Raw genomic sequence first — 281,202 nt, forward strand, 5'->3', positions numbered from 1 at the left:
ATTTTAGGACCAGAGGAATATAGACAAAGACAGCATAAGAAAAGATCATCACAGTTTCTAGTTTTCCCTTTAATTTCATTCATGAACAGATGAGAATCTACAGCGCAGGCTTCAGGAAATAGCAGAGTGTGCTAAATTAATGCCTGCTCTTCCTCTTCATTTTGAGCAGTGCTGTTATGGAAAGAAAAGCCTAAAGAGGAACTGCACTTATTAATTGTATTTTTTAAAAAAGCTATGCACATTTCTGATTTACAACTCAATCTTCTCTCCTCATGTTTTCAGACCCATTCATCGTCTCAATGCGCTCTTGTTCAAGCTCAACAACTTTACTGGATCTGTTTTAATCCAACTCTGCATTCTTGAGCATCCCATACCTCATTCACCCAGACTTCAACATCCAGCCTCTGAAATTCCCTTTCTCCCTCTGCTCCTCCATTTTCTTCAAGCTGCTCCTGAAAACTAATCTCTTTGCACCCATTTTTGATCTCCAATCTTAATTGTGTCAATTCTTGTCTGATTACATTCCTGTGATGCTTTACAAAAGGCGTTATATGACTGCCAGTTTTTATTGTTACAGAATGAGATCATTTAGAACAGAATGTCTTTTTTGCGGAATGTGATTTCTCTGCGTTATCAAAGGCAATGATAAAATTCACATACTGCCTGGAACATTTCATGTGATCACATTCTTCTGAAAGAAGAAAACTAAGATTTGATGAAACGACTTGCAAAATTCTGATGCCTTTTCACTATGCAATGGCCATCACAATTGCAGGACAGTAAGGAACATTTTGGAAGTTGAAATGTAAGGGGAAAAAGTAGCCAATTTACACACAGTACAGCCTATCAAACATCAATAGTGCAAATGACTTCATAATCCGTTTTTACATCTTGTAGCTTAAGGGATAATCATTAATCAGATCAATTGAAAACTGTTCTGTCATTTGAATAGTGGCGTAGACTGTCTATGCCCATCTAAGAAAGCAGACACCATCTGGGTTTAATGTGTACGAGATGATGACAGGCATGGATAGAGTGGATAGTCAGAGACTTTCTCCCAGGGTGGAAATGACTATTATGAGCGGACATAATTTTAAGGTGATTGGAGGAAGGTACAGGGGAGATGTCAGAGGTAGGTTCTTTACTCAGAGAGTGGTAGGCATGTGGAATGTACTGCAGGCAGTAGTAGTGGAGTCAGAGATTGTTAAGCGACTCTTGGTAGGCACATGAAGGATAGTAAAATGCAGGGTATGCTGGGTATTTTGATCATAGTAGGATAATAGGTTGGCACAACATCGTATGCCAAGGGGCCTGTACTATGTTATACTGTTCTACTTTCTATGTTTGATGTTTTGTTTAAAAGATGGTACCTCCAACAGTGCAACATCCTCTCAGTGCTGTACTGAAGTATTAGTTCAGTACTGAAGATTATGTGCTAAAATCCCTGGAATGAAGCCTGAATCCACAACTTTCTGACCTGTAGATGATAGAGCTGTCACTGAACTTCAGTTAATACATAATTGCAGCATGGCGCCCAAAACAGATAAGTGTTTAATACAGGGATCGTTTGTTTAAGTCGTGAAGTTTGCTTTTGTGGAATCTGTGAGGGAATTTGAGCAAGTACAAATATTTAAATAGCATGTATGTGCACATCATGTTGTTCAAAGCTCAGTTTATGTCTTAAACTTTGTCAGACAGAATGCACCTGAATCTAGGATAGTCAGTCTAGCATTTTTATACCTCACATTATGCTGTCCACACATTTAAGTGAACATAAGCTAATTAAAGTAGGTTACAGATGGGCTGGGCAGAGAAAATTTTTCACTAATTTCTAAACGTCAATCTAAAAAATAAATTGTGCTTTAGCATTTCTAACTTCATTTCAAAATCAAGTTAAAATTTAAGTTATTGAACATCATTATTTCTGCATTGTTTCATGTATGTAGAAATAAATGTTCATGTTTGCCAAAAAATAATGTCATAACATGTTATGTTTTTGATGCTGAGAATATGCTAGATGTCTTGAGAAATGATAATGAAGAAATTACTTAATCTCTTCAAGACACCTCTGCAGGATTAGGCAGTTTTATCTTGATTGTGTACAACACCAGAAAGCGTTTGAAAGTGGTTTTCAAGGGCAGCCGACCATTGGCCTGCTGGAGATATTCTTGTTTACTGTAAACAAACTAAATAGGCCTCTGGAGGTTAATAAGACTACTGATCAATGTTTGTCAATCTCTGTGGGAATTGGTGTTCTTTGCTGGCAGCTTCTCTGTTTTAATGAGAACTTGGATTCAGCGTGTGTGTGTGTGTGTGTGTGTGTGTGTGTGTGTGTGTGTGTGTGTGTGTGTGTGTGTGTGTGTGTGTGTGTGTGTGTGTGTGTGTGTTTATGTGTAGCGGGGAGCTGTAGAGATCAGAGAAGGATGGCATATTTTGTTTGGAGAGAGGAACCTGCACCCACTAGATATAAAACAAGTAACTTTCCTCTTTGCTTTATCGTTAAGATATTTAATTCTTAGAACAATAGTCCTTAAATAACAATATCTGTACTATTGCATTCCAAAATAGAAATATTAACATGAAAATCTCTGGTGTTTTACATTTGAAAAAGAGACAGGGTCCCTGTAATTTGGATTACAGGGAATTGAGAATCAGTCCCATACATTTAGATTACTATGAACCACCGCTTGTATTCCTAAAACAACATTTTAGCCTATTGTTTTGCAGCCTGCAATTCATCATAATAATGGATTTAACAATGTACAATAAGGAATGCTGGCTTCTGAAGGTCAATCCATATTACTCAAGTTAAGGAAGTATCAAATGGAAAATTGAACAGACATTCTAGTTACTAAATTGGGTAGCTCCCAAAAATTGCATGTGAGATCAAGATATGTGTTAAATCAAAACCCCGTGATTGAAATGCTAGTAGTATTTGTCCTCCACCATCCTTGTCACTCTTCGAGTACCCTTGATGTTGCCAGTCAGCCTACTAGCCCAAACAAGGTGTAGCCTTTTGCTTGGCTTTTTTAGCCTGCATCTACATAAAGTTAAACGCAGAGGCTAGCGGCAGTCTCCTCCACTGAAACTCAGTGGCGTTTCATACTGCAGCACCTGATACAAGCAGTCAGACGTGCAAAAAGTGACAGGGAACAGCCAATAAGAAAATAAGTACTAAGCAATGTCGCTTCTTATTGTTCTTTTTTGTGCACAGGCCATTCAGTGACTGTGCAGTCCATTTCAAGGTTGCCACACAGACACACTTGGTTACATGTCAAATAAGTTGTATGTTAAAAGGGAACGCATGTGGTCTATTTGTTACACTTGAAGGTCTGCACCATGTTCCTGCATGACTGCAGATTAGCACAGTTCCAAGGCAGTGCAAGTAATATGAATTCATTCCACTCCCGCACATCCCAGATGTCCAAGTTCTTTAAGGACCGCAACTTCCCCCCCACGGTGATTGAGAACGCCCTTGACCGCGTCTCCCGCATTTCCCGCGACACATCCCTCACACCCCGCCCCCGCCACAACCGCCCCAAGAGGATCCCCCTCGTTCTCACACACCACCCTACCAACCTCCGGATACAACGCATTATCCTCCGACACTTCCGCCATTTACAATCCGACCCCACCACCCGAAGGTTGCAGGAACAGCAACTCATATTCCGCCTGGGAACCCTGCAGCCATATGGTATCAATGTGGACTTCACCAGTTTCAAAATCTCCCCTTCCCCCACTGCATCCCTAAACCAGCCCAGTTCATCCCCTCCCCCCACTGCACCACACAACCAGCCCAGCTCTTCCCCCCCACCCACTGCATCCCAAAACCAGTCCAACCTGTCTCTGCCTCCCTAACCGGTTCTTCCTCTCACCCATCCCTTCCTCCCACCCCAAGCCGCACCCCCAGCTACCTACTAACCTCATCCCACCTCCTTGACCTGTCCGTCTTCCCTGGACTGACCTATCCCCTCCCTACCTCCCCACCCACACCTTCTCCACCTATCTTCTTTACTCTCCATCTTCGGTCCGCCTCCCCCTCTCTCCCTATTTATTCCAGTTCCCTCCCCCCATCCCCCTCTCTGATGAAGGGTCTAGGCCCGAAACGTCAGCTTTTGTGCTCCTGAGATGCTGCTTGGCCTGCTGTGTTCATCCAGCCTCACATTTTATTATCTTGGAATCTCCAGCATCTGCAGTTCCCATTATCTCTGAATTCATTTCAAAGTTTTGTTTTGAATGTTTATCTTGTGTGTGGTTTTATTTGAGCATTGTTGCCAAGTTGATGATATGATCCTCAAAAAGCAAGGGAGGTTAAGGTGCAGGACTGTAAGAAAATAGACATTTGAGGCTCTCCTCACTGTTATCATCCTCAAATTAATTCCGGATGGACACGCAGGACATAAAGGGACTGTCTAGTTCGCATCCTCTCTCTCCCTTCTTCCTCCAGCTATTGTAACAACACCATATCTACACTCTTCTACACTCAGCCTGCCTCCCTCTGGAAAAAGAAAATGAAATTTAGTGGAATGGAGACCCTCATTGGCCATCCAATTACCTAACAGTCTTGCTGTCTGTAGTCTTCAGTCAAAGGTCAGATGTATTGCTATGTGTCAGTGTTCTACATCAATTTCACACTGGCAGCATGTACCAGCAGTTTATGTGGCAAACACACTGCATATGCAAATAACAGGCAGCCAGAACTCCAAGGCCAAAGAGAGTAGTCCTCACCATGGGATATCATAAAGTTGCCGTGCAGTATGTCAAGGGTAGTCTCTGTTGCCTGACTATGGGATTGGTCAGAGCCAGAGGTCCAGCCACGGTGGTCTTAATCAGGGTGTCCATGCCTCTTCAATCCAGAGACTGGGTTAGAGTCAGTCTGAAGGCTCCAAAGTGGCCAGTATGGGGAGGGGTGGGGCAGTGGTAGTGGTGGATGTACAGCTATCAGACAGGGATCTGGTCTCTTCTCATTTGGGGCTATCTAGTTAAGTCACTCAAAGGAGCGAGCTATGGTAAAAAAATAAGTACTAGGAACAGATGTCGGAAATTCAGCCCCTCAAAAGTGCTCCACCTTTCAATACAATCATCTTGGTCTCAGCTCCATTTTTCTGTCTTCTCCCTATACCCATTCAACCTATTAGCAATAAAAAAAATTCTGTCTGCCGCCTCCTTAAATTTACTCAATATCCCAGCAACCCCTGCAGTCTGGGGCAGTGAAGTCCACAGATTCACAACCCTTGGTGAGAAGTAATTTCTCCTCATCTCTGTTTTAAATCTGCTACCCCTCATTGTAAAGCTGTGACCTCTCACTTTGGATTACGATTTAGAATAATCCTGTCTGTCCAGATACCTTGGGGAAAGAAGAGCCGGAGTATAAGTAAGCATTGGGGCACAGCAACAGGAAGGAGACATGGGAATTGTTCGTGAGGATTGGGGGATTGCAAGCTGGGAGAAGGGGAATGACAATTGTAAAGAGAGGGAACTGTATTTTTGAGGAGGAAAACATGGATGGAAACAGAATAATGCAGGAGAGGGGTTTGTTAACTTTCAGGAACACCCTGGCTTTTAGAGGGAGGACAGTGTATGACCAATTCAGCAGGGTCACCTCATATGCCAGAAAATGATGGGGAAAGGAGGGCAAGTCCAGGCTCATATCGATGGGTTGTGTAGGGTCTTGGAAAAGTGCAAAACCTATGAGGTTCACAGAAAGGGGATCTGGATGTTTGGAGACTCATTGAAATATCAAGGCAGAGGTTGGAAACCACTGCCCAAACAGCATCCACTGTCACTCTGCATGTGAGGTCCTTTTGAGGGCAAGAACATCACATACTGGTGCACACAGTGCGTAGGACACAAACTCACACAACGTACAAGATATAGGCCCATGCAGCGTACAGGACAAAGACCAACAAGGCCCCTAATCCATGGCCATAAGGATGCATTGGCCCCCTGTGCTGTGGACCTCACTGCCCCACATGTTACAGGCCATTTCATTTAGCACCGACACTTTTGAACACAGAGTCCATGGAAGGAGTAGGAATGTTTGACCAAGAGAAGCAACGGTGTCAGCAGAAGTTTGACAATGATGCAACAGTGTCTCAACACAGGCCAATCCATTGTTTCTCCTGTATGGACACAAAGATAGGCACTAGCCAAGAGAAAAAAGGAAGCATATATGAGGTCTGAAGACAGACAAAGCTTTGCAAGAATATCGGGAATGTAGAGCGAATCTGAAACAAGGGATTAAGAGGGCTAAGAGAGGACATGAGATATTGCTGGCAAACATAGTTAAGGAAAATCCCAAAGCCTTTTATTCACATATAAAGAGCAAGAGGATAACTAGAGAAAGGATTGGCCCACTTAAGGACAAAGAAGGAAAGTTATGCGCTGATTCAGAGAAAATGGGTGACATTTTTAATGAGCACTTTGCATCGGTATTCACCGAGGGGAGGGACTTGATGGATGTTGAGGTTAGGGATAGATATTTGCTTACTGTAGGTCAAGTTGACATAAGGAAGGAGGAAGTGTTAGGTACCCTAAAAGACATCAAGATAGATAAGTCCCCAGGTCCGGATGGGATCTATCCCAGGTTGTTGAGGGAAGCGAGAGAGGAAATAGCTGGGGCCTTAACAGATATCTTTGCAGCGTCCTTAGACACGGGTGAGGTCCCAGAGGACTGGAGACTTGCTGATGTTGTCCCCTTCTTTGAGAAGGGCAGCAAGGATAATCCAGGTAATTATCGACCGATGAGCCTGACGTCAGTGGTAGGGAAGCTACTGGAGAAGATACTGAGGGACAGGGTCTATTCCCATTTGGAAGAAAATGGGCTTATCAGTGATAGGCAACATGGTTTTGTACAGGGAAGGTCATGTCTTACCAACTTAATAGAATTCTTTGAGGACGTGACAAAGTTGATTGATGAGGGAAAGGCTGTAGATGTCATATACATGGACTTGAGTAAGGAGTTTGATAAGGTTCCCCATGGTAGGCTGATGGAGAAAGTGAATTCACATGGGGTCCAGGGTGTGCTAGCAAGATGGATAAAAAACTGGCTAGGCAACAGGAGACAGGGGGTAGTAGTAGAAGGGAGTTTCTCAAATTGGAGACCTGTGATCAGTGGAGTCCCACTGTGCTGGGAGCACTGTTGTTTGTGATATATGTAAATGATCTGGAGGAAGGTGTAGGTGGTCTGATCAGCAAGTTTGCTGATAACACTAAGATTGGTGGAGAAGCAGATAGTGAAGGGGACTGTCAGAGATTACAGCAGAATATAGATAGACTGGAGAGTTGGGCAGATAAATGGCAGATGGAGTTCAATCCGGGCAAATGCAAGGTGATGCATTTTGGAAGATCAAATTCAAGGGCGAACTATACAGTAAATGGAAAAGTCCTAGGGAAAATTGATGAACAGAGAGATCTGGGTGTTCAGGTCCATTGTTCCCTGAAGGTGACAACATAGGTCAATAGGGTGGTCAAAAAGGCATATGGCATGCTTTCCTTCATTGGGCGGGGTATTGAGTACAAGAATTGGCAGGTCATGTTGCAGTCGTATAGGACTTTGGTTCGGCCACATTTGGAGTACTGTGTACAGTTCTGGTTGCCACATTACCAAAAGGATGTGGATGCTTTGGAGAGGGTGCAGAGGAGGTTCACCAGGATGTTGCCTGGTATGGAGGGTGCTAGCTATGAAGAGAGGTTGAGTAGATTAGGATTATTTTCATTAGAAAGACGGAGATTGAGGGGGGACCTGATTGAGGTCAACAAAATCATGAAGGGTATAGACAGGGTGGATAGCAAAATGCTTCTTCCCAGAGTAGGGGACTCAATTACTAGGGGCCATGAGTTCAAAGTGAGAGGAGGAAAGTTTAAGGGAGATATGTGAGGAAAGTTCTTTACAAAGAGGGTGGTGGGTGCCTGGAATGCGTTGCCAGTGGAGGTGGTAGACGCAGACATGTTAGCGTCTTTAAAGATATATTTGGACAGGTACATGGATGGGCAGGGAACAAATGGACATAGACCGTTAGAAAATAGATGACAGGTTAGACAGAGGATCTTGATCGGCGCAGGCTTGGAGGGCCGAAGGGCCTGTTCCCTTGCTGTAGGTTTCTTTGTTCTTTGTTCTTTATTACAGTGGCCATTACATTCAGAGTTTTGTAAAGGCTAAAACAAACAGATGTATTGCATAAATGTTTTACAAACATGAAATTTTATACGTAGTGCGCTGTCACCTGTGCCGCAAATGTGCCCTCAAAAGGTTTTATTTATTTCTTTCCCTCCCACTAAATCTTAGTGTTGTCCCAGGTTCCACAGTATGATCAGAGGGGAATGCTGGCCTGGCTATTTTTTAAACTCCTTCACAAAAGTATGTCAACACCCATATGCCACTAGTTTGAAAACAAAACTGTATATAGAAATATAATATAACTCACCTTTCATTACATTACAGTGGCCTTCATTTACTCACTCGGAAATGCAATATCATCATGCTGTATTCAAAGGAATTGTCTCATAATGCAACTATGCCTGCAAGCAATGTAATATTGCAGAGACCTTGAAGCCAACTTTGTATCTGTCAGCAGCAACTTGGAGGAACTATGAAAAGCACCAAATAGTTTTAGAATTGACGCAAGGACCTGCAACAAAAAACTAACATGTAATTAGTTGATAAATAACAATGTTGCTGGGATGAGAGGTGTGTTTCTTCCTGCTATTCAGTGCATGGTTCACTCTGTGAAGTTAACAGTAAGAATCACCCATCATCATCTGCAATACTGACCTCCATAAAAGCCTCACAGGCTTTAGGCCTACAGAATACATTGACTGGCATCACAATCTGCTTGCTTCCCCTTATTTCTGACAAGATTGTAATGTGTGCATGTGACCATCCTGACCAAGATTCCATACTATGCTATTTGCTGCTGAAGTGTATGTGCATGCATCAGATGCATTTTGGTTCCCTTAATGTCAAAACAATTTCCACCACCAGAGCAATTTCACACATGGAGAAAGTCTGCTGTAGTCACCGACCAATTGCTTCTTTTGGGGAAGTCAGAATAAGTTGTGGGGAAAGACGTATTTGCCTGTTGGAAACAAAAATGTTAGATGAAAATTATTGAAGAGGGATAGAAGGAAGTAACTTTTAAAACACTTTGAACACAGAGATCAACTTTAACTGCCAATAACCTCTACCAACAGGGTAATTGTAGCCTGCAGTGGGACATCATAATTTTTGCTGGCACTTTGGTTGTTACTATCTTTAGTATTGTTTTGAGAAGGACGGCTGGAATCTCCAAGTGTTTCAAACAGATCAAAATATGAACACAAAAGATTCTAATTGCAATTTTGAGATACAAATGGACGAAATGTGAGCAAACTAAGCAGAAATCTTTAAAGGGATGTTTGCAATCCCTGCTTTAGATCAGTCGGATTAACATATGCAGCTCAGTGTCTGTGTGCAAATAAAATCTCACTTCAAAATGGCACTCTGATCTTACATCAGTCCAATGACCACCTGCTGTGCACATAAATTGAAGACCTGTTTGAAAGTGCTGCAGGAATTTAGATTTTCTATAATTTTAATGACAGAATGAACATGTATTACTTTTCTTCTGCAAAGTAATAAATGCTAGATTTGTCGCAAGCCTTCAGTCTGATTGCTCTTAATGCCAGTGTGACAGAAAGTTTGACCCAATCAATTAAAACAATGTCAAAGGTAGTCATTACACAGTTGGAATACTCTGGGGGCAAAAACAACAATCTGCAAAATAATTTTGCAAATCTTTTACTTTAGTGCATATTTGAAACTTTGTCCTTGATAACTAAAAGTTTGCACAAAAAGTCATGAAAGCAGTGAAAGTACAGTTTCTGATTGCATCTGAGTGACAATAAATTAATTGCTGCAATAAATCATTTCCCCTGACAAAATATAAAGTAATCTTTAACCTGCTGAGAACTTTAAACCGTATTGCAAATTGTGAATCTGACAGAACAATGATGAATGAAGCTAATAGAAAATCAATTCAAAAAGCTGTTTTTTTTTGCGTACCACCACCTGGCAACGAATTGCACTCATGTTCTTCATGAATTACTGACTTCTCCAATTTGGTTAGCAGAAGCACAGAGCAAAGAAGCTTTTGCAGATTTGTTACGTTAACTTACTGGTTATGAGAACAGCTCTGTGAGCTTGATATGGATCATACATTCAATTCCCACTGGAGGTACTTTTTGACAACAAAGTATATCAAGGAAAGAATGTTTATGGCTTTTCATAAGGAAAAAAAGTTATCTGTCCCTTTTTACAAGAAAACATTGGGGCCCAATAAGACGTATCTGCAATTATTTATACAATAACTGTCCCCAAGGATCAGCTGTTCAAGGGAAAAATAATTGCTAAATGCTCTATGGACATTTTTCCATCAAGGACTCAATATTGTGTTACTTGCACTCACCAGTGTTTATATCCATATTGCTGTTAACTCAGAGAAGGTAGGCTCAGAATAGAGACTAAGCTATGTAGAATAAAAATGCTTACTGTCATTAATGCAGTTAAAAACGGAATGGGCATTTGTTACATATACAAGTTTCTTCTGCCAGCTACAAGAAACTATTGTAGAATGACGGAAATTTGACATAGGACTTTATGCATAACAACCTTATATAGGCTGTTGTGACAAATTTGTGAAGCTGGTGTAGCTGATGTAAAGGTTGTCATAAGGCTGTAAGCCATACGGGTTATTTTCACCTCAGATTGAAAGTAAATACTAAGAAAGAGGGTCTGAATACAAAGAACAACACAGTACAGGAACAGGGTCTTCCGCTGCCCGAGCCTGCGCCACCACATTTTGTCCTTCTGTACTAAAACTGTCTTCACTTACAGGATCCATATCCCTCTACTCCCTTTCTATTCATATATTCATCCAGGTGCTTCTTGAATGCTGCTTACTGTGTCTGCTTCCACCACTTCCTGGGGTGGCGTGCACTGGCATGAGTTGTCTGGAATAGGTGCTACAAGAAAACAGGGGGTGGGAAAAGTTGAGTTTGTTGGCAAGGAATGTGTAATGGACCATGAGGGCTGGTGGTTTATGAGGTAGCATGAGGCATCATGGATGGGACATGGCGATTGGATAGAACATAGAACATGGAACAATACAGCGCAGAACGGGCCCTTCGGCCCTCGATGTTGCGCCGACCTGTGAACTAATCTAAGCCCCTCCCCCTACACTATCCCATCATTATCCATATTCTTGCCCAAGGACTGTTTAAATGCCCCTAATGTGAGATGTAAAGGGCACTTTTTGTTTTATTCACTTTCATAGCTTCCACAAAGCACTGGTACGCTGGGGCATCCGTTTAAGTAGCCTACATCTAGCCCAGATGCATTCTAAACTCTTCTTGGGTGTGCACACCAAGGCTCCCATTTTCAAACCCTTCTCCCATCAGTGAAAACCTGAACTTCTGGGGCACATTTCCCTGGGTCAGGCATTGCCGCAGCACAGAACTCCTGATCTGGGGGGTGAAGATTGAGGCCAAAGAAGATGTTCAGAGATACAGTTGTTCAAGTGAATTGACAAGAATATAGAAGATGGAGTTTATGATAGGAATGTGTGAGATCATTCATGCCAAAGAAACACAGAATTTGTTTTTCTTAAAAATGAAACTTCTAGTAATTGATATTCGGAGGAATTCGGGTGTCCTTACACAGTTTGGAACAAAATAAAAGAAACAACATTGTGAATTGCTTCCAACTAACTCCAGCACTAGATTGAACGATATTGTCTGTTCTGTAAAGGAAAATGCAATCAGGAAAATTTTCCTTTCATCTTCTTCTGTGCTTTTAAAGATGTAGTCTTATAAACATGTTTAAAAAATTAGGGTAAGTCTTGAAAACTAGTGGGTTTGAAATTTTGGCAAAAATCAATTGTTTTTAAAAAAATCTAAATCCAACAGATTAATAAGCCATTCTAGCACTTGGTATAACATTGGCTTGAGGATGCAAGTCTGAATCTTACGCAGGTTCAAATTAATTCCTGTTTCATTTCAACAACAATTTGGGTTATTTCAATAAATTGGGGAAAATTCTTTGTAGAAGGAGCAAAGTTATAGCACTTATTCCAGACAACTCATGCCAGTGCATGCCACCCCACCAGAAGAAGGAGCAAAGCTCTAAACCTTTTGGACTTAATCCCAGTGTCGTGTGATTTCTGGAGTCATATGTAAGCAGTTTCCTTCCCTACAGGATGCTAGTAAACTAGATGGATTTTTTTCTAACAATTGACAATGGTTTCGTGGTCACCGTTAGATCTTAATTCCAGATTTTTTTTTAAATTGAATTCAAATTCCACCATCGGCTATGGCAGAATTTGAACCCAGGTTCCCAGAACATTTACCTGGCTCTCTGGATTAACAGTCCATCAATAATACCATGAGGCCATTGCCTCCTCTGTGTGTGTGAATCTTTGGCATTAATCTAATGTGTGCAGTCCAAATCCTTCCCCAAACATTCTTGACAGTGTTATGCCCCATTACAAATCAATCCCGCTAATAGCTATGATGCTCTAGCAATGATTGACCCAAGTTGCCAACTTAGCAAATAACTGCCATTTTCCCATAGATTGGAAATAGTGCAGGAGCTGCTCACTTCACCTTTGATCATAAAACATCACTAAACATTCAGGATTTACATGAGATTAGTCTCTGTACCATCGTTGTTCTGTTTGCACTAGGTAGACATTAGTACACATGGATGAGGAAGGAAAGAGAACACATATTTATGAATATAGTTATGTTTTTACCATGCTGAGTCACCAATGCCAGCTATATACCCTCAGGAGGTCTTCTTTCTCTCCCACTATATCTCATGGAAGTCTCAGTTTCCACGGCATTGAGACAGACTGACCTACAGGCAGTCCACAGGCTTTAGAGGATTGCTTGAGTGACGCTGGGTGTACTTTTGTCTAGAGGGGCCACACATGCTGATTGTGTCTTGACTACAGAAAAGTGCATCCTCCTCGGGGTGAACATCTACAGATCTAAGGATGACAGTAAGAATGGCTGTTTTGACCCTTTTTGGGCCATTTTTTCCTGGAACGAAAGAAACGGGTTCATTGAGTGAGACAAAAATGAGTGGAATTGCTGTTAGAACTGGAGCAGGCAAAGTGGTGCTCCTAGCAATTCAATAGGCAACACAGAGGTAATTCAGGCTTACCCTGACAACTGACAAATGGTACACCAGTCTCTAAATGCACCAAAATGCAAAATGGTCAGCATTGGGATATACTGGCAGTCATGATCCCGACCTATTCACTGATATTCTTCCTAGGGATTTTCTTGTATCTGAAATCTCACTCAGGCAGATTCTTCACTTGCGAAGATCAGTTGGGAAGAGATTCGTCAGCGATTTCGTTGGCACAACCGTTGGTGGTTGTAGAGTCCTATCCTGGACCTGCAGATCCTGGGGCAGTGCGGGCAGGGGAATGCTCCGGACAGCGGGGCTTGAGATGAGGGCTCCTTCCTGCGTTTCCGACTGTCCTCTGCAGCTGCTCTCCTCGAACATTCGAACTGCCCCGTCGTCATCGTAGTTTTCTTCCGCCATACGTCCCTGACAGAGGCCAGCTTTTGCCATTCTGTTGAGGCACTGCCGGCCTGAGACAGCTGTTGCTTCAGTTGATCCTTGTAGCGCTTGCGTGGGGCGCTGCGGTTTCTTTTGCCGTCGCAGAGTTCACCGAAGAACACTGTCTTGGGTATTCTGGTGTTGTCCATCCGCGATACATGACCTGACCATCGAAGTTGCTTCAGGAGAAGGGTCGCTTCGATGCTGGGGAGCCGGGCCTTTTCCAGCACTTCGTTGTTAGAGATGCGGTCCTGCCAAGTGATGCCCAATATAGAGCACAGGCAACTTTGGTGAAATCGTTCCAGCAGCCGCATCTGTTTCCAATACAGAACCCAGGCCTCGGAGGCTTAGAGCAGTGTGGTGATGACCGCGACCTTGTAAACCTGGATCTGAAATAAGAGTTAGCTTAATGATCTCAAGATAATTCATCCAATAATTTAGAGACATTTTTTTCTTGAATCACAAACCAGAACAGTTTGTTACCTTTTAAGCTACAGGTTTAACAAATAAAAGTAAAATTAAGTGCATCATTACTGTGAGTAGAATTTTCTCACACCAATTCTGATAAGCAATCAGAACACCACTGATTGAGTCCAATTCCAAGTTGTTCTACTGAATCGGTCAAGCCAACCATATTGAATTGACACAAACAGACGTAGAATTTGCCTACAACGGCAAATTATGACAATTTTTGGTTTTGTTGCAAAGTATGTGTTTTCCAATAGATTTGCATGTTGAAAGGCTACAAGAAAATATTAAAATGTGCACTCCAGATAAATGCAGTCCTGATACAGTAATTATTCTAATTGAAGCCTGGATTTGACGACCAAATGACTTCCCGTTCATTCTCATTATATAAGATTTCCAAGCAGAACATGCTGAAAGCTTCTTCAAAGTTAAACAGTTCCCCTGATTATCCAGTTTCTTAATGCTCAGTCCACGAAATATGATTAACCCACTGGCAAATTTTACCCAGAGGCATCGTACGTTAGAAGTTTAATCATTTTTGTGTAACTGCTGTTTTGCTTAAGTGTTTGCTGCAGTTTTCAGTTAGATTGAATTGCTAATCAAATAATTATGGCACATGAAATGAAACTGGGCTCCTTCCTACTAGCAGGTCACAAAAGCCTTAGTCAAGTATGAATTTTTAGAGCAAACATTAAATATATGTATTACAAACTCAAAATTGCTTGCACTAAAAATTACTCAGAGTTATTTTGAATGGTTTAATTAAACTGTTAATGTACATAGTTAAATATACTAATTAAATAAAGTCATTAACAAACTGATTTAAACTGTAAATCACAGCATTTCAAATGAAAACATTTATTTTGGAAGCATATAGGACTCTGGAGTTGTAACTCCATGAGATGAAATGTTTCATCCATCCTCCAGCTGCCTGTGTGGAACTTTATGTTGAAGTTGAAGGAGGGATTCTTTCAAGTTCTCACCAGCATTTTTCCCTCAACAAAATCACTGTAGAGTAAGAGGGCATTTGGCTCACCGTTTTTCTGTTGATTTTGGACCTTATGTACAAAACAGTGCAGTGGTTGCATACATAACAACATGGCATTAGCCCTGGCTCAGTGTTAATACCTATGTCTAAGTCAGAAGGATGTGAGTTAAGTCAAATTTCAGAGAATTGAATGCATAATCCATAAAGGGACATGAAAAGAAAATCAAGGGACTGATTTAGATGTGATTGGTGAGAACTTTTGTTTGAATCAATTAAGAGGCATGGAAAACCAGGATGCATGTGAAAATCTTGAAACGCTGGCCCATGTGTAAGGAATTACATTGCTTTTGCATTAAACATTTTGTGAAAACTGCTGTATAAGATTCTAAAAGGTTTAACATTGATCAGTATATTAAGCAACAAATGATGTGCAATGTCATATGGAACTGGGCGGGAGAACAGTTTTGGTTTTCACAGGAGATAGACCGACCATTTTGGTCTCCTTCATAATCATAGTAACAATGTGTCTGTGCCTAGCTACTACTATGTATTAAACTACATCTTGTTTAAGGCAAGATCTTCTATTCCTTAACTACCAAGGGGGTTTCTTCTACCAAACTAGATCAGTCAGTCCATTTAGATCCAACGTACAAAGAAGATAGTGGCAGTAAATCTACCTGATGCATCTGTCACCAAGATAACTGTGGTGAGGATCCATCAGTCAACAAGTATTTCCTTTCTGATGACATTTTCTGTGCTGAGATATTTTGCATGGAGATTGTGATTCTGCCTGTCAGTAAGACCTCCTCCCTCATGGATCTGGAAGCCATGACTAGAGTCTATGGTCATTAGGCTTCTGCATACACTACCACAATGTGAGTCAGGATGTCCAACCTCCAAGTGCTTCCGGCCGATCAGATGGTCAGAAAGCCAAAGGCCTCATACTGAAAGGCCTGGCCACAGTTAGGACTGGAGTTAATTCCCAAACCGGTGGGTAGCTGGGAGCCAGTGTTCAAAGGCAATGCAGTAGCTATCCCAGGATCCCAATGAAACCCCAATAAGTAGGATGGCGTGATGTTGATCGGGAGGCCAGGGCATTCCAACAGTAGCAGCCCTCCCTAAGTCCCAAAATAAAAATGAAACAAGGACAAACTATCAATAGATTTATAAAAAAAATCCAACTAAAGATTTATGTTTAAAAAAAACACACTGCCACACTTACTTTCGGTTTTCTGCTGTGAGTTTGGAAATACACTATGGCGTGAGAGTATATAAGATATATGTAAACTGCACTCCTGTGAAGCAGCCAGGGCAAAACAAGCTGGCTGACTATAAAATCACTATTATCACATCTTCAGTCTTCACTGATACTTGGGGAAAAAGTATATTGTTACAGTAACCTTGGTGAAGCCAAATCTCTGTTAAAATGGGATCCTTTTAGGGTGCACTTAGAAAACTAAGTTTTCTGTGAGTTATTTATAAAACATGATGCTCAGTTACCAGACTTTAGTTTTACTTGGACCACCACCTAGCATTGAATTCTTCAACAAAGGATATATAACTTAAGGCTTAGATGTACACAGAATTCTGCTCTTTGTCCGCTACTTTTTACTGACACATGAAAGTTGGCAATAGCATGCATTTTCCCAAAGGAAAACAGTTGCCTAGAAGTGTATTGGTCTGTTTAGGAACCTAAACCACAGCTGTAAACATGAAGAGTTGTGGTACATTTGATACTTAGAGTTCTTAGCTCAATGTACCTGAGGTCAATTGACAACATTATTGCATTTATGTATTGGGAAATACCCTCCACTGCTGACTGACCTGCTGAACGTGCCCAGTATTCGTTTCGCATGAACCTTTAATTATAATGTTATTTTGAACTGCTGTACAAATCAATGAGGAAAACTGCACCCTAAATTTACAAGCTACAAGTTTTTTTGTGCCAGAGTAGCATGGTTATTATTTTATAAATTATTCAATTAGAAAGGTGAAGTAATTGCATTAGGCCACGGTTATGTGGTCTACGAAAATTGAAATTTGTTTGATGCGAGCATCCTCATTTGCCATTCCACGTGCACATCTTGTTGTATTTAACTTGCAGTTGTAAACATAAAGTCATTTAATGTAACTGCATTGTACATTTGCAGAAATATATGACACGATGTCATTCATTATATTTCAGGGCCATGATGTGAAAGTAGGTGGAAAAATACCCTGATACAACACAGCACAACATCGTGGGCCAAAGGGCCTGTGCTGTGCTATACTTTTCTATGTTCTACATAAAGGACGTCATTAAAGCCAGAGCACTTATGATTGTGATGTATAAAAATAAGCAGTCTTTAAGTAAAGACTTTCACAATACCTTGCCCTTTTAAAAAAAAATTCGGCATTTGGTATTCCTAATAACCAAATCAAGATTTCTTTACAATTCCTGATGCAGATTTAGTCATTTGTAAAAAACACACAAAAAGAAACAGCTGACAGGTTAATGGGGTATTCAAGCTTATTGAAATCTTACAGGAAACAATATCCATCAAAACTAGAACACTTCCTGGTGGCCAAGTTATATGCCTTTTATACATCTTATGGCCCATTTATCAGTTTATTAACATGAAAAACTTTGATTTGGTAGTTAAACAATGGCAGGTTATCCTTAAAATCGTGTTCTTTATCAGTGAGTAGCCTGTTAGTAAAGTACTACAGCACTTTCTGGTGTTAGATTTGCATCCTAATGAATACATTCCTGGTGTAAGTTTTGAACTGGATGGTTTAAAGCTCTTGCTGAAGATTGCTTGATCCATGTTCACGCTCAGTAGATGTACATACTCTTCAACAACTTCTATTTATACAGTGCCTTTAATATGAGAAAATGATCCATTGTGATTCACACGAGCATTATAAATGAAATTTAATCATGATATCCAATAGGAGATATTGGGGCAGATAGTAAAAATGATAGACTTCAAGGAATATCTTACAGAATTAAAGTGAGAATGAGAGACAGAGGGGTTTATGGGGAGACTTCCAGAGTGTAGCCTTGCAGGCAGATGAAGGCAAAGCCACGTGGCATTTGGAGATGGTTCACAGCTCAGAACTGGAGGAGTGCACATATCTCAACGCCGTAGAACTGCAGAAGGTTGCAGAGATATGGAGGGGTGAAGCTATAGAACCATTTGAAGACAAGGATGAGAATTTTAACCAGAAGCCAATGTTGATCAACAATTACAGGTGAGCATTTTAAAGAAAGGGAATCTGGAAAGGTGGATTAAGGTACTTGAGGACATGGAATTATTATCAATATCAATAAATCAGAAAGGGAATTTGGGTGGAAAGTATTTCAGTGTGCACTGGTTCCAGACAGCAGGACCTTTCCAAAAATACAGCTGACCAGCAACCTCTCATACCATTACCAACTGCCTCTGATTTATGTTGAGAAAATTTACAAATTGGCATTTAACTTGCTTTGGCTGCATTATCAGCACATCTTCCTTGGTCATCAATGTCCTGGGTGGGGTGACTTGAACTCAGAGCCTCTTGTCACAGAGGCAGGGACACTACCACAATACCATGAGACCTTACTCATTCATTAGTAAACAGAAAAGCTTTGAGACTTTTCTGCACTTACTAGAATAGATAGATAGTGCCCTAAAAAGTAGACATACTCTTAGCTGCTTTCTCTGTGGATTCCTAAGCTGAAGAAATTTTTCTGCAAAGTGGATTGGACATCTGGCTTTTTTCAAGGTATCTAGGTAAATCAGTCGTTTTCTGACTGATCAGCATCAGACCTAGCAGTTTGGCATTAGTTGGAAGATTTGGGCCTTGATCCTAACCAGAGAGTGGTTGGAATGTAGAATTCAGTATCAGAGGAGCTGTGAAGGAAATAACAAAGGAGAAGGGGATAGAAGGTTATGCTGGTAATGCAAAGGCATGGGACAAATATTATGTTGAGCCAAAAGGCCTGTTTTTGTGCTTTATAGTCTACGTAATTGCATGATTTTAAAGCTAACTAGTGGCAACCAGGGAATGATGTTTCAATGCTTAAGTAAAGAATAGAGATGGTACAAACACATCTAAATTTGATCTATGACAATTCAAGGAGAAATATTCTTTATAAATTTAAGAAAGCCAGATAATTCTCTACTCTATTTTTCTTAAGACTCAAGAAGGAGGTTAATTTATAATCCTGAAAATAAAATTAGCTGAATCCTGTATTATTGATGGCATGCTAATTAACTTCTTCAGAAAGATGAGTTGATAAATATCTGGTTGGCATGTTTTGAAAATGATTGCAGACAGACAGTCTGTCTAACCCCAGAACCTCTGAGTTTCTCAAACATATAATGTTATGTCAGTTTCTGTAGCCAACCAGTAATTTGGAGAAGGTCAATACTACAGTGTAAACCTGGGATAAAATACTGTACACAACAACCACGGACCAATAATGTTGACTTACGTTAGCATGAAAAAGTGCCAGTTGTAATCATTGGTTCAATGAGGGTTTGCAAATTTGTTTGGCTATATGCTGGGCATTTGATAATGTAAAATCTGACTGTATGACATCGGATTGTGTGACATTTAGTCATGTCACCATTGAAAATATTGGCACATTTATGCTTAGAAAGTTGAGTCCTCTGTAGTTGAACATTTTTCAATGCGGGTTTATGCCAACAACTGTCACCTGAGAGGTTCCAAAAACCAGGAGGCCACCTATAAGCAGGAGTAAATGGAAAATGGAGGGTGGGAAAGAGCAGAAAGTGGGATCAATCAGAAGAGATATGATTCCAGCCATCCCTTCTTGAATTGCACTGAAATTACACAACAGCTAATTGAAATATCAGGATCATTCAGATTCCCTTCATAACAAACATTACTACAGCAATTCACTGATAATCCGTATGGATGGAATTTTCTAGGCCTCGAACAGCATGGGCAATGGTGAGAACGTGGTAAAAATACAGAAGAAGTGAAAACAAAATTCAGCAGTGGCAAGACTACCAGTATGCACAGATCTTTGTGTAGTTGTACTTCATGACATTTAAACACTGCCCTCAGTGGTGGAACAGACTGCACAAGGCAAAATTGGGTCAGTTGAAATTAAGGATATCCTTGAGGTTGATCTGATACATTTTGACTCGTGCTAATCTGGACATCTGCAATTAGCAACTACTGAAGATGACCATGTATAAGAATTATAATAGGCCATCATCCCAGGATGGATTGTCATAAAAAGTAGTTGCTGAGAACATTTATTCATTTTGGCCAAAAAAAGCCAATTTTGGTATATCATGGCTAGTCATTTTCAAGGTCAAACAAGTCCTAATAACAAATATATTATGCCAGGATGTTATGATTGTGTAAAACCAGAGGGATATGGGTATTTAATACACAAGATGGCTATCACATGAATCTGTGTACTAGCTAGAATTCTCAATGTCTTGTGAACACAGATGAGGCACACCAAATCTATTTGCCACACCAGTGAAGGGAATCTCTGCATATGATGTTCCATCTATTCCTTGGTTTGAAAATAATGACGGACATCTTCACATCCTTGTGACAGTTCACTTTACCAAATTTTCAATTGTCCACTGACTTATTAACACAATAAATACAATCATTTTGAACACTTTGACTGTTACTTTTACTTTATTTGGTATCCCACAATGGATAAGACCCGACTACGAACTGCAATTCATGGGCATACTGCTTCAAGATGTGTATGCTAAATGGGAAATGCCCAATATCTTCACTAGGTCTAGCAAAGTGTATGGTTTCAGACTCCAGCTGAACTTAGGCCACTTGAAGCATAACATGCTGACTAAAGTGTGCTACTCTTTCTCACTCAATAGCTTCAAAATAGCTCAGCCACTGAAGTTTTTATGTCTGAGGTCCAATGTGAATGTGTCTATCTTGAACTGGGAACATCATTTACATTATAAAATAACCATTTCATTCAATTTAAATATGTGACTCTCATCTGTCTCATGGTCACTTCTGGTGAAATATCCTCTAGTCCTAAAGCCTTCACTATTAGACTCTTTGTTCTCCAACAATGACACAAGATCTAAATCAGCTACAGATGACCGTAGCAGCATGATGACTCCTCCAGGTTTCACCTAGAAACTGAGAGTCTGTACTGACCGCTGTAACTGTAACTGCCTTTCTAATATTCTCTGTTCCTCTTGTGGAGTCAACATGGGCTTCACATCTCAACATGTCTGTAAACCTTCATCCTCTTCATGACCAGTGCTCAGACATGGATAGCATACTGGACACATCTTAATCATGCAAGAATTTAAATAATGCATGGCCATCTTGCACATTGGTTTTAACCCACAGTCTATTGCTGCCACTAACTGTCTAAAATTCATTGTAATGTCTTCTACATAATGATAGTGACTACACTTCTAATGTTGTTCTTTGGCTGTAAAGAGCTGAAAGGTGTCAGGTAGTCATGAGAATGCTATAAACACATGGAAGTCTTTCTTTTATTTGGATTGCACATGAATTTAGAAAAAAACAGTCTCTTGTTTTTGTCTTTTTAAAAATTATTTGGGAACTATTTCTACACGTAACACAAGGTGCATTCTTTACAATGCATTGTAAAATTATCCACGGTATTATGGAAAAAACGTCTCATGTTTTCTCAACGAATAAATGGACTGAAGTCAGAAGCATTTATCAGATATATTTAATGGGATTGCAATAGGTTGCATTGGTGAACGTATTTCCAATAAATGATAAGGTTAGAGGAAAAGAAGTTCAAATATAAGAGTGGGATCAGGAATGAGCCATTTGATCCGTAGAGTTTGCTCAACTATTCAATAAGATTATGGCTGATTTTGTTGTGGTCTCAATGCAACTTTGTTGCCTTCCCCCCCCCCCCGTCCCCTCCCCTCAAATAAAAACCATTGACTCCCTGGTCTATCAAAAATCTATTTAATTCAGTCTTGAGTAAATTCAGTCCTCCAGTCTCCAGTGCTTTCTGGGAATGAGAATTCCATGTGCTAATATTGGTCTAAGAAAAGAAAGAAATTCTCCCTATGTCCATGTTACAAGGGAGCCTCTCTAATTTTTAAACTGTGTTCCCCATTTTTGGTCTTCCTGATGAAAGAAAAAAAACGTGTCATCCACCCTTCCAATTTCCCACAGTATTTTAGAAGCTTCAGTGACATTACCACTTATACTTCCAAATTCCAAAAGGTATGTGTCAAACTTGTTGAACTTTCCTTCATGGGATAATACCAGTCCCAGGACTGTATCATGTGAAACTTCTCTGAATTGCTTCTAGTACAGTTATATCCTTTTATCAAGTAAGTAAAACAAAACTGCTTACAGTACTTTAGATGCAATCTCACCATGGCCCTATAGAGCTGGAACAAAACTTCACTCATTTTACATTCCATTCCCCTTGCATTAAATGCCAACATTCCATTTGCTTTCCTAATCTCTTGGTGTACCTGCAATTACCCACATCTGACAGTACCGCTAAGTTATACACCTCTCTCCATTTATGTAGTATACTGTTTTTCCATTTTCCTTGCTAAAGTAGAAAAGATCATATTTGTCCCCATTATACTACACTAACTAAATATTTTCCCATTCACTTAATGTATCAATGTTGTTTCCCAGACCCTACATCCTCTTGACAATTTACTTTCTGATCTGTTTTGGTGCCATTGTCAAGTTTAGCTGCCATATACTCAATCCTTTATTCCAAGTCATTGATATGGATTATAAATAGCCGAGGTCCTTACACTGAACCTTATGTTATTCCACTTGTTACAACTTGCCAACCCAAGAATGAAGTAACACTCTTTGCATCCTGTTAGGTAACAAAATGATTACCCATGTTAACATGTTACCCCTTATCTTATGTGCTCTTGTCTTGTGTAGTAACAATTATTGTGGCTCTTTATCAAATGCCTTTTGGAAATCCAAGTACATTTTTATCAATCTTGCAAGTTGCTGCTCCAGAAACGTTAATAAATTTGTTAAACATGATTTCCCTTATACACAACCATGTGGCAATCTGCCTGATCACACTATGATTTCCCTAGTGTCCTGTTACATTTTGCTTCATAACAGGTTTTAGAACTTCCGTATGAATAATGTTGGGCCAACTGACCTGATGTTTCCTGCTTTCTATCACTATTTCCATTTCCCTCCCATCTTGCCATTGTCCAGCAGTTGGGACCCTTCTAGAATCTAAGAAATTTTGTAAGATTACATATGATGTTTCAAAGACATCAGCAGCCAATTCTTTAGGTTACTGGAAAGCAGGCTATCTAATGCTGGGGAATTTCCAGCCATCTTTTCATCTTTTTTCACTAACACGTTTTCCCATGTGAGGGTGGCTGTTTTAATTTCTGCTCTCTCTTTTGTTTCTTAAAAAAAATTTAGAAGTTTTCTAAGTCTTCTACAGTAAAGATGGATAAAAGATATCTGTTTAATGCCTCTACCAGGTCTTCATTTTCTATTGGCAAATCTCCATACTTACTAAATAGAGAACAAATGCTAGCTTAAGTCTTTTCCTATGTAAATATTTGTAAAAACTCTTACTACCTGTTTTTATATTCCTTGCTTGCTTTGTTGCATACTCTACCTCCGCCCTAATTTTAGTCATTCTTTGTTGGTTATTAAGATTTGCCCAATCTTTTGACATATCCTTAACCTTTGCAGATTTACACAGTTTTCTGTTTCCAATTTGACACAGTCTTAGCTTTCTTATTTAGCCACATTTTTCTCAACGTGTCCTTTCTCAACTGATTACGTCTTTGCTCCAAGTTAATAAATATCTACTTAAAAATCTGCAACTTCATTTCTACTGTCTTATTTTTAACTTAATTTCTCAATTCGCTTTGTCCAGGTCTGAATCCATAAATTTATGGCAGATTTAAAACACCAACAGATTTCCTGAATCCAACAGAGAACTGTGTCTATCCCCATAACTGTATTGTCACCTATAACAACACATTTCGGTATCTACCACCCCCAAACCCTATTGAACGCTTCTTGTACCATGGTCTATGCACCTATTCATCCAGTGGCCTTCACTCCCATCTATGCAAGCTACAAGAAGCTCAAAGCTGTTGAATGACTATGATGGCTGAGACTACTTCACTCTACCTTCTCAATCATGTTCCCTGCCTCACTCAGCATCGTATCTTCCTGTCGCTGACCATAGACCAAATCAGATAGCTCTGTTTTAAAGAGAGTGATTGCCTTATGGAACCAAGTTTCCAAGTTACTCTCCGCATCTCCATAGTAGCACAGTGTAAGTAGCTTGGTCTCCAGCTCCATGACTCTGAGCTGAAGATTCTTGAGCCACAAGTGATTATCTTGGATCACACTGATTTCATTAACTCCCCACATGCCACAGATGCGATATTCATGCACGAGCTGTGGACGTTTATTGTTGATGCCTTCCTGCCTCAGAAGGTGATTATGGGCTTATATCTTGAACACCACAGAGTAGTTTTATGAAAATTTATGAGGGAGCTAAAGAAGAATTTAAGAGTCAAATCACATTTGTATTGATCTAGTGCAATATATTGATCAGACTCAAGTACAGCTCTTTCCTTAAAAAGTATCTTTAAGCCAGTTTGGTTTTTATAGACATTTTTACTGATTCCAGTCTTCTTTTTTCAAAATAGAATTAAAATTTTCACACTGCCATGATAGGATTTGTTCCGGATTATTTGTTCAGTAACATAACCTCCATGCTACTGTTCCAAGTGGTGCCAAATTAAACAGAAATATTTCAGTGGTCCAGCATTTTCTACAGTGAAATTCATATATTATTGTTAATGTGGATATCATAGAACCTTACTTCCGTCCAGCGTCTAACTATGGTAATGCATTTATAAAATATTCTGAATATCTAAGCTTAGAAGTGCACTTGAGAAATTGTACCCTAAAAGGACCATTGCTTTTTGAAAGATGTGCTCCTGTTCCGCAAGTACTGAGACAGCATTAGACTTGATAGAGGTTAATCTCAACTCGAGTTCATTCAGTGGACGTTGGCTGGTAGGACTTTCCAGTTTAACCAATGGGACAGGGAATAGATTGGGTCTTAGTGGTAAAATGCACGGTGACCTGTGGCTTTATGATTGGATTGGGGGTGGGTGAGAGCTTGTGGTAGTATGGCAGGTCCTGCATAAATGGGTCTGAATGGGTTATTACTGAAGAGTCCTAGAATCACCACCCACTATGACAATATCATATGCACTTGCGGACAGAACAGTTTATGATCTTGAAGGAACGAAACTGAACATCTGGTCCTCTTCAAAGTGTCTACAACAATGTCAATCATACCAATGTAACCTGTAATTAGTTGTTGATATGTAATAAACTACTGTATCTTGTGAGCTACAAGAGACTCTTCAAGTTAGTCCAGGAAGTGGTTTTCCGCTCCTAAACTGGCCCCTGTAGATTACTTCACTTAAAGAGGATGGTAACAGTAGCCTTCACTCTGAGCAGCAGCTCATACAGTGTAGTGAACAGACAGGCCAACACGACAGCTACTGCCTGAGACCAAGTTAGAAGCTTAAAATGGGAATTGGCAATCCACACATGAGTGGAAGAAGTAAATATCTGCCTGCAGCAGGTGGCAAGATACTTATAGGGTCATACAATTTCCCCTTTGAATGGAAATAGGGCACAATTTAGCTCCTGTAATGGACTTGTCCCACTCACAACCATCTCTCCGGGAAACCTGAGATAATGGGAACTGCAGATGCTGGAGAATCCAAGAGAATAAAGTGTGTTGCTAGATGAACACAGCAGGCCAAGCAGCGTCTCAGGAGCACAAAATCTAACATTTCGGGCCTAGACCCTTCAGCTCTCTGATGAAGGGTCTAGGCCCGAAACGTCAGCTTTTGTGCTCCTGAGATGCTGCTTGGCCTGCTGTGTTCATCCACCTACACACTTTATTCTCCAGGAAACCTTTCTTTTTCATCATGAGTGCATTATGGGCATCACTGGCTGGACTTGCATTTATTAGACTTAGAATCCCTACAGTGTGGAAGCAGGCCATTTGGCCCAAAGAGTCCATACCGAACCTCCAAAGAGTGTCCCCCAGAGACCCATTCCCTTACCCTATCGATGCATTTCACATGACTAATACACCTAACCTACACATCCCTGAACACTATGGGTAATTTAGCATGGCCAATCCATCTAACCTCTACATCTTTGGACTGTGGGAGAAAACCGGAGCACCCACGGAAAACCACCAGAGAGACATGAGAAGAATGTGCAAACTACACACAGACAGTTGTCTGAGGGTGGAAATGAACCTGGGTCCCTGGCACTGTGGTGCAGCAGTACTAACCACTGAGCCACCCATGCCACCTTTTTTTTTCCAAGCTTTCACCTGGTAGAAATGTGTCTACTCTATATAAATTTTCCATTGTACAAATATAATGTAGCACTTTTTTTTGGTTCAAACCGCTTAAGATAGATTAGACTTAGAATAGACTTTGAATCCCTACAGTGTGGAAACAGACCATTTGGCTCACAACTGTTGCCCTGGTTTCCTTTGAGAAAGTAAGCTGCCTTCATGAGCTGGTGCAATCCACTTGCAGTAGGTAGACCCACAATGCCTAGAGGAAGCAAATTCCAGGATTTTGACCTAGCAACAGAGAAAGAACAATGCTATATCTCCAAGTCAGGAAGGTGAATGGCTTGGAGGGGAACATGCAAGTGGTGATGATCCCATGCATGTATTACCCTTGTCCTTTTAGATGGAAATGTTCATGGGTTTGGAATGTGTTGTCCAAGGATCTATGGTAAAATTCAGCAGTGCAACTTGTAGATAGCATATAATGCTGTTACTGAGCATCGGTGTGGACAGAGTCATTGTTTGTAATTGTAGTGACAATGAAGCAGGCTGCTTTGTCCTTGATGCTGTCAAGTTTCTTGAGTGTTGTTGAAGCTGCATATGTTCAGGCAAGTGGGGAGTATTCCATCACACTCCTGACTTGTGTCATACAGAAGGTTAGGAGGTTAGTTACTCACTGAAGTATTCCTAGCCTCTGAACTATTCTTGTAGCCACTGTGTTTATGCGGCAAGTCCAGTTGAGTGTCTACAAAGAACAAAGAACAATACTGCACAGGAACAGGCCCTTACACACTCTAAGCCTGTGCCAACACATTTTGTATCATTTCTGGCCAATAGTAACCCTAAGGAAGTTGACATTAACAATTCACTGATGGTAATACCGTTAAATGGCAATGGGTCAGAGTTAGGTTGTCTCTTAAGGACACAGTCATTGCCTGGCATTTATGTGGTGAGAATGTTAATTATCACATCCAGGCCAAGCCTGGATATTGTCCAGACCTTGTTGCATTTGAACATGGACTGTTTCAGAACCTGAGGAGTTGCGAATCGTGCTGAGTCATTGCACAGTCATTGGTGAACATCCCCATTTCTGCCCTTATTCTGGAAGGAAAGTCATAAATGAAGTTGTTGAAGATGGTTGGACTAAGACACTTCCATGAGGAGCTAGGAGCTACTAAGCTGCTATGGTAGTCTCTCTATCTTAGAGCCAGAAGACCCAGGTTCAAGTTCCATTCACTCTGGAGGTGTCTAATAACATCACTAAGCAGGTTCATTAGAAAATATCTTATCTCTAGGAACTCTTGCAGAGATGTTCTGCATCTGAGATCACTCACCCCCACAACTACCTTCCTACATGCCAGTTATGACTCCAACCAACAGAGAATTTTCTCCCTGATACCCATTGACTCTAGTTTTTCTTGGGCTCCTTGATGCCACACTCGATTAAATCTATCCTTATTATCAAAGGCTGTCGCTCTCACTTAATCTCTGGAATTCATCTCTTTTATCTATGTTTGGACTAATGCTGAAATGAGGTCAGGAGCTGGCTTGCTTTAGCAGAACCGAAACTGGGAGTCACAGAGCACGTTATTGCTTCGCAAATGCTTCGACTATTGATAACACCTTCCGTCATTTAAGGATGAGTGCAAGCAGGCACTGAACTGAGCCAGACTTCCCATGTGATTGAAGTTCCAGGAAGGTAGAGTTCCCATCCCTAAAATCCAATGCTGGCTTTAGCACCAAAAGAGTTGGATGATGCTGGTAGTTACCAGAGGTCGTCACTGGCGATTTCAACTGGGTTGGTGAAACATGGAAGAGAGTCACCAACAGGGGATTGTGAGAGATTGGGGGCAGCTGGGTGCAGGGGCAGGGTCTGGATTTCAGCAGTCCTCCTCTCCTGATGCAAAAGGAGGGGTCAGCCATTTAAGATGCGAATGAGGAAACACTTCTTTCTCTCAGCGGGTTAAGACCATAAAGCATAGGAGCAGAAGTAGGCAAAAGTGAGTCTTTGAAATTCTCTTCCTCAAAAGGTAGTGGATGCAGAATCTTTAAATATTTTTAAGGCAGAAAGAGGTAGTTTCTTGATTATCAAGGTAGTGAAAGATTATCGTGGATATGCCGAAATGTCGAGTTGAAGTTATAATCAGGTCACCCATGGTTTTATGAATGGTGGATCAAGCTCAATAGGCTGAGTGGCCCACCTTTTTCCTTTGTTTGTGCCTATGTCACTTGCTCAGACACTGAGTGCCTGTCAACAATGAAGTAATCAGGCCCCTCCCTACCCACAAACTGAACAAAGCTGGCACAGCATGCTGGGTGGCTTTCAGGAGTCAGGGAGACAAACATAAGCCCCTTTAAATCTTTGAACCTCATTAGATACTTGTTGACCCTGGGCTAATTCATGTTAATTGGCTCAATATTGAGCTCAATCACCTTTCAGTTGTCAGAAGACCTGTTCTCAGCCCATGTTAGGATAATTGGACCCCACCCTCACCAAATTAGAGTCAAATTTCTCAATAAGAGGAATCTGAAAAATGTACATTCGTATGATTCTGTCTCATTCATTTTATTCCCAGTTATCATGCTTACTCTGTGATGTTCCATAAAACTCTACTTTTTTTTCAGTGAATCTTTTTAAAAATTTTAATCATGTTTGGGGATGCTTACCATGTCTTAGTGGCCTCTTTTCCTTTCATAATAAGCCCTGAAACATATATTGTTTTTAATTCTGTATTAATTCAAAGAATATGGGCACTCGGTGAGCATTTATTTCTCATTTTCAGTTGTATTGGAAACATTGATGTTAAACCGGACTTCTGGAACCACTGGATCCTTAAGGAGCACTATTAGAAAAAGAGTTTCAGGATTTTGACCCAGAGATACTGAACGATAGATAATATAGTTCCAAATTCAGGCAGTGTCCAGCTTCAGCCGGGAACCTACTGGTTCTGGTGTTTCCATGATATATCCTGTCCTTGTTCTTCTGTGTGATCGCGTTACTGGGTTTGGAAGAAAAACAGAAGTTGCAGGAAAAGCTCAGCAGGTCTGGCAGCATCTGTAGAGAAAAAGAAAAATTAGAGTTAATGCTTTCAGTGACACTTCCTCAGAACAGGACCCAAAACATTTATTCTGATTTTTTTATTCTTCAAAGATGCTGCCTGACCTGGCTAGCTTTTCTGGGAAATTCTGCTTTTGTTCCTGATTTATACAATCCTCAGTTCTTTGGGTTTCTATTTCCTGGGTTTGCAAGCTGCTGCTGCTACGGGAGTATTAGAACATAGAACATAGAACATAGAACAGTACAGCACAGAACAGGCCCTTCAGCCCACAATGTTGTGCCGACCATTGATCCTCATGGATGCACCCTCAAATTTCTGTGACCATATGCATGTCCAGCAGTCTCTTAAATGACCCCAATGACCTTGCTTCCACAACTGCTGCTGGCAACGCATTCCATGCTCTCACAACTCTCTGCGTAAAGAACCTGCCTCTGACATCCCCTCTATACTTTCCTCCAACCAGCTTAAAACTATGACCCCTCGTGCTAGCCATTTCTGCCCTGGGAAATAGTCTCTGGCTATCGACTCTATCTATGCCTCTCATTATCTTGTATACCTCAATTAGGTCCCCTCTCCTCCTCCTTTTCTCCAATGAAAAGAGACCGAGCTCAGTCAACCTCTCTTCATAAGATAAGCCCTCCAGTCCAGGCAGCATCCTGGTAAACCTCCTCTGAACCCTCTCCAAAGCATCCACATCTTTCCTATAATAGGGCGCCCAGAACTGGACGCAGTATTCCAAGTGCGGTCTAACCAAAGTTTTATAGAGCTGCAACAAGATCTCACGACTCTTAAACTCAATCCCCCTGTTAATGAAAGCCAAAACACCATATGCTTTCTTAACAACCCTGTCCACTTGGGTGGCCATTTTAAGGGATCTATGTATCTGCACACCAAGATCCCTCTGTTCCTCCACGCTGCCAAGAATCCTATCCTTAATCCTGTACTCAGCTTTCAAATTTGACCTTCCAAAATGCATCACCTCGCATTTATCCAGGTTGAACTCCATCTGCCACCTCTCAGCCCATCTCTGCATCCTGTCAATGTCCCGCTGCAGCCTACAACAGCCCTCTACACTGTCAACGACACCTCCGACCTTTGTGTCGTCTGCAAACTTGCTGACCCATCCTTCAATTCCCTCGTCCAAGTCATTAATAAAAATTACAAACAGTAGAGGCCCAAGGACAGAGCCCTGTGGAACCCCACTCACCACTGACTTCCAGGCAGAATATTTTCCTTCTACTACCACTCGCTGTCTTCTGTTGGCCAGCCAATTCTGTATCCAAGCAGCTAAGTTCCCCTGTATCCCATTCCTCCTGACCTTCTGAATGAGCCTTCCATGGGGAACCTTATCAAATGCCTTACTGAAGTCCATATACACCACATCCACAGCTTGACCCTCATCAACCTTACTAGTCACATCCTCAAAAAACTCGATAAGGTTTGTAAGGCATGACCTACCCCTCACAAAGCCGTGTTGACTGTATTTGATCAAGCCATGCTCTTCCAGATGGTCATAAATCTTATCCCTCAGAATCCTTTCTAACACCTTGCAGACGACAGACGTGAGACTTACCGGTCTATAATTGCCGGGGATTTCCCTATTTCCTTTCTTGAAGAGAGGAATTACATTTGCCTCTCTCCAGTCCTCAGGTACGACTCCAGTGGAGAGCGAGGATGCAAAGATCTTCGCAAGTGGCGAAGCAATTGCATTTCTCGCTTCCCAAAGCAGCCGAGGACAAATCTGATCCGGGCCTGGCGACTTGTCAATCTTAATGTTTGACAAAATTTTCAGTACATCAGCTTCCTCTATCTCTATCCATTCCAGCATGCACACCTGCTCTTCAAAGGTTTCATTCACTACACAGGTCGTTTCTTTCGTAAAGACAGAAGCAAAAAACTCATTTAGGGCTTCCCCTACCTCCTCAGGCTCCACACACAAGTTCCCTATGCTATCCCTGATCGGCCCTACTCTTTCTTTGACCATTCTCTTATTCCTCACGTAAGTGTAAAATGCCTTTGTGTTTTCCCGGATTCCTTCTGCCAAGCCTTTCTCGTGCCCCCTCCTGGCTCTCCTCAGACCATTTTTGAGCTCCTTCCTTGCCTGCATGTAATCCTCTCTAGCTGAACTTGACCCTAGCTTCCTCCACCTTATGTAAGCTACCTTCTTCCTTTTCACTAGAAGCTCCACCGCTCTCGTCATCCAAGGTTCCTTTATCTTACCCCGTCTTGCCTGTCTCAGAGGGACATATTTACTCATCACTCCCAACAACTGTTCCTTAAACCATCTCCACATGTCTATAGTTCCCTTACCATGGAACAACTGCTCCCAGTCCATGCTTCCTAACTCGTGTCTAATTGATGGATTTCTGCAGTGTATCTTGTAGATGGTGCATACTGCTGCTAATGAGTATGAGTAGCAGTAGTAGTAGTAGTAGTAGTAATGATGGGAATGAATGATCAACCCTGCTTTGTTCTAGACGAGGGTAGACTTTGTGAATTGTGTCGGAGCTGCACCCTTTAAAGCAAGGTCAAAAGTCACATGACACCAGGTTATAGTCCAACAGGTATTATTTGAAACCATAAGCTTTCAGAGCACAGCTCCTTCATCAGGTGAAGTGAAGAGAAGCACAAAGCCATAGAATTTGTAGGCAGAGAGACCAAAAGGTCATACAAATAGTGTGAATGGAGTTCCCACAAGCTGAATAACAAGTCCCTACAGGTGATAAAAAGTGTAACACAGTGTGAGTAAAGTGTCAACAGCCAAATTGCAAGTGAATAAATTACCTATGATCCAGTTAAATGAGGGCAGAGAGATAATTACAAAAAATTAAAACTAAAATGATGCTGGAGCCAAACCAAATGGCTGGAATAGCATGATAAATATAAGAGTCGCACGCTGAAGGACTAACCAAAATAACGAGTAATCCAAAACTGTGCAAACTAATTAAGATAGATGTCGGAGGGTACAAACAAAGTGTAAACCAAGTTCTGTACCCATGAAGACGGCCTCAACAGTGATCTTGGATTCATGTAGCACCATGTGTAACCCGACCACACTGTTCTGTAACACCTCCTCTTCAAGACAAGTGAAGATTTCAGCATGGTCCAGATATCTTAATTTAAGATGATAGACGGGCCTTGTGAAGTCAAGAGATAAGTTGTATGTGCTTCAGAATTGCTAGCCTCTGATGTGTTCCTGCAGACAAAGTATTGGACCAGTTTCTGGTCAATACGAACACCAGAATGCTGATAATTGGGGATTCAGCAATGTCAATATTGGATGTCAATGGCAATGTTTAGATTCTCATCCATTGGACATGGTCACTACTGGGCACTTTTGTGGCATGAATGTGACTTACTATTTATTAGCTCAAGGCGGGATGTTATCCAAGTCTTGATGCAAACATGATTGCCTCAATATCTGAGTTACAAATGGTACCAAACATCAGTGAATGTCCATACGTCTGACCTTACGATGGACGGAAGGTCATTGATGAAATAGCTGAAGATGTTTGGGCCTAGGACACTACCCTGAGGACAGCCTGCTGTCATGTGCTTGGACATAAGTCGATTAAATTGTAACCATCTTTCTTTGTAGTAGGTACAGCTCCAACCAGTGGAGAGGTTTTCTCTGATTCCTATTGACTCCAGTTTTGCTTGGGCTCCTTGATGTCCCACTCAGTGAAATGCTGCATTGGTGTCAATGGTAATCAGTGTCTCACTTTGGCTCTGGAGTGTGTCCATCCATCATCCATGTTAAAAACAGGGTGTTTAATGGGCCTTGTGGAACCAGGACCAAGGTACTGTTGGAGTACTAACTGCTGCATAATTCTGGCCCTCCTAAGATCTTCTGTGCACCACGTCATTCTGACCACAGTCCTCTGCTGTTTTTTTTTCTCCTTCAAATGGGCGTTGACATTTTTTGTGGTGAGGATTCATTGTGTACCATCCAGTAGGCTGAGATAAAATCAAACTTGCACAGTTGATCATTTTACCCAAAATTTGTTAGACCAGTTGGTTCAAAGTTGTCAAATTTATTTCCATTTAAGAAGTTATAGAAAGTCTTGTTGCCATACCTTCATGTCCTGCGAATAAAATCCCCAAAAGATCCCACCTGCTATAACTATTCTTCTATAGCCTAATAGACCTTTATCCCACTTTTTATCTTGACTTTGTCCTCTACATATCTGATCAATTTTAAAAGTATATTGGAAGATGTAACTGTCCACAGAGTGCAAACAGTTCCTATTGTAAAAATTTAATGTTTGTGATGGGTTTTAACCTGAAAACAAACCTGTTTACCTTTGTTTGAAATTGTGTTTTCATAAATTTGCAAAATACTTCACACTATTTGTAAGGTGATAAACTGAAGTATAAATTTTGGATAACAATAAATACTAGTCTGTGTGACTTAGTGACCCTTAAGCTCGAAGCAGTGTCAACCAGAAGGAAGTTAAAGTTTGGGAAGTATCTAGCCTCCACACAAATGAAGAAAGAGGGTGGCTGAATTTCCCAGTGGTTGGAAATAATTTAAAATGCATGTAGTTGTTTCCCTCGCTTCCAAGCGAATGCCCAGGATTAGCTCTGCAGTGTGAAGTTATTTCTGGTAGATCTATGCCAGCATGGCCAATGGGAGCTAAATGTTACAATGGTGCGGCTTTCCCGAACCATTGTGTAAGAGCACGACCGCGTGGTTCCCTGTTTTAGGCAGAAGCAGCTGCCTGCAGCCTATCACTAATGTTCTTAAAGGAAATGGGAAAGAATTCTACCCAAGGAAGATCAAAGCCTGGAAAAACATTAGAGACTTTGTCATTAGCGAACCAAATGTCCCGTACAAAGTGAAAGGATGTGGAGAAAGGACTCGGTCTTCAATCTCCTGAGAAGGCAATAGGGTCATTGTGAACCTACGGACTGTGCTAATAAATCCTACTTCCCAGTTGTTATTTTCACTCTCTACCTGTTAAAACCAAAATGATGTTCTTTTCTGTATCAGAGTGTGGGAAGGTTTAAATGGGTTACAATTTTATACACTACAGTCATGTGTTGATAGTTTATAGCTGTTTACTTGCGATGAGAATTTACTCGCATTAAATGGTCTTTCTAAATATGGAAACATGATCTGTGTTTTGTTAATTTTGATTCCAACAAACAAGTAAAGTGGCTGTAATTGTATTATTTAAAATAGTGAATAAAAACTGAAAGAACTGCAGATGCTGTAAATCAGGAACTGTTCTGAGGAAGGGTCACCGGACCCGAAACATTAATCCTGTTTATTCCTTCACCGATGCTGCCAGACCTGCTGAGCTTTTCCAGCAACTTTGTTTTTGTTCATTACTTATAATAGTCTATTGACGGTGTGGATTTCTTATTTGGAATGATATGGCTGAGAATAGGGTTTTGCCATCTCCTAAAGGTTTAGGAAAGCTTTTGATTAACTTTTCTAGTAATCGTGGGAGTAGTGGGGCTTCAGAACTAGTGTGTTTGCCCAAATTGGTTGCCACTCCCTTTTAGATCTGCTAACCTTACTTGATGGGACTTCAGACCCACAGTCATGTGATTGACTTTAAATAGCCTGGTAATTCTCTTACTTTTAGGACAACTAAGGATAGGCAAAATAATGCTGGCATTTGCCTATGTTGCATGAAAGAATAAAAGGGGATAAAGAATTGTCATTACAAGCGGGGAGTTTTTCCCACATTGACTGGGAGGCTGAGCCGGCTGATGAAACTGCTGTTGAAACTAAAATAGCACAGGGAAAGTTGAGTGAGTTCAAGAATCAACTAACTTTTGTAATTCTGCTAGAATTTATTGTTTTAACAAAGACATTTCTGAAGATTTAGAAATACCAGTTTTAATTTGCACAACACTGTGAAGCAACAAAATAAAAAGCAGTTGGAAAAATCCTACAATTACTTGAATTAAAAATGCAGGAAAAATATGAGCACAGGTGGGGGATAAAAACAGCACCAGTACTCAAAGTTAACAGTGGAACAGGCAGAAAACAATTTGAAAGTCGGTAGGGGAGCTGAAACTACAAAGATATGAGGAAGGATATTCTTGAATGTAACTTAAAACTTCAAGGAGGCAGTGATTTCTGCCAGTGCCAGACTAAATAAAGCTCAAAATCAAGTGGGAGGAAAGGAAGCAAGAGGTGGCTTTTCAAAGTTAATACTTTTAAAGTAAAATTAAAAATTGAGCAAATAAAAACTGTGGATCAAGAATGATCAGATTTATTTAATTACTAGAACATAGAACATAGAACATAGAACAGTACAGCACAGAACAGGCCCTTCAGCCCACAATGTTGTGCCGACCACTCTAAAATTCTTGCTTATGGTTTTGTATATAGCAGGGCAATACAATGAGCAATTGCAATATTGTCCATCTACAGTAATAACATTACGGTTCAGCAAAACAATCAGGACTTCATCTGTCTCACTGCTATTATGAGACACCCTTAATTCAAAGAAAATCTGTTCCCTCGGAAAGAATGAACTTTTGGACACTTTAAATTAGATGGTTAGAGATTACGAAACAACTCAACATATGCATAGTTTGATGCTTATAACGGTTTAACTTAAGTTCCTCAGTCTACGAGAGGGATAATGCTCTCTGTGTGAGACTGCTTACATTATTGACAGCCAAAGCAGATAGCGCAGTCATCTGGATCATAAACAGAGAGTAACTGCTAAGAGCCTGCTTGCAGCCCTTTTTGAATAAAGAAGTTGAAATATATAGATGTTGTGAATCTAGATTCTTTAAGTTTTGGAATGAATGAAGCCACAATGCCATATGAAAACCATCTAAAAAGGTGCCCATTGTGTTGCAATAGCTTCCAGTGTGGCCCTTCTGGCAGACATTTTCAACAGATTACTTGCACCAGTGTCACTGCATGCACCAGAAGTAAACTGAAATCATACTATCTAGACGATACATGGTCCAATTGGTGAATGTAGCTCCCCTTGGCTTAGTTTTTGAGTATGCAGAAACTATCAATGAAAGTGTGCATTAGTCATTTAAAATTAACAGTCCTGATGCAAGATGAGGCAAATAATAAGTTTAATTAGACATCCAGGCTCTCAACAAGTGAGGTGAATTTGAAGGACGTCAGCTCTTGCAGAGTATGTGGATATTCTAGTTGAGTGTTTTGGAAGACGTTTGTGGACACTTCCTAGATTTGACAGACAGTGTTGCTGCATCCTAAATGGGCCGAGGATTTGGTGACCTGGCCACCTAAAGCCTAACAGGTATTGGTTACAGTGCCTCCAGAGGCAGATGGAGGACAGGCCACAGAGAGGGCAAGTTTCATGCCAAGTTCGCCTGACAATGATACAAGGATACTTAGCAGGGCAGCCAACACAATGAGAGCAGAATTTAATGCCCTCTTCTGAGGTGAGCTTGGAGATGGGGCCTCATTTAATCATAGTAGTGAATACAGAATGAAAAATTTCCATCTCCCCACCTCTGCTCTGATAAAATCTGGAGTACAAAAGCCTCACAGATGTCTTTCCAGCCCTGATATCAACTGAAGTCTTTATGTAGCCTCATCCTATTGTTATTCAGCCAGCAGTGAGCAGAGCAGTCACCACATAGCGAGCCTGAGAAGCAATCTTTGTCATCTTTGTGTGCAGGCTCCTGAGGCAGTGCCTGAATGTGGGACCCAGCATCAGGCAGGGTGGAGGTGAAGGGGGTGGCTGCTGAGAGCCACCTTCCAGTCCCTCTGAGCCTGCGACCCGTCCTACCCTGTGAGGTGCAAGTACAGTGAACTAGTTGTTGTGTAAGTGATGGGGCATGGTGCATTGAGCAGTGTGAAAGACCGCGTGGTGTAATCAGTAGGAGATAGAATGTGAAGATGCATTTGCTGGCCTCAACCACCAGTTTTGGGATCAATAAACAGCCCTCTGTGAGGACCTAACATTTGTGAATTGATCTTCTAATCCCATGTCTTTATGACAATTGTCCTTAAGGGCCACCTCATCCTGCCGTACCATTGTCTCTCTCTCTCTCTTTCTCCAATCCATCTATGAGGCCTCCAATGTTGCGTCTATGGTACTGAAGATAATGCTTTGCCTTGGCATTCCATTTTCCTCATATAAAATGTTACATTACTGTAGCAGCCTGTCATTCCACGTGAGCTCTTTTAAGGTGGACAAACTGCCTCTGAAGACAGAAATCCACATCAGAAGTGAACAATAAAACACTGTGCTGAGCGCACCCGTAGCCAGCAGCATTATGTGAGAAAAGAGATGGAGAGTTCTTAAGAAAGGTCACTGGATCTGAAATGTTAACTCTGCTTTCTCTCCATAGATGCTACTAGACTTGCTGCATTTTTCTTCAGTAGTTCCTGCTTTTGTTTCTGATTTCCAGCATCTGCTGTCATTCAGGTTTTTTTTGGAAAATGCACAAGTTGCAAATTACCACTAAAATCTTAACACAGAAGTTTTCTGATCTTCAAGTTCAATACCTAATTATTATTCTAAAATTGACTCAACTAACTACTGAAATGCGTATGTTAATATTAAAGCTTTACATCAATAATCTTTTACAGCCAGTAAATTTTGTTCTATTTATGAAGTTAAGATTTCACATTGTTCACCAATCGTCAACAGGCTGATGATTTCTCAGTGAATGATCTAAATGGGTAATTTGTAGAAATAACTCTCATGTAACCAAGTCCACTTTTGTATATGGTGGTACATAAAAAATTTGCATAGAAATTGCCACTAGTGTAGGGTTCGTTGATTAGGTGATGGGCAGATATGACCATGAATGCAATTTGCAAGTCAGAATAAGAAATTCCCCAGCACATGCCTGGATGAAGGAATACAGAGAATGTGTAGATGAAGCTCTGACAGAATTAGACGAGCAGTTTGTGACTTTAGATCATAAAAGCAACCCAAATTTGGTAAGAATGGAGGAACAATTTTGGGCAGAGAATGAGGATCGAAGAAGAAAGCTAAAATGCAAGTTTTCAAGAATAGTACTCGAGAATATCTCCTGTGCTGTTTGCTAAACCACTCTGAGAGAAAGTAAGACAGCAGAATATGCAATTGGAAATGAGAAAGTGTTTCAAGCTTGAGGGTCTAACAAAATCAGGATGAGAAGATGAGGTGGCTATGCAGAAAATATGATATTCACCATAACTAATTAAAACCATGTGCCATGGCAACAAAAATTGGTAGAGATCCATGTTTATGTTAATACCAATAAATTGGACAGGGCCTCTTTAGAAGGTTAACACTATGAAAGTGAAATAACATTGGGTTCTGTGATATGATTTTAACGTGAAATTATCCATGATAGAGGTATTTTCAAAATCCAGCTTAATAACATTTGTTTTCCTTATGATGTGCTTTAAGTTTAACTTCGAGAAATTGGAAGATGTTTTTTGAGGATGGATGAAATGCTAAAATTTTAAAAAACACCAACTCAGTTCAGTTTTGCTTAAATCGGTTTGAAATTCAGAGAAGTTATTTTATTATAAATGTGATTTTTTAAATATTATTTTGAAAACTGGTAAACAGAAAATGAAATTGTTTTGAAATGATTTGACTGAGGATTAATTTCTCCCTGAAATGTATTTTGAATATCTTTCCAAAAGCAGCTATGCACCAAGCAAGCAAATTGGTTTTCTTATTATGATCTCTGTTTGTTATAATTCGGTAGCATCCTTACATTATAGAACAGACTAAAGGAATTAGCGATCATATTAAATTGATTAAACAGTCTATAGATATCATCAAATGCAGTTGATACATTAAACCCTTTTAAATTAGAATTTTTAAGGGTTAGTGGGCAGCAAAATGTACATAAAACTGAGACCATTTCCCTTTTAGTTGTTTGGATTTATTCCTCTTGATTAAGTTGTCCTTGCTGTCAGTTACGTTCTTTATAAGCCTCCTTGGATCTATTTCATGCTGGAAAAAAGCTCAGATAAATCCAGGAAAGCTTAATGTTTATCCAATGTGAAAATAATTACTCAAAAGTGTTATTCTTAATCCAGCTAATTAGACCAAGGAAAGAAAGATCAGTGTCATTGTGAATTATGCCCTGGCGATTGACTGTTGGTCCTTGTAAGTTTCAGGTGGAGATGTGAACGGATAAAGGTTAGATTAAATATAATCCAAAGTAGCTGCAACCTTAATCTGTTATGATACAAGAATGATCACTTAAAAAGAGCTGGATTGTGGGATTGTTTCTGGTTGGATAAGATGCAACTCGACTGGGACTAGTCTTAAAACATGCTTAGCACCATGTCACAGCAGCTGCAAGCACTTGTGCACGGCTGGAGATTGCAGCAATGAACAGCTTGTTTGCTCTGTGGCCAGCCTTAGTGGCATCTTATTTCACATTTCTCACACAGAATCTACATTTGCACCCTCTAAATTTAGTGTGTGACCTACTGGAGATAGAAGAACGTTGTTGCTCGAGCTATAAATAAAATAAGGAACTGTGCTCCCGGATACTGTTGCAGCACAGAGGAAACTTCTTCCAAAAGTACAACACGAAAGAAAACAACACCACTCATTTGCATTTCTAGTAGTTCAATGCAATCTGCTAATCATCAATTAGAAATGTGCTTTCCTTTCAAACGCTCTTGTCTATTGCGGTAAAAGTAAAGTTGCCACAGTGCCAGATTGCTGCTCTCTCATTAGAGAGACACAACTTGGAGTGAGTTTACCCTGCCTCAATGAGGGGTAAGATTGAGAAGGCAGGATCTTCAAAGTAACCTCAATCAATGCAGGAGTTGCATCAGTTGGCGTCACAAACCAGGCGACCTGACCCTCTATGTACCATCAATTAGTAATCCTACCCCCAATATTTGAAATAGCTTCATAGACTTATAAATAAAATAAACTGGAATATTTTTCACTCGAGTATTCCAAGATGCTGTTGTGTGTGTTGCAGGTGGCTGTTCTGCTATGGTGTGTTGTAACATCAACTTCTGAAGGATTTTAATAAGCAAGATGTAATTGTTGCCAGTTAAAACCCATACTTTTGTTGGTAGAATAGACAAAACAGATTGACATTTGTTCTAACGTAAATATTTTCGACACTGAGCTTTAAAAACATTTACATTAGAACAAATGTCAAAGGTCAATGTCAAAAATATTTACATTAGAACAAATTAGAAACCATTTTCAGAAATATTCTGACTTCTTTAGTCTAACTTGTCACTGATGACTGGATCTTAAATGATCCAGTCCCATTTGCCAGCATTTGGCTCATATTCCTTTAAATCCTTCCTATTCATGTACTTATCCAGATGCCTTTTAAATATAGTAATTGTACTAACCTCCTCCACCTCCTCTAGCAGCTTGTTCAATATATACACCATCCTCTGTGAGAGAAAAAGTTACCCCTCGGGTCACTGAATCTATCGCCTCTCACCTTCAGCCTATGCCTTTTAGTTTTGGAGTCCCCTACCCTGAGGAAAAGAACTTGGCTGTACACCCTATCCATGCCCTTCATGATTTTATTGACCTCTATAAGATCACTCCTCAGCCTCCGACGGTCTGGGGAAAATAGCCCCAGCCTATTAAGCCTCTCCATATGGCTCGAACTCTCCAATCCTAGTAACATCCTTGTAAGGCAATGACAGGCTTTCATTATTTTTAGCTTATTTGTCACAACATCAGAGTTTTACTAACTGTGATTGGACTGGCAACTTCATAAATCATGCAAAGAATGCTACAGTGAGTTGCCAATACTTTCAGCAAAAATATAGTTCATCTTATCTATAATTTCATTAATGGAGAATTGGTTCATGATTAACTTGTATGAATTGGTCAGTAGTATCTTGTCTCAATTATTACAAGAATGCAGATTCTTGTGATGGAAATCAGAAATGTAGGACCAGAGAGAGAGAGAGAGAGAGAGAGAGAGAGGAGAGAGATGGTGGTAGGGGGTGGGGGGGGGGGGAGCGGGGAGTGGTGTAGAGGGAGAGTTACCTATGAAGGACCAAGTTGATGGTGTCGACTAGAAGTGTATTCTGATCTGCTGAAAGGAATTAATGACTTCAGGAACAAAAATATGATCTCTGCAAAGAGAATGGGGCCTGAAAAAGTGCGCCAAAAGATAGCACAATACAATAAAATTTTGAATCATTAATATCCTAAGAACATTTGGGCAATATGAGGGCATTGTGCCCATAAGAAAAACATTGCCACACTAATTGCAATAACTGCGAAGCCCAGAATATTCTAAAGCAATTTTATTATACCCAAGGTCCAATATGTTGGATGTCGCTACATTCAAGTTATCCATGAGTGGCAGAATTTAACATAAGTATGTAATACTAGTGCATTGGAGACCAACGGTTAAATAATACTTCTCTCTGAGGCGTGTACAACTTAGTTATGGGCCAAATAAAATGCCCAGAAGCTTTGCTGCATTCTGGGCTATTTTTCAACTAAGTGGTGCTTACTTTTCCATTGCTTAGGGAAAATAGACCGAGACTGAAATTCCACAGGGCTGTACCAATCTCCTGTGGTAACTTTTGACTGACCTCTCAGGAAATAACAGGGATGACCATTTCGGCTGCTTTCCAGGTAGGTGATGCTTGGCTGCACCTGACAAAAAATTGGTGGAAGCTATGGAAATTTCTGCACAGGCTTGCTTGACTACGAACAAAAACAGAAGTTGTTGGAAAAGCTCAGCAGGTCTGGCAGCATCTGTGAAGAAAAGATCAGAGTTAAGCTTTTGGGTTTGGTGAGCCGAGTTTTTCCAACTACTTCTGGTTTTGTTCCTGATTTACAGCATCTGCAATTCTTTCGGTTTTTATTTGACAATGACATTGACGTGCAGTTGAGATTAATATTAAGCAGTTGCTTTCCAGTCACCTAATCTCAAACCCGACCTAGATCATATTTTAGCAACAACTGGTGGGTAATAATTCACTTGCTATTTGTAATTGTAAATATAGAATCCATTTACAATTTTGCTGCAAATAGCAACAAGAGAATATTATCCTCTGTGTACTGTATGGAGCAGAATTGTCAACCTGTATCCACATTACACAACATTCACACACAGCATCTGAACAAAGTCATCATCGAAAGGAGGGAATTTTTAGTTTTATGGGATACAGGTGACAACAAATCGACATATCTTGATGTCAATGGAAATAAATTCGAGACGGATATAAAATGGGCTGTCAGTTCATGACCAATTCTCTCTATCCTAGTCCAAAAAGTTAAAATTACCTCCCATCTATCTCATTGAATAAGCGATCATTTTGGTATTGATTTAATTGGAATCATGAGCAGTTTTGTGCTGTGACCATCCCAAAACAAAATCAAACTGTTCAATCTTTTGTTTTTACATAAACCTGTTAGCAGCTAGAAAAGGAAGAACATTTAAATCACATCTGATAGCAATTAAAATTCAGATGACAAATGAAAGCACTTTCCTGCTCCCTGCCTCATGTAGCACTATTGTGAATTGGTGAATTATAAGGACAAGGACATTCTAGAAGCAGCTGAAGTAGGTTTCTTGTCCCTGCTTATTCCTTAAACTTTTATGGTGGTACATTTCTTGCAACACATCTTTTTGTGGTCATGGGTGATATAGGCATAAGCTGTCAGAATCTATTCAGAACTTAGTTTTTCATAGATCCAACCCCGAAGCTGGTAACAATGATGGAGACAGTGGTAGGTTTCTGAAAAGTGACAGCAAGATTTCATGACCCTTTAAATCATTTTGAGGTCAGTCAATGCAGCTTTTGAGGACAACCTTTGGGAGTTTCTGTCACTCTGTCATTAGTGCCTTGGTTCAGCCTTCACCTATGTGCCATTTGGGTTTGGCTTTGGCTTTTGAAATGGGGGTGGGAGTGGTGCGTGGGGGCGGGGGGAATCACCAGCATTAGCCAGTTCAGAAATTAATCCATTCCCTACCATGTCAGTTTTGATCCTCCCACCCGAACACCAAAATAACTTCAATCAGCAAAGCCAAGTTTCACCACTCATTGATAAGTGTTGAAATGTTTGGTAGACCATGTGTTAATCTGTGGCTCAGAAAATTTCAAAGTATTTTGCAGTATAACCTTAGCAGCCCTGACAGCATCTGTGGAGAGAAATCAGAGTTAACATTTCGGGTCAAGAGACCCATCCTTAGCACCCAGGAAGGTTTACTCGATCTGAAACATCAACTCTGATTTCTCTCCACGGGTGCTGCCAGACCTGCTGAGCTTTTCCACCAATTTCCATTTTTGTTTCTGATTTACGGCATCCACATTTCTCTCAGTTTATATTTGGGTAATATTGTCACTTCTTGCTGCATTGGAGTTTCTGTAAAGTTAAATTAGGGAGTCAGAGAGATCTCAAGCTGGAGGGACAGCAGCGAGAGGGTTATGGAGCAGCAAAGGATGTGAATCAGAGGGTCAGCACTGAAGAGTGGGTTACATAGCTTGCCAATGGAGATTACTAATGGCGTAACTAAATTTCAGCAATATACACCTTTAGTTTGCATAGATCCTGATTTTCTTTTATTATACATTCAGAGTCCAGGCGTTCTTTTAATTGCTTCTTGAAAGTAACATGACACTATTGAGCATGTTTATCTAGAAACCGAGGCTGGGGTGCAGACTTGAACCCACCATGAACAGATGACACCTGCCAGCAGACAGTTCAACACCAACATTTTTAACCAGTGACCCAATGGCATAGTTGACTCAAATCAAAGTTGTGAGTGGGTTGCAAAAGTCAGAACAGCTTTGGTATTCAGTGGTCCACTGCCACATGTTCTATTTATACTGTGATAGAGCTTCCCAATAATCAAGCTGTGAACCTTTGTTTTTAAATAGCTTTACTAGTTTCCATGGAGCCAAAGCTTTTATATTGGAAATATTTAGAGTTGCTGATGAATATCATTAGATTCCAGGCACCTTCTGGTCCAATTATTTCTGGCTAATCCTGGAAAACTTCAAAAACACTAATGTTTTCATAGTTCAGCACAAACAAACAATTTTTCTTTTAATGGGGAAGGAAGGTGTAGGATGAATAATATTTTGTCAAAAGTGTTTCCCTGTGCCTCTTCTAAAACACATTAACAAAAATACAGCTTGAGTTTTGTTTTAATATAATGTACTCACGTTTCGTACCAAATGCATTGGCCATTTCTTGTCTGAAAATTGGATGAGCTAGTGGCTGAAAATTTGCCAGCATTTTTAGCCATCCAATTCATGCCCAGGGCTAAGCTGATGCAGTGTTCAAAAAGGCCTGGTGTTCAACACCTATCTTCTGTTGGCCAGATGTTGCTAAATACAGCTGTTAACAGGACACAATTTATAAATTTCAGCTACGGCCAGCTGGAGTGTGGCCATGCCTACTGCAGTCAGTGACTTTCTCTTGAACTGACTAAAAATCAGTTACTCAAGGAAAGTTTTTTTTTGTGTTGGGCCTGTAGAAACGGGAGTATACCAACTTGCCTTCAGATTACTGATGCTTTTATTTTAAAAAAAAGACGAAAAGCTGCTGATGCCATAAATCAGAAACAAAAACAGAAATTGCTGTAAAAGCTCAGCAGGCCTGGCAGCACCCGCAGAGAGAAATCCAAGTTAATGTTTTCGGCCCAGAGAACCTTCAGTTCCAAGTTCTGAGGAAGAGTCACGCGGCCTAAAAGATTGACTCTGATTTCTCTGAGATGCTGCAAGACCTGCTGAGCTTTTCCAGCAATTTCTGGTTTAGGTCCTTTTGTTTTTGCTGGCTCACGTTTGACCTGTTCAAATCCTGACCAGATTGCTGTCTTAGTGAAGGAGGTGGACAAATGTGTACGGCTCCCTGCCACAGCCAACTAGCTGCAGCGAACACTGTAGCCAGTCTGAACCTGAAGGTGGGCAGGAAATCCCTTTCACCATCTCAGTTGAACATTGACTGCATTGTGGCCTGATTTCAGACTAGCAGAGATGTTGATCTCCCATGACAGCCCACTCATTGGTGGCGGGGGTGGGGGGACAAGGGAAACATAGACTATCAGCTAAGTATATTCAAAATGGGGGGGGGCAACACACTGAGGTAAATTTGACTGTTATTGCCCATTTGACACGAGTGGTTCAGCCATTCATTTTATATTTCACCTCATTTTTATTTCCATTAAAGTTAGGATTATTGCCCGACAACGCAGCTCTAAAATAAAGCCCTGCCTCAATTTTGTCAATTTTTTTGTTAAAATAGATAATTGAAGTGACTTTTGAATAAATAAGATTTTCTTTCCCCTCCTATAACCATAAACAGATAGTAAAATAAACATTGAGATGGGATTAAAGCTTAATATTCACCTGTACTTAAAATCAATTAAATCAACACTGGTCATTCCTTCTGCAATACTTAAAAATTAATATCAATTTGTAAATTTGGTGTGGGAAGGGAAAGCAATAGAACTTCATTCAGAAGCCCCTCGCCTGACCTTTTATTGTTTTTAAAGCATTCGATCTCCTTGTTCCCAAGAAAATGTTTAGATGACCCATATGATTTCCATCCTTTGACTACAAGGTCACGTTTGTTTGAAGAATAACGTAGTAATCATTTTGTCTCACCCTTCTCAATGCTTTATGCTAGTCAAAAGTGTGATTTATTAAAAAAAAATCTGGGTTGTGATATTGATGCAGAGTATTTCTCAAGCAGCTCTAACAAAACAAAAGAGAGGTTTTTTTAAATATAAAAAGGAGGCCATGAGCGCCTGGTTGTGCAAGTAACAGCACTATTCATCTTCAATTCATCCCACAGTTATTCATATCAATGTCGTGTAATTGCTGGTTGTTTCTACAAACATGCACAGTTAGAAGCCAATTGCACATAATGCTTAACTGTTTGCTGTCATTGTTATGGGAAAAGACATTGCATAAGGTTCTTATTGTGGAGATAGGAGGAGAAACAGAATCAATTTCCTTTTTAATATGTTGATAAACAGCTCCAGATACAAAGGGGAGGCAAAAAAACCTAGATTTACCTTCTCGTGACCTGCTGCGGAATGCTGGAAAAATTAATTCCAGAATATTTTGCCGACATTCCTTGAAGTTGCGGAGGTGATTTACATAGCAGCTCTTCTGCAGCCGTTGGACTTCTTTCATCTTTATACTGTAAACATTTTTTTTGCCCTGATCTGTATGCTTGAGGTATTGTTGTGATAAATTATGGAGGTACAGAACTGAAAATGGTGTGTAGATTGTCTAAGAAATTGAGTGCAGTCAGCCTTAAAAGTGGTGGATGATGTGATGAAAAAGCTACCTTACTCTGGTCATGTCACATATGTCCTCAATGAGAAACTGCTTTTAACTTTCTTTGCCCAAAGCGGGGAAAGTGAGTGGATTTATTGAATTAAACGATAACATTTTGCGTGTTTTGTTTTGCTGTGACCATGAAATCATGCCATTATGTTAGTAAAATGTGAGACATATTTCCATTGATAGCCTGCTTTCCTTTTAAACTTTAAAGTGAACTACAATTATTATTCATTTAATTAAATGTGCGTTTAAATAATAGTAGACTGCTGTTTTGGCTACTGTTGGGAATTAACTGTTCAAGATGACCAGCTTTTGGAACGTTCCTGCAACATTTGTTTATGGTATAATTAAATCTGATAAATAGTTTCATAATCTTACAGTTATGATAAAAATAAGGATTGAGAAATCTGACATTCTGAAATAGAAGCTGAAGTTATTGAACATTACACTATTGTCAGAAAAAATTCTAGTCAATGATTTGAGCATGTTGTTTTATTAAACTTAAGAACTTTCTTTTGTGCTATGAATTTCACTTTGCTGTACATTTTGATGGCTACATATTTATAATTACTAATTTTCAAAATTAGTGATAATCTCTCCATTTGTAAAATCTCAGGCCATGATATATATAGAGCAGCCAGAAATGATTATGAAATCGTAATTATTGTACTCAAAAATATTATTGAAATGCCATTAAATATTTAAAATGTTCCTGGTTGGAAGATGCAAAAATTGCAACAGAGAAAGCCAGGCCTTGTTAAAATGAATACTTGTAATAAACACTGTGCCATTCCACATTAGCTTGTAATAAAAATGTTTGACTAGAATGCAAATGAAGCTTGATTAAATTGTTAGTTATTAAACTGGTTCTTGATTACAAGCCTCATGCATTTGATTATAAAGATATTTTCCTCTTTTGATAAATTATATTCTGTGAAATTAATTGGAACAGTCTGTCCGGTATTTATAAAAGAAATGACTAAAGTTGTTAAAAAAAACAAACAAATCTGTCTGGGTACTAGCTGTGGTAACTGCCCGTACATTTGAAGCTACATGTTACTGCAGGTTAACTTATAATTTTTAAACCATTTTGAAATGCCACTTATCTGGATGTGGCATACCAGATGGACACTTACTGTCATGTCTAGAAACTTTATTGCACCTAGAGCTTGATTTTTTTTTGAAAAGGAAAATAGATTCTCCAGTTTTTGATGTGTTGATTGGGAAGGAGGAAAGGACAGCTGCAAACAGATCTCCAGGGACCTAGCTCGATAGCTAAATGAAGACCTCTAGTGCTTTCTTGTTAGCCAAGATAGATCTACGTCCAGATGAACCACAATTAGTCAATTGTGAAGGCTCTAGGTGGATGCGATCAGAAGCCACAAATCAGTTTTCTCTGGGACTTAGTTATTGGCAGATTTGGCCCCCGGCACTGTCCTACTGCTGCTGGCCTGACTGTAATTTTTCCCATATCGAAGCGTGTTTTAAGTCTGGAACCAAGAGAGAGCAGTGATCCCTCGGTAACAGTCATGTCATGAGCCTGTCAGATATCTATCAATCAATCAGGAAATGATTTGCCTGATTTTATGTAACTAGGTATGTCTCATTAGCAATCGTGCTGACTGCTGATGTAGTGTGTGCGTTATGCTTGTTGCCTTAGAGAGCTGGACATCAGGGCTATTTAGATGCAAATATTTCAGATGGATTCTTGTGAACGGTTAAGCATCTGACTTTGCTGGATTTAGATGACAAATAAACCCAAACACCCAATTGGAGTCAATTTAATCTTAGTCATTTACGACAAAAATATACTTCACAAATACCTCATGTAGTATATACACCTCGTTAATTTAAAGTGCTTATTTCATTGTTAAACAATTACATAGTTTCCTTCATTTAACTGCAAAATTATTTTAATTGATAAAGAATGATCTTTTTTAAAGACTAACATTTCCCGTGATTTTAAACAACTTTCTCTAATTAATGTGAATTTGATACATGGCTTTTCTTGTTACTTTATCCCTCCATCATAAGGTAACAATGTTGTTTTCATTTGTTTCTTGTTTATAATGATCTGACTTTAGTTTTCTTTATTTTAAGTAAGGCATGAGTTTCAATGTTTTGCTTCTAAGTCAAAATTATCACATCAGCTAAACTGATCATAGTGATGCCAGACATGAGTAACCATTACGATTATACAATAAAAATTAGTTTCTCCTAAATAGAATAGTTTTTTTGTAAAACAATAAAGTTCCAAATGTTAAAATCGCCTTGAACACTCATGACATAAAGTTCCCAGGAACTGAACAAACGTTAGAAATTATAGATGATAGACATGTATATTTTAAAATTATACTGTACATACTTCTGTTCACCTTAAAATTCTCACGTTCAATTGTAATGAACATTTAACCTTTTTCTCAATGACCTTATATCTAAACTAAATTATTTTTCTCAAGTACTGTCGGTGATACTGATGTAATTTTGATAAATGAAAATATTTTAAACCATGACAAATGTAGGAGTGTGTGTTAGGTACAATACACAAATTAAATTTTAAATTAATCCATATCGATCACTTCAGAATTAGAGGAAAATGAATTTCTATTAAAAGTTTTTGCCACAAAAGTGCTGACTTCATGTTTTACATTCTCTTTGATCACCTCCTAATATGCAGCTGCAACACTTGATCATATTGTAGTGCTGGGACTTATGGTGTTTGTGTTGTTGTGCTCTTGCATGATGAAGTGTTCTATTTATATTAAAATTAAGACAGTCCTGTGGGGGGCATAGCTGAAACAACAAATACTGAGCTGTCGAAACTGCTTAAAGAGAGGGACAATGACAGCAAGATGGCAACATCACCGAAATGGGCCCTGACAATGACCTGTCTAATGTGTGCCACCAAAACTCTGTTTCCTATTTTCATGGCTTATCGGTGTTCATTAAGTGTTGGCATTTTAAGGGTACAAAACTAACCAGAATAAATTAACAAAATTTCTCACTAAGCATTGCATTGCTATTAATGTGATAGAAACAAACTCCTAAGGGATAAGTTATGGCGTAAGAGTGCAGAAGGAGGCCATTCAGCCCATCATGCTGCACTGGATCTCTGGCACTTAGCCAAGATGCTCAATCTGCTGCCTTTTCCACACGATCCTACACATTTGTTTCTATTTAAATACAACATTAATGCCCTGTCTCCAACAGACTTCTAGGCAATGCATTCCAAACCCTAACTATTTATTGTGTGAAAAACAAAAATCTCATCTTGCATTTGCTTCTTTTGCAAAACATTTTAAAGTAGTACAGTCTGGTTCCCAATCTTGTTAAGAGTGAGAACGGTTCTCCCTAACCTCTCTGTCCAGACCTCCCCTAATTTTGAAAACTCTGACTCAGTTTCCTCTTAGTGTCACCACTCCATGGAAAATAGCCTCTCCTTCCTGGGAACATACCCGTAAACCTTTTCAAAAGTGTCTTCGCATTTTCCTAAAGTCATACCCAGAAATGTACACAATACGCCAGCTAAAGCCTGGATAATATCTGATAGAAGTTTAGAATAACCTCTCTGCTCTTGCCTTTCTTAGTGAAGTCTTGAATATTGTGTGCTTTATTAATGGCTCTTTTTGCCTATCCTGCAATAAACTTAATCAGCTACCTGTCGAAAACATTTAAAAGATTTACATTTAGGGTCAGAGAGCTGAATTTTATAGAAAATTGACAAAGTAATTCACTTTGTTATTCACACATGGTACACAGATTGTTGCTGACTGAGCCCATCCTTAGTTGCCCTTGAGAATGTGGTGGTGAGCTGCCCTTCTTGAGTTGCAGCAGGCCTTGCGCCATTAGGGAGAGAATTCCATGACTTTCATCTGGAAACAGTGCAAGATTAGTGATACATTTCCAAATTAGGATGGCGAGCAGCTAGGAGGAGAACTTGAAAGTGGTGGTGTTCCCATGTACCCGCTGCCCTTATCCTTCTAGTCGGAAGTGTCATGGGTTTGGAAGGTGCAGTCCAAAGACCTCTGATGAACTTCTGCAGAGTAGATAGTGCACACAGCTACTATGGAGTGTCGGTGCTTGGGTGTGGTGTCAATCGGGCAGTTTGCTTTGTCCTGGACAGTGTCAAGCTTTGAGTGTTGTTGGGGCTGCACCCATCCAGGTAAAGTGAGGACTATTCCATCACACTCCTGACATCTGCCTTGTAGATGGTGGACAGGCTTTGGTGGAGTCAGGAGGTGAGTTACTTGTTGCGGTTATCCTCGCCTCTGCCCTGCTCTGGTGGTCATTGTGTTTATGTGGTGAGCCCAGTTGAGTTTCTGGTCAATGATCACCCCCAGAATGTTGACAAAGGGGTATTTAGTAATGGTAACACTGTTGAATATCAATTGCCAGTGGTTGGTTTGTCTCTTATTGGTGATGATCATAGCCTGGCATTTGTGTGGTACGAATGTCACTTGCCACTTGTCAGTCCAAGTCTAGATATTGTCCAGATCTGGTTGCATTTGAAAATGGACTGCTTCAGTATGTGAGGAGTCACAAATGGTGTGGAACTGTGAACAATGAAGCATCCCCATTTCTAAACTCATGATGGAGGAATGTCATTGAAGCTTCTGAAGATGGATGGACCTAGGACACTACCTTGAGGAATTCCTACAGAGATGTCCTGGAGCTGAGATGACTGATCTCTAACAACTAGGACCTTCTTCTTATGTGCCAGGTATGGCTCCAACCAGCAGAAGGTTTGCCCCTGGTTTCCCATTGATTCCAGTTTTGCTAGAACTCCTTGATGCCACACTGTGTTGAATGCAGGTTTGATATCAGGAGCTGTCACTGTCACCTCACCTCTGGAATTCAGCTCTTTTGTCCATGTTTGAACCAAGGTTGTAATCAAATCAGGAGCTGAGTGGCCCTGTCCCAGTTTGGGTTCTGCGTCACTGAGCAGGTGCTGCTTGATAGCACTGTCAATGACATCTTCTATCACTTTACCGATGATCAACAGGAGACTGATGGGGCAGTAATTGGATTTATCCTGCTTTTTATGTACAGAATATACCTGGGCAATTTTCCCGATTGTCAGGGTAGATACCAGTTATAATTGTAATGGAACAGCTTGGCTCAGGGAGCAGCAAGCTCTGGAGCACAACTCTACAGTACTATTGCCAGAGTGTTGACAGGACCCATAGCTATTACATTATCCAGTGTCTCCAACTGTTTCTTGATATCACATGGACTGAAACAAATTAGCTGAAGACTGGTATTTATAACACTGGGGACCACTGGAGGAGGCTGAGATGGATCATCCACTCAGCACTTCCAGCTGAAGATTGCAGCAAAAGCTTCAGCCGTATCTTTTGCACTGATGTGCTGGGCTGCTCCATCATTCAGGATGGGGATATCTGTGGAGCGTCCTCCTGTAGTGAGTTGTTTAATTGTCCAGCATTATTCATGACTGGATGCAGCAGAACTGCAGACCTTAGATCTGATCTGTTGATCGCGGATTCACATACATTTGTCTACCTCTTGCTGATAGGCATGCAATTAATCCTGTTTGGTGGCTTCACCAGGTTGACATCTCATCTTCATGTATGCCTGGTATTGCTCCTGGCATGTCCTCCTGCAGTCTCCACTGAACCAGGGTTAATCCCCTGCTTTGACGGTAATGGCTGCGTGTTTGAAGTCTGTCCTGTTTAACATGGTGATAGTGCCACATAACGTGATGGAGATCATTCACAATGTGAAGGCGGGACTTAGTCTCCACAAAGGACTGTGTGGTGGTCGCTCTTACTGATAATGCCATTAACAGATGCATCTGCAGCTGACAGATTTGGTAAGGGTGAGGTGAAGTATGGTTCTCCCTCTTTTTGGTTCCTTCACCACTTGCCGCAGTCTGGCAGATATGTCCTTTAGGCCCCAACAAACTCAAATCAGTAGCATTGCTGCTGGGCCGCACTTGGTGGTGGACATTGAGGTCCCCTGCCCAGAAGACATTTGTGCCTTTGGCATCCTCAGTGCTTCCTCCAAATGTTGTTCAACATGGAGGAATACCGATTCATCAGCTGAGGAAGGACGGTACTTGGTAATCAGCAGGAGCTTTCTTTGTCCATGTTTAACATGAAGCCATGAGGCTTCATGAGGTCTGGAGTCAATGTTGAGGTCTCCCCGAGCAACTCACTCCTGACTGTATATATCTGTGCTGCCAGGTCTGTCTCCTGGTGAGACAGGACATGTCTGTGAATTGTGATGGTGATGCCTGGGACATAGTCATATCCATGGAAGCATACCTCTCAGGCAATGTCAGGCTGTTGCTTGGCTTGTCTGTGAGACAGCATTCCCAATTTTGGCACTAACCCCCAGATTCTGGTAAGGAGGACTTTGCATACTCAATGGAGCTGTTACTGCCAATGTCTTTTCCAGTGTCTAGGACAATGCAGCCAGTATGCAGTCTAAAGTGCCCTGCTCCTAGGGAAAACCTACTGTGCTGGCAAAGTCTCCTGAATAATCTGCAGCACTGACCTCATGATGGAGAAACCAGATGAAGTAATGTGATTGGGCACAGATTGCATTACTACATTTGTTGATTGAGAACAGAGATCCTGCACAGGTCTGTAATGTCTCCTTTTGAAATAGCGGGTTAAGTAAAAGATGGGATGGCCACTCACTCCTTCGGGTTACAAGTCCAGCTGTAGCAGATGACAGTCGGCTCCCATGTTTCAGGTCAGTGTCAGTCTGCAGTGGCACGGCAACGTGCTCATCTGGAGCAAACGGCATTAAGGCTGGGAGTCGTACCTCCCACAAATCCTGAGAAGACTTTCAGTTGTAACTTCTTCATGGGCAGGCCATTCAGCAGCTGTGGAATGTTGCTGCTGGCCCGGAGGCATTGTAGATCCTTGGCTTCTCTGCGTGTTCTGTATACATCAGCCACTGATGTTAACACCTACCTTAGGAGGATCTATTTGTCACAGTTCCAATGAATCTATTCAGGGAATATCAGAAACAGAACTGCTCCATTGGAATGTGAGCAGTCAGCATTCACATCACTCACAAAAGACAGCGTGCTGTAGTCCTCCACATAGTGGGACATTGAGGACTCTGACAAGAAGGCCGTTAGAATGCCTCAACACAGAGCTTTGACATAATCAAACTTATTCTGCTGTGTTTAGCGCAATCATGTCTCACAAATACAATCAGATTCTAAATGCAGATGGATTACTAAAAACTTGTTCTTCCCTCACCGTCTACATTATCTGGGAATGGCAGAATTGTAACCAAGAGCATGCTGGCAAATATCGATCATTTGAGGTGGGAGGAAATCTGCCCCATGCCCTCATGGATTGACTTTGTGTACTGTAGACCACTGGTGACAGTTTACAAGATGCCTGTGATTATTTCTGCTTCACAGTGCTGGCCATGATCAATTTATAATGACTAACGACATGGTGTCACTTGCTTGTGGATGTATATTGAAAATAGTTGGCCACTGCATACATTTCACATACAGAATTCCATGATTATCAATATCTTTGACCCCTACTGGGTAAGCACCTGATTAATGCAATTGCCCCTTGAATAGACTCAGAGCACTCGCAAGTAGAAGTGGCTTCCTCAGACAGACAACAAAAAACACTGACTTCATTCTTTCTGGATGTGGTGGCAGCCATCTTTCATTTCTGTTGCACATTTCTGATTTAGAAAAGGATGAAAATTGACATAGGTAACCCCTCAAGCTTTCATGCTTCTTTCTAATCATTTTACATTTTCATCTCCCCTCTTTACTGCATGCCTACAGCATAGTCATGCCAACCATTGCAATGCTCTGTGCTCATTGCAACCAGGGTGGTGGTGACTATCATTGAACCCCAACTCCCATGGTACCCCTTGCTGGGTCATGGTCTATCAGCTTCCACTCTTAAATGTGGAGTTACACCCCCACATCATCATAATTATTCCTTCTACATTCCAGTTTGCTGCATACAATCCCCACAATGGATTCCTCTGCCTTCCACAATGCAGCGGTGACTCTGATAAGGCCCCTTGACAGTCAGTGCACAGACTCCCAGGAATGGCCATTGCTCACTCCTCTGACCAATAGCTAGACAGACAAGAGTTCGCTGCTGCTGAATTTACAGTGCAAATACAGTAATTGGAGGCTTTGCCCAATTCAGGTTAATTTTCGTTTCTTTGGGTGGGTTATACTGAAGCTACAAGTTAGTGGCAGTAGGGGGAGATTAAAAGTCATAGAAACTTGAGGAATTTGGTGCCAAGAAACTTAGTACCAAAATACATATGACTCATACATGCGTTGGCCAGGTTAACCGCACTTCCAAATCGTAGGATGGAATTTCAGCTTTGCGATGTGGCTTCACATCCTTAGATTCTGGCTGGGTACCATTTTATTAATTGGAAAAAGAACTTTTTTTAAATTTTAGCTTTAGTGTTCCTTCATTTGTTTTCTTTCTTTGTCCATATCTCCAAATTTTAACTCTACTTCCACGTAAACTGATCACTCCCTATTCGTAGTGAACTTTTTCTCTTTCTACCCAATTCTTTTGAGTCCTTTTTATGTTGTTGTAATTTGAAAGTTGTCATTTATTTTTAAGAAAAGACTTTAACAATTCTCAAACTTATCACTTGCAAATGCTTTGAGGAGTAGCAGTACTAATGTGAAATGTTGTCTTGAATCTTGATCTATTCTTAGGATTTTCCCAAATTGTGGCAGTAAAGCACTGAACTATTATTCAGAACTTTGTGGCAGTCATGGAAAGCTGTTTGTTGTTGGGAATGTCTCTGCAGTTGAAGCACTGGAGAAGCATTTCTGGAGGAGTGAGAGATCTTGGCGAAGTTTCTCTCCACATAAGCTGTTCAAATGCTTTTGACAACATCTATGACCCAATCTATGGGCCAGACTGCTTCCCATGTTTCTTGCTGCAGCTGGGAACTGATATAGAAGATGGCTGAGTTAGACTTAACTTAGAAGGAAGCTCAAAACATTCTTTTTGTGGGCCTTTTAAAATATTAGCCACACTGAGTGGTCAAATGATTCATTTGGGCTGCTCAATGTTTGTGGACAAATTCAAGTAAGCATTGATCTAATTTTAAGCATCTATTCTAGAACATTATGTATACTGAATCACAGAAAAGTAATGTCCAGTTTCTTTGTATCATATTTCATGGCAGAACATACTTGGCAATATCATACACAATTTGATTAAACATTTATTTATATATGTGACATTTCGGTTGTCATAATGTACCATCCCATCTCCAGCCTCTTTCCTCTCCAAAGTCTTTGAATGACCCCTTGGGAATCAAATCTTCCCCACATCAAAACCAACGCAATTCTTATCAAAGCATAACTGTAACTGTCATTCTAATTGACCATGACAAAAGGGGCACTACATCTTCAGTTCCCGATTGACTTTTCTCCCTCCCCCCTCACACCCATTATTGCCTCTCCACTGTTGCCTGGCCTGGTTAGATAGTACTTAACTGGTTCCATCCTCATCAATCCAGTCATAGTAAGAAAACAACCCAAAATAGCTTATCTTTACTCTCTCACATAGTCATCTCCGATATTTGCCTAAAATGTAACTTGAATCCTTCCTATTTCTCCATCTCTATGTTGGCCTCCAGTTAAAGAATCTGACATCATTCATATTTTCATGTTCAACGTTGATACCAAGCTGCATCTTACCCATTACAGACTGAGCAGTCAGACCGCTCATTCAGCAGCTAGTACTGAATAAACACAAATTTCCTCCAACACATTGGAAAGACCAAAGTCATTATCATTGTCATCATCAGACTCTGTGACAAACTCCATCCGCTTCTGTATCAATTATCTCAGACTGACTCAGGCTATCTATAACTTCAGTCTTACAGTTGAGTCCAGAGGTGAGCTTCAGACCAAATAGACATACTGCTCCAGAGCCCATCTACTACTACCTTCCCCGATTCTGCCCCTTCTCAGCTCACTTGTTCAAAACTATACGTTTGGCCTTGTTACTTGTATGCTTCACGACACCACCTAATCCGGGCCAGTCTCCTACAATTTACCCTTCATATACACCAGGTGGTCTAACATTCTTTTATCCATCTTTGAGCTCATATCAAATCTGTTCATCCGTAATGCCATGGTCCATGAATTATAAAGGCTCCTTGTTAAATTGCAGCTCATTTTTGAAGTTCCTATCCTTGGTTTTTCAATTCATCATATTCTCACTGTCACTAATCTATTTCCTACTGTCCTCCAGCCATACAGCCCTCAGAAAGGACTGCACCGTTTTGATAGCCCCCCAAGTTTAATCAGCCCACTGTCCACGGCCATATCATCTGTCAAGTCCTTAAGTTCTGGAATCCCCTCCTTAAATCTCTCCGTCTGTCATTTCTTCTTTGGGTTGCTTCTTGAAACCTGCCTGTTTGATAGTGGTCATTATCCTCATGTTATGAGACCTGGTACCTCATGTTGTTTGATAATACCCCTGAAATGCACCTTGAGACATTTTAATGATACAGCCTGGTAAATGCAAGGTGTTTTTTGTTGTTTCTGCCTTGGATAGCTCCATTGTGTAATGTACTTCTGCATGGCAATGTGCATACAATTAGCAAACAACCGGCAATGTGCGTTTAATTAGCTAACAACAACAACATGAGTGTAATTAGTTAACAACCAACCAATCACCGGTTATAAATGAAGACATGAAAATCTGTGTGGTTTTTTTTCAAGCATGTTTTATTCTGAGGGAAAATTGTGCTGACACAGACTCTGGTTAGCCCAAACTGATTCATGGTGTGCTGCTCTAGAGCCTGATGTTAAAGGAATTTAATGGTTAAGTAACAGAATAAAACAAGAAGATCTGAAAAAGAATCTTCTCAAGTCAGTCAATGTCTGTGCAGAGTTAGCAGGCTAGATTTCCAATTTGAGGTCAGGATCCTGATGACTGTCTGGACCCTGACCATTTAGGGGATAGTGACCTAACATAATGTTGGTGTGGCCAATGAATTGGCAATTGGCACATTCACTGCCCAATGAAGGATACTGGGCTGGCTTCTGATTCTGAAGGGCCAGCATAAGGTACACCAATAATAAAAGATCTTTAGCCTGCCCTTGCAGGTAAGAGTGAAAGGCATCTCAGCACTTACAAGATAACGAAGTGTGGAGCTGGATGAACACAGCAGGCCAAGCAGCATCTCAGGAGCACAAAAGCTGATGTTTCGGGCCTAGACCCTTCATTGGAGAGGGTTCTGGAATAAATAGGGAGAGAGGGGGAGGCGGACCGAAGATGGAGAGAAAAGAAGATTGGTGGAGAGGAGAGTATAGGTGGGGAGGTGGGGAGGTGGGGAGGGGATAGGTCAGTCCAGGGAAGATGGACAGGTACAAGAGAGTTGCAGTGCGAGAGAGATTCCCTGAGGTTGGTCTGGAGGGAGGAGGGTAACTTCTTCAGGTTAGGCATCCCTGGAAGAGGCTTCGCAGTGAGGTTCAGCACTTACAAGGTAGGTTTTTGCTGCAACTATAGATATTGTTTGTCAGGGCAAGTTTTTATGCCAAGTCAAAGTGTTGATCTAATTCATCAATTGTGTCATGATGGCATAAAATGTAGATTATTAATCTCTAAATCTCATCAACATGTAAACCTTTAAATTTGTGTTGAGAGGATATGGAAAAAATGAGCTAGAACACTTTAAAATGGTAACCAGAATCCCTTGACATGAAAGCAGGCAAGCTCAATGGGAATTTACAAATGAATGTCAAAGTAATATGGATGAAACTGTTTACTGAACTCTGTCTATTCCTGTTAGAATTTTATAGGTTTCTACAAGATCGTCCCTCATCCTTCTAAATTCCAGTGAATAAAGAACAAAGAAAATTGCAGCACAGGAACTGGCCCTTCGGCCCTCCAAGCCTGCGCCGATCGAGATCCTCTGTGTAAACCTATTATCTATTTTCTAAGGGTCTGTATCCCTTTGCTCCCTGCCGATCCATGTACCTGTCCAGATACATCTTGAAAGACACTATTGTGTCTGCATCTACCACCTCCGCTGTCAACGCGTTCCAGGCACCCACCACCCTCTGCGTAAAGAACTTTCCACGCATATCTCCCATATACTTTCCTCCTCTCACTTTGAACTCATGACCCTAGTAATTGAGTCCCCCACTGTGGGGAAAAAGCTTTTTGCTATCCACCCTGTCTATACCCTTCATGATTTTACAGACCTCAATCTCTGTCTTTCTAATGAAATAATCCTAATCTACTCAATCTTTCTTCATAGCTAACTGATCCAGTCTCTCCATGTACATCAGTCCTGCCATCTTGGGAATCAGTCTGATAAACTCCCACCACCGCTAGAGCATCATTCCTCAGTTGTGGAGAGCAAACTGCATACCATATTCCAGGTGCGGTCCTGTACAATTGTGACAGGGTGTTCCTGTTCATTTATTCATCCTCTTGCTTGAAGGCTAACATGCTATTTACCCTCTACACCTACATACTTACTCTCACAACTGTGTCAAAGGACACCCAGGTCTCATTTGCACATTCCCTTTCCAAATCTATTGCTATTCAGATTTTTTTTTGCTACCAAAGTGAAGAACCTCACATTATACTTCATCTGCCATGCATTTCCCACTCATCCAATGTTTCAAAAGCACTCTGAAATCTTTTTGCACCCTCCTCATAGCTTGCTGTCCCAACTAGCTTTAAGCAAAAGTGGTGCTGAAAGGCATGGATATCTTTGTATGGATAGATAGATAAGTTAGCATATTCCACCATGATATCACCAAGAGTCATTGCTGTGCTGGCAACAAAATCAGGCAGGTTTATATTTGGATGAGCAAGTTCTCTCCAAGTGATGAAAATTATTCTGTACCCTGGGACATTTCCTTTACAAAGGTCTTTAAGTTGCTTGACACGGAGGGTGCATGAAGGTGGCACAAAAGGCACGGAGGCCATTGAGTGGGTTCTAGGTGAAAGTGTATATGAGGGAAATGAGCTAGAAGGATGACCCATTTTAATACAACTGAAACAACATCTCAGAGAAACTAAGTGGACCTTCTAACCAGCTTCAGCACTCTTCAACTGCTGTCTCACTCTTGCCCTCTCTAACTATCTCTCTCTCTCTCTCACACTCTCTCTCTCTCTCTCTCTCTCTCTCTCACACACACACTCTCTCTCTCTCTCTCACACACTCTCTCTCTCTTCATTCCCTTCCTTTCCCCGCTTTCCTTCCAAACCCTCCCACCTCTCTCTTTTCCCGTCCCCACACCCGCTGTTGCCCTCTTTATCTCTCTCTCTTCATTCCCTTCCTTTCCCCGCTTTCTTTCCAAACTCTCCCACCTCTCTCTTCCCCCCCCACCCTCTGCTGTCCTCTCTATCACTCTGTATCTCTTCCCGTCCCTCTTGCTCCTTTTCTCTCCTATCTCTCCCTCTCTCCTTCCCTCCACTCTCTCCTCTCAGCCCCATTCTCTTTCTCTCTCTCTTGCCCCCACCTTCTCTCGCCCCCACATTTTCTCTCCCTTTCCCCCATTCATTCTCTCTTTCTCCCCTTGTCTCCACTCGTCCCCCTTCCCCTTTCCCCCTCCCCCTCACTCTCCCTTGCTCCCTCTTCCCCCTTCCCCTCCCCCCTCCTTTGCTCTCTCTCCACCCCTTCCCCCTCTCTCTCCCCTCTCCCCCTCTTCCCCTCCCCCCTCTCTTAACCCCTCTGTCTTCCCCCTCCCCCCTCTCTGTTCCCCTCCTCCTTCTCTCCCCCTTTCCCTCCCACTCACCCCATCTCTGTCCACCGTCCCCCTATCTCTCTCTCTCCTCTCCCCCGTTTCTCTCTATCTCTCTCCCTTGGTCTATCTCTTTATTCCCCCCCTTCTGTCTAACTCCTTCCCCCCCCATTCTCTCTCTCTCTCTTACCCCCTTCTCTCCCTCCACCTCCCCCCTTCCCTCCCCACCTCTCTCTCCTCCTCCAATCTCTCTCTCTCTATCTCTCCTTCCTCCACTCCCCTCTCTCTCTCTTCCTCTCCTTTCTTCACTCCCCACCCCTGTCTATCTCCTCCCCATTCTCTTTTTCTCACCTCCTTCTCTCTCTCTCTATACACCCGCCTCTCTTTCCTCCACTCTCCTCCCTCTCTTTCTCTCTCCCCCCTCTCTTCACTTCTCTCTCTCTCTCTCTTTTTCTCTCTCTCTTTCTCTCCCCTCCCCGTCCCTGTCTCTCACCCCCCTTCTCTGACTCACCCCCCTTCTCTCGCTCTCTCTTTCTCCCCCTTGCCTCCCTTCACTGCCTCGAAAATCTACTAAGAAGGTTGCTTCAAATGTCTTTTTTTAGAATTACTGCATTTGTGTATTATCACAGAAGAGACGTCAACAATTGTAATGTTTGAGGAGAAATATCTTGCCTGTTCAATTGCATTTTCTGTGGCTCAAGTTTGGTTTTGCCCATTCGAGATTGGCTGATAAGGAGACTTGACCCGTGCATTGAGAAATGTTTCAGGGGAGGCATTTGCACCATGTAATGTTACTTGACGAATTACCCAGAGACCTGGGATAATGCTCTGTGGGACGTGGGTTCAATTCATGCCATGGCAGCTGATGGGCTTTAAAACTTAATTGGAAAATAAAGTTAGTAACAATGACTGAAACCATGCTCAAAAACCTAGCTGGTTAACTAATGTCCTTTTGGGAAAGAAAATTTGACATCCTTGACCAGTGTGGCATTCATGAGATGACAGACCAGCAATATTATTAACTCTTAAATACCCTCAGAAATGGCTCAGTTCAAAAACAGTTAGCGAGGGACAACAGGCGTTGGCTTTGCCAGTGATGCCACATTCCAACAAACAATAAAAAACGTCGAGACTCGAAACCGTAAATCCCAACACATGCAAGTTTTACAATTTTACTTCATAATTGATGGCAAATTTGCCCATTGACAGCACAAGGCAAAATTTTGTCTTCTGGTCTTGCTTGCACCAAGGAAAATTATTAGGAATTAGGATTGCCAGGGAGATATCATCAGGACCATCCTGAATTTGATTTCTTTTTTCAGTTTAAACATCGTTAGCTCTTCGGCTCCTTCAGAGAGCAAAATCGTCCACTGTGTATGAGCTGAGGCCTCTTTAGTTCAAGCAGATAGAGTGTGAAAACCAAACATCAATATAGCCAAGAGAAAATCGCTGCAAGGGGTTTGACGCACGCCAAATCCTTTACATTTTGTGTTTTCTTAAAGTTAATGTCCAAAATATTTACTGCTGTTTTGATCTGGAGAAACTTCCAGTGTTGGATAAACTGAATGGTAGAAGGGAATGAAAATCATCATTGTGGTTTATCTTGTGGCTTTCCTGTTTGGACCAGCCAAAGAGATTGTTCAGAAATACAAACATGTTTTCTGACTCCACCTAATATCAGGAAAGTACAAAACATAGGGATAGGTTCTTTTGCTGCCAAGCAGTCCCGAGTGGCTCGCTGACAATATCGTGGCAAGGCCTGCCCTGTTTTGAGGGCTGCTTCTCATTAACAGTGTCTGTGGTGGACTGTGAGCACAAATCAGGGTACCCTTGGTAACATGTTGGCTCTGGACCATCACAGTGTCAGGCAGCCTTCCCAAGAGAAGTTAATCCCATTGGGCTGGGTGTGGGAGCACTTTCCTCTTGGTAGTGAAGGAAGTCAGAGGCACGGCAGCCCAGACAGAGACTGATCAAGCACTCCTGCCTAGACAGACCCCCAAAAACATCTTTTAAAAATCTGCATATATTGGATTACTCATTGGTTGACTGCATTGAAAGTTACTGGGCAAAGTGTGCATGCACGTTTGGAACAGAAGTGGGCCACTCAGCCCCTCGAGCTTGCTCTGCTATACAGTAAGGTCATGGCTGATCTCATTAGTCCACTCTACTGCCTACCCCTGATAATCTTTTGCTTATCAAGAATCTATTCGCTTTTGCATTGTAGGTATTCAAACAATCTGGTTGCAATGTTATGAAGGAAAAGCTTTCCGAAGTCTCACGATCCTGTGAGAGGAAAAAAAAATTCCCTCATCTGTCTTAAATGGATGACTCCTGACTTCTAAGCAGTGACCCCCAATTCTAGGTCCTCCCACAAGAGGAAATGTCCTCCCTGTGTCTACCCAGTCAAGACTCCACCGGATCTTATATTTCAATCAAATTACCTTTGCATCTTATGGAATTTAGAACAATAAAATCTTAACCTGCCCAATCTTTCCTCTTAAGATACCCTGCCACTCCAGGCTTGAAACTGGTAAACCTTAACTGTACAGCTTCCAAAGATTTTCTATCCTTGAAACATCTTCCCAACATCCACACTGTCCAGGCTATTCAGTATTCTGTAAGTTTCAATTAGATCCCCATATCCTTCTAAACTCCATCGAGTATTGACGCAGAGTCCTCAAACTTTCCTCATACGTCAAGCCTTTCATTCCCGAGATCATTCTTGTGAACCTCGACTAGACTTGCTCCAGAGCCAGTACATCCTCCCTGAGGTATTGGGCCCAAACTTGTATACAATGCTCTACATGTGGCCTGACCAGGGCCTTATAAAGCCTCAGAAGTACACACTGCTTTTCCATTCTAGTCCTCTCAAAATAAACGCCAATATTGTATTTACCTTCATAACTACCAACTCCACCTGAAATAAGTAAGGAGACCAATACTCTGCACGGTATTCCTGATGTAGTTTCCTCAATACCTTGTATAACTGAAGGATAAACTCCTTACTTTTGAATTCAATTTGCTGCATAGTAAATGATAACATTCTATTTGCTTCCCTGATCAATTGCTGTATCCACAAACCATTTTTTTTTGCAATTCAAGCACCCAGGTGCCAAGGTACCTCTGCATCTCAGCTGTGCAATCCCTACCCATGTAGATAATGTCTCTTTTCTGTTCTTTTGTCAACATGGAACATTTTCCCAAAATATACTGTCGTTGCTGCATATTTGCCCGTCTACACAACCTATTAGTATCTCTTTTATAGACTTATGTCCTCATCACAACTTAATTTGCTATCTGGCAGCATCTGTGAAGAAAAAAAATCAGAGTTAACATTTTGGCCAGCGACCCTTCCTCAGTTAACTCTGGTTCTTTTTCTTTACAGATGCTGCCAGACCTGCTGAGCTTTTCCAGCAACTTTGTTTTTGCTCCTGATTTACAGCATCTGCAGTTCTTTCGGTTTTAATTTCTTATCTGTCTTTGTCTCATCAGTATATTTAGCACCGATACATTCAGCCCCTTCATCCAAGTCATTTATATAAATTGTAAAAGATTGAGGCCCTCAGTAGTGTTAACTGTGGTATGCCACTTGATACATCTTGCCAACTAGAATTATAGAATTGTTACAGAGCAGAAAGAGGCCATTCTGCCTGTCATAACATACCGGCTGTTAGTGTTTTGACATAATGCCAATTTGCTTCTTGTTCCCTGTGATCCTCAATATCTCTTAAGGTATGTTGCCACGAATGGAAAAGCAGGGTGTACTTCTGAGGCTTTATAAGGCTCTGGTCAGGCCACATGTAGAGCATTGTATACAGTTTGGTCCCCATACCTCAGGAAGGATGTACTGGCTCTGGAGCAAGTCTAGTCGAGGTTCACAAGAATGATCTTAGGAATGAAAGGCTTGACGTATGAGGAAAGTTTGAGGACACTGCGTCAATACTCGATGGAGTTTAGAAGGATATGGGGATCTAATTGAAACTTGCAGAATACTGAATAGCCTGGACAGTGTGGATGTTGGGAAGATGTTTCCATTGGCAGGAGAAACTAGGACCTGACAGCACAGCTTTAGAGTAAAGGGGAGATCCTTTAGAGCAGGGGTAAGGAGAAACCTCTTCAGCCAGAAAAAGGTGACTCTATAGAATCCTTTGCTACAGAAAGCTGTGGAGGCCTGGTCATTGAATATATTTAAGTCAGAGACAGATAGGTTCTTGTTGTCAATGGGGTCAAGGATTATGGTGAAAAAGTGAGACAATGGAGTTCAGAAACTTATCAGCCATGGTTGAATAGTGGAGCAGACCTGATGGGTCAAATGGCCCGATTTCTGCTCCTATATCTTATGGTCCAATATATATAGAACATAGTATGTCCATTGATCCTGCCTCTTCCACAATCTCAAGTAGAAGATTCCAAACTCTAACTACTTGTTGAGAGGGTAAAAAATTCTACCTCCCATCACATTTGATTCTTTTGCTGCGCACTTTAAAACAATGCCTTCTGGTTCTTGATCCTCTTATAAGCAGGATCTGTTTCTCTGTATCCACTCTGTCCAGACCCATTGTGATTTTGAAAACTTCTATCACCTGTCCCCTCCGCTTTCTTTCTGTGAGGAAGCCGGTCCTAACTTCTTCAATTTAACTTCATAACTGGAGGTTCTTTTTCCTGGAACCACACTCACAAACCTTTTCTACACTTTCTCCAGTACATTCATATCCTTCCGAAAGAGTAGTGCCCAGAACTTCCAGTTGAAGTCTAACTCATGTCCAGTTTATATTCAGCATTAACTCTGTGCTCTTGTATTCTATGGCACTGTCAATTAAACAGATAATTCTGCACCCTTTAGTAAATGCATTCTTATCTGTCTTGCCACCTATAATCGCTCACTCTGTTTATCGTTCACCAGCGAATGGATAATATGGCATCACCTACACAATGAGCTTTTATTTTCATCAAGAACCTTTGACAGTGCATCCAGTTAAGTTCCACTTTATTCACAATATGTTACTTATTCAAAGAAGTCCAATAAAATGGTTAAATATGATTTCCTTTCATAAAACCATATTAACTCAGACTGATTACCTTTGAACTTTTACTAAGTGCCCTGCAGTAACACCTTTGATAGTTGTTTCTAACATCTGCTGTATGATAGATTTTCATCCAACTAGCGTGTAGTTCCCTGCTTTCTGTCTCCTCCTTTTGCAACCTAATGGGAACTTTACTGAATTGAAGGAATTTTTAAAATTTTAAATAAGGCATCAAGTATTTCACTTATACCTTCTTTCAAGTTTGGAGGATTAAACCCATAGCTTATCAAGACAGAAGGACTTGACAGTTTCACTTCCCTGGTGACTGTAAGTTCTTTGAGTTTCTTTGCTCCCTTCTATTTGCTGATTTATAACTGTTTCTGGAATGTTATTTGTATCTTCTATAGTGAGGACCAATACAAAACTACTATTTAATTCAACTGTTATCTCCTTATTTTCTGTAATAAATTTCCCAGAATCATTTTCTATAGGATGAACACTCATGTTGTTAAAATTTTTTGAAATATCTAAAGACACTCTTATTACCTGTTGTTGGATTTCACTCTATCTTTCACACCTACTCTAATGTTTTCATATGTATTAACTTTTGGGTCAGTCTTTACTGTTTTTATATACTGTCCAATCTTCTGACCAGCCACCCGTCATTAAATAAATGTATGCTTTTCCTTTAAATATACTACAGGTTTTAATTGATGTTGATAACCATGGCTAATGGGTCCTCCTCTTGGATGTTTTTCCTTATTGAAATGTATCTATTCCTTGTATTCTACAAATTACCCTTAAACCCCTGCAGCTATGTCTCTATTGACCTATCTCCTAATTTTGTTTGCCAGCTACTTTGGATAGCTCTCCTTTCAAGACCTCATAATTGCTAACCTTGACCTACTCTTCTGTTCATACTGAATGTAAAATATAACCACATTATGATCACTGCTATCTAGAAGAATCTTTTAATAATAGTTTATTAGTTAATCGTATCACATTGTACGATACCAGGTCTTTTGTAACCATTTCTTCGGCTGGCTCCAAAAATGTGTGCTCAAAGAACATACTCCGAAAACATTCTGTGATCTTGTCAATGAGATGATCTTTTGCCCATGTGATTTTTTTCCAGTTTAAAATGGGATTGAAATCCCCATGATTTTCACTACTGTTCTGATACTATCCTATAATTTCTGTCCTACCACATAGTTACTGCTAGGCACCTGTGCACCACTTCCACAAGTGACTTCTGGCCTTCCTCACTTCAAATCTCTACCCAAGCCAATTCTGCATCCTGGTTTCCTGAATATAAGTCAGTGCACTCTATTGCGTTCATGCCATCTTTCATTAAAAGAACAAAGCTTCCACATTTTCCAACCTTCCTGTCTTTCCTAAATATTATGTTCCACAATCACAACACAAGATCTTCCCTGCCATCTTGAATTTTTTTTTATTAACTAAATTATTTTAATCAATTGATTACCTAGGAATAGAGTTGACTTCGTTCAATGTGTCACTTAGACTAGATAATTAAGTAAAACTTAAAAAATTAAAGGGCTTGTAAACATAACCCAAACACCCATTACCCTATCATCACCATGTAAATGATGCGTAAAAGTAAGGATAAGGCACCACACATCAGTTATTCACTATTTACTTTTCATGAACACATTATATGCATGGCATAATCTCTGTTCAGTTCAGTCCAAAAGTGCTCCTAGATCCTGCCTTCTGCGAAGACCCCACATATAAATAGCTAAATCAAAAACCGGAAGTAGGGTATGTGTTTCAGAAATAAATAGGAAATGTCCATACATTCTTCCCAAAAGGAAACTGGAAATCCACATTGCACTGTTTCCAAGGCCAAAATATTGGCATCCCTTTGAAATGTTTAATCTTTTATTTGAAGCACAACTGGCAACAATAATGTTACTCTTATGTTATACAATAATGTTACAGTGTGGCACTGAACTGGGTTTTGTGTAGCCCCTAGGCTCTGGTAATGTGGGAACTGAAGCTACCCCCATAGGCACTGACTTCTTCCATTTATTGGTTTTGCTCAATATCATGGACCATTTGGACAGTTACATAGATGGGATGCTGGAAAATGGAACTAGATTAATTGTGAAAAGTGGGCAGCACAGGCAAGTTAGGTCGAAGGGCCTGTTTCCATGTTATATTTCTCTATGGCCGTAACCCTATAACTGCAGATGCTGGAAATCAGAAACAAAAGCAAAGATTGTTGGAAAATCTCAGCAGGTCCGTCAGCATCTACATAGAATACATAACATCCCTACTGTGTGGAAACAGGCCAGTTGGTCCATCAAATCCACACTGACCCTCTGAAGAACATCCCTTCCAGACTCACCCCCTTATCCTATTTCTGTAATCCTGCATTTCCATGGCCAATCCACTTAGCCTATATGTCCTTGGATACTATGGGCGATTTAGCATGGCCAATCACCTAACTTGCACATCTTTGGACTGTAGGAGGAAACTGGGGCACGCCGAGGAAACCCACGCAGACATGGGGGGATCGAGCAAATCCCTCACAGACAGTCACTTGAGGGTGTAACCGTACCCAGGTCCTTGGCACTGTGAGGCAGCAGTGCTAACGACTGAGCCACAGCACCTATGACAAGAAATCAGAATCAACACTTCCAGTCCAGTGACCCTTCCTCAGAATAGCTAAGTTAGCTGTTGCACTTACCTGGAGAATCCAACATAGCAAAAAGTAACTTAATGATGGAAAGGAGGTGGTAACTTCTTAATATCATGTATATGGCACACTTGCCCCATGTTGAGCATGCCAAAAACTTCAGACTCTCTTCCATTTTTTTTCTTAGTAACACTGCACAGCTAAAACCACAGAGCAGGAAATTCCAGTCAGATAAATGTCCAGATTTAGAACCTCAAAAGATTGATATTCCTAAATGAACTTTTTTTTCTTATACAAGTGTTCAAAATACCCAGGGTACTTTTGTAATGTATTTTCAAAACTCAAGTGTGACATATAAAGTTATTTGAGGGACACTAAAGATGGTATTAGTACCATAATCTGCTTTGATATTTTAAGGAATAACAGACCTTTACAGAAATCTGGAAAATGTTAACTATTAATGTGCAAATTAGATATTTTGGAAAATATTAAATTCAGGCTTTGAATAACTGGCCAAAGTGTTTTTCTTTCTTAATTGTCCCGAATACATGGAGATGTATTTCATTTCACAAATAAAGTTTAGATGATTAAGAACTGTATAGGGAAAAACAAAAAAATTCTGTGGTCCCCTGTTACTTGTTGTGTAAAGGAGGATTGCAATTCTTTGTAGATTAAACCCTTGTGCACACGTTAAAATTTACTTTTAACTGAATTGTTATTACATTTAACATTTTTCTACAGCCAGCACTACTGACCAAAGTTACACAAATTAGTCTTTTAGATAAACTGAGAGGCTAAAGCGTTAATAACCAATGGATGGACCCTGCATCCGTACGCTTTTGGAATTTAACAGAAAACATTGTTAAATGGCTCAATTTAAAATATTTGTTTTGTGTACTTTACCTTTGGTCCCAATATTGAATATTTGTTGCTCATGTTAATTTTACACAGATTTTCTTTTATAAACTCTAACTCTTTTGTATTGCCGATGAGCCCAGCGATATAACAGTGCTGCCTTTTGAGAGTTTCCTTGCTATGGAGAAGCCATATGCCATACCTCTCTTTGTAACGTATTGCAGTGTCATAGCACATTATTTGTCCTAGTAGACAAGATTATGGACAGAATGCTTTGTATTTCAGATGTTCTTCTGGAAAAAATGTTGAGAATTGTACACAAAAATGAATTACTAAGTAAAATTATTAAGAAGTACCATTTATTCTTTACTCTGAAACCTAGACGCATTGCCAATGGCAAGTGTAATTACTGGTTGTGTAACATATTTCATAAACATTTTCACTGATCAAAGTCATTGAATTGTATGTCACATATCATTTTGCACTTTTATCATATCAGTGGGACTGACAGGTCTCTAATCTCAGTCTCAGTGCTTTCACCCTTCTTGAACTTTGCCACCATGTAGGTCATTTTCTAGTCACTTGGGACCAGCGCTTGGTCCAGTTAAATCCTGGAGAGTCGATAGATGCGATAATAGCTGTAGGCGCATTTCTTCAAAACTCTGGGGAGAAGACAGTGTGAGCCGTAAGATTTGTTTGGATTGGGTTTCAATAGACGGAACATAATATTGGTGACAAACTGTGCACCGTATGCCAAAATGCAGCAAACGTTTTTACTAGATTTAATACAGAGAAGCTTGAAATAATAGTAAACAAAGGAAGCACCTGAAAAGCTTCTGACCATTAAAAGCTTCAAGTGTGCTTTCCTGCTTGTGTCATGAACAAAGGAACAATGATTGACATGAAAAGTCCATCCAGCCTGTCCTGTGTCATTGTGAAAGTTGATGCAGGACAACGAGCTGAATTTTATCAGTAATCAGTTAAGTGTCAAGTTTCACTGGACAGTTTCTCTCGTGGTATTCTCCACACAGCTCACCTCATTAGCTATGCACCACACCTCTATGGTGCCCTGCTTGTCTTATCTTCTACTCAGCAATGGTAGAAATCTTTGCCACTGCTGGATCAAAGTGGTTGATTGACCAATACGAAGTCCCTGAACTGATAATTGGAAGAAACCATCGACATATGTCACAGGAGTCCCTGACTGAAGCCTGCTTCCTGTAGCCTAACTGAGATCTACTCCTCTGAAAGCTTTGAGAGATGGCCATGTGACTTTCGCTTTAGAACATAGAACATAGAACATAGAACAGTACAGCACAGAACAGGCCCTTCAGCCCACAATGTTGTGCCGACCATTGATCCTCATGTATGCACCCTCAAATTTCTGTGACCATATGCATGTCCAGCAGTCTCTTAAATGACCCCAATGACCTTGCTTCCACAACTGCTGCTGGCAACGCATTCCATGCTCTCACAACTCTCTGTGTAAAGAACCCGCCTCTGACATCCCCTCTATACTTTCCTCCAACCAGCTTAAAACTATGACCCCTCGTGCTAGCCATTTCTGCCCTGGGAAATAGTCTCTGGCTATCAACTCTATCTATGCCTCTCATTATCTTGTATACCTCAATTAGGTCCCTTCTCCTCCTCCTTTTCTCCAATGAAAAGAGACCGAGCTCAGTCAACCTCTCTCCATAAGATAAGCCCTCCAGTCCAGGCAGCATCCTGGTAAACCTCCTCTGAACCCTCTCCAAAGCATCCACATCTTTCCTATAATAGGGCGACCAGAACTGGACGCAGTATTCCAAGTGCGGTCTAACCAAAGTTTTATAGAGCTGCAACAAGATCTCACAACTCTTAAACTCAATCCCCCTGTTAATGAAAGCCAAAACACCATATGCTTTCTTAACAACCCTGTCCACTTGGGTGGCCATTTTAAGGGATCTATGTATCTGCACACCAAGATCCCTCTGTTCCTCCACACTGCCAAGAATCCTATCCTTAATCCTGTACTCAGCTTTCAAATTTGACCTTCCAAAATGCATCACCTCGCATTTATCCAGGTTGAGCTCCATCTGCCACCTCTCAGCCCATCTCTGCATCCTGTCAATGTCCCGCTGCAGCCTACAACAGCCCTCTATACTGTCAACAACCCCTCCAACCTTTGTGTCATCTGCAAACTTGCTGACCCATCCTTCAATCCCCTCATCCAAGTCATTAATAAAAATTACAAACAGTAGAGGCCCAAGGACAGAGCCCTGTAGAACCCCACTCACCACTGACTTGCAGGCAGAATATTTTCCTTCTACTACCACTCGCTGTCTTCTGTTGGCCAGCCAATTCTGTATCCAGGCAGCTAAGTTCCCCTGTATCCCATTCCTCCTGACCTTCTGAATGATCCTACCATGGGGAACCTTATCAAATTCCTTACTGAAGTCCATATACACCACATCCACAGCTCGACCCTCATCAACTTTTCTAGTCACATCCTCAAAAAACTCGATAAGGTTTGTGAGGCACGACCTACCCCTCTCAAAGCCGTGTTGGCTGTATTTGATCAAGCCATGCTCTTCCAGATGGTCATAAATCCTATCCCTCAGAATCCTTTCTAACACCTTGCAGACACAGACGTGAGACTTACTGGTCTGTAATTGCCGGGGATTTCCCTATTTCCTTTCTTGAAGAGAGGAATTATATTTGCCTCTCTCCAGTCCTCAGGCACGACTCCAGTGAGAGCGAGGATGCAAATGGCAAGTGGCGAAGCAATTGCATTTCTCGCTTCCCAAAGCAGCCAAGGACAAATCTGGTCCGGGCCTGGCGACTTGTCAATCTTAATGTTTGGCAAAATTTTCAGCACATCAGCTTCCTCTATCTCTATCCATTCCAGCATGCACACCTGCTCTTCAAAGGTTTCATTCACTACAAAGTTCGTTTCTTTCGTAAAGACAGAAGCAAAAAACTCATTTAGGGCTTCCCCTACCTCCTCAGACTCCACACACAAGTTCCCTATGCTATCCCTGATCGGCCCTACTCTTTCTGATGACATCCATGACACGCTGCCTGGCTTTAAGTCTGCTGTAAAAGTCAAAGCAAGACAGAAGGACTGTGAGCTTTTAATGTCCAGCTAAAGGCACAGACATTAAAAGACAAGGCAAGTATGTTGTGAGCATCCAAGGAGGCTCAAAGTGAGTGATTGCTAAGAGAATAGGCAAGCCAGCCTGAAATATAAAAAGCGAAAGATTGTAAATCAGGAACAAAAACAACTTGGCTGGAAAAGCTCAGCAGGCCTGGTGGCATCTGTGAAGAAAAAAATCATAGTTAATGTTTCAGGTCCGGCGACCCTTCCTCAAGATATACCCTGGCTGAATCCATTGGTGAGTGCCTGTTCCTGTGCATGAAGTGTCCTGGCAGAAGCATCAAAATGAAAGATACTCATTTGATCCAAAGTTTACCACTGAAGTGCAGAACTGTATGGTAAGTGGTGCGGAGATGTGACACAAGAGTACAAAGAGGTAATAACTGGAGACAGGTACACACTACCCATGGAGAATGCCCTGAGATGCTGTCTAGGATGGAAGTCTGGAGTCTGTAGCTGGAGTTGCCAGGTAACTGCTCTGACTTTCGTATTGGAAACTGTCACTCCCCAGTGCACGTAAGTAAAGGAAAGTGTAAATCACAGTGAGATTTGGTACTAATGGCATGCAAATAGGCCTCTCACCATTCACTGACAAGATTCTCATCACACCATTCAACACTTGGTTGCAGAATTGAACCACTTTTTGTTCAATGTCGGGAATCTCATTTCTGCTAATCTTGCCACATTTTCCTTTTGTAATCACTATTACCCACAACATTCAGGGCCTGGGAAGATTCTACTTAACTCTACACTTTCCTTCCCATACAAGGCGTGTGAGCTCCAGGGTGAAGCAAAAATGAAACAGATAAGATGCCCAAAATGTCACTTCTATAATTGGAAACCAGAAATAACACAATGCTGGTGTTAGGAAAATGTTGGATTTAGCTGAAGACAATCAATCAACGGTTTTGTGAACATTCATATGAAAGCATTGATTTCAGCATAAAGCAGCACCACAGTGACCACATATGTTGTTTTAAATGACTTTTCTGTTCATTTGAAAATATTGTGAATTGAGTTAGGTGAGGAATTGTCAATAAGCACTTGAAACTTTAGTAAGATGTCAAGACCAAGTTAAGTGTGACGAACAGATTCCTTTTCTTATCCTATTATTCACAGATTGTCCAAATGTTGATCTACAGCCTCAGCCACTTTGCACATAAGATGTTGGCACTGGGGTGTTTTCCTGGATCAGTTATGGATAGTTATAATCATTTTTCTGGAGACAGTAGTTTAGGTTTTGAAACCTCATTTAGGATCCTGCCACTTGTAGTGATGTTTTACAGCAAATTTAGAGTTTACAAACTTTGAGAGGTGTTTCAGAGAGAGAAACATAAAAATTAGAACATACAAAGGCTCCAGGCATGTTATCTCTTTGAGTGTCTTTGTCTAACGAACCCAATAGCTTTGTAAGACTCTCAAGCTGGCTGAGTTGACCTCTGAAATTATTGTAGTCTTAGTGACTCTGGTTGGGCAGATTGTGATCTTTGCGAGTGCAGATCTTTCTCTGCTGCTGCATGCATTGCAAAGTGTTCCATTCAAACAATCCCAGACATGGATGCACATACTTTTTAAAAATTTCATTGGGAGTAGGCATCACTGTCTAAGCCAATATTTATGCTTACCCTGTCTTGGCCAGAAAAGGAGCAGTTTCAACTGTATTACTGTGGTTCTGGCATCACTTATTAGCCAGAACAGGTAAAGATAGTAAAATTCTAATGAACCAGATGGACTTTAAAATAATTGGCAATGATTACTATTAGACCAATTTTTTAAATTTTTTTTTATTGGCTTCTACCATGGTGAGACCTGAACCCAATGCTCCTGAACATTAGCTTGAGGTTTTGGATTGCTGGGCCACTACAACATCCCCATAGCGCAGGATAATGAGTGGTCAATGATCATTTAAATTAGCATTTCAGATAATGTATCTTTGAACAAAAGAAACATCTCCAGTTTGTAAATTCTTGACACAAAAAGAATTATGGATCAAAAACTATAATCCTATTGTCTGTAATTTTCTGTTGCTGAAGACTGTGTCAGAAGACTAATACAAACAAGTTGTTTTATTTTAGCTGTGAATGGAAAATCTCCACAATAGATGGTTTACACGTTCGGTGTTTGTTTCTGGATGGTGTGGAATAATTTAAAAATTAACATCAGAAATTTTTTTTTATTCACTCATGGAATGTGGGCATCACTGGCCCAGCAAACATTTATTGTCCATTCCTGGTTACACTTCAGAATGTAATGATGAGCTGCCATGTTAAACCTCTGCAGTCAATGTGCTGTAGGTAGATGAGAGGGAATTCCAGGACCCAGTGAGTCTGAAAGAACGACAATACACTTGCAAGCCAGGATGGTGAGTGGCTTTGAGGGGAACTTGCAGGTGCTCATGTTCCCATTTGCTTGCAGCCGTTGCCGTTCTAGATGGAAGTGGTCCCGGGTTTGGAAGATGCTGCCTAAGCAATTTTGGTGAATTTCTTCAGTGCATTTTGGAGATGGTATACAATGTTGCTATGAGTGTTGGTGATAGAAGGAGTGGATGTTTGCCAATCAAGCGGACTGCTTTGTTCTGGATGGTGTCAAGCTTCTTAATATTATTGGAGTTGCACCCATCCAGGCAAGTAGTATTCCATTACACTCCTGACTTGTGCCTGTAGATGGTGGGAACGCTTTGGGGAGTCAGGAGGTGAATTATTCCTAAAGGATCCCAAGCATCTGGCCTGCCCTTGAGGCCAATGTATTTAAATAACTAGTTATTTATTTAGCAATTTCTTGTTTCTTTTACTTTGTGTTTCAACCATTTGCTATAAATATGGTTAGTTAGGGAAGATTTGTCATTCCAAACTTTTGTAATTTATTAACCAGTGCGGAGTCACAACTATGAAGAAAAGGGATATTTAAGAGCAAAATTAGTTTAGTGGGTGTCTCAAGCCATGAAAACTATTTTCTGGGCTTAAAGCAGCGAACTTGATATGTTGAATGATGAAACATCCTTTTTATATTGCAATTGTTCTCCGTGGATCAACTTCATTCTCTTCAGATCATCTAATATTTCTAAGCCACACAAGGGCATTTTATCCACATCTAGCAGCTGAGGGCAGAAAGAGATCTTAAGCTTGGCAAGTACTGGTCTGAGTCAGTCCCTGGAAGGCACATTACATGAACTTTGATCTCTCATTAGATCAAAAAACTTGGTTCTTGGTTCATGTCCAATGCATCCTGGAGGCAATTCTCCCTGAGCCATGAATTTGGCAATGCACATAGCAGGGGTGATGGGGAGGAGGAGGGTGCTTTCTTGGGGAGAGGATGGGTAGTCATGATGTGGCAAATGTTGAACATTTGATGGTAAAAAGCCTGCTTTAAGCTTTGGCCTGGTGTACTTTGAACCTACAGTTCTGTGTTATTGAAGGAAACATTTATTTTCCTGTTAAATTGGACCTCATTTCTAGTGCTCAGTCACCAGTATTTCCCATTTGAATTATCCCAGAGCAAGTCTATCAGCTCATGTATATGTTCTTCAAATCATCGAGTCATTTGTGAAAATTAAGTAAAAATTGGTGATATACAATTTCCTGTCCACTTTTGAGATGTGGAGCTCATTTAAGAAGACCAGAAAAAGCTAAAAGACCCCCTACATTCAGACAATAATTGGCTTTGAGTAGTAGTAGTTACCCAATATGAAATATTCCACTCCTTAATGTGACATGTACAATAATGAGAAAGGTGGGAAACTGTGGGGAGAATGGAAAAATCAAGTTTCCCCAAATTTCCCCTTGAGCCATGAATCGTGAGATCAGAATCTCCCAACTGAGCAGTGACATCCTTAATTCTATGTGTTTGCATCTCAATGAAATCTGTACACACCTTATTTATACGCTACCTCCAATTCTTCTCTCCTTCACTGAGAAAGTATACAGAGCAAATTCCCAACCTGCAAATTTGAATGGGTACCTGGTCCCTAAATGTGTGGTCTATCATCATCAAGAAATGTATTTTCTTCAGAACCATGGCCATCAATATCCTCAATTATATCAGCTTTGGCAAAATCCCCGGCCTTACCACATCCCATCCTGCCTGTACCTGTACCTCTTGGAGATTTTAACACGTTCTTTGGCGCTCAGAGATACCTTTGACTTGCAAACTGCTTCAGGATTACATCTCACAATCAACATAGGATGCATCTTACAGCATCTAATTTCCTTTCTTAGCACTCAAATCAGTTTACCACTTTGGAGCATAAGAACAGAGTAGGCCATTCTGCCCGTCAAGAATTTGCCATTTAGTTCAACGATGGCTGATTGAACATTTCAGTATTTTATCTTTGCAGTATCCCCATAATCATTTACGTCATTGGTAATCAGAATTCGGTCAATCTGTCCTTTAGACATTCTCAAAGATTGAGCTTCCCACTTTAGGGTGGATGATTCCAAAGGTAGAAAACATTGTCAGTAAAAATGTTCTCTTTATCTCAGTTCTACAAAGCACCTTCCTTTATTTTTAAATTGCACCTCCTGGCTCTAGGTTTCCTGACCAGATGAACATGCATTGACCATGTTTAGCCCTTAAAGTACTTTGTACCTTTCAATAAGATCACCTGACTCTTTTGAAATTCTGGAGAATACAAGTGCGAGTTGCCCAATCTGTCCTCATTGGTCAGCCCTGACATCCTGGGGACAAGTCTGGTGAACCTTTGCTACACACTCTCGATGGTAACAACATCTTTTCTGAGGTAAAGAGACCAAAACTGCACACAGTACTACAGGTGCAGTCTAGCCAAGCTCTTATACAATGGAAGCAAGACTTTAATACACCTGTACTCGAATCCTCTTGCAATAATGGTTTTGATTCCATTATTCTTTCTGATGGCTTACTGCACCTGCTTATTACTTTTCAGTGACTTATTGATAAGGATACAGAGGTCTCTTAGTAAATCTACACATTCTAATCTCTTACCATTGAAGAAATACTCAGCATAATCAGTTCTTCCTACCAAAGTGGATGATTTCTCACTTTTCCCATTATATTCGATCCACCATGTTGTTGCCCATGCAGTAAGCCTGTCCAAATCCTCCTGGACCCACCTTATATCTTCGTCACAACACACATTCCTGCTTAACTTTATAGCAGTTGCGAGTTCGGAACTATTACATTTAGTCCCCACATCCAAAACATTGGCATTTTCTGTGAACAGCTGGGGCCAAAGTACTATCCCACCAGTCACAAACTTCAAAAACAAGAATGATCCATTTATTCCCATTCTATTTACTGTCTATTAGCCAGTCTTTCATCCATGCCAATACCTTGCTTCTTATCCCACTTGCTTTAATTTTACTCAACCCCTGAGGGGACTTTATCAAAAGCCTTCTTGAAGCCAAGGTATACCTGACCACCTCCTCCCTTACTGTACGTGTGATGTAAGTAACATCCTCAACTATGTTCATCAAACACAATTTTCTGTTTGCAAATCCATGCTGCCTATGTCACGTCAGGCCATTCCTTTCCAAGTGTTCTTTTGTCCCATCCTTGCTAATAGATTCCAGGATTATTCTTCTTCCAAAGCTCACAGTTCTGCAGTCCCCTGTTTACTCTTTCACTCCTTTTTAAAGGGGTAGTGTTTTAAAGTGAGAGAAGGGTAAAAGTACCCTGACTAACCTTGGCCAGTTTGCAGTAACCCTTTCAATTCATGTGGTAATAGAAACAAAGTGAACTAGAATCAGGGGAAGGCCTAACACAACTTTATTGAATGCTTTATCCAGAAAAAAACAATATTTGTCAGACTCCATGATTGTATGTTAATTACAGTATATCAAACCCTTCATAGGACTCTTCATTAAGCAATCTTAAATCTGTAAGTAAAGTCTCAAAACAACATGAACTATCTATTTCTGACATGTGTTTCAAGGGTTTGCTACACCCTACCCACAGTTTCATACCACTTTTTTTGAACTGTTTGTCTGAAAGACTGGTCATACCCATTCAGTAAGGCTGAGACAAGCCATTCCCTGGTCCTTGAGGGTTGACTGATGTTTCAGGATCTGCAGTCGTTGACTTGGACATCTCCTCTCATCTAGTGCTGGTACTGGTATTTAGATCATCATACCCAGATGCCCTCTCTGGGTCTGGTCAGCCTGATGATGCTCCCCAGGAGGTACAAGGAATTGGAGATGTTTTGTGGCTTGCTACCAGTCAAAAGCACCCTCTGGATATGCCACTGAAGAAGGAACAAAAGCAGACCAAGTTGAGGGTCCAGGTTACCCCTTTTAATCTCCCTCTTTTTGTGCCCTGCTCAAAAATTCTGTGGTCTGTGTTCAATGGGAGCACCAAATGGGAGCAGAAAGATCCAATGAGTGAATAACTTTACATATTTGGAAGTCACAGAACATGATCTTGAACCTTCAGCTATCAAGTGCTGTCTTTGTCGCACTGTGCCTCTGGCTTCCTACTGGGCTGGGTGCCACCAAGCCTGTGTAACATTCTTCCAACAAGGCAGGTTCCGAATTAATCATTGTTTCCATCCCCAATGTGGTCATTCGTTCCTGGCCAGGCAGTTCCAGGCAGGTCTGGTTTTGACAGGAAGTTGATTGTCCAAGGCCAGGCAGCATGAATATTGTCTGTTCCAGCCCTCCATTTGTAAATTGCAAAGTCTGGCTAGGTTTAAACTTGGCTTCCACATTTCATCTTTTTATCCATGGGGAAGGATAAACAACTTTTCTGTAACAATCCTGGAGGTGATGGGTTACCTAACCATGATGTGGTAGTATCTTCTGGTTTCCAATCCACAGAAATCATTCCAGAATCTATGAAATTCTTGAAGAGGACACAAATGCTTTGACTATCTCTAAAGCCAACTCTTTCAGCACTCTGGGGTGTACTCTATCAGACTCCGGGAATGGTTACTGTTCAATCTCATTAATTTTCAGTGCAGCTTTCTTACCAGTTGCTTTCAACTCCTCATTCTCTCTTATCGCTTGGATCTCTCGCACAGGAAGATTGCTTGTATGTTCTTCATGTAAACAGATGCAAAGTAATTATTTAGCTTCTCTGCTATTACTCTATTCCATAATACACATTCTCCTGGCTCTTCCTATAATCGACCTGCATTCACTTCACCTAAACATTTCTTTTTCTTGCTTACTTTGAGGCTGCCAGCCTCTGCATGCTTCACTCATATTCTTCATGCACACTCACTGACTTATTGGCTTCCAGCATCTGTGTGGATCACATTCTTTTATGAGTGTATAGATCTTAAGTGCTCAGCTACAGGCTGTCAACCGTTGTGATTCATACAGTTTTTTTTAGCCCAAAGAGGCAGGCAACTTGTAACGGTGGAGAGCACGAAACCATCAGCTAGGGAATGGACATGTTGCTGTGTGGCACTGTGCAATGCCAATGTTAGATCTGCAGTAGGTGCTAACTGTTTATGTGGCAAGCACACTGCATGTGCTTCTAACAACTGGCCATTCGTGAAAACCAGAAGGGATCAGTTCATAATATAGTGAAAAACGGAAGAATTTGTGACTAAAAGTCACATCTGAGTCATGGCGGAACAAGGGGCCATGAATCTCACTCAATAAAACACTTTACGTGTAAACGGAAATATTCCACCAAAATATCAAAGGACATCCTGCATAATTGCAGGTGATTGTTTTTGGACTAGCGATCTAGTATAAAGTTGATTTTTGCATGGCCATTTTCTGGTACATATGTGACTTGCTGTGATTACTACGCTGACTGAGAGAGCCAAAGGCTTGAAATTAGTCACCTAAGTACTGCCTCTAATTCCTTGGAACAATTTGTAAAATGGGTGCCTGAATGATGTCAGCTGTGTTGCCCCTTCCATCAACAAAGACAGTTGGAATGACATTGAATGTCAGTAAAAGAAATTTAGGCCGCTTTGATCTTCTGCCATCTCCATTCAACTTATCATAAAAGAGCAGCTGTACCTTTTGAGTTGGCCTGTTTCACTCATTGACATTTGTGGTATGAGCGATCAGAGAATTCAAAACAAGGGAACAGAACACCTCCTCATGATTTCACTTACATATAAAGACAACAACACAGGTATACAACTTGGTGTTAGCTGACAGAAATTGAAGACTTTTGCCATTCAACAATTGGCTTTGTCAATTTTCAGTTTGTCAAAGTTGCATGAATAACTCAATTGATAATTACTGAGTAGTTTGTACTCAATGTTGAATGGTATGCAAATGTATTGTGGGATACTGACAGATCAAAATATATATAAGAGTAACATAGCGCAGAAACAGACCTATCAGTCCAACTCGTCATGCCAAACAAATTTCCTAAACTGAAGTAGTCCCACTTTCCTGCATTTAACCCAATATCTCTCTAAACGTTTCCCATTCATATACCTATCCAAATCTCTTTTAAATGTTGTAACTGTGCCTGCATTTACAACTTTCTCTGGCAGTTCATTCCACATACAAACTGTGAAAAAGTTGCTCCTCAGGTTCCTTTTAAATATTTCTCCACTCACCTTAAAAATACGCCTACTAGTTTTGAACTCACCTACCCCAGGGGAAAATGTCCTTTCTATTCACCTTGTCTATGCCCCCTATGATTTGTAAAAACAAACCTCAACAAGGTCACCCTCAACTTCCTATGCTCCAGTGAAAAAAAAATCCCAGCCGAACCTTATAACTCAAATGCTCCATTCCTGGCAACATCCTGGTAAATGTTTTCTGAACCCTCTCCAATTAAATAATATCCTTCCTATATGGGGCAACCAGAACAGCACACAATACTGCAGAAGAGGCTTTATCATGTCCTGTCCAACCTCAACATGACATCTCAACTCTTATACTCAATTCCTCTGCATTTCAATGTAGAAGTTAGTTCAGTAATAAACTTTGACAATTTTTGAAAAGAATTATTGAAGTGCTGCACTGAACAACTTTTTATGGAGTATTGACATTAATTTCAATTCTTTTTCTTTATATTTGTACTAAGTTGCCTTGATACACATCTGGAAAAGAGTAAACATTAGTTTAACTTGTTAGTATAAAAAGTTGTGCATTATATCTTCACAAATCAGAATTATTTTTATACCAGGTATAGAGATAAACTTGCCTATATTAAAAGACTTGATGTATGTCTTTTTTTAATTTTAATGTGGATGATTAGAAGTGCAAAGGTCACTGGTATATGACCCAGCACTGGGAATTACCATTCACCTCTTTATGGACACACTGCCTACCATCTTGAAAATCCATATAAGATAAAGCAAATGCTGCATTTCCATTCATGAGGCAAAGTGTTAGTCTAAATATTGTACTGCATACAGCATAGAAAAACAAAAGCTTAGAATTACTGCAGTTCCAGAGGACCATAGATTATCACTTTTTCGATAATAATATGCAACAAATACTGGCTTTTTGATCTATACTCACCTCCTGTGAAGCAATTCTAAAAACATGCTGTCATATAGGATTTAACACTGTGCAATACACTGAAAGTCCTGATATATTTCATCCTGGCATATAACAGATTCATATCTGCAGTTCCTTACATTGTAGTTATCAACCTTGTTTTGTTAAGAGGAGCTAGAAGGTTAAAGAAAGGGAGGAACAGTGGCTTAGTGGTTAGCACTGCTGCCTCACAGCACCAGGAACCTGGGTCCGAATCCACCCTCAGGCGACTGTCTGTGTGGAGTTTGCACATTCTCCCCATGACTGAGTGGGTTTCCTCAAGGTGCTCCTGTTTCCTCCCACAATCCAAAGATGCGCAGGGTAGGTGGATTGGCCAAGCTAAATTGCCCACGGTGTTCAGGGATGTGTAGATTAGGTGGATTATAGGGGGACTGGGTCTGGGTGGGATGCTCTGAGGGTCGGTGTGGACTGGTTGGGCTGAAGGACCTGTTTCCACACTGTAAGGATTCTATGATGAGAAGCCGTACGGTGTGAAAGTAAGCCATTTGGCCCACTCAAGTCCACACCGACCCTCCAAAATGCATCTATCCAGGCCCACCCTGTATTTCCCAAAAGCTAATCCACCTTACCTGCAAACTATTAGCAATTTAGCTTGGCCAATCCACATAACCTGCACATCTTTGGACTGCAGAGGAAACCAGAGCACCTAGTGGAAATCTATGCAGTTACAGGAGAATGTGCAAACTCCATTCAGACAGTTGTCTGAGGGTGGAATTGAACCGGATCCTTGGTGCTGTGAGGCTACTCACTGAACCACTGTGTTGCCCTTTTTATTGTGGGCTTCTTAGAATTTGGCAACTGAGCAAGACGTGTAAAGGCCTATAGGAACAGGTTAACTGCCCAAGCATCCCAGAAGGCAGAATGCATGATTTTAAGATGACTGTTTAAAATAAAGAAGACCTAAGCAGTCTTTAAAAAATGTTCATAAGTTGGCTTTTGAACAAGAAATTTCACTTCCCAAAGGTACGATCCGGTTACTCTGCAGAAACTGGATACAGATGGTTTCAGTCAAGAGGAGGGTGATTAAATTTTGTATCATGCCAGCGTGTGATAATATTGGTTTAAATTCAGTTAATTTAGGTCAGCACAGTCAAGTGAAAAAAAAATTTTAAAAAATTGTTGATCGGCTTGACTGAATCAGGAATAGTTAGGATTTTCAGATCAATTTGACCTGTGCTGACCCTAGCTCATTGAACTTGATCCCAGATCAAATCACTGAAATTGTGAGGCTACCACCCAGAGTACCAAATGGAAAAATAGCTTTGCCCTATGTTTTCTATCATACATCGGTTCATACTTCTTTAAAAATAACATTTTAAACTGCTGACTTTAAGATGCCTGAGTCTCATAATTGAAAGTCCAATTACATCCCAGAGCAGTGATACCATTACATTTTGCAATGTTTAATATTTTGGTCTGGCTAGGATGTGCTCACTACTAATTATTAATGTCCTGATCCGTATATGTTTTATATTACATTGTGCTTCTTATATAAACAACTAGAATTTGTTATATGGTGTAATGTCATTTTTTAAAATCAACCACATGTGCGGGTTACAATATCTGCTGATGCTGGTTACTTCATTTCATGCACTGTACATCTTTCTACAGCTAATATATTAGCTCACACAAAGCAACCATTTACATTTAAATCAAATGTCTACAGAGTTGTGAATATCAAGTAGGCTGCTGAATATTGCCAATGAGAGTTGGGAATCCTATCTGCCTGCCATTTCTACAAAGTTAAAATGGACAAATTAAAGTGGAAGAAAATTACTTGCTTGCGCATTTGATGCAGAATTTTGCTCTTCTTTTGGGCTGTTTATCAAATCTTCAAATTGTGTGGGATATCATGTGGAAATGTCACATACAAGTGAGTCCTGTTTGTGCACAGCATGCCTGAATAAGAAAATACTGATGAAGGAGAACTCCTAAAAAAATTATAAAGAAATGCTGAACATACAAAATAGATGGAATATCAGCTGAAAGATTAAAGGACTTTTATGATTTGCATCCCACCACATTGTCATCTGAGTATTAATTGACTTATTGCACTTTAGCAACATTTTGATGTTTGTTGTCTACATCAAAGCTTGCACACTTCAAGTGAGCTCCATAGCTGATCATTTTTAAAATAGCTTATTAGCAGGAATCTACTTGTGTCAGATGAGTGAATTTCACTATTAGACATTTTCATTACTGCCATGGTTGTGAGAATTCTCCAGTCTGCCTCTGAAACTTTCTTGCATGGGATTCATTTGATTTCCTTTTTTTTGTCTCACAGTATCACTTTACTTGATGTATTTGCAAAGCACAGAATGGGTCTTGAAAGGAAAGTAACCCCTCCAGGCAAAATATTTTCCTCCGATTGCCTTTGAGATGACTGCTGCAGGGGAAAAGATTTTGGAACTGTTTCAAATTCAGGAGATTTTCTTCAAACAATCTCGGTACATTTAACACTTCAATGGTCAGGCAGTTGATACCAGCAACCACTAATTAATGTCATATAGAGAACCTGCAAAGCATATATTAAACAGATTTTTTCATTGTAACCTCTTATTTTTATTCCAGTAATGCTTAGCTGCATTCTAAAACCCTGCTACTGTGTGGGTGGGGGAGTCATCCTCACTAGGGAGGATTAACAAGGAAGCTTGCAACTCTCTAATTCTAGTCTGGTTGCTGGAAGCTTACTGCTCTCCATACGATTGTCTTTGTGTCATATTGTTTTTAGTGATATGAATTAACCGTGGTCTGACTGCAATACAGACTGGATTGTTTGTCCATCCAGTCAGTGATATCGGCCTCACTGTGCTGTGATAATGGTTTCGGTGGGCAATCAGTTGCGATGCCTTTTCGACTTATCTCCCATAATAGATTGTCCTCCTCAGGCAAAATTGAATAACCTGAGACATGGCCTGAAGGCAGGCGATGAGAATTCAATAAGTCTATGGGGTCAATGTCTTGTCATTTTGCCAAGCAAGTAATTATTCTACACTAACATTCTGTAATAGGAGCAGGAAACTGCTGGTTACACCTTCATCTGGTGCCTAGGGAAGTCACCTTAGCACGAATACTCTCAAACAAGCTCTTTCTCCTCTCCTTCAAATGCCCCCTTGTGTGCCTTTGCACTTTTCTCTGTGTTTTGAAATTGATGCAGAGATTCTTGAAAGAAGAAATGTACTGTGAAGCGGTGGGAATTTGCAGCTTTTAATTGCTATTTCTAAATTATGTCTTTCTTGAAGGAGCCAATTCACCTCAACCAAAGCCAGAGGGGGAAAGAAAAGAGATTTTTTTTCTCCTGGGTCAATGTGCAAAGGAGTAATGAATAAGCTCAGATAAGAGCAGAATAAGCACTTTCCATGACTGATTGTCGATTGATTAGAGAAGGGAGGTCTCTAGACAGTCACCCTTCAGTATTCCTTTTGACAACTGAGTGCAGCTCCTGACAAGAAAAAGTGTTTTAATCTGCATCAATTTGGTTTGTTAACTGTGACAAAACTCAAGTTAATACTGATCATGTCCAGTTGTCAATGTTGATTTACATCCCAGATATTAAATAGTCCAACTCCTCAAATGCACATCATTCATGAGAAGATAATACCAATTATTGAGGACATTTGGAATGGCTTGTACTTGCACGATTTTAGTGCTCTTTCCTTTTGTTAACATTATTTCTTACTAAATAATTAACAGACTTTTTTGTTCCTTGATAATTTTTTTTATCCCGATGTGAAGCTGATAGTTGGTTATAGAATTCATCTTCATTTGTATAATATCCTGTTAAGCTTTATAATGTATATCATATCACCCTTGACCCTTGGAGGATTTGTGGGCAATCCTGCAACACTTTTATAGTCCAAGGTAATTACCTTTCCTAATGATTCTGCCAGAACGCATGCAGTATCCCAACTGATTAGGCCCAACAGAATGCTATGGAAGATGCTACGGAATATATATGTGACTTTATTAATCCTATCATTGAAAGGCACAACCATAATAAAAAAATGCAAATAATATCATATTTCAAATTAATTGGTGAGAAAGCCTCCTTTGATTATTTTTGGATAAAACATAAGCCCACGTGTTTATTCACTTCTTAATTTGCTGTCAATTGAATATGTAACATACAAAAATACATTGTGAACCACTTTTGGGGCAGTTACTGTACCATTGTGTGATGATAGTTACCCAGTGCCTGTTAGTTCATTTCGAGCAAGAAATCACTTCCTTCTTTGTCTTGGGAGATGACCTTTCTCAAAATGGGCCCAAAAATATGGGTACTGTCCATCTGGACTTGGATCTAGAGCCTACTCTTAGGTGACTTCTCCTGTTGAGCCAAGTAAAGTTTGCTAGATCAAGGGTAGGTCAGCTAATTTCAATCATGATAACAGCAGATATGTGTCATGAGGGAACTGAAAAAGGCCAGAAATCCTGTAAGAGTGAAATGGTTCAGGAAGTGCACTCATAAACCCACCCCTGTGAGTGACCCATATGTTATAAATATACACACACTTGTAAATATGAGCACAGGAATTCATAACTGAAAAGCTTGGATACATATGAGTGATAAAAAGAATGGTAATAAGAAATGAAAACTTGTAGACCGAAAATACATAAATACAAGATATTTAATGAGGCATAAATGGCTCAAAATTGTTGAAGATTGAGCATTTTACACACAGGGATATAAAGCATTCAGAAAATTTATAAGAAGGGCAAAGAAAGGCAAGATGGCAATAATGATTAAGGAAGACATTGTAATATTGGAAAGCCCTCTGCAGTTATATGTATAGGCTGCCTTCTGGTTTGATTCTGGAGGGTCTGCTGCAGATGCCAAGCAGCTCTTCTCTTTTTGATATCCTTGACCAAAATCTCCAAAGCAACATCAGAGATGCCCTTGATGCACTGTCTTACCTTGGTCAGTCATTGTTAAATATGGCACAGTGTTGTTCCTAATGATCACAGAGCCTCCATCAAATAGAAGTTAGGCTGTGCAGTTAATATTAAACATTGTTATAAAGAAAAGAAAATTCCTCACTACCACCTTTTTACTGGTATGTACGAAGTACAACTGCATGATTAGTATTGGATGCATGCGTGAGCAGCAGTCGTGAGGTTGACTCACCACAACACTCCTATGGCCACTGGGCATCAGAGTGGCACACAAGTCCACGTCAACACCCTCAACCCGAGCTACAAATCTACTCCAAAACCTTAAGACAACAGAATTTGAAATAGAATTAACTTAATACAAGAATATGAGTTTGAAGACAACAGATTACAAACAGCATTGAGATGTTATAGATTTGAAATTGTTTTACAGTACAAGCTTTATAAAACACACTGAAATAAATGGAAGGAAAATGATATCTTTCAGAAAGATTTAAAGTTAGAGAATTAGGTGTCTTTAATTAGCCTTGCAGGAGGTCTTGACCAAGAGGCTAGCACTGGAGGGGCCTGAGCCATCTTGAGTACCTTGCTCCGCTCTGATCGTCCATGACACATAGAAGCAGACAATTTGGACCATTAATTCTGCTCTGCCATTCAATGAGTTCATGGCTAATTTGGTAATCCTCAAATCCAACGTTGCTGATTTTTTTTTAACCCGTCCTTCATTCACTTACTGATTAAAAATCAAATTTTGCCTTGAATACACTGCGATCTGAGATAAAGAATTCTACAGATTGGCTACCCTCTGAGAGAAGACATTCCTCCCCATTTCTGTACTAACTGAGAGACCCCTTTCTCTGAGATGATGCCCTCTGGCTCTAGACTCTTCCATAATGGGAAATAACCTTTCTGCATTTGTCTTATTCAGCTCCTAAGAATTTGTAAATATTTTAATAAATTCACCTCTTATTTTTCTGACTCCAGTGAACACAAGTTTAACCTACTCAACCTCTTCTCATAAGACCTCCATCCCTGGGACCAATCTAGTGTACTTTCTCTGGACTGCCTTTAATTCCAGTACATCCTTCCCTATTTGAGGCGACCAAAGCTGTTCACAATATTCCAATTGTCGTAGCTGGAGTCTTGCATAGTTTTAGCAAGACATCCCTATTTTTGTTCTCCATTCCCTTTGAAGCTAAAACTATTCCAATTACCTGCCAAATATGCATGCTTGGTTTTTGTGTGTCTTATGCATGAGGATGCCTAGATCTCTGAGGCAGCTTTCTGCAGTCTTTCACAATTTAAATGACATTCAGCTCTTCTACTCTTACTGCCAAAGTGTATAACTTGACATTTTCCCACATTATAGGCCATCTGCCAAGCTTTTCCACACTTGAGTATCCTGTCTTCATCAGTCTGTAGACTCTTTGTCAACTTCATCACTTACTTTCGTATCTATTTTTGTGTCATCCATTAATTTGACTGTAAAACATTCACATTTCTCATCCAAGTATGTAATTATGTGTACATCGTAAATAATTGTGATTTCAGCATTTGTCCCTGTGGCATGCCATTAGTTGCTGTCTGGAAAATGCCCACTTATCCAAAACCTCTCTCTCTTGCCTCAATGCATGCTAATATACTACCTCCAATGCCAGAGGGCCTTTTCCTATTAAGTAGCCTTATGTGTGGCACTTAATCAAGCATTTTCTAAAAATCTAAATAGATTACATCTCTGATCCATCTTTATCTGTCCTACTTGTTAACTCCTCAAATAATTCTTTTAGAATTTAACAGCTATGATTTAACCCTTCATGAAGCCATGCTGACTGTGCTTTATCATGTTACGCATTTCTAAATGCTCCGCTATTACATTCTTTACTATAGACTCCAACAATTTCCTAGTAACAGACGTTAAACTAAATGGCCGATTGTTACTTGTTTCTTGCCTCCTTCACTTCTTAAGTAAAGGTGTTACATCAACGCTGTTCCAATCCTCTGGGATTTTTCTACAATCTAAGCATTCCTGGCAAATTACTATCACTCCAGTCACAATCTCTATAGCTACTTCCTTTAATATCCTAAGTTACATCCCTTCAGGTCCGGGGTCTTATTAGTCTTAAGTCAGATTAGCTTCCCCAGCACTTTTCCTCTAGTGATAGTTATTGTGTTTATTTCCACTCTTCATTTTTCCCCTTTGATTTATCTAGTCATTTTGGAATACTATGAATGTCATCTTATGCGAATTTTGATGCAGAGCATTTATTCAACTCCTCTGATATTTCCAGGCTCTCCATTATTATTTTTCCAGTTTCATTCTCTTAGGGGCCTAATATTCACTTTGGCTTCTCTCTTCCTTTTTTAATGTATTTCAAGAAGCTCTTGCTGCCTGACTTGAAACTGCTTACAAATTAATCTTCAAAGTTTATTTTCTCCCTCCTTTATCAGGTGCTAGCGAGATCACGCCTGGAGTACTCTGAGCAGTTCTGGGCCCGTTATTTAAGGAAAATGTTTTTATTGGAGGCAGTTCAGAGATAGTTCACTAGGATGATCCCTAGTATGGAAGGTTTGTCTTACGAGCAAAGATTAAACAGATTGGTACTCTACTCATTAAAGTTTAGAAGAATAAAAGGTGATAGAATCATAGAATCCCTACAGTGTGGAAGCAGACCCTTCAGCCCATCAAGTCCGCATAGATCTTCTTAAGAGCACTCCACCCAGATCCACCCACCTGCCCTAACCCTGTAACCCTGCATTTCCTATAACTAATCCCACCTAGCCTGCACATCCCTGGACACTGAGAACAATTCAGGATTGAAACATATAAGATTCTTAAGGGCTTGACAGGGTAAATGCTCAGGTGATGTTGGCCCTCGTGGGAGAGTCTAAGACCAGTGAGCGTAGTCTCAGAGTAAAGATGAGCTAATTTAAGACTGAAGTGAGGAGACATTTCTTCCCTGAAGGTTGTGATTCTTTGGAACTCCTTGCCATAGAGAGTTGTTGGGAAAGAGTCCTTGTGTATATTTAAAGCTGAAATAGATAGATTCTTTTGAGAAGATTTGTAGCTCGGTGTGAGATTGTAGATTTGCTGGCTGAGCCAATGTGCTTGGGTGCAAACATTTCATCACCCTGCTAGGTAACATTGTCAGTCCGCTTCTGGTGAAGCGTTGGTGTTATGTCCCATTTGTTATTTATATACATTCTACCATTATGTCTAGGAAAGGTTATTGTTCTCTTCTTCTTTTGTTAATTTTATTTCTCACTGTAAGAAAAACAGGGAACTCCAGACTAGCATATACAGAGACACTATATATGTGGACCAGATACATAATTACTCCAGCAACCACCCAATACCCATAAATGGAGCAGCATCAGGACATTATTAAAATTGGCCACAACATACTGCAGCAACCCAAAATTGCACAAAGCAGTACAGGAGCACTTATACAGAGTTTTTAAAAGGAGTGAATACCCAAAAAGAGCAATCCACCATTATCTCTGTGACAGACCACAACAAGAAGACACCACATGGCCAGACACACTAGTCACCCTATCAAATGTCAGAGACATAGTAGAGATGATCACCAGACTACTCAGACCCCTGGGTATCACGGTAGGTCACAAATTGACAACCACCCTGTGACAGCTACTGATGAATGTAAAGGATCCCATACCCACAACCAATAAACCTAACATAATGTACAAAATAACACGCAAGGACTGTGAGAAATATTACATAGGTCAAACTGGAAGAAAACTGCCAATGAGGATACATGAACACCAACTAGCCACCAAGAGACATGACCAATTCTCACTTGTGCCAGTACACATGGACTAAGAAGGAAATAAATTTGACTGGGACAACACATCCATAATAGCATAAGCCAAACTGAGACTTGCCAGGGAACTCCTAGAGGCCTGATGTTCCAACCGGAACTCCATCAATAAACACATTGAACTGGACCTGATATACAAGCCACTAAAAAACAGAACCGGAAGTAGTGCCAACCACTCCAGCAAACTGAGGCATATAAATAACAAGTGGGACAGAACAGCAACGCTTCACCGGAGACGCACTGATGATGTTACCTCGCAGGGTGGCGAAACAGCTGCAATCAAATACACCGGCTCGGTGAGGAAGTGTAAAACCTCAGATTCTTAATCAGTAGGGAATATTTGGGGAAGGGGCAAGAAAATGAATATGAGGAATGTTGGTTCAGCTGCGATCCTATTGAATGGTGAAGCAAGCGCAAGAGGCCGAAAAGCCGGCTCCGGCTCCTGTTAAGGTTCATGACCTTAAGTAATTTTTCCTCATCTCTTTTAAATCTGTTACTCATTATCCTCAAACTATAACTTCTTGTTCTAAATTGCACCACGTGAGGAAACATCCTTCCCATGTCTACTTTGTACGTCCCCTTTGGCATCTTATTATCCGCCCCCACAACACTATTTTGAATGTCATCCCTTGCTTTTTTTTGATGTTTTTGTTTTTGTTGCCCTGCCCCTGCTGGTCCATGTTTGTAATTTGTTATTTAGTAGTTAGTAAAGTGGGCAAATTGATCAGTTGATTTCTGACTACAAGGGGATGAGGTATATTATCTCTTCCACCAGCTCTGATTTGGTTTAGTTCCCTCCTTTTTTCTTCACCATTAGGCATTTTTTTATTACCATGCCCTTGGTGGGCAGTGGTTGTAGTTTGATAATTGTTAATTGAGTGATTCAGTGAGTTCCTGATGGATGTTTAAAATAAAAAAAATTGAGTCCTTACTGTGGACAGGCGAAGCATTATTTCTGACATCAGCTCTACTTTGATTTAGTCCCCTTTGTTTTCTGTGCTTTTCTGATTCTTAATATTCTCACGTTGCCCGTGGTGGAGAGTGTTTCTTGTTTATTGGTTGATAAGGAGATATTCAATAGTGAGTTATTAACATAAAGATAAACTGAGTTCTTTCTGCTGGCCTCTCTTCCTTGGTGATGCTTGTTCTGAGGGGAATCTCGAAAGGAGGCATGCAATTTTTTTAGATTAGATTAGATTCCCTACAGTGTGGAAACAGGCCATTCGGCCCAACAAGTCCACACCACCCCTTGAAGCATCCCACCCAGACCCTATCACCTATAATTCACACACCCCTGAACACTACGGGTAATTTAGCATGGCCAATCCACCTAGCCTGCACATCTTAGGACTGTGGGAGGAAACCGGAGCACCCGGAGGAAACCCATGCAGACACAGGGAGAATGTGCTAACTCCACGCAGATAGTTGCAATGTCCACCAAGAACCTTGAAGCTTTTATAGAGAGGGCTTGAGTGGTTTTCTCCCTCACTAACATCATTGTGAATCAGTCTCTGCCCTGATTCCTCCCCTTTTTGATGATTGTTATTGTTATGTAGCTCCTGATAGGCAATGTTTATGATTTGATTGATTGGGTGTTTTATTAATTTGGTGACTCAGAATCGTACAGCCTTCAGATCAACCTGTCTACGCCAACCAGGTGCCCAAACTAAACTAGTTCCACTTGTATGCACCTGACCCATATCTCTTCAAACTTTTCCTACTTGTGCACTTATCCAAATGTCTCTTAAATGTTGTAACTTAGCCTGCATGCATTCCTTCCTCTGGCAGTTCATTCCACGTGTGCCTACTGCACACGGACTGCAGCAGTTCATGAAGGCAGCTCACCATCACCTTCTCACGGGTGACTAGGCTCTGCCAACATCTGCTGCCTCGCAAGCAACATTTATGCCCCATAAGTGATTCAAAAAACAAATCTGTTCTCAGGTGTCCTTGTAGAGGGAGCGTGTGATATCCACAAGCAACTTGATGCTTTTAGCAAGAGATGGGCCATGTGGGGGCTGGAGTCCATTACCTGGGAAAGTGATTGCTGCGTTCCTTGCTGAGAGATTTGTATCAATGATATCCATGTGTCAAGTACTGGGAAGCTGGAGATTGGCTAACGCAATGCCGTTATTTAAGAAAGTTGGTAAGGAAAAGGCGGCGAACTACAGACCGGTGAGCCTGAAGTCAGTGGTGGGCAGGATGTTGGAGGGAATCCTGAGCGACAGGATTTACATGTATTTGCAAAGGCAAGTATTGATCAGGGATAGTCAACACAGCTTTGTGTGTGGGAAATCATGTCTCACTAACTTGATTGAGTTTTATTGAAGAAGTGACGAAGAGAATTCATAAAGGCAGAGGGATGAACATGGTCTATATGAACATCAGTAAGGCATTCAATAAGATTCCAAATAGTAGTCTGGTTAACAAGGTTAGATCACATGGCATACAGGTAGAACTAACCATTTGGATACGAAATTGGCTCAAAGGTAGGAGACGGAGGCTGGTGGTGGAGGATTGCTTTTTGAACTGTAGGCCTGTGACCAGCATTGTGCTATAAGGATTGGTGCTGTGTTAACTGTTCTTTGTCATTTATATAAATGATTTGAATGTGAATACAGGAGGTATGGTTAATAAGTTTGCAGATGACAACAAAATTGGAGGTGCAGCGGATAGTGAAGAAGGTTAACTCAGAGTACAATGGGACCTTGATCAGATGGGCCAAATAAGGCAGATGGAGTTTAAACCAAACAAATATGAGGTGCTACATTTTGTTTAAGTTTTACATTGTTAATAGTAAGGTCCTGGGGAGCATTGCTGAATAAAGAGGTCTTGGAGTGCAGGTTCATAGTTCCTTCAAAGTAGAGTCGCAAGTGGACAAGGTAGTGAGGATGGCACTTGGTATGCTTGCCTTTATTGATCAGTGCATTGAGTATGGGAGTTGGGAGGTCATGTTCTGCTGTACAGGACATTGGTTCAGCCACTTTTGGAATTTTGCATTCAATTTGACCTCCCAGCTACAGGAAAGATGTTGTGAAATTAGTAAATCTTTCCTGAATCTTTGCAGGGAAGATGCCAGGGTTGAAGTGTGAGCTATAGTAACTGAATAGGCTGGAGTGCCTGGAGACTGATGGTAACTTTTATTGAGGTATATAAAATCATGAAGGGCTTGGATAGGATGAATAGTCAAGGTGTTTTTCTCAGGGTAGGGGAGTCATAGAACATAGAACGTAGAACAATACAGCGCAGAACAGACCCTTCAGTCCTCGATGTTGAGCCGACCTGTGAACTAATCTAAGCCCCTCCCCCTACACTATCCTATCATCATCCATATGCTTATCCAAGGACTGTTTAAATGCCCCTCATGTGGCTGAGTTAACTACATTTGCAAAAGTAGACCAAAAATAGAGGGCATAGATTTAAGATGAGAGGAGAAGATTTAAAAGGGACCTAAGGGGTAGCTTTATCGTGCAGAGGGTGATGCGTATATGGAATGAGCTGCCAGAGGAAGTGGTAGATGCTGGCAGAATTACATCATTTATGGGTGTATGAATAGGAAGCTTTTAGGAGAATATAGGCCAAATGCTGCCAAATGGGACTAGACTAATTTTGGATATCTGATCAGCATGGACGAGTTGAACTGAAAGGCCTATTTCTGTGCTGTAAATTTGACTCTACTTCTTCCAGTAAAACCATTTTGATTTAGTCCCTCCCTTGCTTCGTCTCCTTTGTAACTTGGGTTTTTGCTGCACTGTCCCGAGAGGGTAGTATCTGTGGTAATTTGTTAATTGGGTGATTGGTTTAATGTATGGGTTTAGCTTTAATAAAAAGAGGTGAGTTCCCGCTAAGTTTATGCCCAGGTGTCCCTTGAAGAGGGTCCACATGGTGTCCACCAGTGGCCTTGAAGCATTCAAAGGGACCTGGGCACTGAGGTGGAATACATTATCTCCCCCTCCATCTTTGCTACCCATCCTTCACTACCCTCCGATGGGTAGTTCTTGTAGCCTATTTGTTTAATTGGTAGAGTGGCAAATTGGTGCTGGGTATGCTTTACAAAAAAGAGCTGAGTTAATTTGGCAGTATTTGTAATTTTCTCCTTAGGTGTTTAGTTTAATTGGTTCAGTGGGTTTATTTAGAAAGAAACAAAAAAGGGCAGTTTTCCTATGGGATCCAAAGTCCATATTTCGTCGACCAGTGGCATTTCAATCTGAAATTATCCATCTTTTCTTTAAAATTTGGATTTATGTACAAAATTCTTAGCAGGCTGTAAGTTCTAATTTGGTTACTTTGCTGCATTTAAAAGAGTAAGAGCTGAGATCTGGGTGTGTGTTTCTGACAGGGAATGTTTCCAGGAAGATCAAAGCTGATGCTTGTACTGTATTATACCTTGGATTTACAACAAAACCTTTGTTAATCTCTGAAAGTATTTTTGTGCCTGTTTTGCCATATGGATATTGGTGCATAAAAGAACAGTTAGTCAAGGCTATGGCCTGATCTCAGTCCCAGTGCTTGGACACAATCAGTCGACTCTTTGAGACAGAGATAACGGGAACTGCAGACGCTGGAGAATTCCAAGACAACAAAATGTGAGGCTGGATGAACACAGCAGGCCAAGCAGCATCTCAGGAGCACAAAAGCTGACGTTTCGGGCCTAGACCCTTCATCAGAGAGGGGGATGGGGAGAGGGAACTGGAATAAATAGGGAGAGAGGGAGAGACGGACCGAAGATGGAGAGTAAAGAAGATAGGTGGAGAGAGTATAGGTGGGGAGGTAGGGAGGGGATAGGTCAGTCCAGGGAAGACAGACAGGTCAAGGAGGTGGAATGAGGTTAGTAGGTAGATGGGGGTGCGGCTTGGGGTGGGAGGAAGAGATGGGTGAGAGGAAGAACAGGTTAGGGAGGCAGAGACAGGTTGGACTGGTTTTGGGATGCAGTGGGTGGGGGAGAAGAGCTGGGCTGGTTGTGTGGTGCAGTGGGGGGAGGGGATGAATTGGGCTGGTTTAGGGATGAAGTAGGGGAAGGGGAGAGTTTGAAACTGGTGAAGTCCACATTGATACCATTAGGCTGCAGGGTTCCCAGGCCGAATATGAGTTGCTGTTCCTGCAACCTTCGGGTGGCATCATTGTGGCAGTGCAGGAGGCCCATGATGGACATGTCATCTAGAGAATGGGAGGGGGAGTGGAAATGGTTTGCGACTGGGAGGTGCAGTTGTTTGTTGCGAACTGAGCGGAGGTGTTCTGCAAAGTGGTCTCCAAGCCTCCGCTTGGTTTCCCCAATGTAGAGGAAGCCACACCGGTTACAGTGGATGCAGTATACCACATTGGCAGATGTGCAGGTGAACCTCTGCTTAATGTGGAATGTCATCTTGGGGCCTGGGATGGGGGTGAGGGAGGAGGTGTGGGGGCAAGTGTAGCATTTCCTGCGGTTGCAGGGGAAGGTGCCGGGTGTGGTGGGGTTGGAGGGCAGTGTGGAACGAACAAGGGAGTCACGGAGAGAGAGTGGTCTCTCCGGAAAGCAGACAGGGGTGGGGATGGAAAAATGTCTTGGGTGGTGGGGTCAGATTGTAAATGGCGGAAGTGTCGGAGGATGATGCGTTGTATCCGGAGATTGGTAGGGTGGTGTGTGAGAACGAGGGGGATCCTCTTAGGGCGGTTGTGGCGGGGGCGGGGTGTGAGGGATGTGTTGCGGTAAATATGGGAGACGCGGTCAAGGGCGTTCTTGATCACTGTGGGGGGAAACTTTGACTCTTTGAGACATCCAGGTTCAGTGAATCTGTTTCTGATAGTAGGTCATGTTCAATTCTTTAGGTCCAGTGCATCCAATCCAGGTATTCTTGGTAAGTCAGTCATGGAGAGGAACAGAAATCAGTTATGGGTGCCTTCCTACGTAGGGCAAGGAGTGGACCATAGTCAGCCTAGAGGGGCTGTTTACCGAAAATCTGAGAAAAGGTTATCAGGGGCAATTATTTTGAAGTGGGCACTGAGGAAATCAATTGTTCAAATTGGAGGCAGACATACTCAATTGCAGCGGGGTGGTGGATAATAATTAATTGTGAAGTGGAGGCAACTCAACATTTAAATGTGGGAGATGGTGAAGCATTAGAGGGACTGTGGGAGAGATATTGTTGATGTTCACGATTACTCTGCAATGGTGCACATGATGTTTAGCATGAGTGAGCTATTTTTATATATCTGTTAATATGGCCATTTCTGGCAGGCCAACATTTGTTGTCCATCTCTGGTTGCCCTTGAGAAGGTGATAGTCTATGTACTGTCAGTAAACGCAAAATGCCCTAAGGGAGGGAATTCCAGGATTTTGATCCAGCAACAGTGAAGGAACAACAATATATTTTCAAGTCAGCATGGTGAGTGGTTTGGAGGGAAACTTGCAGGGGGTGGTGTTCCCATGTATCCGCTACCCTTATCCTTTCTAGATTGAAGTGGATAAGGGTTTGGAAGATTCTGACTAATGATCTTTGGTGAATTTCTGCAGCGCGTCTTGTAGATGGTACACCTTGCTGCTACTGAACATGCATGGTGCAGGAAGTGGGATTTTGTGGATGTGGTGCCAAGCGATGTGCTTTTGCAAGCTTCTTGAGTGTTGTTGGAGCTGCATCCATCCAGGCAAGTTTTATGTATTCTATCACATATCTGACTTGTGCATTGTAAATGGCAGATAGGCTTGGGGGAGTTAGGACAAGAGTTAGTCACCACAGTATTCTAGCCTCCACGCAGCTTTTGTAGCCACTGTGCATATGTGGCAAGCCCAGTTGAGTTTCTCATCAATGGTATGTTGATAGTGTACTCGGGGATTCAATGGTGGTAACACCATTGAATATCAAGAGGCTCAGCAAGTATAGTGAAGAGATGAGCATATAAATAAATGGTGTGAATGTGGGGGGGAAAAGTCAATGGGGTTGTCAGGCGCAACAGATTTGCGAGTGGTCATCTAGACTGGGAGATTGAGCTTGTAATACACTCCCTGAAGTACTACCTGTGGTGTCCTATATCCTCATCCAAATCACAAATGCACAATTGAAATGAAAATGATTGCACCACACTTGGAGTGGATGGAAGAAGTGTCCTTTTCGCTGAGGGTTGGTCTCTGTTTTTGCACAATTTGAAGCTTTCCACATAGCACAAAACACACAGTACATGTGAAAGACACCTGTGGACCTCAGACATTGATCTATCATGTTGGCTAAGAATGTCAGCCCAAGCACTCGTGACAACATCATTCAATGTTATCTATCAATCCTATAATTGACTGTGAGGCAGGAGAAGTATGTTGCTGCCTGTAAAGATTCACCGTACAAAGATTCTAATAATGGCAAAACAATTGTCAATTGTCAAAAAAAACTCACTGGGTTCAATAATGACCTTTCTGGAGAAGGAAATCTGCTAGCCTTACTGGATCTGGCCTACATGTGATTCCAGACTCTCAAGGATATGGCTGTGTCTTAACTGCCCTCTCTAGAGCAATTAGTGATGGGCAATAAATGCTGGCCTAGCAGGTGACACCCACTTCCCATTAATAAATAGAAACATCATTTTCCTATATGCAATGTTGTCTTGTGCAACAAAATGTTTGAGCCACAGTTGTCAGATTTGGGACAATTGGGACAATAATTAACATCATCCTTTTAAAGGCCTCCTTGTCAGGACCTCCATGTCTCAGTGCTTGGAGGATGCAATTAAAATTATGTTTGTGTGTGCTGTGACTGTTAAATATTCATTTTTCTGTGGAGTTGTGTTGTTCCTTTGATATTACCTACATGGGCTCTTTGAAACTGTTCCCAACGGATCCAGGCACAGAAGCTGTAATTGCCCTTGTGTCTGTTGTACTAATAGCAGCCACACAAATGGACAAGGAAGGCATATCTTCTGATGCCCAGAACCTGCATTAACCTCCATTGGATGTGGAGCCTTCTACAGAGTTTCCAGCCAAAGGTGCCCTCAATATGTGATGAAGACTATAAGAGAGCCGCAGTCATTCATTTTTCCACGGGATGTTGCACAGAATAGTGTGGGGAGTGGCTCTATACACTTTCCAGAGGTAGAGGTCACAATACTATATCATGTTGTTCTGCAATGAAATACCTTCTTCAACTGGGGCCAATGAGGGCCATAATGAGGCTCCTCCACATCAGGTTTCCAAGCAGGTCTTTTCTGGTTTCAGGCTAGTAGCATCCAGACACAGGATGCTGCTTGATCCTCAGAGTCTCGTCACTAGATAACTGGAGAAGACACATAGGCAATTGGATGGATAATAGTTATCTGTGAGAACTCTAGTGTTATGCCCAGTAAGATGATGGAAATGTTCCTCAGATGTTTAGCATCCTACAGCACGCAACATCTTCCAAAGCAACTTGGGCAGGGGCTTCTTTGTGAACCCCATTCAGTGAATCAGGGTTACACAAAGTCATCTATCACTTATTGTAATGTGTTGGTGCTTCTGAGGCCAGCATTCCCTGTGCAATCCTAACGCGTGTAGCTGAATAGTTTGATCTTGCTAAGTGGTACGTGCTGCTAATAGAAATTAAGCTCAAAATTGAATAAAATCTTTCACAACATTTGATGTTTCCTTATTCTAACAAATTTTGATGTCAGGATCATTGCCATTGGAAGGGTAAGTTACTGTTCAGACTTTGTTTGAAGCTAATGAGGGCTAGTTTTCACATTTTCATTATAGCTGCAACTGAAGCGATATTTGCTCACAGCTGTTGGAAAGTGAGCATATATTTGTAAATGTGAGAATGTAGTTACTAAGTAGCGTCACCCGTGGTCATCTTTACTCTTTCCTTCCCTATATGTCTTGATGCAGTCCCAGTATCTGCAGTTAGTGGCCTGTAGGTCTTGAAGTATTGGGTGGGCAATCACAGGTTGTCCTGCTCAAAAGGGGGTTCACCTTCCTCAACTTGAACTCCCACAGGATTGGGAATGGCAGGCAGGATGCAGGTGAAGAGTCTGTACATCCCTGGAGTGCCCTGATAAGAGACTTCTGAGGGGGCCTTCACCTGGTTGAGAGCCTGCAAGCACCTCCCTGTGAGGAAGGGACACTTGATGCGAGGTCAGCATCCTTCATCCCCTTGTCACCATGGTGCTGGTGAGCTCTCATGACTAGAGCAATGAAATGCAGGTTTGAGCGCATCCAACAGATACCAAGTGTGCTGGAAATGGCCCTCCATGTCAGTGACCAACCTGTCAATGGAGGAAACCAGATGTTTGTATGTCAGGAGCAACATGGTGCAGATGGTGCTTCCAACCTTTGAGTCAGTTTATCCGATACCCGCAGAAGCCTTGCCTGTTTGTATATTTGGATAAAGTAATGAATGGTTCAACAATGGGGTCCTCTCCTGCCTGGGGCTAAGCATGTGTCCAGTCTTTGGATGTCTTCTGAGTGCCAGTGAGCTGGGGTGTTTCTTCCTTGACCATCCACAGAGACAGGGCAATGTTTACCAGACTGTTCTTGAGCTAACCTACCAACCGAGGTGACCGTTGCTGAGCTGGTGTGTAGCTGCTGCTTCCTCAGCAGAGGAGGAGGTGACACCTGGGTGGGCTGGACCTTCCGTAGCAATGACCACAGGGATGCTACTAGTATCTATAGAAGACAAGAGAGAAAAGAGTTGTGAAAGAAAGTTGGACATGTGAAGAATGCATTCACAGTGGCAGTGATTGAAGAGCAATGCAGAACTGGACCACGACTCTTGGGACATAGAACTCTAGCCATTGCCATGGGAGAGGTCATTGTTCTCTCTCTTGCCAGGGCAAGGATTCTCTCCACGTGGGGGTTAACGTGATGGATGTAAGGCAGGCAGCCAACCACCTGTATTGGCTGTTTCAACTTTATTGTGGAATGTTTTCTCCTGGAATGAGACAAAGGGAGGCATTGAGTGAGATGAAGGTGGCTGGTATAGCTATTAGTGCTGGTGCAGTTTGGGGAAAGCTGGTGACATGGGCTGAGTGAGTGAGTAGGCAGTAGAGAGGAGATGACAGGGTTAGTGGTATGGGGTTGGGGGCTGGGTGGCGTGGATGGTGGTGGGGAGAGATAATGGGAACTGCAGATGCTGGAGAATCCAAGATAACAAAGTGTGAAGCTGAAAGCCAAGCAGCATCTCAGGAGCACAAAAGCTGACGTTTCGGGCCTAGACCCTTCATCAGAGAGGAGGATGGGGAAAGGGTTCTGAAATAAATAGGGAGAGAGGGAAAGGCGGACTGAAGATGGATAGAGGAGGAGATAGGTGGAGAGGAGAGGTCAAGGAGACGGGATGAGGTTAGTAGGTGGGAAATGGAGGTGCGGCTTGAGGTGGGAGGAGGGGATAGGTGAGAGGAAGAACAGGTTAGGGAGGTGGGGATGAGCTGGGCTGGTTTTGGGATGCATTGGGGAGTGGGATGAGTGAGAGTGACTAATACAAGAGTGAAAGTGGTAGACCACTTTCCCTGATGGGAAGTGAGTACTGTGGCAGAGTTGGAGTGAGTGTGAGGTAGCAGATTTTTAATTAAACTCAGCCCACTATATAACCTTAAATGACACAGACAACCAACAGTGAGGTTCCATGGTATAACATACATAAGTTCATCTCACAGATATAACGCAGCATCAACTCTGTTCAGTGCACAGTGACACACGGTCTATATGAAACTTCACCTCAATTTCTGAAAAGTCCTACATTCGTAGATACTAATGATCCAGCAGGAGTAAGATTACCAGAGTCCACAGACCTCTGCATTGGAACCATTCATGAGCATCAAGCCGCACCCACATTGGTGAAAATAAAAGAGCCAGAGGATTTTCCTGTTCAAAAGACAGAATTAAACAGATATGCAACAACCAAGCAGGTAGACAACAGTCACAACCTAACACCAGGCAGATTAGAAGTTTTGGGGCCGAAGATGACAAATTGAACAGTTATTTTATAAAGGTGTTCACTACAGAGGATACAGACAGTATTCCTATTAGTCAAGAATTGAAAGGAAAGGAGGGACTCAAGAAAGTTATAATTACCAAGGATGTAGTACTGAGTGAGTAGAACTGGCAGTAGATAAGTCCCATGACTTGATGGATTTCACCTTAGGTTCTTAAAAGAAGCAACCAGTGAAATAGTTGATGCATGGTTTTGGTTTTCCAAAACTCAGACTCGTGGAAGATTCCTTTGGATTGGAAAACAGTATGAATGTAACTCTTTTATTCAAAATAGGAGGGCAGAAGAAAGCAGGAAATTACCAGCCAGTCAGCTTAACATCTGCCTGTCATGGGGAAACAGGAAGCAGAGCATTGAGCCTTCTTCAGGCTGGGGGCAGGATGTTGTGAGGGGTGAGCCACAGAGGTTGGTGCTGGGGCCTCAATTTCTTACAATTCATTTGAAGTGATTTTAATAAAGGGATCAATGGTATGGTCACTAAATTTGCTGATGGTGTGAAGATAGGGAGGAAAGTGAGTTGTGAGGGGGACATGGGCCTACAAAAGTGATACATAGGTCAGTTGAGTGAGTGGTCACAAATCTAGCAAGTGGCGTACAAAGTGGAAAAAGGTGACATGATCAATTTTGGCAGTAAAAACTAAAAAAAGGCCTATTAGTTGATCCAACTATTAATTCTTATGAAAGTTTGATCTAAAATAGCAGATTCTAAAACTGATTTAGATGTAAAAACTACAATTTGATCCCAATTTGATGAATACAGTTTCCATTTGGCATAGGACGATTGCATTTAACCTGCATATTCTGACTTGGGAACAATGAGTTACAGAAGTGAGGAAACAAGTGTGTTTATATTGTTGATTGGACTTGCCTCTCCAGGCAAGAGTGGGCCAAATGCAGTCTATAAGCTCTGAGTATGGTCCAGAAGTTTCAAGGAACTGTTTATTTCTTATTTGCTGCTTTATCCCCTTTGAACTTTAAGGCGCTGAAGGTTTAGGGTAAATAGCTGTCTGATTGATTTTCTTTATTCCTCTAACCAGACTAACAAAGCCCCTTTAAAAGACATTTGGATAAAGGATGTTGCCAAGTTTGGAGTGTTTAAACTATGGGGGAACGGCTGAATCGGCTGTTTTCTCCAGACTGTCAGAGGCTGAGGGATGACCTTATAGACGTTTGTAAAACCTTAAGGGCCATAGATAGGATGAATAGTCAAGGCCTTTTCCCCACAATAGGAGAATCAAAAAACTAGTGGGCATAGGTTTAAGGTAAGAGGGGAAAGATTTAAAAGGGGCCTTGGAGGCAACTTTCCCACGCAGAGGGTGGGGAGTGTATGGAACGAGCTGCCAGAGGGACTGATGGAGGCTGGTACAATTGTAACATTTAAAAGGCATCTGGGTGGGTACTTTGAATGGAAAAGGCTGAGAGGGATGTGGACCAAATGCTGACAAATGGGGCTAGATTAATTTAGGATATCTGGTTGGCATGGACGAGTTGGAATGCAGTGTTTGTTTCCATGCTGTACATCTCTATGACTCTAAGTTCATGAATAGGAAAGGTTTAGAGTGTCTGTTACCTTTGAAATCTTAAGGTGCTCCGCTTCACCCCACCCACATTCTGATGGCATCATAGGTGGATCTTAATGTAGCTTTCAACATGAATCCTTTCAAGTTATCACCTTGTACAACAGACCTTCCTGCAAAGCTCTTACTTTTAGAGAGACCCAGAAGCTCATCCTCCAAGTTCTTACACAGTGTGATATATTTAACTGCTTCATCTTCGCATGTAAGCGGGTAGGTGCACTTATCTTCACGTCCAATATATCAAGCACTAAAATAGTGTGTAATAGTGCCATAAAAGGACCCAAAATTATTTCTTGCATCAACCTAAGATGTTGAAAATGAAAATATATAGCAAACCACATTTTTATTGATGAAGAATTTCTCAAAATTTTCATTACAGTGCACCATTCTTTTCAATATCTTGTCATGGAGGAACCACACTGAGACGGACTATTGTGAATTGGCAAAAGACAACTGGTAACTAAAGCCGCCAAATTTAAGACAAAGTTTAAAATTATTTAGGTGTGATGGCTACGAAGATGTTACTTTACATCCATCAAATAATAATTAAGTATAATTTAGTAGAGTAGGTTTGCACTAAGATGTCATAGTAACGGTCAATATCATATGATCAAAATTAGGAGGAGACAGAAATTAACCTTAAGTGTGTACAATAAAACACGATTGGAGTGTTCATATTAAAAGGTTTGCAGGAGATTATTTACACAACAGAGCAGTAAGAAGAAGCAATAAGACTGTTTCTAAACCACAGGGCCGGTATTCTGGAAAACAACAGCAGTAATGGCAGGACAGCTAGTGAGGTAATACTGGAATCTGGAATTCGCCAGTCATAGTCTTCAAGTCATAAACAATACAAGTTGTTTTTGACGTACCAGGCCATAATTATTGTCTAGACTGAAACAGAAACTTTCAAAGAAATATTTGCAATGGTTGTGAAATAAGAGGTGTGCTGTTTTCTTGGAGGAGAAAACTGGAGGGGATAGGGCGAGTACTATCATGCAACATATTTTTTCCTTTAGAAGCGCAGATAACGGAATTGAAGTTAATGACATATGTTGGTCTGGTTACTGTCAGCATGGTGGCTTTGAGAATTGCAGGAGAACATTAACGTGAGTGCCAGTGGTAGGAATGATAAGTACTTTACTCCATGATTAGTCCCCAGTACTTCATTTTTTTAACAACTAATTTTCTAGGCCAATAGTGGAAATGCTGAGGTGGCTGATACCCTAGGATTACTCTCGAACACGTCCTACTTGATGTCAGTGTGGAATGCTTTGTTACGAGATGATCAGCAAGTGATTTTTTTTAAAACTGAAGATTAGTCACAGTAGGACACAATGGCTTTGTAGGCGTGCCTAGGTTGTGGTGTCAAATATGGCAATGCTTTGGGAAGATATGACCTTTTATCATTTATCCGAGCACTAACACCTCAATCACTCTTGATAACCAACTGTTCAAAAAATCTCTATCTACCAAATTGAATATAATTGTTCCTTGCTTTTTTAAAGTGTTTTTTTCTGTTTGCATGACATTTGTAAACTTGCTGATGCCCAAAGTTTACAAAATTCATCTTACATCACATCACAAACAGGATGGAAAAGAACACATTCTTCTGGTGCAGCCATTCTGTTGAATACAGGGTAAGGTGCCTAGATTGTCATGAGAGTTGGCTTCCAACTTAGATACACAGGGGAGGATTTAACTTTGGATGATAATGTAAATGGGAAATTATGAGAAACAGAATGAAAATTAGAAGAGTATACGTCTGGCTGACTTGACTGCTCGAATTATCATCCAAAGTCACATAACCAACAGGCAGAACCTTGTAGGGGCTACAAGGTTCTAGAAAGCTGGAGATCCAGTGAGAACGCACAATATCCAGTGGGAATTCTTGTTGCACTCAGGCACTTGACAGGTCAGCCATCAGCCCTCATGCAGGGTCAGGGAGATCAGGGCAAATGTCCTGCTATCAATATCTCTTGGCTAATCAGAAGCCAGCTGCCCAATTGAATGTCAGCACCCCAAAGGAGGCAGTTGATGTTGCCGTGACAACGTCCGTGTGAGGCCTAGTATCATCACTGGATCCCTGGCCAGTGGTGAATGATGACCCAGAGATCAATGAATAAGGACTTCCAGGGGACTGAGTTAGTGTGGTTGGCAGCAGGGACAGGAGCTGGCTTCAATGGGCACTCAGACCTCTACATGCCATTTTCCTCAATCAGTTACTGAGTACATCTGAATGAGGGACTCGTGTTGGCTACCTGCAAACAATCTCTCATGCTTATTTTGCACCCCGTGTGGTAAGCCTCACTTCCACATTAATTTTTCTTATTCATTCATGGGGTGTGGGCATCACTGTGCCAGCGTTTATTGCCCATTCCATGCTGCTCTTGAAAAAGTGGTGGTGAGCTGCCTCCTTGAAACACTGCAGTCCATTTGGTGTTGATAGACAATGCTGTTAAGGGAGGGAATGTCAAGATTTTGACCCAGTGGCAGTGAAGGAACAGCTGTCATAGAAACAGAAATTAGGAGCAGGAGTAGGCCATTCCCCCATCTAACTGTTTACTATGATCATGACTGATCATCCAACTCAATAGCCTGTTCCTGCTTATTCCCCCATATCTTTCATCCTTTAGTCCAACTCCTTCTTGAAATCATACAATATTCTGTTCTCAACTGTTTTCTGTGGTAATGAACAAAACAGGCTCACTGCTCTGTGTTGAAAAGTTTCAGCTTATCTCAGTCCTAAATGGTTTACCTCTTATCCTTAGTTTGTGACACTCCCAGTTCTACATCAGGAACATCCTTCCTCCATATATATCCTGTCTTGTCCTACTGGAATTTTGTAGGCTATGAGATCACACCCTCACTCTTGTGAATATAATTCTAAACGATTCAATCTCTCCTCATGCATGAGTCCGGCCATCCCAGGAATCAACGTGGTAAACTTTTGCGGCATTCCTTCAATAGCTAGAAAGAGAGCAAAACTGCACACTGTTTTAGCTGTGGTCTCACCAAAGGCCTGTATAGTGGCAGCAAAACATCTCTGCTCCTGTGCTTGAATCCTCTTGCTCTGAAGGCCAACATACTATTTGCTTTCTTGACTGCCTGCCACACCTGTATGCTTGCCTACTGGTTATGAGGACACTAAGGTCTCAATGGATTTCCCCTTTCAATTTATGGCCATTCAGCAAACAATCCAAGTCGCTATTTCTACTCTCAAACCTTACATTTATCCACACTATACTGCACCTGCCATGCATTTGACCAATCACTCAGCCTGTCCTGTTCACACTGCAACATCTCTGCATTCTCCTCACAGTTCACCCTCCCACCCAGCTTTGCGTCAACTACAAATTTAGAAATATTACACTTTAGTTGTCTCACCTAACTAATTAATGTATATTTTAAATAATTGGAGTACTGGCCCTGCTGCCAGTGATACCTCACTCATCACAACCAGACAATCAAATGCATTCCTTTTTCTCTACTTTGTTTACTTTCTGTCTGCTGACCAGTTTTCTATCCATTTCAATATACTGCTCACAATGCCATGTGGTTTAATTTTACAGGCTAATCTCTTATATGGGACTTGGTTGAAAGTGTTCTGAAAGTCCAAATAAACTACATCCACTGGCTTCCAATCATCATCTTTGAGTTATTTCCTTGAAGAATTTCAATAGATTTGTCGGGCATGATTTCCCTTTAATAAATCCATGCTGACTGTGATCCTGCCGCTGTTTTCCAAGTGCTGTGCTATTAAATCTTTTCTAACAGTTTCCAAAAATTTCCCCAATTACCAGTGTCAGGTTGCCTTGCCTATCATTCCTGTTTTCCTTCCTCTCTCTGTTCCTCTTTTTAAATACAGAGATTACATTAGCTACCCTCCAACCTATAAGAACCGTTCCAAATTTTCTAGAATCTTAAAGGTGACAACGAATTCATCCACTGTTTCTAGGGCCACTTTCTTAAGTATTCTGGCATATAGATTATCAGGCCTTAAAAGATGTGTCAGACTTCAGTCCTATCAATTTCCATAACACTATTTCCCTTTTCATCCTGATAGCCTTTAATTTGTCCCTCTTACTAAACCCTGTGTTATGCGAATATTTTCATCCTTCCTTGTGAACCAAAGTATGTTTGAATTTAATAAAAACCAAAAGAACTGTGGATACTGTAAATCAGGAATAAAATGAAGTTGCTGGAAAACCTCAGCAGGTCAGGAAGCATCTGTTAAGGCAAAAACAGAGTTAACGTTTTGAGTCTGGTCAGAACTGGTATTTGTATTTAGTTGGTCAGCCATTTCTTTGTTGCTCATTCATATATTCCCTTGCTTCTGACTGAAGATATTTGTCTGCACCAATCTATTTCTCTTCACATATTTATAGAAATTTCTACAGTAATTTTATGTTGCCCACAAGCTTAATCTCTTACTATATTTTCCCTTTCTTCATCCATCTGTTTGTCCTCATTTGCTGAATTCTAAAATACTCCAAATCTTCAGATCTATTGTCTCTTTTCTGTCCAACTTAAATGCTTCTTCCTAGGATCTTATACTATCTCTAGTTTCCTAAAAATCACTCCAATATTTTTGGAACACACACACACACACACACACACACACACACACACACTCTAAGGTTTTTTGCCCCTTGGTATTTCTCAGCTTCACCCATACAATTTCTACATTGTTAGAGCTAATAGCTTTCCTCAAAATCACATTAATTTCCTCTTTGACCATCAATGCACTCCACCACCTTTTCCCTTTATCTAGCTGTCCAAAATACTTCATATCCTGTCTTTGGTCACCCTGAAGCCATGTCTCTGTAATCCCAATCGTACCATATCTGTTTTCATCTATTTACATGATTAATCCATCCACTTTGTTGTGAATATTCCTTGCATTAAGACACTAAAGTCTTAAGGCTTGTCTTTATAGTATCACTTGTCCCATTCACTTTATTATTCACTGTGGCCCTCTGTTAGGCCCTGGTCTTTGATTGTTTTGACCATCATTTTTCATTTTTTCCTTTGTCTTTTTTTCCTTGTCCTTGATTCCTCTTCCTCTGACTCCTTACACAGGCTCTCAACCCCCTACCATGTTAGTTAAAGTCTCCTCACCCACTCTAACAGATGCTCCCCCTAGACCATGAGTCCTGGTCCTGTCCAGGTCTTACCCATTCAGTTACTGGTCCCACTTCCCCAAAACAGATCCCAATATCTCAGGAATCTGAACCCCTCTCCCTTGCACCATCTCTTCAACCAGAGATCATCTAAGATATCCTACTCTGACCATAACATCACACTTTTAGTCATTTGGAGATCACTACCTTTGAGGCCCTGATTTTTAAACTTACTTCCTAACTCCCTATATTCTGCTTTTAAGACCTCATCCTTCCTTTGAAAGCATATGCCATTGGTACCAATGTGTACCATGAAAACTGGCTGTTCACCATCCCCTTCTAGAATGTTCTGTGGCTGCTCTGAGACATCCTTGATTCAACCAAGTGGGAGGCAAAAAAACTATCCTCGAGTCTCATTTGCAGTCACAGAAATGCCTGTCTATTCCCCTTACGATTGAATCCCCAGGAATATTGCAGTTCCATACTTTTTTTTCCCTCCCCCATGCAGCCGAATCAATGTGAGTGCAACAAATTTGGTCATTGTGGTTTTACCCCGAGAGGCGATTCCCCTCAAATCATATCCAAATTAATGTGTCTAATTAGGAAGGAAATAGCCAGTGGAGACTGCAGCAGAGCCTGCTTAGTTCCCTTGGCCGACCTGATGGCAATCTTTTCTCTTCCTGCCAGTGGAGTTGGAGCCTGCAGTGTGACCACAGTTTATACTATCCATGATATTCTCTGCCAAGGAGCTCCAAAATATCCCCAGTCATCAAAACCTGGGTTTCCAAGAGCTGTATCCAATGATACTTCCTGCCCACATGCTGGCCCCAGGTACTAGAAATGCTCCCTATTTCCCACATAGAGCAGGAAGAGCTCTCCTGGCATACCTGACCACTTTTAAATTAAACTCTTTGGAAGATGCTTAATATCAAATAATGTCTATTACTCCAGGGCCTTTATTCCCTCACGCTCAATTTCTATAGAATGTAGTCCTAACAAATTAGATATCATAGAAAAAAAGACAAACAAAAAGAACTTCTTCTTCTCTTCCCCCCCCAAACTCACTCTGGATGTGCGCTCTTCCTCCTGATCATGTGATCTACTGATTTGTACACTGTCAATAGTCTCTTAAATAGAGCTGAGGTAAGATGAGATGACTTCATTAAGCTTCAACACCAATTAAGGCCCTCTTCAGAATTTAAGTGCTTAACTGTTAAGTGTAATTTATTCAGCTGAATCAGCTACCTTTGTTAATCTTTTAACTAGATAACTGAACTTCTATAAAAGAAAATAACACAAAGTCACAACATTCAGCAGCTCATCCAGTGGTAAATAACTAAATGACAAATAAGAGCATGAGGCTGAATAAATACTTAGATTATCAGTGATGATGAAGCTCAGCACTTAATTGCAAAAAAAACCAAAGATCATTTGTGAACATCTTCATCCAGGAGTGCTGAGTAGAAAGTCTCTTTGCATCCTTTTCAATTGCTATAATTTAAATAAAATAATTCACTCCATGTGATAGCGTACGAAGAAACAGATAGATACAGCAAAGATAATGGGCCCTGACAACATTCTAGACTGTCGAGTTGAAAATCTCTGCTCAAGAAGTGGCTGCATGCATAGCCAAGCTATTCCAGTGTAATTATGCCATTGACATTTAGTTGACAATAAGGAAAATTTACAAGGTTTGTCCTCTACATCAAAAAGTCAGAGAAAATAAAGCTTGGCAAACGCCTATCAGCCTACTCTCAGTCATTAGTAATGTGTTGGAGGTGATTCAGAGTGCAATGAAGTAGCACTTAATCACCAATAACTTGCTTGTTCATGATCAGTTTGTGGTCCACCAAGTTCCATTACTGCCTTGCTCTGAATATTCACCAAAGAAATTCACCAAAGATCCTCAGACAACACCTTCTAAACCCATGACCACTTTCATCTAGAAGGACGAGAGCAGCAGATATATGGGAACACCATCAGCTCCAAGTTCCTCTCCAAGTCACTCACCATCCTGAGTTAGAAACATATCACTGTTCCATCACTGTCACTGGGTCAAAAACCTGGAATTTCCTCCTAAATGGCATTGTGGGTCAACCCACAGCAGGAGGATTGCAGTGGTTCAAGAAGGAAGCTCAACACCACCTTCTCAAGGGCAATGAGGAACGGGCAATAAATGCTGGCCAGCCAGCAACGCTCCCATCCCACAAATGAATTTTTAAAAATGGACAGAAAAACCAAGTTCTGAAGGTGGTGCAAATGGTAACTACATCAAATGTGGCACCAAGGAATCTGGGGAGAAAAATGATGTCTTTGGGAATCAGAGAGTAAACTTTTCACTGCTTGGGCTTGTAACTGAAAGATTATACTTGTTGGAGGCTAATTGTCTCAGCCTCTGGGCATTGCCATGGTTTATGAGGGTTCATGAAGAATGAGTTCTTGAAAAGTTGGCCCACTGCCATGAAAAATATGGAGAGGTTGTAAGATTCCCAAGACCATGGCAGAGCTGGTCAAGTCTGGAATTCAGGTTGGCGTGCATGACCTACACCATTCCATAATCTTCTCCCAAGCAGCAGAAAATTGGGAGTGCCAGGAGTGGGGCCAGGGATCCTGAAATCAGGTTCCAGCTGCCAGAAACACAGAGTCTCCCTGAAGCTTTAAAACCCCAGCCTAAAATCATAAACTGATTTTGTCAAACTTTTGTTTTGTTGAATTCCATCATCATTGAATTTTGGATATTTCAGGAGTCATTTTCTGAGTGCTAGTTGCATTCATTTTTCCTAGATATGATAATACACTTGCAAAATTAGTCCCGTTGTGATACTAGGATTGAGAGATTTTAGACAGAAGGAATCACAGAATCCCTACACTGTTGAAAGAGGCCATTGAGCCCATCAAGTCTGCACTGACCCTCCAAAGAGCATCCCATCCTATTTCTGTAATCCTGGATTTTCCCATGGCTGGCGTACCTCCTGGACTCCACGGCGCAATTTAGCAAGGCCAATCCAACTAACCTGCACATCTTTGGCCTGCATAATAAAACTGGCGAGCCCAGCAGAAATCCATGCAGACACAGTGAGAACTGTCAACTCTACACAGACAGTCACTTAAAACCGGCTCTCTAGCACTGTGAGATACCTGCCACTGTGCCACCCAAAATATATCCATCATAACATATCCATCAACACTCATCCTCGCCTGATGTTTTCTGTTCACATTAGATTGTTCACACTATAATCTGACTGAGCCATATGTGATCATATTAATAGATTTCCCTTTGATGTTTTTGCAGGAATAAAGGGATTTTGAATGAACACCTTCTTGAAAAAGGAAGCCCCTCCAGAAGGAAAGATTAATTTCCATGGCCAACATTGGAATTTTGGGGTTTCTCACTCACATCTGTGCTCAATCCTGATTGATTGGTGGTTGTCCGACATTGACCAGGTACAGTATAATTCGAAAAGTTCTTTAAAATTGTACCCCGAGGTATGTGGCTGTAATGTTGATATAATACATTAATACACTTGAAAGTGTTTTGTGGAATCTTGTATTAACATGGTGGTAAAGTGGTATTTATATAATGTCTTGTGGAATTAGTTAAACTGAGATAATTGGTCCACAACCTGAATCCTGAAATTGTCTGTCTGTCATGATTCTAACCATGAAAATGTTGAACTAGAAAATATTATCACACAACAACAGTGCCCGTTTATAAGTACATGATACTAGCTATGGATTACACTCTATAAAAGTAGACAGTTTAACTTTACGTATCTCTTTATTCTTTTGACTTTGTTGAATTTGTCATTGACCACTTTGCAATGCATCAGTCTTGGATGAAGACCCAGATGACTCGTGAAGTATTTCAGGCTTAGAACTGAGATTTACCGCTTGTGAACACTGTAAAAAGAGTTTTTGACAGCTAATCAACCTTCACAATTATTCTGTTAAAGGTCCATTGATTGTTGGTCCAGCTGCATTAAACTTTGAAGAGAAGGACCTCTCATAGGGCAACCACTTAAAAAAAATGTAGGTAGAAGCAATTAATAGGCAATAATGATGTGGACAGGTCAGTTAACTCAGTGACCGATTAGAGGAGAGGTAAAAGGTTGAAAAGTGTCGAGGAAACTGCAAGACACAGCAAGGCTGTGTTGCAAACGTAAAGTGAAAATTCCCTTTATCTGAAGCTGATGCTATGCTACATAAATTGTCTTTTGGAACAATTGCTTTAAGGCTGCTTAATATATACTGTTATTGGGAAAACTTGCAAGATGACAAGAGACTGCACAAGCCTGCTGATCCTTAGTCGTAAAATTTTGTGACTAATTGGAGGCTTGATGTGACAGAGGCTGAGTGTCTTGGGAAATTGAGGCTTCTTCAGGCTCAATACCCTTTGTTCCTTGCTCTTTTTATAGGCTGTCGTGGGGTGGTCTCTGTGGGTTTCTGTTACAGTTTATATTTAGAGACAATCTGTGATCAGCAGCAGTTCTGAAATGTAAGAGTATTCTGTATGATGGGTATTGATTTGCTTTTCTTTAAAGCTAATTTACTCGTTAGCATTTACGAATCTGAGTCATCATAAATTTTGTCTCTTTCTGGCTTTTAATACATTGATGTTAAAAAGGACATTCACTATTACCAAGCTTCTGCTTTGTACGTAGTTAGTAAGTAGATTTTTGATATCATCATTCATGAGTTATTAGGAATAATGTGGCCACTAAAGACAATTTAATTATCAGTGTTCAGAAATATTGCCTGAATTGAAACCAAAAGTGAAGTTGAATTTTTCCCAAGCTTAACACTCAATTTATTCCAAACCTGTTTTAGACAAGACACCAGGAAATTGACAGAATTGAGAAAAAGGCATTTAGTCCCCATCTCTTTACCCTGTGATTACGCTAGATGACAAAATGCTTATAAATCATCAATTATTATCTGTAGTTAAAAATAAAATCGTTCCCACACATTAATATACTACAAAGGCCACTTTTCTTTTAGGATTCCAATACCAATACCACAGAAAGAATTAAAGGTTAAAAGTTCATTTTGGCTCTCCCGATAGCTCGGCGAGTTCAGTAAGTAAATATGAACCCTGCAAACCACAAATATCCCAAGTTCAATCCTCAGTTTGTGTTGAATTTTCCGACATTAGCCACGTTGGCAATGGCAGTGCTTCAACTGGCTTCGGAGTCTTATTCTGAGGGAGGGAAAAGTTCGAGCAGGGTTCTTGCTTCTGTTTACTGGCTAATGATCCAAGCTGAATGCACATACACAGGCATCAGGTAAGGAATAGCCGTGATGCTCCCTGCATTGAATAGCTTCTTTGCACTCACCACCAGGGCTCATATGTGGAAAATTGCTGCTAGAGCAAGGCATGATAGAGTGAGCGGTGCCCATGGAACCAGCTTTCAGAAAGGGGTCATCAACTGCAGAATTGGAGTAGGGGAAATTAATATGGCTAATTTTGAGGAAGGCAGTATTAAGTATACATGAGCTGTGTCTTTGCTCCTGAGTTCATGTTCCATTGGTAACAATATTAAAATAAAACAATTTAAATTACAATAAGTCAATAATCAGATGTGAACATGCCTCTTTGGCTTTGTTGTTTTGTATGCAGAATTGGCGTTGTTTTGTGAATTCCAGTTGATCCTAAGCAATATTACGTGCCCTGTTTGTGAACCTATTACATGTTGATAGAAGTTTCACAATTATGCCTGGCTCTCTTTCAATTACTTCAAAACAGCTCAGCTAATAGCAGTACTCCAAATAGCTTTAATACATCCTGTTGTGCTCCTCTGGACTCATTTTCACAACAACCTCCTTAGCTTTTATGGTTCTGAAATCCTGTAATATAACCTTGTTGTCCAGATGTACAGTAGCTCTAGTATCTTACTCTGCATCTGAGTGTAAAGTTATCACAAATACGTTACACAGTGATTGCATAAGAAACAGTGCTTGCTTTTTCAGGAACTTATGAAAATAATATTCCTGAATTTAAAAAAAAAGTCCTTACTCATCTTTGCTCTGAAAGAAAATTCCAAGATCCCTATAACTATGAAAACACATCAGGCTCTAAAAAATATTTTATAGTGTCTGATTGATTCAATCCATGTTGTCTTCAGTTTGCAGTTCATCTAATCCAGCATATCCTTGCCAGTGCAGTTCTTATGTTACCTCATGTTAGTTTGGGCCAAGATTTGCTCTCTGTACATGGCGCAGAATATTTATACAAGGTAGCTGCTGACAGACCTTCTGAGGGACAAGCTGTGGAGTCGAAAGCTTCTAATTTGTTTGGCTCGTTGGAGCAATACTATTGCTGATACTGTTGCTGCACTGCACTCCACTCCATCCAGCAGCGTCTGTGCTCACAGCATGACCTTGGCATGTTAAGTCCCCTTCACGGTATTTGACATTTCTCAGCCTTTCGCTTCAGTATTAGGTTTCCTGAAGCTACCACTTGTTTTAATGAAGATGGCTTCTCAAATCTCTGTGCTCCTGTTTCTCTGCTGCACTAAGAAATAGGCAGAATTGTCTTCCTGTTTGGTGAGGTATTTAGTTTTACTACTAGTACTCAGTTATTTTGTAAGTTTTCATTGAATGCTCTGTAGTGCTATATGAACTAATAATATTGTAAAAAACAAAGCTGCTTAAATATTAATAATGACAGACGCATCCATATATATACATTGAACACTAATGCACAAATTTAAATGAAATATTGTTTACATTTTATTGCATACGTTGTCCTCCATTCATCTTTACTTTGTTCTGTTTATGTCTTTTCTTAAATTGCTTTACCTTGTACATTTTTTTTGCATTGCACCTATTGTACTTTTTTCTCTCAATACATAACCTTTTGTTTTTGACCTCTTTGCTCTGCTAAATTTTGGAACCAAAACATTGGTTCAAAAAAAATAAAAACAATCTCGAAAACATGTTCTTAAAGCCAATGAAATGACGTGGGATTCCAGACTGACTTGGCTGCAATGAAGATGTGACCAAAATAATCTTTCCTGTGGATTTGCTCCTGAGCAAACTTGTGAGGAGTTAGAAATCCTTTAAAGTGTTACTCTCTTCTCACAAAGGTATTTGGCAAATGTATAACTTTTTTGAGAACGTAAAGTCAGAGGAACAAAAAATTTCTTCACAATGATTTCATGCAATATTTGACTAGGACTTCTGTGGTTGAGATAAGTGTTTGTTTTAAAAGTGTGCTTATCAACCTAGTTATCATTAAATCATTGAAGTATATTACACCTTTGCACAACAGTAGCTGGTGGCAGTGAGACAATAGTTTGTTTCCCATCTCTGCTTTATTTTTAACATAAATAAAAGTTGGGAAATATATAAATCAGCTGTTGACTTCCTCCTCCCTTGTCCTTTAATCACAAAATTCAATTCCCTCGTTAATTGATAATCAAGTTAAAAATAACTTTAAATTTATATTAGTTATTTTTTTAAAAAGCACAATAAAACTTTTTTTGGAATCCTATTTTACTGTTCTAGGGACCTCGATATTTGGAAACACTTATGGAAAGGAACTTCTTTTTATAACGTAAATTAATTGGAAAATTGAGAAAGTGCTCCTGGAGTCTTTCCATGTCTCTAACCTTTCAATGTAATGCTCAGCAGTCTTCTCTAAATATCAGCCTTTGTGCATAAAACTTTTCTTCTGTATAAAACTTTCCTCCTCTCAGCATTAAATTTAAATATTGGCATTAATTTCAAGAAGTGATAGATTACCTGTTGGCAATCATCTAGGTGAGTAATTCCTGCTGGAAGTTATCAACCGTATTAATCAAACTAGCTCAAGGATTGCAATCCTGATTTAGTGTTTTGAGCATGTGATGCTGCACCTTTCTTTCTAACTTGGGAAACTGCCATCTTCTGAGATAAGCCATAAATTCTGCAAAACATGTAGTACATTTCTGATCCCTATAGGACACAAGGTTTGCAATTGACTATGAAAGTGAACAAAACACTAGCCTGACATTTACGTTCTTCAAATGTAGATTAAAGAATATCAGGATTAGCCTGTTTGTTTTTAAAGGTGAGGCAGTGTCCATTCTGAATTCTGAACAAACTCTTTAAATATACAAATGCTAAAGAATTGTGTGTGTGTATGTGTGTGTGTGTGTGTGTGTGTGTGTGTGTGTGTGTGTGTGTTTGTGTGTTTGTGTTTGTGTGTGTGTGAGTGCGCGCACTAAAGATTTGAACCTGTCTTACTTTGTTCCAATCGTGTTTATAAATGCAGAAGAGCACTAAGAACCTTTCTGCTCAATCAACACATCACTTACATTTTTCACTGCAGCCATCCTTGTTGCTTCTTGGATAAAGATTGCAAATATGTCCTTAACTGCGTCTTTTTTTACTGTGGTGTGCTGTTCAAAATAATCTGTATTAAAACTGCTTAAAACTCTTTCAGTTGGATTATTTAAAAACGTCAACAGATACATTTATATTGTAAGCTTTACAATGACATGAAGAAATTTGGGCCTCATGATAATACTTAATTGCAATACAGTCCCAAAGCCAGGGATCAATTTGGAGTGAATTCTTCAGTATTAATTCATTGTACTATCAGAAACTAGCTTACATAAAATTAAGATTAGGGAGGTTTAAAGTTAATAGCATGAAAATGTTCCTTTGTGTGCTCTCTAACAATGTTGGGACAGAGTTCTTTGCATGTATTCAATCATGTTAAGAACTTTCTTCTGAGAACAATGATTTGTAATAGCCGAGTAGAAACTTTACCTCTAATATCTTAGTAGAATTTAAACTGTGCTGAAGACTGTTGCTACGCTCTAAAAATACTGTAAAAGACTTTCCATATTTGAGAAAACAGGATCCTAACTTGAAACATTACTTAGGATGATAAATGTTTTGAGTTCATATCAATCCAGGAAAGTACAAAGTAACGCATTTGATGAAGACAAGCAAAGAATGGGAATTATCAGTAAGTGGGAGAATACTGAATACTGTAAGGAAACTGAAGCACCTTTAAGTGAAAGTCCTTGAATGTAAAAAGATACTTGGATGAATTAGTTAAGGAGGCCTGGCCAATACTTTCCTTTATTAAACAAGGCATAGCTGGTAAGCTCAGTAAAGTTATGCCAGAGCTGTATAAAACACTAATCTGGTCACAGCTAAAGTACCTCATGCAATTTTGGTTACCATATTGCAGGAAGAATGTAATGCCACAGCAGAAGGTGCACACTGGAGTTATGAGGATAGTACTCAGAGTGGAAGACTTTCTCTATGACGATAGATTAGAAGCTCTGGGTTTGTTTCCTTTGGAGTGGAGGAAGTTGAAGGGAGAGTTAATCAAGGGGAATAAAATTATTGTGGGCCTGGGTAGGAAGGACAGGAAGGATTGATTTCCAATAACAGTGAGGCTAATAACAAGGACACTTAGGTTTAAAACGGTAAAATACTTGAAGGGACAGAGTATGACTTCCTTTGGGTCTTTGTTCTTTTGGCCTAATTTTAGCAGAAACTTTAATGAAGTGCATAGGTATGTTTTCTGAAGTTGTAGCAGTACAGTAGGAGAGGTTAGAAACAGATTCTTCCCCTCAGTTCCCTGTGTATGTAGGAAATGCTGGCCTATTCTGCCCCCTGCAGTTATAAACTACAAAAACATTAACATGGGCATCACTGACAAGGCCCGCATCAATTGTCTATCCTTTCTTGATGTTGAGAAGGTGACAGTATGACGTATTCTTGAACTGCTTCATATTTGTAGTAAACTGATGGTACTGAGCGGCTTTCTACATATGCTTAAGGGCAGTTAAGATTCAGTCATATACACCTAGAGAAGGAATATAGGCACATGTAATTGCAACCAAGTGCCACATGCGTAAAACAACAGTAGAACTGCAAACAATTTAATGTACCACTCTATTAATCATACTTTTGTTTTGCAGAAATGAGTTTGAAAAGGCCATTGGAACAGAGAAACACGAATCAACAAAATTTCCCATTTGGCAACCTTGTATCGTTTGAATGAACAGCCACCATCAGGGAAGACAAGGGAAGGATGGAGTGAGCCAGCACCAGCACCTCTGGAGGCAGCTCAGGCGTGAGCTTGGAGGTAGGCAGGGCCCGACATTAGAATGTCGATTTGCTGTTGGTTTATTAAACACCCCACGACTCACATCTCATATCCTCTCACCCCAACACATGCCTCTTCCTCATGCCATTTTCATGCTCCATACGACCATAGTGCCCCCACGACACCTCCACATCCCTGCCATACCACCATTTCCCTGTCACCCCTGCCCCACCTCTTCCCAACTCCTCCATGCTCACTCAGCATTATGCGCTGTGGAACCACTGAAACATATTAGCGATACCCAATCTTGAATTGCCAATCTTTGCAAATCAACTTTGAAATAAACTACAACTGTTGCAACTCTATAAAAGCCTCAGACAAATAGATTAATAATATTATCAATAACACAGTTTTACATCAATTCTCAATTTACAGACTTGTACAAAATTGTTATCAAGTTGTTATTAAAATATTAACTAAATTATTGATTGATTGTATAATCAGCTGGACATGTATATACGCCTTGAGTACTTTGAGCAATGGACACTGGTCACTGCTGTAAAAATGGTGCATATGAAGAAAACACAACCTGTCACCTTATCTGCAGCCCTTGGCAGTATCATCTCTTGTTAAAAATTCAAATTCTCATGTGGTCTGAGGAGGGGTAAGAGTTGGAAAAGAATTAGTTGTCCTCTTCTAACCTGGTCAGAACAGCATAAACACGCAGAATTTCAAACAAACAGTTCAATGAAGGGGAAAAAAACTTACAAAGATGCATCTCAATCAGAGTAAAAGCTCCATGTGAACTTATGAAAACAGATTCCCTGCTGAGCATTTAAATGTTGGAGTTCAGCCAAGCTTTCATAATTAAACCATTTGTGAACTGCATCAGCAGAAGCAAATATCAAGACATCTGTTCTCCATTAAATGACACAAATTGAGTTTCCATTGCAGCACTCAGATGCTGGACGGCCAGTGATGGTCACATTGGCCATTCAACTGCTGTGTCATGACTCATTCCACAAGTGTCTTGGTGGAGTTGACCAACAGTTTGTTCTTCTTTAATAATTGTGCCAAGTTGATGCTAGATTCCTCCATCTCCTGGACAGTGAACATAAATTTTCTGACAGCCTTGTGAATGCACTATGGTATTTTGGTATGCACATCAAGTAACTTTTCTCCATTGCCTGATTTAGCAATACCATCATTTCAGTCTTCAATAGCACACATGTATATCTTTGCCCTCTGACAACATTGCACTGGGGCTCTCTTTTCCTTTTTCATAGATTCAGTGAATCCATGCCCACTGTTTCACTTGTCCACAACCTAATTCTAAGTTAACCAGTAAATGTTGCACTTCATTGGAATCCAGACCGATGTTTCTATGTGTACAATCAGTAATAATGTGTCTTCATCACTGCTTTCCTGCTCTGCCATCACTGCCAGGCCAGTTTGAAGCTTTTGAGTGTTCAAAGAGTAAAAAGTACAAAAATAAAGTTCAGGCGAAAATAGAGGGGGAAAGTAAGAGATTTTTACCTACATGTTAAATCAGAACTGATTTATGGGATGACTATGGGTTAAATGTTAAGTGGATGTGAAAATGTTCTTTTTAAGATAAGGATTTTATCATTTTTGCTGGGTTCAACCCAGCTAGTGACCATGGTCCTACCAGTAGTCTTTCCTATAAATAGCTAGAGCCAACTCTATATTGGAAACCAGATCATGCAGGAGCACCGCTCCATTTCCAGTGTATGCTACCTTCGGCGGTATCGGTGAGTGTTGTGCAATTTGTTTGGGTGATGTAGCTGATATGGAGATCTAGTTGCTGGTATGTGCCAATAGAGACAAGCTGATGTGAGATTTGCTGCAGTGCTGACTCTGCAAGGATGAGGTGGTATTTGAACATTTGGGATAAGTGCTGAATTTTGGAGATTGCTGGTAGACATCTGACGGCAGTGACTTGAGCAGCAGGTGAAGCTATTGATACAATGGGTCAGAAAAAATATTTGAAGATGACTCACTCAACTTCAGCACTTAAGTGGGAGTATACTACATGTTGCTGCACATACAGCAGTCCTTGACGTTAAGTGCTTCACACTGACGTCCATTGTACCTACTCATACATCTCATTATCTTTCAGAAACTTGCTGCCATCCTCTGTTGACAGAATACCTGTCCTTCCTTCCATCTGTTTCACCAAGATTTTCAGTGCTATGTCAGTCTTCCTTGATGCATCCTTCATTGCCTGGAGTTCTTTAGAGCACTGTGTTATTCCAAATGATCTCAGCATTTCTGGTAACCACAATGCACCTTTCCTTCAGCAGATTCAGGCTAGCTTTATAAAGTACTAGGAATTAGAATTAGTCACAATATTGATGCATGCCATCAATGAACATTACAAGGAATGCTGATTACATGCAGAAATCATTACAGAGCTGGTGGATTTTTGCCAGTTATTGCTAAAGGAATAGAGTATAAAAACAGAGAAGTACTGTTACAATTTCACCACATATTTGTGAGACTGCAACAGCAGCTTTGGTCCCCTTACTTGAGAAGGAATGTTACTTTGCAGGCAGTTCAGAAGAGGTTCAATAGATTGACTCCAGAGATGATGGGTTTGTCTTAAAAAGGGAGATTTTGAACAGTTTAGGCCTTTACTCTCTGAAGTTTAGAAGAATGTGAGGAGATTTAATTGAGGCATATAAGATGCTAAAGGAGACCAACAGCATAGACACAGAAAGGATGTTTTCTCCTGTGGGGCAATCTAGAATAAGAAGTCATAGCTTTAGGATAAGGGGAAGCAGATTTGAAAGGATGAAGAGAAATTCTCTAAGATGATAGGAAATACGAACAGGAGTAGATCTTTTGGCTCCTCAAACCTGCTCCAGTGTTCAATAGGATCATGGCTGATCAAACATTCTTCACATCCAATTTCCTGCATTTTCCTTGTAACCGTTGATTACCAGTCGGATCAAGAATAATATATAGACAAGGACCCTGTCCCCACAGCTGACTGCAGCAAAAATTTCCAGAGACTCTTAAACCTCTGAAGAGGAAGTTTCTCATCATTTCATTCTTAGACTGGTATGCCTTTATTCAGACTATGCCCTCTGATCCTAGACTCTCCCATGAGGGGAAACATCTATTCAGTATTTACTCTGTCAAGCTGCTTAAGAATCCTATATGTTTCAATGAGGTCACCTCTTAATCTTCTAAACTCCAATGAGAAGTGCCCCAACCTGCTTAGTGCTCACTGCTTAACAGTTACAACACAGACATCTGCCACACAATGTGGAAAATCGACCAGGTATATCCTGCACATAAAATGCAAAACAATTCCAATCTGGCCAATTATTGCCCCATCAGTCTATATTCGATAATGAGTAAAGTGATGGAAGGTGTTGTCCACACTGCTATCAAGCAGCGCCTGCTCAACAATAAACTGCTCAGTAATGCCCAGTTTGGGTTCTGCCAGGGCCATTCAACTCCTAACATCATTACAGCCTTTGTTCAAACATGGAAGAAAGGTGAATTCAGCTGAATTCTATTCAACCAACTGTGGCATCTAAAAGATCTGGCAAAATTTGAGTCAATAGGTATCAGGTGGCAAACTCCCTGCTCATTGGACTCATATCTGTCACATAGGAAGAGATAATGGGAACTGCAGATGCTGGAGAATCCAAGACAACAAAATTTGAGGCTGGATGAACACAGCAGGCCATGCAGCATCTCAGGTGTGCTCCTGAGATGCTGCTTGGCCTGCTGTGTTCATCCAGCCTCACATTTTGTTGTCTCTGTCACATAGGAAGATGGTTGTGGTTGTTGAAGGTCAATCATCTCAGCTCTAGGACATCTCTGCAGGAGTTTCTCAGGATAGTGTCCAAGGCCCAACCACCTTCAGCTGCTTCAACACTGGCCTTCCTTTTGTCATAAGGTCAAAAGTGGAATGTTTGCTGGTAACTGCATATTGCACCATTTGTGACTCCTCAGATACCGATGCAATCCATGTTCAAATGCAACAAGATCTGGAGAATATTCAGGCCTGATCCAAAAAGTGGCAAGTAACATTTACACCGCACAAATGCCAGGAAGTAACTGTCTCCAATAAGAGACAATCTAATCACCCCCCTTTGACATATAATGTTGTTCCCATCACTGAATCCTCGACTGAATCAACATCCTTGGGGTTACCATTGACCAGAAACTCAACTGGACTCACCGTATATCTAAAGTGGGTCAGAAGTTTGGAACACTGGGGACCTCGGCCCTGAAGAAGGGTAACACCCAAAACATTGAATGCTCCTTTCCTCCAGATGCTGCCAGGCCTGCTGTGCTTTTCCAGTGAATAATGAAAGGTCTTTACTTATGAGTCAATTACTCCCTACCAGGGTCATCCTACTGAATCTTCTTTGAACTGTCTCCAATGATATGATATTTTTCTTTAATAAGGGGAGCAAAACTGCTCACTGTACTCCAGATGTAGTCTCACCGTGTGCAGTTGATGTAAGGCTTCCCTGATCTTATACTTCAACCTCATTGAAAAAAAAATTCAATGTTCTGTTAGCCTTCCTGATTACCTGTTGCATCTGGATCTTTCTGTGTTTCATGCACAGTTATCGCCAAGTATCTCCATGGAGTTGAAGCTTTCTTTTTTAACCATTTAAATAATGCCCGGTTTTAGTTCTCCCTTCCAAAATGAACAACTTCACATTTTCCCACACTATACTCCATTTGACAACAGTTTCCCCATTTACTTAAACTGTCAATATCTCTATGTAAACTGCTCATATCTCTCTCTCTCAATCTGGCTTCCATTTATTAACCTGAGAAACTGACTCCCCCGAAGTGCTGTGGATGCTGGGACATTGAATAAATTTGAGGAGCTAGAAACTACTTCTAATTAGTAATGGGTTGAAGGATTATGAAGAGTGGGCAGGAAAGTGGAATTAAAGTCAAGATTAAATCAGCTATGATTAAATGGCACAGCAAGCTACACTTGCTCCCAGTTCTTAAGTTCTTATGTTCTATTGAGCAGACAACACAAAATTGGCATGCAGTGTGCTGTACAATGAATGGGTGCTGTGTAATTATGCATAGTGGTTCCCATTACCATTTTCAGGGGTTACCAATTTCACGTACTTCCTGTCTCCCTGCCACTGTCTGAAACTGAACCAGATTGCTTTCAACCCTTGTAACATAATTCAGAGGTTCTCAAACATTTTTCTTTGAAGGACCCCTTCTCTAACAGATTTGTGATCTTGGTCCCTTTACTTAAATTACTATACTTGCAAACACTTATAATACGAAAGTGCTCAATATATAGACTACTTTAATAATGCTAATAAGAGAACAGGTCATTACTTCAACAGCATTTGAAAACAGTTTCACTGATGTAGACATTGATGAGACAGACCAGGGATAAAGGGTAAGCACAACTGTAGTAACATCCTTGAACATGCCGACTGCTCTGCTTTTAATGTGGTTTAAGATTGCCTGTTGCTGGCCTGTATACTCATTCAGTTCACAGATCACATTTAATGCAAACAACTATTCGCCAAATCAGAATTAACGGCAATCTCACCCTATTTATACATTTAACAGGCATAAAACAGGTTACTCTGCTTTTTGAAAAGAATCCCATAAATGGTTTTCTTGCTTCCAATCCTATTAGACTAATGCAAAAGGATCTAGGTGTTCTAGTGCATGAGTCACAAAAGGTTAGCATGCAAATACAACATGTAATCAGGAAGGCTAATGGGATGCTAACCTTTATTACGAGAGAAACTGAATATATATGTAAGGATGTTATGGTTTAGTTGTATAGGTCACAGTTGAGACCATACCTCAAATTCAGTGTGAGTTTTGGATTCCATGTCATCTTTACTTCAAATGCTACATGGAATAAATGAGTTGCCCAAAGAGGAGAGCTTAAACAGGCTGGACTTGTTTACACTAGAGTTTAGAAGAGCAAGGGTGAATTGATTGAAGTCTAAGATCCTGAATTGCCTTGATAAGATGGATATCAAAAGGATGTTTATTCTTGCGGGTGGGTCCAGATGCAAGGGACACTGATTTGAAATCAGAGGTCATTCTTCTAGAAAAAGGTGAGAGGAATTTTTTTTTGATGATTGTATGACTTTGGAGCTCTCTGCCTCATAAGGTGGTAGAGGCGGGGTCATTGAATATTTGTAAAATGGATTTTGATATGTCGTTTTGACAATGCAATCAAACGTTGTCAGGAATAGATAAGTAGGTGGAATTTGGAACACAAACAGTTCTTATTGCATGGTGGAACAGGTTTGAAGGGCCGAATGGCTTCCTCCTGCTCTTAATTCACACCCACATAAGCCTTGAATGCAAACCCTGCCCTGTTTTTTTACATTAGTTATTCATATTAAAAATTCACATGACTGGGCCATTTTAGAGAAATTTAGCTCATTTCCACAATTACATGAATCAAACCATTTTTGATCAAAATGAACAGAAAATGTTAAGATATCCAGAAAGCCAGGCAGCATTATAATGGCATCTGCTTCAATGTATGAGTCTAAATTGAATGCACAATAGCAGCAGCAACTAGCCTCCTGTTTTCCCTCTCCACTCACCTAAAATAAATGCAAGACTTATTGCTAAAAACCTTGGCAGTTTAGGTACCTGTGAAAGTAAAAGAAAGACAAATATTCAGGAACTTCATGGATTGATATGTGGTCAGCTATTCTCACAGGGCAATAGTAACTTTCTTTGATTTATATAAAGCAGATGGCCTGTCTTTTTCTCTTCCTTCCTTTTGCCCCCTTGTGTTTTTCTCTCCCTTTCTTCTGCCAAATCTTCTAATCAACAAAATGTATCCTTCCTCATGGCTCTATAAAATCAGCACTGATTCAGCTTTTCCACTCTGTTTCAAAACATGTTTTCCCTGTGTTTCATCTCCAGATTTGAGTATATTACTATACGCTACGTTTCTTTTTCTGCATTTTTCACTCAGACAATCCAGGGACTTTTCTAATTGCCATTTTACTTTGCAGAGTCTGCTCCAATATCGTCTCAAAATTAGCTGACCGAGTTTCTAACGCTTACGATACATCTTTAGTCAAAATATAATGGCCTGAATCTCCCAATCAGAGTTAGAAACCCTGTTTCTGATCTCAATCAAGCTAAAAACCATTCATTTATCTTTTGGAGACATTTGTGGGCACAATTCCAGGCCTTCCCAACAGAGTAGTCAAGCCCAAACCAAAAATCCACTCCGCCAACAGCAGAATTGATTGGCATAGAACGTGCACAGAATTCATCAGTGGATGTCTTATTCTCAGGTTTAAAGCTCCTTAAACTGCTTCACCAGTGATGGAGAGTAGATAAATGTGTAAAGTAAATGATGGAGTTCAGTGCCACATTAGTAGGCATGATTGAATGCCAGGTGGTGAAGCGTTGGGTAAAGTAACACAGACAGGGTGAGGAATTGAATAGATTGGGGGTTTTTGGAGGCTGTGGATGTGGGTCTAATCATAGGGGTGGGCTTTGGTGTATATTTGAGCCAGAGTGTTTTGGATCTGAGATGGAAAAATGAAGCTAGTCGGTGTTCAGATTCTGGTAGGTGACCATGGAGGAGTAGTCAGTGGTGGTGGGCAGGGAGGTATTTTAGCTATTACGATAATTGAGTCAGAATCACCCAAAAGTACAATCTTACAATCTCTAACATCGCCTACCTCCACCTCTGTGAGGTTGTATGACTCTTACCTGCCTCCATTTATCTGCTTCTGAAATCCTCAGCTGTGGCATGTGTTACTATTTTAATTAACTCTTTATTGGTCTCCCCATTTTACCCTCTATAAACTTGAAATCATCCAAACTTCTGCCCTGTCTCAACTTACGCCAGAACTGTTCACTGAACCAAAGACATTCTTCCCCTTTGTTTTCATATCCTTTCATGCCCAGGTTCTCTCTCATTCTGTAATCTCTAATAGGCCTGGAACCTTCAAAGTTAACTACGGTTGACTTCTTCAGGATCCCCAATTTTAAGTGCTTCGTTATTGATTGCTGTGCCTTCAGACGTCAATGTCCTAAACTTTAGAATTCCTTCCCTGAATCTCTAAGCCTCCTCTTCTGGTTCCTCCTGTTTGGCCTAAAATTAGGCCATACACCCTAACATTTCTTTATGTCATTCAGGGTAAAATTTTGTTTCATTAGGCCATACACCCTAACATTTCTTTATGTCATTCAGGGTAAAATTTTGTTTCATAATACTCTTTGAGAGCACCTTAGGTCATTTTACTGCATTGAAGGCATCTTTTCAGTTTCAAAATCTATTTCTAACCCCTTTCAGTTTTGAAAAGTCGTACCAGACTCAAAACGTTAACTATGTTTTTCTCTCCAGGGCTGCATAATTTCCCCAGCATTCTCTGTGCTTCTTATAAATATATGCTGTTTTAGCTTAGTGTTTACTTTTTAAAATCAGACATCCATCTGCTGGACCTGCGTCACAATCTGAACTAGATGCATTTTCATTACAACAGAGCTGAGATGACCAATATTAATTTCATGGGACTTTGAGATGTGGACATTGGGCAGAATGCGATTTACCCTCACAGTCAATGGGCTGAATTTTTTTCAGAAATCAGCTAAGTTTCATTTTGACCGTGTTTTATACAGGATTTTTCCTCAGTGAGTCTGAGTGAGTTTTCCCACGCTTTTGTCCCAAACTTGACATTCATTCAGTACCACATCCTAATAATGCCGATTCTTTAATTAGCTGTGGGAAGATGTATTCACTACTGCTGGGATGTTCTGGGATCCTTGGTGCCAGCACTATATATGAAAATTGTTTTACACCCGGTCTAGTGTTGACAGTCTCGAGTTGCCTTGCACAGAGATTAGCCCCAAACAAGACAGGCAAGGGGAAATTGGAAAATTTGTAGGGACCTGGAGGTCAGAATAATGCAGAAGAGGGATATCCTCTTCCCCAGGACCTGAAGAGAATGTATTTTATGCACAGAGTTGTTACAATCGAAGATGCACTGCTTGAAAGAATGGCAGAAGTAGCTCCAATAACGACTCTCAATGGGAATTGAATACATACTTATTAAGGAAACATTTGCAGGAAAATAGGGAAAGAGCAAGAAAGTTGTACTAAATAATCAGATTGCTGTTTCAAACAGCCAATAGAGCCTCAAAGGACAGAATATTGTCACAGTATGTTATCTGATTATTTAAAACTGGAAACAAGGGAAAAATCAGAATAATTAATCTGTGAAATAAAGAATATGGAGGATGGAATAAAGAATCGGGTTTATGTCAGTTCACTGTACTACCCTCAGTCTTAGCATTTCATCATCTCAAATAAATCTTTTGTTATTCAGTCTTACAGTGTGGGCATTGATAGTGGAGGGAATGGATGTTTGTAAATGTGGTGCCAATAAAATAGGCTGCTTTTATCTGGATGTTGTCAAGCTCCTTGAGTATTATTGGAGCTGTACCCATCCAGGCAAGTGGGGGATATTCCATCACGCTCCTGACTTGTGCCTTATAGATTGTGGACAAGCTTCAGGGGGTCAGGAGGTGAGGTACTCATTGCAATAACAGATCATATGCTTAGAAATTTGCAGCTACTGTATTTAAATGGCTAGTCGAGTTTTTGGGTGTCGATAGTAGGGGATTCAGCAATAATATTTTCATTGAATGTCCTGGGTGGTGGTGAGATAATTGCTTATTGGACTGGTCATGTCCTTGCATTTGTGTTGTGTGAATGTTACTTGCCACTTTTTGTACAGATCTTGTTGTATTTAGATTTGGACTGCTTTGGTATCTGAGGAGTCACAAATGGTGCTGAATATTGTGCAATCATTGGCGAATATCCCCATTTATGACCTTATAATGGAGGGAAGGATTGAAGTTTTGCAGCGACGTCCTGGAGCTGAGATGACTGACCTCCAAAAATCACAGCCATTTTCCTATGTACCAGGTGCAACTCCAACCTGCAAAGTTTTCTCACTGCTTCCCATTGACGGCAGTTTTGCTCAGGATCCTTGAGGCCATATTTGTTAAAATATTGCCTTTATATCAAGGCAGTCACTGCCTTCTCACCTCTGAATTTCAGTCTATTGCAAAACAAGGAATGTTTGATGGTACTATTGATGACATCTTCCTTCAGTTCAATACTATTGCTGGACTTTTATCAGGGCCATATCCATCGCAGTATCCAGTGCCTCCAACTATTTCTCAATATCATGTGGAGTGAATCCAATTGGCTGACAACTGTTATCTGTGATGCTGGGTGTCCTGGTGGAGACTGAGATGGATCATCTGCTCAGCACTTCTGGCTGATGATTGTTGCAAATGCTTCAGCACCATTCTTTGCTCTAATGTGCTGCACACGCCCCTACCCCATTCAGCATGGGATATTTACAGAGCCTGACATAGTCACATAGCATGAGTGGTCATTACTCAGTGTTCTGTCTAGTAATTTTTAAAAATCAATTAATTTGTGGCATTTCTAAGCTAGCAATAAATTCTTAGACAAACCAGACTTAAGGTGGAATCTCTCATTACAAGTTACTTTTTTCCTTGAAGCCCATCTTCTTGTCAAAATTTTTATCCACTGATGACATCTCCTGCATTGGCTTTTTACTGACTGTGCTTCATTTAAGTGCCTTGAAACTCCTTTTACATTAATGCAGCTTTATAAATATGAAGTTTTGCATCACGTTGCACTGAAAAGGCGGTATGAATGAATAGTTTGCATTTCATTTGATTAGTTCATTTCTCAGAGTCGTTGAGTCATACAACACAGAAGAAGATCCTTTGGTCCAACCAGTCCATGCTGACCATAATCCCAAACTGAACTAGTGCCACCTACCTGCACTTGGCCCATATCCCTCCAACTGTTTCTTCTTCATACCTGCTGGGTACTGGGTAACTATTTCCCCTCTGGAAGCTCATTCCACACACAAACCATTCTCTGTGTAAAAAATGTTGCACCTCATGTCTGTTTAAAACTTTTCTCCTCTCATCTTAAAAATATGCTTCCTCGTCTTGAAATGTCCCACCATTGGGGAAAGACACCTGCTATTCACCTTATCTGTACAACTCATGATTTTATGAACTCTGTAAGGCCACCCCCTCAATCTCCTAAGCTCCAGTGAAAAACATCCCATGTCACGATTTGGAGTTTACAGCTGCTCACCTGCATGTAGGGCAACATATTTTGTCAGACTGCACTACAAGCCAGTGACCATGGCATGTCACATTTTTCTAACCTACAACCGGAATGTGATCTTATCTAACTCCAATCTCCTTTTAGCTCATTCAGGGTCTTATCTATTATAAGTTATATACAAGTGTGACATGAGCATGTTCAGAATTAAGACAATAATGTCAGAAATAATAATTTCTGGCTTTACGTGTGATATCCTGTATATAATTCAATCCAGAAGTCCTCTTTATATAATTATTGGGAAATATTTATTGTTGTTTTGTCCAGGTTACATTACAGCATTTAAACACTCCTTTTAGAATAAGTTGTTTTCTCTGTTAATTTATCCTCCTTCAGTTTTGGACCCTGGCTTATCAGTACTTTTTTTTCCTCTTTCCTCTTCTACACTTTTGTCAAAAACTCCTGAGCTTTAGATCACATCTGCACATTGTATGACAGGAAGAGAGATATTTGTTACTTGAAAACAATGTGTGGTCTTCTCATGTGACAGGAAGGGGCAGGTTTACCGGGGGGTGGGGGAAGAACTCAATGCACCGTGACTTACTGGGATATTCAGTCTTCTGTACTCAGGAATAACATCCTAACAGGAGCTTATAACAAGGAAGTCTAATCACTTTTTGAATAAGGAAGGCCTCAGAATTTAATTAACTGAAGCTCTTCCTTTCGGACTTGAAAACTTTTAAACAAAAAAAACCGTTAAAAACAACACTCGTTTGACTGTGGTGAATGCAAAAGACCGCAAATGATGAAAAGTTCAATGTTCCTATTAACTTCTGTAATTGTGATTTACAACTGTATTTGAAAGTTATAAGATCATTCCTGCAGACGTTTGACAATGAAAAAGCCATTACTCATAGGGTTAAAGTATGCTTTGTCTGGTAGACCATGACAAAAGTTTTGCATCTGAAGCAATAGCTCCCTGTTGCTTAGGCTGAATGTAATGAAATGAAAACACTACAAAATCCTATTTTATTAAATAAAACATTCAAATCACCAGAGGCATATCATTGTCATGTCATGAAGTGAGGTTGGGGGGAGGAGGAGTGGGAGAGTGGGGGGAGGTTGGGTGGTGGCAGGCGGTGGGACGGAATGAATTCTCAATGAACATCTGTCTTCGCATGCAACTGAGAAGCAGCAACATGAAGCATTTCATGCTGTCTGCTGCCTTTATTTGGCACACAAGTGCCTGGCCTGCATGCCAACCTGACCACTGAACAAGCTCATTTTTCCTGTGTGTGTGAGACCACTTCCACAAGCCCAGAACGCTTTGTGTCATGTAGGCATTTGATCGTCAGTGATGAAGCACAGTCAAAAATTGGCTGCTTTGATGTTTCTCACTTATTTCAGCTGTAGACATGCCTCACAGTAAATGCTCTGTCTCTGCTGTGGGTACACAATAATTTATGGCAATGCTCACAGCTTATTAATTAACATAGTGAGGTATGCCTAAATTAGCATCTAATGATTCCAAATGATTCACTTTATAATATGGCGATTTCTGAGTTATAGCCAGGGACCTGAGAAAAATTAAGAATATTTTTGAGCTTTTGATCACTCAATTAAAATAGTAAAATATGTCCTTTGAAGCCTATCTGTTGTTAAGTTCCCAACTGCTTTTGGAAAAATGTCATGTGCAGTGTGCTACTGTAGGAAATTAAAAGTACTGAGGATTCTGGAAATCCAAAATAAAAGCAGAAAGTGCTGGAAATACTGAGCAGGTTTGGCAGCATGTTCTTTTGAGAAGAATAATATTGGACACAAAATGTTCCCTCTGTTTCTATCTCCCCAGATGCTGAAAAAAATCTTTAGAAGTTTCCCCATCACTTTCTGCTATTAAAGGAATTTCGCTATGTTGCCATATCATCAACAACCACAACTTGCATTGATGTAGCACCTTTAATGTAATAAATCATCCAAAGTGCTTCACAAGCACATTGTAAAACAATATGACACCAAGCCACTTAATGCATCAGTGCAGACTGAGAAACATTGATAACATTTCAAGTCTGAAATATTTAATTTTATAACATAATAAGGAAATATTAGAATGGTCACCAAATTGACCTGAATAATTGTTAAGGCATAATAACAGTAAATAATTTACTGAATAATAGTAAAATGAAGAAAGAGAAGAGACATAGTTTAGGCAGGGAGTTCTTGAGGTTAGGGTTTAGTCAGCTGGAAGCACAATCAATGGTGAAATGGTTAGAACAGAGAGTGGTCAAGAGGCCAGAATAAAAACAGTACAAATATCACAAATGGATTGCCAGGCTGGAGGTGATTAGAGATAGAAAAGGGCAAAAACAATGACAAAATTTGAAAACAAGGGTAAGCATTTTAAAATATAGCTTGACTGCAAGCCACTCAGGTTAGCAAATGAACAAAGTGGTGACGGAGGAATAGGACTTGGTGCTCATTATGACACAGCAGCAGAATTTCTGATGACCTCAAGTTTAAGGAAGTTGCAGCATGGGAGACCAGTCAGGAGTCCATTGGAATAATCCCTGCCCAAACCTCCTCGAGTCTGGAGGTAAGAAAGCATAGACAAAGAGTTTTACAGCAGATGGGCTGATGCAGGGGTGAGATTGAGCAAAGTTATAAAGGTGGACATAGGCAGTGTCAGCTATGGCACAAATATGAGGTTAGAAACTTAACTTTGGATCAAATGAAATACCAAAGTTGAGAACAAACTGTTTAATCTCGGAATACCACCAGGGAACGACATAACGTTGGTGGCTCAGCAATGGAGTTTGGAGCAGAACTGAAATCAATAATTTCAATCTGTGCAATATATGACTGGAAGCAATTTCTGGTTATTTAGTAGAGGATGTCAGCGAAGATGCTAATAATTTTACAAGAGCGGAGTCGAGAATGGAGGAGATGATGTAGAGCTGAGAATTTCAGTGTACATGTGAAAAATGAATCCAGCTGAGAATAAAACTTGCCAAGGAGCATCTAGTTGAGAAATAGGAGGCAGCCAAGGATTTATTGTTGGGGGACTTCAGAGATAACAATGCAGGATAAAGAAGAGAAATCATTGAAAATGTTACACTGGCTTTGATAAAATAGGAAAAATAGTAGAGTGGAACCAGGTAAAACAGATCTATGGAGCCGGCATGCAGGGGAATGGAGGGGCTGATATGATTGTATATGTCGAAAGCTGCAGCCAGGCTGAGAAAGATGAGAAGGAAACATTTACATTTGTCATAGTCCAATACAGTAATGTGTGACTTTTTAATGTGCTATTCTGGTACAGTGACAGAGTAGTAACCTAATTGGACAGACTCAAATGTGTAGTTCTGGGAACAGATTTGGCAGGCGACAAAACACTGAAGGATTTGGGAGAGGAAATGGAGGTTGGAGATAGGAATAAAAATAACATGAATGCTGGAAAGCTGTAATAAAAACAGAAAGTACTGGAGTAACTCAATGCATCAGTGCAGACTGAGAAACATTGGTAACATTTTGAGTCTGAAATATTTCATTTTATAACATAATATTTCTAATATTTATTTATGTACTGAGTTTCTACATCACTTACTGTTCCAATTTTAGTTGAAAAGATAATTTTTCAATGACAGTGGCGTTCAAGGGTATTTTTTTTGAGGAGAGAGTGATAACAGCAGATTTGAAGGCCAGCAAGACAATATGCACAGGGAGGACACTATGTCCAGTACTAGCTAACATGGGGATCAGGAGGGGAGCCTGGTTGGCCAACAGTTGGTTGAAGAGAAATGGGTCTCTTGAGCAAGTTGAGATCTGAGAAGGCAGACAGAGGAGAGAACAACAGGGAGTTCAGGGTTAGAACAATAGAGGAGTATTCAAGGAGGTTTGGGCAGGCGAGCTGGTGGAAAGGAAAGAGGCAACAAGGATTGTCACAATCTTATTGACAAAGATATCCATGAGCCCTCTCACTTGTTAGAAGTAATGGTGCAGGGAAAAGGCAAGATGGGGTTTTAGAAGAAATTTGAAAAAACAACAGTCAAGGATTCTCTTTATATTCCAGAATGATCCAGGAATAATTTTAGCAGTTTTAGCAGATAGGCACAGAACCTAGTAATGTTTCAAGTGGTCTAGCCAGGTCTTGTGATGGCTGGCTAAATCATTTGTGTGCCCTATCCTTTCAATCTACATTCTCCTACCCACTATAGATGTTAGGAGAAAGTTTCTACTCCATTGTTTTAAATAGAGAAGCTTCAAGCCGTGTGAGACACAAAAAAGACTTTCAGAGAAAAATAAAGCACCAAAGGTTTGTGTTTCCGATTAAATAAGCCATATAATTGCTTCTTTGGAGAAGAGAGTGTAGAAAAATTTGAAAGAAATTACAACGCGGTCAGAACATCAAATGCCAAGAAACAAGACGAAGAGCTGCAACTTTGTGTGAAGGCTATGAAATTGAAAAACTGAAAAGACGATGATTTAGAAATTGCCTCCAAATGAAATGGTTCACACACTACAAGGTCTTCACAATGTTTGAATTGTGTTCTCTGTTGCAACAACATCTGACCTCATGTTTCTTGACTATGAAGAATCTGAGCGGTTTAAGAGGTAAGAGGAAATGCGGGTCTTACTGAATGGTGAAACAAGTTGTTGGAGCCAAACAGCCTACTCCTGTTCCTATTTTGTACGTTTGTCTGTCATGCAGCAACTATGTGATCATTCCACACTCATTTGGGGAATGCATTATAAATATAGCGCAGAAAGCTCACAAAGAAATTGTCAAAGCCAAACTCCTTAGGAAAAAGTTATGATTGTAAGAATGCCATGTCAAGCAATCACAATTTCACATCCTTGAGATCTGGTCAAGATTTCTAAACAACTTCAAAGACAATGGGTTGAAGTTAGCACAGATGTTGCAGAGCTGCTCATTGGAAAAGACCTGCATCTTGTCACATGTGTCTATGGTAGTTTCCCTATTATACAAATTGTTCAACATAAAGTCGTCATTCCAAATCTTGACCAGATTTCCACCTTGCTTGCAGTCCCACAAACAATGAGAAGCCACAATGAACATCATTCAGCAGGGCTGATTTCAGTAAATTCATGAATTAACTGAAATTTGTACATTGAAATATTGCATTATATACACCAGGTGCTAATGGAGAATTTGAGATACCTTAGACAAAGTGGTATCTTCAGTAATAGCTGACATTGAGTCATGCCAGTAAGTGTTGCAACATTTTCTGTGCAGTTACAGAACAGTTTCATTCATGTAATGGAAGCCTTCATCTCTGTACATTCTATGTGCATGAGTCTTCCTAAGCTAGCGTGCAAGGCTGATGATCAATATATAAATGGAGAATGAGTTTCTGGAGTGTGTTAGGGATCATTTTCTAGATGAGTATATCGAGGAATTGACTAGATAACAGACTATTTTACACATGATCACATTATGTGGTGAAAAACGGCTAACTAACAAACTTTTGTTCTAAAAGACCCTTTAGAGATGAATGACCATAATAAATAGAATTTTACATTGTATCTGAAAGTGAGTTGGCTACAGAAATAATCAATGTATTGAAGACTATTTCCAAAATTCTATAAATTCTAGCATGATTCCTGCAGATTGGAGAGGAGCAAATGTCATCCAATTACATAAGAAGGGAGAGAGAGAAAAAAAACAGACCTGCAGACTCGTTAGCTTTATGTCAATAGCAGGCAAAGTGACAGAATCTATTAAAAATGGTAGGATAAATAGACACTGGGCATGGTCAGAACGGTAAATCATGAGCATGGAGTTTTTTTGAAGATGTTACAAAATAAACTAATAAAGACGGTCCAACAGACATCGTATATTTAGATTTTTAGAAGGTTTTTAATAATGTTCCCCACACGACCCTGGTTTTAAAAAACAAATTAAAGCACATGGGATAAGTTGTGTTCTGACATGGATTAATGATTAGATAATTGGTTAAAAAAAAGCAATTAAGAATAAATGGGTCACGCATTGAGATAACTGCACAATAGCCAGCATCTTGTCACCAAGATACCCTCCCTGAACTGAGGAGATACTGTATCTCCTGTTTATATTGGTCAGTGCAGCTTCCCTGATTGGGATACTAGCCTATGAGTTTTCCTGCTTAAGTCAAGCCCTGTAGGATTCCTTTTCTTTCTCCAGTCCACATACCAGCAACAAGTACAACGGCTTCCCGGCCCAGGTCATGAAGAATTTTTTAGCCACTTGGCTGAGACTTGGTGTTTTTGTAGTATTCTGCTGTGGGCCTAGGGTCCTCTGCTCAGGGTATGCCCTGCTTGAGGCTCTGCCATTGCTTATACTCAAGTGGTGTTCCCCAAGCTCTGTTGGGCAGGTGAAGGAGTTCACTTCCATTGGGATGTCCTGTAGCTCCCATTCTTCACTTGCTGCTTTTTCTAATAACAGGGCCAGCTGCAGTGTCTGTTTGAAGTCCAGCTGGGCTTCAGTTAGTGGGTGCTTTTGCATGGTTACGTCATTAATGCCACATACTAAACGGTTTCTCAGCATTACATTCAGACTTAATACAAAATCACATCCCTCTGCCAGTCATCTTAACCTCATCAAGAATCCCGATAAAGGATTCTCTGGTCCTCAAATAGCTGAATAAAACTGATAGTGTCACAGAATTAGAGAAGGTTTGGGGTCATAATATTCTTCAACCAAAACCATCAACACCTGCAAGTTATTAAATACCTGGTGCCACTAGGAAAGTTAAATCCCTAATAAGTGAAAATACTGCAGGTCCACAAGCAGCCAGAAGGACTACTTGTTTCTTTTCATCTTCCCCAATGTCATTTGCCCATTCCTGCCATCCCAGGGATCAGTCTGGTAAACCATTGTTGCACTCTATTAATTGCCAGAACATCCTTCTTCAGATAAGGAGACCAAAACTGCTCACAGTACTCCAGAAGTGGTTTTAGTAAGGTCCTGTACAATTGCAGCATGGCATCCCTGTTCCTCTACAAAAACTGTAAAAGTCAACATACCATTTGCCTTCTTCACCACCTGCTGCTCCTGTGTGCTTACTTTCAGTGACTGTTGTACAAGGACAGCCAGGTCTCGGTGCACTTCCCTCTTTCTCAATCTAGTTCCCAATCAGATAATAATCTGCCGTCCTGATTTTGCTTCCAAGGTGGATAACCTCACATTTATCCACCTTATACTTCATCTGTCATGCATTTACCCACTTACTCAGCCTGTCCAAAACACACTGCAACATCTCTACATGCTCCTCACAGCTCAAACCTCCAACTAGCTTTTTGTCATCTGAAAATTTAGAGATGTTCTATTTAATTCCTTCATATAATCATATATATATATAGTATAGCTGAGATCATAAGACTGATTCCTGTCGCACCCCACTAGCCACTGCTTGCCACTTGGAAAAGGATAAGTTCATTCCTATTTTTCTGTTTCCTGTCTGCCATCCAATTCTCTATCCATGTCAGGAAGCTACCTCCAATTCTATGCACTTTAATTTTCCATGCTAATCTCCTGTATGGGATCCTTATTGAAATCCTTCTAAGAATCCAAGTGAATCATAACCACAGGCTCCCCTTTATCAACTCTACTAATTACATCCTCAAAAGGTGCCAGTAGGTTTAGCAGGCACGACTTCCCTTTTCCTAACACTGTGCTGATTCTGCCCAATCCTGTCTCAGTTTTCCAAATGGTCTGCCAGTAATTTTTAGCGTGGACTCCAGCATTTTCCCTGCTATCAATATCATGGATAACCTGACTATAATTCCCTGTTTTCTCTCTACCTCATGTTATTTTAAATAGTAGAGTTGCATTAGCTATCCTCAAAATCATAAGAACTGTTTCAGAATCTATAGAATCTTGAAAGATGAGCATAATTGCAACCATTATTTCTAGATACACTTCTGAAAGTACTCTGGGATGTAGATTATTGGGCCATGAGATTTATCAACCTTTAGTCGCATCAATTTCTCCTGCACGATTTCCCTACATATACTGACTAGAGCCAAGTTCTCCAATATTTCTTGGGACATTATCCTCCTTTGCGAAGAGAGAATGGGAATATTCTTCAGGATGACTTAAACAGGACTTTTGAATGAGAAAGAACATGGCAAATGGCATATAGTGTGCAAAAATCTGACGTTGGTCAGAGAAGCAGGAGAGCAGAGTACTTCTTAAATGATAAAAGATTGGAAAATGCCAATGTATAAACGGAACTGGGTGCCATTGCCAATGAGTCATTGCAGGCTAAGAAGTAAGCTATTAGGAAAGCTAATGGAGTGCTAGCCTAAATTGCAAGAGGATTTGAATATAGGAGAAGTGAATGTTTCAGTTGTCTATGAGATTGTGGAGACCGCATCTGGAGTACTGTGTACAGTTTTGGTCTCCTTACTTCAGGAAAGATATTATTGCCCCAGAAGGAAGGCAATGAAGGTTCATCAGATTTGTCACCAGGCTGATAGGACTGTCCTTTGAAGAGAGATTGGAAAAATTGGACCCTATATTCTCTCAAGTTTTGAAGAATAAGAAGTGATCTCATTGGAACTTACAAAATACTGAAAGGCATAGACAGGGTATTTGCAGGTCAGATACTTCACCTGTTTGGGGAGTTTAGAACAGGGTGAATAATTTAAAAATAAAGTGGTCGAGGAGAATTATTTTTCATTCTATGGATTGAGACCTGTTGGAATTGTCTACCACTGAGAGCTCTGGAAACTCAGTGTTTGAGTTTGTTTCAGGTAGAGATTGGTAGATTTCTGATTATCAGCAGTGTAAAAGCTTTTAGGGATTGAGTGAGTAAAAGGCATTGAAGTGTTTGATCATCCACAATTGTACTGACTGAAGAGGCAGGATCAATGAGCTGAATGGCCTGCTCATTTTCCTATGTTCCTAGATACACTAATGATGACCCAGAACAGAAGGATTGAATTAAAGTAATTGTAATACAAAATATGAAATGTCCAGCTCTATCACTAAAGCCAGGAGATAACAGGATTATTTGCTTTCCAACGGGACTATCCCTATCCACACCTCATGTTCTTGAGAACTTGCATCAGATTTCGTCTTACCGTTCACTTCTCCAAGGAAAACAGTCCAAACCTCCCCAATCTACACCCATAACTGAAGCCTTTCATCCCTAGAACTGTTGTAATCCTCTTCTGCAATTTCTTTAATGCATTTGCATCCTTCCTATAGCACAGCACCCAGGACAACACACAAAACTCTGGCTGATATCTAAGTAGTGAACTATTTAAGTTCAGCATAACCTTCCTGCCCCTGGACTTTATAGTCCTGTTAATGAAGCCTAGAAAACTGTGTGTTTTATTAACTTTATTAACTCCTTTGGAACTAGAATAGAATATTCAAATGGCTGTGTTCTGCAGCATAATAACTCTGTGATACTTGACCTGCCACCTTTTATAGCTGCAGCACATATACACTAAGGTCCCTCTGCTCTCACATGACTTTTGGAATTGTATCCTTTAGCTTTTACTGTCTCTCATTGTTCGTATCAAAATATATAACCTCACATTTCTCTGCATTGACCATCACCTGCCACCAATCCACCAACATATCAACAACTTTTGTGACGTTCCACAACATCCTCTGCACAGCATACAATACTCCCAAGTCTTGCATCATCTAGGTACCTTGAAATTGTCCCTAAGAGTTGTGCCTAGATGGTTTAGATATATCAATAAAAAGAGCAAGGCTCCCAGTACAAACCTTTCTCCAGCCTGAAAATTACCCATTAACCATTACTCTCTGTCTCCTATCCCTCAGCCAATTCGTAACCACATTGTCCCTTTTATGGGCACTAGATCAACTTAGTCCACCTCATTCACAAGAATCAGGTATAGAACTGCCTCCTTTATTATTGGATTGGATTACATGTGGTGTCAGACAATAACTAACTCGCAAGAGAAAACAATTGCCATTCTGAAGGGATCATACCACAACATGATCTATTTTCAGTCGCTGGGCAAATGTTTCATCTCATTGTATGTATTTGAGTATGTTGTGAAATTAATAGGATGGTTAGAATATGCAACGGCATTACTGGTGAGGTTGAATGTTCATGTTATGCTTGGGCATTACTGGTGAGGTTGAATGTTCATGTTATGCTTGGGTTTATTGCTTGTGCCTTTAGAAATTAACAAGTTGAAACATCTACTTCTTATTCAGTGAGAAGGGGAGGTATGCGGCGTACTGAAAACTGCATTTTTCATTTTGTCTATTTAAGGCTACCATTACCATTGCCATGTGCTAGCAAAGGGAGTTTAGAAGAGGAATATATAAGCATAGGTTTTAATAGCATGTGCTGCACTTCTGCTTCATACTAAATGTACTGTAACTCCTCAAGACTTTTATCAGCATTATGTCAGAGTAAGCAGAAGAGATTTTTCAAAAACCTTCTGGATGTACTTGGGCTTCTAGATTCTAAAGACGTCACTGCTCATGCCTGGTTATGTTTGTAATAAAGATGTGACTACTCTACATTTCATCTATTGTTGGAGACACTCTGGAAATGTCCTTTTTGGGAAGAATCATATCTTAAGTTCTGTTGTTTTGTACTTTCTCCAGAAGGGCCAAGTGCTACTGGGCAGGGAAGTCTGGGATGGCAACTGATGTAAGTGGCAAAGATGGGTTTAATCAAATGGATGATGTCAATGGGTCATGACGAATCGTGGGTGTATGAGCACCTCCCAAGCCTCTATTGTTCCTATTACATTGTGTTTTGCCTGTTGCTGTTCATATTCTTTTTGCTGCTAAACAGCAGCTTCTTTATCATCCTCCTCAATTGAAGATCCCTCACATTTCACTATACACTTATTGCTAGGGCCTCACCCTTCTGCAATGCTAAGTTTCACATAGGATAGCAGACCACCAGAATCTAGCAAGCCTTTGCTGGGACATGGTGAATTCACTATTTGGAACAATCTATACACATGAATCTCTTCCACAAGAGGTCTATGGTCTGCTCAGTGGTGGTTTGGGTTGGTGTGTGGCCACTGGTGTTTCTCCTCTCCTTCCATACTGAGATATACATGGTGCCACCATCCATCTCTTTAAAGTCACTAGGAATCTAGTCTTGAGAGCATGATCAGGTGGTAAGAGGATAAAAAGCTTGGGAACCTGGGAATGATTGAGAATGGAGGCTTAATGGCTGTTTCCAGGTTACATGCATATATCTACATGATGCGTTGGCAGTAGATACAGACCATTAACATATTCATAGAATGAAATCCTCCTACGTTAAGTATTGGTATTAATTAGCCTGTGGGATCCTTGATTATCACAGGCATGATATTTATGACAGCTTACACCTGGGAAGAGTCTCGCAATGGCCTTAAAGTCTCAGGTTATCTCAGACTGAGTGTCCAGATAATTAGAAAAGTGAACAGCGCTTGTGCGTTGATATGGATCTGCCATAATCTGCCATTATCATGCAGTGATGCTTAAGTTAACTCCTGCAACATGAGAATGAGACATAAGAGGGTTCAGAAGAGATCTACCAGGATGTTATGGAGAACGAAGGGTTTGAGCGAAAAGGAGAGGCTGGGTAAGCTGGGACTTATTACACTACAGCACAAGAGTTTGAGGGGTAACTTTATGGAGGTTTATAAAATCATAAGGGGTAGAGAAAAGGTGAATGGCATGTGTCTTTTCCCTTGGGTGGAGGCTTTCAAGAGTAGGGGCCATATTTTTTACATGTGAAGAGAAAGATAAAAAGAAAAGACCTGGGGGCAACTTTTTTTAAAACACAGAGTTTTTCATGTTTGGAGTGAATTTCCCGAGGAAGTGATGGATGCGGGCATAGGTACATTTAAAAGACATAAGTACGTGAATAAGAAATGTTTAGAGGGGTATGGGTCAAGTGCAAGCAGGTGGCATTCGTTTAGTTTGCGATTATGGTTGGCATGGACTGGTTGGACTGAAGAGTCTGTATGACATGGACTACATACTTTGAATTTTTATTACAGCATCAGGTATCCATATATGTATATTAAAATAACAGGCAATTGAGTGTCTGGGGCCAAGCTAAGCATTGAAACATAGATGTAGAAAACAGGAGCTGGTGTAGGCCATTTGGCCCTTTGAGCCTACTTGTCATTCATTCAATATGACCATCCAACTCCGTCCCCTGTTCCTGCTTTCTCCCCATACCCTTTGATCCCTTTAGCCCTAAGAGCTATATCAATCTCCTTTTTGAAAATATTCAATGCTTTGGCCTCGACCACTTCCTGTGGCACAGAATTCCACAGGCTCACCACTCTCTGGGTGAGGAAATTTCTCCTCAACTCAGTCCTAAATGGCCTACCTTATATCCTTAGGCTATGACACTGCCCCGCTCCCCCCCCCCCCCCCCCCCCCACCACCCCACCCTGCCCCAGCTCTGGACTCTCCAGTAATTAGGAACATCCTACCTACATTTAGCCTGTCTAGTCCTGTTAGAGTTTTATTTGCAATTCAGATGGACTGTAGCACACTTCCCTCCATGTGTCATGCTGCAGGAGGACAGAGCTTGATAACGTGGAGATGGAGTGCTTTAAAGCATTAAATCACATGCCATGATTCAGAAATGACATAATTAGGATGTCTCAAAGATATATCACACATAAAGTAACACAGCACCCTCCTTTTCCCCAAAGTAAAGCAAACCCAAAACAGATATACATCAATGTACAGAAGCACATGCTGTCAGTACAACAATCACATTACATTTTGACAATTCCATTAATAAAACGAATAATTTAGATTTCAGGATGACATTTGATAACTCATTCTGATCTGGCAGTCATACACTCCCATCAGGATAGAGATGTGTTATTCTCTGTTGCTCTTGGCTGATAACTAGGTTGTCTTGCTGTTGGTCACTGGCTCTCAATATCAAAGTTCTGTCATGGTGTTTTGGCAACTGTAACAGCTCATTGTCTATCAATACATCTTTGCTACAGAGTGCCTTCACCATACTGGATTCTGCTTGTGTTTCCCTCTGTGTCCTTCTGCCACATTGTAACACAAAGATTGTCCAGGAAGACAGGCCAGAGATTGTTGCTGTCTAGATCTATGGTCCTGATTTGCTTTCCAACCAGGGTCCCCTTCTCACTGGAGGATCTACCTCCTAACCGGGTAATATCCGTGGCACTCAGGTACCACTGGGCTACAGGGCCTCTCTGCCAGATTCTTCATCAACACAACTTAGCCACTTCTCAGCTCCCTGCCCATGGATGTGCATGCCAAAAAATATTATGCAATCACAACTTCAACTATGTTAACTAGCTTCCAATTGCCATTCTTCTAAAAGCATGCACTTTTCTTGTTTTAACCAAGAGCCCAGCATTATGATAGTGCAGGATATTACTTCAACACAATGGTACTTCTAAATTGCTATCAATCACAATCACCCTGAGGCAGGATCTGAGGAATGTACTTTATACATACACAACTTAACTGTCTGGATACAGAATTGGCTGGCCAACAGAAGACAGTGAGTGTTAGTAGAAGGAAAATATTCTGCCTGCAAGTCAGTGGTGAGTGGTGTTCCACAGGGCTCTGTCCTTGGGCCTCTACTGTTTGTAATTTTTATTAATGACTTGGATGAGGGGATTGAAGGATGGGTCAGCAAGTTTGCAGACGACACGAAGGTTGGAGGTGTCGTCAGTATAGAGGGCTGTTGTAGGCTGCAGCGGGACATTGACAGCATGCAGAGATGCGCTGAGAGGTGGAAGATGGAGTTCAACCTGGATAAATGCGAGGTGATGCATTTTGGAAGGTCGAATTTGAAAGCTGAGTACAGGATTAAGGATAGGATTCTTGGCAGTGTGGAGGAATAGAGGGATCTTGGTGTGCAGATACATAGATCCCTTAAAATGGCCACCCAAGTGGACAGGGTTGTTAAGAAAGCATATGGTGTTTTGGCTTTCATTAGCAGGGGGATTGAGTTTAAGAGTCGTGAGATCTTGTTGCAGCTCTATAAAACTTTGGCTAGACCGCACTTGGAATACTGCGTCCAGTTCTGGTCACCCTATTATAGGAAAGATGTGGATGCTTTGGAGAGGGTTCAGAGGAGGTTTACCAGGATGCTGCCTGGACTGGAGGGCTTATCTTATGAAGAGAGGTTGACTGAGCTCGGACTTTTTTCATTGGAGAAAAGGAGGAGGAGAGGGGACCTAATTGAGGCATACAAGATAATGAGAGGCATAGATAGAGTTGATAGCCAGAGACTATTTCCCAGGGCAGAAATGGCTAACACGAGGGGTCATAGTTTTAAGCTGGTTGGAGGAAAGTATAGAGGGGATGTCAGAGGCGGGTTCTTTACACAGAGAGTTGTGAGAGCATGGAATGCGTTGCCAGCGGCAGTTGTGGAAGCAAGGTCATTGGGGACATTTAAGAGACTGCTGGACATGCATATGGTCACAGAAATTTGAGGCTGCATACATGAGGATCAATGGTTGGCACAACATCGTGGGCTGAAGGGCCTGTTCTGTGCTGTACTGTTCTATGTTCTATGTTCTACAACACAGCAGCAGCCCTTTTGGTCAGGTGGCTCTACATGTCTTCCCAGTTACTATTATACATATAAATATTCTTATCTTTAAAAATAGAGAATCCAGATTATTGTTCTACCAGTGCTTGTATGATTGATTGTGCCCATGAGAAAATACAATATGTCTCAGAGGATCATGCATTGCCTCTCACCAAGCCTCCAATGTAATCAACAATGGGGCCAGAAAAGATGCTGAAGAGGAAGATAAATTTGAAGATACTTTGTTTTGCACATATCTTACAAACATTGCAAATCTTTCCGATGGTCAAGTTCACTTTCCCTCCTCACTTGCAGCAATGGGCTTATTGAGTGTAATTCCATGGGAGATTTGCTAGTCTCTATGTCTATGATATTTGTGACATATTTAGAATTAAGATTATTGGATATATTGTCATTATTCCCAGGCTCCGATCTGCGAAATGATTTTACCTGAAATGGCTCTGTTCCAGCCAGTCCATCCTGCACTGTCATTAACACAAACTATTAGAAACAACTTGGAGTGTCAAAAAAATTTAAAGGAAGACACCTTTTTTTCTGCTGATTTGATTTCTTCTGCACCCTGCACTGTTCCAAGTCTAACTGGAAACAAATCCAGCTTGAATTTGTTGCTCGGTGAATCATTTATACACTTAACTATTACAAATACATAAATGTATTTTAATTGTGGCAAATGTTGTTAAAAGGAATGTGTTCTATCATCAATTCTTTGCCCATTAACATTTCTGTTAAAAGCTGTTGAAGTTGTCATGCTCTGAGATTTAATTAGTCACTGAGTGAAGCATATTAACTTAGTTATTTTTACTAGAAATGATATTCTCCATTACTTTTGGCTGTTAACTGGGTCATCTTGCTGTTGGTCACTGGCTCTCAATATGAAGGGTCTGTCATGGTGTTTTGGCCACTCTAACAGCTCATTGTCTATTGGTACACTTTTGCTACAGAGTGCCTTCTTCATGCTGGATTCTGCTTGTGGTACTCTCCGTGTCCTTCTGCCACTTCCTAACAGTCAGGTTGTCCAGGAAGACAGCCTAAAGATTGCCACTGTCTAGATCCAAGTTCCTGTGTTTGGTTTCCTGCGGACGCCCCTTCTCAGTGGAGGATCTACATAAGTGGATAATATCCATAGAACTCAGGTACCACTGAGCTGAAGGGGTCATCCTCCGGGCTGAATGGAGTTAAACTACCTCAGCTAAAATTATTTTACAGATATCCAGTAAATAATTAAAAATGTATTCAACAATCTTAACTCTACATTGTTACAAATGACGTAGACATACACACTAGCAAATCTCCCATGGAATTTCTTGTAATGAGTCAGAAGTGGCACTACAGCAACTGAAGGAGCATGTTGGGAGTTCAGTGGGAGGAGGAGGAGAGTTGATCATTGAAAAGATTGGAAAGTTTTGCAAATTTTATAAGGTAGACATGTAAAATAAAGTGAATCTTCTTTTCTTTCAGCTTCTCTCATTTTACTGGGGGTTGTCTCAATAATAGTGTTACTGCTGCCTTTCTCTTCCTATCACCATGCGGTATCCCATGCAGTCCCATTATATTTAAATCTCTCAAACACCTCACGTTGTCTACCTGATCGCAGGCCTTTCCTGAAATCCCATCTCCATTATTCCCCTCGTCACCTTTCACCTCTCTCTTTGCACAGCCGATAGCCGTACCAATCCAAACTCTTCTCAGCCACTCTCTTCAATGCACCCATAATCTTCACTGAGCCCCTGATGTGCTGAATGTGCCCTCTATCATTTCTCCACAAATCCATCCACAATGATGTAAGAAGTGAATGAAGTGCTTAAAACTGTGAAGAGTTAGAACAACATAGACAAACATAAATCTTTTCCAGTGATTGCAAGATCAAGAATCTAAATTTTATAAAATATAATCTTATGACAGGAAGCAAGAGGCTTTTTTTGGTTGCACCGTGGTTTGTGAGGCTGAGGAATATACAAAGTCTGTGGGGCTAAGTTCCCTCAGTATTTTCCCACAATGCCTCTGAACAGTGTTAGAGTTTCATTGGATATTTTGTCCAAAACGGAGAAGGGATTTCCCCTGAGTGTCTGACAAAGTTCCATAGCAGAACAACGAGAAGCCTCGGGAATATCCTCACTGTGTCAACATCTAAAATAATTCAGAAAAAATGATTGTGAAACAGGAAAGCAAGGGAAAGGAGCAGACACAAGGACTAGGGGAAACTGCTTGTACAAAGTTTGTACAATGCAGACTTATGGGGTATTTTTTAATTCCTCTGCGGGTCGAAGTGATTCCTCTATGGACGACTGTTTGCAGGCTTGTGCTGTCAAGATCCTGAGATTCCTACGCTTCCTTGAGGTTCCTCCTGCTTATAATTCTGCAGCAGTCAGGTTAGCAATGGTCGACCGGCGCTGTTTTGCTTTTTGTTTGGTGCATTAATCCATGCAGGGGTGAGAAGTACTTTTCAATCCCATAAATTGTGAGCCTCACCTTGCTGATTCCAGAGTAGGGATTATTAAATCTGACATGTACACTTAGCAATTCTGAGCAAAATTGTTGCTTTAATTATTATGTTTTTACATTCCCAGTCCCATTTTATGTGCTTAATTGCCTTCTAGATCAGTCCAAAGAGAGGCAGTTATATAGTGCTAATGTCACTGAGTAATCATAGAATCCCTACAGTGTGGAAACAGGCCCTTTGGCCCAACAAGTCACACTGACCCTCAGAGCATCCCACCCAGATCCATCCCTCTGTAACCCATCTAATCCACTCATCCCTAAACACTATGGCCAATTTAACATGGCCAATCCACCTGACCTGCACATCTTTGGACTGTGGGAGGGAACAAGAGCATCTGGAGTAAACCCACGTAGACACGGGGAGAACATCGCTTGAGGGTGGAGTTGAACCCAGGACCCTGGTGCTGTGAGGCAGCAGTGCTAACCACTATCCAAAGGCCCAGGTTAATACTCTGGGAACAGGAGTTAAAATCCCACTGTGGGCAGATGGTAAGATCTGCATTCAATAAAAATCTGTAATAAAAAGCTGGCCTAATGGTTATCATGCAAACAACACCAACCATCAGTAAAAACCTGTAGTGATCACTTGTGCCCTTTTGGGAAGGAAATCTCTTTGTGATCCCAGACCCATGGCAATGTGGTCAACTCTTACCTGCTTGCTGGGCTGTTAGGCATGGGCAATAAATGCTGACCTAGCCAGTGACATTCGCATCCTGGGAGGGATCAAAAAAAATGAATCTGATTAGTGCATCTCCCTCTCCTTTGGCTGATCAGTTGCTTGGGACATTTTAATTTGCAGTCTGACTGCACAAAAAATAAGTGTAAATCAGTATGCCCTGTTTCAAGATCACATAGAAAAAAGGACTAGTGGGTCCATTATACATTTGTGCTGCTTTCAACGAGGCATCCAATCGGTCCCACCCACTTTGTTCTTTCTCCAAGGCCTGAAGATGATTAGTTGTAGGAGCAGAAGTAGGCTACTCAGCCCATCGAGTCTGCTCCACTATTATAGTTTTTCTCCCCCTTTCAAATGAATATACAATTCCTTTTGAAAGTTCTTACTGAATCTGCTTCCACTGTCCTTTCAGGTCGTGTATTCTAGATCATAACAACTTGCTGCCGAACTAAATCTCATCTTTCAGCTTCTAATTCGTTAGACAGCCATCCTTAATCTGTGATTTTCTTGCTAGTGGAAAGGTTTTCTTGTGCATTCAGCTAAGAGTTCTTACGATTTGAATATTTCCATTAAACCTTATTTTAACCTTATTCTTCCAAACTCTGAACAACAGCCCATTAATAATTCAGGCATTATATGCCAAGGGCAATTTCGAATCTATTGAATACATGTTTTGTCAATGGAAAGTCAAGATATTTGTATGTTAAGAGTTATCATTACCCAGGTTATTAACTATGGACTGGAACTCATAGATGTACTTAAAGGACTAAATAGTAGGAATCATTGATGCGCATTGAAGTAAATCAAACACCTCAAGCCATGGTTGCAAAACAACTTGATCAACTCAACATTACCTGGGATAATTACACAGGGATTCTATGCCCTGAAGCAAGCACAGATATATTAACTTATTGTAAAAAATTTGAAATGAATTCAAGCATGGGAAGTTTGTTTGAAAGCTACATAAGCAGAAATTCATAATAACATCTATAATATGCTATTGCTTTTTAAATAGTTATCACAGCAGAATTTTAGCATGTTATTTGGAAATAATGACCCAGAATTTTCTGAAAATATATAGTGAGTGATGCATGCAGTTATTAACATGAGAATTCTCAAATTTGTGATGAGCCATGAATTACAAATTGTCACATGTAGCTAAATGCTTGTTCTGCTATTAGCCTCACAAAAACTGCATCCCATCATTAATTTTTCTGTGAATTTCATGAACTTACTGAATTTGTCCATTAATTGCAGGAGCATGAGATATGTCTCATAATTAGTAGTTTAGCTGTCCTTTTTACACTGATAACCTCTTAGTGACAGTCAATCAACTTTATTTGTCCAGAATATGTTTTCATAATGGGAATTTGTTCTTGTGTATATTAAATTGCTGTGAGAGATTTTAAAAATGTCAATTTTAAATTAAAATACTTCTTACTTTTCCCTTCTTTCCTTTATGCTCCCCTAATCTAAAATTTACTCTCCCTCTCTTGATTTCTTTCTCTGTTCCTACTCTGGCTTTAATTCACCCTCATTCTCAGTTCTTCATCTGCTTATTTAAAGTCCAATGGCTAAAAGAGATGGACTGTTGGCCTTATCACTAATTACACCGACACTTTAAGCCATTTTGTGGGTAGAATATTTTTTGAGTTGAAGCAGAACAATCTGAATGGTAAAAATATTTGCAGGGCTGCAGGGAATCAGCAGGAGGTTGCACAAGAGAGCTAACAAAGATTTAATGGGCCAAATTGCCTACTTAACAATTCTATCATTCTATGATTCCATTCTGAGTGTTTGTACTCTTGTATTTTTACCAATTAACATAAATTAAACTGCAGATAGTCTATATATAAAGTATTTTGATTAAACTGGCTCCAAAAATCTTAATCAAACCCTAGTACTAAATGTTAAACATGTGGCTCCCAGCAATCGTGTATTAGCAGTACCTCTGGACAGTCATACTTCATTGGCCCTTTGCAGCTTTGCCAGTTCCACCCTGCTTTTGGCACCAGTTCCATACCTCTTGCGAATATTAGATTGAGGCCTACCAGCCCTATTGATTAGGTTGGTCAACATGCTGTTGCACGTATTGAGCAGACTTGTAATTTTTATAAAAAAGTTTGTTAAGACCTAAGTGTCTAAAGTTGTAAGGACTTCCACTACACTTGATTTACACACTTGAAGCCTCAAAAGATAACTAGGAACACCAAAACAAATTCAGTTTAAGCCAACCCTTTTGTTCGAAAGGCAAAGCTTTCAAACCAAATTATCACAATAGTGTGACAAATTTCCTTGGCTTTTACAGACGGTAAGAATGGTTTGTGCTCTGTGTATGGCACTTATTTTTTTAAAAAAAACAGATGATCCAATTGACCAAGGGCATTCTAATTCATGCAATTGCAAAATGGGGCAGACCCATCCAGGTAACCCAGGTAAAGAGATCATGTGTTTTTGTAATTCTGGAGCACAGAAAACAAATTTTCCAAATTCCAGGATTCTTAAAAAATCCCTTGCAATGTCAAATTTAGCATTTTCTTTCAACTCTTTTTTTCCTTTGCAAAATATCCTTTTCTTGTCATTCTTTGCAGTCTAAGCTGAAAAAACAAACACATTAAATGTTTTAAAAATCAATAGCTTCCAAATTCAAAACCAAGGTATATATGAATTCATACCTGGACTAAACTACCATATCTTTAACAAATAAAATTTCATTTGAATTGCAAATCTGATCGGAAATTTCATCTGAACTTTCTACCTTAAAAATTTGGTTTTTTTTCAATTATTTCTTATTCATCCAAAAGTCCCATTATGAAATTTCTTTTTGACCCTGAAGTATTAAAACTTACCACTGCAAAATCACAACTGCAGAAAATAAATAAACTTAAGAAATGCAACATCCATACAAAATCTTTATTGCACGCACTCTCACATTGGAGAGTTCCCATTCAATCTCCACGGCTTTCACTTAATTTTAATCAAGTTAAATCCATGTGCTTTCAAAATAAATAAAACAAAATAAATTACTTAAGCCATAGGTCTCAGGTTTTCTTTCCAGGGAATCTTTTCAAACAAGGTCTAACCAAAAACTCAAGAGAAAGTGAATTTCAGATACAGAAATATTTTAACACAAGCTGAAAATCTCTCTCTCTTTCAATTTATCTGCTTGAAAAGTGTATAATTATTTCCTTATCACAAGCATCATTTTCTATAACTAAATTCGGCGACATAAACACTGGACACAGGCTTTCAGAAACACAACAAATCAAACCGTACACTCCAATAAAAAACATAAGTAACGACTAAACAGGAATGCAAAAAGAACTGCAAATGCTAGAATTCAGAAGAACTTGCTGGAAAGTCTCAGCAATCTGGCAACTGCTGTGGAGAGAAAGCAGATTTAACATTTTGGATACAGTGACCCCCATGAAGAAAGACCCAAAACACTAACTCTGCCTTCTCTCTACCGCTGCTGCCAGACTGCCAAGTTTTTCCAGTAATTTCTGTTTTTGTTTCTGTTATAAGTAAAGATTTAGTTTTGAAAAATAGTCATGCTGGACTCAAAATTTTAACTGTTTCTTTTTCAGCAATCTTTGTATTTGTTAATGAAAACCTTACTGTACTCATATACTATCTTGTCGCTGTTCTTCTTTTCCATACACAGCAAAGCTCACTGCAGTTGTTTCCAACTTCATTTTCTCTAACTGTTATCTTTAACTTCAAAGTTTACTTTATTTCACTCATCTTCTCTGTGTACACAGAAAAAAATCCACAGCTGTCCTGTTTAAAGACATAGGGCTAGGCAGTTTAATACATTTCGTTGTGCTTTGCTCTGCCAAAATACGAAAGACATCCTCAAACAGAGCTCTTATTTTGGAATTCAAACTGTCCAACTTTTCCTCGAATGTAAAAATCATTAAATTGTCCTTCTTTTCTTCATCCGTCATTCTTGGACAAAAATAACTACTTCTGCAAAAACAAATTGTGTCACACTTCTGTAAATACTTCCCTCGAAGAGCTTTACTATCCTGTGATACTTGAAATATCTTTCAAAGATATTTCTTCCCATTTTCTTTGTGTGGAACTCTGTACCTCAAGAGATCACTGTGGATCACTGGAATATTTAAACTGCCACTCATCCTAACAGAAGAAATTTTCACCAGGGGAACTAAATGTCACTAGCCAATCAGGAGTCTCAAATTCTATGAAATGTGCTTTGGAACTTTTGGGTTATGCATCAATCTTATCCTGGATTTCAGCAACATTTTGTACAATTTTGGACTGTCCTATAACTTTAATTCCAAGACCAATATCAATTATAACTATAAAGAGAGTCTAAAACAGTCAATCTAAAGAATTACAAATCTTGATTGATTAGAAGACCATACCAAGCATAACTGTGTTTTCATTAATTTTATAGAATGTATTTAGCTTATTGTAATGAGTACAAGAGAAATAATACTTAATGAAACATGAATATCAGTCATACCGTTTCACAACACTGGCTAATGGGGCACAGAGTTATCTTGCTTTATTCCATTGATCCTTCTGACTTTGGTTTCCCTTCTTGTGCCTCAACCCCTAAGAATTGTCATCTATTATCACTTGTTGGTATTATCATCCCAGCTGGTGCTATTACTGAACAAATTGGGTCTTAGACAGGAAACTAGCTTGATAGAGTATTGAGTCACAGCGTAGTACAGCACAGAAACAGACCCTTCAGTCCAACTTGTCCATATCAACCAGAAATCCTAAATTAGTCTAGAAATATTTGCCAGCATTTTTCCCAAATCCCTTTAAACCCTTCCTATTCATGTACCCATTCAAATGCCTTTTAAATATTGTGATTGTACCAGTCTCCACCATGCCCTTTGGCAGCTCATTGCACACATACACCACTCTTTGTGTGAAAAGGTTGCCTCTTAGGATCCTTTTTAATCTTTCCCCTGTCATCTTAAAACTTATACTCTCTAGTTTTGGACTTCCCTAACCTGGGGCAAAGATTTTGACTATGCTTCCTGTTCATACCCCTCATGATTTTATAAACTTCTATAAAGGTGACTCCTCAGCCTCCGATGCTCCAGGGAAAATAGCCCCAGCATATTCAGCCTCTCCCTATATCTCAAACCTTCCAACCCTGGCAGCATCAGTGTAAATCTTTTCTGATTTACAACACCTTTCATAACATCTTTCCTATAGCAGGCGAACCAGAATTAAATACAGTATTCCAAAAGTGGCCTATCGAACGTTCCATACAGCCACAACATGACCTCCAAACTGCGTATTCTCAATACCCAGATCAATGAAGGCAAGCATACCAAATGCCTTCTTCAGCACCTTGTCTACCTAAGATTCCACTTTCAAGAAACTATGAAACTGAACCAACAGGCCTCTTTGCTCGGCAGCACTCCCCAGGACCTTACTATCAAGTATACAAGTCCTGCCCTGATATGCTCTCTCAAAATGCAGCACCTCAAATTTATCTAAATTAAACTCCAGCTCTCACTCACTGCCCTATCCGCCCATCTGATCAAGGTCCCATTGTACTCTGAGGTAACCTATTTCACTATCCATTACGCCACTGATTTTGGTTTAGTAACTATACCCTCTCGATCATGCCCAAACCATTCATATTAAAAGCAGAAGGCGGTGGACCCAGCATCAATTCTAGTGGTATACTGCTGACTATAAGCCTCCAGCGTGAAAAGCAACTCTCCGCCAACACCCTTTTTCTGAAGAAGGGTCTAGGCCCGTAACATCAGCTTTCCTGCTCCTATGAGGTTGCTTAGCTTGCTGTGTTCATCCAGTTCTACACCTTGTTGTCTCAGATTCTACAGCGTCTGCAGTTCCTACAAGTCAGGTCTTAGGCAGGAAACTGGCTTAATATATCAAATTATGATTTGTTTCAATTTTAACACACTGGTCCCTCACTGAAATATAGGCACACAATGAGCAGATTTTGTTTCATGAAATAACACAGAGATTTATTCACAAAGAAAAGTGAAGGTAAAATTGAATAACCAAACCATCCGCTCACAATATAAATTCAAAGATTTTTAAACACAAAATAAGTGTACAATCCTAATAATCCCAAACACTCCTGTATATATGGTAAAGTAAGAAAGCAGCTTTTGTATAGTATCCAAAAGATCATTCATGGAACACTCTCACAGATTCCCTGTATCTAGCACCTCAGTTGGTTTAAGTCACTTGTGACTTTTAGTTTAGACTAGGACTGCAAATAGCTTCTTTCCAAAGCTATTTTACACTTATTTAAATGTACTCAGCTTTAATTAATCTCCACATGATTTTCTCCACACACCTCTGGATGGGACTAACTCTAACACTTTCCTCTTGGTAATATTTTTCTTTCCCTACTCAGGAGCATTTCTCTATACAGCCATCCTAATTTTAAATTCTTTCCAAGATTGGTCTACTCAAAGACAAAAGTGTATCTATAAGTCACTCTGTCAGCTATAGTGTTTCCCTTATGCTTAAATAATAAGTTCCACAAATCTCCAATAAACCTTACTATTTACCATGCTAGTTGTAAAATCATATTTCTACCATGAGTTCAGAAATGATTACAAGTGAATTATTAATTTCAGACACATAGAAAATTTATCAGTTACTAACTCAAAAACTGGAAACCTAAACCTCCAACAAATAACATTTAGAAAGAAAGTATAAATCCATAGTTTACATCACAGAAAAAAACGACCACCATGCAGGATCAGAAACACCCTGAACTCTAATTGACTTATTAATGATGGTTAATCTTAGGTTGACTAAGCAGCACCTTCCTAATTATTGGCTAGTCATTTCAAAAGTGATGGACTTCTTACTTTCTCTATATCAATTCCTACTGTCCCCGGTTCATTCCTTAAAATGCCAGTCATGTTGTAAGATTATCCATTTTGTAACTGCTTCTCCCTCATAATTTATCAACTCCATCAATCTTTACCAAGATAAAGTGTAGTTACGAGGCATGTATGCACCTGCTTACAGTAATTAATGTCACCTCCTAGCAATTAACTGTTTTTCAAAATGTCCCAACTAGTACATCTAAAAATAGTCAAAACAGCTATTAGACTACAAAAATCAGTATACAACCTAATTCCAGCGTAATATATAGTAGAAGTCAGATGGTTGAACTTTTAACTAACTCCAGTAAAAGATCTCTCATGCAACTTAATGGATGTTCACAGAATAGTGATTATAAAAAGGTTCAATTAGATCTGCACAACCCAAACGTGATTGTGTCAATACATAATTAGTTGCTCGTCGACATCATGATCAGCTCATTCTTCATGCTTCTGGTCACTTCTGTATGCTCTGCTAGTCAGGTTGTGCCACACAGGACACCTTTGAAGTGGTAGGCATTGTTCTGATCAACATTTTCTGAACTCGTACTTTCCATAGTATCATTTACTGCCAGCTCTTTTAGCTTGAATTTCACAGCTAAGAAACCTTCATTTTGTTTTTCTAAAATTTTTAAACATTCTACCTCACTGTCAATTTGCAAAAAAAAGTAAAAGCTCTCTACTAAACAACATCATTCAAGCAATTATGGAACATTCTCACTTTCTCAATATAACATTTTCTTACGTTATGCATACTTGCATTTTGCTGATCTATTCTGCCAGTTTGTTCCACCTGCATCGAAAACTTTACCTTCATTTCTATTTAAACCCCAGACTCAACTTCTTTGTGACAGAAATAGAAATTGCTGGAGAAAGTCAGCAGGTCTGGCAGCATCAGTGGGAGAAAGTAGAGTTAACTTCAAGTCCAATTCTGATGAAGGGTCACTATTTTAGTTTCAGATTTCCAGCATCCACAATTCTTGGTTTTATTCAACTTCTCTTTGACCTCTTCATCTGCCTTTCAAACTCAAAAAATATAACGCATCTGAAGTTGCAATGCAAGATAACAAAGTGTGAAGCTGGATGAACACAGCAGGCCAAGCATCATCTCAGGAGCACAAAGGCTGACGTTTCGGACCTAGACCCTTCAAAGTTGTAATGCATATGTTCTATTCTACAATATGTCTTTCCTGTCCATTTTCTCCTTCTCAATCAGTTTCATTGGCTGTTTATAAAACTACCATCCAGCTTTCAGAATAAAAAAAACTGAAAGAACCGGATGCTGTAAATTAGGAACAAGAACAAAGTTGCTGGAAAAACTGAGCAGGTCTGGCAGTATCTGCGAAGGAAAAGTCAGAGTTAACGTTTCGAGTCCGAAGACCCTTCTTCAGAACCGGACCCAAAATTTTTTTTTTGTTCACAGATGCTGCCAGACCTGAACTTTTCCAGCAACTTTGTTTTTGATCCAGATTTTACATCTTTCTGTGATTTCTTTGCAAATTTCTTCCTCTATATACTTCCTGTTAGTTGCTGTCCGACAGTAGTTTAATGTATCTACATTGCTTCTTGCTTCTAATAAAATTGATTCAGTCCCGACCCCCTTTAGGATATCAACTCTCTGGTACTGTGGCATTTTTGTTCATTTATACTACCACCCTTGTCCTATCTTCCCTTGCCCATTGTTCACAAACAATGTTAATTTAGGAATATTTAGTACTAGTTGCACCAGGTTTGAACCAGGTCTCTAATATTGTCAAAACATCATACTTCCACTTGGGTAGTTTGAAGCTCATCAATATTATTTGCCACACTCTGCACATTCACATAAGAGCACAGTGAACCTAATTTAGAACTTGCTGTATTCTGTCTAGGTCTAAATAAGAACCAAAAGAACTGCGGATGCTGTCAATCAGGAAAAAAAAACAAAGTTGCTGGAAAAGCTCAGCAGGTCTGGCAGCATCTGTGGAGGAGCAAAAAAAGTGTTAATGTTTCGGGCCTGGTGACCCTTCCTCAGCACTGATGGTGGCTAGGAAGACGTCAGCCTATGTGCAGAAACTAGGGAGGTGAGTGGGATAGGGAGTAAACAATAGGATAGAGCCCAAAGAGAGAGAAAGACAATTGGACAAACAAAGGAGTTGCTAACCAAAGTGCAAGAGGTGTAGGGGCCATGCCAAGGTGTGATTTTTGGTAAAAGCCACAATAGCCGCACAATAATATTTTCAGTGGGACAAGGTATAGCCAGACAAGGAGGTTTTGTTTTGAGGGAAGGTGTTATCACTGTCTGCCATGTTTCCAACAAAGCAATGACATTAATTCAATCATCCAAAATAAACTCACAGTTAGTAAGGGGGACCTTGTTCGATAGTGAATGAATATTCTGGAGGGAGATGCCCAGGGTGTGAGAAATGATCTGCTGCTGGATTAAGACTGAGAAAAAAGAAAGCTTAATTCAATTTATTAATACAATTATACTCTATTCATATATGTCTGTAGTTCGTAAATGATAGACACGTGGCTTTGCTAATAAAATATGGATTAAATTTTGGTATTGGAAAACAGAGGCTACTTTAATTATAAACAGATTATGCAGACTCATTTCCTTCCAAGAGCCCTGTCAAAATCTTCAGTAACTTCCTATGAAAGACAGACATTTGTATTTGCACTCCTCAATTCTGTTTTAATTCACTTTTTTGGACGGTGCTACGTTAGCCTTGAAGAGAAATCGCACAATAACTAGTGCCAAATGCTGTCCACATAATGCATCTTAGGAGCTCTTAATCATGTGAGTTGGTCTGCTGCCTAGTCCAAATACTTGCACTGCAACTATGTAAGACTTTTCTCTGCTTAACCAATTTAACAAGATCAGTCAGAAGTGATACAATTGGGCTGCATTTTATAGCTCTCCACGCGGCAGATTTTCATTTGGTGATGGGTGGACTTGGTGGGTGGGGAGGGGACGTTGGTGGAAAATGTGCTGATGCAAAATGTGACAGGAAGCCAGCCATTGCCTTTCTGTCCATTCCTGGCTAATTTTCCATTATACAGATGGTGCATAAGGCAGCCATTAGCTCATTCAGCCTTACGCCTGTTTGACAGCCTTGCAGTTATTGCCCACTTAAGGCCCTTAATTTATTTCAACAGCCATAAAACATGGGGCTGTGAAAGGCAGGTGAAAAATCGTAAAACCTGTATTGAAAAAGCATAGGTAGGAAGGTAGGGAATATCATAAGAATTGGTATAATTGAGTTGCATTTTACAATCCTCCAGGGGGCAGGTTTTCATTGGGGAGCATGTAAAACATGTTGGTTGGCCAGTCCACTACCTTCCCAGCAAGCCCATTTCACTTCCCAAAATCCTAGGGTGAGTTAGGCACCTACTAGCAAGCTCCCTGTTAGGCCTAATGAGGGCATTTATTGGCCATTTATTGACCTTAATCTGGTTTCACTGCCATAGAACACTGAATGGTAGCGCCACTAGCTCTTGACCAGGAGGCCTTGGTTCAAGTCCCATCTGCTCCAGCAGCATGTCAAAACATGTCTGAACAGGTTGATTATGAAAACAGGTTAAATAAACATATAGAGCACTGGGCTGTAGAAGGCAGGCAATTATCAGAATTCCATTATTTAACCTCTTTGTTGAAAAAGCAGGGGGAAATGATGATACATCATTCAAAGTGTGTTTTATGCATTACATGAGCATAAGCACTTCAAGGCGTTAACCTATCCTACTTCGATCCATCTTCAACTGGCCTCAAAAAAACCTCTCCACTTGACCCTCATTCTCCCACTCTAAGGCACGATCCATTGCCTGGGCCTTAACTTGGTCAGGATACAATGAATGATCTCTACGGGCTCCTAGCAATCCTGACAGTACCCATCATTATGGCTTGCTGTTACTGAAATAGTGAAAACTGTTGGCCAACGTCAAGAGCACAACTTCACACTCACTGTTGGGGAGCTCCAATCCCAATTTGCTTCTCTCAGCATGTTGTTGATTCAGAGCACACATTTTAAGTGTTACTTGGTTTGGAATCTACATTTTGTTCAGTAGGGGAAGGGAGGGGAAGGGGGACTTACAACCCATCATCTTCTAAGGTAACAGTAACTGACAAAGGTTGCCAGGTTTTCCACAAGCAGGTAGTAAGTTGTTTGGAAAAATAACAGTTCAGTTCCTCATCTGATTGCTCCTCTATTCTTTATCCTTTCTCAAAAACAATGCTACCCACTGTAGCCTGGCAGACACAATCGCATCGGAGCAGGAATTTTATGGTATTGATTTCCACTCCTGGGAAATTTAGTTGACATTAAAAAAATGCTGCATTATTGAAGTTGCAGGCTTTCAGATGGGCTGTCCCAAAACACCCTGTCTGTCTGCCCTCTTAAATATAAACCTCTGTCTTCTCCATTAGATCCAAAGGTACAATGTCAAAAAAAGATCATGGTGTCAGAAATAATTTTTAGTCATCGATCCTCCTACCTCAAACCGGATTATCTGGTCATTATTTCATTGCTGTTTGGCAGACCTTGTTTTATGCCATTAGATCCCATGTTTGTTGGTCCAATTGCAGTTATGCGACAGTTATTAAATAAGTGCGAGCCTTTCAGTTCTTTTTGATGGTTCACACTGAGGTCTCATTTTCACATTGTGTCATGATCCACTGGTACTCATCAAGCTGGATAAGTGGCGCATACAGGCAAGTGAATATCAGCATCTTTTTGATAATTTGGGACATCGCATTCAAGATTCATTCTGTTGCCTGAAGCCTGCCTTCACAGAGGAAGGAACAGTATGTTTATGTTTCTTCCCCCATCTTTGTGGGGCTCACTCAGAAAAGACTAAGGATCAAATCTGGATCTTTCCTAAATCACATGCGACACATCATGTCCAATGACCGGGTTAAAATGGAAAGTGCAGGAAATGCACACTAATTCAGTCAACATTTATGAAGGCACGATGGGTATTTATGAGAGTAGATATACTCTGATGAAAGATATAGAACCAAAATTTTATAACCTATCTTTTCCATTGAATATGCTGACTGAGTTGCTGCATCTACCTAACATCTTTAAAAATTTTAAATGGTGATTTCCTGCATTTGTGGCCTACCTTTTTCTTAAGCTGCTGGAAGATATTGATGGGGATATTTTTAAATAAATAAACCTCCAGAAATTGACCTCATTAAAACAGCTGCTACTTTAAGGACATGTATCCCTAAAATATGTGACTGTTTATGTTATAGGGTAATTAATGATAATAATTTTAAAGATTTAAGCCAAATGTGCTATTGTGGTGCACGTAGAATGACAGAACTAGCTATGGTTCCAATATACACATATGGCCATAGTAATAAGCAGTGTCAACTTGTGATTCAGAATGGAAACACATTGATTGAAGTGATAAGGGTAAAAGGACTGTCAACAGCTGAATGAACATAGTAAGTAGATAAATGACAATTTGAAAATTAGGGCAAGATATTGGGGAGATAAAGCTAGAGGCTGGCACAGAGAAACCAGTAGAGGGAGGGAGTGTGAGGCCCTAGCTAATAGGTTCTTTGGCAAACTCCCATTGATCTTGAGCAGACCCAATAGTTGGGATAGAATTATTACTTAAGCTTAGTAGGATAGTTTATCTTCAATGATTTATAAAAACATTTACAGACATATATCTTTACTTTTTCCATTTTGCGTTTTTTAAGCTCTACTTGATATGTTATTTTTCCCCTTATTAGGTTGCCCTGCATCATTCCTCAGTGAAGGAGGCCGGCAGGTCACTAGTTTTGAAATCCGCATTAGCAGCACTTAAATACTCACTCCTAAGAGATGTGTGATAACAGTCTGAGATAAATTGTCCGACAGTTTTCTTGACCCTCAGTGCAATAATTGCTGGGTTAGTGCGACAGCTTGGACAAAAGTCTGATTGATAAAAATTTGCTACCGACAAAAAATGCATCAGTTGGACAAACAACATGCTTCCAGAAAACAACACATCCAGAAAAACCCTTCTCCATTAAATTAATATTTGTAAACAACATTTCATGTTTTACTTTAAGAGCAGCACCTCCTGTTTGAAAATTTTCTGCGTAGTTGAAACTACAGCCCAAACTTGAGACAATGCTTCAGTTGTCCAGCACTGTGTAACCGCAGCAGGTCTTGCAGCATCTGTGAAGGAAAAAGAAATCAGAGGTAATGTTTCGGGTCTGGTAACCCTTCCTCAGAACTTCTGTTTTTGCTCCTGATTTACATCATCCACAGTTCTTTTAGTTTTTACTGCATATAACTACCACGTCTTAGCATGACTTATAGTGAGATTGGATATTGCATCTTAAGAATGGAGTAATTAGAATTGTCTGGATACCTTTTCGCTTTACAAACGTAATTTAGTTTTCCAGATTCAGCGTCTTCCAAGGTATCAAACTTTAAATAGCCATCATGCAAACTTTGTAAGGCTGAGATAACAATTCAATTTCTCCTGTCCCCTTCCCTGCCATCTCTGAACTTGTTCACTGCTGCTCCAAACCTATCAACTAAATAAATGCCTCAAAAAGAAGCAATGAAGGATGCAAAGTGGGCATGCTGAGCCAAGTACAAACCAGCAGTAATTTGCATGCTCCATCACCAGTGTGTTTGGAGGTGAGAGGGCGAGTAAAATCCATTGTGTGACCTCACCTTCACCAGCCACTGTCCTTTCTGAGATACCATAGGAGGGATCTTGGGTACCTACTTGCCCATGGGCATACTGACACCCTTCAGTGGCCAATTAATGTGAAATGAAGGGCCTTATTCCACTGCTGCATGTATTGTACCCACAGTGCTTAAGGTCCCAGCACCACATGGAGAACCCAACAATATTAACTGTGAGAACTATTGTTGGGCAAGGCCAGAGTCACCCTCTTTGTTGATCCATTTTGATTTAAATCAATTAACATCACTCCAGCTTTAAATTGCTATGGGACAGTATAAAAGGCCACGAATAGGCTTCCTAACCAAGCATCCTGTAAACTCCAGCCCACTGTCTTCAGAAACGAAGGATTTCTTATAAAGGTAAAATCACCATAATCTTACCAGACCATGGGACCATTCTCTCATTAGAGACAGATACCTGAGGATCACCACATGTCAGGCAAGGGGAGAGGTTGAGAAGGAAATGTATTCATAGTAACCTCAGCCAGTGTGGGAATTGAACCTGTATTGCTAGCATCACTCTGCATTGCAATCCAGCCAATCGCATGAACCAACCCCCCAAATTGGAGTCATGCTGAGTTTCAAGAGTTTTTTTTGTATTTTGCTTTGTTAATTTTGTTTTAACATTATTTATGTTGTTAAAATATACTGCATCCAATAAAGCACTAACTTATTGGTTATACATCTTTGAAGTGAGCTGCTTCCTAATAAATTGAGCATAACTATAAAATGAATTTATATTGCTTCATTTACTCTGGGAATAAACAACATCATGAAAGCATCATGTCGGGTCTAGGGCTAAGCTGTACGATACAGACAGGTATGGGCACATTTAATATGAATCCTCTACGTGAGAAAATATTAGTTTGCATTCCCAATAAAGAATTAACATGGCTTGGATGGGATCAACTGTGAAGAATCAAAATTAAAAATCAATTGCAAAGTTACAGGGTGAAATAAGGTAAATTAAACTCTTGATGTTTTAAAATATAATTTGGATATACTGAAATATTTTTTCATAAATAAATGTTTCTTATGAAAGTATGATACTGTATTTTCCTCTTTTTTTCTCTCAAGACGTTCAAAACTATGTTTCAAGTTGCAAACAATTCACAACAACATGACAGCAGATCCCACACACATGTATTTACAAAGAAGATGAGGGCATTGTTCCTAAGTTTGCAGATGACACAAGGATAGGAGGTGGGACAGGATATGGAAGGGTTCAAGAGAACCTGGCAGGATTCTGTGAATTATATCACTCGTGCCATGATGCCGAAAGTAATGTGCAGCAAGAATGCGTGTTTCTGGGCCATATCATTCTCCTTTAATCAACATGACTTTTGTAATAAGGACAACATTTGCACATAATAAGAGGACGTCCTGAAATATTTGCTACACCTAATCAGTAGAAATCACACATTAATTGTAAAACTGACATCACTGATTTATTTGTGAGGACAATTGTCTAAAGACATCAAACCTGAGGAAACTGAATGATGTGAAAACAATTTAACATATCCCTTATTAATCCATATATTTGAACAGTTTGTAAATTAGTTTAGCTCAATGGGCTTTCTTGTTCATAAATTATAAACAGAACACATCCTTGGGTCCTAGCCTCTCTTCCTAATGGAGACATTTCCCCAAATCCACTCAACTTAAGCCTCTATATATTCTGCAAGTTTTATTCAGTTCCTTTCCTCATCTTTCTAAACTCCATCAAATACAGACCAAGAGCCCACAACCACTCCTTATATGACAAGTCTTTCATCCTGGGATCATTCTTCTATTTCTGGGCTTCCTCCAATGCCAGCACATCGTTCCTTACATATGAGGTCCAAAACTGTTCACAATATTGCAAGTATGGTCTGACCAGAGTTCCATACAGCCTCAGCAATACATCCTTGCTCTTGTATCCTAGCTCTCATGGAATGAATGTTAACATTGCAATTGCTTTCCTAACTGCCAACTGAACCTGCATTTAATCTTAAGAGAATCCTGAATTAGGACTCATATGCCTCTTTGAGCCTCAGATTTCCAAAGCCTTACCTCATTTAGAAGGTAGTTTATGCCTCTATTCTCCCTACCAAAGTGCAAATTTCACATGTCCCACATTGTATTGCATGTGCCTCTTCTTTACCCACACTTGTAGTCTGTCCAAGTCCATCTGTAGCCTTCCATATCCTGTCCCACCACCTATCCTTGTCTCATCTGCAAACTTAGGAACAATGCCCTCATCTCCCTTGTCCAGACTGCTAATGCATAACAGGACTATTTGTGGTCCCAACCCAGGCACCTGTAGAAATCCACTGTTGGTGGCTGCCATTCTGAAAAAGACACCTTTATTTCCACTCTCTGCCTTCTGTCAGTCAGCTAACCCTTTATCCATGCTAGTACCTTGACCATAACACTACAGACTCTTATTTCACAGCCTCCTGTGCTGCACCTTGTGAAATATCTTCTGCAAGTTGCTAAAAGTCATGTCCACTGGCTCTTCTTTGTCTAACACACTCATCACCTTCTCAAAGAATTCTAACAGATTTGTTAGGCATGCCTTCCCGTTGATGAAGCCAAGCTTACTTAGCCCTATTTTACCATGTACTTCCAAGTAGTCTGCAATCCTTTTCCTTAATAGTGGACTCTAAAGTCTTCCCAATGACCAAGGTCAGGCCAGTTGGCCCATAATTTCACAATTTTGCCTCTCTCCCTTCTTAAACAGGGGTGTTACAATTGCCATTTTCCAGTCCTTTGCAACTGTCCCTGATTTTAGTGATTCCTGAAAGATCACCACCAATGCTTCCACAAACTCCCCAGCTATTTGCTACAAAACCCTGGGGCGTAGTCCATCTGGCCCGGGTTATTTATGCACCTTAAGACCTTTCAGCTTCCTCAGCAACTTGTACTTTGTAATGGCCACTGCACTCACCTCTGGCCCTGACTGTTTTAAAGTTCTGCTATGCTACCGGTGTCTTATGCAAAGTACCTATTCAGCTCCTCTGCCATTTCACTGTCCCCATTACCATTTCTTCAGCCTCATCTTCCAGCAGTCCTGTGTCCACTTTTACCTCTCTCTTAACTTTTCTATATCTAAAAGTACTCTTGCAGTCTTCTTTTATAATACAAGATAGCTTACCCTCATGTTTCATCTTATTGACCCTTATTGCATTTTCAGTTGTCCTTTGCTGGTTTTGAAAAGGCTTCCCACTCATTGAGCTTCCTTCTCATCTTTTTCCTTTGCTTCTATGTTCTCCTTGACTTCCCTTGATAGCCAAGGTTGCCTAATCCTTCCTGAGTCGGTTTCTGCTATGCCTCCCGATTTAACCCCAGAAATTCCTGCCATTGCTGCTCCACGGTCTTCACTGTAAAGCTTGCCTTCTAATCAGTTCTTGCCAGCTCCTCCTTCATATCTTTATGGTTATGTTTACTCAATTGTAAAACCATTACATATGATTCAATCTTCTCCATTTAAAGCTGCAGGGTGAATTCTACCACAGTTGCAATGTCCCAATGGGTTCTTTACTCTGGGCAATTCCATGACTATTCAGTCAATATGCCAGGCTTAAAATTTCAATAAAGCTTGGTAGTTAACTGTTAAACATCATTATCTGGTGCATTCTCTGTACAGCAACCGCTCTACCAATCACAATCTAATTCCCTACAATAAGCACTCTCCTTTCATATAGTGTAGAAGTTACTTACCCTCATATTGATACTGTTAGTATTGTCCGGATGGTGCAAGGCAAAAATATTTGGCAAAATACATCTTTCTTCAGCAATACTCAAAATGACTTTCAATGGTACATTCAAAAGCAAAAAGCAAGGTGATTTCCTCATATTCGGAAGCTCACTTCTGAATTAAAGCAATGCTTAATATGGATAAGTAAACCAGTAAATACTGCACATGATTGCAAATATACCTTTGAGCAATGAATGTTTTCTAACAACTTCAAGGTCACAGGCACAAATTTATAAGAAAGTGGAAGCTGTCCTGGGCGAACAAACCCAACAGCTTTGACTGGTGCTACAATATTGTTGAATGTTTTGACTTCCCATTACTTAGCAAGTTTACTTCCACAACTTGTATTACTTATTTATTACAGCCTCCAAGCAGTATTTTGGTGAATACAGATGTAAGTTGTTTACATACATTCCGAGTGACAATGCTTTACAAGCCCACGCAGCAGTAGCATTTGTTGGAAAATGAAACATGACCTGGGCTCCAGTACTAATAGAATTTGATAATAGCAAAAGTGGTGTGAAAGGTTAAAAGGCCTAGTCTTCTTCCTATGTTCCCAACTGATGTCAATTGCTGTATATTGGGTCTGTTTCTGATTGGCATAATATACAAGTTGAATCCCACAGGAGTCCCACAGCTTTTTACAATTTACATCATTGATTTAGATCAGGGGAGCAAAGTCTTGCGAGCTAACTTTGCAGATGACACAAGATAAGGAGGGGAATACTTGTAAAGAAGACCTAAGGAGGATGCAGACATACAGGGGTAGTTTGAGTGAGTGGGCAAAAATCTGGATAGAATATAATGTGGATAGAAAATATGACATTGCTCACTTTGGCAGGAAGCCTAAAACTAGAATATTAAATAAATGTTGAAAGCCTGTGGAATTCTTCAGTAGACAGAGATCCAGGTGTGTTAGAGCATGAGTCACAAAATATATGCACAGCGGGTAATTAAGAATGCAGATGGAATGCTATACTTTATTAGAGGAGGAATAGGACATAAAATTATGTACACTTCCATCATACGGAGACATCTGGAGTACTGTGTGCAATTCTGGTTTCCTTATTTAGTATAAGGTGTAGATGCAATGAATCCAGTTCAAAAGATTTACCAGGTTGATACATGGAATGAGCAAGTTGGCTTATGAAGAAAGATTGGACAGACTGACCTTGTTTTCACTGGAGTTTAGAAGTGGGAGAGGTGTCTGAATTGAAGTGTACAAGATCATGAGCAAGGTTCACCAGTCACATATGGAAATTTAGGCAGCCTCAAAAATACAGGGGACATACGTTCGTATATGGGCAGAGATTGAAACCCTGTCCATTAGCAGCAGCACTGAAGGAAGAAGGAAATTAATGACATTAAGGTGAAGAGGGAAACAAGTAGAAGACACTGAAAGCAACCATTTGGGGTGAGAGAGTAAGAATTGTGGCAGAATTATCAAAGGGGAGGGGCAAAGAGGCAACAGAAGCCCGGAGAAGAATAACATCAGCATAAACTGAGAGTACACTAGAAAAAGTGTACCAGCCCAAAATGTAATGCAGCCAGAGCAGTAATAAAAATTTGCAGTGAGTAAAATGGAAGACAAACAAAGCCTATATGAATTAGTTGGGTCAGTGGTAGATATTGGTCACAAGTAGGCCGGTTTTTATTCCCAGTCCACACACATACAAAAAAAAAGTGTTATACTGATGGATCGGTAATCCTATCTAAACCTACCACCAGTTTATGATCACATGGAAGGCAAGCAGGTGCTGAAATTGGAAGCTAAAACAAATCTAAACAATTAACAGTCAATCATCATTAACTGATGCATTCTTTTCAATGGAAATGGCTCTACTAATCAGGGTCCACTTGCTAGTCAATCACTACTGTCCTATATATATAAGTTATAAATGTTGGCTTCTTCTTACACCGGCACTGCTGTGAATTGCCCTGATGGATTTAAGACGAAACTTTTCAACAAAATAGGTTTCTTTCAGCAATACTCAAATGGATTTAATTGGACCTTCAGAAGGTTAGGAAGCAGGAGGTTTTGCAAATATCTATAGCTCATTTTTGAACTATATTAATCTTTGCAATGTTAAATGACATTTTCAAAGAAAAGTAAAATATATTCATAGGTACTGAGATTGTTAAAGGTCTAATTGGCTGTAATTCTTTATTGGCTATTCATTTCTCGTTAGTCAGGGAGGAAGAGGTTTGGGAATGATTTACAACAGCTGAAGCTGGCAGAATTTGGGTAATATTAGAGTCGAAGAAGAAAATGAGAAGGCTAAGATTCTTTAACTCAGTAGCCAGGACTGGTTTCCAGTTCAAGGGATAACCCATCTCCTGCCTGAATATGGATATGGAGCCCTATTCATTCGGATGCTAATTAGCAGCCTTCCCACTGGTGGCTACTAAGGCTTAGATCACTGTGCTGAGATCGAGGGGATGTTAATGAGTGGTCCGTTCCTTTCCCATCCTGTTTCTCTCATCTAGGCCGAAACCAGAAATCCAGCCCATTGTGTCTTGCAAATATGGGTGAAGCAAGTGGCAGAGCGCCAGCAGTGGTTGGGTGCACAGACTGAAAGACCTCCATAATAGATGCTGGACAGCAACTTACAAGTCTAGAGACAAGGAGAACTGATTAATCAGTCGAAAAATTCTGATGTCACTGCTTTTTTTTTAAATGTTAAAAACCTTTAACTTAAGAAGTCTTTAAAAACCTACATAAAATTAAATGGAACACATTGTTTTTAACTTTAAAAATTTCAAGGAGAGCATGCCCTGCACTCCTATCATGTCAGTGTCAATTTTATCACTATACCCTTTGGGTTTTTATGTACATTTTTTATTCTTATTCAAGCAAGTTCAACATAATTGGAGCTGAAATTACAAAACCTACGTGACTGGTTGTTTTTTTGCATTTTGCCAACTGAAGCTTAAGGCTGTTCGCAAGTTGTCAGCTTTTTCTATGAGACTGTTGGCTGGCTTTGCTATTTTTCAAAGATGTGTGGATCCATTGCCAACCATTGGTTAGCCAGCGATGGGTCCTTTGAGAAACTGCCTAAATTTGCACCTGTTTTTTATACATCTATGATGTTATTCCAATCAGTTGAGCATTCCACGGGATAGGATCAAGTTAGACATCACTTCAAACAAAGTTTAAAAGCATGAAAATGTAGGCAGAAGGTATAGTACAGATTATCCTCCGACACTTCCGCCATTTACAATCCGACCCCACCACCCAAGACATTTTTCCATCCCCTCCCCTGTCTGCTTTCCGGAGAGACCACTCTCTCCGTGACTCCCTTGTTCGCTCCACACTGCCCTCCAACCCCACCACACCCGGCACCTTCCCCTGCAACCGCAGGAAATGCTACACTTGTCCCCACACCTCCTCCCTCACCCCCATCCCAGGCCCCAAGATGACATTCCACATCAAGCAGAGGTTCACCTGCACATCTGCCAATGTGGTATACTGCATCCACTGTACCCGGTGCGGCTTCCTCTACATTGGGGAAACCAAGCGGAGGCTTGGGGACCGCTTTGCAGAACACCTCCGCTCAGTTCGCAAAAAACAACTGCACCTCCCAGTCGCAAACCATTTCCACTCCCCCTCCCATTCTCTTGATGACATGTCCATCATGGGCCTCCTGCACTGCCACAATGATGCCACCCGAAGGTTGCAGGAACAGCAACTCATATTCCGCCTGGGAACCCTGCAGCCATATGGTATCAATGTAGACTTCACCAGTTTCAAAATCTCCCCTTCCCCTACTGCATCCCTCAACCAGCCCAGTTCGTCCCCTCCCCCCACTGCACCACACAACCAGCCCAGCTCTTCCCCCCCACCCACTGCATCCCAAAACCAGTCCAACCTGTCTCTGCCTCCCTAACCGGTTCTTCCTCTCACCCATCCCTTCCTCCCACCCCAAGCCGCACCCCCCGCTACCTACTAACCTCATCCCACCTCCTTGACCTGTCCGTCTTCCCTGGACTGACCTATCCCCTCCCTACCTCCCCACCTACACTCTCTCCACCTATCTTCTTTACTCTCCATCTTCGGTCCGCCTCCCCCTCTCTCCCTATTTATTCCAGTTCCCTCCCCCCATCCCCCTCTCTGATGAAGGGTCTAGGCCCGAAACGTCAGCTTTTGTGCTCCTGAGATGCTGCTTGGCCTGCTGTGTTCATCCAGCCTCACATTTTATTATCTTGGAATCTCCAGCATCTGCAGTTCCCATTATCTCTGAAAGAGGGAAACTGCCTTGGAGGGACTTAAACACAAGGATAAGAATTATTTTTCTAAAAAATCAAGCTTTTGGTGAGGAATTGGGGGCGGAGTGAGATAGGTGATAGAGAGATCAGACCAGTAACACCCAAAAGGATAAAAACTGAAAGAACTGCAAATGCTGAAAATCAGGAGCAAAAACAGAAGTTGCTGGAAAAGCTCATCAGGTCTGGCAGCAACTGTGCAGAAAAAATCAGAGATAATGTTTTGCGTCCGGTGACCCTTCCTCAAAACTGATGGCAGCCAGGAAAATGTCAGTTTATTTGCAGAGGATAGGGAGGAGGAGAGGGTAGAGAGGAGAAGAGGGTAGGGAGTCAGCAATAGGTGGGGATAGAGCCCAATGAGAGGGAAGAGCAGTTGGACAGACAAGGGAATTGATAACAATCTGGCTAGGAAGATGAATAGCTGTTAATGGAGACTCTTCGTGACTAACATAAGTAATGTGCAATGGCAGGCTATGTGCTAACAAGATGTTATTATAGATGTTCTGCAAAGCAGTCACCCAGTTTACGCTTTATATCCCCAATACAGAGGAGACCAAATGTGTGCTGCACACAACATGGTCTCCTCTACATTGGGGAAACAAAGCATAGACTGGGTGTCTGCTTCGCAGAACATCTATGTTCTGCCACATAAAAGACTCTAAGTGCCACTTTAACATACCATCCTGTTCCTTGGCCAACATCTCTGTCTCAGACTTGCTCCCGTATTCCAGTGAAGCTAGAAGAACAACGCCTCATTTTCCGCTTGGGGACTCTGCAGCTCACTCAACTCAGTATCAAGTCCAATATTTTTAGGGCCCAAATTCTCCAGTGTCCTAGCCCCCTACCCTACACACCAGGCCTTGTTATCACATAGACTGCTATTGTACACTACCTATTGTTAGTCACTAACAGTCCCCATTAATAACTATTCACCCTTCTATCCAGATCATTATCAACCCCTTTGTCTATCCAACTGCTCTTCTCTCTGTTTGGGCTCTATCCTCACCTGTTTCTTACTGCCTAGCCCCTTCCCCTTCCCCTCCCCACTTCTGCATATAAACTGACTTTCGCCTGGCTACCGTAAGTTCTGAGGAAAGGTCACCGGACCCGAAATGTTAACTCTGATCGTTTTCTTCACAGATGCTGCCAGACCTGCTGAGCTTTTCCAGCAACTTCTGTTTTACACCCATAAGACAGTTCCTCTTGATGTGAAGATGTGTGTGGGTAGTCGAATTCTGGATAAGGTGTATAAGAGTTGGGACGGGCAGGCTGTCCAGGACATCACTAAAATAATCGGTGAAAGTTGAAAAAGGCATGAATGAGATGAGCTCAGATGGGCTGAAGTGGCCAGTAGTATAGGGGCGTAAGTAGACTGCCTTTGTGCGGGAGAAGATACGAGTTAGGAGCTCAGCCTTGAGTCAAACAGAAAATTGAGATCAATTGTAATACGTTTAATTTTACCTGGGGTGTGGCTGGATAGCGGGATGTAATTGATGACAAAGTTAATGAGTTAGTCTTTGGTGCAAGAAGCAATGTGCTATTTTGTTACTTTGTAACCAAGTGGCTCCTGATTTATCGTTGCATTGGGACTGTTGATAAAAGCTAACTTAATACTACTACTGTACAGTGCTATTCATCTGGCATGATACAAGAGGATATTGAGATCATGGAGAAAATTCAGAGAAAAGGGAGGACATTTTGACCTATGAAGAAAGACTCAAAAAATGAATCATGTTCATTGCTTAAAAGGGACATGAAAGATAAAAGAATCCAAATTTCTAAATCTTGTCATGAATAAATGACATCGGTACAAGCAGGTAATTCTTTGAGCGTGAGAATAAAGAGCATGAATGGATATAAATTGAACTGTGATGCCCTACTGTGTCAGGACCTGCCATTGTTCATTGAAAAGGGACTGGAGGATGACTAACATGCAGAAAAAGAATGGAAAGAATGTTACTAAATAAACCATTAATCACTAAATAAACTGTTAGGTTGTTCCAAGGATGGACTTTGTCAAAATGTGAATAACACTGAATCAAATTAAAACTGCAGTGAGCTGCTGAATCTGATCATTTATTATGTAAAATTTGTGCTTAAAAATTGCTTATTGTGTACCTTTTTTAATTGCAGAAATTAAATAGGTACCCACAAATCAAAGATCATCGCCTATTACCACTAATGTGTCACTAGTGCTATTAATAAAGTATTTTCATATATTTACACAATATTCAACAGTCAGAACATCCAAACTTCAGTGAACCTGATGTCAACTTTGATTATTTTAGGAAATTTGGATAGATTGACGTTAAAACTTTGCTTGTGAGGTTACATGACTGTTATGTATGTTAAAAACCTAAATGATGTCCATTGACCATACTTACCAATATCTTGCATGTGATCTTACACATTTTCATACAAACTTTTGATTATAAGTAAACTTTCTTGAAGCATCTCATTTCACAACATTTAGCAAATTATTTTAAGTCATTCTGATCAAATGAGTAACTCCATAACAATTCCACTCAAAGTTGATCTTTTTGAAGCACAGAGTACATAAGGTTCATCTCAGTGAGAGCTAGCAGCTGTTATTTTTGGTTAGTTCCACAGCTGTATCATGGAAGTCGGTATTTTCATAAATTTATGTTTATTATTATCAGTCTGGATTCTGACCATTTTCCACAGATCTTTCGTAAAAAAGAATTTACATTTTTACAGAGCTTTTCATGATCTCAGTCCATCTCAAAGTGCTTTACAGGCAAATACACACTTTTGAAATGTAGTCACTGCCGTAATATGGCAAGTTTGCTAATTTGCACACAAGGATCGACTCACATCAGTTTTAATAGCAGATAGTCTGTTTGTCACTGGGGGTGGCTGAATTGCTTTACTTTGAAACCGTGCCGTGGGATGTTTTGTATTCAAAATGAGAATGCTGATGGAGTCTCAGCCTAGCATATCATGTGAAAGATGGCACCTTCAGTAGCACAGCACTCCCGCAGCTCTCCACTCTAATATCAGCATGGATGTGCTGCTGAAGCCTATGGAATATGACTTTAAAGTTGTGGAAGATAAAGTTTTCTGAACAGTGAGAGGCTAGGAGCTGGGATTTTACAGTCATTTTTATGTTGCGACAGGGAGATTTTTAGTCACTAAAGGAATTAAGGGTTAGGAGCAAAAGGCTTAAAATCGGAGTTGAGGATTATCAAATCAGCCATTATCTCGTTGAACGGCAGAGCAGACCCAATGGCCTGAATGGCCTACTTACATGGAGACACGATAATAGGAATGAGAGTAGGCCATTCAGCCCTTTGAGGCTGCTCCTTCATTTGCTATGAACACGGCTGATTATAGAATCCCTACAGTGTGGACATAGACCCTTTGGCCCAACAAGTCCACAACGAACCTCACAGCATCCCACCCAGACCCAGCCCCCCTAGTTACCACATCCCTACGGGAAATTTAGCATGGTCAATCCACCTAACCTGCATATCTTTGGACTGTAGGAGGAAACTGGAGCACCTGGAAGAAACCCCCACACAGACATGGTGAAAACGTGCAAACTCCACACAGACAGTCACCCAAAGCTGGAATCGAACCTAGGTCCGTGGCACTGTGAGGAAGCAGTGCTAATCACTGAGCCACCATGCCGACCTATCCAGCTCAATAGCTGCTTTTCTACAACAGCTTTTGATCCATTTATTCCCAAGTGCTATATCCTATTCTATGCTGTAATGCTGCCATATTCAAAACCCTTGCCCCCCCACCCCCTCCAATTATTTCAAATTCCTCTCTATGGCCCTTGTAATTCAATTTACCAAGAGGGTGGTCCCACCAGAACAGTTCCTTTCCAGAATAAATAGGGAGAGAGGGGGAGGCGGACCGAAGATGGAGAGAAAAGAAGATAGGTGGAGAGAGTATAGGTGGGGAGGTAGGGAGGGGATAGGTCAGTCCAGGGAAGATGGACAGGTCAAGGAGGTGGGATGAGGTTAGTAGGTAGATGGGGGTGCGGCTTGGCGTGGGAGGAAGGGATGGGTGAGAGGAAGAACAGGTTAGGGAGACAGAGACAGGTTGGACTGGTTTGGGGATGCAGTGGGTGGAGGGGAAGAGCTGGGCTGGTTGTGTGGTGCAGTGGGGGGAGGGGATGAACTGGGCTGGTTTAGGGATGCGGTGGGGGAAGGGGAGATTTTGTAACTGGTGAAGTCCACATTGATACCATTAGGCTGCAGGGTTCCCAGGCGGAATATGAGTTGCTGTTCCTGCAACTTTCGGGTGGCATCATTGTGGCACTGCAGGAGGCCCATGATGGACATGTCATCTAGGGAATGGGAGGGGGAGTGGAAACGGTTTGCGACTGGGAGGTGCAGTTTTTTGTTGCGAACCGAGCAGAGGTGTTCTGCAAAGCGGTCCCCAAGCCTCCGCTTGGTTTCCCCAATGTAGAGGAAGCCACACCGGGTCCCCAATGTAGAGGAAGCCACCCCCCTCTGATGAGGGGTCTAGGCTCGAAACGTCAGCTTTTGTGCTCCTGAGATGCTGCTTGGTCTGCTGTGTTCATCCAGCCTCACATTTTGTTATCTTGGATTCTCCAGCATCTGCAGTGCCCATTATCTCAGTTCCTTTCCAGCCTGGTACTGGTATCAGTGCCTCATGAACTGAAACCTGTGCCTCCCACACCAACCTTTGAGTCACACATTTACCTCCTTAACTCTGTTTACCTTACATCAGGTTGTGCATGATTTGGGTTGCAATCCTGAGATTATTACTTTGGAAGTTCTGCTTTCTAATTTAGCTCCTAATTGTTTAAATTCTTTCACCAGAACCACTTTTCCTTCCCTATCAGGGTCATTAGTACTAAAGTGGTCAACAGTAACTGGATCCCTCCCTTCCCTCTCAAAGTTCCTGTCAAAAAGTTGGCCTTAACCCTGGCACGGGCAGACAACACAGCCTTTGGAGCTCATGTGCATGTCTGCAAAAAAAAACTTATCTGTCCCTTAATTATATTGTTATTGGCCCCTACCACAATGACATTCCTATTTCTTTCCCTCTTTTGAATGATTCCCTGCACCAAGTTGCTGTAGTCAACCACTCATCCTCCCTGAAGACTCCATTCTCACCACCACAATTTACAAGAACTTTGTAACTGGTGAAATTGAGCTTCAAATGCAATCCCGTGGGTCACAAGACCTGCCTCACCTACATTCATACTCTCCTGTCTCAGATCACAGAGCAACTCTGAATTGAACTAGTCTGATGTATCAGACTGCATCCTGGAATAAACTGCCCAGCTAACTTTCCCCTCCCCTGATACGGTGCAATGCCTATGTCTCAGACTCCAGATCCTCAAATTGGATCCAACATTCCTCCAGCTGTAGACGGTGTATGCTCTGGATCACATTGGTGTTCAGCAGCTTCCACACACAGCAGCAGTGATCATCCTGGAGGATTATTGTATTTCATTTCATTTTAAATTAATTATTCTAGATTCCCTGGATTTTTATAAACTTAGTTGCAAAAAGTATCACTCTTAACCTTAATGAGCTATTTTTAAGAAAGGGAAATAAAATGACTAGAGATCCAGAGCAAACTGAAGACCTTAGTTTTACTTTAAAGACTAGAAATAGACCCAGTCCTATTCAGCATCTCCTTCTTTACCTGCAGTCACCTCACATCGTGGTTTGTGACATCACTCTGCAGTTGGTCTCGTGGACATTAGTGGATAATGTAACTGAGATGTTTAGCACAACTGACAAATTTGATAGCGTGGATAAAAAGAAGATATTTCCAATTGTGGACGCATTGGGAACAAAGGGATATACCTTTAGAATTAGAGCTCAGTTATTTTAGGATAAAGTCAGAAAGCATTTCTTCACACAAAGGATAGTAGGAATTTTAAATTCTCTCTCCAAGAAAGCTGTGAAGCCAGTTCAATTTAGAAAAAAAAATCAATGCAGACATTGATAGATTTTGTTTTAGACAAAAGTATTAAGACCTATGGATCCAAGGTGGATATATGCAGTTAAAGTACAAATCAGCATATTCTAATTGAGTCATAAAACAGGTTTTGGATATTACAGTTCAAAATCCTGTGAACTCTCAATTTCTTGACACAGCTGGGGTGCTTCCATTGTGACATGATTCAGCTGTGGTTTATAACAAAGGAATAAAAAATAAAACAATGCTGGAAATATTCAGCGGTTCAGGCAGCGTTTGAGGGAAGAAACAGGGTTATCATCTCAAGTCAATAACCCTTCATCAGAACACATAAAAACAATGAGTTTTGTTTGAAATTCCAATGCATTCGCATAATCTTGGAAAATAAAGGTTTTGTCCTGAACAGTTGTTAAGATATTAAAGGGTTAGTTTTGCTGTGGGCTATGTTTCCCTGTAGGAAGTAAATAATAAGCAATTCATTAGCCTGCCTCAACAATCAAAACATACCAAGCATTCACTGTGTTGGAAAGTTTTTGATTGCTTTTAGCTAAGAACAAAGAATGACAAAATGAAACAGAAAACTACCAGGCAACAAGTCCCCAATGGCTGTGTGGTCAGTCTGTTTTTTGAAGAGGAATTCACTGATGCTGATGTCAAAACAAAGACAAAAATATCGGAATGCTGAAAAACAGTCACCAATCAAACTCAGGGAAGTGTGGCATGTCCTTTAATGCAGTCATAGTTAATCACAAATATGCCGAATCATCAAAGTGATCTTGCTTATAATCTCATAGCGTGTTTGTTCATTAAGCATTACGCTTTTAATATTATAAAATTTGACTGGCGTGTAATCAGAAAACTCTGTAAAAGAAGGGGAGGTGCACAAAAGCTTGACTGTAGAAGTAACTTTTAAAGACAATCTTGAAGAACAGAAGAAAAGTGATGGGGCAGAAAGATTTAGGGTGAGATTTCTGGAGGAAGATTTTATGATGAAGGGTATGTGGATTGGAAGTTCAGCTCAGGTTCAAATGGCATCCAGAGCTTCTGAACATCTGAGAAAGTGACCAGCAAGGAGAATGATTCAAGATGCCAATTGATTCAAGACACAGCTCAGTGGGAAAGTGATCTTTTGGTCACACAAATATGAGTAGAATCACCCTGCAAACTAAAGCATAGACATTTTGTTTTGAAGACTAGGTATTTGGTTGCTAAGACATGGACTTTGTGATGAGAATGAAGACAAAATAAAGCTGCTGGACAGTTCATAGCTGACCTTTTCTTCTCAAGGGTCTGCATTGGCAAGACCGATGAGACATGTAGGAATGGGGAAAAGATACAAATATATAGATCAGATCACAAGGGGTGGGTGAGAGGAACCATCCTTGCTACTCTGGATTGGACTTCTGAAACAACATAAGATAGAGCATGTCACTGCTATGAAAGATGTTTTGACTACTCACAGATGTCACTAAACCTGAGTGTGTCTGGAGCACACCTTCAATTTAGAACATTAACTGTTGCTGGGTTTTGTTTTTGAATCTTCGTTCATTTAATTGTATTAAAATCAGGTTATGTTGCAGAATAGCTTCTGTCTTAATCTGCACTATGTTGTACTGTCATGGCTGTTGTTTTAGATTTGGCCTCATCAAGCTGCCTATAATCAATTTTACCTGCATTTGCTCTCTCTGACTATATAACAGTCCCAGTTTCTGTCACTACCCTTTCCTGCCCCCAACACTTCTAAAGTATTTTTCCAAGAAACTTCCTGATTTCAGGAATACACATTTACGTTGCTGCCAATTGATTCAAGACACAACTCAGTGGGAAAGTGATCTTTGGTCCTATGCATTAAGTAGAAATATAGCATAGACATTTAGTTTTGAAGACTAGGTAAATGTTAGCAATAAGAAACTAAGGAGTCAGATCTGTGTAAGTGCTATAAAAGAAGTACATCACCTTGTGTCAAAAATGTTTCATTGATAACTTTGAGGTTTTTGAGAAATGAAATTGCTTGGAACTACATGTCAGCCTTTCCATTAAATTTAAGTTTGCCTTTTTAAATTGATTTACACTTCTGTTATATGGGTGGCAAAGGAATGTAACAATGCATTAACTGTGTTTTTTTAGCTCCACACAGATGTTAGCCAAAGCAATTCTTCATTCACTCTCAGCTCCTTGTAATTTGTCTGTACAATGCCCTGTCCACTGGTGTTTCACTGCCAGTGACATTTTTAATTGTATTCTTGTTTCCTTTCTACTGTCAACTCATTACTAATGGCAAACTATTCAAAGCCAACCAGCGGTTCATCTGGAAACATTTTCTTCTTTAATCTTAAGGTTTTACAGTATTAAAACTGTTTTAACAGGTTGGACTAATAATGTTACAAACATGAAATTGCAGAAATAGGAAACTGACTCCTCTAAACAGTCCGGCTTTGATCCTATTCAATTTGGGTTTAAATCAGTTGCTTCAAATGAACTCATTGCAAAGATTTTGATTATTCTTCAGCTGGAAGCACATTGAATCTCAAAGAAATCTGGTTTTCTGTATAATGAGAATATGTTCACAGAAGCTAGTGTTTGATTAGGTAGAACTCCATTGTCAGCATAGTGATAATCTTATTTCAAACATAGCATAAGTGGCGGAGAAAAGTTAATGTGAGAGTGCAGCAAGAATCACAATTTCTCTCCAGTTTGAGAGGCAGGAAGTTGAGAATTACTGCAAAATTGTTGGGCAATTAGTTAATGGGCTTATATGTTAGCGGCAGTTCCACTCTTTAAAAAAATTTACAATCTTTGTTGAAAAGCAATGTGCGGATCAGAACATGGTCACATAATCGATGGTGGTCATAAGTGTAAAGCTGAGCACAATGTGCCAACATCTAAACCTTCTGGTCCCAGATCCACTTATCAGCTTTCAGACTCAGTCAGTCAGTGGTACCAAAGCTTGCACTGTGAGGTGTACTATCCCAGCAGTTTAAGAAGATATTACAAATATTATGAGACCGTACCTTGTCTATTTTCTCAACCTTATCAATTGCTTCACGGTTTGCCATGAAATTCCAATTACGTGTTGTATAATAGGACTGAACTTTATTTTTTTTCTGGCTAAATCAGAGTTGCATTGAGATTTTTGGCAGGTTGGTCACCATGAAGCCTAAGAGATTCTTTCACAGTATCTCACCAGTGAACCTCACTAATTATCTACTCTATCCCACGGCATGCCTCATATCTGATTTCTCACTCACTTTATAATGTGTTGATCCCAGACGAATTCACCACGCAGCAGATACCCTCAAAATCATCAGTATCTCCTGTGCCTGCCTTATTGTGTGCACGGATTAGCATAGTCAGTCTGGAGTTACCCTGCATGGTCCATGACATTTGCCCCAGGCATGGCAGACACAGGGATTTCGGCACCCTCATTTGTTGGCAGGGAACTGGACAAGGAGGACCAGCAGAGGAGACCATGATGTTAGACAAGGCCAGCCTGGTCTAAGGATGTCACCCAAATTAAAGCAGTCTCGGTGTCTGGAGGAATTCACTGTACAGTAGAAAGAAAATCAATATCCTACTTACTCTATCTCTGCAACTACACCTATCTCTCTCCAATGCTCATGTTTTACTACTCTTATCATTGCCTGAAATATCTTCCCCATTTGCTCTCACCCAGTTGTAACCACACCACCACCAACCCTGCGTACCCTCTGCACTGCCCACTCACTCGATCAAGACACCTTCCAATTTACTTCAATAGAAATAGGTGTGCCACTCAGTAATGAATTAAGCATTACTGTGAGTCTGGTATCTCAGGCTATGGGGAAAAGTGCAAAATGGCTGGGTGAGTGTCCCTGAGCTCAGAATGTTCTCAGTGCAGCATTACAATGATAGTTACCAGCGGGGCTTAAGTCACAGCATTGAAGTGTAGCAGCATGTAAGTTGACCAGACATGTACCAGAGGATGCCAATGTCTGTGCTATAGGGATGCATGTGGCTGGTGCCCATGGATTGTGTCTGGAGATTTTAGTTCCTGGTTTCCAACATAGGTCATACAGAACAAACAGTAAGCTAAATCTACCAGGCACTAAGCCCGAAACGTCAGCTTTTGTGCTCCTAAGATGCTGCTTGGCCTGCTGTGTTCATCCAGCTCCACACTTTGTTATCGCTGATTGTAATTTCCTTGTTACATTTTCCTGATATCTAGCTTGCTTGGCAAGTCTGGTAAAACGAGAATCTGAAAATTAAAAGCCAAGTGGTAGCATTAGTAAACATTTAATAAGCAAAAATGACTGACAATTGGCATATTGCCTCTAACTAGCAGAAGTCCTGCTACACCGCTTGAAAAATATAGTATGCAATGGCAGAGATAGAATGAGTAGGCCATTGGGCAACCCCAGGGGAAGGCGTTCATTCATAACTGGCTGGTATTTTGAGGCAATCTCAATTTCCAGATGAACACCTTCCCTTTTAAATAATAATATTTGCATATTGGTTCTGATTCAGTTTCTGAGTAGGTATTTGATATAACTCTCAAGAGGGTTTCATAAAAAAGGGATAAACATGTTAGCTGTCACTATCTTTTCCTTCCTTGATTTCATTAGGTTTTAAAATTCTTGTTACATAATCGAATTTTCAGATCATCCACTTTTTCCACAGACTCCTCTTTTATCTGTCTAGTTACATGTGCCCGAGAATTAGTCACAACACAGTCAGGGAAAAAAAAACAAGATTTTCCTCTCGTGGCAAACAACTTCCTCAACTTCTATGGGTTGTAAAACAACCTTGATAAGGCCAATATTGTTGAACAAGACTGGAGGAACACCTCTCCCTTTGAAACAGAAATTTTAAACCTCCAACAGATGAATTTCCTTTATCAATAATCGAGGAAGAATTTGCTTAAACGCCTTGAGACATCTCTCCCTTCCAGTAAGTCCCAAGAGAACATGTTCCATCATTATCACAGATAATGGGAACTGCAGATGCTGGAGAATCCAAGACAACAAAGTGTGAAGCTGGATGAACACAGCAGGCCAAGCAGCATCTCAGAAGCACAAAAGCTGACGTTTCGGGCCTAGACCCTTCATCAGAGGGGGAGATGGGTGAGGGTTCTGAAATAAATAGGGAGAGAGAGGGAGGCGGACCGAAGATGGATAGAGGAGAAGATAGATGGAGAAAAGAGTATAGGTGGGGAGGTGGGGAGGGATAGGTCAGTCCAGGGAGGACGGACAGGTCAAGGAGGCGGGATGAGGTTAGTAGGTGGGAAATGGAGGTGCGGCTTAAGGTGGGAGGAGAGGATAGGTAAGAGGAAGAACAGGTTAGGCAGGCGGGGATGAGCTGGGCTGGTTTTGGGACCTATCCTCTCCCCACCTCCCCACCTATACTCTCCTCTCCACCTATCTTCTCCTCTATCCATCTTCGGTCCGCCTCCCCCTCTCTCGCTATATATTTCAGAACCATCTCCCCATCCCCCCCTCTGATGAAGGGTCTAGGCCCGAAACATCAGCTTTTGTGCTCCCGAGATGCTGCTTGGCCTGCTGTTTTCCGTTGTTATCACTGGTATAGTATTAATACCAGTTTCCATTCCTGATACAACCTTTTCTAAGGATTTCTCAGACATCCCTGCTTCTGCAAAAAGTTTCCCGTTTATCTTGCAGCAGTTAACTTCAGTTTATCTGGGATTGTTATAATAAATGCTTATGATCTTATTACATTATTTTTAGGTTCTAGCTTTTCTCATTTATGAATTTGATATCCCTCTGATTGCTGCCCAAAATCAACACCATTTCCATCCTTAGAGTTTTCATATCTTCAATTTTCTTGGTGATTCCCAAATGACCATTTCCCTATATGTCACTGCCTGTGTGAGATATCAATGTACTTGTTAGAACTGCTGTGCTTCAATTGTTTATACTTGATGCTCATCTGAATAAATCTTCAGGGTTGTCAGGATACTATTTAGAATTCTTCCATAATCTTGATTTCCTTCAAAATTTCTCTCCAACTTCAGAGATTGGAATGATTCATTCCACAACACTGCATTTTCCCTTGCAAATTCTACAAATAGCTGATTCATTTTCATTCTTATACTTCCAAATTTTAATTGATAAGTTTCAGGGACAAACTCTTAAGCACTGACTATTCTCTTTAACCACTTCATAGTCTCTGATTGTTCCTCCGACAAACTATATATTCATAGCTATACCTATTAAAACAGTCTGTGACGTTATGATCTAAACATTTATTAGCCACTTCATATTCCCATCTAACTTTGTTTAAATGAAATGAAATATCTTTCAACTCCTTCCTTGTAAATTTAGGCATGAAACACAGATATTTAGTTAAATCAAATCTCACATTGGAAACAGAATAGTCCCTGACCTACAAGTTCTTTCTTCCTTTATTTTAAGTTTCTGCCCAGCTAAGTTGTGTTGCCTGAGTTGTGTTCTCTCTCTCTCTTTGAAGTGCAAGCTTTTTTAAAATTTCATTCATCTTTTCAACGATTCTTTCTATTTCCTGCTCCTTTCTTTGCATTTTGTCTTTGCTTTTCATTCTATTAAATGTAAATCCCAATCTAAATTTTCCTATTTCCAATTTTTTTGGCTTTCTTTCTCTTTCCTTTTAATTTCTCTTTGTTCTTCACACCCTCTCTTCTCATTTAATTTTCTCTCTTCTATTCTTCTAATTCAACATCTCTTCCCATCTTTTTTCTCTCTAGACAGTTTTCATTTTCATTTCGAAGTGAGTCAAAGGTAATTCTGCTAATGGCTTACCAAGCTCAGATTTCCCACCTTTTTATTGTAAATTTTGAATAACCACTTTAAACATCTCACCTTTACAATACTCTGTTTTATTTCTACCTTCAACTTACATGCTAACTATCTCAGTGTAATCTTAGTCAAATATTTCACGTAATTGACCATTACATTTTCTGCTCCCAGCAGTCAAAACCATTTTGAAAATCCAATATATGTAAAGTACAAAGAACAAAGAAAATTACAGCACAGGAACAGGACTTTCAGCCCTCCAAGTCTGCACCAACATGCTGCCCGTCACAACTAAAACCCCTTACTCTTCCGGGGACTGTACCCTTCTATTCCCACCCTATTCATGTATTTGTCTCCATCCTTTGCATTTTCACGTCCTTATCTAAAAGCCCCTTACTGACGCTATCATATCTGCCTCCACTACCAGCCTGACAGTGCATTCCAGACTCCTACCACTCTATAAAAAAATTTGCCCCTCACATCTCCTAAAAAAAAACCCCATCTTAAATGCATGCCCCCTAGTATTAGACATTTCAACAAGGGAAAAAGATTCTGACCCCTATCTATGCATCTTATAATTTAAAGAATCCTGTTGAGTCTTCCCTCAGCCACCACCACTCCGGAGAAAACAACCCAAACTTCTCCCTTTTCTTGTCCAGTTCCGCCATGTATCCTTTATTCAAAAATTCATAGCTTTCTCTTATGTTCAACCAATTTTGATCCCAGGGAAGTACCCACTTTACAGTTTTCAGAGTGACACCTGGTTTCATAGGCCATAAGTCTTGTTTTTGCAATTTGGTTGTCATTGCAATCAGTCACCAAACATGTTCGCATGAAGCTGCCAATGTACTTTTAACAAAAGAAACAAAAAGAAACACAATTTGGAAAGATTTTAGCATAAATCGTACAAAGAAAGATTCTACTAGCTTTCCCAACAATATCTTTTACAAGCACTCAATGACAGATCAGTCCTATTTTCACTTACTCACCTGTCAATATCCAAAACATTTCCTTTCAGCAACTTTTGCCACACTTAAAGAAAATTATTTTCAGTTCATTGTCTCAAGTGAGGTGGGCAAATAGACCAAGAAAAAGTCAAAGCATGAGCAATGACACATATTTAAGCAGATATTTCATACTTTGGACAGGCATAACTAGCGGTGTGCTGTAAGGACCAGTCCTAAATGATTGACTATCTATATTAATGAGGAGGGAACGTGTAATGTTTCTCAGATTGCTGATGATAGAAGAGAAGCAGTGATGACATATTACAAAGAGGTATTAAGGAATCTGTAAGAAGGTACAAATAAGTTGAGTGAGTAGGCAAAGATTTAGCAGATGGAGTTTAAGGTAGGAAATGATGAGGTAATGGACTTTAGAAGGAAGAATCAAAAGGCAAATGATTGTTTTAAGAGGGAGAGACATGCCAAAACAAGGTGTAGCATACTGGGATCTGAGTGCTCTTGTGCATGAAATTCAAAAAGTTAACATTGAGGTGCAACAGGTAATTAAGGTAATGATTCGAATTTTGAGCTCTATTGCTAGAGGTTTAGTGTTTAAAAACAGGAAAGTCTTGTTACAACTGAATAAGGTGTTGGCAAGATTATACCATAAGTGCTGTATATAGTTTGGTTCCCATATTTAAAAATGGGTATATTGGCATTGGAACTTGTTCAACAGAGGTTCAACTAAGCTGATGTTTGGAATGAAAAAGTGTTGACTTACCAATAACAAAAAAGCAGGTTAAGTCTTTATTCATTAAAGAATGAAGAGTGATCTTACTGAAGAATTCATGATTCTAAGGGGACTTGATAGAGTGGATATTGAGAAAAGGTTTACGCCAATGGGGGAGTATTGAACTTGGAAACATAATTACAAAATAAGGGGATGTTCACTCAAAACTAAGATGCAAAGGTATTACTTCTGCCTGAGGGCTGTGAATCTCTACCCCATGGAGATACAGAAATTAGAACACTGAAAGTATTAAAAGAAGAAGGAGATAGATCTTTTGGAGTATCAGACACTTAACGTCTACGCTGAGCTGACACAAAGTAAGAGTTGAGATCTAGAAAGATCAGCCATGATCTTTTTGAATGACTGGGAGGCTTGAGGAGCCAAAAGGCTTACTCATGCTCTTTTTTCCTTAAGTTCCTCTGCTCCTTATGATTTTCATCACTCCCCAAGATAAATTGGCAGGTTAACAAGGAACTTTACTCACTGAGCCCCAAGAAACGCTCTGTGCTATTTTAGCCTTGTCTATGTGAACTTTTAAATGGCTTCAGACTCCTTGCCAGCTCCAATTACCTGGAACCTGGCAAAACTATGATTATCCCTCTGCTGATACGGGTCTTTTCTTCTCCTGAATAAAATATGCTTGTAGCCCAAATCCAGTCTTTCTACAGGTCATAAAATCTTACCTCTGTAAACACTTCAGTGAAGATTTCATCAGATAGATTATCAAGTTATTTAGCTTGAGTTACATGCTTTCTTAAAAATTTCATTTTGAACTCATTGCTCAAAATGCCTTTCTTACCTTTTAAAACTGAAAATCATCTTCATAGAACTAAAACCAAAAACCCATTTTCCTCTACTTTAACAGGTTACATTGTGGCTCTGTGGTTAGCGCTGCTGCCTCTCAGTGCCAGGGACCTATGTTTCATTCCAGCCTTGGGTGACTGTGTGGAGTTTGCACATTGCCCCTGTGTCTGCATGGGTTTCCTCCCATAGTCCAAAGATGTGCAAGTTGGGTGGATTGGCCATGCTAGATGGCCCATAATGTCCATGTTGGCATAAATTAGGTGGATTAGCCATGGGAAGTGCAGGGTTATGGGTACAGGGTAGTGGGGTGGGCCTGGGTGGGATGTTCTTCAGAAGGCCAGCATGGACTCAATGGGCTGAATGGCCTGCTTCCATACTGTAGGGATTCTATGATTTAGAATTGAAGGTCCAAAAATAAAAATAAAAATACATCATGAACATGCATCACATTGGTCCCATTCTAACTTCCATCATTATGATTACATCCATTTAAGTCTGAGTTAGGTGTATGCGAAAGTGGCAACTTACTGGCTTGAAAACCTTTAGATCTAGGGCCTAGATTTAAGTTTGACTAGATCAGTCTCAATGTATTCTGCATGAATGTAATATTATAGAAATAGCATTTCTAGAATATACTGTGCAATGCATGAATACGATAGAGCAGCAAATTATTATCATGCTTATTTGCTCACATTAAGGCTCACTTATTTTTTTAAGCAGATATGATAAATAATCTAAAACAGCTGAGTAAACGATTGGACAGATAGTGTCTACTTAACCAGCAAGATTAAAGAATAAGCAAAATCAGTAATCTCTGGGAGTTCCAGTAGTTCAATAGATTATAAACCTCCCCCTGAGTAAGGAGCATGGTGGCTACCAGACCATTTTTCAGGGCTTGGTTCAACAGGTCGATGATCAGCACTTAATCTGCCATAACAGAAATCAAAGAAATAGCTGAAGGATTGAGAGAAAAAAGGTGAATTGGGATCAAAATCAGATTCTGAAAAAAAATGGGAAAGCGATGTAAGAGGGAATTGGAAAAATATGAATAAAATAAAACTTAACTTCTTAGAAGATCCAACAGCAATCCACTCCTTAAAGAAATGAGGCTCCCTAGATAATTACATTCATTTCTGAAGCAGTGAGATCATTTGGCAGTCATTTAACCTTTTTTGTTAGAAGGGATATTCATATTATTAATTACTAAACTTAACTTCCGAGGATCCAGTTTGATGGACAATTTGAAAATCAAGATAATCCATTAAATAAAACATGGTGATGTGTGGGGGTGGGCTAAAAGACTAAGTGGGGGTTGAGAAACTCAGCACAGCATATAAGTAGACCAGCAATTTGTTATGATTGCAAGATATCTCCCAATTCCTTAAACTGACTGTTTGTCTCATTAGTAATGATGTGCATTGCTCACACATCACTTTTCTGTCAAGTGAGTACCTGTCTGCTACACACTGTCCCACTTGCTAGGTCCCAAAGTCAGCCAGTTCATCTATACTCCATGGATAAACCAACAACAAGTAGTTTATCTACTCATGCTGCAGAGTGGGGAGTCATGGAAGGAGTATCATGGGGTCTAATACAAAGACAATTCAGGTTTGGCTTTTACAGCCAACCTCGCAGGCAGACAGCCATAGTTCCACATGCAAGAAACTAGCCACCCTTCTCTCCTACTGGGGACTCAGGAGACTGGGAAGGTCTTGTATTGAAACCCATAAGTGACTACGAATTGATCACATGAGAATGATAGAATATAGAACATAGAACAGTATAGCACAGTACAGGCTCTTCGGCCCACGATGTTGTGCCGAACCTTTACCCTAAACCTAAAATCTATATAAGCTCCAACCCTACCTTATACTGACATCCATATGCCTATCTAATAGCCGCTTAAATTCCCCTAATGAGGCCGACTCCACTACCCACTTTGGCAATGCATTCCACGACTTTACTACTCTCTGAGTAAAGAACCTACCTCTGACCTTTCCCCAATATCTACCTCCACTCACTTTAAAACTATGCCTCCTCATAATAGCTACCTCCACCATAGGAAAATGTCTCTGGCTGCCCACTCTGTCTACACCTCTGATCAGTTTGTACACCATAGTTGGTGGTAGGAAGAGTTGATCACCATTGACCTTAAATAGTGAGATGGGAAGAAGGGGTGAGTTTCTTTCTGGGGCCAACTCAACCAATTATGTCTCCTTATCACCATTTCCCTCATCCGCTCCATAGATGGGAATTTGCATCTGTAATCACCTTAGCTCGGGAATATCAATTTCAATAAATGCATTTTGTTCTTTGTCTACCCAAGCAAAGAGGAATTTTTCATAACCTCAAAAAGTTAGCAGTGAGACACTTTTGATGGAGTACATCTTCTAAATTTTAAAGCCAAACCCTGGTATATTCAAATGCTGAGTGGGAGAAATGGGAGTCATTCACTGCTCCTCACCCAGTCTTACCACCATAGAAGTACTTCCATTATCGGGCACATGTGCAGTTGCCAACCCGGTCAGGAGTGCACATCCCTACTGGGTGGTTGGGGTGTGCTGTAGTTGGGCAGCAATCAAGGCTCCTGACAAACTCAGATTTACATTCGAGATAGCAAGGGTAAAAGGGGATAAGATCCCAAAGCAGGTATATCATAGAAACATAGACTCCCAAAGGAGTGGAAGCTGATCATTCAGCCCAATGAGTCCACATTAACCCTTCGAAGAGCATCCCCATCCTGACCCACACTCTTCCCTATCCCTATAATCCTGCATTTCTCATGACTAATCCATCTAGCCTGCACATCCCTGGATACTATAGGCAATTTAGCATGGTCAATCCACCTAACCTGCACATTTTGGACTGTGGTAGGAAACCAGGCTCAGAGGAAATCCACACAGACATGGGGATAAAATGCAGACTCCACATAGATAGTCATCTGAGGGTGGAATCGAACCCAGGCGGCTGTGAAGCATCAGTGTTAACCACTGAACCACTGTGCCACCCAAATGAGTTAGGCCACATGCTCAAAGGGCTGAATGACTTACTCCTGTCCCTACCTTCCTATCTCTAACCGAGCTGGCAGCATCAAGAGCGCTCCACTGGCCTCGCTGGAATGACAAGCACAGAAACGGTCAGTTAGGAAGGTACCTCCAGGTAGACTGTCCCACAAGATTTGCTCCCAGCAAAAGATTCACAAGGAATCAAGGGCTCCGGGGAGAGTGCAGGGAAGTGGAGTCGAAATGCCCATCAGCCATGATTTAAATGGCGGAGTGGGCTTGATGGGCCGAATGGCCTTACTTCCACTCCTATGTCTTATGGTCCTATGGTCTTATGGAAACACATTTGTTCCTAATATCAAAGTACCAAAGCCTCTGAGAAAATCCAGTGCAATTTTTTGTTTTAAGGTAGTTAACAAGGTAATATCAAATCAAATATTTCACGAAGGGCAGAAAATATGACTCCAATATCTGGATTAGATTATGTTTTATGACCTTGTACGATTAGCACCACTATTAAACACGCTTTACATCAGTATTAGCCACATGCTTGACTTCCTGTGGTAGATGTTTCACTTTGGGCCAAATCAGTGAAATGAATTGTACCCAAAATTACATCAACTTTGAATAGTTTTTGTTTGTTATTCCATTTCCATTCATATTCAATTACATATCACTGAAGATAAACTTTGCCATGAACTAGTGCAATGCAGATATATTTGGAAATAACTTATTTTTAAAAAATTAGTTTCAAATATAGTTCTTGATATATTTAAATTTGTTGATCTTGCTAAAAGTGGCTTATCACAGCATCAATCCACCATCTGTGTGAAGCTTCATTTTAAATGACTAAGGAGAGTTTTAAACATATGCTGTATGCTGAACTACAGAACTATATGTATATAACTATACTGGTATTCTTTAGGCAGTTTCTTAGCAATTCATTTAAAATTAAACAGGTTTAAAGTGTAGTTTGTTTTATTACTGTTGCACCCAAAGGAAACAAGTTAAATTTTAGGGGCTCTGCAAGTGAGGACAATTCAGGGAAGTTTCAAAGTGGCAATTAGTTTATCCTGGGTGTTTTTCTGTAGCAAGGGCTTGCTTTTAAATGTGATGTCTCATACCCTGCTGCAAAAGATTGTGTAAGTTTGAGTCGCACAAAATGTCATTTACATTTCAATTGCCAAGGCATTGCCCTAGCAATACTAATTCCATTTAATAGTGCCGAAATGTATGAGGAAAATCAAGCACATTTGGTTACTTAGCACCACAATTGACTGATATATTTTAATGAAACACAATTTACAAATACTCTTGTTAGTTTTATTTAATTCTTTGGAGGTTTAAAATTTATCTTGTCAAAGCAAACTGCGTGATATTACGTCTGTGGAATACTATTTGGTACTTTTTTGAAGATCTTAATAGCTTTCTTCTTTCCTCTTGTAACCCTCCTCAACTTACCCAAATATGACTTCATCCATTCATGTGCAGACAGTGAAGAGGAGATTATACCTTTGGAAAAAGGTGACCGAAATTCACCAATCCACACTCAGGAGACCTCATTGATTTTCCATTCCTTAATTCAGGAGCCCAGAGGTGAACTCAATGAGACCAGAGGTCAATCCTAGTGGTCATTCCATGTGCTGAGATCAGTTCAATTGGCAGCAACTGATAATCAAACTTCCTGGTCTGTATGACTCAGCTGTTCACTGGATAATCCTATTGCAACATTGCCAGAACCCAAGCTACATCATTTCCTTTGCTCATTGCAGGGGATAATTATTCTATTGTGCCATTAGAATGAAAGCATTTTTTAAGGTCCACAGCCATATTTTAACTAGTTCTGGCAGGGCAATTCTAGTGGTATGTAGTTAGCTCTTGTGATTACTTTTAGCAGAGATTTTGAACTGCTAAAGAAGAGAGGGTAAAATCAAAAAATTGTTAGAATATTTGTATGACTACAAGGAGATGAAAAATAGATTTATAAATTAAAGTATTGCTTACCCTTCACTTGTAAAACAAGCTTAGCCTTGTAGGCATATTTGAATGTTTAAGTGTTGACAGCAGACTGATTTCATGCAAAGTGTGCAGATGGGAAATTGTTAGTAGAGGAGGGAGTAAAAGATTCAACTTGTGCTCAAAGCTGACCACATACAGAAAGAGCAATTCATCTGGATGCTAGTCCATCTTGGTTTGAAGTGCAAGTGAAAAGGACAACCAAGTTTAGTTTGCTGGTAACTTTTAATCATTTATAATACTGATCCAGTCCCTAGGTAGGTCCTGGGGAGTGGGTGGAGCCTGAATCTGGCATAAAACGTATGCCATATTCTAACCCGGTCAAGGGGCAATATAAAATCCTGCCATTCTCAATTACATCCACCTCAAATGATCCAATTCCTGGTCACTATTTTTACAGACAAAAATTAGATAACACTGAGTTGAAGTTCTCTTAGTCAATCTAAGGAACTTGGAGAAAGATAGTTGAACTTTCCATTCAGTTCCCCACAGCTATTTACTTCTCAGACAGGACCAAAACAAGAAAATTCAAATATAGATTTGTGCCTGTGCTTTTTACCTCATTGACAATGAGAACAAGGCAAGAGTGGTAACTGTGTACACTTACCTATATATTTGTGTTTTCTGGCTGACAGACTTTATCTACTTTCTAAAATATCTGTAAGAAATGCAATATAATTCAGGGAGGTGACGGCCTAGTGACATTATTGCTGGACTGTTAATCCAGTGACCCAGATAACATTCTGGAGAATCCAAGATAACAAAGCGTGTAGCTGGATGAACACAGCAGGCCAAGCAGCATCTCAGGAGCACAAAAGCTGACGTTTCGGACCTAGGCCCTTCATCAGAGAGACCTCTCTGATGAAGGTTCTAGGCTTGAAACATCAGCTTTTGTGCTCCTGAGATGTTGCTTGGCCTGCTGTGTTCATCCAGCCACACGCTTTGTTATCTTGGATTCTCCAGCATCTGCAGTTCCCATTATCTCTGATAACATTCTGGAGACCAGAGTTCGAATCCTGCCATGGCAGATGGTGGAATTCAAATTCAGTACAAGTATTTGGAATTAAGAATCTAATGATGACCGTGAATCCATTGTCAATTGTCAGAAAAAAAACTATCTGGTTCACTAATGCCCTTTAGGGAAGGAAACTGCCATTCTTTCCTGGTCTGGCCTACATGTCGCTCCAGACCCACAGCAATGTGGTTGACTCTTAACTGCTCTTTGGGCAATTAGGGATGGAAAATAAATGCTGCCTAGCCAGCGATGCCCTCATTCCCTCAATGAATAAAGGAAAAAAAGATCCAAAGACAACCCTAACCAATTAAACTCTTGAACAGTATCATTTTTCTCTAGACTGTCACTCTCTTACCTATTACTTTTTCGTATGAATGTATTGATTAAACTTCATCTTTATCATATGCAGTTGATTTATATTTTTTGTGATTGTGTAAAAGCTGTAACTGAGAAGCTAGTATAAAGATAACAAAAATTACTTTGAATATATCAATATATATACACCTGATACAATGTTACACACCTTTAGACATATTTATGTTTTTTACCCCTCCTATCTCAATGGTAACATTTTAGTTTTGTAAAGACTAATATACTAAAAAAAAATTTTCACAACATTCTATTTCAAACTTGTTACCCCTCTTCATAGCAGTGTTAAGAAATTATTATAGTGTCACATTGATATCTGATACCTAATAAATAACTGATTCTTGAATGTGGATCATTTACGGTTAACTGTACCATCAGTATGCAGTCATTATTTGCAGATTATGTTGCAAAATTTAAATTTAATTTGCAATTGTTTTATGGACAAAACATGTTCACAATCTCTTTTCTAAGTGTGATTGAATTGATTATCACAAAATGCTTTCAGAGGCTGAGGGTCTCTGAAAGGACACATGAAATACTTTAATTCATTTCCTCAGACCTGCTAATAATGATACAGCCTTTTAAAGCACTAGTCTTCTCTACTCTGACAACCGTTTACTAAACAGAATACTGTTCTGTCCCCTGGGTGTAGAATTTCTGCTCACAGAGGTCATTCTGAGAAAAGATGGAAAAAAATCCTTAATAAAACATTGGTGGAAGCTACAGGTGGGAAATAATGAAGATCTTGTGACCCGTAATCTTCTCCCACCTTGACTCACTTCGAGAGAATACCAGTTGTCAGGGCTGAAATTACACAATGAGCCAACGGGTCTTCTGCCTTGATGAGAACCCATGGAATGCAGTCCTCATTTCGAACTCGGTGCAAGCAAAGGATACAAGCCTTACTGTGCTTTCCTTCATGTGGTGGGGAATGCCTTTCCGATATGTCACATATGTCTAGTCACAACTGGAAAATAGAACTGTTTTTAGCATTCCAAGGAATGTTCTTTATAAGAACAATATGTTTTTTTTGGCCTGATCTGATATTTATCTAACCAATTTTGGTGGGGAGATTTATGAGTGACAAAGAAAGAATAATTTTGTCAAGAGTTTTGCTCTGCTAATGGGCTTGTTTGGCTGAAATAAATCTTTGGAATCCTAATGCAGCTCTGAGGGTGAGGCATTTAGCAGAATTTTATTGTGCAGAGTGAAACAAGTTTGTGAGCTGGAATTCAATTGTGCAGTATTGATTCTCGGCATCGGTCATTATTCCTGTCTGATTGACAGCTGAAAATTGGTTACGTTAAGTATTTCATATGTTATATTGGCTGACATTTGCTTGCCTGCTGCTGTGTCAATATTGTTGTAGAGATCTCGAGCTTTATGAGATAGCAATATACACTCACTGTGGCTTTTGTGTGATGTTCCAGTGTTTTTCTGACATAATTTAAGATATATTAAAAATGAGCAGCATCTTCCCTCTTGAGAAGCTTAATGCCAATATTATTGTCTTCCAAGGGAAGATCATGTATGCTCATAATCTGGTGCTAATTTCCATCTGCACGCTCATGTTTAGGCATTAGGTGCTCTAACTGTAAAATTGAGCTTGATTGATTCATGTCAAGCATCATCTCTGCTCTTGCAGGGGAAGTCATCGAGATGACCCTTATAAACTGGGAAATGAGATTTGTGTCTTTTTCTTCACCTGGAGCTATCAAATTGACTGAATAATCTGTAATACATTAACAGTGGAATTTGTTGGGTAAGAATTAAACATGATAGAAGAAACTTCCTGAATAGAACTCTCATTGACCTGCTGCTGAGTCTGAAGGAAGTTTTGTTACTATTTATAGATCATGCTGGATAAATAGTTAATGTTCCTGAGCATGCTTCTTACACTTGCATTCCACTTATAAAAAGTCACCAATTGCTCTGAGCCAGGGTCAGAAACATAATATGAGTAAAATATTGCAGCTGTTGGAGAACTGAAATAAAAACAGTGCTAGACAAACTCAGTGAGCTGGCCAGCATCTGTGGAGAGAGAAACAGAGTTAGCATTTTAAATAAAACTTGACACTCCATCATTTCCAACAGACGATGCCAGATCTATTGAGCTTTCCCCAGTATTTTCTGCTTTTATTTCAGGTTTATGGCATCCAAAAGTATCTTACGTTTTTTAAATACTTAATTTACTGCCACTTTTCTCCCACAACTGCCTACCTTGAAGATGTCCTGTCCTTCTCACTGACAAGGCTTCTATTTTTCTCTTTCACCATCGTTATCTTCATTGCATTCCATGGGCTTTGTTAAAGACCCTGACTTTCATTTTGTCAGCAGCTCACTGATATGGCAAAAATGGAGGAAGGCATTGGATGTCCAATGTCCTACCCCCAGGCATGGCTTGGTCTGGGAACAGGCCATGTTTTGTGCAAACACAGTTTGTGGACACAGCAGGGTTTTTAAATCATCAAATGCTTTGACTCAAACCAAACTTTGTCATCTCTTTCATGTGAAACCTGGAACGTGCTGAGCAGATAGCACTGTGCAGGTCAGAGTATTGTGAATTTGTTTGGATAGCCATTATTCTACTTCTTACAGTTAAGCTAGACCTCTCAGTCTACTCCTGGGATACTTCTGAAGGAAATCAGATGTCCCCATTGGGATTGTTAAAATTAGGCAATGTGTTAAAAAAAAGTTCAGAAATCTATTCATAGCTCATTGGAACGGTCAACTGATCTGTCAAAGTTAACTGTTAAAACAGGCAGAAGCACCTATCAAAGCGATCTATTAAACATATCACAACATTTAAAAGTGTTTTAAATACTTGAAAAAGTATAACAGCATTTTAAAAATTACACTGTTGGCTATTTTTATTTCACTAAGCCTGGAGGATCTCCATTGCTAGTTTATTGATGCACAACTGATTTCACAACTGTCCATTATCACAACGGAATGTCTTTCATTTCAGAGTTGATTGATAGCTATGAATTCTAATGTTTATTGTGTTAGAATGAAAAGTTTGTTATAAAGATTTATGGTGCTTTCTGAACGAAGTGCAGTTTTTATGAATTATCATGTTTCTTTTTCAGAATATGAAGTTTGCAGTTTTAGAACTTTAGTTTGTAGAATTTTATGGGTCGATGGTAGATCGTAGATGAGTTAGTATGGTAGGTGTAAGAGTGATATATGATAGGTAAAGAAAATGAGTTGGTCTGTGTTGGCATAAGTTGGAATGGGGTAACACAAGGATCAGTACTTGATGACAATATATAGCAATTATTAGAAGTTGGGGTCCAATTGTAATATTTCCAAATTTACTGATGATACAAAGCTAAGCTCAGAGTATTCCTTAAAATGGTAAGAAGTTGAAAAGTGCAAATGTACAAAGTGTACAAAGGGACCGGGGTGTCCTTCTCAATAAGTCACTTAAGGGTAACATGCTGGTGTGGCAAACTATTAAGGTGGCTAATGGAATGTTATTGCAAGAGCATTTGAGTAAAAGAATAGTTTCAAATGTATAAGATTTTAGTTCAACTCCACCTGGAGTGCACAGAGAACAATTTGATTTCCTTATCTCAGGAAAGATGTTATTGCCATAGACTGAATGTGCTGGACGTTCACCAGACTTGTTCTGATGATGGTAGGACTAAAATTGGGCAAACTGGGCCTGTACTGTCCAGAGTTTAAAAGAACAAGTGATCTCATTGAAACCTATAGAATGCTTAAAAGGGAAAGACAGAGTAAATGCGGATAAGATAATTGAGAGACCCTCTGATGAAGGGTCGAGGCCCGAAATGTCAGCTTTTGTGCTCCTTAGATGCTGCTTGGCCTGCTGTGTTCATCCAGCTCCACACTTTGTTATCTAAGCAGGTAAGATAATTCCCTGGTTGAGAAGTTTAGAACTCAGGGCACAATTTTAAAAATAAGGGAATGCCACTTAGGTTTGAGATAAGGAGATTTTCTTTACTCAAAGGGTTGTGAAACTTTGGAATTCCCTACCCCAGACAGTGGCGGAAGATCAGTTGCTGAACATGTTTAAATAAGGTAAAGATTGAAAGATTTCTGATTGTAAGATTCCACCTGGGGCAGCACGGTGGCTCAGTGGCTAGCACTGCTGCCTCACAGTGCCAGGGACCCAGTTCAATTCCATCCTTGGGTGACTGTCTGTGTGGAGTTTGTACATACTCGCCATGTCCGCTTGGGTTTCCTTCGGGTGCTCTGGTTTCCGCCCACTGTCCAAAGATGTGCAGGTTAGACGGATTGGCCATGCTAAATTGACCATAGTGTCCAGGAATGTGTAAGTTAGGTGGAATAGCAGGGTTACAGGGATTTTGGGGGGCGGTGAGGCTGGATGGGACGCTCTTTGGAGAGTCAGTGCAGACTTGTTGGGCCGAATGGCCTGCTTCCACACTGTAAGGATTCTATGATTCTAATTAACAATTGTACAAAGGGTTATGGGGATTGGTAAAAGGCATTGAAGTGTTTGATCAGCCATGACTGAATGGAATAGCAGGGCAGGCTGAATGGCCTACTTCTTTTCCTAGGTAACTTGTAACAGCTTGCCTGCTGGGACTCAAAACCAGAGGCACTATATAATGATTTTTATTTTCTGACTCTTCCTTGACAAGGTGGTGAAAATCCATGTCCAAATGTTGACAAACTTCACTTTCACGTTAAACTCAAATGTTATTTCCGATTATCCCTCCACAGATATTGGCAGATCTGCAGAAAATTTTCCAGCAATTCTGTCTGTGGTTTTATTAGCAGCAGGATCATATTTGCTAGTCAACTTTTACAAGAGATGTAAAAATATTCCACTTTAAACTGAAACATTTTTTAAACAAAATAAACAATGTAGAGTCAACCAGCATGAGATAAGCACAAGCATCATAATTTAAATAGATGATATTGTGTCACTGATACAAACATGATGCAGGGAACATGTAAGCATAATTGCACAGGAGGTCTACTTCAGGATCAAAATAGTGGCTGTACATTTTACTAAAGGTCTGTCTGGAGATGTATCTGAATTTAAATGTCTCCATATATTTTACTGTGGATAAACAAAGATGATTAAAGGTCAACAAATACTGTTGACTATAGTATTTTAAATTAATTAATTTATCTATTAAAATAGTGGAGAGAAGAATATGAAATGTATTTTAAACATGCTAAACATTTATCTACCCTTATAAACAACATTAATGACTAATGTTTAGTAACATCTGTGTTATTGGTTGCTATCTTACAGTTTGAGTCCAGATTAAAAAAGCAAACCTTAGTTATCCCACACAATGTTAGCCAAAGCAACATGCATTGATTTATTTCGATTCTCAAACATGGCAATTATATATCCAATAAGTAATAATTATCAGATCATGTAAGGTGCAACAAATTGTGGAACCTTATGAGTGAGAAAACCTGCAGTTTGGCTTTAGTAGTAATTTGTCTGGAACTGCCTCTGTTGTGGGCAGCTACAAGAACACAGAGTCATTCTGAAAGACAATTTGTTTTGTTTTACTCCCTGTAATCGTTTGAAAGTAAATTTGCCTCCAGCTGTAAGTTTACTAAGAGTTGAACGTTCATCTGCTATCTGCCACCTGCCAAACAAGGAGTGTCCAAAAGCCTTGGTGCATTATGTATGGGTGGCCTTTTGTTGGTGGGAGACAAAAGCAAAAATCCTGAGGATTACTTTAAGATATTATATGTCACATAACATGGAGTTTACCACGATTCTTTGCTGAGACACATAGTGCTTCCCTTGGGCTGAGAATGAAAGTGCAGCCAATTTTGAGTAGGTAACTCCTATTAAAGATTTATGCCAGCCTAAATTATTTGGCTTTAAACTACACTTTAATGAGAGTGTGTTTCTTGCTCTGCAGTGCTAAGTGAAGTAGATAGTATCATTGGTAATCCAGGGCTTAGTCACTGGATTCTAAATGGCTATGAACTAAGGGGAGTACACACATGTTTGATTTTGCACCAGAGCTCCCCTCCCCCACAGCACCCCCTTCACGCTCCCCACCACCCCCAACAACCAACCCTGCCCCAGCTCAGATTCCATCCATGTCCTAGATAGTTTAATGCAGGAACATGGGCGACTTCCTAAATATGCCAAAATAAATCAGTCTGAAAAACTGAAGGGCAAAGTTTGCACGTTTGAAAATCTGGCCAAGATTTTATTCCTTTACAAATAACTCTTTCATCTGCAGGTAATCTCTTGCAAGACAAGATGGTGGACATTTAGTTTAGCTCACACAGGGAAAAGCTACAATGAGTTGATATACTAAAGACCATGACACTGTCAGAAATGGAACAATTTCTCATTACTTGCAGTACCTGGTTCTTTGTTGTTTTGTATTAAATCCAGAAGCTGCCTCGAACTGTGTGGACTTTTTGATCAATCTTGAATTTAATGTTTTTTCATGTTTATTACAACATTACCTAGGGTAGAATTCAAAATGAGCGGAGGATTTTTCACACGTGGTTGGGCTTGTCTAATGCATATTTAATGCTACTAAATTGCACAACTATTAATACAGTCAGCATTAGGAATAATCCAAATTCATAAAAGTAATTCTTGATGAAGGTTTTTCCAAAAGGAAATACATAATTGAATTTATACAAAGCATGGTGGCTTGATCCAAATGATTATGATCAGATATGACACAAATATATATTAATTGCCTTTATGTTGTACATTGATGTAAAATCAGCATTTAATTGAAAAAATATTTATGCCTTTACTGTCTACAGTTCACTAAACGAACTGCATAATAAAGTTTTCTAACCAAACCTTTTAATTGTTTTTTCTTGGGTTCAGTAAGAAAACATTTGCATGACTGCTGTTGCTTAGCAACCATGATTTCAGCGCTGGGTCAGACAGTTGCTTTTAGCTCCTCCAATGCAATGAAGGCAGATATACTGATCCCCGGCATGTTATCAATTCATCTCACATGTGATGTTTGGACGAGTCTGTAATTACAATTCTCAGTGCATCTGACTTGTACATATTATTCCAAGTTAACTTATCATGAAATAAAATACATGCTCAGTTAGAAGGATATTAGTGATGTGACCCCCTGGCACAGCAATAAAACAGTTGGTTGACACAGAACTCATGTTTCCACAGGCTTGATTCAAATCTCAATCTCATCTGTCTGAGGAGAAGAACCCATTTGGGGGAACAGTGAATTACATTAGATATTCATCACATTTAATACCACGCACTTACAACATCAACTACTATCTCAAATGCAGATATGTATGAAAGATGGGTTTGAGAGTGCTATTAAATGTAGAAGTGCACATTCTTGTGTTACCTCACGGATACTCATACTGTAATCTTGTTCTTGTGTGTTTATTTACGAGACTGTAACACAAACCCAATGGGCAAATGGGCTACAATATTATCTTACAGTGCTTTTCTTGAAATTGTTATATAGTGCTGATGTAAAAATATACACAAAATTTGAAAGTCAGCTCCCTTCAAAAGCTAATAAATGACATCTAGATACAAGTAGCATCTATGGAACCTTACCATTTGTACCCACTATTGTTATTTGCCTTAGCTAGCAAAACAACATTGGTATCATTAATTAGGAAAAAGCTCACAATCTTCCTCAATGTGCAAAGTACCAAACAAACCCAAGACAGCAGCTGGTGAATGAATATAAAAATCAATATTTAACTATAGTAGATCACACCAGAAGGAAGTACAACGTTATTATTTTGCTGCTCCATTAGTGGATTGAAGGTGATGTTGTAAGAATATTGGTAGAATAAACCACGTCAAAGGCATAAATTAAATGTTCATCACCAATACTAAAATATGGTTGCAATCTTTCTGGAAATGTTCCCTTGTCCGCACGGGAAGAGGAAAACATGGCACCCATATACAGTGATATCACAGATATCATCTTACATCAAAGTTCACTCACAGTTCGGAAACAAGAAGATATCATTTTGAAAGGCAAGAGTCTCCTTGGAAATAGTCGACTACAACATGAGTCCGTTACCTTGCTGCCTAGCAGTTTCATTCTCCCCGCGTGGGGTCTAATATAAGTCTAGGAGATTGGATACTGATGTGATGTTTTCAGCAAGGCTTGTAATGTGATTGCATCTAATATTATTATCAGAGAATTAATTCTTTAATAAACAAAGTGATTAAAACTATCAATACCTTGAATCCAACACTGGCTATTATTCAAATATTTCTCATACCTTTGTTTTGGAAGAAATGGATAAGATTTGTGTAAAACAAATATATTTACAAATGCTTTTAAAAATATATAATTTCCTCGAGTTACCTGTTTCTTAAGGAAAACTGACAAACACTAAGCGTAACGGTAGCTGAGGGGGGCGGTAGTTGAAATTGAAGAGTGAAATCTGGGACAGCATTTTGTTTTGGTAGAAGGCAATATTGTACTGAGGATGTTTTGTGTATTTCCAAAACAAAGACATTTTTGACGAGAACAGTTGAATTATGGAACACCATTCTGCTTCTTAATCCCCATCACTGATATGTAATAAAAGAAAATTTGTAACAAGCTATGTGCTTGTGTAAGTGCCGCAGATTTTTTTAAAGAGCTATTAATTTAAAAATGTTTCATAACCACACAGAACTAATAGTTCCATTTCATTCTTAGGATTAAAAGGCTTTTCTGAATTTTCGTGGCTGATTTGCAGTTAGAAAAGAGCCTCAGTTCAAAATCTCGAGTGAAATCAGCAGCAGCTGTGCCGAGGCCATTTAATACTCTTTTAGGGTCCATGGAATACACATGAGCAGGCAAAAGCATTTTAACCCAACGGTGAGCCTCGTGATTCATGTAGAATTACATAGAATCTAGGAAACAGAAATAGGCCGTTCAGACCAAATGATTTCTACTGTTTTTATATGCTCCATATGGTCTTCATCTTACCCCATTTTCTCTTGCCTGGACAATATATACTTCACGTTCTCAGTTCTGGTGAGAAATCTTACTAGCTCTTTTTTCTTTTCCGCAAGCATGCCACCAAGGGTAACCTGCAAGGTAGCACCATAGCATTCATGGTATTGGAAAGCAGCGGTCGGAGTGATCTGCTCTCCAAGACAACAGGCAATTATTACTGTTAAAATAAATCACTCCCTTTATGAAGATGAACTGGAACAAGTACTGTCAAGGCAGATCTCAGGATAACAGGTGGATCACATCAACATTGTAGGAAATGAGGCAAATAATACCAAAAACAACAACAGGAACCAATACAATATGTTATATTGTTTGTAAATTAGATATCCTTAGAATACTTTGGGAAGTCAAATGTGCCATTTTGTTCCAGAGATGAAAGATGACAATATGGAAATTATGGTCTATGTTTGTTACTGACATTGAGTTATTGTTTTAAAAGCTGTGTCACTTTCTATTCCATCCTTTGCATATTAGCATATCGTGTTCTTAAACAAAACAACCTTAAAATCAAAAAAGTCCAACTCATACTTAGTAGTTCTAAGCACTTTTTGCTTTTATTCTTATTGTCTAGACAGGGTCACTTGAAAACAAATGTTTTTCTTGCCAAAGCAGACAATTTTTTAAAGAGATTTGCAAAGCATATTTTGCACAGCAAGTAGCTATAATCTTAGAGTGCATTGCCCGCTCATGTAGTGGAGACAGTTTCAATCATGATTTTTAAAAGGGAATTGGATGAGTGTCTGAAAGGAGAAAATGAGATTGTGGGCCTACAGGGAAGTCGCACAAAGCTGAATTGCTCTCACAGAGAGCTAACAAAGTCTTGATGGGCCAAATAGCCTCCTTCTCTGTTGTTAGAATTACAGTATGATAAGATTCTTTTGAGTCTTTGTACTTTCTTTGCACTATTTTCACCAATTAGCATTATTTAAATTCCAGATAATCCATAAGTATTTTGATTAAACTGGCTCCAAAACATTTGAATTAACCCCTAATTCCAAAATCTAAATATGATTAATGGAACTTAGCCAATAGAGCAATGCAACACCACAAAATATATAATATCACTGGTGGACAATGATAAAACCATACAATTCTCCTTTTAAATAACAATGAATGAGAGCCAAAACGGAGGTTAAGAGTATTTTTAAATATATTTTGTTCCTGAGTATTGGCATTGATGGCAAAGACAGCATCTATTGCCCATCCCTGGATCATTGATGAAGCAGAATGTTGAATTAAAGGAACATTTAGTAATATTTATCCATTATTTCTGAATTTTCGTGGCTGATTTGCAGTTAGAAAAGCGCCTCAGTTCAAAATCTCGAGTGAAATCAGCAGCAGCTGTGCCGAGGCCATTTAATACTCTTTTAGGGTCCACGGAATACACATGAGCAAGCAAAAGCATTTTAACCCAATGGTAAATAAAGACCTCAAAGACTATATTTTTGTGATGATAGAAAGAGCAAGCAGAATTTCTTCAGAGCCTGAATGACATGGGCAATGGGAATCAATTGGGAAAATATGGCAACATTTAAAAAAGAGAGAGATTCTTGATGCTAAAAATAAAAGAAAGTCTAACTTTACACAATATCCAAATGGAAATAGACTAGTGAGTGGCGTGATGGCTGCGTGAATATTTTTACATCTTATTAGTACCTAATTTCACTTCATTAGTATGCAGTTTCCTGCCCTCCCATGCAGTGGAGAGAAACTAGATGGCAGCAATTCCTGGCATTAAAATCAGTGTGGATACCAGCAGCTGCATCTCACCATTTGTTCTTCCAGACCTTCATCTTGGCCAGCAACATCCTTAATATCAGAGATAGTAGGAATTGCAGATGCTGAAGAATCTGAGATAACAACCTTGAAGATAGCCCCTCTTCAGAAAAGGGTCTGAAGAAGCATCTAGGCCTTCCTGCTCCTCTGATGCTGTTTGGCCTGCTGTGTTCATCCAGCTCTACACCTTGTTATCTCAGATTCTCCAGCATCTGCAATTCCTACCTTCTCTTAGATCCCAGTCTGAGACAGCTTTACCCCTCAGGCTACACAGTGCAGACAGTATGCAGCAAGGACACGCATTCAGCTCTTGGACTGGCTTAGGCTGCATCTCCGAGCTAATAAGGTGAAGAGCTGGATGAACACAGCAGGCCAAGCAGCATCAGAGGGGCAGGAAGGCTGACGTTTTGGACCTAGACCCTTTCTGAAGAAGTGTCCAGACCCGAAACAACACCTTTCCTGCTCCCCTAATGCTGCTTGGCCTGCTGTGTTCATCCAGCTCTACACTTTGTTATCACAGATTCTCCAGCATAGGCAGTTCCTACTATCTCTCCCCAGATTTCATTAGTTGCACAAGAACATGTAGTTGATTTTTTCTCACCTTGAACTGTATGTATTCACCAACATGCTTTCATGTGCAATGCTTGATTGATATGGGTGGGGCGTCGCAGTGTGAGGGAAGACGGGACTAAGTTCAGTAACCTTACTGCACTCATCATCCCTCGCTGTGTTTGTGAGACATGGCATGTGCTGCATACATCAGAATTATGCCCACCATGTCAAAGGTCAATTTGGAGGCAATTCCATGGCTCTCTATGTTAGAGTCTCCCCTATCCAGCTGTATTGAGGTCTGTGCTAAATTATCATTTGCATCAAGACTGTTGCCAATGCAATTTGTGAAAAATCACATTACTTCATCTCCTTTTCCTGTGACTAGATCAGTGCAGAGTCCAGGCAGTTGGCTTTGCCAACATTGCAGGCTTGCCCGGCTGCTGTAGATATGTCACATTGAGTGCACTCTATAATAGTGTGGCTGAGATATCAACAGAAACAGGTTCTATCCCATAAATGATCTGTGATCACATACACCATAAAAAGAAGACTACACCAGTTAACCTGAGAGTCTGCATAATGCTTATGTCCTTGAGGACTCTTATTTTCCAGTTTTATTTCAAACGGCCAGATGTTTTGTCTACAACAGGAAAGAACTACCCTCTACAACTATGGCTGAAGCCAGCATTACACAACCCTCTGGCTGAGGCTGAGCACATGCAGCCCATTCTTCGGCGAGGGGCATTGTGCAGCAGCTGATAGACTGCCTGAAGATAAGGATCTAATGTGTGAGTTGGCCTGTGTTCACTCACTGTATAGACCAGTGTGCTGTGCCCTGCGTGTCTGGAGCTGGCAAAGAGGGAATATGATGTTGAAGAGCTGGAAGAGCAACAGCTGTCTGTCATGGAGGAAGGTGAGGACATTGAACAGGAGGAATGCCATTTTCAGCATGATGCAATAGTACAGCATCGTGTGCAACACGTCACTCACTATTGAATTGACATCCACTTACAGTAGATGTGAGTTGGGTGAAGTGATCATTCATTGACTGTAATTTGTTTTTGCTCAAAAGGCAAGCAGCTTTGCTTCGTTCCCATAAGCAAACACAACTCTTTTTGTTTGTTTTTCTTCCTCTGTTGTTCCTATTAATCAATAAAAGGTACATTTTCAATTGTTTGAAGTCTTTCCAACATGTGATGCTGCCAAATTGAACCATGACCTGTTATTAGGCAATGCAGGACATTACAGAAAGAGTAACATTCCCTTCAACAAGTTTCTAACATGATTTGGTGCTAAGGATGGGTAGCTGTTGAGTTTCATTCCTGTAACTGCAGTTAGAATAAGTCAATCAAACAAGTTGTGGTGTAGTAGTACATGTACGAATGTAAGCTAATATTTCCAATGAAATGTCAGCCATGCCACTTGTGTGCTTGGAAGCTTTCTTTTTCATTATCCTCCCATGGCATGCATTCTGAGGGGCTATTTGCGGCTGACAGTAATTGATCTGGACCACAGCTGGGGTACTGAAGACAGAATCCTAGAAAGTCCCAGCAATAGAAAGTATTTTGCCACAAACAAGTGCACGATATTGCGAGCCTGGTGCCATTGAGGCACAATGCACATGTAATGAGGCAAGATGCAGAAAATTGATTGAAATAACTCACAGGAGCTCACAAAATTCCTTAAAACTGACACTGAGCTGATATTTGTTAAAATTCAGCCCATTGCATTGCATGAATATTTCTGTGCGATAGAATCATAGAAATGTACAGCATGGAATCAGACCCTTTGGACCAACTTGTCCATGCCAGCCAGATTCCCAAATTAATCTTGTTCCACTTGCTAGCATTTGCCCCATATTCCTCTAACCCTCACCTATTCCTATATTCATCCAGATACCTTTTAAATTGTATCCACTTCCACCATCTCTTCTGCCAGCTCATGCCATACACACACCATCCTCTGCATGAAAATGTTGTCCCTTATGTCCCTTTAAAATATTTTCCCCCTCACCTTAAACCTACTGTCTCTAGTTTTGGAGTCCGCTTCCCCGAGGAAAAGATTCACCTTATCAATGCCACTCATGGTTTTATAAAATCACCTCTAAGCCTCCGACGCTCCAGGGAAAATAGCCCCAGCCTATTCAGCCTTTTCCTAAAGCTCAAATCCTCCTGCCCTGGCAACATCCTTGTAAATCTTTTCTGAACTCTTTCAAGTTTAACAACATTTTCCTAGGGCTAGGAGAATAGAATTGAATGCAGTATTCCAAAAATGACCTAATCAATGGTAATGGAACAAACATACAATGTGTCTTCTTTTGCCTCCCAATCACAGTATTACCATTGAGCTCTTGTTTGTTAAACATGAAGGGAGGAATCAGTCCAGCCATAAGGCAGAATACGTCTGGCCATGAATATTTTGTTTGAAAAAATTGAGTAAAGGATCAGTCATTTTAGACTAACATTTAAATTAAAGGAAGCAGAAATATACTGGATGCAAAAAAATTCGTACAACATAGAACTCCTGGACACGTCATCGTGCACAGCCTTTCCACTGTGCCAGTTAATGCAGTTGCAATAATTTTAGGTATTTTTCTTTCCCCTTAATTATACTTCATCTTTCAAAAGGAGATTTGTGGAAATCTGATACACCTTGAATTAATTGCATTCAATAGGATTACAGAACAATTTTGCATAAAGTTGCTCCCGAGTTGCAGGACAATGACAGGTAAATCTCATGCAGGAGGATATCACCTAATGGATAGTGGTTTTACATCAACCTTTCCAAATTATTATTGCAACAACACATCTTCAGTGGTGTGAAACTAACCTATCACAACAGGCTGAACTCAGCTCATGGTCCTCATTAACAAGTGAGCAATCCAATGCTTGATGATTCTTGTTTGGCATTAATTTTTTGAATAAGTTGAATTTAGACAAACAAAAAACCCATTAAGTTAATTACTCAATTACCTGTAATACATTTAATAATTTACCAAATAAGGTCACTGGCAGACACTCCCTAAAAATCTAAAGGTATATATACTAAATAAAAATAACATGCTAATATAATGATGACTAGATATCTGTTAACTGATGCAATTGTATGTTTTCAGAAAACACCTAATACTTCCTTAAATGCATTTCCCAAAACAGTGTCAATAGTTTATTCTGTCCACAATGAGTTGCAGATGTTCATGTGGTCACATCTGCCCTCAACAAGCCAGTTCACTTAACAGGAGTATGACAGATCTGTTACGGTATGTGATGATTACATGAAACTTTATTAAACAGATTTTTCTGTCTTCCCTCACCCAGTACCCTTTTGATTTTTTCCAGTGGCTTATTAAATTTGTTTGAATACTCTGTAGATGCATGACATAGCCTTCTGAAAGGGTATCTGTACACTTTCCAGATAGAATTAAAACATTTCCACCTCTTCTGGCATATTATGATTGGAACTACCAAGTAAACAGAGTATATGAACTGGAGGACTCACATTTTTCCAACTCTTCCATCTTAACATGAGCCAGTGGCACTGTCTAAAATAAATGGATGAAATCATATTTTTCATTCTCCTCTACTAATAAACCAGCAAAAGGTTATTAAAACTACCCAATTCTTCACTTATCAATCATAAAGAAAAAGCCTTTAACCATAACAACCATCTCATGATAAATGTGCAAACACAGCATTGTGCAGCGATCCAATCTATCACTGCAATGTGCAGTAAAAATCCTCCCCCCATCTTTGCCATCTCAACAGGAGGAAGTTGGAGAAATATGAAGAATGACTGGTTTAAAGAAAGAATGCTGGGAAATAAGAAGTATTTTTAGATCCAAAAAAACAAAGAGAAAAGATTGCAGTTAATTAATTAAGCAGTCAGTCTTGGCTGCTGAAGTCCTAATTAAATTTGCCCTTGTGCTCTGAACTTTAGTCTTTTCTTTTCAAATATAGCAAATCCTTAATTTTCTTCCTGCACATGATAAAATTTGCTTCATACAACTGAATCAATTAATTGGACCTTTGTTATTATAGGATAAGCCAGAGGCAAGATTTGGGAAATGAGGTGAGACAACAAAGACCTTTCACATGCAAATAGTATGCAATTGGTATGCAATAGGGAGATATTCCAAGGATGGGGAAATTATTCCTCAAGCAAAAGCAGGGAAGGAAGGAAATTTGAAATTGGAGACCTGTTTCAAAACTTAATGTGAACAATAAAATTGTGTCCAAGGTCATCACTAAATGGGTCAAGTCTAGGCTGTAGTTCATGATCCACTCTGACAAGCCAATCCTGTGTTGTTTTATGCCTTGGGAACATGCAAAGATTTGATTAGATTAGATTCCCTACAGTGTGGAAACAGGCCCTTCGGCCCAACAAGTCCACTCCGCCCCTTGAAGCATCCCACCCAAACCCATCCCCCTATAACCCACACACCCCCGAACACTACGGGCAATTTAGCATGGCCAATCCACCTAGCCTGCACATCTTTGGACTGTGGGAGGAAACCGGAGCACCCGGAGGAAACCCACACAGACACAGGGAGAATGTGCAAACTCAAAGATAGTTTGTGTTCTGGAGAAGCCTTATTCAAGGTTTTAAAATGTCTTCTCCTTTCATGCCTTTACCTACTTACCTACAGTTTAATTTCTCTTTTTCCCAGTCACCACATTCAGGTTTAACTAATCACATGCAGATCAAAGAGTCAAGAGATAAACAACCAAACACTGATCAACTGAAACATTAAATACTACATCTAGCATGAAGCCCTTTAGCATCCAGGGATATGATGACCCATGTGCAGACCACAGATGAACACTTCCATCATTAGTTTGAACTAGGAGAAGGCCTTTAACAGAATGTCTCACAACTATATAATAAATCTGCTGTCCACATTAATCTATCTGGAGGAATCTGCACTTGGATGCAACTGTCCCATACAAACAATCAATAGTTCGGTCTTTTGAACAAGCTGGAGTTAGGCAGGGTGTCCACTCTTTTCCATCTTGTACATCTGATGAAACAAGCTTTTTGCTCAACCTAGCAGGAATAATTCAGGCATAAGATTGGGTCACAGTCCTAGGAATTGGAGACAAGCAGATCAAAACCTTCCTGAACATTAAAGTCCTCACTACCTTTTGCTCCAATCCATGGACAGTTCACAAACTGACAACCACCTGCAACCAGAATAAATTGGCCTCAGTAGCCAAGTTTCTTTTTATTCATTCATTCACATGTGGGTGTCGGCATCATTGATTGGCTAGCATTTATTACCTGTTCCTGGTTGTGCTTGAGAAGATTGTGGTGAGCTGCCTTTGTGAACTGTTGCAGTTCATTTGCTGTAAGTTGACCCACAATGCCATTAGGGACGGATTCCAGGATTTTGGTTTAGTGGCAGTGAAGGAATGGTGGTATATTTCCAAGTCAGGATGGTGAGTGGCTTGTAGGGGAAGTTGCAGGCAGTGTTATTCCCATGTATCTGCTGCTCTTGTCCTTCTAGATGGAAGTGGTTATGGATTTGGAGGTGCTGCCTGAGGAAGTTTGGAAAGTTTCTGCAGTGCATCTTGTAGATATGCAAACTGCTGCTACCAAATATCAGTGGTGGTGGGCTTGGATGCTTGTGGACGTGGTGCCAAGTTAGTGGGCTGCTTTGACCTAGATGGTGTCAAGCTTCTTGAGTGTTGTTGGAGGTGTGTTCAATCATACAAGTGAGGAGTATTCCATCATATGCCTGACTTATGCCTTGTAGATATTGGACAAGATTTGGAGAGTCAGGAGGTGTGACAGTAATACCATTAACTGCCAAGAGAGTGGCCATCACCTAACATGAATGGCACAAAAATGCAACTTGTCATTTTTCAGTCCAAGCCGGGAAATTGCCCAGGTCTTGCTACATTTGAAATCAGGCTGCTTCACGATCTGAGGAGTTGCAAATCATGCTAAATATTGTGCAATCAGTGAACATCCTCACTTCTGACCTTATAATAGGGAAGGTCATTGATGAAGCAGCATTGATGAAGATGGTTTGTGCGAGGACACCATCCTGAGGAACTCCTGCAGAGATGTGCTGGAGCTGAGATGACTGACCTCCATTAGCCAAGACCATCTTTCTGTGTGCAATCATTGGCAAACTTCCACATTTCTGAGACAAGAACAAAAATTGGAGGAGAAACTCAGTAGGTGTGATGACATCTGTGGGGATAAAGTAGAATTAATGCTTTGAGTCTGTGACTGTCCATCAGAACTGATAACATTAGGAAAAAGTGATATTTATGGGTGGTGCGGGGAGGGGTAGCAGGAGAGGTCTGGTAGAGAGGTGAGCACATAGATCAAGATGGACTGAGAGAGATAGAGGGGGAGATGAAGGGGGTGGCAGACAAGTGGATTGGTGACACTAGGTTAGGACAGAGAGAAGCTCAATAACTGTTAATGAGAGCTGAGAGTAGGAGACACTGGGTAATCAGTATTGAAAGCAGCCCATGTCATGTGACTTGGAGGTGATGGCCTAGTGGGATTATTGCTAGATTATTAATCCAAAGACCCTGGTAAAAGTTCTAAAGATCCAGGTTCAAATCCTTCCATGACCAATGGTGGAATTTGAATTCAATGTAACGTATCTCTGGAATTAGTGGTCAAGTGATGACCATGAAACATGTCTGGTTCACTAATGTCCCTTTTGGGGAAGGAATCTGCCATTCTCACCTGATCCTTACCTACATGTGAGAGCAGGGACGTAGCAATGTGATGCATTCTTAACTGCCCTCTGGGCAGTTAGGGATGAGAAATAAATGCTGGCCCAACCAATGATACCCACAGACCATTTTTTTAAAAGTTCATAACTATGTCAGGCTGTTGTTTGATTTGTTTGTGAGACACCTCCCAATTTTGACACAGGCCCCCAGATATTAGTAAGGGGGATTTTGCTGGGTCAGCAAGGCTGTTCTTGATCGAAGCTCTGGAAATGACAATGACAATGCCAGGTGGTCTGTAAATCGTAGTAGGAGAGTGCAATGTTCTTTTGGAACTTGTCTGACTAATCTTTGATCATCTTGAACATCAGATGAGAACCTGGTCTTTACAGTGCAAGGTATTTTAGATGTAGGTGGCTGAGGCACAGCTCTACCAGATCCCATTCTGCACTCTTGTTGATGCCATCTGAGCCCCTTCCCTTCTATCTCTAAATTGAAAAACAACTATGTTTGCAGAAGCACAATGTAGAGTTCTCTAAATAAAGGGGGATTAAAAAAAAATGTTTAAATGCAATCGCCATCCTGATAACTATTGTTGTGTTTGGCTGCATCAAGCAAAGCATGGATCCTTTTGCATCTACACCAAGGACTGGATTTTTATCTTCAAGATGCGTAGTGGGTATTGGGGAATTTCCCACTTCAGTGTGCCTGCTTTTAAAAAAGTGCTCATGATTATTGGGTTTTCATTTGTTGGGTGGGCACGCACACAGCTCGGGCCCATTGACCCTGACAAGTCTTTGTAGGCAACTAAGAATGTATAATCCAGACCAATGACACTATGTGCCAACTTCAACCTGTTCTCAGTGTTACAGAGGGTGATTCTTGCCAATTTAGCAGAGAATACTCCAGTCAGTTGGACCATATTGCCTCTCTTAGAAATGCTTTTTTGCAGAAGAACACCTTTGACCACAAGTTCACTGCTATGGACTGAACTTAACATCCTTGAGATCCTACAGGGAAAGAAGCTGGTCAATCCTGTTGGATTGCTTCCTAAGGGTGGATCAGTGGTTAGCACTGCTGCCTCACAGTACCAGGGACACGGATTTGATTCCACCCTCGGGCTACTGTTTGTGTGGAGTTTGCACATTCTCCTCGTGGCTGCTTGGGTTTCTTCCAGGTGCTCTGGTTTCCTCCCGCAGTCCAAAGATGTGCAGTTTAGGTAGATTGGCCATGCTAAATTGCCCGTAGTGTTCAGGGGTGTGTAGCTTAGTTTGGTTATTGTAGGATGGGTCTGGATGGGATACTCCAAGGGTCGGTGTGGACTTGTTGGGCTGAAAGGCCTGTTTCCAAACTGTAGGGATTCTATGATTCTATGATCTTCTAAGCAGTTTCAAAGTTATTTGGCAGAAGATCTTTTTACGAGAACACTGAAACACCAAGACTGAGTGTGGCTGGTGATAAAAAGGAGCTCTCTCTATCAGATCCTTCAGTGTCTGACTCCCTTCGCTGATGTTTTGACCCCAAAAGTCAGCTTTCCTGCTCCTCTGATGCTGCCTGGCCTGCTGTGTTCCTCCAGCTCCACACTGTGTTATCTCTGACTCCAGCATCGGCAATTCTTACTGTACCTTCACATGTTTTCCTTAATTGGTTGTTGTGGGGAAAATGCCATTGTCCCCATCGTTCTGGAATGTGCTGTTGTAAGGCAGGTATGGAAAAAGATATACAGTTTTCATTGAGTTTTTCCTTCATTTCTTTTTCACAGACTCTGTGTTTTGTGAACTATGCCCAAGCATAGTCATGGAGATAAATATAACCAATTGGAATCCCAACAGAAATTGCTTGAAAAGCTTGGCAGTTTTGGCAGCATCCATGGAGAGATATTAGAAATAGATGAAGGGTCACTGGACCCAAAACATTAACTCTGGTTTCTCTTCACAGATACAGCCAAGTCCTGCTGAGCTTTTCCAGCAAATCCTGTTTTTGTTTCTGATTTACAGCATCTGCAGTTCTTTCCATTTTTATAACTAACTGGAACAGTATCAATTTGGGAATGATATGGTTTGGTCTGCCTGACATTTATTGTACTTCCAGTGCAAAGATAGTTGTGCACAACTGTGTGTTGCAGGCTGGCATACTTCAGGTTACCACATATTGAAGGACACACTGAAGCCTGGGCAGCCACCAAAGCGCAATGGGGAATGGTCACTGTCTAAGGCCTTTCAGTATGCTGAAATCATACATCCAGTACACTGAATGGTTGGATAACGTGCAAAACCCACAAGGGCATAAGTTTGAAGTATAATGAAGATAAAACAGATTTGTTTTGCAATAGATGTAATGTCAATTTGAAATGAATACACTTACATAAAAACATTTTAACAAGTAACAAATGTAGTCCATTCAGCCTATTGAATCCGCTCCCACATTAAACAAGACGATAGCTGATCTGATTCTAACTTTAACTCCATATTTCTGCATATCGCCATATAATCTTCCATCCCCTTGGAATCTATATCCCTTAAAACTATTTAAGGATTCTGCATCCACTGTCTTTTCAATAAGGGAATTCCAAAGATTCTCAACCATCTGCAAAAAAAAAGTGTTCCTGTATGTGTCTTAAATGGATGGGTCCTTATTTTTAAACCATGATCTCAGTTCTAGGTTCTCCCATAAAAGGAAACATGCTTTCAATATACACCTGGTCAAGTCCCCTCAGGATTTTATATTTTTCAATTAAGTCACCTTTGCCTCTTCTATCTCAGAGAAAACAGGCCTAGCCGGTCTAGTATTTTCTCATAAGATAATCCATTCATTCCAGGTGTGTGTCTCTTAAACCTTCTCCAAACCGTTTCCAACACATTAACATCTTTCTGTAAATTTTATGAATATACGTTTGGTGAAATAGGGTGGACTAATTAATTCAGAGATAGCTAGAATTGCCGATGTTGGAGTCAGAGACAACATAGTGTGGAGCTGGAGGAACACAGCAGGTCAGGCAGCATCAGAGGAGCAGGAAAAAGTCAACGTTTCCGGTCAGGACCCTTCTTCAGAAATGGGAGGGAGAAGGGAGATGGAAAATAACTAGAGTGAGAAGCAGTGGGGCTGGGGAAAGGTAGGTGGGATAGTGATAAGCAGATGCAGGTATGGAGTGGTAGTGAATGGTCAGTGGGAAGGGAGGGCAGATAGGTGGGAGAGAAGATAGACAGGTTGTGACCGGTCAATATGACCTCATATTTCGCCTCGGAAGGCTACAGCCAATGGCCTAAACATGGAATTCACCAATTTCAAAATCTCCCCACCCCTGGCCTGATCCCACATCCAACCCTCTCTCACAGCCCCACCTCCTTGACCTGACACAACCTGTCCATCTTCTCTCCCACCTATCCATCCCTCCCTTCCCACTGACCAATCCCCACTTCCCCCTACCTACATCCACCTATCACCATCTCACCTGCCTTTCCCCAGCTTCACCCCTTCTCTCTATTTATTTCTGAGCACCCTTCCCCCCTCCTCAAATCTGAAGAAGGCTCCTGACCCAAAACATTGACTTTCCTGCTCCTCTGATGCGGCCTGACCTGCTGTGTTCCTCCAGCTCCACTGCATGTCGACTCTGGAGGAATTAATTGCCAACTAGCTACCTTGATCTCTTGCATAAACTGTAGGAGTATGAACTTGCTAAGTCTTCCAAAAATCATACACTTCAAATAATTCCAAAGATTGATGTATAAGCAATACAGTCAGAAATTCTCTGATAAAGTGTTTGTAATTGAGTTACTTGTGATCTCATTCCTGATGTAATTTCATTTTATTTCCTGTGATACAGTCCAATGTCACTTACATAACTGCTGGGAACATGATCCGACAGGTGTACCGATAAGACCAGACACAGGAGTGTATGCAATACGCCAAATAAAGGTCAGCATCACATTTTCTGTCACAGGTGCATCCATGCCAAAACTGCTGGAAATACATCTGAGGTTTTCACTTTCCTCCATATCCTATATAGTAGGATAATAGGTCGACACAACATTGTGGACTGAAGGGCCTGTACTGTGCTCTACTGTTCTATGCTTCCCCTTATCCACACAGCACAATCGCAGTGACCCTGTATCCCATCCATATTTTAATGCTTTCTACAATGTTGTGGTTGAGTGACAATACTCGTTGCCAAATTACGGTATCCCTAGCAAGATTAAAGTACTTTGTGTATTTTCTTGACTCCATTAAGAAAGAAGACACTCTGGGTGGAATCTTCCAGGGCTGTGAGCAATGTGGCCAATGGCAGAATCAGGTGACAAGTGCAGCAAGGACCATCTTGTCATCAAGGTCAGCTTACTCCATCTTTTTACCCCCATCACAAGTGGCTTGGTGAGATTCCCACTGGGCAGTGGCTAGATGCCAATTGATGGGGATTAATGATTGTTAAATGGCATGTTAACACCACAATTTCCATCATTAATATTCAGCCTTCGTTTGACCAAGATCACCAAATGAGCTAGAAATTGGGAAAACTCAACGGAGAAACCAGGGCATAAAGCTGGAAGATTCACCTGACTGCTTGCTCTGAGGGACCTCCATATTGCACACTGGGCAGCAATTGCTCAGGGTATGATCCATGGACAAAAGTGTCTCACACATACCTGTCATCTACAGGCATCTGACATGTGCTAAACCATCATGGCATCTCCCTGATAGACTGGCAAGTTGCTGACTAAACCCAGAAGCGTATAGCAGAGCAAAGGAGCAAGTAGCATTGAGGAGGCTGCAGTTCGGATACATTGCAAACATGAACAGGCAGCAAGATCACTGAATTCACAGGTTATAGCTCAGAGCTACTTCTTTGCTCTCTTAGAGCTCATTCATTTTCCACCTACCTGCATGCTCACACCATCCATGCATTGCTTTTTATTCCCTTGCCTTTCCACATTGGGCTAATAAGAATTGCACATTAGCACTTCAGCCAGCGCCAAATGTTGTTATCGCTGCCATTCTAAAGGGCGGTTTAACATAGACATATAGAAGGCTGCCCATCATGCTTGTATTTGAATGTCTTGGTGGTGAGAGGATGTCTTGCTGATCAGCACAGTGAGATAGCAGTGTACAATCCTATTGACCACTGCATTTCACCTAGCGAAGTAATGTATTTGAGGGTCATGGGGTCTTACAAGGCTGGCTACTGTTGGAGCAGATGAATGAAATACTGAACATGGTTCTGCATCTTGGATCAGCTTGCGGACCCATCCAGTACAGTCTGAACAGAGTGTACCATCTATTCTCAATGTGTTTTGCTCCACACAACTGCAGCAGGCAACAAGGTGATGTGACCAATGCTGAGGAACAGGGGAGTGGGAAAAATAATCTTTCAAGGAGGAGAATGAGGACATTGGAGAGGAGGAGGCTGATGTTGACCTTGGCAGAGCTTGATTGTGTTGGATGCTACAAGCTAGAGAGAACCTCATTGACACCTGCTCCCAGTAGATGAAAACTGGGTGCAGCAGGCAACTTTTGTCCAGGTTCATACTGGAATTTCAAAGATGGCAAGACACAAGGAATGCTGAAAGGCAAGATGTTGTCGGATGGCCACATGGGAAGATGGGATGGAAAGTAGATGTAAAAGACGTCATGGGGAGGGTAAGCAATTAATGTGGGAGGGTTTGATAAGAAACAAAAAGCAAACTTGTGTGTCCTCTTTGTAACAAACCCTCCAAAAAAGCTTAACGTAACTCAGACTTGAGTCAAAACAACGTAAGATTCAGCCATCTGACACTAGAGAATTAAAATAAAATCCTTGTAAGTTTCTGTCTAAATGTCATCATGTCATGACATCAGAGACCTATCTTCACAATATTACAAAAATCCTATTGACTATTGTATTTCACTGGAGTAAAATAAATTAGATAAAACTGAACTCATCCACTACAGTTTACAAGCGTGTGACATTATCAGAATTAACTCTGTGAACTGACCGAGCAGTGAAACATTGGAGGAAATAAAAATTTAGATTCTTTTCCCAGTCTGCAAAGACCAAAAGTAATTAATTGGCCATAAATTATTCTGAGATGTCTTGAGGATATGAACAATGCTCTGCAAGCTCATATTATTTCTTTTTATCCAGACAGATGAAGAATGAATATGATAAAAGGCTAGATCGAGAGAATATGAGGGCAGGTTTGAAGGCACAATTGTTCAGGATATAGGCATGACAGAGCTGTTAGTTATATTGTATTAACTTTTACAGTGATGGTGTAAGTGGGAATTAGATGAACTAGAGTGGAATGATTAATATAGATAAATGCAGATGATGATGAAATTGATGAATGGGCAAATGAATGGAATATAAAGTGGCTCAGTCACCAGAACATGACGACAAGCAACATGACCAGGTGAAAGAAGTCAGAGAGCAAGCAACAGAAAACCTGACCATTTTTTCCAGACTTCCTAGGTATAATATAGCAAGCGATTGAAATAGCAGGTATAATAACTGTTCCAAAAAAAAATGCACATTCAGATTTTTTCAGTTTTTCCTCAAATCTGAAAATGATGCTTTGGGCCTGGAGGTAGCTGATGTAAGGCATTGAATTTTCCTGCAGGCTTTAAAAAAAACTAATCTACACACAATTGCACCTTTTGAAATGCACATCAGGACCTTGTGTGACACATTTTTGTCTCTTTGCACAGGTTTCCGATTTGTCGTAAATTTTGTGAGCTTCTAAGGAGTGTGTGAGGAACATGGATGCGGTTAGAACTAATTAGCAAAAGCTGGTTAAAAATCCATCTTAGATTTCTAACCTAGTTGATTCAGCCCTCAGTGTTTAAAGCTACCCTAATCTTCACTGCCCAAACCCCACAATCCTCACAAACCTGATGAAACCGCATGTCCCCTCAGATTACCCATACCATCCCATGGCTACCATATACCTTCCTCACTCGTACAGCCACTGTTCACTATGGACAGTTGCCAGCGGTCATGTAATAGCAAGGGGAAGTGTTTTAAAGTTTAATGGGCAACATCTAACAAGCTAATAGAATGCTGAATTCAAACTTAATATCATGGGTGCTAACTTTGCAGTAAGCCTATTGTAATCCTATAAGTGCTGCTAGATATATGGAAAACAAGAAGCCACATCAAATGCATATTCTATTGTTAAGGTTCTTAAAAGTTTCACTAATTCTTGTAGTAACAGATACCTGCAGGTGCAGAGATTTTCCTTAGCTTTCAAAAGCTATTTTTTTAAAGCAGCTGTTAGTCAAACTAAAAGACAGCACAAAACATGATTATAGAGACTGGAAGGACTTCTTAAAAATTTTTCAACAAAATATAACACTTTCTTAAATGGACAAAATACAGTAAAGTATAATAAAACTTACTTATAGGTAAACAGCGCAAGGGTTAACTTACCACAGATGTAAGCCATTTGGCTCATTGTGTCTGCACTAGCTCTCTGAATGAGCAACAAGAATTAGTGCCATTCCCGGTCCTCACCCAAAACCAGATACGTAAATTTCAATTTCAGTAAGCCTCTAATGCCCTCTTGAATATCTTGATTGAACCTCTCTCCAACACACTTCCTGAATCCAGTGTGTTCAGATCTGAAGCACTCATTGTGTGAAAAGGTTCTTTTATCCCCCTCACTTCGCATTTGCTTTGTGAATCTGTGTCCTGTCATTTTGATCTTTTTCTGAGCAGGAACAGTTTCTTCTTATCTACAGTCTCTGAATTTTTCAAAATCATGAGACAATCAAACCTCCTCTTAGCCTTCTCCTCTCCAAGAAAAACAGTCCCAACTTTTTCAATCTATCTTCATAACTGATGTTTCTCGTCCCTGAAATCAATCTTGTAAACCTCATCTGCACTCTATCCAATGCAGTCACATCCTTCCTAAAGTATGGTGTCAGGAACTATATACAAAGCTTCAGTTGAGACCTAACTGGTGTCTTATATAGGCTCATTATAAGTTGTCTCTACGTTGCCATTAATGAAGACCCGGACACTCAATGCTTGATTGACCAACTCTTTCCACCCACCCTACCATCTCTAAATAACTGTGCATATACACCAAGGTCTCTTTGCTTCTGCACAACCTTAAAAAGGTAGTATGCTTTATTTTATACTGTTGCCATCTGTTTAGTAAAGCCTTTTAGGGAAGGAAAACTGCCATTGTGACCTGATCTGACCTACATTTGATTCCAGATCCACGACAATATGACTGACTATCAACTGCCCTCTGCAAACATATGCTGGCCAGGCCCCCATGAATAAGCTTTTAAAAATCATGTCAGAGGCTATATTCCTGCAGCAACTCAAGTCATGACTCTACAAAGCCTATTCATCAACAAGACACAAATCAGGAGTGCGATGGCACATTCCATAATTGCCTGGATGAGTGCAGCCCCAACAATTAGAAGCTTGACACCATTCAAGACAATATAGCACCACATCCTCAAAACATTCACTCCCCCTATCACCAATAAATAATAGCAGCAGTGTGTACCATCTACAAGATGCATGGCAAAAATTCAGCAAAAAACCCTCTGACAGCACCTTCCAGAGCCATGGCCACTTCCATCTGTAAGTGGAATGGCATCAGATACACAGGAACACCAGTATCTGTGAGTTCTCTTCTAAGTGACTCACTGCCCTGTCTTGGGAATATATCACCATTCTTCAGCGTTGCTGAGTTAAAATCCTCCCCAGCAGCACTGACGGTGTACCTACACTAAATGGAGTGCAGTGGTTCAAGAAGGCAGCTCACTGGCACCTTTTCAAGAACAACAAGAGACAAAGTCCACATCCCCAAAATAATTTTGAAAAGAAGTCTTTGTAAGGATTTTAAAGCCTCAAAAGAAACTTCAGTGTCAATTCACCACCCTAAAGGCTAGAACTGGAAAACTGTAGTCAGAACAAGTGATTGGGATACTGGACAATTGAGAGAGTGGGGTGAGATACCCAGGGAAGTAACATGCTTTATCGTTCTTTTAAAAATCTATCTGATCACTAGTTATCTTTCGAGAAAAGATTTGGGCCTCAAAGATCAGCTAGTTAGGCCACAACCACTATTTTAAAAATTAAAAAAGATAAAACGACCTTCCAACTGTTCACACTTAGCCAAAGCTCCATGGCAGTAATTGCTTATGGCCCCAGAATCTCATCACATGACCCTGATTTATCCAATCCTGATGTACAAGAATGTAGTCCGAACTACAAATGTAAACTGAATATCCAAGATGGCAGCAGTGAACTAGGCAGTATCAGGGCTCCTCAGTCCAGGGCTCATCTATTCTGTCTATTTTTTCTCTTTTTTTTCTCCCTTTTCTTGCTCTTCCTCTCTCTTTTATTTAAAGTTTCTTCTCAGTATTTTTGAAAAACTTCCTTTGGAACAGCGGTGCACAGTAGGCTGGAGGCCCAAGTGATGCCAGGACAGCCGGCAGGCTGGATACTCAAGCAGAGTGGATAGCCAATGGGCTGGAGGCCTCAGCAGAGTGGAAACAGCTGGGGCTGGAGGCTGGAAGCTCGGGCAGACCAGGATGGTCGTTAGGCTGGGGACCGGTGTGGGTAGTAAGTGGTGCGTGAGCCCAATCATACCATGTGTAGAAGCTCCCCTGCAGTGATCTACTGCAGGCCCTTTATAAAGAGATAAACATTACAGTCTAACTTTACTTCTTATTTTTCTAACTTATACTGTGAATAACTGTATGTAATGTAACTTTTATCCTATTTTTCCTCTTTATTTCTCTATTTTGTATCTAAAATTTGTACCTAGATACGTTGTACCAAAGATGGTGCCCTGTGGGTCAATATTGTAAACTTTTTACTGCTCTGCTGTACTTGGGCACACATGACTATAAAGGATATTCTAATTCTGAATCACCTTGACAATAATTTGATATCTGCTCATAACTGTGCAAAAGCAGAATATACTGATTTTACTGCTCATAATTATTGGTCTCATATTTTGGTAGCAACCAGTAATTAATTTTTTTGAATGATTAGAAATCTTCAGAGCTACATGTATTCACATCACTTCTGGTCATAGCAATATTTGCTGAAGTGAGTAAATACAAGAAATTATTCAAATCTGATGACTGCTAAATAAACATCATCCTCATCAGCAGCACATGAATACCAATGGCTGGTAATTGCTCACTCGATGGTAAAGCCAACTTCAAGATTGAACACTCTCCTTTAAACCAATGTAAAATTAAAACAATTTTTATTGTAACACAACAAACAAACTTGACAAGACTGGACAATCTTAAATGTAACTTATAAAAATGCCAAAGTTCCATCTTATCAGTTCATACAATTGCCTGAATAGTGTGTTGGATTAACATCACTCGCTGGTATTCATTTTCTTTGTAGAACGTAAATCAAGCAAATATTATTTTTCTGATAAGAAGTTTTAAAAGAGGGTGTATCTGAAATATGGTGCCAGTAATGCAGCATATAGAACAGGCTCTTTTATGACCATGAGTATTAGAAACTCTAAACCTACACCTGAACACTTACAGCACTCCTAGCATACAGCTCTAAACATGACTAGCCAGTTAGTTGTTGTCACCAAACCACCAGTTCTATATACATGGATTTCCTGTTTTGACTGGTGGTATTCAAATGTTTAATTTAACCTGACACAGGATACATGTTTTATGGAGACAATGAAACATTGCCTTTTCTTGCATGTGGACAACCTGTATGAAGAACTCGCAGGAGTGAAATCAGAAAATTGATGTTCAATAAAAAAAACAGTCTGCAGGTTCTGAGGAAGAAGCCATTTGGTTGGTTGTAAACTAAGTTTAAATGCATGACAATATATAATTTGACTCATCAGCAAATGCTTTACATTAGTTGCTACTGGGAAGTCAGGGAGATATCAGCCAGCTGGTGGAGGGTAGTGAATAGACTATGAACTATTGGCAATGACAACTCAAAGGTGTGCATTAATCTGGCTTAATGGACTTCGATGTCTGTTTTAGTGCTTGGCTTTGACCTGGATAAATATGCCTTGATGTTTCCCAGTTACTGTTTTGATCAGTAGTTCCTATAAAGTAGTGGCTCATTCTGTGTATTCTATACTCTGTTTCCAAATATCTTTGCCTATAATAAATAGTTTTCTTTGAGCAATGCCTTTTCATTTAATGCCTATATTGTCATCTTAATGCAAAAAATATTTTAGGAACATCAAAGTAATAACCATTTTAATAAATTATTAGGCTATTTATATGACATCATTAGAGTTTATTTGTTAGATTAAAACATATAATTGCACTTTTGAAGCATATTGAAAAAAATCTTATGTAATCATCTTAAGATTGGGATAACTAGATTAGTAGTGCAATGTTATGCTTCCATAAAGCTTTGATATGCTCTGTTGGTTGTTTGGCACACTAAAATGTAGTGGAGTTTTTTACATTTACCTTTTGTACTTTTCAGCAGTAAGTTTGTTCCCATATTTTCACAGATCTGGCTAGTACACTGGAAGAAGAGTACACCTATCAGTGTGGCTCTTTTAGGCATATCTTCATTTATCTTTCTGACCATAAGATTCACCTATGAAAGAGGACTTGACTGGTTTTGTAATTGGATCACTATGGACAAGTACAAAAGAAGAAGTGCATCCAAAATTTCATTAAAGTGTTCACAAATCTTACAATTAAGATTATTATACTCATCTGAAGCAATAACTATTAAGTCATGACAAATCAATTGGATGTGTTGAGGATTCTTATTGTCTCACTCCTTCTGTAGAAGGACATGTTTTGTGAGCATCAAACCTGTTCAGTCCAGCATAAAGGCACAGATAACAATGTAGGAACAGTCAATGATTGGTCTTAATGCATACTGCATCTGCCAAAAGATTAGGTGACACAGTGCTCCATCTTTAATAGCAGGCTTATGTGAGCTAATAAACTGGCCTGTTGAGTTCTTTTAGTCTGAATTGTACGGCAATAGCAGAGGCCTATGCAAAAACTCTTAAACAATCTTTCTACATATAATCCATTTATGAAAATCCTAATCAGCACATATCACACAGGATCGCATTACTTGGTTAACTACATGCAAATGTAACCCTACTGCTTTTGTTTAAAAGTACTTAGATCTACTAATCCAGTAATGGATCACTTGCAAGTGCTGGCTAATGATTGAGCTACTACACTGCAGCTACAGTTTGAAGTGTTCCTACAAACCATTGTTTATTTCCATTACAGTCAGTGGTAAATTAATTGAAATCAGTCAAACCTTCTTTCAAATATATGTTCCTATTAACAGGCTGCACTTTAATCACTAAACTCCTTAAGCTAGGAATTGCTGCTACCGATGTACCAAAAGAACATTTATTTTGCCTCTATGCAAGTCCTTTCCTACTCGTTTAACGGAGGTACTAACTTGTTAAAAATCAATTTATTCATACCTGCTGTAAAATTATGGCTATGAGAACTTGTTGCGAGTGTTCAGCATTTAAAATGATAATATCAGTAATCTTAATTATTGGGTGGTCATTTAGAAAATAACTTCTAAGAAAGACTTAGCATGTTTGCACACTCGGTATGGATCAAAACATGAAAGCAAATGTATCTCTTGCTGAATATGGTTGTGAATGAATGCTGCCATGAAGCTTAGGTGTAAATCAGGTGGGAGGGAGTCAAAATCCGACTCACTTAAGTTTCATTCTATTGACTTAAATGAACTGTGGATTCATTCTTAGTGCACACCTTTCCTTTGATGTTTTAACAAAGATCTGTACGTCAGGTTGCGGTTGGAGTTGTTGGTTGGTTCGTTGAGATGACTGGTTTCCATGAAAATTTTATAAGGTCCAATCTGTCATGGTGGGTGGTCTTGATTCCGGTTTTGTACTGTAGCGGTATGTGGATGGGGTCTATTTCAACATGTTCGTTAATTGCATCAGTGGTTGATAACCATATAAATTCAAAGCAGGACAGAACCACAGTGCTTCAATGGAAGCTACACAGCACTGACAATGTCATTTAGAAGGGAGACAAACCATTTGCATGAAGACCAGTCAGACCGTGAACCAACCAACAGCACTTTTCCTGTCTTTTTTTTTGTCTTCTCCTTAAATGTGGAAAGAAGAAATTCTACTTCAACAGAATCTAAATTTGGTGAAATAAATTGAATCACTTACTTGTATTCTTTGTGTCCTTTCTAGCCTGTCCTATTTGACTTCCACAAATTAAAACCCAGAATTATTCTGTTAAGCTTCTAATATTTTAAAAATGGTGGAAAAATGTAATGTATTTATAGGCAGCAATGGTCTTGTTATGCGATACTATGATATTTGCCATGAAGTGGATTTGGCCTGCAAGGCAGCCTGTCCCCCTAACAGTGTGCTGCATTTTAATGTAAATCTTTGAAGATGTGATTTTAAAACAAGGAATCATTCTAAAAATCATACCGAAGTATATTGTTTTGAAAGACTTTGAGAACTGAAGGAACAAATTCATTCCTCTGAAGTCTACACCCTGTTTAAATGTGAATGACGTAGCCAAGGAGTAAAAGTTTATGAACTAAATTATTTCAGGGCACTGTCTGATTTGTGAAACAGGAGTTAAGATGACAAGCTATTGTTTATAATATCAAATAATCCATTGCTAACATTGCATCCAACTGCAGTCTGATGGAAATAACTGGAGTTTTTTTTTGCATTTTACAGCTAATTGGAAATCACGGCCATTTGAACTCCATTCAGAAGGAAATATAATGTGCTTTACAAATTTCTGATTCACAAATGCTCATGCTTACAAATATAATCCTGTACCGTGTGTCATTTCAAAGGATAAGATATGAACCTTTCCTGTACTTACAAGCAGTTGTGTTATCTTGCATTGTGTTCCAAGCTGTGTACAAATCAACCACAGACTCAAGAATGGAACCCATCCACAATGTGAAGGCTGCCTATACTTAAACATAGAAAAAAAGTTTCTGAATTTCTTTGTATTTCTGAGTTCTATAAAAAGACTCAGAAATTTTCTTCTTTCATTATTCCAATCTGCTACTCATTCAGTCTATAATCCCTCTGTGCTGGAAAATTTTCAGTTACCTCAGATTGTCATTAACTCAAGCAGCGTGTTCATGAAGTGTTCACCCACGGAGCAAACATAACAATTACATTAAATCCTGTGTTTGTTCGAAGGCTTCACATGCACTTTTGCCATGAGAGAGCAAAGCTGTCCACATCAGGAGCCCTGGCTGGTACACATCCACACAACAGTCCTGCCCAAGGATTCAACTGCCCAAGGATTCAGAGATTGAATTTCTTCCTCTTCTACTACGAAGCTAAAATTGTCCATCACAGCCCATAATTGATTTAGCTTACTCCAACATTCAACATAAAACCCTACTAACTATTCAATGTCCCTATTAAAGAAAAAGAAATTGAAGTATTGCAAGAGGAGGAGATAATTCAGCCCCAACATTCAATAAGATCATGGCTGATGTGCACCCCAGTTTCATTTAGCATACTACACACCCGCCTGCATTCTGGCCCTGATCCTCACCATCACGCAACAATACTTATTTCCAAGAGATAGTAAGAACTGCAGATGCTGGAGTCAGAGATAACGAAGTGTGGAGCTGAAGGAACACAGCAGGCCAGGCAGCATCAGAGAAACAAGAAAGCTGACATTTCAGGTCGGGACCCTTCTTCAGAAAATCCTTATTTCCATCTCTTAACAAATTACTCAAACCGGGCAAAAATCTATCAACTTTAATCTTGAAAAATGTGAATGACATCTGCAAGCATTTATTCGACATCAACTTTTTTGAGGAATTTGATGAACTGTTCGCAATGCTAATGCTTTGATTATATTTTTTTCTTTGCCAATCTTTTCAGCATCTCTCCATACCTGCTTCTCCTGACAGTACTTGCTCCGTTTTGCAAACTATCTTCACTGCTACAGTTGCCCTTCTGGTACATTCCTGATGGTAGCCCAGTCAATTGTGTCCAGTCCCAAAATAGTGCTCTTTGTGCATCCAGCTGTGATTTCTATTTGGAATTTCAAATGGAAAGGATTGTCAATATTTTCCCTTTTGTCTTAAGTCATTGTACTATTTTCACTACTGCACAGGCTAAGTTCCAGCTTGGCTCCTCCCTGATTATATAGTCCAGTTAGTTGCAAAATATTAATTCATTTCAGAGAAACTCTGCATTCAAGTAAGCATCAGGAGCATATTGCAGAGAATCTTGAGCAACAGCTCATTATTTCCTGTCCACTGACGTCTATACCATTTCCCGCTAGTAGCTAAGCTTTAACTTTGTGCGATACAATGAAATGGATGATTAACATGGTGTTTAACTGGGAAGATGAAGAGCAGAAGAGATATGAAACAAGCTGCTAGTTTGCTATCACCTGTTTTACAATCTTCCATAAAGTCGAAAATCAACCGCCCCATCCACCCCAAACCTGAACACCACTCCTCGACCAAGGATGCAAAATTGACTCTTTTAATTGCGCTTAGCTGAAGCTTTGGATTTGATTTGATTTTAAAATTCAGGTCATGAATGCCTTTAGGTTTCAGCAAGTGATACGACAGCATGTAAGTGTCTCTGTAATGTACGCTTCCCGCGACATGATGGCATAAAAATCTGTGTTTAATAATGTTCTGAAATGGATGTTCTGGCTAAGGGAAAGGATAAAGAGAGTAATCATAAAGAACATGACTAGCATACAAGGCCTTTCTGTAGTTGAGCCAATTTGATGTGTGAAATATGAAATTCAGATAGAAGATAGTGTCTCAAATTAATGCTAGGTGCTGTAAAATTTATGAATTACGATTAAAATATAACCAAGTAGCATTTTCAAGCATCTGCCAATTATCACCACTGAAATGAACAGATCAAGAATGATTTTCTAACATACTGGCACTTAGTTATTTCAGACAGATCTGCCACACTAAGGTCCCAAATATTTATTGCCTGCATCTTACACTGCAAGTTCCTACAGGCTGCTTTATAATCTACTGTCAGCAATCAAAAGTTAGCGGAGACTACTCACATCCAGAGCCTTAAGGAAGAATGAGGCACATTATTTGCAGTTTTGAGCAAAAGCTGCAAAACAGAGGGAGCTGAACCTGTATAAACCAGTCTATTTTTGTTCAACAGAACCAATTTGGCATCAAATCAAGTCTGTGAGCCACAGACAATGAATGCATTTCCAAATTGCTATGTCCATTAAAATTAACAACACAAGGCTAGGTGAGCAAAGGTAAAATACCGTGATAATGGGAACTGCAGATGCTGGAGAATCCAAGATAATAAAATGTGACGCTGGATGAACACAGCAGGCCCAGCAGCATCTCTGGAGCACAAAAGCTGACGTTTCGGGCCAAGACCCTTCAGAGAGGGGGATGGGGTGAGGGTTCTGGAATAAATAGGGAGAGAGGGGGAGACGGACGAAGATGGAGAGAAAAGAAGATAGGTGGAGAGGAGAGTATAGGTGGGGAGGTAGGGAGGGGATAGGTCAGTCCAGGGAAGACAGGCAGGTCAAGGAGGTGGGATGAGGTTAGTAGGTAGGAGATGGAGCTGCGGCTTGGGGTGGGAGGAAGGGATGGGTGAGAGGAAGAACAGGTTAGGGAGGCAGAGATAGGCTGGGCTGGTTTTGGGATGCAGTGGGTGGAGGGGAAGAGCTGGGTTGGTTGTGTGGTGCAGTGGGGCGAGGGGACGAACTGGGCTGGTTTTGGGATGCAGTGGGGGAAGGGGAGATTTTGAAGCTGGTGAGGTCCACATTGATACCATTGGGCTGCAGGGTTCCCAAGCGGAATATGAGTTTCTGTTCCTGCAACCTTCAGGTGGCATCATTGTGGCACTGCAGGAGGCCCATGATGGACGTGTCATCTAAAGAATGGGAGGGGGAAGTGGAAATGGTTCGCGACTGGGAGGTGCAGTTGTTTATTGCGAACCGAGCGGAGGTGTTCTGCAAAGAGGTCCCCAAGCCTCCGCTTGGTTTCCCCAATGTAGAGGAAGCCACACCGGGTACAGTGGATGCAGTATACCACATTGGCAGATGTGCAGGTGAACCTCTGCTTAATGTGGAATGTCATCTTGGGGCCTGGGATAGGGGTGAGGGAGGAGGTGTGGGGGCAGGTGTAGCATTTCCTGCGGTTGCAGGGAAAGGTGCCGGGTGTGGTGGTCGTTCTCACACACCACCCCACCAACCTCCGGATACAACGCATCATCCTCCGAACTTCTGCCATCTACAGTCCGACCCCACCACCCATTTTTCCATCCCCACGCTTGTCTGCTTTCCGGAGAGACCACTCTCTCCGTGACTCCCTTCTTCACTCCACACTGCCCTCCAACCCCACCACACCTGGCACCTTCCCCTGCAACCGCAGAAAATGCTACACTTGCCCCCACACCTCCTCCCTCACCCCTATCCCAGGCCCTAACCTGTTCTTCCTCTCACCCATCCCTTCCTCCCACCCCAAGCCGCAGCTCCATCTCCTACCTACTAACCTCATCCCACCTCCTTGACCTGCCTGTCTTCCCTGGACTGACCTTTCTCCTCCCTACCTCCCCACCTATACTCTCCTCTCCACCTATCTTCTTTTCTCTCCATCTTCGTCCACCTCCCCCTCTCTCCCTAGTTATTCCAGAACCCTCACCCCATCCCCCTCTCTGATGAAGGGTCTAGGCCCGAAACGTCAGCTTTTGTGCTCCAGAGATGCTGCTGGGCCTGCTGTGTTCATCCAGCCTCACATTTTATTATAAAAGGTAAAATACTGCCGGTGCTGAAACATGCCGGAAGTACTCAGCTAGTCTGACATCACCTGTAGACAGAGAAATAGAGGTAAGGTGGGATCTTACCTGGAAGCGCTGGCCTACACACAGAGGGAAAGGTAAGGACAAGTCAGATCCGGATCCCATGACAACATTTTACATTCTTCAGCCAATGATGTCATAGCTTCTACCCCTGGAAGAGGATGTTTGGGACCAAGATTTGCCAGTCATTCAGGGGGCCAGCTGCTGTCCAGTCCCAGAGCTGCCATGAATGGTGGACATTCCTGGTATAGCAGCAACCCATGAACCATTAAGTGATTAAGTCAATTAAGTGGGATTGGGCCTTGCTGAGTCAAATTAGACAGGTCCTAGCAAGCGTGTGGGGATGTGTTAAGTCAATCATGCAACAGAAGTAATCGTCCAATAATGGAAGTATTCTGTGAGTCATAATGTGCCAGAGATGTCTGAAGGAGCAATTAATGGTCACTTAAAGGCTTCAATTGAGCTAAGAGCTGGCAGACTGGCTGCCACATTCTCCACCTCAAGTATTTACAGGCAAAGCAACGTCTGTCATACCACATCATCTAACACAACTCCCTTTCATCTGAATTCCAACCCTGGGAGTGACATGATAAAATCCCAGCTGGTTCAGGTCCATAAAGCTTTGATAGAGCTGTATATTCGGATCAGTTAGATATTTCTAGGAATTTCCAATCTAATGTAAGGTTATTGAAAATGGGATAAAAACACAAAGTGGTAAAAATTGGAATACAATCTGAACCAGATGGACCAATGCCTTCCAGTCTCGTACATGCTTCTCCATCTAATGGGCTGAGGCATTAAAGCATAACCCAGGAGTACTGACACATTGGAATGAATGAGCATTCCTGAGGATGTACTAACAAATCAATTGCATCTGTACCATGAGAAATATATCCCCAGAGCTTGAGGATTCTGATCAATGTAAACTTATAGCTTTAAATTCTTAATTCACTTCCTGGGAGCAGTTTGCAAAGTTGAGAGTAGTTGTAACCAAGCTTGCCAGAATGGGCTGCATGAAATAGCATGGAATCTCAGTTTAACACTGCAAACAAACCAATCCTCTAACTTCAAAGGAGAGTAAATCCAGGTTTGCACCCAATCCCAACAGTTTTAATCTGACAGATAGTCCTGTGAACTGCTTTGAAAAGTAGATTTATTCTCTACTCTGAAGGATCACTGCAAAAGCACAAAGTCAAAAATTTATCTCTTTCTTGGAATCAGGTAAACAGAAAACACTAACTAGGTTCCTACACTAAAAAAAGATGTTTATTATAAATAAGTAAATTCTAAACCCAAGTAAACAGCTATGAATTATCAACATATGGCCCTGTTAGTTAAAACTTAAATCCCCTTTTAAAACTCCTGCATGTATATACAAGCAAACACAAAATAAAAAAACTAACAACTGAGCATAATGGGTGAAGGGGGAATTGGTCCTGGGAAAGACAGTTCAGTAACACCAGACCAAATGGTAAATTGAGATGTTCCTTTTCTTAGCTAAATATTTTGTTTGTCAGTCTCCTTTGTTCAGTTTTTCGCCAGAGGCACAGGGCAATTGGTCCACTGACTATAAAGTCTCTTAGTTACTAGTTAAAGACAATAGCTCACAGCAACTGGTAGGCAAAAAGAACTGGTTTTCTTCTGGCTTCAGGAACATATACTGCATGGTGGGAGACACACAACTTACCCTTCCAGCAGTCTGAAATCTTCTTTCTGCATCGTTCACATGTACTAACTATTTGGCTGCCCAGGAAGCAGAAAGTTGTTGGTAAGCAGATGACATTTGACGTGAATGAATGTCCACAGTTACAGAAATCAAGTAGTTACTTGTTGCCAGCAAACGCTCACTTTCCTGGTGCAAGATCATCTACAAACATCTTCTCCCACAACTTTAACGAAGCAGAAGTGTAACCATCATAACAACGGGGTTCAGTAACTGATTTTTAAAATGTAGCAATTCTTTTCACACTCCTTGGTTTCATAACTGTCCTTCTTCCATCTTAATCTGCAACCAGAAAGAAAGTAAAATGCTATGGTCTTCATAATAAGATAAAAATACCCTGTCAGATCTCACGAATGGAATCCTGTGAATACACCATGTGCCAACTCAATAGATTTCAAATGTTCTTTGCCTAACATCTGTGGTGTTCTCCATCTCGACTGTATATGTAGTCAACACTATTTAATGGAATAAATCAGTATTGATATCCACAGATGAAATGTATGCTTGTAACTTCACTAAATTGGAGAAGGATAGTGATGAGGAAGAGAGAAAGCCACTTGCTTGGGTGAAAACTGTTAAGAGCTAATGCAGATGTATCATCCTGAAATGAGAGGCTCATAGGACTAAAGACCATTCATCTATCAGCAGAAAACACTGCAGCACCCTCTCTGATATCTATCATGTGGAATAAAGGGACAGCAATAAAAAAAACGGAAAGCGTATCAATTAAAAATTTAAAAGAACAAAAAAAAAGGTGTATAATATGCTGGAAGTACTCAGCAGGTCTGGCAGCATCTCTGAAGAAAGGAAGAGGGTTGAAATTTCTGGTTGACGGTCTTATGTCAGAACTCATTTCAGTAAAAAGCATTGTGGACATGATGGGGTGGACAGAAATCTTTGGTGGAGTGGCAGGTCAGTCACAGACCAGAGGATGTAATCTCAGTGAAGGGGGTCATCCAGTTAGAGATAGAGAATTTTCTTCTCGCAGATGGTGGGGAACATGTTGAATTCCTTACCACAATAGGCTGTAGGGGTTAGCTCAGTTGGCTGGATGGCTGGTATGCTATGCAGAGTAGCACTAATAACATGGGTTCAATTCCTGTACCAGCTGAGGTTACCATGAGGGTCTATTCATATCGTGGCCCTCAGGTTAAGCCATGGCTTGCTCATTAGAGACAGAGATGATGGGCAGCTCTATGATCTGGTAAGATTTTGGTGACTTCACTATTACTATGTGACTAAGTTGAATTTCTCAATGTCATGAAATTTAAACCAATTATCCTCCTCTACAGTAACAATAGCTAAATTTGCTGGTGTTCATTCACAGCATTAAAAAGGTTATTAATCTGTTAAATCCAAATCATAAATTTGCAAATAACCTATTATCACCCAAATGTGATCTAACACTTTAGCTACTCTTCCCCACATTGTAAATTGACATAATACTCTGGCAGTCAAGAAACAGCTTGCTGAAGAAATGCCTGAGTTAAATTGTTAGCTGAAAAGAAAAGAATTGAGTCATGGAGTCAATTAAATGACGAGTGGTAGATTTTGTTTGTACTTCCAACATAAAACTCAGCAAGTGGTAAGACAGAGAATGTGTTATAATCAGCGAGGCTGCATTTATATTGTGGATTACCTCACATCGTGAATCTATGTTCCTTCCGCTGTGATGGAGCTGTACAGACGCATATTAGTGTGAACTGAGTTCATTCCCAGCTGCTAAATGTTAGGACTCAAATTCCAGTCTGGCGGAGAGCAGATGTGTCACCTAATCCTGGCCAAATTTTTTTTTTAGGTAGAACCCAGCTCTTTCACAAATCCACCCCATTTTATTCTGCTGTGTCTTTATCTGTATTTAGGACATAATCAGAATTACCTGGCCCACATTTGTAGGTAACATCTTTATGTGGTTCCCTTAATTATGGCACAATATTTTCGTAGCAGAGCCTGAAATGTTGAAAATACTACCTATTAGGGTTCCAGCCAAAATTACAATAAGACAAGCCTACAGAAATTGTTTTAGATTTAGATTTTATTGTCATGTGTACAAAAATACAGGAATACAGTGAAAAGTGTACGATGTTGCCACACATGGCACCAACTTAAGTACCTAGGTACAGAATCAGAAGCAAGTAGAAAGAAAGAACAAAGTTAAAAGTTAAATATTACACTAATTAGTATCAAGTAGAAAAATAAAAATCAAACATTACAGTCTTTCGAAAGTGCTTAGTGACACCAGACCACACTTCCTGTAGGGGCTCAATCTCCTCCACTTTGCCATGCTTTCCCCACGCAGTCCATTCCAGGAGTCCACACACCAGGCCTACCACACCATCGCTGAAGCAATGGCCGCTCCTGTTGATGCACTCGGAGTACTGATTCGGGCCGACTGCAATGCTGCAGCTGACTGATACAAATGGCAGATGCTACCAACCCACAGAGGCCACCCTGCCGTTGAAAGCCAATGCTGTTGTTGGTGCCAGAATGAAGCATCCAGGAATGTCACTTTATAAAGTAGCTAGGATTTGCTCAGCACTTTTTAAAACAGTTTTGTACGGCATTGGAGTTGTACTCCAAATACTGTTAGTCTTAAGTGAGTCAACATTCCAATAATGCCAAACATTGCTGCATTGCAAAGTTAGACCGAGATTTGAATCCAAACTTTGGCACAAAAACCTGGGCCGACACTCCAGCACAGCATCAAGGGAATGCTGAAATGAGAGAGATGCTGATTTTACATGAGACATTAAACCAAATCCCTGTCCCTCTTTTCAGTTGGACACAAAAAAAACTTAGCACGATAACAAAAAAAACGAACAGACTTCTCACTGGTGTCAGGCCAATATTTGTCCCTCAGTCAAAATAACTAAATCAGATGATTTGATTATTACCGCAATGCTGATTTTTGGAACTTGCTATATGCAAATTTGACTCTGGTGTTTATGTCTTAGCAGTGACTAATTTTCGAAAAGGGGCTTGGTTGAATGTTAAGTTCCTGAGGTCATGAAAAGCCCAGTATAAATGTATCTCTTTCTTTCAAAAGAAAAGAAGCACAAAAATGACCAGATAACTTAATAAATCATGAAATCATTGATTTACTTTCAAGACAACACTAACCATGGCCATGTATCCTGTATATTAATGGGAGGCAATGGCCTAGTGGTATTATCACCGGACTGTTAATCCAGAGACGCAGACAATGTTCTGGATTCAAATCCCAGCACAGCAGAAGGTGGAATTTGAATTCAATAAATATCTGGAGTTAAGAATCTAATGATTCCGTGAATCTATTGTCAATTGTCAGGAAAAGCCCATCTGGTTCACTCATGCCCTTTCGGGAAGGAAACTGCTATCCTTACCTGCTATGACCTACATGTGACTTCAGACCCACAGCAATGTGGTTGACTCTTTACTGCCCTCTGGGCAATTAGGGATGGGCAATAAATGCTGCCTAGTCAGTGTCGCCCTCATCCTGTGAATGAATTTTAAAAACCTGGAGCTGCACTTGATTAAATATGGATAATTCAGTATTAGGTATTTCAATAATAGACTTTACAACTATTATTTGCAATATGGAATCTGATTCAGTATGTGAAATTACAAATATAAACACAGATGTTGCTGGAAAATCTCAGCAGGTCCGGCAGCATCTGTGATGAAAAAAGTCAAAGTTAACGTTTCCGGTCCAGTGACCCCTCCTTAGAACTGATGGTAGCTGGGAAAACGTTGGTTTATATGCAGAAAATTGGGAGCCAGACGAGAGAGAAGAGCAGTTGGATAGACAAAGAGTTGATAATGATCAGGCTGAGAGGGTGAATAGTTGTTAATGGGGACTGTTAGTGACTAACAATAGATAGTGTGTAATGGCAGGCTACGTGGTAACAAGGCCTGGTGCGTGAGGTGGGGGACTGGGACATGGAAGAGTTTCAGCCATAAAATTACTGAACTCAATGTGGAGTCCGGAGGGCTGCGGGATCCCCAAGTGGAAAATGAGATGTTGTTCTTTCAGCTTGCATTGAACTTTGCTGGAACACTGCAGCAAGCCAGAGACAGAGATATTGCCCAGAGAACATGGTGTTGTGTTAAAGCGGCAGGCAACAGATAGTTCAGGGTCTTTTTTTGGGAGTAGAATGTTGATGTTCTTCCCCAGCTCTGTTGTCAACAGGGCCCTCAACTAAGTCTGACCCATCTCCTGCATTTCCACCCTCAGCCCTTTTCTTCCCTCCCGCAACAGTGATAGGATTTCCCTTATCCTCACCTACCATTCTAACAGCTTCCACATCCGGAAGATCATCAGATGCCATTTCCACCACCTCCAGCGAGATGCTGCCACCAGACGTGCACTCCCCTCTCCTCCCTTGTCCACCTTCCGCAGGGACCTTTCCCTCCAGGACACCCTGGTCTACACTTCCTTCACCCCCAACATCGCCCCACACCCCCACAGCACCTATCCCTATAACCGGCGAAGGTGCAACAGCTGCCCATTTACCTCTTCCACCCCCAATATCCAAGGGCCCAAACATACCTTCCAGGTGAAGCAACACTTCACCTGCACTTCCAAGAATCTAGTCTACTGTATTCACTGTTCACAGTATGGTCTCCTCTACACTGGGGAAACAAAGCACAGACTGGGTGACTTCTTCGCAGACCATCTTATTCCACTCACAACAAGATCATGAATGACCTGTTATCTGCCAATCTATCACACCACCCTGTTCCCTGGCCAACATTTATGTCTCAGGCTTGCTGCAGTGTTCCAGCAAAGCTCAACGCAAGCTGGAAGAACAGCACCTCATTTTCCGTTTGGGGACCCTGCAGTTGTCTGGACTCAATAACAAATTCAATAATTTTAGGGCCTAAACTCTTCCATGTCCCAGCCCTTACCCAGTCCCACACACCAGGGCTTGTTATCACATAGCCTGCTTTTATACACTAGTGATAATGGGAACTGCAGATGCTGGAGAATCCAAGATAATAAAATGTGAGGCTGGATGAACACAGCAGGCCCAGCAGCATCTCAGGAACACAAAAGCTGACGTTTTGGGCCTAGACCCTTCATCTGAGAGGGGAATGGGGTGAGGGTTCTGGAATAAATAGGGAGAGAGGGGGAGGCAGACTGAAGATGGAGAGAAAAGAAGATAGGTGGAGAGGAGAGTATAGGTGGGGAGGTAGGGAGGGGATAGGTCAGTCCAGGGAAGACGGACAGGTCAAGGAGGTGGGATGAGGTTAGTAGGTAGGAGATGGAGGTGCAGCTTGAGGTGGGAGGAAGGCATGGGTGAGAGGGAGAACAGGTTAGGGAGGCAGAAACAGGTTGGACTGGTTTTGGGATGCAGTGGGTGGAGGGGAAGAGCTGGGCTGGTTGTGTGGTGCGGTTGGGGGAGGGGACGAACTGGGCTGGTTTTGGGATGCAGTGGGGGAAGGGGAGATTTTGAAGCTGGTGAAATCCACATTGATACCATTGGGCTGCAGGGTTCCCAAGCGGAATATGAGTTGCTGTTCCTGCAACCTTTGGGTGGCATCATTGTGGAGCATTTCCTGCGGTTCCAGGGGAAGGTGCCGGGTGCGGTGGGGTTGGAGGGCAGTGTGGAGCAAACAAGGGAGTCACGGAGAGAGTGGTCTCTCCGGAAAACAGACAAGGGTGGGGATGGAAAAATGTCTTGGGTGGTGGGGTCGGATTGTAGATGGCGGAAGTGTCGGAGGATGATGCGTTGTATCCGGAGGTTGGTGGGGTGGTGTGTGAGAATGAGGGGGATCCTCTTTGGGCGGTTGTGGCGGGGGTGGGGTGTGAGGGATGTGTTGCAGGAAATGCGGGAGACGCGGTCAAGGGCATTCTCGACCACTGTGGAGGGAAAGTTGCGGTCCTTGAAGAACTTGGACATCTGGGATGTGCGGGAGTGGAATGCCTCATCTTGGGAGCAGATGCGGCGGAGGCGGATGAATTGGGAATAGGGGATGGAATTTTTGCAGGAGGGTGGGTGGGAGGAGGTGTATTCTAGGTAGTTGTGGGAGTCGGTGGGCTTGAAATGGACATCAGTTACAAGCTGGTTTATACACTGTCTATTGTTAGTCACTAACAGTCCCCATTAATACCTGTCCATCCTCCTAGCCAGATATTCATCAACTCTTTTGTCTAAACTGCTCTTTTTCCTCTTTGGGCTCTATCCTTTATCCTTTCATTTACTCCCGACCCCATCACCCACTCTATTTTCTGCATATAAACCAATGTTTTCTCAGCTACCATCAGTTCTGCAGAAGGGTCGCTGGACCCAAAAATTAACTCTGGCTTTTTCTTCACAGTTGCTGTCAGACTTGCTGAGTTTTTCCAACAATTTCTGTTTTCACTCCTGATTTACAGCATCTGCAGTTCTTTCAGTTTTTATTGTGAAATACAAACTTGTGATACTGTGTATAGAAGACCAAACAGAGATCTCTGCTTAGGGAAGCTTCAGTTTGCTTTATGACATAAACATAGCCCACTACAAAGAAATGTGTGTGATAGCAGCATTATGAAAAAATTGTAAGATCAACTTTCTGAAAATTACAAAATGCCAAATGAGGTAAAGATAAATCTCAGCGGAAAGAATGACTAAACATTGAATTAAACACAAAAGAAAGTCAAGAGGACAGCTAACCATTGGTCAGAGAGTAAAGCGAAGTGGGGAAACGTGAAACTGGAAGGTGGCACAAAGAAAATGGAGTCTAAAAGACTGAGGCGGAGAGACGGAAATGGAAAATATTGAATTGGGATAGGCATTAGAGAAAGGAAAAGACAAAAGATGAAGAGTGCAGTACTTTAGCTATTATTAGGTGCCAATAATCTTTGACTGCCTGCAAAATGACAGAATGGAAGCCCTTCCAGTTAGTGGCCTTGTGGACAGGGATTTGCTGGTCACTTATATTGGGAAACCCAACTGATTATGAAAAATGAAGGTGCCTGTCATTCTACTGCTAGATTTCTCAGTTAAAAATAATGAAAGGTTTTATATTGGCGAGCAATACATCAGTGACTCGTTTACTGTGCAAAAAAAGCATAATGGTACAAAAGGGAAGGTGAAAATGCTTTCTCCCTGCAGTGAGATTGCTCTCAGTGCTTTCCCAGCACTGTGGAAGGTTTGAAATAATTCATTTAGCCTTGGTCCCAGGACTTCGGTTGAGCTGGGACTGATAATAATTTTATAAATAATATTTCAGGATAATATATTGGCTAATGCTGAGTGAGAGTAATTACAAATTCTCATCTCAATATTAACCCAGCATCCTCTATTTTACAGTGTCATCAATGATGAAATTGATTATAATCACAGTGCATGCCTTTTATTCTTATAATTAAATAAAAACAAAGTAAAACTACTTCCAAATGAATTTTGTGCTGCCACACTTTGATTTTGTGCAATCAGATGTTTCTCAGTGCATTTTCAGGTATTGAGTGTTTTTATTCCCCCATATAAAACCCACAATGTGTAATTTTCTGGATTGCATTTACTCAGAAATTAAGCTAAAATTCACTCAGGTTTCTATGCCAACCTTGTTGGTGGAACAAATTTCTTGCAGTGCTGAATTTCATTATGTTTAGAGACAAAAGACTAGTCAAAAACTAGCACAAATTCATTGCCACCAATGGCCTGCTGCCCACTCGATTGCAAATCTTCTCTGCTCCACAACTTCAAACATTAATGGTACAGAAAGGGGATTGTCTTTAAAGGCAGAGGACACTCCCCCCTCCACCCACCCATCCAATCAATGGCTGGCAGCTCTTCCTGCTCAGCAGTGTCCCCAGCCTGTGCTGGTCGCCTGTTGCAAATGGCAACAACCAGAGGCCAAAGGTCATGGAGCATGCCAGGCCGCAAGTGAGTAATAGCCAGGAATGGGTGTGGCGGCAACTGTGGGGCAGGAGGTTTGGGACGGTATAGGCAGTGTTGGCCCAATGGGCTGGAGGCGACTCTCAGTGGCCCCAACATTCCCAATGCTGGGCCCTCTGTCAGGCACTGAGCATGTTTGTCGGAAGGATCTCATCCAATCCTTCCACCACCCCAACTCAGAATGTGGCAAGAGGTCAGCACAGGTTTATTTGTTGCGCACACTGACAGGAACAGGTTCACTTGCAGCCGGATTAAAACCAGCGAAGATGGGATGAGGCGTCTTAAGTGGTCATTAATTGCCCACATATAAGAGCATCAATTGGTGGCAGCTAAGTCCAACCACAGACCTTTCTACTGCAGACTGACTTGGAGTAGAGGCAGGATGGTAAACAGGTGCTCATTCGGCTCAGCTTTTCCTGCCTCCAAACATGTCATGGTGGAGTGGACTTGATGGACCGAATGGCCTTACTTCCACTCCTATGTCTTATGGTCTTATGGTCATTAGACCAGGCAGAAGATTCCACCAGTCAGTGGGACCAATAGGTTGGAAGCGAGGGCACGGATGGAAATAAGCACAGAAAGTGTGAAAGCACTGACCATAATCTTCCTTAGATACTGGGGTGACCATTGGTCAAAATTGGGTGTACAAATAAACCCAATTATAGACAAGTCAGGTTGACCATAGTACTGGGAAACTGCTAATTCCTGCCATGAGTTACAATCTGTCAGTCACTTGAACCAGGATAGGCTAATTTTAAAATGCTAGACCTGTTACATTTAAATAATGCTTAATTAAATTGATTGCATTTGAGAAGGAAACAAGAATGGTTGATGAGAGTAATGTGTATGGGCTATCAAACTGTGCTAATAATATGTCACATTCAAAGATTTGCCAGCAAATTTGAAGTCCAAATAATAAAAGAAAATTTGGCCACTTGGACGCAAAGTTGCCTGAGTAACAGGAAAGCCAGGGTAGTGATGAACAGATTTTCTTTAGAGTCAAAGAGGTATCCTGTGAGTATCGCCAGGAGTCAATTTCTGATGTATATTAATGACCTAAACCTGTTTGTGCAGTTTCATATCGAAAATTTGCTGATATCAGAAAACATTTTAAAAGGGCATAGACAATCTGATGAAATGGGTAGACATATGGGCTGACGAAATTTAATTCAGAGAAGTCTGGAGTGATACATTTTGGTCAGAAGAATGGTAGGTCATCAAGGCAAGCCTAAGGACACAATTTTAAAGGGAACACAGGAACAGGGACATGAGGGTACGTATTCAAATCATTTGATGGTGACGGGTCAAGTTGAAAGGGTGGTTAAAAGGGGATTCGCAAACCTTCAAACTAGAGGCATAGATTAAAACTAAAACAAGGAATTAATGATAAACTCTAGTTCAACCTCAATTGGCATCTTGTATCTAATTCTAAGCACTGTACCTGAAGAAGGATGTGATGATTGTTTTCAGAGAACACTGTTGTAACAATTGCTATGGGCTGCTGCAGCTATGTCTATGGATTGTGCTTCCTCGTGTCTTCGATATATGTGCTCATTTTGGGTATTTGCTGTTTGCGCACATTTAGAGATTGCTCTGCCTGATTGGATTGCTACAATTCTGTTGCATCTCTAACGTTTCCCTAACTTAGACTAAGCTTTTCTCACTTTCAGAAATGCTGTAAACCATGTAGCCTACAATACACATCATACTAAATAGATAACACAGTGTGGAGCTGGAGGAACACAGCAACCCAGGCAGCATTAGGGGAGCAGGAAAGTTGCCATTTTGGTTTGGGACCCCTCTTCAGAAATGGAGGAGGGGAAGGGAGCTTTGAAATAAATAGATAGAGGGGAGGGGTGGGGCTGGGGAAGAGAGGTGTGGTAGGGGAGTGCAGGTAGGGAGTGATTGGTCAGTGAGGTAGGTGGAAGAAAAGATGGACAGATAGTGCCAGGCCAAGGAGGCGGGGATGAGAGGTCTCTGCCATGTCTGCTCCCAAGATGGGGAGTTCCACTCCTGAACATCCCAGATGTCCTCTTATTTCAAGGGCAACAACTTCCTTCCTTCAGTGGTTGAAAATGCTCTCCACCGCATCTCTTACTTTTCCTGCACCTCAGCCTTGACTTCCCTTCCCTGCAATAAAAACAGAAACAGGATTCCCCCTTATCCTCACATATCACCCCATCAACACTTGCATTCAATGTATCATTCTCTACCACTTTGGCCACCTGCAATCCAACCCCACAACCAAAGAGATGTTTGCCTCCCCACCCCTGTCTGCCTTCCACAGGAACCGCTCTCTCCATGTCTCCCTTCCCACTGGCACACCATCCCCAGCACATTTCCCTGCAACCTCAGGAAGTGCTATACCTGCCCCTACATTCTCCCCCCTCATCTCTTTTCAAGGCACAAAACAAACCTTTCACATGAGACAGATGTTCGCCTGCACATCTGTCAATGTAGTCTACTGTATCTGCTCCTCCCGATATGGCCTCCAATACATCAGTGAGGCCAAGTGGAAGCTGTTTTGTAGAGCACCTGCGCTCTGTTCATGACAAACAACAAAGCCTTCCAGTCATGAACCATTTCAACTCCGCCTCCCACTTCCTGGATGACGTGTCCATCCTGGGCTTCCTCCAGGGTCACAATGACACCACCTGGAAACTGGAGGAGCAGCACCACACATTCTACCTGGGGAACCTACAGCCCGATGGCCTAAATGTAGACTCTACCAGCTTCAAAATCTCCCCACACCCACCCTCATTCCACAACCAACCCTCCCTCTCATCCCCGCCTCCTTGACCTGACACAACCTGCCCATCTTCTCTCCCACCTATCCACCCCTCCGTTCCCACTGACCAATCTCCACCACTCCCTACCTGCACTCACCTGTTCCCATCCCACCTACCTTCCCCAGCCCCACCACTTCTGTCTATTTATTTCGGAGCTCCCTTCCCCCTCCCCCATTTCTGAAGAGGAGTCCTGACCCAAAATGTCAACCATCCTGCTCCTCCGATGCCGTGTTCCTCCAGCTCACCACTGTGTTATTCCTGACTCCAGCATCGGCAGTTCCAACTATCTCAAACCAAATAGAGTTCTCCATTGTAAGGTTTCATTCAAGTCTCGATGACATAGTTTTCTTTCTCTCTTTTGCACTGTGCAGATGTCAGAGTCATGTCATGCTTTACATTATCATCATCATTAACATACCCATTTCTCATTAGACTACAAACACTTTGGAGGTTACAGAAAACATTTACAAGCATGGTTTCAGCAAAGGGCTTCAAATACATGCACATATATTAGAAGCTGGTGTTGTTCTCTTTTCACAACAGAAGGTTGAAAGAAGATTAGATATAGATGTTCACAATCTTGAAGGGTCTAGAGAGAACAGAAATGGAAAAATTGTTCCGATTGACAGAATGGGTGAAAACCTGGGAGCACAGATTTAAAGAGGATTGACAAACAAAACCAAAAGCGATATGAGGTTTTTTTTTTATTTTAACTGCAGTACGTGATTAAGGTCTGCAATGCATTCCTGTGGAGTGAAGACAGATTCAGTCAAGGATTTCAAAAGGAAATTGGATAAGCAACTGAAGAGAAAAATATCACAGGTCCACAGGGAAAAGACGAGGGAGTGAGATGAGCTGATCTGCTCTGCCAGACAGCCAGCATGAACACAGTAGATTGATTGGTCTCCTTCTGGGCTGAAGCCTATAGCAGCACCAACTCAGAGTTAAAGTCCAGTCTGCTATAAGAAACTGATTAGATGCTGATTCAGTTATGATGCAAATGATAGGGGGTTAGAAAGCTAATCCACCGACATGATGCAGAGGCATGTAGAGCAAGAGAGAAGACTGGATGCTTATGTTAAGAAAAGATTACTGGATAAAGTATTTGGTCAAATATGTTTAGACAACTGTAGACATTGCTTGAGCCAAAATTTGGCGAGACTGCTGGAATGGATATATTTTTGGCAGGAAGGGTTTATTTATCATGGGACTAGAATTTAGATTTTTTTCATCAAATATTGGAGGCATATCTGACTGCAGGCCCTGTTTGTGACGACTTATTCATGGAAATTTGTCAGTAGAGCTGAAGCTAAAGCTAAGTCAATGGTGTGAGGAGGTGTTGCCCATTGATTAAACAGGGCATGTGCAGATTCACTGCAGTTTGCAGTTGTCCTCTGCTCCGGCAACAAATGCCCAGCACTATGCTACCACTGAGGTTTTGTGGGACAGATTGGTGAGCGCCTTCCGCTTCCAAATAATCATAGTTATGTCACAAGAGGTCATCTCTTGGAACTTCAGGATACATATTGAGCCTTTTGCAACTGTCTTCCTGGTGGTCATCCAGAATCAAACCATAGTCCAGTTTTGTGGCAGAAATCCATGTACTCAAACCTCTTGCAAGGCAGCAGCACAAGCAACTTGATTGCGAAACCTCACAAAAATCTTTTTCATTTCACAAGCACGTTATTATGGCATTAACTCCAGATGGGGACCAGGTATCTGTCGTGTCACAGTAGGATTGGTGTTGGGAACCTTGTTGTTTGCGTCATTCTTAAAGATTTGGACCAAGACATAAATTGGAACAGTCCATAATGCTTGCCAATGTTTATAATGAACGTAGACCTCAAGTTTTTAAAAATTGACAAATCCGATAGAGATAATAAAATGTGAGGCTGGATGAACACAGCAGGCCAAGCAGCATCTCAGGAGCACAAAAGCTGACGTTTCGGGCCTAGACCCTTCATCAGAGAGGGGGATGGGGGGAGGGAACTGGAATAAATAGGGAGAGAGGGGGAGGCGGACCGAAGATGGAGAGTAAAGAAGATAGGTGGAGAGGGTGTACCTCCCCACCTACACCCTCTCCACCTATCTTCTTTACTCTCCATCTTCGGTCCGCCTCCCCCTCTCTCCCTATTTATTCCAGTTCCCTCCCCCCATCCCCCTCTCTGATGAAGGGTCTAGGCCCGAAACGTCAGCTTTTGTGCTCCTGAGATGCTGCTTGGCCTGCTGTGTTCATCCAGCCTCACATTTTATTATCTTGGAATCTCCAGCATCTGCAGTTCCCATTATCTCAAATCCGATAGAGATGTGCTTTTTTTGTGCTGACTCACTGGAGTTGCACCCAGAGGTGATAGCAATGCCGACTGAGCTATTGCTGATACTATTCTGCTATAAAATCAAAGCGGTATTAACTACTGCATAATTACAGACCAAATACTGTATTTTAAGGATGTGGTTGAAAATATGCAGCAAGTCATGAGACCTACTGAGTTAGAAGGCTGAGAGTCTGTTGACCCATGTTATATTATCATTTATCATTGCTTGTTCCTATCTGTACAAGCCTATAACATTATGAACAGCCTAGAAAACTAGTGTGCCAATCTCCTTGCACTCCATTGCTCTCATTATGTCTAGTTAAGGTTCATAATGACTGTTGATCACTATCTAAGCCTAGACAATTGTTCCTTATTGTCAGTAATTATCAGTAATGGGGTAGCCTACACTTAACAGACTAATACTCTCATTCCTTTCTGACTGGCTCACTGCTCAGAGGTGAATAATCTACATTCTGATGAGTGTTTATATTCTTGTTCTTAAACCTGATAAATTCTATTTTAGATAACAAAGTGTGAGGCTGGATGAACACAGCAGGCCAAACAGCATCTTAAAATCACTAGGAGAAACAGCATTTACTTCCTTGTTACGTGATCTCGCCTAATTACTGTTTCTAGGGGCATAATCACTTTGTGTTATGCTAGTATTCAGGACAATAATTGGGTAAGTTGCTTTCAGAATGGGGGTACAATAGAACAGATTTAATTCATGCTTACTCCTTTCAACCTGGGTGGTGTTCTGAGCTATGAGCTTTGTTCCTACACATTGGTTGTAATATTGCATGTCAAAATATCAGAAAAAAATATAGAAGTTGAAACTCCTCATGCACACAATCCTCAAAATGCACTGTTGAATACTGAAATGCACATTTGTAACATATCCAACCGAAATTTTTCAGGGAATCAATTTCCTTGAGAAGAATTAGATATACTAAGAGTTAGCATGCAATTATAGTTTGCATGCATAATGGAAATTTTCTTCTTTTTCACCCAGATGGTGGAGAGCCTATGGGATTCGTTACCACAGAAAGCAGTCATCAAGACCAAACCATTGTATGATTTCAAGCAGGAGTTCAATCTGGACCTTGAAGTTAAAAGGAATCAAAGGATACGTGGGGGGAAAGCAGGAAGAAAGTATTGAGTTGTGTGATTAGTTATGATCGTAACGAATGGCAGAGCAGGCTGAACGGGCCGAATGGCGACTGTGGCTCTCATTTTCTACATTAACCCCACCAGGATAATGTTCAGACTTTCATATGGAATTAGATGTTACAACAGAAGGGAAATTTTGAGTGTTAAATCGGTTTCACTGATATTTCTGTTCAAGTTGTGTGTCAACGTTGTTCAATACCGATAATAAATGGGAGGTCATGACTCATGCAGCAGGCAGCTAATCAGCATTATTTTTTCCAGACATTTCTGATGTCAGCCAATGGAATTTCTATTCATTGCAAGTAAACCTGACGGGGGGCTTTACAATGTCCAAATTCAAGGGACAGAATTGGTTAAAAAAAAACAAGATGCTTCCAGTGTTCCCATGAAAAATAACTTTCCAGCTGATATTTAGTGTGTTTCTTTTTCCCCAAAGCTTTTTCTCCAATTAAATATCAATTGCTTATTAGGTCATTCTTTGATTCTGCTACTTCTTGAATCATTCAAAAAAATCATTTGGCAAGTCCTTGTTTATGAGTCATTTTTTAAATTCTCAAACCACATCAACTTATGCTACAAGTGGAATTAGATGAAAGGAGGCACATGCACAGAATCATCAGGTTTCAAAACACCAGTTTGGCAAGACTTGCCCAATTCCTAAGAGCCATCTCTAACACACCAGCTCATAATGTCTCTGGAGATTTGGTCCTGCTGGCATCAGATTAGCATGAATCCATTTGCAGATCTGTTATCTGACAGCTAAAAAGGATATCTGAATCCAAATTGCACCAGAGGAAACAGGGGTCACTTGTAAGTAGGGTTACCAGTACTCTTTATTTCACACATTTATTCTTGGAATGTAGATTCACAGGCAAGTCTGACATTTATTACCATCCCTCGATGCTCGCTAGGCCACTTCCAACAGATCCATGGTGAGTTAACTGTTGACAGGGTTTCTTTCCAGTCCATGTTTTTAAACGAAATTCTCAAACTGCGATGATGGCATTTGAACTCAATCTCAGGATTACCATTGCACAACCACTCTTCAGTACTTTTCTTTTAACACCACTTGTTTTTAGCCTAGCCTAGAAGAATCAGACAATTCTTCTCCGTACATGTTTGGTTAGAATAGAGCACTACTTCAATCAATACAATCAAATATTGAATATTGTAGCTCTGGGAACTTGACCAAAGCACCTAATGCTGTTTCACTGGTGCTTTACCCAAATACAGTAGAATTAATAGCAAATGTGCAACATTTTGCACAGCAAGGGACTTTATGCTGGGTATATTGAACAATGTGTAGAGTCAACTGCACCATTTGGTAACCTTACTTTGTTAGCTCCTGAGATGTGCAATATTTGTATGTGAGTCCTGTAGATATTGAACATAACATTAAACCTTTCTACCATACCCTGCCAACATTGCTGTCCTTTGGAAGTGTCAAGCACAACAATCTTCTCACACCCATCTCATGCTGCAGTTGATCAACTTGCCAGAATTTTAAACGGGTCGCTGGAAATGGGCTGCAAGGTGCTATTGCTTATCCCATCCAGAATGTGACAGATTTTGAGATTGTTCATAATTTGAGACTTCTCATCCTTGTTTTCAAATCCTTCTATGTTCTCGCTCCTTCCTATATGTATAATTGTCTACAACCATACAATGCTACAAAGATCTCTGTGGTGCACAGCTCCAGCCTCTTATCTCTTTGGATTTCCTTCACTCCACTCATACCTTCTGCTCTCCACATTCTTTGGACCTCTCTGTTTCTTTACCTGTCTTTCCTCCTTTAAAGATGTTTCTTAATAATTATCTGAATCCAAATTGCACCCTAGGAAACGGGGGTCACTTATAAATAGGGTTAGTTATTTATTTCACACATTTATTTGACCAAGCCTTTTAGCCAACTGCTCCAGTATTTCCTAATCTGGCTCAGTGCCAAACTTTGCTTGCTCTTTTTTTTTGTAAACTGTACTCAAGTCGTTGTGCAACCGTCATATTAGATAAAAATTACTTCAGCATTATTTCTCTTTGATGTGACTTCTACCATTGGGACAGCTAAGAGCAATAACATCTTGCAAACACCAACAACTCCCAAGTTCTCTCTCACACTCTACCCTGACATATATCAGCATTTCTTCACAATGGCTGGGTGTATAATATTGTATTCTTGACTTAAAATAATTGTGTATGTTCCATTATCACAAGAACAGTGGCAATTTGAGGAAAAAAAATGATTAGCACCAGCTTAAAACAATTAAAATTAAATAAAGCCATGCCAGTGTAACCCGCATCCCGAGAATAAATTGGAACAAATTGTTGCACCACTCTTGCAAGTGCTAAAGGGCAAATCTTTTGGACAATTTTTTTTCCGCTGTGAGAGGTTGGCCCTCTTTTTCTACCTGTTTGCTTTCTCAGGTTATCTACCACTTGCCAGGTCTAACCAATGGATAATGTGGTTATGTGTTTCTTTTAAATCTAACTTTACAGGAAACCAGAAACTTAGAGAGTCTCTGTTGTCCATGTCAGCAGATTGACCAATAGGACTAAACTGGTTATTTTCTGGGAGTGGAAACTGTTTGAAAATTAATTGGGCTTTTGGTATTCTTTCTTGCTTTCACCTAAACCCCTCATACACCAAACCAGGGCCAGGAGTTCTTCTCTGCTGTACACTGCTTTACCCAGTAATAGACACTGTCTTTACTTTGAAGCCATTTCACCAGTCTTAAAAAAAAAGTGTGAATAGCACCAGCCCAGTAGCAGTGTACCAATTTTCAGACTCTTCACTGTTATCCCCACATATGTAATCACTTACTATTTTATAGAAATACTTCACTTAATTTTTCTATGGTAATATGCAATTTCCTGCCCGATTTACTTGCTAACTCCTAGCATGAAGACTTGGATGGCAAAGGAGGTCAACTGTGGAACTTAAATAGGCTGAGGAAAGGAAATATGTGGCATCCACCAAGCATTAGAACCAAATCTTCTCTCTCAATCCTGGCCCCTCACCACTCCAAAGCCCTCACAATCCAAGTCCTCACACTACAAAACCTCCAAGCTCCAATCTCGCCACATTTCAAATTCCTCATATTTAAAGCCTTTACACTCCAAACCTCTCAACTTAACCCCTCCTACTTCAAGTCACTCAAACAAAACATCTCACACTCCAAAACACTTTACACTCTAAAAGCCCTCACAGTTAAACCATTCACATTCCAAAAGAATCATCCCACTTCAAGTGCACAAACTCCAAACCTCTCACGTGTAATCTCTCAAATTCTAAAATTTGCTGTCCAAAGCTGTTCCTTTGCCAGCTCCCACACTCTAAACATACACTCTGCAAATCCTTCACACCTCAAGTGCCTCAAATTTCAGTCTCTAAGCCCTTTCATCCCAAAATCCTTACACTTAAAAACCTCACACACTAACCTTTCAAATTCCAATCCCTGATACCTCTTTTTTAGAAAAACACACCCCTGGCTAACGCTCTAGGCCTCTATTACTCCATCTCCTCATACCCTATACTCTCAGTCTCTAAACTCCTCACACTCTAAAAAGCAAACACCTAGAATACATTCTAAGTACCTATACTCTAGCTCTCATGTTTTTGTATCAAAGTTGACTTAATACATTCTTTGAATTTCATTAGCTTGCAAATGATTTGCATTGTTCTTTTGCATAAACTCCAAGAGTTTTCTCAAGACAACATTGCGCATTTTGACTAATATAAAAATAACGTGCTGTAGATGCAGGAAATCTGAAATAAAAACAGAAAATACTGGAAAAACTCAGTAGGTCTAGTAACATGTGGGGAGAGAGACACACAGTTAAGATTTTGAATTAGAAATGACCCTTCTTCAGAAAAAGAATCTGACTCACTATCCAGATATAACAAGCCACCTGAAATTCCCATACTTACTCTAAATTCAGACTAAATGCAACAAAAAAAATGTTAGGGCTTATCTATTCCCACATAAAAGTTGTTTTTTTTATTAATATTGAAATCCTTAATTATTGACAAACAACACCTCTGGCAAGCAACTTTTGCAAATATTAGTTTTTTTAATCATTGATGGAAATTTCAAGTAGCATATTTTCATTCATTTGTCTTTTGCCTTTCTCTTCCCATTTTATTCTTCTTTCCTACTGTTACTTTTTATTTCTGTACCTGATTTGACACAGAATTAACTCTTCTAGTTTACAGCTCCTCCTTCAGGTGCTCCAGTCAGATTCATCTGGGATACACACAGTTTCTTGTACTCTTTATCAAGGTCCATGATGCCCTTTAGAGAGAATACTGCAATATTTGGGTATTTGACTGACTGGAGCTATTTACTTCTAATTTCTTTCTGTATAGAAAGATTTTTATTTTACAAGGACATTACTAATAATCCAGGATCTGAACAAGTCCTTTAGAGCATACAGATTTAATAAATAAAGCTTTCTAAAATCCAAAGCTGTGTGCTTCATTATATGTATTTTAAAAAAATGCTCCAGTAGAAAATAATCCTAATTTCACCTACTGATAACAGAGCAATGGCTACATTCGAAACCTCGTTTTTAAGATTAATACTGAATTACATTTAGCAAACCAAATGTATAGGAAGTAATAACTAAAGAGAACATTCACACTGTTGATCTCACAGTCAATTAAACTATAAATAAATTCTTTGTTTTGAAACGCTACAGCATTTTGCTTTTTCAAATGCAAGATTAGCTTCAAAATTGTGCGAGATGTTTTCAATTGGATTATGCAAATTTGTTTCAATCTGCACAAGACAGGCTGTTGGTTTTGTGGTTAATCTAAACACTGTCTAAAGAATGTATGCTGTGGTTAGCCGCAGTGCCAGACAGGGTACAGACTGGACATCCTTCAAGTCAACCAGAAGACTCCAAAATGCATTGCAGTTCTATTATATCTAAAAATTCATTATATAGTAGACACTTTCCCAGCCATTTTGAACTCCAAATGTGGTGCAGATTTAGCAGGCTTATCACACTGCACTGAGATTTATTAGCTGAGCATGGGATAGTGCCTGTATATTAAATCACAGTAAAAGGTCAGTGAGAAAGCATTTGAAACAATAGGGATGTGATTCATTGAAAGTAATGGACCTTGTTTGGATGAAACTGTTTTGAATTCTTATGCTTTTGTATTTTTTCTGAAGTTAGATAAGTTAGGTCCATTCTACTTCAAAGTTTAATTGCTGTATCTAAATCAGAACAATAACGACAATAGTAATAGGATTTTGTGTATTAGTTTGTGTGTGATATCCCACCAGATTGTTAGTTTTGAACTACTTACATTTGATGTAAATAAACAAACATTTTCCTGGCTTTCCTCTCTTGATCGGCAATCCTTTGTTTAAATTTTTAAAAATATGAAACTCAGCTCAAGAATGTAACAGACTTTTCAATATTGACATTCGGACACATGCATGAATAGGGCAGGTTTAGAGAGATATGGGCTAGGAGCAGGCAGCTGAGACTAGTTTAATTTGGGATCATGGTCAGCATGGACTGGTTAAACCGAAGGGTTTGCTTCCATGCAGTATGATTCTATGACTCTGTGCAAACCACAAATGAATCTTTGCTGCTAAATGCTGTGACCTGTTTGAGGTTGCGATGAGGTAAAATCTAGTTTGAATTTACACCCGAAAGAATTGCACTGCATGTGATCAATCCTATCAGCCATCAATGTCTCATTCAATCATGAGAATCATTCAATGCAGGAACAGATTTGATGGGCTGAATGGCCTACTTTTGATCCCATGCCCCAATCCCATGGGCCCTTCTCTTTGTAAGGATGGCTCTACTTAATTTGTTTGGGGGATAATGTGGGCCTGGCAGCTCAAATCCGTGAGTGGGAGCTAGCTGCCATTTTGCCAATGCCGGGGCAGGGGTTGGGGAGCAGTCTCATTGCTGAGGCAGTCATCTGGCCTTTGGGAGCAGGGATAGGGGAGGCGGAGACAGAGGAAAGCAGAAGGCTGCAAGGGAGAGGGAAGGCAATAGGGTTCCTGAGGGAGCTGGTGGCAAATGAGGTTTTCAACAGGAATGGGGAAATCAGGAGGCTGTAATGGAGGGGAGGGAAGCAGGGAGGCTGAAAGATGATGGGGAAGGGGGAAGATATCCAGACTGCAAGGTGGTGAAATGAAAATGGAAGCCGCAATGGTACTGAGGGACAGAGGGAGTCTGTAAGGGTGATTTGAGAGAGAGGGATGCTACAGGTTGGGAAAAGAGAGAGAGCAAGCGCGCGCACACGCTGGGGGGGGGGGGGGGGGGAGAGTGTGCGCGCGCGGTGGGGAAGAGCGCGCGCGGGGGGAAGAGAGCGCGCGCGCATGCGGACGGGGGTGAGAGAGAGAGAGAGAGCGCGCGCGCGCGCGTGGCGGAGGGGGATAGAGAGCATGCGCACGACGGAGGGAGAGCGAGGAGATGTAGGATCAGGAAGAAAGAGGGAGAGGCAACGAGGAATTTTGCTGAGCGAGGAAGACAGTAAGGGAGTGAGAGGGAGGCTCGAAAGAATAGAGATGGTTTTGAACCAGTCAAAGTAACACATATAGTCAGATCGCTACTTTATCAATGAAACCAATAGACTAAAGGAATCCGGAGATTCCACTGAGAGATATACTTTTCTGCCAAATCTTGCTCTTTCAATGAATTGTATTAGTTCTAAGATTGAAGTCATTGTCAAAAGCGTTCCGATACTTCTTTGCACATGCCTGCTTCTTCTTTTACCCGAGGTGAACAATAACGTCATCTGTCATAAACCCAATTGTACACAGAAGTGTATTTACATGTTCAGCTTCTGATTTAATATCCAGTTTAAAACTGTTCTATTTTTCAAGATTTTTTTTCCTCCAGTATGTGCAATTGGGTTCTAATAGTCAGTCAGTGAAATTGAATCTTCTTGGCAAAACTCTTTTTGATGGTTTCCTAATATGATTCGGTAAACAATCTTGAAAGAAGATAAATTATCAGTATTGGAGTTCCTCTTGTACTCTGCTAGTGGGTTTTCCCATTTTCTTTAATGGGGGAGTCCCACATTTTTGCATTTTTAGGAGGTTTTCCTACCTTTCATGGCTTTAATGAAGGCTGGACACCTTTCACAGCTGTAATGGAGTCTTTAACTTTCTATGCCAGAGCAGAATTGCTCACTTCCCAAATTTCCCAACACTTAACAGCTTTAAATAACTGGGTTAACAACTTCTTTGGCTCTTCACTCCTCAATTATGTAAGTTTGGCTCGATTTGTTGCTTTGTTTTTCCTGTGCTATGTTGCGGTAACCCATGAGGCGCAGCTCTTCTCAGGCTCACTCCTCCAGCCTGAACTACTGCACTGTTTTGCTGTGACATGCTTCCCCCAAAGTTCAGAAACTTTATAATCAGACTCATCATCGGTCAAGCTCTGCAAAAGAATCCCTTAATTAGGGCAACAAGTGGAGATACCAAACTGCTGAAGTATCAGCAGTGCCAGGGCAGCTTGGAGTTTTCCTTGTTATGTAGGGTGCAGCTACCACAGCAGATCCTAACAAATACATCCACTGATACAAAACCAATACGCAGCACAGCCCAGCCACGCACAAGCATGACAACAAAAGCTGGCAGACCTCACCAAAAGAGGTAGCATCTGTGGATGAGAAACAGCGTGAGCATTTCAGATCAGTAAACACTTTAAAACATTGGGCTGGATGTTCTTGGGAGGGGCAATCTCATGTAACTTGCCAGTCTGCCATTCGCTTTTTATGAAAGGAGGAAGGTCTGCATTTCGGACAGGGGATTCCTATCACAGCTCCTTCAGAAATGTGAAGACATACTTTCACAATGACAGCGTTTTTATAGTACCAAGCTTTAATAAGGATAGATCATGCCCCTTTTTCACAGCAGACACCTGCCTACTTTGTTCTGAAATGCAAGGATCCTGATAGCTGCTTACTGTCAAACAGTAAGTACAGGAAGTCAGTGGAATGTCAGGGTGCCTACTGGATAGGGTGCGAGGTGATCAGATACCAGGTAAGTCGGGTACCAGATGAGTAGGGTGCCAGGGTGCACGCTGACGAAATAGATGATGCAGTGCCTTAGAGGTGGTCAGCTGGGTGGTGGGAAAACTGGGTGTGGTGGGAATCAGGTCGGGTCTGGCAGGGACAGGGACGGTGGTGAGGAGGTTGGTGGGGTGGGGGGGGGTGCGTGGAATTGGTGGGTTAGGCCTGCGGTTGGAGGCTTGTTGTGTTGGCTGGCAGGAGGAAGGGAATTGCCAGTTTGGATCTGGAGGGGTTGGGGAGCGGCAATAGTGTTAGGTTGGGCCTGACGTGGGAGGGTGTCAGGTGCGTCTACTGGCAGGGGGTAGAACGGTGTCAAGTCTGGTTCCAATGGCAGCCATAATAAATATTTGAACTGCCAACAATATCTGACTTGTCTGGTACATGCAATGGTCCTTAGCGGGTCAGTTGATGTTCCAAAGATGCTTAAAGCAGCCAGTCACATAAATGGTCCATATTCATCTCTACAGGGAGGGCAATCTCAGTGATGAAGAAGGTTCAGAGATTGATTCAGAAACTGCTTTCTCATCAAAGTGAAAGGAATAAAGACAGACAGTACATCATAAAGGAAATACTTTCAACCAACCACTTCTTTTCTCTACATTTCTTCCCCGATTTAATCCTTTTGAATAGTTTGGAAAGACTGAGCTTGGCACCATTGGAGTTAGAAAGAGTGACAGGTAACTTGTTTAAAAGGTCCCAAATGCTTTTGAAAAGGAAGCACATGGAATGGATGGGGGTGAACCCAGGATGAGGGGGCAGTGGTTTAAAAAAGTAAAGGTTGCTCTTTTAGGACAGAGATGTGAAGAAATGTTTCCTCTCAGCAAACTGTGCGACTTTCAAATTCACTGCCTCGAAAGCAGTGGTAGTGAGGCCATTGACTATAATTAAGGGAAGGGTACAGAGGTTCTTGTTAGGCAGGAGAAATCAAAACATTATTGGGATGAGATGGGAATTGTGGAATGTGAAACAGAAAGAAATCAGCCATGGTCTTGAGTGACAGAGCTGGTTTAAAAGCATGTAAGTTCGGCACTGCACTTATCACAGTGTTTTTTAATCTGCACATGGGCTCGCAAAATCAGATGGACAAGGGAGACATGGAAGATAAATGTGGAAAACTGTCAGGGATTGTTTCCTAGAGCAATACATTGCACAACCTACCGAAGAATAAGCCACTTTAGGTCTAGTAATGTGGAAACGCGGTCAATTAATAAGAAATCTCATAGTTAAGGATCATCTAAGAAGTAACAATCGCAGCATGGTAAAATTTCAAACACAGTCTGAGGGTGAACAATAGAACAATTGATCTCAAACCATTATTAAGTAAAGGGAATAACAGATATGAAGGAAGAGTTGTCTAATGAGGGCCAGGAAAGTAGTCTAAGGAAGACGTCCTTAGATAAGCAGTGGCAAACATTTAAGCAAATATTTCATAACCTGTTGTTTAATCCCAGTAGCAAATGTCCCTTTTATTTGTTTGCTTTTTCTCCACTTTTCCTGTTGCTCAACAAAAGTTGATGCTTTGAACTGTGTGAAGACTTTCCAACATGTGATGCTCCTAAACTGAACAATATAAGAAGTTATGGAAAGAATAGCATTCCCTTAGACAGGGCTTTAACAAGGTATGGTGTTATGCTGGTATTCTGTGTAGCTTCATTCATGTAGCTGTAGTTACAATATCACCAAGACAGCTGATGACATAAAGTAGTAGTAGAATAAATGATTGTAACATTCCATTAGCAATGATGTGCCACCAATGTCACCTACGTGCTCGCAGAAGCTTTTCCTTTTAATTTCACTCACACAGTGCTATTACAACACAAACAGACAGCCAAACCAAATCAGACTGTTTCTGTAGTTTAACTTTACAGCTATGCCAATGACAAAGGCTCCCAAAATAGTCACTCCAAGAATTCTGAATCAGGCTTTTAAATAACGAAGCCCAGACTTCTCGAATAATTAATTTGCAAATATGAATTTTGTATTTGAAGCAAAAGACTTAACAATTTATTCAGAGCAACATCACATGAGCAGGCTGAAAATTAAACAATATGGTAAGGTGTTTGATGTCTGCACCTTAAATCTGAAACACGTGTTTCTAGGTCCCATTCACACAAAAAGTCAGTGATAAACAAGTACAGTTAAAGAAAATAACAAAAAAAACTGGTGAGATTACGTAAATGACTTTCACAGTGCATTGTTTCACAGGTATAAATGTGGACTCCTTAGCTGCTTTTCTGAAACATTGATCAGGGTCACTTTCTCTATTCACTGATTCAAAGACAGCAATGTATCTAACTTAGCTTTCTACTCCCTGGGCTTCCAGAAGCTGATGTATCAAATTAAGCCGTGACTTCAAATTCATGGTGTCTCAACAGCAACCCAGAACCATTCCCCAGAAAACGTAGTTCAGAAGAACTTTATTTCTGATTCCACCCGATTGACTGATTAACTCATTCCAAAGCCTCAAAGACCATTCAACAGCTGCCATCTGCTTGAACATAGGGTCTCTTCCAGACTTGGCAGAACCAACTCCCAGATTCTGACCTTGTTAATAGACCATTTCTTTCAACACTGTGCTCTCCCCAACAGTCGGTGTTTATTGGAACCTTTTTAATCAAAGCCCTGCCTGAAATTAGCCTCCAGGCCTGTGCGCAAATGAAGTTTATTTTGTCTGTTCCTTTCCTTTTAACATAAGTTGTTCCAAAATTCCACCTGTCATTTCCAGCTGATAACTCAAAATTGGCAAAAGAATAAAACTAAAAATGAAAAAAGAAATCAGTGAAGATTCTATAACTGTGAGTTTAGTGAAGGGCTGCTCGTAGCCAGCAGCTTTTTGTTGGTGCACAGCCAGAGTTTACACATGGCAGGGAGGCAGAAATCCTGCTGTGGATAAGCAGTGTGAGAATGGGGCACCATTGAGACATGGTGCATTCATAATGATGTGAGAACAGGATTGCAGGTTCTATGCAATAGGTCAAGGTATGAAACTTGGAAATTGACACTTGGGTGACTTTTGATAGAAAAGGAACTCAGAAAAAGATATTTAAAAAAAGAATGACAAAGCTACTTATTTCATTGAAAGACAGCAAGAATGCAGATGCTGGAGTCAGAGTCGACATTGTGTAAAGCTGGAGGAGCACAGCAAGTCAGGCAGCATCAGGGGAGCAAGAGAGTCAACATTTTGGGCTGGGACCCTTGATCAACCCTGATGAAGAGACTAGGCTCAAAACATCGACTCTCCTTCCCCTTTGTTTCATCCAGTCTCATTCACTAGCAGTCTAATTCGCCAGCACGCTATCCGACAGCATTTTGAAAGTCATTGGAGTATTAGGTAAGATAAGACCATCAATCTGTTTTTAAATATACTTTCAAAGTAAATATGTTTGATTTTGCTTAATTGGCTAAAATTGTGTTGAATCAACATTTTAGATTCATTTGGTTTATATTTTTAAGAAACATTTTAAACCTCAATGAAATTCATTTTGACTTCAACCTTTCCAGGCTGCAGAACTGAGGCTTTTCTAACATTTATTCTTAGTTCATTCCATTTTTAAGTGCGGATCATTCTTTTTGCTTTTTGTCTGTTTCTAATACTGGCATGCTCCTTTTGAATTTCATACATCTTGTTTTGTTTGTCTGTCACTAATACAGTGCCTAGGCAATCTCAGTAGAGTATTGATTCTGTGGCCAAGTGAACGTGCCAGAAAACATACTTGGCATCCAACACAGAAATAATCTTGACTTCACTGAGCTTTCTGGCAATCATGTTGACTGTCGATAGTGAGACTTCTTAATTGCTCCCTTTTAAGTCCTTCTGATCAATTGTAAATTTTCAGCTTGTTTCGGTTCACAACTGTCACTGTGCTCAATAGTGAATGTGTGGGTTCTTTCAAAGGCGGTGTGCTTCTGTGGTAATTAATTCCAGTGACTTTATTTGGAGACCCCTTCAGCATGGCAAGAATTTTGAACAGAGGTTTCACTGCTAGTCGTACAATTCAAGGTGTTCCTTGAAGTTGAGCTCAATTTCTAAACATGATTACAGTTCCTCAGCAATCTAGTTAATGGTATTTACATAAATGATATACATAGGCCAGCTGTCAGCAATGGCCAGAAACTCGCATTCTGCATTTACCTTCAGGAACAGTTACAAACTCTGGATTCTATGAATTCTTTCTCTGGAACAGGTCATGTGACATTTGACAATAAGGAATGTCAACATGTCCTCAAGCAAATTTAGCTTAACTTTTCTGCTTTTCAGAAGAATGAAACTGTATCTACATCACCGTCTCTTTCCATCATTAGGGCAAACAATACTTTTTTCTTGGAAGCAGTTTCGTCCACTTTCTCAGCTACTTTATTTGTCTTTGCATAGAAATTTCACGGTGTTCAATGGTTTTGGAAGATGCAGTTGTTCTCTTATCACGTTTCTGCCCCACAACTCGCAGTGTAATTATTGTCTTCATGCTGCCTGCTGCTTTATTCCTTAAGTTTCTATCAATCAGTTTGCTTCTAATCGACCTGGCCTTCTGCTCGTTGGGTTTCCTTCCAAGTGGCTGGCTCCTTTTATCAAGCTGGATGGGTGCTGTATCTTTACAGAGCTGTACATCTGCAGCAAATTCACTAACTCCTACCGTTTCTCTCAATGCTTAAATAAATCGCAGGCTGCATTTCTCAGTAGGAAAAGCTAAGAAAGCTCTTTTGCAGTAGCCTCACTTTCTCATTTAACTGTTTCCAACTCCAAACAAAATACAATTATGTATTGGTAGCTCTTGAACCTCTCCAAAGTCCCAGGTGTTTACAAGGTACTTCAGCATCATAACATTGTATTTATGAAGTTCTGTACTCTTCTGATTTTGTGAATTCCAAACAAATTTCTCAAACAGTGCGTTTCTTTTAGCAGGCAAAAATTCACAAGTATCTCCATAGCTCCCTCTGTTTTACTTTATTTGCTGTCCAACTTTATAAAAATGTATTCAACACATCAAGAACTTTGTCACCTTTCATAGGAAGGAAGTGCAGTAAGCTTTCATCATTCTCTGCAGTACCCAGCTTATAACTCATGCATCTTTGTCCAAAATTCTCCCATATCTTTACTGGTTTTCCAGTTAAGAGATTTAACAGTTCAGGCAGTGGTAATCTTTGTGCAAACACTCCAATTACAGTTTTTAATGCTCCTGACTCCATGAAATGATGAATCCTATGAACATTATATCCAGCAATTGCTTCGTAGCCATTTTGCTTTTTGGAAGAATACAGCCTAAAACAATGTGTTAGCAAAACTGGTTTGACGCACTGACATAAGTAATATAGTTTGAGGCTGATATAGTCACATTTCAATACTTCAAGATCGACAGCAGTGGTTAGAATGGCATATTATTAAATGCTGGTGCAGTCCACTATGCTCTTTTCTATTTTTGTTTCCTATTTTTATGTCACAGCATTCTGTATTACTGCAGCTTTCAACATCAATGGGGAAAGCAGAGTAACCAACACTGCAAATGCTCTGGACGTATGAATAGATTTATAGCTTTTGATCTCTTTAAAGCATGTTAAGAAACCAAATGGATATTAAGGTTTCCCATCCAGAATAATTTAATACTGCTTTCTTCCTCTGTTTCAGGATATTTTGTTCCTAGAGCCCTCCACAAATTACGTGTTCATCTAACCCTTGCAGATTCTTAATTTTAATTGTTTCAGCAGTGACAGCCGTGTCTTCAGCTGCCCAGATCTTCAGCTGTGGAATTCCCTCCCTAAACCTCTCCACTTCTAAGGCACTCCTTAGAACCTGCCTCATTGGCTTATTCTAACAGCTGCTGATGTGGCTTGAGAATCAAAGCTTGTATGATTATGTTGCTGTGAAATGATGCATAATGATTTACTATGTTAAAAAGGACTATACAAGTGCAATTCATTTGTTGCTTCTGATTAATCCAAACAGGCTACTTAGTACAGAACAAACTCCAAAGGCCAGAAGCGTCTGTTTAAAAATAAGGAAGCTATAAATAAAAGGAAGGCAGGTAGAACATTTTATTGTGCTTGATGTTACAGAAATACACACATAACTAAAGAAATTTATCTAGCCAGTCTGCGTAAACAGGTTGCAGGAGGGAAAGAGGAGGATTGATGTTTATAATGTGAAGCTGCGTAGACACCTCTGGTCTGTCAGAAGACAAACCTTTTGAGCTAAATGGACTTTCCTTCAACTAGAGGGCGGTAAATCTGTGGAACATTTCTACAGAGGGCTGTCAAGGCCAAGTCACTGAGTACAGTTAGACAGGGATAGAAAGGTTCTTGACTGGTAAGGGGAACAAAGGTTACAGGAGCAATGCAGAAGAATGGGATTGAGAAACATATCAGCCATGGTCAAATGGCAGTGCAGGCTTGATGGGCCAAATGGTCTAATATTGTTCATATATCTTATGATCTTTATAATTGAAATGACCAACACAAGCAAGAGCCCTTTGAAATAATATCTGTGCTGGATGGATCTGTGGGACAATTCTCCATCTTGAATTGAACTGTAACTGGTCATTCAATGTTGGAGTGAATATCATGGGTATTTCATTGTTGGGGAAATACAGTTTGTGGAGATTTAGATGTCAAGAAGTAAGAAAAATTGCTTTATCTCTTTAATGACACATTGAATATTTTTATGGTCAAACAAATGTGAAGTCTGAACTGTCTGAAATAAGTTTGGGAGAACTGGAGAAGGTGGAATTAAAAAATAAAACATAAAACTAAAACAAAAGCAAAACACTGTAGGTGTTTGAAATATGAAAACTGAAAAAGCTGGAGAAACTCAGCAAGATGCCATCATCTGTGGTGAGAGAAAACAGAGTGAACATTTTAAGTCAAGTAACTTTCTGAGGAATGGTGACTGGACTCGAAACATTAACACTGCTTTCTCTGCACAGATTCAGCCAGATCTGCTGAGTTTCTCCAGCAATATCTGCCTTTGTTTTGGAATAGAAAATAATACGTATCATTGAAAACAATTTTATGGAAAACTTAGAACTTAGGAGGTACTTTCACTTTTAAAAAAATTGCTTATGATCCCATGAGCCTAAATGCACTATTTTAAACAACATGTCCACATGCATAATGGATATAATGCCATTTTTGCACCAATGAAAATGTGCTTACACAGCACTTCTACAAATATTACACAGTGCAAATGTACCGTAATCATATTACTAGGAAAACATTTTCATTTTTTAATATACCCTATGGTAAACTAATCTGCTACACAACTTTCTTGGAAGCAATAACTGTTTTGAGTATCTGGCGCCATCTACTGTCTATTTATTTTGTTGCGGCCACTTTTAAATTTTTCAGAGATACCACAGTGTGGAGAGAACTTTTCAATTAATTCTGGACATTTTTGAACAGTAATCGACAGTGCTGAGCATATTCTAGATTATAAATATTTCTGCATGCTTAATGGATAATTTAACGTGAGCGGCAATTGAAGTTTAACTAGAATTCGGACGATGCATTTAATGGCTAATTTGAAAGGACTCCTTTTCAGTTGCCGGGGTATCTTATGCTTGTGTAATTTATACGTAACTGGAGACTAATTGCGAAAGTATGTTTTACAGTCGGTGCTGCATTGTATTATTCTGACTCGTAGCTGTAGCATGACGTGGCAACTCCCAGGATATTTAGTGAAAAGGCATAACCTTTTGATTCATCTAATTAAGGATCATGGATATATATAAATGGTGTAATAATATATAGAACTCCAGCACTATACAAGTTTTGTACTATTAGTATGCTCAATATCAGTAAAGTAAGTTGTATAGCAATTAGTTTCAGCGTTATTTCAGATCGTGAGTGCATTTTTCGACAGAATTTAAAGCATTCATAGCTTTACCTCGAACTATATTACTAGACCCCAATAGATGCTAAACGAAGTGCACAGCAAACAGGCTGGAATATTACCGAAAGTGGTGAAGAGTTGGAGAAAACTGCCACCTGTTGGACACTATGTGCCATGCAGAAAAAAATCAGTTCAAGGTTGCAACTGCTCTAACAAACAATGGAGGAGATTTTCCTCTTCCGGGCCTGTTAGAGCGACAGCCACATTTTCATTCCCTTTGTGGGTTCCTTAACAATTAGCAACTAGAAACTGTGACTTTATGCCACGGTGTTAAATTGAAAACCCACTGGAGCAAATAGACCTTGGTGTCAGGACTAAACCCATTTATTATCATCAGCTGCAACTGCTTTCCAGAGGTAAAAACCTCTGACCATTTTGTTTCCTACCTTTGTTTCTTGCACTAGCCACTCTGCATTATTTATTTGTGGTCTTTTCATTAATTTCCGAACCCTAGCTGGAAACTTCCTCAAATTGTCGCTGCAACTTCCCAGGAAATGGATTCTCTGAATGAACAGATGCACCCAGATTTGCCCGGTTGGATTCATTGAATCGATGTATAGCTACATTGGTGAATCACCACATAGCAAATGTCCCAGTGATGGTCCAATGCACTTCATCATGCCTGATTATCTAATTCGGATTCAATTGAATTGAATTGGGAGTGGGGCGGCCTAACACTTTTGACAAAGGTCATATGCAAGTGGTGCCGCTGACTGAGCACGAAGAGGAATTATTGCTGAGTGTAAAGTGGGAGATGTGAAAATAATTCATGCTAGAAATATAGAGATGAGCCTTCAATGCTCTGAACACTGCTGAGGAATAAATGCAAAATGAAAAAATGAAATTAGTGTGACGTGCAAGAAGAGGATAAGAGAAAGGATGATTGTAGTTTGCAGCAAGAGGGTTCTATATATTTTGTGATCTAAGCAGACGGGATCTTGCTGACCAAATAGGCTCTGGAAGGGAAAACGCTGGATAGACATACAATGCAGTGTCAGGAAATGACAGATGTGCTAAATTAATTCTTCACAAATAAAGACTGTGGATAAATTCCAGATCCAGTCGAATTGTCTTCGGAATCTGTAACAGATGTAAAGGTCAATACCTACTCTGAAGAAACGCCAAGAGCTAATTTAAATTTTGAGAATGATTTTCTTGGCAACGTATAACTCCTGAAACCAAAAAATGGAGGACAATTCTTCCCCTCCATTTGTCACCTTATTGTACAGGAGCTGCATTTCTCTGTGGTTACACCCTGAGCAGCACCTGACGTGAACGCGCTAATGTGAATTAATTGCTTATATAAGTGGAACATGCCTGGCCATAATGTGATTACCAGATGTGGTTCAGGGGCAAACTGCCCCCACATACACCGTCAAGAGCCGCTGTTGATGTGTCAGCTGTCTTAAAGGGACATGCAGTTTCCTCAAAGAAAGATATTTTGTTTCGATCGTGTTGCCAGTTAGCTCGTAATGCTGATTGGGTGCCTTTGGTGTCATTTTGACCTGAATGTTCTGGTTACTGGCTTTCCTTTAATCTTGCAAGGGCTGGACATGCCACTGGAAGAATGCTTCAGCCCCAGCCACACTACTAAAAGGAATCATCAGTCTACCTTCAGTTGAGCGCATAGAAAACTTACAGAGCAGATGGAGGCCATTCAGGCCATCAGGTCTGCACCAACCTTCCAAAGAGCATCTCTATCCCTGTTACCCCGCATTTCCCATGGCAAATCCACCAAGCCTGCACATCCCCAGACACTGTGGGCAATATTTAGCATGGCCAATCCACCCTAACCTGCACATCTTTGCACTGTGGGAGGCAACCAGAGCACCCGGAGGAAAGCCATGCAGACATGGGGAGAACGTGCAAACTCCACACAGACAGTCGCCCGAAGGTGGAGTTGAACCTAGGTCCTTGGCATTGTGAGGCAGCAGTGCCAATCGCTGTGCCACCATGCCATGTCGTGGTTCTCAAATTATTTTCTATTGAATGTTGCTGTGTTTATTGAAACATTTGACAGTTTGGAAAATGAATGTAAGATGCTGCTGAAGTAACTGATGCAGTATGGTCTGAAACACCTGTGCCCTGATTTCAAAGGTTCAGCTCAGACCACTTGTGCTGAGTCATGGTTAGAAATGTCATGTGCTGTTGCCTGTTCTGCCATTCTATATCATCAAGGCCATTTGTCTGCATGATCTCCATATCCCATCATTATCGCTAGAAAATAGAAAAAGATCAGTCTCTGCCTCGAACATCCTCAATGACTGAGCTTCCACAGCTCTCTAAGAGAGAGAATTCCAAAGATTCTCCATCCCCTGAGGAAAGAAATTTCTTCTTATCTCAGTCCTTATGCTGAGACAGTGCTCACCCTTTCTAGAACACCAGCTGATGATCTCATCGTTTCTGAGTATTTCCTTTCAAGAATACCACAAGCCTCTATTACATAGGCTCTTGTCCTTCTAAACTCCAGAAAATACAGTCCCAACCTCTTCAATCCCTACTGTTCAGGCTCTCCTGCAATTTTGGGAATGAGTCGGGTGAACTTCTGTTGCCCACCCTGTACACCAAGTAAATTCTTCCTTTGAGAAGTCAAGCAAAATTATACACAACACTCTGAATGCAGTGCTTTACATTTCCTTTGATCTTTACCATGTCAGACTTTCAGCAGAAGTGACCATTGGATGGGTTAGGGAAGGATGAGCTGCCAGAAGAGGGGGGAGGGTGGGGGAGTGCATACCGGGGAAGAGTTTCAGGCAGGAGATGGTGATTGCTGCACCATCTCTACTTTCACTGCTGCATGAGGATGGGTACCAAGAGAGCTGAACGTATTTTGTTCTCACTTTAGAATTGGCAGCGCAAGTTCCCAGCTCCAGGAGGGCTTCAGGCTTCAATATAGTGTGGCATACCACTGAATGACTGTATCGTGGAATGTAGGAATGTGGATTAGCTAAGAGGTTAGCCCTGCTGCCTCACAGCCCTTGGTTGACTGCCTGTGTGGAGTTTGCAGATACTCCCCAAGACTGTGTGGGTTTCCTCCTGATTCTCCAGTTTACTCCATGAGTTGAAAGATGTGCAGGTTAGGTGGATTGACCAGGCTAAATTGCTCCATACTGTGATGGATGTGCAAGTTATGTGGATTAGCTATCAGAAATGTAGGGTTACAGGGGGATAGATCTGGGTGGAATGCTCTTCAGAGGGCTGGTGTGGACTCAATGGGCAGTATGACCTGCTTCCACACTATAGGGATTCTCTGATTCTATGCTTATCCTCCAGAGTTTCAGTCCCACCTCTCGTCATAGCCTCAATTGTAGTCATTGCAATGATGACAAGTGCCATCTCGTCCAAGGCAATGAGAATGTGTAGCTATGCCTGTTTCCCATTGGATAGCTCTTCCTGCCTCTGGATATGTGCCACCTTGTCCAGGAAGAGAGGAGGTATGTGCCAGTGAGTGTGGAGCAACATGTGTGGCTAATGTGCCCGTTGTGGTTGAATAGTGGACAGTGTGCACAAGCTGTGAAGCATGCAGCAGTGCTAACTCTCAGAGCTGCAGCTATGAGTGTGGGAGTTATGTTCCTAAAGATTGCTGGTGGGTGACAAGAGATGGTGATAAATAAAACAGTGGCCAAAGCTAATAGTGCAAAGGTGAGTCACTTGGCAGTGTATTCACTCCCTTCACCACAAGTGCAAGGCTTCTTGTGTAACTGCATTCAAATCCATGTGGCTAGACTTCTGCATGGTGCAAGTCAGAAATTCAGTAAGACTCCTTTGAAACTTCTATCTAGAAGGACAAAAATGGCAGATGCATGGGAACACTACTACCTGCAAGTTCCCATCCAATCCACTGATCATCCTGACTTGGAAATATATTGCTGTTCCTTCAGTATCACTGGGTCAATATTCCTGGGACTGGCTCCCTAACAGCATTGTGGATGTAAGTACACTAAATGGGTCAAGCTGGTAGCTCACCACCACCTTCCTGAGGACAGCTAGATACAGGCAATGAATGCAAGCCGAACCAGAGGCACCTACATCCCATGAATGACCTTTACAATCCCACATCTGTTTCAAATGCTTTCTCAGAGTTTGACTGGAGACCTTTCCACATCTCTCCACCAGTCCATTCTCTTGCATTAGGGTTTCTGTGCTGCTTCTGCAAACCTTGGAGGCTTTTCTCTCTGCATGTATTGTGTTGTAAAATATACTTTGTTCATAAATGTCTATAAGTACTTTACCAGCCATTTCAAATCAGACATTATGGAAAATACAATAAAATACCATATTTCCCACTTGAGAACCTTACACTCTTTGGCACCTCAATCCAATTGCAAAATTGTGACATTAACTAACTGTGACATTTAAGTACCAGTATATACATTCCATTACAAGAATGCCGATTTCTGCACTGCTTTCTAAAAAAATGTCTTCCCAAGCTGCTTCCAGCACCTACAACAACCAAAATGATTACCCCCTTTAGGAGGTGTAGGCTTGCTTTAAGTGCAGGCATTCTTCACAGCATTTAACAGTGGGCTGCACATTACAGTCATGCAGTGAGCAAATTGCGTAAATATCACATGCTCCCAAACATTGGAAGCAATTGGCAAATGTTGACGAATGCGATTGTGATCCAGTGCTTGTTTTTAGAGGCTTTGTCTTTCTCCTTTACTCTCAGAGAACATAGAACAGTACAGCACAGAACAGGCCCTTCAGCCCACAATGCTGTGCCAACCATTGATACTCATGTATGCACCCTCAAATTTCTGTGACCATATGCATGTCCAGCAGTCTTTTAAATGACCCCAATGACCTTGCTTCCACAACTGCTGCTGGCAACGCATTCCATGCTCTCACAAATCTCTGTGTAAAGAACCCGCCTCTGACATCCCCTCTATACTTTCCTCCAACCAGCTTTAAACTATGACCCCTCGTGTTAGCCATTTCTGCCCTGGGAAATAGTCTCTGGCTATCAACTCTATCTATGCCTCTCATTATCTTGTACACCTCAATTAGGTCCCCTCTCCTCCTCCTTTTCTCCAATGAAAAAAGTCCGAGCTCAGTCAACCTCTCTTCATAAGATAAGCCCTCCAGTCCAGGCAGCATCCTGGTAAACCTCCTCTGAATGCTCTCCAAAGCATCCACATCTTTCCTGTAATAGGGCGACCAGAACTGGACGCAGTATTCCAAGTGCGGTCTAGCCAAAGTTTTATAGAGCTGCAACAAGATCTCACGACTCTTAAACTCAGTCCCCCTGCTAATGAAAGCCAAAACACCATATGCTTTCTTAACAACCCTGTCCACTTGGGTGGCCATTTTAAGGGATCTATGTATCTATAGATCCCTCTATTCCTCCACACTGCCAAGAATCCTATCCTTAATCCTGTACTCAGCTTTCAAATTTGACCTTCCAAAATGCATCACCTCGCATTTATCCAGGTTGAACTCCATCTGCCACCTCTCAGCCCATCTCTGCATCCTGTCAATGTCCCGCTGCAGCCTACAACAGCCCTCTATACTGTCAACGACACCTCCAACCTTCGTGTCGTCTGCAAACTTGCTGACCCATCCTTCAATCCTCTCATCCAAGTCATTAATAAAAATTACAAACAGTAGAGGCCCAAGGACAGAGCCCTGTGGAACACCACTCACCATTGACTTGCAGGCAGAATATTTTCCTTCTACTACCACTCGCTGTCTTCTGTCTTCAGCCAATTCTGTATCCAGACAGCTAAGTTCCCCTGTATCCCATTCCTCCTGACCTTCTGAATGATCCTACCATGGGGAACCTTATCAAATGCCTTGCTGAAGTCCATATACACCACATCCACAGCTCGACCCTCATCAACTTTTCTAGTCACATCCTCAAAGAACTCGATAAGGTGTGTGAGGCATGACCTGCCCCTCACAAAGCCATGTTGACTGTATTTAATCAAGCCATGGTCTTCCAGATGGTCATAAATCCTATCCCTCAGAATCCTTTTTAACACCTTGCAGACGACAGACATGAGACTTACTGGTCTGTAATTGCTGGGGATTTCCCTATTTCCTTTCTTGAAGAGAGGAATTACATTTGCCTCTCTCCAGTCCTCAGGTACAACTCCAGTGGAGAGCGAAGATGCAAAGAGCTTCGCAAATGGCAAAGCAATTGCATTTCTCGTTTCCCAAAGCAGCTGAGGACAAATCTGGTCCAGGCCTGGCGACTTGTCAATCTTAATGTTGGACAAAATTTTCAGCACATCAGCTTCCTCTATCTCTATCCATTCCAGCGTGCACACCTGCTTTTCAAAGTTTTCATTCACTACAAAGTTCGTTTCTTTCGTAAAGACAGAAGCAAAAAACTCATTTAGGGCTTCCCCTACCTCCTCAGACTCCACACACAAGTTCCCTATGCTATCCCTGATCGGCCCTACTCTTTCTTTGACCATTCTCTTATTCCTCACGTAAGTGTAAAATGCCTTTGTGTTCTCCCTAATCCGTTCTGCCAAGCCTTTCTCGTGCCCCCTCCTGGCTCTCCTCAGACCATTTTTGAGCTTCTTACTCGCCTGCCTGTAATCCTCTAGAGTTGAGCTTGACCCTAGCTTCCTCCACCTTATGTAAGCTACCTTGTTCCTTTTGACGAGAAGCTCCACTGCTCTCATCATCCAAGGTTCCTTTATCTTACCCCTTCTTGCCTGTCTCAGAGGGACATATTTACTCATCACTCGCAACAACTGTTCCTTAAACAGTCTCCACATGTCTATAGTGCCTTTACCATGGAACAATTGCTCCCAGTCCATGCTTACTAACTCATGTCTAATTGCATCATAGTTTTCTCTTCCCCAATTAAATATCCTCCCATTTTGCCTAATCCTCTCCTTCTCCATAGCTATGTAGAATGTGAGGCAGTTATGGTCACTATCACCAAAATGCTCTCCCAACACAAGATCTGATACCTGCCCCGGCTCGTTTCCGAGCACCAAGTCTAGAATGGCACTCCCCTCGTCGGCCTGTCAATGTACTGAGTTAGGAAACCCTCCTGAACACACTCTACAAAAAAAGCTCCATTCAAATCTTCTGCTCGAAGGAGGTTCCAATCAATATTGGGAAAGTTAAAGTCACCCATTACAACAACCGTACTACGTCCACACTTTTCCAAAATCTGCCGACCTATGCTTTCTTCAATCTCCCTGCTGCTATTGGGTGGCCTGTAGTAAACCCCTAACGAGGTGACTGCTCCCTTGCTGTTCCTAATTTCCACCCATACTGACTCAGTAGGCAGATCTTGGAATGAATAATGGAAGCTTCTGTAGCTGTGATACCCTCCCTGATTAGTAGTGCTACACCCCCTCCTCTTTTTCCCCCCCTCCCTATTCTTTTTAAATGCTCTAAACCCTGGAACATCCAGCAACCATTCCTGCCCCTGAGAAACCCATGACTCTGTTATGGCCACAACATCATAGCACCAGGTACTGATCCATGCTCTAAGTTCATCACTTTTATTCCTGATACTCCTTGCGTTAAAGCAAACACACTTTAACTGATCCCTTGGTTCCTTCCCAGGAGAATCCTTCCCACTAGCTGGTCTACCTCTTGCTACTGCCTCACCTGCATCAACTCTCACCTCCAGTATACAGCTCAGGTTCCCACCCCCCTGCCATACTAGTTTAAACCCTCTCGAACTACTCGAGCAAACCTTCCACGCAGGACATTGGTCCCCTTGCAGTTCAGATGCAACCCGTCCTTCTTGTACAGGTCCCACCTTCCCCAGAAGGCATCCCAATTATCTACATATCTGAAGCCCTCCCTCCTACACCAGCTGCGCAGCCACGTGTTAAGCTGCGCCCGCTCCCTGTTCCTCGCCTCGCTATCTCGCGGCACCGGTAGTAAACTAGAGAACACTACTCTGTTCGTCCTGTTTTCCAGCTTCCATCCTAACTCCCTGAAATCACTTTTTATATCCTCAATCCTATTTCTGGCTATATCATTAGTGCCAATATATAACACGATTTCTGGCTGTTCGCCCTCCCCTTTTAGAACCTTATACACCTGATCGGAGACGTCCCAGACCCTGGCACCAGGGAGGCAACATACCTTCTGGGAATCCCGATCCTGACCACAAAATCTCCTGCCGATTCCCCTAACTATCGAGTCCCCTGCCACGAGTACTTTTCTCTTCCTCTGGTAGGTCATTCCCCCCCCAGCAGTATCCAAAACGATATACTTATTGCTGAGGGGAATGCCCACAGGGGATCTCTGCACTGTCTGTCTGTCCCCTTTCCTCCCCCTAACTGTAACCCATCTATCCTTGTCCTGAGCCTTAGGAGTGACCAACTCCCGGTAACTCCTCTCAATTTCTCCCTCTTCCTCCTGAATGATCCGTAGTTCATCCAGCTCCAGCTCCATTTCCCTAACACGGTTTTCAAGGAGCTGGAGTTGGGTGCACTTCCCGCAGATGTAGCCAGCGGAGACGTGTGCCATGTCTCCCACCTGCCACATTCTGCACGAGGAGCAAGCAACTGCCCTAGCATCCATACCCCACTTATCTGAACACCCACTCAGCACTAAAGTAGAAAGCTTAGTTCAAGTTGCTATAAAATTAATAACAAACTTACATTCAATAGAGAAAGTTTAGAATGAACCTTACCTTATTAACTAGGTTAGAGGAGGAGGGCAGGTGGGAGACACTACAGTTGTAGAGTCTCGGGTTTAGCCGCCTTGCTGATATATATGGTCACTGCTTTCCTTCCCGGCTGCCCCTCTGGTCCTCGTCACTTCCTCCGCTGCTCCCGCTCCTTCTGTGAAAGAGAAAACACCGCTGCCCGCTGCCAGTAAGTAATTTTTAAAAACTGCCTTACCTTAGCTGCAGTCTTCCAGGTTCGTCTTACCTCCGTTGCTGCTCTCCTAAGTAACATTAATGCTTTGAGAAGATAAGACTGACAAAATTGAATTGGGACCTTAAGTTAACGGTTAAAATAAAATTTATACTCAATGAAGAAATAAAATAAAAAGGGGATGTAACTTACTTAAAATGTTGATAGCCCGACTCATTCCAACATAAGCAAATTAATTAACTAAACTTTAATGAGAAAACTAGATAGCACGAGGAAAAGTTTCCCAAGCTTCAAGTTGTACTAGAAAGTGGAAGCTTTTTTTGACATTTCTGTGTAGAATAGGATACTTGCAAAACTGAACATCAATAGGTCAACTAACTCCTTTCAAAGAATTGGAGAAGTTCTTTGTTAATCAGAGACATGCAGTTGTATTGATAAGGAATATTACAATGGGGGACTAGGCCAATTCAGGTTTGAAATCAGGAATCTTTTCTTCACAGAAAGCACAGCAGAAATCTAGAACATTCTCCCACCTAAAGGTGATGAATGATAGGTAAATTGAAACTTCCAAGATTGAAATCAATAGATTTGTTTTTAGATCAGGGTGGAATGGGAACTTGAGAAAAAGCGGAAGGTGAGATATGTTTCTTGCATAACTGAATTGACTAGCAGGGCAGACTAGCTGAATGGCTAAGTCTTGATTCCATTTTCCTCGTTATAGATAAAGATAATCAATACTCAGTGGTGTATAAGGGTGGTGGTGCTGGAAATGTAATCTAGAAAGTACAAATGATCAAAATCGAAAATGATGGATTTTGCCTCCAGCTAATAAAATTTTCATGATTATTTACCTCAAAAGTTTTCTTCATAGTTATTCATTCTGTCCAGATTCAACATTCCTGTTTGAAAGAAAGACATACATTCATATAGCAACTTTCACAACCACAGGATATCCCGAAGCGCTTTGCAGTCAATGAAATGCATCATGAAGTGTGGTGACTATTACAATGTAGTAAATATAACAATGTATGCACAGCAAGCCCTGACATACAGCAATGTAAGTGACAGTGAAGAAAGAAACCATTTGGCCCATTGTGTCTGCACTAGCGCGACAAATGATCAATTTACTTTGTGCCATTCTGCTACCTTCTCCCCTGCACATTCTTCCATTTTGAGAAAACAGGCTAATTTCTGCTTGAATGCTTCAGTTGAACCATCATGCTCTCAGGCAGTACATCCAAACATTAATTACTTAACCTCCGAAAAGTGTCTCATTTGCCTCTGTTGCTGATTAGTTTAAATCTGTGGTCTGTCATTCCTCATCCTTTCATGCGAGAAAACCCTTTCCCCTCTCTCTACTCAGTCCAGATTCCATATGATTTTAAATACCTCTATTGCATCTCCTTTCACCCTTCTCTTCTCGCTGCTGGAACTATTCTTGAGATTCTTTCCTGAAATCTGTTCAATGCCTTTACATCCTTCCAAACATCAATGTCTAGAGCTGGACTCAATGTTCTACTCAAGGTCAAAGTATTTTCCTATACAAACTCAACCTTCTTACTCTTGTGCTCTATGCCCCTATAATAAAGTCCTGTGCACTTTAGTAACCACATTCTCAACCTGTCCTGACACCTTTCAATGATTTTTGCGCACCCAGTTTCCCTTGCTCCTGCACCCACATTAGAGTTGTGCCTTTTGGTTTATATTGTGTTTCCATGTTCATCCCAGCAAAATCCATCAGTTCGCATTTCCACACTGAACTACGGCTGCTCACCACACCAAACTTCTTTCGGAATTTCTATTACTGTCCTCATTTCACAATGATTCCAAGATTTGTATTTTCTGCACGTTTTTGGAATTGTGCCTTCAAATCAATCAGTGGAAAGTGATTTCTTAAATATGTGTGAAGTGTAGCAGCAGGAAGCTGAGTTAGCAGTTATAAATTTGGTGAGAGACTCTGTATAAGTATACAGTGTGTGTTTCAATGGAACTGCAGAAAGGGAAGGAGCTGCTGTTTTTGTAATTTTTTTAAAAATCGCCAGTAGCTAGTATGTGATCATATTTTGTCCCTAAGCTCACAGACTAGCTTACTTGTGTTTCTAGATTAGTAGCTAATTTAACTATAATCAAATAAATAAGACTGGCTGGACATGGCAGGTCAGGTGATGTGCCATGATTGCAACATGGAGGAATTTGCCTAATACATGACAGTGTCAGACAAGTGCATTTACAACTTTGCACTTCAGTAATATTCCTGCAGAGTTGCCAGAGTCCAAGCTGCAGACATTGTAGGATATTGCTGTGGAAGAGAGTTGCTGTGCGTTTTGCCCCGGGAACCATCACATCTCTTACGTGAAGTAAAAGGAGGAAGATATCAATGGACTAGTCAGGTGGGCAAGACAGTCATAAATGAAGCAGAATCTGGTGAATTGCGAGCTTATGTATTTGGGGAATAAATAGGAGGATGTTGAGAAATTTAGAGCAACATTGGAATGTAATTTCACTGATCCCTGACCGCAGCTGGACAATAAATATGATGGCCAAGAAGATATACAGAATACTTGTTTTTATGAAATCAGAATGGAATATATGAATGCAGTAAGGGTGCTTATGATGGAACAATATGAAACACAAGAGTAGGTCACAGCTGGAGTACTGGGTATCTTTCTTCACTGCCACAAGTGCAGAGGAGATTTGCAACATGTTGCCGGGGCTGTTAGTTTAGAGGAAAGATTGGATTGGTAAGAAGTGTTTTCTTGAGATCAGAGCACACAGAGACAACAGCTAACTAGAGTCTATAAAATTATGAAAGTATAGGTGGAGTGGATAAGTCCCAATTCCTATTGCTCAAAGGGTCACTAACCAAAGGGAATAGATTTAAGGGATGAGGTAGGCAGTTTAGAGGGAATCTAGGGTTAATGTTTTCACCCAGATGGTCATGGGGCTCTGGAATAGAATGCACTGCAGAGGCAAAATCCATCATAACGCTTACTAAGTGCTTGGATATGCCTCAAAATAGCATCCCTTAGAAAGCTCCACAGTGCAGGCCGGGAAGTGAGATGGGTCTGGATGACAAGTTGCAGAGAAGACAGACGTTATGGGTCAATTGTCTTCCTTCCATGCTGTAAATCTGTGTGATTTCATGCTCAAACTTTAAAGTTGGTCGATGGTCGTGGACACGAGGTGTGTGACTACAGACCAGCCAGATTCTGGAATCCAGCATGTGATGACAGAGAGCCTCAGCTCTTGATTTCATAGAAACATAGAAAATTGATGCTGGAATAGGCCTTTCAAGCCTGCAGCTCTATTCAATACAATCGTGGCTGACCATGAAATCTCAGTATCTCATTCCCTCCCTTTCCCCATACCTTTGATCTCTTTAGCCACAAGAACCATGTCCAGCTCTCTCTTGAACGTATCTAATGAATTGGCTCCAACAGCTTCATGTGGGAGAGAATTCCACAGGTTTACAACTCTGATTGAAAAAATTCTTCCTCCTCTCAGTCCTGAATGGCTTACCCCTTATTTTTAGACTATGATCCTCTCAGTCCTGAATGGCTTACCCCTTATTTTTAGACTATGACCCCTTGTTCTGGACTTCCCCACCATTGGGAACATTCTTCTCATATCTAGCCAGTCCAATTCCATCAGGATTTTATATATTTCTATGAGATGCTCCCCTTCATTCTTCCAAATTCCGAAAAGCACTAACCCAGTTGACCCAGTCTTCCCTCATAAGTCAGTCCTGCCAACCCAGGAATCAGTTTGGTGAGCCTTTGCTTGACTCTCTCAATAGCAAGAATGCCCTTCCTCAGGCTAGGAGACCAAAACTGCACATAGTACTCAAGCTGTGTCCTCACCAAGGCCCTGTATAACTGCAGAAAGACAGCCTTACTCTGAGGTTCAACTCCTCTCGCTATGAAAGCCAGCATGCCATTAGCTTTTCTCACCGCCTGCTACACCTGCATGCGAACCTTCAGTGACAGTTCTACCGTGACACCTAGATCTCATTGCACGTCACTGTTTCCTCAATTGCCAGTATTCAGATAATAATCTGCCTTCTTGTTTTTTGTGATCAACATGGATAACTGCACATTTATCCACATTATATTGCATCTGCCAAGTCACCCTGAACCCTCTTGCATCCTCTTCACAGCATACACTGCCACCCAGCTTAGTGTCATCTGCAAATTTGGAGATATTGCATTCAGTTCCTTCATCCAAGTCATTAATGTGTACCTGGGGTCCCAGCACTGAACCCTGCGGTACCCCACTCGTCACTGCCTGTCACTCTGAAAAGGACCCGATCATTCCAACTTTCTGTTTCCTGTCTGTAAACCAGTTCTCTATCCATGTTAATACATTACCTCCAATCCCATGAGCTTTAATTTTTCTTACTAATCTCTTATGTGGAACCTTGTCAAAAACCTTTTGAAAGTCCAAATACACAACATGCTCTACCATTGTCTATTCTACTGGTCACATTCTCAGAAAATTCCAGAAGATTTGTCCAGAATGATTTCCCTTTAGTGAATCCATGTAGACTTGGACTGATTCTATCACTGCTTTCCAAATGCTCAGTTATTACTTCTTTCTCACTCCAGCTTTTTGCCTGCCACCGATGTCAGGCTAACTGGCCTATAATTCCTCATTTTCTCTCTCTATCCTTTTTTGAAGAGTGGTGTTACATTAGATACCCTCCATTCCATTAGAACTCTTTCAGAGTCTACAGAATGCTGGGAAATGATCACCAGTGCATCTGCTATTTCTAGAGCCACTTCCTTAAGTACTCTGGCATGCAGAGCATCAGGACCTTGGGATTTATCAGGTTTTAATCTCATCAGTTTCCCCAACACCACTTCCTGACCAATAAGGATTTCCTTCAGTCCCTCCTTCATGCTTGACCCTCTGTCAAGAGCGATGAGATACCTGAACCGGGTTGGATGAACATGAACGAGCAAAATGGGCACCATGGTGCAGGAAGCTATTTGTGTTTGGGATGGGAGAAGTTTGGGAAGGGTGAGGGGGAATGTAAAGGATCATGGTGATAAGCGCCAGCACAGCCAGAGGGATGGAAACCATGCTCACATGAAGCGCTGGGAGCTGAGAAGATGGGCTTCCTGCCCACTCCCAGGGTCAAAACCATCTCCTCACATTTGAAGATGAACTTGAAATGGTAGGATCTAATGGTTGTGGACATGTAGTCACCATCAGCATAGATGAAGCAAAGGATGATATTGTCCCGAGAGAATTTGAGGACAATTGTCCAAAATTAAAATGCAGAACCTCAAACCCAATTATCTCTGAATTGTTACTATGTGCAGGTAGGCAGAGATACAAGCAAGATTGGAGAATCAAATTCTGGGCTCAAAGGGTAGAGCAGGAAGAAAGGATTTTGATCCAAGGAGCACTAGTGCTTGCCTGGGGACAGAGAATGCCATTCTGTTAGGGCAGGCTCCCACGGAAACCAGGCCAAGAAGATTCACATCTAGGAAGGGACAAGAAATGCCAGCACAGCCAATGACACCCATGTCCCATCACTGAACATAAAAAAAAGTTTAATTCTAAATGCTATCCCTGTTTCTTCCTCGATTGATGTTTACGATTAACTGAGATTTTCCAGTACTTTCTGTTTTAATTCCACTGAAAACTGGCTGGGATTAAAGTACACAACTGGGACAATAGATAAGGCTTTAAGTGAAGAGAGAGTTGGTAATGAGTGTGAAACCTATGTGCGAAGGGATCAGGCAAAGGGGAATTTAGAAATCTAAAGAGGAAAATCAAGACACTTAAAGCAATGCAATTTTTGTGCAAATTTAGGCAGGGATGGACAGAGAGTTACATGGTAGTTGTGTATCAGTGACTAAAGAACATGGGAAGAGGGTGGCAAAATATAATAAAATTACAGTTTATGTATATGAATGCTTGTGTCATTCATAATACGATCAATGATCTAGTTGCACAAATGGAGATAATCATCTTAAGATCTGTTCACCATCATGGACACATGCACTAGACCCCCTATAGTCTCCCTCTCCTGGTTTAGAAAGGAAGCTAGGAGGCGCAAGAAATACAGTGGGCAACTTGCCCATCCCTTACCCATTACTCTCCTGTCCCTATTCCCACTCCATTTCTACCTTACATGAGTAATGCTAGGCATCCCAACTGCCAGTATGTTCATTAAGCCCCTTAAATAAGTAATCACTTCCCGTTTAAAGACCTCATTCCACCATTCCAGGATTTAATGCTCAATGAAAGAGTGGCTAAGCCCAGCAAGTCAGGGTGGTCTCCATCTTTAACAGCCCTCCACCAGCTTGAATCCTTCAGTACCCCCACCCTCTAGCGTTTGCCCCACACCCTGTCTCCCATCATCCTTCTTCCTCTCTTCCCCTACCAGCTGATGAGCCAGAGAGCTCCCTGGATTAAACAAAGTCAAAATATTGCAGATGCCAGAAGTCTGAAACAAACACAGAAAATACTGGAGAAACTCAATCTGTGGAGAGGCAATCAGAGTTAAAGCTTCTGTCTTGACTCCTCTTCAGAACTTCCAAACTTGAATTGGACATGAAACATTTATTGCACTTCTCTACAGATGCTGTCAGAGCTGCTGAGTTTCTCCAGCATTCTCTGTTTTTAGTATCGCCCTCGGCTCACCTCCTTGGCTAGATTCAATGCCATCTTGAGCCCCTGAAATCCAGTACTACAATGGACAGTTTGTGGTACTCCCAGCACTCAGATGGTCTGGCAGTTTTCTGAGGTGGGTATGGTGCATGTAACGCGGTCAGCCAGATGGACCTCATAGAGTATGAGTTCGCTGCTTGGAGCTGTTGATCTGGCCCAATCAGGGCACGCTGGCTGACCGATATAAACAGGAGTGTCAGAGCTTCTGTTCACTCTGAGAGCTGGCTCTGAGACAGGGACTTTCCACGTACAAATAAAGGGTGAATTTGTGATGGCATACCAATCTCTGTGGAGTTATTTCAGTTGGGCTTCCTGTTCCTATAAGGTGGGCTCCAGGCTGACTCTTCATCCAGAGGGGACAGGAGCCACAAGGTTCCCATGAATTCCACCCCATGGTTACAAGCTGGCAAATAAACACTCCAAGCTGTACAATATTTTGAAAGAAACGAGCAGAATGCAAAAGGAGGAGGAATAAATGTCAGAGAAAGGGTTGATCAATACTGACAATGGTGTGACAGGAAGTAGAATCAGAAGCAGAATGGGTGAAGATGGAATAGAGAGAGATGTTTCCAGTACCCTAACACCTTTAGACAAAGCACATCAATACGACATGTCTGCCCCTGTTTTCCTTTACAAGAGCGGTGGAATATTTTTTGATCTGTTAGCTCACACGCATTAAATTACCTCACAGAGCATGGAACCAAATGCAGCTCATTCCATATTTTTTTCTACTCATTTGTGGGATGTGGGCGTCGCAGGCTGACCAGCATTTCTTGCCCATCCTTAGTTGCCCTTGAAAAGATCGTGGTGAGCTGCCTTCTTGAATCACTGCAGTCCACATGCTATAGGTTGACCCCCAATACCATTAGGGAGGGAATTCCAGGGTTTTGACCCAGTGACAGCGAAGGAACGGTGATATATTTCCAAGTCAGGATAGTGAGTGACATGGAGGGGAACTTGGAGGTGATGGTGTTCCCATGTATCTGATGCCCTTGTCCTTCTAGATGGAAATGGTCACGGGTTTAGAAGGTGCTGTCTGAGGATCTTCAGTGAATTTCTGCAGTGCATCTTGTAGATAGTACACACTGTTGCTACTGAGTATCGGTGGTGGAGGGAGTGGATGCTTGTGGATGTGGTGCCAATCAAGTGGGCTGCTTTGTCCTGGATGGTGTCAAGCTTCTTAAGTATTGTTGGGGCTGCAACCATCCAGGCAAGTGGGGAGTATTCCATCACACTCCTGACACGTGCCTAGTAGATGGTGGACAGGATTTGAGGGATCAGGAGGTCTAACTCAATGGCACCTCTCTGTAGCAACAGTTACATTCGCAACATTTAGTGCAAGATACTGGATCATCTATTTCCACATTCACTTTTCTGAAAACAGCCATTTGACACTAACGGTGCGGAAGATGTCATCACTTGTGACCTTTTGGAGTTTTATAAAAGCATAAAGGGCGTAGACAAGGTAAGTAACCAAAGTCTTTTTCCAAGGGTGAAGGAGTCCAACAACTAGAGGCCATAGTTTTAAAGTGAGAGGGAAAGGATTTAAAAAGGATCTGAGGGGTAACTTTTTCACTCAGATGGTGGTGTGTATATGAGATGAGCTACCAGAGGAAGAGCTGGAGGCTGGTACAATTACAACATTTAAAAAGCATTTGGATGGGTATATGAATAGGAAGGGCTTAGAAAGATATGGGCTAAATGCTGGCAAATGACAACAAATCACGTTGGGATGCCTGGTCAGCATGGATGTGTTGGACTGAAGGGCCCTGTTTCTGTGTTGTATGGCTCTATAAATCTATGACTCATGGAAGATTGTGTTTAGCTACTGCATTGTTCTGCTGAGCTTTAGAGGCAAAAAAAACTCTGCAAAATGGAAAGTTCATTCATTATTCAGAGGCAATGGTGAGATTATAAATATTTTTAACACTTCCAAAATGAAATAACTGGAGATCCTCATTCAGGAATAAAGTATAGAATTAATTTGCATGCACTCAGAAAAAGATCATCCTTCAAATTTGTAGCCTGCTTCATTTAATTTTATCTGACAAACCAGGGCTGACAGGAAAAGATCTCAATTTATTGTTTTGGTTCTTTTTACATGGCATCTATGCAGTTTTGTTAATGGGTTGCTGTGCACTGGAGTGATTATTTTCTTTAGAGTGCCCTTTTGAAGGTTAATGAAAACAGCCAAACCTAATGTTTGTGTCTCATGCTCTATGCTGGAAGATTGTCCAATTATACAGAGTGCTACCTATTCCAAGGTTGCCTAAATGTGTTAATGGCTCAAGTAACCATAACAAGCCATTAAAGTTTTAGTTTTCTCTATGTTTAACTTTTCCTTGCTTCTAATACAACAGTAAAGAAAAGGATAATCAGCATCTGAACATGCACAGTCAGTTCCATTAATGCTCAAATCTCATATCAGGCAAACTCCTAATGTAAATACATTTTTGGTACAGCACAAATTTCTTCATAATTTATTAAGTACCAATATAAGAAAACCCCATCAATTGCTAGTCTGGTTCTAGCAACATATTAGTCTTGTCAGATCTATTGTGTGCAATAAGATTCGCAGTACTTTATTTAACCAGCATTGGCAGTGGGATTTAAATAAAGTATGATAATAAATAACATTTATGTCTACATTGCACCTTTTGTGTCATGACCCTTGTTATGTATTTTATAGTCAATTATTTTCAAGATGCAATATTCGTTATTTTGGAGGCAAACGTTAGGTAACGGGCTGAAATATTCCCGCTCCATTTCCTTGAATTGTAAATTTCAGATTTCGTCCTTTCAGACTCAACTTGTGTGTGGGATTTGTAATCTTGAGCTGGATCACATTTAAGAGCTATCTTATGACTACAGGTGTGTAGCCTGTGATGGTAGAAAATTTGAGCAATAAATTATAGAGTTCCAATTTAACTCCAGTGGGAGGCTTGTTGTCTCTATCACTCTGGCATTAAAGTCATTGAAGATTACTTTATATAATTTCCCTGCCACTAGAGCGCCTGCCCATTCAGTGGAACATGGTTTCCCTTGACCCACTATTACTTTCTGGTGACTTCAACAATGAATGAACTTTGGCAGCAGTCTAAACCAACCTGACGTGCAGTGCAGTCAGTTCCCTAATGATGAATTGGATGATGGTTTCCCCCTTAATTGCACCAATTTACAGAGATGCATTAAGCCCCCTTAATTGCTGCGACATTCTCACCTTGCTGTCAGTCGTAAGTTTCAGGAAATCCATAAGAACTGACAGATGCACTGTTTGCAAAACAAGTTTTTGTGCACATTATGGCACACCATTCATGGCCTTAATCTGGAAATAGGACTTGAACAGACCTTCTGGCCTAGAGGTATGGGTGCTATCACTGCTCCAAAGTCAGTCAAAGTGTTGCCCCAAGTAAGCAGTTGGTGTCTCACAAGAGGGTTTTGCCTCAGAAGACTATCACACTTCTGTAACACATGAAAGTTGGCAGATTGGATTAGTTGATAATTTTCCTGACCTACATTCCTCTAACACTTTGCCTGCCTTGGATTGGGCTTGTGGATAATAATAACAGACAGCAGAGGTGAATGCAGTGGAGAGACGAACTCCAGAGGAGAGCTGCTCATAGCAGGCAAAGCCTGCAATATAGCAATGAGGATAGGAATCCATTTTTATAATGCCACATGAATGATTTTATTTTTAATCAGCTTTTAGGGGCAGAGGCTACACTCCCATGATATCTCTGAACAACGGGCCTTTGTGACAACTCAGCACAGGCATACGTTGCCTACTGGACCTACAGGCCTCTGGTCAGTAAGACAAGTGCTCAGTTTGCATAATGCCAGTCCAATTTAGGATGAACCTAGTTAGATTGGGTGAGTGCTTGGGATTGCAGCTTTAACAATCTTACAGGTACATTCAGATAATTCAGTCCGGATCAATCAGAGATATTCATCCATCACAAGAGCTTTCATTCCCATCAAGTGTGCTCCCCTTTCTTCAATAGGTCAGCTCAATGCTTCTGGTACTGAGTCCATAAGCCCTGTGCTTGTCTCTCAAAATAGATGAGCAGGTCTCTCCCTGCCAGTGCTGGGAAAGATTACTTCACATAGGCTCCTCACAGTAGCTGGCATCACATCAAGGGAGGCATGGCTGATTCTCCACACCACCAATCACTATCTCATGATTATTGAAGAGCTTCCTAATTCTCCAAATTCTAAACTCCTTTGTGCATCCTCAGTTTGGCCCTTTAAATGTTGGAGATTCAGTCATTATTGCACTCTCATCATTCTCACAATGCATTACCCCCTTTATCCCTACCGCACCTCTGAGTGAGCAGTGCAGCCGAGGCTCCTGTAAAGGAGTGTGAATAGAACAGAGTTTGGGCAGTATCCCAATTTCAGCTATTGGTTTTAAAGGTTGACTGTGTTCTGAACTCAGCCTCAGAGTATCGCAAGTCTTTCCCAATATTAAAACTCATTGCCTGCATTTATTCTTGTCCCAAAGCTTATTGGTTAAATATACTGAATTCATTTTATGACAAAACTATGAAATATAATTTGTGCAAACAGAGAAAGATAGGTCAAAATGTCAATGAGCTATAATAATGTAGTGATTGATACTGGCACTTAATAAATAACGTATCATTTTATTTGTTGCTGAACTTGATTCACATCTTGTGAGAAATGCTAGTATCAATCACTGATATTGTATGTTAAAAATGTAAGTGGTTTTACAGATAATACTCAATCCTTATAACAGGATTGGTCCAAATTACATCAAAGGTGGCCTTGTGGGAATATATTAGAGAAGACTTTTTTCAGCTTATTTGTCCTTCACTTGGCAACGTTTCTCCTCTTTTTATTGCCTCTTCCAGCAGATAATTTGGCTGTGAGTTTGAATGGATGGACACGGTTCCATAAATATCTGCCACAAGTGCTCATATTTATGTATGCAAATATACTTCATGAATAATAGGAACAATTCTGCTTTTCACTGACACTGTATATCTGGTGAATATCACCTTCTCGTGACTCCTAATTTAGTCTGCCTGTTTTAAATTGTGCTACTTCCTGTTGAAAATACTTGGAGCATGACTTTATTTTTCCCTTCAATGTCCTGCCAACATTTGTGATTTTAAGAAAATGAAAAAAACTTCAACTGTTGTGCATTGTGCATGGTATTTGCAATATTTTATGTTTTACTTCAGCATCTGCCAACATAGTCAGACTTTTTTTTATTGATACACACTGTTATATTTCTGAAGTTCAATTGCATGGTATTTCATGAAAAGCTTGTATTTGTTTTGACTTCAGTTGACTAGATGGCCATTTGCACTGTTTGGTGTGGAGCTTTGCCATATACAGGTAGATTCCAGGATTGATCTCTTTCCTTGTTCCATTGATTTCTACCAGAACAGTGGCAGGGCACTATGGACGGTCTCAGTGAACTTTCGAAAGGAAGGGGAGAGAAATGCAGCAGGGATCCAACTTTAGCTGCTCCCCAGTGATTTCTTTTCAAAATGCACATGTGTGAATGTTAGGTGATGACAGAAGCAAGGCCAACTTGATGAATATCTCACTATACACTTACTGTTTAAGATCACACATTGAGAACAGTCATTTGGGCAAAGCTGCTGCTCCAGTTGCTGTAACAGTATTACACTAGATACATGACAGTATTAGTATTTTTGTTACCTGTACACAGTTAAGGGAGATATGTTGTCAGTTAATAATCTTGGAACGATTCAAATGCCACTGCACTGGCCATAGATGAAGGGAAGCAACTAATTCTATATTCCCTAACCATTCCCAGGATTTTGGGGGAGGGTGGGAAAAAGGTGTTGCAAATGTTGACAGAGATCAGCTTTTATTTTATCTTTAAATGTACTCTTGTACAACAGGCTTTCATTCTGACAAGCATTTCACAATGATTGATGAGTAAGGGAGAAGAGATTTCCTGGAAGTTAGAACACAACAAAGAGGTCTCTTATTCAGGTGAGCAATCGACAGCTGACTCTCCTGGTTAAGGCTCAAATGGTCACTCTTTGAGAATGAATTACAGCTCTTGTGAAAGCCGCACTTCATTTAAACATCTCTTTATTCTTGTAAAAGAAAATGCAATTTGTCGCGTTTATACTCCCTTCTGGGAGTAGCATCATATATTTCCCTCTGATGGAGAAGTAGTACGAGCAGGGATTCTTAGATCTGGCCAAGAATTAATAAGGCAAAGTTTTGCTTGAGCAAAGGATGCTTATGGATGTTGGGGAGAAAACCTCTTCTGGCTTTATGCTGAAGTAAGAGTTTCTAGGCAATTGCTGAAGTGATTGTCTTGTGTATTTCTGGCATCCATTATGCAGTATCTTAAGTGGGAGAATGTTTTATTTATCAGATTTTTCTGTCCTGCTACATTGATCACAGCAGTCCTAATGCCATTTAGAGGTTGAGAGAGCATCAAATGGCTGGAGATGGGACTTCTGTCCTTCACTAATGAAGTGGACTTACCCCAGAGAGCTGACAGCGAATCAGATTGGTCAGAAACTCTCTAGCCTCAGCAGCACCAGTAGCAGCTGTGGCCAGGACTGAGACCCCAGAGTCCAGGACTTGATAAGAGGTGGAGGGAAGGGTTCTCAAGGGATAGGGAGGTGAGACCTGAGGGAGATAGACAGGGGAGATGTGGCAGTCTTGATGGGAAGACCCTAGGCCTGAGGAGGGTGACCTGCCAGACATCTCCATTAATTTCTCCTGCCAGTTTCAAAATGGCAGTTTGGACAGGAGATGGTCTAGAAATGGACAGTAATTGACCACTCAATGATCTCCATTGTGAAGAGGACAGGAGGCCAACCTGAGTCATTTCCTGGCCCCAGTAAATTCATTAATTCAAAGCAGGCAAAAGGATGGTCGGAAGATCGAAGAACAAAGCGAAGAAAATTACAGCACAGAAACAGGCCCATCGGCCTCCAAGCCTGTGCCAATCCAGGTCCTCTATCTAAACCTGTCACCTATTTTTTAAGGATCTGTATCCCTCTGCTCCCTGCCCATTCATATATCTGCCTAGATATATCTTAAATGATGCTATCGTGCCCGGCTCTACCACTTCCACTGGCAACGCGTTCTAGGCAAACCCACCACATTCTGCGTAAAGAACTTCCCATGCATATCTCTTTCAAACTTTTCCCCTGACGCCTTGAAATTGTGACCCCTGGTAATTGAGTCCCCCACTCTGGGGAAAAAGCTTCTTGCTATCCATCCTGTCTATACCTCTCATGATTTTGTAGACCTCAAACAGGTCCACCCCTGCCTCTGTCTTTCTAATGTAAATAATCTTAATCTGTTCACCTAAACTCTCTTCATGGCTAGCGTCCTCCATACCAGGCAACATCCTGGTGAAGCTCATCTCCACTGTCTCCAAAGCACCCACATCCTTATGTGGTAATGTGGCGACCAGAACTGTATGCAGTACTCTAAATGTGGCTGAACCAAAGTCCATAAGACATAGGAGTGGAAGTAAGGCCATTCGGCCCGTCAAGTCCACTCTGCCATTTAAATCATGGCTGATGGGCATTTCAACACCGCTTCCCTGCACTCCCCCCATAGCCCTTGATTCCTTGTGAGATCAAGAATTTGTCGATCTCTGCCTTGAAGGCATCCAACGTCCCGGCCTCCACTGCACTCCGTGGCAATGAATTCCACAAGCCCACCACTCTCAAAGTCCTATACAGCTGTAACATGACCTGCCATCTCTTGCACTTACTGAATCGTCCGACGAATGAAAGCAATACATATGCCTTCTTGACCACTGCATTGCCACCTTTTGGGTACAAAGGACTTGAACACCCAGATCTCTCTGTGCACGTGACCTGGACTTCTGATACATTCACTGCAGCCCCCGGCACAGCCCTAACCCCATGGCTTTGTCTCTTCCATACACAAACACTCTCCACACACACACAAACACACACACACACACACATACAAACACACACTCACTTACCGCCCACACCTCCCCACACACACAGACAAAAACACACACACACACACACACACACACACACATACTCACTTACCACCCACCACCTCCACGCGCACGCGCACACACACACACACACACACACACTCACTTACCGCCCACCACCTCCACACACACACACACACACACACACACACACACACTCAGTTACCGCCCACACCTCCCCAC

At 40.7% G+C, this 281,202-nt stretch overlaps 1 long non-coding RNA gene across 1 annotated transcript; it reads left to right on the top strand.

Moving 5' to 3' along the window:
• The first annotated feature begins 114,333 nt into the window (after nucleotides 1-114,333).
• LOC132210545 (uncharacterized) lies at nucleotides 114,334-242,193 on the top strand. Its single transcript, XR_009446688.1, has 3 exons — nucleotides 114,334-114,420; nucleotides 117,801-117,967; nucleotides 241,446-242,193. It is a non-coding gene; the product is annotated as an uncharacterized LOC132210545 (long non-coding RNA).
• Nucleotides 242,194-281,202: the final 39,009 nt, after the last annotated feature.

The sequence above is a fragment of the Stegostoma tigrinum genome, chromosome 1 (genome assembly GCF_030684315.1).
Source record: "Stegostoma tigrinum isolate sSteTig4 chromosome 1, sSteTig4.hap1, whole genome shotgun sequence".
NCBI lineage: Eukaryota > Metazoa > Chordata > Chondrichthyes > Orectolobiformes > Stegostomatidae > Stegostoma > Stegostoma tigrinum.